At 38.3% G+C, this 281,986-nt stretch overlaps 6 protein-coding genes across 13 annotated transcripts; 3 read left to right on the forward strand and 3 right to left on the reverse strand.

Annotated features, from left to right (window-relative positions):
- Positions 1–780: 780 nt before the first annotated feature.
- On the forward strand, positions 781–29,673 carry STEAP4 (STEAP4 metalloreductase). Its single transcript, XM_056485476.1, has 5 exons — positions 781–905; positions 24,423–24,878; positions 26,230–26,757; positions 27,285–27,449; positions 28,460–29,673. Exons 2-5 carry the CDS (start codon positions 24,423–24,425, stop codon positions 28,727–28,729), a joined length of 1,419 nt encoding a protein of 472 aa, XP_056341451.1. The 5' UTR covers positions 781–905; the 3' UTR covers positions 28,730–29,673.
- A 15,655-nt stretch (positions 29,674–45,328) lies between these two features.
- Positions 45,329–52,856, forward strand: SRI (sorcin). The gene is made up of 8 exons (XM_056486107.1): positions 45,329–45,859; positions 46,451–46,537; positions 49,616–49,685; positions 50,372–50,415; positions 50,809–50,956; positions 51,111–51,224; positions 51,658–51,716; positions 52,435–52,856. Exons 1-8 carry the CDS (start codon positions 45,812–45,814, stop codon positions 52,459–52,461), a joined length of 597 nt encoding a protein of 198 aa, XP_056342082.1. The 5' UTR covers positions 45,329–45,811; the 3' UTR covers positions 52,462–52,856.
- A 5,791-nt stretch (positions 52,857–58,647) lies between these two features.
- Positions 58,648–186,782, reverse strand: ADAM22 (ADAM metallopeptidase domain 22). Of its 4 annotated transcripts, XM_056486106.1 has the most exons (33): positions 186,420–186,782; positions 186,126–186,289; positions 170,152–170,228; positions 128,626–128,692; positions 115,795–115,877; positions 111,787–111,850; positions 111,098–111,167; positions 105,872–105,942; positions 105,303–105,377; positions 103,165–103,236; positions 101,989–102,155; positions 100,040–100,124; positions 99,523–99,613; positions 97,690–97,741; positions 95,710–95,809; positions 92,914–92,985; positions 92,389–92,481; positions 89,909–89,989; positions 89,627–89,677; positions 89,292–89,355; positions 88,678–88,783; positions 87,488–87,604; positions 85,670–85,838; positions 84,545–84,653; positions 83,659–83,749; positions 82,301–82,318; positions 79,245–79,439; positions 76,333–76,433; positions 75,715–75,781; positions 72,800–72,910; positions 70,643–70,729; positions 63,166–63,289; positions 58,648–61,969 (listed from the first exon to the last, which is right to left on the reverse strand). In XM_056486106.1, the coding sequence occupies exons 1-33, from the start codon at positions 186,475–186,477 to the stop codon at positions 61,949–61,951; spliced, it is 2,973 nt and encodes a 990-aa protein (XP_056342081.1). In that variant the 5' UTR covers positions 186,478–186,782; the 3' UTR covers positions 58,648–61,948. The 4 variants fall into 4 exon arrangements, with proteins under 4 accessions (XP_056342081.1, XP_056342077.1, XP_056342078.1 ...); XM_056486102.1 differs by lacking the exons at positions 70,643–70,729; positions 72,800–72,910 and having other exon boundaries at positions 186,420–186,778; XM_056486103.1 differs by lacking the exons at positions 70,643–70,729; positions 72,800–72,910 and having other exon boundaries at positions 79,332–79,439; positions 186,420–186,777.
- Positions 186,783–193,619: 6,837 nt separating this feature from the next.
- Positions 193,620–207,694, reverse strand: DBF4 (DBF4 zinc finger). 4 transcript variants are annotated; one of them, XM_056484481.1, is made up of 12 exons: positions 207,367–207,694; positions 206,075–206,253; positions 204,067–204,261; positions 203,252–203,302; positions 202,644–202,713; positions 202,428–202,504; positions 200,967–200,997; positions 200,654–200,696; positions 199,036–199,167; positions 196,438–196,552; positions 196,003–196,130; positions 193,620–194,857 (listed from the first exon to the last, which is right to left on the reverse strand). In XM_056484481.1, the coding sequence occupies exons 1-12, from the start codon at positions 207,410–207,412 to the stop codon at positions 193,795–193,797; spliced, it is 2,130 nt and encodes a 709-aa protein (XP_056340456.1). In that variant the 5' UTR covers positions 207,413–207,694; the 3' UTR covers positions 193,620–193,794. The 4 variants fall into 4 exon arrangements, with proteins under 4 accessions (XP_056340456.1, XP_056340455.1, XP_056340457.1 ...); XM_056484480.1 differs by having other exon boundaries at positions 200,654–200,699; positions 206,075–206,250; positions 207,367–207,596; XM_056484482.1 differs by having other exon boundaries at positions 206,075–206,250; positions 207,367–207,595.
- Positions 207,643–223,473, forward strand: SLC25A40 (solute carrier family 25 member 40). Its single transcript, XM_056484485.1, has 11 exons — positions 207,643–207,719; positions 208,571–208,689; positions 210,740–210,799; positions 211,967–212,073; positions 213,828–213,895; positions 215,477–215,601; positions 216,836–217,009; positions 220,164–220,273; positions 220,571–220,652; positions 221,701–221,781; positions 223,346–223,473. Exons 2-11 carry the CDS (start codon positions 208,596–208,598, stop codon positions 223,459–223,461), a joined length of 1,017 nt encoding a protein of 338 aa, XP_056340460.1. The 5' UTR covers positions 207,643–207,719; positions 208,571–208,595; the 3' UTR covers positions 223,462–223,473.
- Positions 223,474–224,083: 610 nt separating this feature from the next.
- RUNDC3B (RUN domain containing 3B) lies at positions 224,084–273,467 on the reverse strand. 2 transcript variants are annotated; one of them, XM_056484483.1, is made up of 11 exons: positions 273,071–273,467; positions 266,739–266,854; positions 259,608–259,741; positions 257,482–257,567; positions 254,314–254,403; positions 251,136–251,216; positions 249,948–250,116; positions 245,075–245,232; positions 228,879–229,025; positions 228,392–228,507; positions 224,084–227,350 (listed from the first exon to the last, which is right to left on the reverse strand). In XM_056484483.1, exons 1-11 carry the CDS (start codon positions 273,172–273,174, stop codon positions 227,205–227,207), a joined length of 1,347 nt encoding a protein of 448 aa, XP_056340458.1. In that variant the 5' UTR covers positions 273,175–273,467; the 3' UTR covers positions 224,084–227,204. The 2 variants fall into 2 exon arrangements, with proteins under 2 accessions (XP_056340458.1, XP_056340459.1); XM_056484484.1 differs by lacking the exon at positions 273,071–273,467 and adding an exon at positions 272,906–273,059.
- Positions 273,468–281,986: the final 8,519 nt, after the last annotated feature.

A 281,986-nucleotide genomic window follows, 5' to 3' on the forward strand; every position in this document is an offset into this window, starting at 1 on the left:
TGTGTGATTGAAGAACCACAGCTCTCAGCTCTCAGACAACACAAACTAACCCAGAACATAGGAATCCATCTCCTCCAGGGTTTCTTCCCTTTGGGTCTCACCCCATAAGGCTGATGAGCCCCATGGCCAAGATTTCTTTGCCTGATTCCACAGGGCAGAGCAGCACAGCCTGAAAAGCAGAGCATTTCAATCATGAGTAGGAGCCCAAAAACTTTGTGTTACATCTCCAAAGCCTGGGACCTAGGGCATATCAGGATGATTTTATATTATCTTGGATTGCCTTTTCCTTCGTTTTTCCTAGGTGAGCTGTATCAAAAATTATTTACCTTCCAGGTGAATATTACCTAATTTAAGTTTTAGTTTAGCTTTGTAGTTTTGTGCATTTTAATACATGTTTTTACGAGACTTTTGCTATTTCTGTATGTCATAGATAGCAGAGGAGAGTAGCTGCTTTGCATGGACACAGCTGTGATCTGAAATAAAACTGGTGTAGAGGATTATGAGTAACGGATTATAGGAGGGGCTCTCAAAGTGTGGAGATGGGATGAAACCAGACACTCCTGAACTATAACCAAATTACTAAAGACTAATTACTGGTCATTTACCCTTTGGGAGGCTGGTAAAACCAGCTTTAGAGATAACAAGGGGAACAAAGAACAAATATTTAACACAGGTAATTAAAACATACTAGATATAGTATATTTAGATATAAAGAGGAATTGCCGACCAATGAGGAAAGAATAACATGCAGTACGTGCTAAGAACCATATAAAAGTAGCCTCACACTGATCCTAGAGTAAGATGGAAATAATCCTCAGCAGCACCACACTTCTCCCAGTGAAGAATCCAGGACATTAACAACTCACCAGAACCCTCTCCCTTGCTTCTTGAGGACCAACAGAAGGGTGAGCATAATTCTGGAGAAAGGGGTGGACATGAGGAAATTGGTGGGTGCTAGCATCATTGCATCACTACCAGGAGTGAGCTAAAATAATTGGAAAATTTTAACTGTTGGTTTTCACAAAATGGGACTAATAAGACTGCTTTGATTAGACTGCTAATGCCTTAATACTTGTATTGATATGTAAGATTTCATTTTCCAGCCCATATAAAATTCATAGTGTGGGGATTTTTCTTGTGTATTTAGTACCTATACTGCTTAGTTGTCATTGTGGGTGCAACACAAAAATAAATTAAGAAAGTTATTATTCCCCAGAGTATAATGTCTACATGATGCCAAAAAATACCAAGTACATGAAACAGAAGTCGAAGTACAAGTTAGTACTAAACCAAGCATATTATCTACAGGAGACAGATTTCAGAGAGACAGTTCAATTGTGCCTATTGCTTGGAAGAATAAATAAAGCCTCCTTGGTTTAGAGAAGATGAACACTTTTTATTCTGACAGCTCTGCTTTCCCATTAGTAGCTTCCCATGGCATCAGATTGTTGAGAGAAATGTGGTTTTACAAGTATTAATTTCTAGAGGGGGTGGCTCTGTCCCTTAGGCCATAATTTTTGTCACAATAGAAGCAGCTTTTCACATTGCTAAAATAAGTCTTTCAGATGACTTTGCCAGCAGAAATATGACAAATGCTTCTGAAAATTCTTATTAATCAAATTTCATGGAGGTACTTATTGTAACTTCCTGACATTCTTTGAAAAAATGCAAAACATAGACTACTTTTCTGAGGTATATGCAAGTATTTAAATAACTTCTAACAGAAATAAAAGGATGTAGATGAGAATGGTCAAGATTAAAATAGCTTGGTGCAATACATGCCAGTGTTTCCAGTCCCATTATTAGCATCAAATACAGTCTACCTGAACCTTCTGGCTGTTGATGTTTTGATGTTTCTAAATAACAAAGTGGACTGGGGGAATGCAGGACAGAAAAATTCCTCCTGTTCATGCACAGTCTCTCATACACAGGGCTGCTGTCAGCATATCTTTCTGTCCATATTCAGCTGTCTGTGAAATGCTCCTTGTGAAACCTGAAAGTCTGCATCCTCACTTGTTCTAGGAGACCTCTCATTCCACTTCACTGAGTCAGGTGTAAACACCACCTTCACATAAAGTAACCTTAATGGGGCTGGGATAGAGTCTGACAAAGAAACCAGGGAGAGCACTGCTGGTGATAAGCATGCTTTAAAGGGAGTTGAAAGGACAGGGAATGTAGAAGAGAAGAGGGGCAGAGAGAGAATGGTCAGTGCTGTGATGTCAGTGAGAGGACACTGAAGAGACTCTGAGGATAGAACATTTATTGTGCCATGATCAAAAGCAAGACCTTTTGGAAGAATTATGTCATTTAATAACAGCTCACTATCATTTCTGAAGAACTCAAACTCATCCTTTCCAGTGAAACTCATCTTACTCAGTGAAACCAGCACCTAGTGTTCAAATAACTTCCTCTTCTGCTTGCTGGCCAAGCATAGCAATGACCACTAGTGTCATAAGCCCTCAAAAACCCTGAATAAAACTGCTGAGGAGTCTGAGGCACCTGATAGCACTACAGACACTCAAGTCCTGTATGTCATTGTCAGGCTGGCACCAGAAATCCTTTATTCACTTAAGTAGCCTATTCATCTTCATGTCCCCTCCTTATTGCTTTCTTTCATAATGCAGTACAATTTCTTTTTCTCTGATTAATTATAATATCATAAATGTATCACTGGAAAATAAGTTCTACCCTTCTAAAGGAAGCACAGCTATAAAAATATCATAATTATTTCTCCTTGACTGAGTGTTAACTTTTATTTCTCTCTGTGTCAGCCAGTTACTGCTTACAGGATAATGAAGTCCCCATTTTCAAAAGGAAACCAAAGAAAAAGGAGAGAAACAAAAATAGGTTCTGTCTGTCTAACTAGCCTAGTAGAAAAATGATGCTTTTCAAGCTCTTCCTGTGCTGGATAACACAAAGGAATATATATTAAGAAGTCTATGTCTGAAAATTTATTTTTACAAAGTGTCAGGAAGGATGAAAGCAGGACACAAATACCATGCACATGCAGTCAGACTTGGTTAAATGGGGGTCTTAGGGCTGCAGAGCTCAGAGGAAGGCATTTAAATGAGTATGGTAGTGTGTACTGGAGCAAGTGGAGAGCATGGACATGAAGAGGCTGTATGGCTAAACTGTATGGAGTCATTTGTTCAGCTCCTGTGACTCAGTCATATATTTGAGCATTTTGGCAGTAGGAGTGATTTTGTCAGCTATGGAATTCAGTAAAAGTCTGGCTATGCCAGTGGTATATCTTGCTGCTGGAGTGAGCTGCTTAAAATGGATTTGGGGCTTTTGTAGTTTTCTTGAGTCCATAAAATTGACCAGTTGATCTTTCTGAATTTCTATGCTGGTATTATTTTTATATTTGTTCTCGCAGCTCTTTTTTTAATTAGCTGGGCAGTAGCTGTAAAGACATTACATAAATAGGATACAATGATCTGCTATAGTTATGGACAGAAGTTCTACAGCCTATTTTCTCTCTCACAAACAGTTCTAAATTTCAGAATATTGTTGCATCCCAAATGTGGGGAAAGGATACAGTGTTGGGGGGGCAGGGTAAGCAAAAATTTTTAAATAGTTTCAGTTGGAGGATCTACAAAATTTTTCAGGTATATAAATATCCAAAAGAGATATTCATCTTTACAGAATACATCAAACACACCTTATTAACCTCCTCTAAGGGAGTTTGGCTTCATTTCGGCTAGAAGTATGAACCAGGAAGAGTCATCATCCCTGGCTTATGGATATTTGTAAATTCTTTTCAGAAAAATCACTAGATGTAGTGGAATGACTTACTGGATACACATGGCTAGTAGACCATAAAGATCTATTCAGAACAGCCTAGGCAGATTTCAGCTCACAGGTATAACAGTCTGTAAATAAATATTTCTTCAATTCACCTTTTCTTCCTAGTTTCATTTTGAAATAGTATTGGACATTAACACAGCCTAAAATACAACACCCATTCCCATGAGCTCAAACTATGGTGTTTGCAGTTGTTGAGGACACTCTACAGAACTAAAGCACTCCCAGTATGAGGCCATGACTTCTGTGCAGTGTTCATGCCTCCCTCACTGCCTAAGGAAGAAAATATGCACATTTCCTGGTCCAGAATGGATCAGTCAGAAGATCATAGTCTAGGCTTTGCTTTGGGCCATTGACTGAAATATTTCAGTGAGCTTTACTGTAGGCTTTTCTTTAACTGTACCCAAACGTTCTTCCCAGAATAATTGTAACAAGTATTTTGCCTTCCATCTCACACAAAATCACAGTATGGCTCAACTGTGAAATGCTAAGAAGTTAAAATCCTGCATAGTTCTCTAAATCAGACAGTAACTATCTTGGGGGATATTTTGGCCTCCTGGTAGGCACTGTCATCAGCAAATTTCATGTTTCATGTTCCCAGAGACTAAGTGAACAATAATGTCACATTCTTTGCTGTAATTTAAAGAAAGACTGTTTAGAAATGAAGCAACAAGCTTGAATGCGACAGGAATTCAGAGCAGCCTTCAAAAATGCACGCACAACAGCTATCACTGGTCACAGCATAACTTTATCTGCTGAAACAGCAAGGAATGCTGATACTGAATGGTTATTACCATCTCAGAAATGGAAGTGTCACTGTGAATAGGTGATAAACACCAGCTGAACAAAATTACCTTTGTTTAGCATAAAAAACCTGTGATATTTTAGCTGCATGTGTCTTCAGTGCCTTTAATCCCCACTTAAAATCAAATGGCAGGTAGCCAAAAAACCAGAAAATAACACTAAGAATGTAAAAGTTTACACAGTTACATTTTGCCATCTCCTACTGACAGTATTAGAGGTCCCTCCAGGATCTTCACTGATTTGTGTTGATAATTAATGAGACACAATAAAAACCTGAGATATTTCACACATATTTGAGTGCAGTTCCTTTGAAAATATTAACTTTAGAGGGAGGATTCCAAGCTAGGATTTGGCTTCAGCCAAGATAAGAACAACAAATGGCAAAACACTTCAGCCATTACTGACTTCCAGACTCCCATGTGTCAGTCTCACCTCTGACAAGAAAAATTACACCCCTGCTCATGTCCTTCACTTCTCAGACACTTTCTTAGAAGGTGATCAAAACAAAGCATGGACAGGTTGGATGAGGTTAATGATTTATATACAAAGAAAGAATTTAGAAATTACTGTCTCCTCGAAAAACTCACCTATTCCCTAACTTTGAGTATCTGGTCACACAACAGCTCATCTCTGTATGTATGTTTTTAGCTCGTGTTTTCACTCACTGAGTACCTTAGGAAAGTCTGTTTATCTTGGTCTGCAACTTCAAGTGACCTGTGTTGCTCACCTGCTGGCATGCCCAGTGCTTCCCTCCTAGGCTTCATGGATAAAGTGCTGTGTAAGAAAGAAATCTTAAGCTGTCAAAAGTTCTGGAGCTTATGTTCAGAAATGGTCTGGATATTCCCACCCTGTCAAAATTGACAGCAAACACTTACAGTCAACAGCTTCAGTTTGAGCACAAGGAAGCAAGTGAAACATCACATGAGACAGTGTCAAAGAAAGTTCAAGAAAGAAAGTTTGTTGATTTTATTTGAAAGGGAAATGTGATCTAATTTGTCTCCTAACCACCTGGGTTTTTTTAAAGTTTCACTGAAATTACTCTGATTTGTTTCCAATCACAGACAACTGTATGAGATGTACATGGGTTTGAAAGTGACACCTGCATCTGTGAATTCTGTGAAGGGTGATTTTTTTTCCTGTTTTTGGGAAAGCTGGTGTCAAGTCAGCTACCCCTAAACACTGAGGAATCAGTACTTCACTCTCAAGTAATTATGCCTTGTGCAGAAATGCCGTAATAGGGATAAAGAATACAGGACAAAGCTTATGTTTAAACCATGCTACTGCATACCCTGCTTTCAGGGAGAAATCCACTTACTCTGGCATGTTTGAGATTTGGGTTAACTAGAGTGCTTGGTGATGTTTTGCCATCACTAATGCATAAATCCTCAAAGACATGCTGGCTTCATCCTGAATACCTGTGTAATCTTGGACCTCAGAATAAACCCCCAGCAAAATGATGTTCCTCTCTCTGTGAACACTGCACTTAGCAAAGGCAGACTTTACAAAGCTATAGCCAGAATTTTTTTCCAGATGCTAAAACTTTAATGTACATTCCCAAGACTATACCTTCCCTGCCAAGGAAAACATAAAACCAAGTATATTTCAAACAGAGATATAAAAGAGGGATACAAATGTTTATCAGAAGTCTTGAGGCTGCATTTTTCAGTAAATTTCCACCAGCCTTGAGGTGCCCTCTGGGCATGCTGGCTCCCCCAGGGCACCAGGACTGCTGCCCCTGAGAGTCCCTGCTCCCAGGTGAGTTTGCTGTCTGATGGAGATTTCACAGCACAAAGTGACAGGCTTTGTGCCTCTTTTTCCCTTCTGGGTTTTTTCAGAAGGTTGTCATCTCTTCTTCCACAGTAACTGTGAGCCTGGGGAAACAACCTCCTACAAACAACATGCAGCTTTGTAACACCACTGCTCTTTTTTTCTTTTTCCTAAAAAAAGGAGTACAGACAAGTGATGATAGGAAACAACAAATGGAAAAAAAAAAAAAAAAAAAAAAAAAAGAAGAAAAAAAAAAAAAGAAAAAAAAAAAAGGAAAAAACAAAAATGGAAGGGTGAAGTGTGAGAGATGAGCACTCAAACAAGTCTAAGGACCCCAGAGATGAGCACAGAGCAGAGCACATTCCTCCCATGTCCATGGCCTTTTCCTTTTGCATTTGAATCTCAAAATTTTTGGCACATATGCTTTGGAACATCTTCCCCAATAGCACTTTCAAGTTCACCACTCTCATGTTTAGGCTAAATTAAATCTTGCATTCAATGATATGAGCTATTTTCAGAAGCATCTTAGCCTCAGTAACTATTGTTGCAATAAGAGTGATGAGTAAATATCTCTCTGGACTTGGTTCCATTGTCAAATGCTCTAGAAATCCAGCTTGAAATTTCAAGGATATATTGAAGCTGCAAGTCACACTCCATAACTGAAAAATAATGAAAAATTGGCATTGGCCAGGCTTTGTTTGGTAATTCCTTATGATTTATAATCAGTTTCAAACAGCACTGGCCTTCAGTAAATAAAAATGTATGGGTTTGTTTATTTCCATGACTAAGATTAAATATTCTTTTTTTCCCCTATGAGTATACCTAAGTTTTTTTAACTCATAAGCTACTGCAATCTCTTTTTTTTTTTTTTTTTTTTTTTTTTCATTTTCCACACTGTCTAAAAAAACCAAATCAACATCTGCCCTGAAATTCTCCATAGGTAATTTACCTTAAGGTCTGAAATGTCTAATTAATTCCTCCAGTTTCTCATTTTCTTCAATAATTACTGTGAGATGATCATGACAGTGCTCTCAAGAAGCTACATTAGATACATATTTCTCTTTATAATTCAGCACTCAAATACTTTTGGAGAGCACCTGAATTGCTGAATATTTTCTGATCATTTGCTTGGGTTTCTGCCAGCTTTTTTCAAGTGTGTTATTATTTGTGTTACATGGTATTTACAATATTGTTTGCCCACCTTCAGCCCAGGAGCACAGTTTCTTTCCATGGCTGCTCTCAGAAGGTACTTTTTCATCAAATTTAAATGTCATCTGTATAAATCTTACTAACCTGAAAAGTTTGCAAAATTTGTCACGATTTTCCTCAGGTGCTAAATGCAGCCTAAATACACATCTGAGAAAACAGTGCAGCTTACAAATGTATCAAAAAGTTTAAAAACTCTTTTATTTTTGCTAATATGAACACCCACCCAAGACCCCTTTAATAGACCTCTTTTGTTTCCTCAGGCCTATCAATGGACAAACAAGGAGTTTCATTCATCTTTCCTATAAGGAGAAGAACTATTTTGTCTGTTCTTCTAGTCATTCCAGAGCAATGAGTGTATCCAGCTCCTCTTTAAAGCATTGCTTTACAATGGGAAGGGATCACATAGGTGTGAGAAATGTTGGACAACTCAATGTTTTCCCGGGGTTTTTTTAGTATTCATAAGGTATTTATCCACTGGAAAATAGCTTCAAATTATTTTCAGATTTCTTTGCTCATGTTATGACAGAGGAACTCAATGCTTAGATCAATTTGATGCACTGCATTGCATAGCACCTGCCCTGTTTCCCATATATTATGAATTTCTACATTTATTTCTCATATATCTTCTGTGGGCTTAGCCTTGTGCTTGTAAACTCTGCAAGTCAACTATCTTCCTCTCCATTCCCTTTAATTTAAGTACAAAACACAATTCTTGGCAGCATCTTCATATAAGGAATATTAAACTGGTTATCCCCAGACTCTCCATTGCCTCAATGGACATTCTGAGCCAGGTTGCACATTCTGCACATGCCAGGTGCACCTTGTTGAATCTTCCAAGCTCTTTCAAAGTGATATCACTTTTTTCAGTTCTTGGATTTCTTCCAGTGGTTCAGACATCACATTGGCTTGTGCTTTTTATCACACTGTACAGGTGACAGAGGCTATTCCTGTTCTAAATCTCAAACTTGACCTGATCTCTTCTCTAGAACTCAAGCTGTCAGATGTACTTTCTTCAGCCCTAGTGCAGTCACAGATTGTTTTGAATGAAACTTCTTATTGTCCTTTCTTTCTGTTTTTAGAAATTACCTCTGTGTTTTATATATTCTATGACTCTTTCTTCTCAGTGAGTTTTTCTAATTAGTTTCCAGTAAATCCCCCAAAGATAAGACCATGTAGAAATATTTTTCTTTTACTATTTTCCTCTTTAATGTCAGACATTGCTTGAAAGTCTAGAGTGCTATACTATTTAAATCCCCCTTGAAGTAATTTTTCAAACTTAGAAAATTTCAAGGGGCTCTCTTAGCCCCTTGCTCTTATCTTATCTTATGATCTAGTTCAATGATGCTCAAGTTTTCTGTTTTGAATTATGTCCCATTTCAAACAGATAACACAATATCACAATATTTGCATCTACACAGTGGCTTATCCCTTAGAGACTCACTTCTCAACATTTGTCCATCACAGACTCTGGCACCTCAGGATAGCTGCAAGAATATCCAGAGAATTTCAGAGATCAGCTACTTTCAATTTTCCCCATGCCAAATTTCTTTCATCCCAATGTGGCAATCTTACTACAGGTAGGATTGCACTTACCTGTACTTACTTACAGGTGGAATGGCACAGGAGAGCCAAGACACAAAAATGCAGTTTTCCTTCCAGGCAAATATTTGCTGTCGTTCTCCTACAACATTTCTGTCTTATTTAATTCTGGTTAGTCTTCCAAGAGTGGGAAAAGGCAGCCAAACCTTAGTCCTAGCCAACAGCCAAGGGGCAAGTCAGTGCCAGCATGACAAAAGGAACCACAGCTTCACCTCAGCTGTGAATACAGGGCTGGGACTTTCCCTGAGACTTTGACGGGAAGTTCTTTCATCCCATGCAGACTGAAAGGACTTGCAACATCCCTTTACATATTCCAGCCCTGTACACTCATCCTGGCTCCCACTAGATAAATACCAGCTGGGTTTCAGTGTCTGCTGCAGGCAGCAGGACCTCTCTGCAGCTCCTGGGGCTTCCCTTGGTGCACGTTCAGCATCTCACCAGCTGGGAGAGCACTGCCTTTCTCAGAGGGACTGCATCAGGCTGACTGCACAGGTGAGCTTGACACACAGGACACAGCTTTCACCCATTTCTGCAGGTGAGAATGGGGGACAAAATGGCTAAAATTTCAACCTGAGAAGTTTAAGTGGGCTTGAAGTTAAATTTTTATGCCTCTTGATGAAATTTTAGCCCAGCCTTTCTCTCTGCTGGACAAAGCCAGGCCATGTCTCCTGGGTTTATATTGACATTATATAACCTATTTGTAACTAAGGGCTGATGTAAGGAAGCACTGAGAAATAAGAAAGTAATTTTATCTGTAAGGTCAGGCCAAGCCAGAACTTCAGATTTGTCAATTAATATTCAGAGAGCTCACATATCAGATAACAGGCTTATTTAATCTTCCAGAGGTGTTTCTATATCTGAAGTGAAGAAAGCTTCTGCAAATAAGGGTTGGTCAGTGGGGTTTAAATAATGAAACTAGAAAGTGCATTTTCTTTCCTATGCCAGAGCCAAAATATTGGTTTGAATTTTAGCAGCAAGGGCAGGGTGTTGTTTTACTCTGAATTATAAGTTGTCACTAATAAAAGTTGGAAATAATGATTCTTCTTACTTCTGGATTCATATGTGAATTTCAAGTTTTATCTTCCCATTCAAGCAGCATACCAATTTTAATCCTGTTTAATATTTTATAAGCAAGGGGCTTCAATACTGCAGAAAGAAATGGACTTTTTTAAATATTGTCTTATGCCAGCTCCACATTATTAATTCAGAGAACATTTGCAGCTGTCAGAACTGCTCTTCAGCTTTGATATAGAAAAATTTCCTATCCCCTCTAAATCTGTAGCACAAACTGTCACTCAGACTATGGGCCAATTTTTTCAAGTTTGTTAAGACTTCATAAAATGATGCAATTAGTGGAAGATGAAGATTCTTTTTCAGATGTGGCCTTTCTGAAGCTCCTAGAATTGTTAATAGCAATGATTTTGACTAGCATGATGTAGCACTGTAACTACATACCAAAATATTGCAATAGTCCTTGAGAAATGAAGCATTGCTGTGTTTTCTTCTTCCATATCGGAATTTTCTCATAAAAATATATTCAGCACTTTTCCTATTTGTACATTTTTAGGCAGATGGTATGTTTTTTAATTACTTCTCCTAGTTACAGGCAGAAATGATAATTAGATGAAGGGTCTACTTTGTTTTGAGAAATTATTTACAAAGTGTGTAGCCTATGCTCGTAGTTGGTTTCAGAGCAGGAGCTCTCTTGGGAATGAATCTGCTGCCCTCCCCATGTATCATTCCATGTCTCACATTGCTGGGGACATGCAATCCTGGCTGCTCATGGGTGAAACATAACAGTCTCACAGCTAATTGCAATTAAGCTCACAGGACCAGACCAGAGCTAACCCAAATTAAAACCCCATCAGTGTGGGCATTCAGTGCTCTCTATAAACCCAGCCTCTCAGAAATGCAGACAGCAACTGAGACTTTCAGGTGGAGTAATTAAAAGCTACATATTTTAAGGTCTCTTTCACTGCTCCCCAGTCTATTTTTATTTAGACCTCTTTATTTGGTAACTTCAAGATTTGAGCCAACATTTCTTCCTTCCTCATCTTGGTTGCTGAACTAGCAGAGTGGAACTGCATTTTCAACATCTTCTTTTCTGTGGGACATTTTAGAGGCACTGCCATTTTGACTTTATGTTCATTCAGATTTTAATGTATATTGACTTTGGGGTTCAAGAGCCAAGTTTTGGGAAGAAAAGGCAGCAACAGGTATTTAAACAAAATTTACATGCTTATTGCAGTTCAAATGTGGGGAGCTTTTTCCCCTGCATTCTCTATAACAAAATACTGGGGTTTTTTTTTCCTCTTTTGACACCACTGTTTAGAAATAGATACTGTCTTCTTTTTTAAAATGTCTCCAACATGTACTCCCCTTAGTGAGAGCACTGTCAATAAAACACTCATTTAATTCACTTACTAAGTGTTTGTGGGCAGGTCTGTGAGAAATATGTGCACTCCCAAATGTCCTCATGAGCCCCTCTGGGCTGCCAGCAGCTCTCTCCTCCCAGCTGTGGAGGTCTGGGCAGGTGCTGGGGCAGGAGCCCAGGTAAGCACTGGTTATACTGGTGCTTCTTGGAAACAGGCAACAGCTGCCAGCAAAGCACTCGTTCATTAGAGGACGGAAAAGCTTCCTCCCAACTTCACAGTGTTGCAAAGGTGACTTTCAGCTATTTTTTCACTTTACTATGCTGTTGAGGCTCTGTCTGTCCAGTGGGGTTAGCAGAGCAGTGCCCAAACTTTGGTGCTGGCACAGGCTCAGGCTGCCTGGCTTGGGACTGCTCTTCCAAGGCTTGGCTGAGCTGCCTTGTGTGCTGCACTGGGACAGTGACACAGACCAGCAAGGCTAGGTCTAACCTTCCACTGGCACATGCAGTTCCCATGACTGTCTTTAGAAAACTTGAGATTAAGATTAAATCAGGAGTGAGGACAGGTTCTTAGTTTTGGATGATTTCCAACATGCTTTTCTCAAGTGAAGCAGCCTCACCAGGACAAATAAGAATGTGCAGAAAAAAAACACTTCTATAAACAGCACAATACCCTTAAAAATGAGAATATTAACAAATTTGATTTTAGTTCTGAAACCTGAACTGCTCCAGAGCTTCATATAACTTGGCACTTCAAAGGTGCTTAATTATAATAATCTGCTACAAACTGCTTGATCAGTGGTGAAAAGGCTCAGCCATACAATTCAGACAAGTTACAGCACCTGAGGACTGGGATCAAAGTGTTTTACTGCTTTTACTTTTCACCTTTAGTGATGCCAACTATGTGAGCAAGTTTCTGGAGACCTCTAGATAAACCAGCCTTAAGAGCTAAGAAATAAGTGGAGAAGTTGACTGCCAAAGAGCAAAACACTTTCTGGCATCATTAAAGCAGAGGATAGTTTGACAAATTTTTTCTCTGGGGTGGGCTCATGCTCTGATGACTGTGAGAGCAGGAAATATGTAAAAAAACATGAGTACTCACAACAAGTGGATAATTATGCAATAATCATAATAGCATAAAATGGTAATTCAATAAAGACAATGGGTTTATTCAGAAAATTCAGTTCCTTATTTTGTATTGCATTTCCTTGCTGGAGATGCAGGAGAGGGTCACCCTGCAGGAGGGAATTATTTTGTCCAATTAGGCAATTACAAAAGCAGCATGATACTTTGTTTTGTACCTCCTGGCACCTTCTTCTTTGCTCTTCAGATAAGTTCAGTAAAAATCTTTCCATTTGTCTCTGTTGTACCCACTTTTTCCTTCACTCCTTTTTTGCTTATTGCATGGTCTTGAAATGCAGAACCAAGAGTGACTTCTGCCTCAACCACACATATTGCACAGGGGTAGGAGCAGTGCCCTTGACTGAGACCCAGGAGCAGAAGACAAAGCAGGGTGGGTGAGTTCTCTCTGAAGGCCACAGCCCTTGTCAAAGAGGCAGCAGGGGTTTGTAAGATGTTTTGTAAGGTTTCCTGTCCCCCATGCAGTGGCACAGGATAACTCTGGTGCCTGTAAGCAAGTTGCTGGCAGTGCTGTGCTCCAGGAGCAGTGCCTCAAGGCAGAGAGGTGTCATTTGTACCAACATCTGGGCTGGGAGAGGAGCTAATGACTCACTGCTGTGCACACCCATCCCTGCTTGCCAGGCAGGAATCAATAGCAGCAGCTTGGGTATCTGCAAAACCTGGGCTGAACTCAAAGGAGGCCTTGGTACAAAAAAAAAAAAATAAAATAACCCTCCACAAAATCCTAGATCTTTCCTTTTCTCAGCATAGGATGCTGTCCAGAACAGCTCACTCCATTTTTTACTAGTCCCATCGTTGAGTGTTTTTTTTTCCTATTTTAAAAGCATGTTTCTAAATTCAGGCTTCTCAGCAATTAATTTTCAAAGCCTGTAACTTAGGATTATTACTTAAAGAGTTTTGAAGAGGTTTTTTTTCAGTAAGAAAAGGAACTTCTTCTATCTTGAGAATAATTTAAAAGATTTCCTGATAAGAATTTTTCATTGTTAAAAAATGCAACAGCATATAAAAATCTATCTCACTATCTTTTTTTTTTCTTTTTGTTTTTGGGGTTCTTGGTTTGGTTTTTTTTCTTTTGAGGAATATTATTTCTTCTGTGTTCATTTTTCCCTAGAGGCAGGCATTTCTCTGCAGGTGCCACTCAAATTCACTCAAGTGAGAGAGGAAAATGTTAAAGTCCACATGAAATAAAGACAGGAAACCAAAAGGAGCAAGTAAATAAAATTAGTACAATTCCCATGAAACAAGAAAGGGAACTAATGAAGTTATCCACTTTCTTGGATTGTCCAATCAATCACATATCTTTAAAAATAGATTATTGAACTTTCTGTAAAATCTGCTCAGCCACATTCCAGAAAAGTAGCAAATCCGTATTTATTTGTTTTGGCAAGAAAACTTCATATTCATGCTCTGCTTCCTTAAATTTTTCATCATATTCTCACTTCTCAGATTTCTAAGAGCACAGGACAGTCCAGAACATTGTCACTGTACCATTGCAGCCACCTTGCCCTTTCTTTTGTGAAAAGTGCAACAAAAAACTGGGCTGCACTTCCCCACTTGTGCAACCCAGTCCAAAAGCAAAAGAACTCCAAATCAAGAATTTATTAGTGTAAATGGGAAGAGAGTCAGGCTTTTCATGCTCTCCTACAGCTCATAATAAATATATGGCATGAGCTCTTACATTTTTTAGTGTTTGGAAGGTCTGGTTTTGGTAGGTTGCTGATGTAATTTCAGCTAATTGCAGTCTCACTGCAAAGCACTGATGGCTGTCAGCAAAAGCCTCCCAAACAACATCCCCTGCCTCATTCTCCATCACTGTCAAGAGACCACAATGATGTTGGGTCAAAACTGCTTCACTCTTCTCTTTGGTGGTACAGACATGCTTTGGGTGTGTGTACTTCACAAATTTTTAGGGGGTCCATTACTTGAGCTTGTTTTCTGTAGGAAGTGAGAAATCCTCTCACTTGTGCAGAGGTATGTGAGTGTCTCACATTTATGTGTGTTCCTCAATCAGTTTTTCAAACAAATATACCAGGAAGGCAGAGTGCTCACTTCTCATGTTGCATGAAAGAGGGCAGCTGAAGACCTCACAGAAGAAAAGTGAAAGAAAAACTAAAGACTATAATGTGACTATATAAATTTGAAATACCTAAAATCCACTAGAAGAAATATTATAGGAGTCATCTCCTGTGATTAGAAAGTTTCAATCAGCTCCTGTAATCAGCCAAGAAACACAAAGCCCTGGGAAGCCAGGCTTCATTATTTCTAGTGCTATTTCTCTGTGAGATACAGCTACTTGTTACTGTGTCTAAATGGCAGATAAAAGATGCTCAAGAGAATAGTTCACAGCGAGGGAAGGACAGCAGGAATGCAAGAGGTGCCTCTCCATGCCTGGTGGACCTGCAAGCATGGCTTTTACAGCACCACAGCATCTCCTGGGCCAGCTGAGATAAACCCAGCGCCCCTGCACTGCAGGCAGGGCTCTCTCTCCCTCACACTTGCTCACTTTCACGTGTTTTAAGAAATATTTTCATTTTTCTTGCAGTTGGATAGGCTGGATTAAAGCTTTATACCTACAAACCTCAAAATAGAACAACAGCCCTGAAGAGAGTGAGGAAATTACTCAAGTTATAGCTGTGTATTATGTGTTTATGGGAGCAGCTGGAGGTGGTGAGATTTCCAGCCATCTCAGTATTTTGCTATGATTTAGACAACATTAAGCACATCTATTTAGGACTATATTTCATCTGCTTGAAGAGCCTCCAGGCAGTTTTAGTGTACTCCTGATAAAAAATGAAGATGTGGGAAATGCAATGTCCTCCATAGGAGGATTTATTGTCTCAAAAAAATTTTTTTATCAGCACTGTCAAAACTTGGAGCCCAGGATTTTCTGCTGAGAAGAACAGCAGATATTCATTTCCTTGGAAGAAAATTCATGCATAATTTGTTATAATAGGCTTGTTGGAGCTATTCTGCTGTTTATTTTATGTGTTTAAGTACTGGATTAATCATGGGACAGTAGTTTAGCCATATGCCTTTTAGTTTAAGGTGTATCAAGAAAATGCAATTTGTAATTTAGGGCAAATTTGGTTCCACAGCTGTCAGCTTATAAGAAACAGTGTTTGTTATAGAGTGTGCTCTTTCTCTCTCTGTGGGAATAGTAAAATGAAATTTTAAGTAAATGGGATTGCCTCAGAGTAGTCTACCTGTATTTCTGAGGAGAATTTCTAAATCTCATTTCACCTGTTTTCCACATTTCAATAGGATTACTGTATATTAAGCATGTGTGAAATACTTCATAAAGTATTCCAAAGGTGCAGTACTACTTATGCAAGAAATAAAGTAATAATTTCTCTCTTTTTGTACTATATTTAATGGGCTACTATGTGTAATTTTACTGTACGAGGGAATTTTTATCTATACACATTTTGATCACAGATCACAAGACAAAGCAGGAGTCTTACAAAAAAACCCTGCAGCTGGGGATGACTTCTGCTTGCCAGTATATGCAATAAACATTTAAGATAATAATGAGAATTAACTCTTTTTGAGATAGAAAGTGCTTAACTCTGGAGAATTTGACAGTATGGGAAACTAAGAATTATCAGAGAAAAAAGTATATATCCAAATAAACAAATGTACCCATTTACTTATTTGGTTCAAGCTCACCATGCCCACCCACAGGTATGTAGAATTTAAATGAGACAATGAGAAGGCCTGATACTAAAAAAATAAATAAATAAAGTAAATACTTCAAAACTAATCTTGGCCATGTCCACTGCCTTTGGCACCTTCATTCTTTACTGCCACCAGCATAAGTGCATGCCACTGGGATAGTGTCAAAGCACCATTGTTGCCAAGGTGCTCAACCACGATGGAGAAGGATGTATGTTTATCAGGTAGGGAGGGAGTAGGTGTGCACAGAGACATCAGGAGAGCAAACCTGACTGAACCTGCTTAGTCTGTTCAAAGAGGTGTGAGGAAGGTCTGCAGGACATGGGGCAAGGGTTTATTTTCACCATTTCACCATTAAATGCCAGCTCAAGATAAGCTCACAGCAGCCCAGCAAAATTGAAATGAACAATCACATCAAGTCCAAAAGTGTTCAGGGCTTATTCTCTGTAGTGGTGGTGGGAATCTCTTTTCAAAATTTTTTGGAAGAGAATGCTCTGAACCTCTGTTATTGAAATGAGTTGTCATGTGCTCAGCCTTGCCTGAGTGGTTCAAACTATCTAATCAAGTTCCCGAATCCATGTAAGGAACTGCATGCTTCCAGGTGTTTCCTGACTAGAGAGAAACAGAACTTTGACTGAAAAAAGCCTCTAGCAGAGGCTTGAGGACTTATCTAAAAGGATGCTGCATGAGAAAGCTCAGCTGATCTTTGCTGTAATGAAAACAAGAGACACAAAAGACAAAACAAAAAACAAAACAAAACAAAACAAAAAATAACCAAACCAGAAACAGAAGCAGCTAAATCCTCCATATTAAAAGAGCAGAGCAGTGTAGTTATGGTGTAATATAAGAAGTCATGTCAGCTTACAAGGAGGGCATGGTCTGGACCCAAACCACTTGTCCCAGATGCTCAGGATCACTACTGTACAAGCAGAGATAAACACCATAGGTTAGTGAACCCAAGCAAAGAATTAACTTCTGCATGTAGCAAGGTACTATTAGAGTTCATCTGTGCAATGGACTCAATTTAATAAGCTCCCAACTGTCAATCCAAGTGTCTCTCCCTCATTATAGAATAATAACCCTATTGAAATATGGAAAACCAAGGTTTTTCTGGACAGATGAACTTAGAAAACAGATTTCATACCCATATTCTACCACAAAGAATCACTGGAATATGCAGTAAATACTGTTGTAATGACTTATGTATAACTATATATGAATTCAATGATCAAGATATATTATGTCAGGACTCTTGTTTGCCCCCAGAATGCTGTACTAGAGCGATGGAAACTGCTCCAGAAAGGCCATTCCCACCCCTAAAGCTCACTATGGCTTGCATAGAGTAACAGAATCCTTGCTGCTACTTAGATGGAAATAGCAGTAAAAATAATTAGTTTATATAAAAAGAAGGCCTTTGACACATTATTTTTACAGTTAAAATCCCATAATTGTTGTGTGCATAATCCTTTGTCCACCTTTGGGATTAAGTTTCTTACAATGAGCTTTAAAAGAAAAGGAGAAAAAAAAAAAAAAAAAAAAAAAGAAAGAAAAAGGAGAAACATAAATGGACCAGTGTGGCAAATCTTGACACTAGTTCCTACAGCAGACAACACCACAACCTACCATAACCTACTTATAGACCTTCTTTACCTGGCAACAGGTCAGATTTCTTTGGCCTTTTCTCTTCCCATAGTCCTTATATCCTGATTTGTCTTCTAAACTTTTACCCTGAATCAAGACATAAAAGAATATAATCCCAGTAGAAGATTGTGGAAAAGGAGGGGAAAATACAGAGGTTCTATCACAGCTTGGAGCTACCACAGGTGACCGAGAAACATCAAATGCTCAAGAATTGATTTGTTCTCCTAGCAGAATAACAAGCACAGTGTACTAGATTCTGAAGGTGGGAAGGTGATGTTACATGAGAAGTACAATTTGAGAAGAAAATGAGGTCAGGAGATTGGCATCTGCTTAAAGAACACTGTTAAAAGCAGAGACATAAAGATTGCAAGGACTGCCATAAGAGAGCCATGTGGCTGGAGCTGTCAGTTCTTTGAAACTTCAAATAACACACATAAACCAAAATCTATGGACAAGCACAGAATTGTGCCAATATGTTGATATGATTTGAAAAGCCACAGCACAAAAAGAAATATAATTAGTAAGGTACATACAAAATAACAAAAAGTTTCTTGTAAAAACATACACTGTTAAAGAAAAATCAAGGAGAGAATTGATCCACCACTCAACTGAGGGAAACTATTGACTAATGACTCCAAGAAAGCCAACTCTATAATGGCAATTTTGCTTTTGTTCACTGGAAGGCTCAACCATGACAGAAGGGTTTACATCAGTAGTGAAGAGCTGGAAGTACTTACTAAATGACAGAACAATGAGATTAGTCCATGCTTATGTGAGTTAAATGACCTGAGATCAGCAAGGCTGATGGAATTCTTTCAGATAACTGAAGCATTTCCACGGTTGTAAATAATTATATTTAAGAATTGTGTGGAAGAAGTGAAGTTTTGAAAGACTGGAAAGCAATAACAGCTATCTTTAAATGTAAGAAAAAGGAGGTGCAGAATTGTGGCCCTTTTAAATAATCCATTTAAATACAATTCTCAAACAAATAGAGGAAGGAAATAGAAAATAAGAAAGAAACAGATGATAGGCACATGGATTAATCAAGAATAAATCATTCCAAACCAACCTCACTATTTCTTATAAAAGGATAACAGGCCTTGTGAATCACAGAAGTTATACAAATTGACATGAGTAAATGTTTTATAATGGTAAATGTTAGAAAAAAAATTTCAAAAGCAAACTACAAAAATGCAGTTTCGATTAAACTAATATGAGGTAGCATTCGGTGGAACTGGCAAAAGAAACATTTTCAGCCTTTCAGTTAACCATTGTCAAAACAGACATTAACTGCACATATACAGGGGATTCTCCTGGCAAAACTCCTATTCCTTTCACTAAATAGCATAGATGCCAGAATAGACACTCGACTCAATAAAGCTGACAATCAGACACAGTTGAAAAGGGCTGCAAGCAAGTTAGAGGACAGCCTGGAAATCAGAATGATCTTGACAAATTGAAGCTACAGTTTGAAAAAAAAAAAGGTACTATTCAATAGGGACAAGTGCATGATACAGCTCTGAGTCAGAGAACCCTACAGAAATCAAGGATGGAGCAAGTGGAGCGGGAGAAGTCCAGTTAAAGGACTTGGTGCAAGAAGAAGCATTTGCATTGGTATTCAGTTCTCCTCAGATGTAGAAGCAGATCATCACTTTTTAAGCTTTGCTTTGCACTACAGAGTTATTTTGGCACATACAAAACTAGATTCCTTATCACAAAAGGTATCAAGATGTGTTTTAGGTGGATCCAAATGCAGTCAGCTGCTAGTGGGCATGCACGCTGCAGTTCTAGACTAAAGTTAGTCCAAGGTGGAAATCTTGGATGATGTGCAAAGCAGGAGCTTAGCACCAGGTGCTGCACTCCACATCTTGGTCCCTGCTGCCACACACTCCTTGTTAAAGCACCCATCACCTTAATGCATCAGAAGCTGACTATTGAATTGGCTGTATGAATGAGAGAAATGTGGCAGCAGGATTGCATGTGGCTGTGAGGCAGATAAAGAAATCCTTTTCTATCTGGCAAGATCTCTGTGAGAGTACTGCAGTCAGCACCACACTTCTAATTAACATTTGGAGCAGTTTAGCCTAGAAAGATCACCACTCTCAGGAACACAAGTTGCAGGAAAGATGTGGGACTGTTTTCTCTCTAGAATAAAAGGGTAAAATCATAACAGCTTCCACATCCAACAAAGGCTGCTGCAAAGAGAAGGGGGATAAATTGACAGCTTTGACAGCTGTTCTATTGTGGGGGAGGCAATACAGATTGCTCATACAAAAATTTCCCTAATAAAATGGCTGAGAGGGCAGTAAGCAAGGAGCTTCAGCATCCACAACAAAGGAAGGTCTCACAAATAGGTTAGACAAGCATCTGTCAGACTTGGTTTAAACACAATTCATTCTGCCTTAGAAAGAACCTCCTGAGACCACAACCTGAGCAATTTGTTTTGTTCCTTTTTTAAATGTAAATAGTAAAATTACTATATTCTGCACTTTTCATCATGTCTTTCTAACTCTTCAATCATTCCACTGATCTTCCATCAGCATATCATATTACATCTTTCTGACATTTCCATTATCCATCCCATTGCCACCTTTCCTTTTTTGGCACTGTACTTCATCTGTGGTATTGCTTCTATTAGGATATCCCTTCTTTTTCCCATGTGCAAAGCAAAGTGCCTGTCTAAATTCAATTTCCTATATAATCAAGTATTTGCATATAACTGCTTAACTAAACACTGTACCTTCCCCTTCCTGATTGTTCACTTCCCCTTAGTGTTTATGCAATGGGAAAAAATGACTGTTGCAGGTGAGTTCTTTTTTTTTTTTTTCATTTAGCATCTCCTTTTATCTTTACTGACCAAGAAAACCCAGAGATTATCACCATTTTCCTTAAAATAGGATAACTCCGTGTAGAAGAATACAACAATGCAGAGGAGAAAGGATCATTGCAAAAGCTTACACAGATTATCTTTCAAATAACAAAGAGCATTACTAGTGCTCTAATGTTAGGGGATGGATATAAGGAATAAATATTATGTATGTATACAAATCTCTATGGCTTTTTCTCAGATAATATACAGCTACATATGTAAAAGAACAGATAATGAATACTGCATGTCTCTGCTGGTATTTCTTCTTTTCTCTGATGCTTTGGGAGAACCCAGAATAATCCATGGGCATGGAGCAGAGCTCCACTGCCACTGGCTGCTGAGTGACAGCCCAGTGTCAGCCTTTGGGCTGAGCTCCAAAAAAACCTTGTGTCCCTTGTGGTATATTCCTGCTTCCCATCTTTCACACTGCTACACCACAATAAAACACCTTGTTCTATAGAAAATTACTATCTTCTTAGATTCTAGCTACTGCTGTCATGAATCTGGGGGCCCAATTTCCTTCTTTTGACTTTACAACCACACAGTTGACATGAGATGCTGCATTTTCTTCAAACACAAACAGCAGTGCCAGGATGTGTCTATGCACTCCCTATATGCTCATATCCTACTGCCTGAATTAACCTCCAGACATTCACTGCAAAGCCTACAACTTCTTTTGGTTCACTTACAGACAGCTGACACAAAGGCATGTTGAAAGAAAGAAAAAGAAGGATTGTATGGAGAAAATTAACTTAATTCCTGTATTTTTTAGAAGAAGGCATGGTCCAGAAGACCTGGAATTTAAGAGTAAATTTCCCTTGTCTTACATGTGATTTTCATTACAAAAGATGCACTATCATTTTTACAATATAATTCATTTGTTTAAAAGTTCATTGGTGAATAGTTTATTTCCAATACATAATGTGGGCTTTCATAACAGCTATGGTCATCCATATTATATCTTAAAGAGAAAAGGTCAATTCTGCTCAATTTATTCAAGCAAATTGTCTTGCTTATTAAAAATGGTATTAAGCAATATTAGACCACAAGTACTAAAGAAAACTTTAACTCTCTTCAGCTTTCTATGCCTTGCACATTTCCTTTACATCTTAGATAGCACTTCAAGAAGCCATATTTTGGGGGAAAAAAAATAAAAATCTCCCTCAGTTTTTCTTCTCTGGCAAAACAAGTTTGGTGTTCACTAGTAAATGAGGTGTTCAGTATAAGTGAACAATGGAGGTATGTTATATACTTATTTCTTGCTGGTGGATCCATTTCTATGTTAAATATGTTTATAAGCCCAAACAAAACATAACTCAGCTGATCTACCAAATATAATACCTGATATCATCCATCTGAGTTTTGGTTTTTTCCAGCCTTAGTTTGGAGAGGAGAATGAATTGTGCAGTTCACTCAGCAATGACTTGAGAATTTCGTGAGGACAAATACAGATGTTTTCAGCTGGATGACTGCATGTCACAAATAAGTTTTACTTTTTATTTTCGATAGGAAAGTATACTTTGTTAAAAAATAAAACTAAGGATAGAGATTTGAGTCTTATTAGTTGGAGCACTTATTAATATTACATAATCAACCCTTCTGTTCTTTATGAAATAGAGACTATCCCCAGAAAGGAATTTCATAGCTTTAGTCATATTAGAACCTCCTGGGACATTAATGAAGCTCTCAGTGAATGATTTTCAAATTTGTCAAAAGATTTGGCAATTTTATGCATGTGACAGAGCACACAAATATGCAAGACACATTCAGATGGGTCCTTTGAGGATTTATTTTCATGCTCAGTGTACTACTTGTCAAAGTACATGGAGTCCAGCTGCAGAGAGCCAGGGTTAACACCCTGCTGGTCTGCAAAGCCTCCTGTGGGACCTGCCTGAGCCACACAGACCCTCCAGCAGGTGCTCAGCCCTTCTCCACCTGAATCCTCACCTTCCCTAATGACCAGGAGCAACTGCCTTGGCCCCCCTCTAAACCAGGGTTCCCACAAGTGCAAGAATGCAGCTGGGCAGGCACTGATGCCAGCTGACAGCTACATAGCTAAATAAAGAAGTTGCCCAAGACAAAATCTTCACTGTGATTCTCAGGATAAGAATTTATATGTCTATTTTGCCAGCAAAGGTTGCATCCCTCAGCATAGGCTACAGCTGTTTGCATCCTTGACTCACAGTTCTTATCCCTAAATCATGGCAGGTAGGGGGAAGCTGAGGCTTGATTTTTTTCATTCACCAAAAAAAATGCAAGTTTTGGGTCAAATAATTTAAAATCGTGCCAGATTTTTAAAAAGCTAAAACAGTTCTGGATAAAGAAAAATACAAAAGAAAGTTAAAACATAATCTCAGTGTTTTTAAAAGGCAGTATGTATATACTGCAGCATTCTGAATGGTGCTTCACAGAAGCATGTAAGCAAAAGGTTCATAAACAACAGCAGCAAAGATGTTGTTTTGGTTGTAGCTAACCATTTCATGCATTTCTTTCCTGCAAATTGTAAGACCTGTTATTCCCACAGGTCTAATTAGGGCAGTTAGCTATGAGGCAGTAAAAGACTTGAACTGAGGCTCCTGCAAATTAAATCGCTGTTCCAAGTCCCAAACTGATGGACAGTCCAAGAGAGGGGTCAGACAGGTCTGTCTGATGGACAGGCCCTGAGACCAGGGTCTCCTGATGGATGTCTTAGGTTTTCTGCTCTGAGTTCACCTCTTCTTCAGGGAGAACAGCATGTGGACCTACTGCAAGACCTATGGAACAGACCTTCTTGATTCTGTGTTTGTATCATGGGTCTCACTCTGCAAGTGCAGAGCAAACACACTTCTGTTGCATGGATAATACATTAAAGACTTTGAAGTTGCCAGGTACAGTGATAAAGGAAGAGAGATAAAACCTCAAAGAGAATTTTATTATGAGTAATACATAAATACCAAAAATCTATTTTCAACATTAAATATTCAAGTCCACTGTCCAAATGCTTCATGGAACATTCTTCAGGAAATTGAAGAATAATAATAAAACAAACTGGCACTGACTACTTGCATTAAGGAAATACTGAAAACAACAGATAGGTTTACAGCTACCTTTTATAATAACCTTTCATAAAATATTTTGAAAAAGACTTTACAGGTTCTAATCTGATTAGAACAGACTCCACCTCAATGCTTTTCTATAGTGTAAGTAAGCAGAAATTACTCTGAAAAGTGTGCAGTCCTTGCTCTCTGTGCTCCTGTGTCTTTGCCTCCTATTTTCTCTTTGAGAGGAAAACTGAAACAGTTCAGCTGGATGCTAAAATCCATAAAGTGGATGAAAAAGAGAGTGCTGTAAGAGATGGAGAACTGAATATTCAGAATGGTTTTTTAAAACTGTACATAAATCTTCTGAGAGTGTGTATTCAGAAGAGTGTGCAGGAATCATATTAAAGGACAAGAAGAAACTAAGATGTCTATTTTGTACACCCAGAGCAAATACAAACCTTTCCAAGAGATTGATGTTTTGCTTAGTTTGTTCTGATTACTTGTTTGGTTTGGTTTTTTTTAACAGATGAATAAAAATTCTTCCAACACAATGGCTTTGGCTCCTAACACTTCTAACAAAAGAGAGACCGTGTGCATATTTGGAACTGGAGATTTTGGACGAGCTCTGGGGCATAAGATGATTCAGTCTGGCTACCCCGTGGTGTATGGAAGCCGAAGCACCCAGATATCCAACCTGATTCCCAAGGGTGCAGAGGTGTTGGGCCATGCAGAGGCAGCACAGAAAGCTGCTGTCATCATTGTAGCAATCCAGAGGCAGCATTACAACTTCCTCACACCACTAGCCGAAGTCCTCCACGGAAAAGTCTTGGTGGACATAAGCAACAACCTGAAGTTAAAGCAGTACCCTGAGTCCAACGCAGAGCACCTGGCCCAGCTGCTGCCTGGCAGTAAGGTTGTGAAAGGCTTTAACACCGTGTCAGCCTGGGCCCTGCAGTCGGGCACGCTGGATGCAAGCCGGCAGGTAAGGCTGAGCAACAGCTTTCCTTGTCCCAGAGGCACACATCACATGGCTTCTTATCAGCTGCACAAAACACACCTTCACATCACAATTAGGCAGACTTGAGATGCTGTTCTCACTATAATCTCCCATTTCAAACCAAATGTGAGCTAAAATTCACTTTGGATTTTTAATATGGCATGACAAGGGATATAAATAGCTTGCCTCTGAACTCAGAAAGGTGTTTAGAATACTAGAGAAGAAAGAGAAAAAAGAAAGCAGAGCTACAAGAGAGACAACAAATCAGAAGGGTTGCATCAATTGCTCATCAAATTTCAAAAGTTAAACAGAAATGGGATGGGAGGAATTTTCAAAGCAAGAATAAAACGAAGAAAGCAAAACAAGGGAGGCAAGGGATACCATAGGGCAATGAGTATGGACAAAAAAGTATGCTGAAAGGTGAAAAATAACTACACTTTTACAAATCATTGCCACCTATGTTTAACACAACATCAGTGTGTGCAAACTGTTTTAACCAGCTCCTCATCCACAGGCCAGCAAGCACAGAGCTGGCCATAGGAAGACACACAGCAGATTACTTGAAGACAAATCATTTATTATGGCCTTGTTTTCTGCCATTTCAAAGGACAGTCCTCTTGTACAACACAATGCAGAAATCATCTAGCTTCTCAAACCATTGCTAACTTTGTTCTCTACTGCCAGAAAAATGGTTTTGACTAGAGACCTAAGGGCTGCCAAGCCTAGGTTCTATAAGCCTTCACCACCTCAATAAGAGCAAAAATTTTCCCCTTTGCCACAGTTACAAAAGGACTATGGTCTTACACACTCACAGAAAATATTCTTTCTTCACTATTCTACTAGGCCTGGAAAGAACTAATATTTACTTTTGTGACAGGGAAATTGTGTTTTAAAGATCTCTGTCCTCACTTCACTGGAGTATTTATTTATAGGAGCAACCGAAAATTTTGCTCTTACTGCTATTGAAAATTTTGCATCAATTTAGTCCTATGAGATCTTGTGCTTACAAACTACTTGCAGATTTTCAGAAAAGTATGTCAAGTCTTCTACTCAAAGACATATACTAAGCCTGTTTTACACTGTTCTTTCCAGATATAAAATTTTTCCACTTGACACAATCTTCTTCCCTAAAGTAAAGAATCATATTCAAAGTTCTTTGACTTGTTTGCCAGAAGTACCTTTAGGCTACTTTCTTACCTATAATAATTAAGGTCAGCTGTAAGCCAAGTAAGCAAAGAAGCAGCCTAGGAAGCTTGTGCTTACTCCAGGCAGGATGGCAGTAGATAAAGTCACAAAAATCTGTAAAAAATAAACTTCTGTTTGCTTTTGTCTGCAGGTGTTTATCTGTGGAGATGATGTGGAAGCTAAACAAATGGTCATGAATATTGTTCGTGGACTGGGTCTCACTCCAGTAGATAAGGGATCCCTCTTGGCTGCACAGGAAATAGAAAATTACCCTCTGCAACTCTTTCCAATGTGGAAGTTTCCCATCCTTCTGTCCCTTGGCCTAGGTCTATTCTTCTTCTTTTACTCTTTGGCTCTTGATGTAATTCACACTTATATTTATGAAAACAATAACTTTTCCTTTTTTATTGCAATTACCGTTCCAAATCGGGTCTTCCCCGTAATGGCACTCACCCTTCTCGGCCTGGTTTATCTTCCTGGTGTGTTTGCTGCAATTATTCAGTTGTACAGAGGTACCAAATACCAGCGTTTTCCAGACTGGCTGGACAAATGGATGCTGGCTAGGAAACAGCTTGGACTAATAGCCTTGGCATTTGCTTCCCTGCATGCTGTGTTCACTCTTGTTACTCCATTGCGTGCCTTTGCAAGTTGGAGAACCAGCAAACAAATCATCTCCCAGGTAAGTTTTGTTCCCTTTCTTCTGGCCCTGCCAAAATAACACCCTCTATCTTGAGATTCAGAAATCCATGTGGACAGTCCCATGTTCTTTAAAACAGGGTAATATTCCTAGCTTGTGTTTCTTTTAGACATTGATATATCTGCATTTTGTTGATATTATGTTGAGCTGAGAAGATTTCTGGCCTCAGTCTTCCTCCTAGAAAGTTGACATATTAATAAAATAATCATATTTCTCCAAACACCTTCAAGAATAGAATATATTATGACTTTCTGAACTTAACAAAGGATCACATATCTCTCTTCAACAGGTCTATAGAAGAGTAAAACATGTACCTCAATTACAGTTACATGGAACTACATGTAATATAATTCCTCTCCTGCTTTTAGATCAAGCATTTAAAGTAAATCTCTGATGATCAGAGAGTTAATGTATAACATTTATCTCCTACTTACCTGTAAGGAAACTCCTTCTACTTATTGGTGCCAAAACTGCTATCACTAAAATACACCTGGTCTTCTTTTCTTCAGGCACTGAGCAATGAAACAGTACCACTCGACCACACTAATGCCTGGCTTAGTGACTCTTACTTGGCTATGGGAATGTTGGGATTCTTTTTATTTGTTCTTCTGGGAATAACTTCCTTGCCTTCAGTCAGCAACAGTGTCAACTGGCGAGAATTTCGATTTGTTCAGGTAAAAAGGCCATATCTAAAGAAACCCTCTTCTGAAAAAATCTCCTTCCCTTATCAACAGCAGCCATGGGCAGGTTTCCTAGAGACTTATGGCTTTCCTCCATTAGTATCTCCAAATGTGATCTGTGCATTATCCACCATCACACAGTGAAAAAAACATCTACATGGCCATGCAGTTGTAAAAACCCACAACTGCTCTGATGGCTGCTTATGGTACAACTGGGATTACTGCATTAACAAGAGAAAGCTGGGAAGATGTGAGCTCCTAAATGGAAAACAGAAAACTGACTTTGACATCAAATTCCACAATTCTACTAAGCCACAAAATAATTTAGGCATTTTATTGGGCTATTTTTTTTTTTTTTAATTCACAAGATAATTCAGTTAAAATGAATCTGAAAATTACTTTATAACTCAAATCTTCTCAATGCCACGCATCTAAAGAGAATCTGCAATTTCTGCAGACTGTAAAAACTGCTGTGACTATAAACAGGCTGCCCTTGGTAACACTATAATCTCAGCTCTCCATTTGGAGGAAGTTTGGTGCAAGCTGCTGTGCCTCTGCTGGAGTTGGGCTGGAGGGGAGGAGAGGCAAGAGAAGGGAAAATTACTATCAATGAATGTTTTATCAAGGCAAAAAACTTGCACAGTATGTTACTTCTGGATGGTTTAACACTAGAGCATAAAAAAACCTTGGATCTCTCCACTGAATGTCAGCATTTTCTCTGTTTTTTCACAAATATGACAGCCACTAGGCAGTACATGTGAGCTAGGAAAAATTATAAGGGATATTGATGGAGAAAAAAAAAAACTATTTAATCTATATCCATTTTAATTGATTTTTTAAATAATAATAGCCTTTATGTTTTATAAAACAGTTTCATTTTACCGGTCCCCAAGTTGGCACATGCCACAAATCTTACTGTATCCTTAAATTTGCATTTGTTCTGGTTTAATTTACTGTTTTAACTTCCATTTCTTCCTTTGTTTTTTTCCTTCCTTCTCCTTTAGTCCAAACTGGGATATCTGACACTGATTTTGTGCACTGCACACACGATGATTTATGGTGGAAAATGGTTCCTGAACCCATCAGCATACAAGTGGTATCTTCCAGACATCTACATGCTCTCCCTCGTTGTTCCATGTGCTGTACTGGTTGTCAAATTTGTGCTGATATTTCCTTGTGTAGACAAACATCTCACACGAATTCGGCAGGGCTGGGAGAGAAAACCCAGATATTCAGAACAGTCAAATTATATTATCAACAAGTCTGCTGTATAATTAGACTAAACTGCATTATTAAAAAAATATTATGAGGGCATATTAAAATGAAGTCTTAAGCCTACTCTATCTGGAGAGGGAAAGAAAAAGTGAAAAACTTGGCCAGGTTCTGTATAAAACAAAGCCACCCTAATAACAAGCTTTAAATACAAATGAGGCTATTGAGTTTCTGCACCCCAGGCATACTTACACACAGGTGCAGACCCTCTCTTTTGCTCTGTTTATTTCCCCTTGCCTATTTATCCTGCATCCAAACTCTTCCAGAGCTGGGCAAAATCACAGAAACCTTTGGTGCTAGGCAGTGTTCGTTCCTCTTTCTTATCCTGCCCATCAGGGCTCATCTCTTTGTTCACCTACACACATCCACAGAGATCCATATGCATACCTGCATGAGTTTCCACACATTTCCCTCTTTCCAACCCCAGAAGCCATCAGCACCAACAGAACAGCCTGATGGATGCTAGCCAAGGAGCAGAGCTTTGCCTCCCAGCATTGTTTATCCTCAATAATATCTGATCCAAGGAGAGCTATGCTGATGACTTAGAGATAGTCAAGTAAGATTTGTCTGGTTTGTGTACAGGAACCCTGATGTTCAAAGTCAGTGGGTCAAGGATTGCTGAATCTTTGCCTGTCCTGCTCTACCAGAAATTCAGGGACAAGGGGAAGGAGTAAAGATCAAAATGGCAGAGATGTGAGAAGTGCTTATAAGCCTCAGCTTTTTAAGGATAGGCAGAAAATGATCTGTGATTTTTTTGTATAAGCAGTGAGTTGTAAGAAAAGAAATGGAAAGAAAATCCTTTCCTTTGAGGGATGGGATTTGTCATAGTCATATCTCATGAAGATAATACTGTTGATTTTTCAAAAAATAAATCATTGGATGTGATATTACAGATATTCTATAAAAATATGCTATAAAGACAATAAAGTTGGGTTTGTTTTTTTTACACTCTTGGCCTCTGTTATCATTTTGGGAACCTCTTCTGCTAAGATGCAGCTGCTAGTGTGCTCAGATACCAACAAAGGTGTTGGGAAGCCTTGGAACCAATAATAAAATGGGATCCTGTCTTCAGCCAGCAGCCTGGACTTGTCTTCCCCCATCTTTGTTTGCTTCTTGGATACTCAAACGAGCAGATCTTTGCTCAGTCATCCAAATAGGCTGAGGATGTTGAGGTAAAACAGGTTCCAGCTAGGATGGTGACTTCCTGTTAAATTGCAAACAGAAGATCCAACAGACTCCTTTGGACTAGAGAATAAAGAATGTGCTGGTTTTAAAGGAAGAGAATTGCTTGCTATTTTTTTACCTCTCTGCTGTTCTCCCTGTCCATACAAAGAACACTCACATACACGAAAGTAAAAGCATGCTACCCAGTACAGCTAGCTGTGCTTTCAAACTAGCATTGTCAAGCAGCTTTAAAAAATAAAACTAAAACAAAAAAACAGAACAACCATCTGAAAACATTTTTCAACAATGGAGTCTTTTTTAAATCTGGGAAATACACCTCCTCCTCATGGTATCCTCTGTCCCAGAATCTGTTCTTCATGTCCAAAAGAATGGTAAAGAGTCTGGGATATCAGCAACTGACAGAGCCAGATTTCTTAGAAAGAATTCTGGCACCAAGTGCTCTTACTAACCAGCACTGCTGCACATGTTATACTTGTACTAAACTGATATGCATATGTTGATGTAAGTCTTTACAGAAGTTTTCCTTGACTGCTGCCATGATGGAGCAGTACTGCACTTCAAGCTTACTGCAGTGATTTTCCACAGAGTCATTTATTGCAGAAGGGATCAGGTAAAGGCTCAACAGCCCCAAGTGACAACACTGTTATGAGGATGCCTGCAAGACTGCTTTACAGCTCCCTGGAGCAGAGATGGAAGCAGCAGAAAGAGAGGAGGAAAACAAGACAAGGCAAGAGAGAGAGAGATTGTGTTTGCATGAGTACAAAGGGACAGGGAAGAGCAGAAAATAAGTAGCAGCAGTCTGAGTGAATCTGCTCTAGATTTGCCATTTTGGTGACAGTTTCTCCAGATTTATGTTATTACCAATAGTAACAGTTCCAAAGCACTGACACATATTGGGTTTTGATATTACTTTAAAAAGGATTTATTCTTGGGTTTCTGCCTCTCTCCCAACACGGATTTAAAACCTGCCCTTCCTCTCTCACAGCTGAGCCGGTGGATTGGAGTTTAAACTCCGACAGCCATGGCAAGTCCTATTTAAAAGCTGTGCTTTATGAAATACAAACAGTGCAAGTGCTCTGCATCTTTTCCTCCCAGCCAACAGGCTCCTCTGTGTTTTCTGAGGGCCTTGTTTTAAAAGAGGCCAAACCAATCTCCTTTACCCTCACCAGGAACTAGCACTGACTGAATACTGCTTTGTACACTCACTCACAGCTAATCCATAGTCTCAAACACCCACAGGACTGCCCTTCTGCAGGCAAGAAAAAGGAACTTATTTGGGGATGGATATCACGTTGTTTTGTCAAGTGAAAACAGACCAAGATGTACTGGAAATGCAAAGCAGCTGGGTATGATTTGCAATTTGCTGTTTGCTCCAAGGATGAAGTGCCAATATTGGCTGTGTACAAACCAAGCAGGCAATTCTGTTTGCTTGCACTGGGGGGTCCAGCAGCTCTCAGGAGCAGATCCAGAGCCCTTGCATCTGAACTCAGCAGCAGGTGCTTTGTTGACTTCAGTAGGTAACAGGTCAGATCTTCATCACTCAGATCTGAGTGAGGGATTTCATGTTCTTGTAATATCCTCTTGTACTTGGGCAGCTAGGAAGGATTTGCTTTACAAATACACAAATTTACTTCCTGAACATAGTACAGAAAACAAGTTCAGTAATTATACTGCTAGTGAAAGTATTCAATGGTAGTATTTTGTAAACAATAGCCAGTGCCAGGAAACCTGTTGGTAGCTTGTGCACATTACTCACAGCTGAGATCTTGGTATTCTAATTTTTATCCTTTTATGTACTGAAAAAGCCTGCTGAAAAAGGAGATCAGAAGGATCATGAAAGGAATTTTGGAAAGGGTGTTTTCCATGTGGTTCCCAGAAGCCAAGAAAAGCTCTTATATGCATTTGTACATAAGAACTCCTGCAGGAAAAAGCATTGATTGTTATATCTACTTCTAAATCAGAGTCAACACTTAGAATATAAAAATTACAGCATTTTAAATAAATGGTCACCTGGATATTGTCACAGTAACAGCTAAGTTTGGACTTCATTACAAAAGAAAGTTTTATTCTGATGCACTACAGCATAGTGGGATGGACAGCAGTGTGGGTAGATCTCTATATCTTTTGTGATAGGGTTAACTTAACTCTTTGCCTTTTTGCTATACCTGGGGAATACGTATTTTAACCAAAAAATATACTTACTAGTGAAAAGGAAGTGTTTTAATTAATCAAATTTCCTTGAAACAGAATGGGATTTCAGACACTCACTGGCCCCAGGGGATGCAGCTGACACCACAGGTACTGCTGGATCCTGAACCATGGAGACCTGAGCAATTCCCTTCAGTTCCACCACACTACACACTGAAGTCCAGAGATCTTGAATTTACTTGTGCTCTGCAGCAGAGCCTTCTGTCAGGCTTCTCTGCTTTATCTAAAGTCACCTTTCCCTCCAAGACATGACACTTTGTGACCCATTCTACAAAGCTCCTTTATTCCTGTATGTCTGGCTTTTGCAGCTTCCCTCTTGCAAGCTCCTACCAGCCACAAGATTTTACAAGATCAGCTTTTGCTTCAAATGCTGTTGAGCATGTTGGATTCACTAACCCAAATACCAAATACCCAAAAGAACTAGTAAATATTATGAACAGTCACAGCAGCTATGTAACCCATGTTTGCCTGTTCTTCCTTATTATGATTTGCATATTTAATGAGCATTCAGTGTACCCATAATAGCCTAAATATGGTTTCTCAGAGAGTATTTCTCCATTTGTGTCACTAATTCCTGACCTTAACATGAATGATTTTCTCCCTCAAGGAAGCTCAAGACATTCCTCAAGATGTATTTTTTATCTATCACTGTGGATAACTACACATCTCTTATTCTTGTACATTGCCTTAATGTTCTTGACTCTGGGAACCCAGAAATGACATAAATATTAGCTCTGACAAGACTAGACCCCAAAATATTGCCTTCTTATAAGCAACCTCTGTTCTACAAGAAAAATACACTACAGAATCTTGACAGACCTCAGAGAACTGCATGAAACAACATCTCCAAATGCTGCAAGCCAGAAGTGGTAAATTTTGCTCATATGTCTTCACAAACATGTTTTATTCCTGTCTCTGTCATTGCTTCCACATTCAGATTTGCTTATTATTCAAGATACAATCCCTTCACTGTGCTTCTCTTCACATGTGCTCAGATTTAAACTAGGAATAGCTTAACTGCAGTCAGCAGACTCAAGACAGCAGCAGCAGCAGTAGTAATAGTGTAGAGGCCTTTCCTAGTTCTAGTTATCCATTAATTTTTTTGCCCCATTTTTATGGAAGATGGGAAAATGTAGTCTTTATAAACCTCTCTCTTAAAGCCTTCAGAAAATACATAAATGAAAATTGAAAAAAGTGAAAGTTATTATAATATGCTAACCATTACAGGACACAGGTGGTTGAATACCACTAGACCAAAGTAGAATGTCCCAAAAAAGGCATGTTTGGGACATATTATCTATGACAGAGTGCTGGCATCAAAGGGAAAGGTATTTTTAAAGAAACATACTGAAGAAAAGCATATGGAACAAAATTTAAAAGCTATTAGAATGAATGAGAGAGAGAAGGAAAGAAGTTGGGGGGGGTGGTGGGAAGCTGTTTTTCTTATTTCCTACAGCTCCATGACAGAAAACATCACATATTTTTGACTGCAATTATAAATCAAATTACCAATTATTATTTCATTACCTTGTAAATAATAAAATAAAGAGTTTGATCTTAGCAGCCCTGGAGTTCAAACTACCCTTTAGGATCCCACCACAGCCTTCTTTCCCCAGTCCAAACAGGTACAAATATGCATATTTTCTCATTCTTTACAACAACCATTCCAAAGGTAGCTGCCATTCCACATCACACCACTGATGGTCAAGAAGCAGCAGTATCAAACCCAGCTGTGCATCAGACACAGGTCTTGGTATTAAATATATTTGGAAGAACTGTTTCCTTGGGGTAAAAAAACTAGAAAAGATGCCATAGCCCAACTGCACAGGATGAGAACAGATTGCTTAATGGAGTGCTCTGTTTCAATGCAAGACACCATCATCTTCATTTTATAGTTAAAGAAGCAAAATCAAACACAGAATTTCACTGAGAAAAGAGTAACTCGTTCACACAGCATGAAAACTGGAACTAAAAGAAATCCTGCAGTACTTGGTGAAGAAGACAAGTGAGAGTGGGGCAGGGTGAGTAGAACCTGAAGAGGTGACTGGAAGGGTAGTCCTTCCTCCTCCCCACTTGTCCAGTAAGGAGGCAGAGCTTCAGGAGCACTGGAATAGGACAGATGCAGTGTTGCTGTCATTTAGAAACAGCTCAGGCAATCAGAGGTGATGGATGCAGAAGTAATTGCAGTGAATTATGTTAAATACATACAGGATTATAGTTTGTTTGTGTTTCTAGTAGCTTCTGTTTTCCAATGCCAAAAGTAAAGCTTGGAAACAAAATCCCATCTTTAATTGGATGGGTCTGAAGGTTAAACCTCAAGTCACACTTCAGAAACTCCAGTCTGGTCTTGCTGGCAAGCCTGTCGAGCATTGTTGACATAAATAAACCCAAGAACTTAGGATACTCAATCTTGCCTGAGGGATGCCTCCTGTCCAGTTCCAGAAGTCTGGGAATGATAAAGGGGCTGACTTGGAACAACACCAAATACCCAAGTAGCACTGAATACTACCAATAACTTCTAGCATCTCTTCTTCAAACACCCATGTTTCCTGGCAAAGCTGTCTTCCCTGTCTTTTACAAAGAAGCTGACACTTAGATTCACACTTACTGTCTTCACAGACATATCCCAATTTTCTTTAATGATCCCTGTGTCAGTGACTCATACAACATCACGCAGGAAGTCAGAGGAGAGGAGAGGAGAGGAATTGGATGCAGGTTTCCTGAAGCTAAGGATAGTTCCCTAATTACAAGGAGCTTTACAGATTAGAAAGCCAGAAGGCAACCTTGTGATTAGCTATTCTCTCTTCCTGCAGAACACACACTGTAGATACTGCCTAAATTAATTCCTTTCTGAATTATCAGGAGTTGTCATATTTTTCAGTTCACAGACCTGCTACAAATTTTCCAACAGTAATACAGATTGCTGTAAAGTTTAAGCTTCCTGACAACATGTAGTTTCATCCTAGCTACCATTTGTTATTGCTGGCAGGTAATACATTAAAACAGGCTGCATTAAAGATATTCCGAAGGAACTGTTGAACTTGATTTAAACATTAGAGAGCTCACCACAACTTCTGGCAAATTATTTTGACAGCTGATTACCCTCACTTCAATACATATCCTGGATTTTTTTTAACTGTAGTATTCAGTAAACATAATTTATGATTTCCATGATTTATCTGAAGTGTCCAGAATGGTGGCTGTATATAGACCACATATATTACTCCAGAGAAGAAGTTCAGATGTAAGAAGAAAAAGTATGAGTTATATGTATGTATATATATATATATATATGTATATATATATACATATATATACACACATATATATGGAGAAATACAAATTCTAGTGCTCTTCTGTATATGTGGAAATTCAAATACACACTGAAACTTCTTGGTGATGAAAGTGAAAGATTTAATGTATTTCCAATCAATTTTTTTAAGCCTAGTAAAGTAAAACATTAATATATTTACTGTCAATGTGGATAATCTTAAACTTAACCATAATTTCACACACCCCCCCCCCCACAAACAAAAAAAAGCCCAGATCCTAATAAATATTTGTTAATAACAGTGTGAAAACAGCAAGGATATTACCTGCAGGTTTACAGGTTTTGTAACCTACTCTGTTAAAATTCACACAAAAAAACAGCTACCACATAAGCATGTTTCTAGGGAGTGTCTCAGGAATTAGCTGTAGACCCACCATGATGCCTAACAAGTCTCAACAAACAGAAAAATCACTGCTGAAGAAATGTGCAAACTGTAGTACCCTGGAAATCTGCAATGAGGACAGAAACAGATGGACAGGTTTCAGTGGATGGTGCATTTTCAGCCACAGCCCTTTGAATCCAGCTCTCCAGAAGGTAATTGAAGAGGAACAAAGACTTGTCACACTTCAAGCCCAAGGAGAAGCAGCCTGGAAAGCACCAGCTGAAAACTATTTACAGAGGGCCTACCAAAAAGGGTTATGAACCTTGTTCAAAAATGCTAAGGGGGCAGGAAAAGAGGGCAGGAGAAAGATCTATCACGGTTTTGTGATTTTCAGAAGCACAGAGAAGAAAACTCCACTGCTGCAGGGAGCAGTGGCTGCATATTGTTTTACACTGTGAAAGGGACAATAGAGTCTTTGGAATGATCTCCATTGACACCAAAAATGTTGGAGTAAGAATGTTGTTGTAAGAATGTGGAAAAATTTCTTACATCCACACATACAGTAATTTTTTAAAAAGAGTTAGAGTTGAATGCAATAAACAGTAGAATAAGTCACTACTCTACTGATGAAATGGACAACCCAGTAACTGGAAAAGTGAGAAAAAGCAGCTTGTCTCTTCTATGAGACAGCAGGGAAAAAAAAACATAATCTATACAAATATATGCAACTCTGGGATTGTTTAACAGAGCACCAGGTGTGAAAGTATACAGCAAGTATCACATAAGCTTCAGATAAAACCACAAGTGTATTAGGCAGCTTTGGCTAGGTTTAAAGGTGAAATTCTACTTAAATCACTCTACCCAGAGGCTGAGAGTAAAGAAACATGTTCATTTCTTTCCAAGTTTAGGTATTTGACATTTGGTGTTGTTGCACTTATTTTTAAAGAACACACATAAGGAAATATATGGCTCAATTGCAACTTCTCTTTCTAAAAAAAAATAACATAAAGAATAATAAGCTGTAAGTGCTTGGGTTAGAAGTATTAGAACCATTTGAGAGAAAAAACATCAATATCAAATAATATCCCAACACGAGAAGGAGACAACAAAAAGCTTAGAGTTAAAACTATACAAATGATATTAAAAATATTCTGGATGTGCCTTGAAGACAAAACCAGTGAAAATAATCCTCGTTGGTCAGGTGACTATATTTTAGCATGGGTGGATTCACTCTTGCAAACACCAGGTCAACTGTGGATGCTTTAGTCAAACTTAAATCACTGAGTTTAGCAGAGGGCCACCAGTGTTAGATTAAATGTTAATTGTCTGTGTAATGCAGAAGGTTATACTGCATTGCAAAATCCTTGTTTATTCTTCAAAATAGAGGAAGGACTGTGAATGCCACCTGCATAACTTTTGTTTATTTTTCTGAGATTTTCTAAGAACAGACAATTGAAAAACCAATCATGTTGTTTCATCTTCTCTTTCTCCACACAGTTATGAGAGAAAAAATAAGTGAAGAGTTTCTTAAGTAGGTCGCTCTACAACAAGCACAGAGTATGTGTAAATAAAGAGACATGGATTTTCCCCCTAGCTATCTGGAGAGAAATTTCAGTGATCAGTCCAAACACTGGTTTGTCAGAGATGTTCCAGGAAAAACAGTAAAAATAAATTTAGTGGAAAATACAATAGCAACAACTTCCTAAGTAGGGTTGTTAAGTTTTCAGAAAACACATAGTAATAAAAAAGACAAATTCCCTTCTGTTACACACAACAGAAGGAGCAAGCTAAGAAAGTATCACTGTGCTAGAACTAGGTGCAGTGCTAATGTACTCTGGGAATGTGCCATAAATCCCTGCCTTGAACTTAATAAAGGCTTAAATAAGATTATTTCTGCTGAATATTCATGCTGCAACTAGTTAAATTATAGAAGTACTACCTAAAGATTCTGCAAATTAAATAAATGGAAATACTCATAGGAAAAAAACACCAGCCTTGTCTACAAGGAAGTAAAGAGATATTGTTCAAAGGCAGACTGAACTAGAAGAATCTGACCACTCCTGACACCCTCAGCTCTAACTACTGCAGCAGAAGAAAACCAAGCACTTCTCTTTGGGTGCAAAATATTTATACCTAATATTTATCTATAGTGAAGACAACTTCTAAAACCAGATCCTTCAGTCAGGATAATGACACTCCTTAACACACCTCCATGTTATGTTCCAGAGAGGAAAGGGCAGTATTTGCAGATAGTTTATTTCTGACTGGTTTTATTAACAGAGTCCATGAGGGAAACAAAATAAAGCATTTAAATTTCCACCCTTCTCTCCTTGCACTCACAAACCTCCAGAGCAAGCAGACTTATTTACCTCTCAGATAAAACAAGCCTGGCCACTTCAACAAGCATGAAGATATATACCTGTGACCTCTGGTCCCAGCTAGGTTTTCAGCAGAGACCTTCACAAGTCTGATTCTTGTGCAAAATAGGACTATGCAAGTATAATTCACTGTGCTCACTACCAGTGAATAACTGGGGCCCCTTAAGTCCAAGATAATGGTGGTCATGAGCTATCATAAAATCATTTTACTTGTCAGAACTACTATGGCTCTGCCCTGAGCATATTTCTGGCTTTTTCAGACCATGTCTTTTAGGGCTTTTTTCCCAGGCTTCAATGTTTTGTTAGCCTCCATGCCAAAACATGATGAGAACACTAGTTCTGACCAATTTTTTTAAGTGTGTATTTGAAACACGTGTGTGAAATCTGTCAGTGCTTTGAAGTGTTAGATGTGGAGGTATTATGCTCAAGCTAAACTATCAGAAAGCCATTATTAGATATTAGCCAATACAAAAGGTGATTAAAACCACCTCACAAATGAAGAAAAACACAAAACTTGTGGATGAAAGCAGAAAGGAAAGAGGATGGGAGCATCCTCAGTTTTACAAAAGCCCTAACCCAGAAGCTTGTGGAGATGACTGTGCTTAAACAGACTGGGCTCCCACATTAGAGAGCAACTCCAAAATTCAGAGCCTTGTTTTAATGTTTACTGCCACCAACCAACTGCTCTAAGTTTTGTTTAAATAAATTCCAAATGAAATCAGAAAGTTTTTATGTTAACTTGCAGAGAGCTCTTAGACTAGTTCATGGCCAATTCATTCCTGGCTGTAACAGGTTAAGCATGCACAACACAAATGGAAACCACTGAAGATTATTAGCATCAGCCAAGATTCCAAGAATGAGTTGATTACAGAAAAATAAGTATCATTTTTAAGAACAATATACATTATCAGAATTAAAACAAAAAACAAAAACAAAAACAAAAACAAAAAAAAAAAAAAAAAAAAAAAAAAAAAAAAGTAAAGTTCTGTATCTTTTTCTCTTTTTTCAGCTGGAAAACCCTAACCATTTTGGAGCACAGAGTACAACAACTGAAAGCCTGCCTGGCCTAATTACCCCTTTGTTTTTCTGTAAGTCCTATGCATGATTTTATAAACATATGTGAATGTTCTTAGAGGTGACGATTTTTTCTTCATGAAAATTCTAATCATTTTCCTGAAAGAATAAGGAATAATCACCTATAATGAACATATTAACAATGTATGAAAACATTCAGCTGAAAAAGGTATGAGCAAGATAGAAGAATCAATATTATAACAACAAAAACTGTACCAGACATCCTGCAAACATGAAGTAAGAACAAATTGTTTATCATCAGCTCTCCTAACAGCCATGGTACCTGAATTAAATATTATTCTGTTTTGATACATTATTATGCATAACTAATGATTTCTGACTTTACTTGACTAATTATGACCTCCTTTGCACATCATGCTCACTCTTTCTAGGTAGACAAAAAGATTCTTACACTCAACAAAGGGAGAAGAAATGCTCTCTGTGATACAGTTCACATAAAATATGGCAAACTGGAATACTTTAAGTGGCAGATTTTTAGCTAATTTTAGCAATTACACTTCTCAACTAATCTAGTTATTTAGAAGTATCATCCTCAAACATTTACATATTACCCAAAATCTTCAGAACAAATTCTCAAAAATACATGCATGAATATGTGCAAATATTTTTCCAATAGAAAAGCCTATATATAAACTCCTAAACCACTGGTAGACATTTTTAAAGGGAATTTTGGCACAAATAATTTCTTTAGGCTCAGGAATACTTTGGCTCCTATTAGAGGTGAGCACTGGGACCCAAGCAGCTGCTCCCACAGCTGGTACCAGAGGCCTGACTAGGTGAGTTCTGCTTCTACCTTTGGTAGAACTTATATTTGATTATTGTAAAAAACAGGTGTAGGTTATACAGCAAACAAGCAAGAGCTGATGTGCCTGAATTAGAAGTAGCAGTGTGACATCTAGTGGGCTCTTTTTGGGACAGCAATAGGCTTATTCCTATTTAGCAACTTATAAAGCTCACAGACCACAGAACATTCTGAGTTGAAAGGGACACAGAAGGATCATCAATTCCAACTCTTAAGTGAATGGCCCTTACAGGGATTGAATTCATGACCCTGGCGTTATTAGCCCCATGCTCTACCAACTGAGATAATAGGTTTCAAGAAATTGAACAAAAGAAGCAAAGAAGCTAATACAGAGAACAAAGAAAACAGCCACAGAGTATACAGGTGGGGAAAAAATATTTACAAAAGCAAGAGGTGGAGGAAGTTTTGTGTTCATTGCTATTGCTTTCAGAGTGTACTCAATTATAACTGACAGAAATTGAAAACACATCCTGTGTTGGCCACTTGGGGACGTGTGTTGCAATATTTGAGGCATTTTGAACACACACCCCATGCTGCAACAGAAGTATTAACCAAAACAAGCAGCAAGAGGAGACATCGTGGTTAGGAAAGTGACTTTTCTCCACAGAGTGCAACACACCTCTTTCACTTCCAGTATGCTGAAACTTGGGATTTCCCCAGATGCTAAAAACTCTTGTGTCATAGGTGGTAGTGGGGCACTTAAAACCTAAACTTAATTTTCCTGGAGTTGTTTACTTCCATGTCCCTTCTGCTACGTGAGTCACATGCACACCAGCCCAAGACGTTTCCCCAGTAATCTGGCCAGTCTCATTGACTATGGAAATTACAGATCAGCAAACAAAAATTAATTCTGGTAGTACCACACTGGTGTCGACTCATCCAAGCACTAGACATGGAGAGAATAAACGCTATCTGCCCAGATTCTCAACAAATTTTGGAACTAAGAATGAGAGCTCAAATGGACATCAGGCACCTAATGGGTGACAATCATAGAATTCGGACACCTGACATCATTTCTATGCTATGTATGCTGGTTTTGTGCCCAGAAGTACTGTCCCTGTCTCACCACTAACTAATCAGCTGGGAGCTAATTTCTCACCTTTCACCACGGGGAGTGGTGAAGAGGATAATGCCTAAATCGTCAGGAATATCCCTTTTGTAGCTGGATACCCATGACACTGCTTCAGAAGAATAAGGCTTCAAAGAAATTCCTTTCCATCTGCACTGGGAGATTTACTAGCCTTTGCTTACCATCCAGCTGGTACAGCAGAATCTTAACCTTTCAGAAGGTAAAGCAGCAGAATGTATATTCTGATTTATATGAGCACATCTATGCCAGCACATAGGACTGCAGAAAGTGTTGTACAGAAAGAATCAGATGCCTTATTGCTGAACTCGTTCTGTGCTTCAATCCTTTATACACAGTTCATTTTCATATTCTGGCTTCTCTCCAGCAAAAACAGACACCCGAATCCTGACCCCATGTTATTCAACAACATAATTAAAATACCTTGCATGACTTGTTTTGGTTGTCATCAATCTGTTTTAAATTATCCAAGCTCTTGGAACTGAAGGTTTTGAAATAAGGTATGTGGACAGTAAAGGAATAAAGATCAGTTGAAAAGTGATATGCAAAGTAAGCAGTGCTGTAAATGTCTTTTTCAAGTCACAGGCACATATCATTGTTATCATCAGATATCTTTATATTGTAATTATATCTTTAGATAAGACCATCTTGGGAGCCATCTGACTGCAACATACCAGATCTAAGAAATTAATGTCATTACTGAAAAAATGCATTTCAGCTTTTGTTCTGTAAAGAACTCGCCTGGGGAATGCACAAACTGTTGTATTTATAATTAAATGGATGTGGTAAATTGTGTTATTGTACTGAATTGAATAAAAGCTGGCTGTTAGCATCAAAAAATCTCAATATCAAAACCTTACTAGATGAACCATCCACAATTAAGGTTATCTTGTTTTAGGTCTGCAGTGATATCTTGCTGATGCCCAGGGAGTGATGAACAATTTCCAGAACTCTGAACACAGACAAAACAAAGAAGGGAATGAGTATGGAGTAATGGGAGTTGATGACCTCTGAACCATCTATTAAAGAAGTTGCAGCTGGGAGAGAAAAGTCTGGAAGACAGATAAAGTTGCAGAAAAACTGAGGTAGCTCAAACTGGATGACTAAATTCTATAGAAAATTTTGTTCTCCGTATTCTCTGTATCTATAAAGTGACAGAAATGTCTTTCCCTTGTCCCTTATCCTTTCAAGTAAATTATGTGATGAATCCAGCATAAAACTTGGTTATTAAAGGAAATCCTGTACAAAATACTTAGGTATAGAACTGAGCATAAATAATGTACATTAAATAAAAAATGAAAGGGTGGCATCAAAGAGAAAAAAAAAGTAGCAGAACACAGAAGCGCCATTTCTTTGGGCACCAAGTCAGGCATTACTTTAGAGATATCTGGTCTGTACTATATTTATTTTTCCACTGTTTAAAATTATGCCTCTTCTCAAGTATTGCAATTAAAAGGGTGACAAGATTATTTCTTGGCCTTCCTTAAGCAGTATACTTATTCCAAAATTTTTATCCCCTCAGCTGTGCTAAGTAAACACGTCAAGAAAATTGAACTTTACACTTTAATGCCCTGTCTCCTCCCTAGCTTTATTGCAGTTGTCAGGAAAGCATGACACCTCAGCACACCAGCACCAAGCTCCCAGCCACTACACCGGATGGGAACGGAACTGGCAGCACGATCCAGCTCAAGGCTTTCAGTTCAGGGTGACCCAATTCCCACACCATGTGTGAGCTCATGTCAGGACAGATGCACCCAGACCTAGAGGCAACAGAAGTAGAGCAGATGGGCAAGCAGAAAGCCTGTGGCTTGTCATGGGTTTATGCTAGCCTTGGTTCAGTGTGAGGAAGCATGGCACACACAGTAAGTGTGACTTGTGACCAGAGTTTAAGGCAGTAACACTATTACTGTAGCTCCATCCTGAATTCTTTCTTAAAATCCTATGAAAAAGAATCCAGAAAAAACAATGGAATGAAAACTGCTCCCATACTTTTCCCTTTCTAAACAAAATTATTTTACCTAGGCCTTTTCTTAGGAAAATATAGTGAATTATTAAAAAAAAAAACAAAAAAACAAAAAAACAAAAAAAAAAAAAAAAAAAAAAAAAAACAAAAAAAAAAAACAAAGGGGAAAAATGGCAATAGCACTAGCATCCCATGTTGCTTGACTTCAATCTTCCCACTAGAGGGACCACACACCCTTTGAGATCTGCAAAATCAAAAACTATTCTACACAGATTTCTTACTGGTGTGTTGATATGATATGATATGATATGATGAATGTATCAAAACTTAAAAGGTTACCACAGCTCAGGAGCCCTTCAGAAGAAGGCAGATGCATACTCTTAATCTCCTCAAACAGCCTTCCTTTGCAGCCTTTGTTTTCCTCAGATAAGGAATAAGCAAATGCACCAGTGAAAGCAAAATGCCTACCCAACAATCCATTTAAAATACATCCTTTGGTTACATCTGTCCCCTAGCTCTTTTGCTCATGTATATTTAAATACAAATAATCTTTCAAATGCTAACTGCTGAGAGCAGTGCATATATATAATATATATATATAATATATATAATATAATAATATATTATATATATATATATAATATATATATATATATATATATTAAATATATATATAATAGCTCTCCCTAGGAGACGGAGGCAATTCTATGTTTGGTAGTGGCAAAGCCAGCTCAGATGAAGCCGTGGCCTTTCTGGCTGATGGTGCTCCCAGAGGTGTTGGGTGCAAACCACGGGCTGTACCTGTGCCACCTGCTGGGAGGAGGCTGCTGGACCAGAGCTGGTGCTCTCCAGATAACCCCAAAGCCAGAGCAGCCCCCAGCTGAACACCAAAGGGCTCCCTCAGTTCAGCAGGACACAGGCATTCCTCCAGCTCCTACTCCAGAATTTGGACCTACAGACCCAAAAAGAAATTATACCCTGCTCTCTGCCTTTGGGAACAGGGGCAGGTGGTCAGATCCTGAAGAAAAAGCAATGGTACTGTTATAAATGGAAATGGATTGTTCAATTTGTCCAATTAATCAAACAACAAGATTAAATGTAGCAGCAATTTATTAATAGCAACAATTGTATATAAATGAATACAATTAAAAATATTAAATCCATAAATTTGAGTAAACACAAAATTTGGCAGTAAGTAATTTAGTATAATTGAGGTTCGAATAAAGCATAAGCAAAACCGACTGGGGGATACACCGACCAGGGGTACGGGTAATACCATACCTAATTAATCAAGCCAGAAATCTCACCTATATACTATATGCTAATACATATTAATACAAAATCTTCTAGGAAGCCTCTCCTAGTTTTTATCCCTAAAATCGATGTCACTATGTTGTGTTGGCCATGCTTCAGCAGTGGTTGGGGGTCTCTCATCCTTTCGGGGGTCTTGTTCCCAATGAAGGCTCTGCATCTTCCTCAGTGTTCACTGTTTGACCTTGCAGGTAAAGCAAGTGCACTAAACCTAGAGTTTTATAATTAAGCATATGTTCTCATAACAAGCCTTGTCCAAGTGTGCAGTTCCTGGGATCATCCCAATTTGGCCCATTTCAAGGTCAAAAGTTTTATTTCTAGTACTATTATCAGACCTACATCCTTACTATCCTTTACTCCCATTGAGCATCTTGAGGATGATTCCATCTGCTTTGTTTAACCATTTCCTTTATCCTTTTTGCTTTATAACAATTAAGTACAATTCTATTTATTCTAAAGCAACAGTTTTGCTAATATAGTTACAATTTAATTAGCACGAATTATAACAGTAGCATAGGGGATGGGTACAAACACGTAAGGACGCGTCTCGGGACACACGATAGAGATGCACGAACTGCTGAGTCTATGAGGCTTGAGGCCTTTTGGAAAATGACGAGTCAGTGGTTCTGAAATAATCTGGCATCAACTCAGCCGATTCTCCGGCGGACATGCCGGGAGCTTTCCTGTCGCTTCAGTGGGTCAAAGCTGCCACAGAACACCGCTCTCCGGGAGCGGCAGGCCCGGGATGCCGCGGGAGCGGCTCCTCATCCGCTGCCCGCGGCCGCTGGCTCCGGGGCACAGCCGCCTCATCCTCCTCCTCCTCAGCGGAGCGCTCCCGGCCCGCGGGTGTCTGAGGGCGGCAGCCGCTGGTGACCTGAACCCGCTTCTCCCCGCGCCGCCCCAGCGCCCTCAGCGCTCCCGGCCCGCGGGTGTCTGAGGGCGGCAGCCGCTGGTGACCTGAGTCCGCTTCTCCCCGCGCCGCCCCAGCGCCCTCAGCGCTCCCGGCCCGCGGGTGTCTGAGGGCGGCAGCCGCTGGTGACCTGAGCCCGCTTCTCCCCGCGCCGCCCCAGCGCCCTCAGCGCTCCCGGCCCGCGCCCCGCACGGCCAGACCCACGGCCCGGCCCGCCCCGCCCGCGCCGGGAAACGCGGCCCGCGGCTCTGGGCTGTACCACCGTGCCGCAGGGGGAACTCGCAGGGCGGCAGATCGGAGGGCGTGGTTCCTCAGCTCCCGACGGCACCGCCCGGCACCGCCCGCTGCCCCGCTGGCGGAAGGTCGCTGCTTGTCCCTCCCGGGCGGTGGCGGAACGCGGGCTCCGGGAAGGGCCGGGGCTGGGAGTCGCCGCCCTTCCTCCGTATCCGGGTGGTTGCTCCCGGGCGCAGCCGGAGCCGGTGCCAGGCGAAGATGGCGTACCCCGGGCAGCCGGCGCCCGGCGGGTTCTACCAGGGCGGGGTGAGCGGGACGGAACCGCGGGGATGCGGCCGGCGGCCCGAGCCGGGGGAGCGGCGAGAGCCGGGCCAGGCGGGGAGAAGGGAGGGAGGGAGGGGGCACAGCCGCCGCCGTGCTGCCGCGGCGAGAGCCGGTGCTGAGGGTGTCATTCCTTGATTTTCACTTCAGAATCAGTTTTATTTAAGGATTGTCACACTTAAGGCATATTCTTCCATGTATTTGCCATAGACATCTCTTTTCCTCAACTTTTCTGAAGTGGAAAAACAATTTGCAGTGTTTTTGTATTTCTTCAGCACGCCGTTTTCTGCTAGGGGTAAAATCATATGAAACCTGGGTGAGATAGACCAGGCTGTATCTAGATCAGTCGATTACGATTACTCCTGCAAGGTTTTACGCTGGTCTGCTTACATTACAGCACGTTGTTATATCAGCACTGAAATTAAGGGTTGGTTTGGGGGATTTTTTAGGAGGAGTTTCTGTTTTGGTTGGTGTGACTTTTTTTTCCTTTTTTGCGTAGTGTGTACGTAAAAACATAAGTTGATAAGTACAGATCCTTAACTGAGTCACTTATTTAATTCTTTTTGGTTTCCAAAGTATGGAGGAGCTCCAGGAGGACCTGCAGCATTCCCTGGACAAGCTCAGGATCCTTTGTACGGTTACTTTGCTGCAGTAGGAGGGCAGGTAAACTTATAAAATGTTATTTACTTCTTGGATTTTTTTTTCCTGGGGAATACTCTCTACCTTTGCATGGAGGAATGCCTAGTGTTTGCAGTGAGAAAAACTGGTGTTTCTAGTTAAATCCATAATTGTTTTACTTAGCCTATTTGGTAAATATGGCTGTATTGGTCTGTGTTATGGCTGTATACATACAGGAACTATAGAGTTTGAATAATGCTGTTAGTTTCTATATTATATATGTAAACACATATATACATACACAATCATAGGCATGTATGCTCTATTTCCTATATAGGTATATACACGGAATATATAGATGCATGAAGTTTTGTAGCTGAATTGTGACTCAGGGCTGGTGAATGCTGCCAGGTTTAGGAGAAAGAAAAGAGAAACAGTGGAAAGCGTGGGCTGTGGAGGTGGCCTGGCTAAGAGCAGGAAATGCAAAAAGGAAAGAGGTCATTACATGATCTTAATAGACTCACAAATGGAAAAGCTGTCATGGGTTGTGCCAACATCTGGGTTTACTGGTAATGCAGAGTGGTTATTCTTTTAGAGAAAAGGCATTCACAACTTTTTTTTCCTTCCCTGTCATTCTGCACTGCATTTTTAGTTTCTTTCCTGTAGTTTTGTTGCATATATTGTTCCATGTACGTTACTAGAAATAAGTGCTGTTTGAACTGTATCACAGTTTAGGAGCAATTAAGTTAGGTTTATTGAGCTGAAGTTCCATGTTTGTTGACTGTATTATAGCTATTTATTGCACACTTGTAGGGTGTGTGCAGATCTAAAACTCTGCTCTTGCATCTCTTATCCTCAGGTAGATACAACCACAGCATGAAAATTTTCATTCAGCAATGTTAGCAATGTTCAGATTCCCACCAAACTTGGATTAGTTTTGTTCTCTGTGTTACACTTCTGAATTAATAATGCATTTTGCAGTCTATGTCTTACTTCTTTCTAACTGCTTTTGAAAATATTTAGACCATGTGTTTTTGTAGTAAAGGAGAGCACTGGAATGACCTCTGTGTAGTGAGGCCTTTCTGAGAAGGTGGAGCCCAGAGCTGAGTTCTGCTGAATGTGCTGACAATTTTTCTGCCAGCTGAGATGCCTCTGTGTGCAGGTGCCACCTGGATGTGTGCCAGGAATCAGCAGTGGAGCCAGTAACTGACTCTGGAGAAGTGAATAAGCTCCTATTGTAAAGAGAAAGGGAGGTAGCAGCAAAGAGGATATGGCATTGTGGAGAAGAGGTGACAGGAGCTGGATCTCAGCAAAACATAGACCATGCCCAGGTTTCTCGAGTGAGGCATGGATACTGGAAGCTGGGGAATCAGTGGGTTGGTGGATATGAGCAAGTTAGACTTAAGAATAAATACTTAATACTCTGAAATTCTTTCTATTTGTAAAAATCATTCCTTACTGAAATGAACTGGGTAGCTTTTGAAGTTGTCCTTGGAATCTGAGGTGTCTGTTTCTGGGACCAGTGGCTGTGCAGAAGTAAAAACCCTGTAAGGAGACAGTGAAATGGAACAGATAAATTATCACTTGCTTTTATGGCCATTCATGCAATTCTGTAAAAAAGCCCATCTCAGTTATCCATATGTACTTATTGTAGAATTAGTATGTTTTAGGTATGGTTTGCTGCTCTCTGTCTTGTTTTTATGTCTAAATAATAGATAATATTTTCTCTGAGGTTTCTTTGAAGTAGTTAGTGACAGGGATATTGTCTTTGAATTGATGAATTAGTTTCCTTTGTTTACAGAAGAAAGTAAAAATATTTCAAAAGTTTCAAATCTTTATTCAATTGAGTCTGTAGGAAGTAATATTTTTTTTAGTCTGTTTGCAAAGCCCATATGCATTGTCTGGTTTCACCTGCATATGTTCTACTAGAAAAACCAAAAATGGAAAGCATCTTTTTGGTAATGTTAATCTTGATTACAGTCATGCTTTTCTATCTTCCTCTGTTTTAAAGGTATGCAGTTTCTATCTTTATTTCAGAAGATACAAGGCCTTTGAAGACATTAATTACTTAATATTAATGGCTATTTCAAATGTCTTTTTTTTTCCCTTGTGAATATGAAGTATTAAGTGCATCTGTATAATTAGACCGATGGAGTAGATAGGAAGCAAATTTGTGTTTAGCTGCCATTAACTTTACATAGAATCAAAACATTGTTGCCCTTTTTTTTCACACCTTTTCAAATATCTTTTAACATAGAACTGCTATTTCTCTTATAAACAATGATACTTTATTTCTGAGAGCTATCAGGCTGTGCTGTTCCCACCATATCATTCAGAAGCATGTCTCTGTTCTAGAAAAAAGAGCTTTCAAAAGTGGGTTTAGAAACATTAGGAAAATGCTGTAGCCAACAGAATCATAGAATATGCTGATTTGGAAGAGACCCACAAAGATCACTGTGTCCGAGTCCTGGCCCTGCTAAAGACACCCCAAGAGTCACACCAAGTGCCCAAGTGTGTTGTCCAAATGCTTCTTGAGCTCTGTCAGGCTTGGTGCTGTGATCACTCCATTGGGAAGCCCATTCCAGTGCTCAACCACTCTCTGGGTGAAGAACATTTTCCTGATATCCAACCTAAACCTCCCTGACTTGGCTTTTCATCCTCTAATGCTTTACAGAAGTGTCATCATTTTTTATATCCGGAGACATAATGTTCCATTCCTGAATGAGATTAAATTAAACTCTGTGTGAACCAGACTTCATGTTGGGGATGTGAGGAATAAAGCTTAGAACTCCACCTCCAGTTCTGGCAGCTCATTGCTTTCATGCTTTGGCATTTTTTTTCTTTATTCGGTCCTGAGGAGGATTTGTTGGAAGTGAGGCATTTTCCAAGCCATGTAGATAGGTATCTTTTCTGAGTTTTGTTTTTCTTTCGAAGTTCTTTGCTTTCTACATTCATTTGTTCTGTTAGCAACTTAATCTTTCAAAACAAACAAGAATTTTTATATTTGTGAGTTATGAGGATGTCTTGAGAAGGATAACTAATTGAATGGAAAGGGAGTGGGTACTGGGAGTAAGCAGCCTGGGAGAGAGTATTAATAGCTGATGCATCTTCTGTTACTGAAAGGATGGACAAATAGATGCTGATGAGCTACAGAGATGTCTCACCCAGTCAGGGATTGCGGGAGCATATAAACGTAAGTTAAAAATTTCAATAAACAAGCAAATCTAAAGCACACTAATTCTTCCTTTTACTAGAAAGTTGTGCCTTCTGCAGAGCTGGGGCTTTTTCTTTGCATGGCAAATGGGTTTCCTTTCTATATCTTGGACATGTAAATTCTCTGTATTCAGCACTGTGCACCAAGGACTTGCCTTCTCGACCTCCTTAGTTCCTCACTCTGCTGGGCTGTGGAGTTAAAGTGGTTTGTTTTCTTATGGACAGACAGTTCTTGAAAAGGTGCTTTGCTTTGGGCTGAGCTTTGATATTGACCAAAAATCTGTGGCAGGACTCCTCTGCTGGGATACTTCCTATTCAGTTTACAGCTTCTGTGAGTGAAACTATCTTGCTCAAGTGGTATCTATTGGGGGGAAATGTAAATGACCACTTTGAAACCCAAAACTGTTGTGGCTTAAGATAAATGCAAGTTAATTTTAAATATAACTTGAATTGCCTCCAAATTGTTTTCTGTCAGTTTTTCTAATAAGTAATGGTTCTTACTTGGATCAAAAATATGGTATGGTTGTATACAGGGGAACAAATTACATTATAATATATAATCAGTATATAATTTAAATTTATAATAAATCTGCAGTTTTATGTTTAGACAAAACTGAAGATTATGCTCTTAACATAATTTGTTTTTCCTTTTTTTAATTTTAACAGCTTTCAACTTAGAGACTTGCAGACTTATGATCTCAATGCTGGATGTATCCTTTAGTATGAAATGTAAACATTTTTGCATTATGTAAGCTAAGATGAGAGAGTGCCAAAACATTATGTAGCAGGAGGTAAAAGATAAATGTGTCAACAAAAGCAGAATTCACAAAGAGAAAATAGCTTTAATAGGTTTAACTGGGAAGAAGTGGGGAGAGCAGATTCTCTGAGGTTCTCTGACCTTAGGTTTTGGGTAGTATTACCTCCATCTGTGCTGGGGGATGCTTTAGTTAGTTTTCTACAAGATAAATTAATAATAGTAAAATTGTATTAATATTGGCCTTCAAGTAAGAGTTTTTAACTACAGAGAGAATCCTTTTTTGTTTGTCACTTTTTGTTGGTGGTTTTATTTAGTTAAGAAATGTTTTTCTTAGCTTTGAAATCAGAGGGATATGTCTGGCACCCTGGGATTTAATGAGTTTAAAGAACTCTGGGCTGTGGTCAATGGCTGGAAGCAACACTTTGTAAGTTTTGACAGTGATGGAAGTGGCACAGTGGATCGTCAGGAACTGGAGAAAGCCTTGATGACTATGGGTAAGTTGTGAAATGTTGTTGCTTCTGACACTGAATTACACCGTTTCCCAGTTATCATCCTTTACTAATTAACACATGATATTGCCAATGAAAATATATTGGATTTTGCTAATTTACCTGTCTTTTCAAAATAAGACTTTTTATTTTCAAATAGGATTTAGACTGAGCCCACAGGCTGTGACTGCGATCACAAAGCGCTACAGCACTCAAGGAAAGATTGCATTTGATGATTACATTGCCTGCTGTGTGAAACTCCGAGCTCTCACTGGTATGCTGGATTCTTGTTTCTGTCATCCCCATAATGTATTTTTGTTTAATAAAAAACCTGGTGATTTACTTATCTCAAGTTCGACTTTGGCATACTACAAAAGAAGTTTCTATCAGTAGTCTACAGACAATTATAGATCAGGATTTTTTAAATTCCCATTAAAAAAAAGACTTTATACTAATGCAGGGTTTACTCCAGAGGCTGGAAGAGTTATGTTGCCAAAATTGGGACTTTATTAACAGAACATAAAAGGTTGTATATGGTAAATACAAAAATTTAGAATGGGAAACTAAGTCTGGAATGAATTGCAGTATTCTTCATCATGTTTGTTCTTCATGTGACTTGGGGAATTTTAGGAAAGTGCTATACACTCTAAAAATGCAGTTTAATTGTAATTCTTCTTACCTAGTTTCTGTTTTCTTAATTTTTGCAGAATGCTTTAGAAGAAGGGATACAACTCAGCAGGGTTTTGTGAACTTCCACTATGATGATGTAAGTAAATTTTAAGGAATCTTAAAATTCCAGGATAAAACAAAAGAAAAACTTAAGACAATCAGTAATATTTTGAGTTTGTGCCTGTCTTCCCTACATATACAGTGAGAACCCAGAAGTTCTGGGGCTTGTTGAGTATTGTCTCAAAAAGCTTCCATGTATTTTACAGAGTTCTATAAAATGTTCTGTACTTTTTTCTGAACTTCTGCCCAGTGTGATTCAAGAAAATTCAAGAAGCTACATCACTTGCTAGCATCACTTTTCTGTGATCACTTTCTTTCTTTTTTTTTTTTTTTCATTTTTTTGTGTTAAAACTTGGTAGGCATTTTTCCTGGGAAAAGATTGGTGGAGGTCTGGTGGGAACAGGCACCAATCACACTCAGGCTTATGGGTCTTGTGTCCTAGCCACATCTGTGCAGCAAAAAGAAAACACTAGATTCAAGTCATCCTGGATTTGGGTTTTTTGAGGTTTGGGGGTTTTTTTGGAGTGGAGGGAGGGAGGACCATGTGTGCTAGTTTTTATTTTTGTTGTTGTCATCATTAAGGAGATGCTTTGCTTTGATTAACTATTTGCTTGTTTTGATAAGCATTTTAAAGCTTTACTATTTATGGGCTGAATTTCTTTACAGAAAAGTGTAGTGACAGTGAGTATTGTAGGAGAAAAAGTAAAAAACTCATTCTTTGCCATACATCTAATAAATGGTTATTCTCTTTTCAGTTCATACAATGTGTTATGAGCATCTAAATCAAAAGGAAGCAAGACATGGATGATCATGATTTAACATTCCAGTATGTGTTTTGCTTTGCCAAGTCCTCCAATGTATCTCAGTATTGGAAATTGCATATTTTATGAAGGTGTTGCTTTACACAGATTTTTTAGTCTTGATAATGGATATAAACTACTCATGTACTGTTGTCTTTAACTTCCAGTCTGTGATTATTAAAGATGCTTTTATTTTCATAAACTTGCAGTTCACTATGGATAACTCAGATCATGTAAATGGTAAGATTTTCAGTCATGTGTCTACTTTTTTTCCCATGATTCACTAAAATCAGTTTCTGGAGTGCAACTTACCTTTTTATGACTTAAACAGTAACATGTATGATTTAAGAGGATACATATTTTCTTGTCCTTGACAACTTAAGACAGATATACAAACTGAAAGGGCTTTTGGTAATTTTGCACTGGTCTGTTAGAACATAAGTTTTGATTACTTGCTTTGCCAGCTCTTTTGAAGATGAAGCCTGTGACACCATGCACTGAGTGTAAGACTACCTGCTAGAACTTCTTGTAAGCAGGGATGCAACAAAACATAGCAGAGAACTCTTCTAGCCTTGTGCTCTGGTATTTTGTTCCTGTGGGCTTTGTTCCTGTAAGATTCTTGCTGTGTTTGTGTCACTACATAAAACACTTTTAAACATAAAAAAGCTGTGTTGTGTCCATTTGTGAATCAACTGTCCTTTCACAGACAGACAGACTTCAGTTCCATGTAAGTGAATGTTTCTATCTCCTCCACTTTAACCCCTAGCAAGTGGCCTTCATGCCTCAATATGCCAACTGAAAGACAAGGGCCAAAAACCACTTGGAAAATTCTTGCCAGGTTACTCTTTCAGATCACAGCAGTAGTTAACAATGAAAGCACATACAGACAGACAAGGCTTACTTACCTGAGACTCTTCAGGAGAAAAAATGGGATTTTTGTTTGGAGGGGATTTTCTTGTTGCTTTTATTGTAGGGATTTTTGAGGGGGGGATGGACATTGTATGGCAAGAGGGAGCAGCACAACTGTACAGAGGTAGTAAAAATATTTTTTCAATTAAATAAGTTAATGAAACTTTTGTTAATTTTGGTCACTTCTGTCTACCACAGAGGAGTGATATGTTGTTTTGCTGCTTGTGAATACAATGCCAGAAGAATGTTAAAAGAAGTATATTTCTTAAATAAGTAGCTTAGGGCAATTTTGGGGAGGAACAAATTACACAAACAAGAGCTCTTCAGAGTAGGAATCTCACTCAAAAATACTGTATTATACCCTGTTTTATGGAGATGTCTATTAAATACAGCTCTTTTGTTTCTGGGCTGTAAAGTCAAAGCAGACTGGTCTCCCCTAAAAAAGCAACTTGTACTTACTGTTTAAATTTAGAATCCTTTGGATATTGCTAGTTCTAGCTAGAAGCTAGTTCTCTTTCTACCCTCATAATGAATTTCAAAGGCATAGACACCATTATACATCCACATTCTGATGGTACATTGTCCTGTTGCATGTAAAGTTGGGGAACAGATGGAATACTACTGGAAGTATTTCTGATGGAATGACCAAAATCCATAAAGGTTTATCTGAGTGTAGCAGCCAACATCAGTTCTGCTGCAGTTCAAAACTTTAACAGCAAACAAGGTTATTAAGAGTGTGAAAAAAGGCTGTTCTTTCTGTAGGGATTTGAGTAGACTATTTTGTATAAATACTATTCTGTTCTGGTCTGGAGGACAGGTACTTGCCAAGAGAGGCAGGAACTCCTCTCGAGACAGAGAAATGTAAACTCTTTCCCTCCAGATTATAATTTTGGAATCAGGGACTCTCAGGCAGAGAGATATGGGGGATAGGAATAACAGTTCTTTACTAATACATCTAACCAGGCAAACAGAAACAACAGCAGCTATGCAAATTAACAACAAACAGAACAGTAACTTAGTTCCAGTCCCTTTTGTTGAATTTAGAACCCCAAAATACAACATTTTGATTTTATAAAAAGCAACGTTTTGTTTAGGTACATGAAAGCCAGGTTCATTTAACAGCCCAGTGCTTGTAATGTTTATGACAAAAGTATCACACTCAAAGCTAGAAAGTTGTAAACTGTAATGCTTCGTTTTGATGTTTGTCAAAATCTTGTGCTTTTATTACATCAGGTACGATTTTTAAAGGATTTTAGCTAGACAAGACAATGACATGATGCAAATTATTGTTTTTGCCAATACTAGCCCAACCACAGTAGTGAAACATGATTCTCCTTGCCTCTCTTGATAATGGCTAGTATGAGTGAAAAAATAGATTGTTTTTTTTACAGCAATTCCCAAATTAAACATCACCACAAAATGAAGCTGGCAGAGCCAGTTGGTATATACCACCCCAAAAGCTTTGCTGAAGGAACTGGTCATACAGTAAACAACGTTTTCTCTAGCAGATTAAAAATTTTGTAATGCTTTGCTATTCTGAAAAAATTATTTTGCATTTATGCAACAATAAAAATAAGTACTGTATTCTATATAAAGCATTACCTATTGTAATATATTTTTATCCTTAAGAAAAATCAGGTTATATATTCACAGTTTATGTTCTGGACTGTATTTCCAAGTTTAAAGTACGCAGAGTCTACACAGGCAGTGAGCAGGAGCTCTTGTACCAATAATCAAACTAAATCAGCATTTGCTGTTCTACAGAGCCTTACAATATTGCATGATTAGCTGCTCGCACCACTCTACTTACAAGGTCAGTTAGGCCTATATACAGAATTCCTAAATGGTTGTAAAAATAGACTCTCCATGCTAAAGTTAGAATGTATAAAGTCTTAAAGCCTCATATTGATTTTGTTAAAACAAAACCTTTATTTTTTTTATTCAGGTGAATACAGAAACAGAAAAATAAAAGCTTGCTGCTTTGACATTTTATGCTCTAGCAATTAAAAATTATGTTGACACCTTTATTTCTCCCTTAGAGAACATGTTTAGTTTTAACTGCTCTGTGCTTATTTTCCAAAATTTTCCTTATCTCATTCTGAGTTACATGGCAATTATGACCCATCTTAAGTAGCAGAAGTTCTTAAACACTTTAAATCTGGTTTAGCTGAAGTAATTTTGAAACTGGTATAGATTGGATTTTAAAGAGCTAAAACTGCCTGACCTGGCTAGGTGAGCCAATTTTGAAACCAGGTACAGTGTCTCAAGTGTGAGCAATATCTGTGTTCTGAACTTATTTTTGCTGCTTGTTTTTTTTACTTGGCTGAGACAACATAGGAATGTTGACTGATGCAGTGCTTTTCTCTAAATACTTGCAGAAAACTGTTGTGGAATGACAAGATAACATGTGCCGGGTGCAAGTTGCTGTTTCCAAAGCTGCAGTTTATATCAGCGTCCATACTTGATACACCAGAAATGGTTTTCATAAGCTGACTTAGCAAAGTCCCGTGTCAGAAGAGATTTTTAGCATAGGTGATAGAAACTATTACTTCCTTTCCCATTTCTGACAAAATCACACTCAAGAGAATCATGTCTGTATTGCAGCTACGTTTGCACAATTAGTTGTACTGTTTCATTTGTTCTTGCCATATTAGGATAAAAGTTATGTGCACACGGGAAACTCACTCCACTATGCAGCCATGGGATCACAACCTGCACATATTTTTGCAGTTTATTCAAATTTTTCTTCAAGGCTCTGGCTCAGCAGTGGGGGCTGCAGTACTGGGCTGTGTCCACAAAGGGCAGCGCTGCCAGAGCGCCACCTGGGGAAGGAGGGCTGCAGTACAGGTCTGTGTCCACAAGGTGGCAGCACTGCTCAGAGTACGGGGGGCTGCAGCACTGGGCTGTGTCCATGAGGGGGCAGCACAGCTGAAGAGGATGGGGGGGGAGGTGGGGACTGCAGCACAGGGTTGTGTCCACAAGGGGGCAGCACTACTTAGGGGGTGGGAGGGGGGGAGGCACAATATGAGGCTGTGTCCATTAAAAGGCAGCACTACAAGTGAGATGTAGTTCCAGATTCTGTCCACAAGAGGGCAGAACTACTGGGGAGGGGAGGTGCCGGTACCGGTTTTGTAAACAAGGTGGCAGCACTAATGGGGATGGGGGGCCTGCAGTACCGCCATTGTCCACAAGAGCGCAGCAGTACTGGGGCGGGCAGCGGGGGGGTGCACTACCGGTTCTGTCCACAAGGGGGCAGCACTACTGAAGGTGATGCACTACCGGTTCTGTCCACAAGGGGGCAGCACTACTGAAGGTGATGCACTACCGGTTCTGTCCACAAGGGGGCAGCACTACTGAAGGTGATGCAGTACCGGTTCTGTCCACAAGGGGGCAGCACTACTGAAGGTGATGCAGTACCGGTTCTGTCCACAAGGGGGCAGCACTACTGAAGGTGATGCAGTACCGGTTTTGGCCACAAGGGGGCAGCACTCTTGTGGGGTGGGTGCAGTATTTCTTTGTGTCCACACGGGGGCAGCACTACTGGTGGGGGTGCATTATTTAGTTGTGTCCACACGGGGACAGCACTACTTGGGGTAGGCTGCAGTACTGGGTTGTGTCCTCAAGAGGGCAGCACTGCCGGGGTGCTGGCTTGCAGCAGGGGGGGATGCAGTGCCCTTCTTTAATATTAATTAAAAGGGTGTTATCAGCGAGGTAAATAAAACCCATAAAAAGAGTGATGCAAATGAAAACAATTGTTCACCATCAACAGACTCATGTTCAGCCAGTCCCCGAGCTGCAATTCTTCACTTACACCCTTCCCCCTGGATTATTGCTGAGCATGGCATCATATGGTTTAGAATATCCCTTGGATCTGCTGTCCTGGCTGTGTCCCCTCCCAGCTCCTTGTGCACCCAAGCCAAATTGCTGGAGCAGGAAATTCCTTGGCTATTGCAAGCACTGCTTAGCAATAACTAAAAAATTTTCAACACTGCATTATCAACATTGTTTAGAGCACAAATCCAAACCACAGACTCATACCAGTTACTGTGAAGAAAATTATCTCATCCCCAGCAAAACCAATGGAAAATCCACGAGACATGAGGCAACATCACCTGATTATAGCACAAGCAAAAGATCACACAATCATTAAATTGTCTGGGTTGGAATGGAGCATAAAGATCATTTAGTTCCAACCCTCCTGCCATGGGCAGGACTTTTCACTGGACCAGGTTGTTCAGAGGCCCATCCAACCTGGCCTTGAACACTTCCAGGGATGGGGCGTCCACAGCTCTGGGCAACCTGTTCCAGCACCTCACTATCCTCAAGTAAAGAATTTCTTCCTAATACCTCATCTAAACCTACTATTATTAACAGCATTGGAAAAGGCCCTATCCATAGTGTGGAAGGGTGACCAACCTTGCAGCTTTCTGATGCCAGCACACTCACAGAGGCTGTTAGTGGATGAACGTTTCATGAAAATGCTTTTCAGTAGGAGTGAAAAGGAGATGGAAGAGAACAGGAGCTGGCTGAATTTTGCACTGGAGCATGATAACTTTGCTTACAGCTAGGTATGGGATTTGATGACAGAGCAAGTCCTAAGGGCTTTAGGATTATGGGGTCTCATCCTTCTTTGACATTACATTCTATCTATTAATCAATTCAGTGATGAAGTTACAGCAAATTTGGTCAGAATTTTTAGTATATGCATGTCTATAATAGTGTACACAGACATTCTTGGTCTGGTTTTGAAAAGAGTTGTCACATTAGTATTGACAAGACCAATCAGTCCAGTAACAGGGATTTGAGTAAGAGGATTTCAGTACACTAACTATTGACAAGATTTCTTTCTGATTTTAATTCAGGCTATACTTTAAAGGTCCATTTGTTCAGTAGCACAATCAAAATTATTTCATGAGCACATGAGCTCAGCAGGTTCAACATCTCATAAATCAGGAACTCTTAAATCATTTGGAAGAAGCCATCTTCAAAGTCAAGTCACACTTCAGGTGACTGGCAAGTTGTGACCTTAGTTCACAATTTAAGCAAAGATGGAGTGTATAAAATTAACAATCTTCTTGAATCTATTTAAATATAACAAAACTGTATGCAAATTATCAGTCACAACCATCTCTGGTACATTGCCTAAGATCACTGAAGTTCCTAAATCAACAAATCCAGATTAGTAAATCTTTACTTTACTAAACTGTGGCATCATTGTGCAGTATATTTTTAGATACAATCTCAATTTTCCAGTCTCCATCAGTTAGTCATAATAATTTTATTATAAATTACACAATATTCTTCTCCCACAATGAAATACATAAAGGTAAATCTCATCCTGCTGGTCCTATACTCATATAAACAATTACTTCTAGTTGAGAACTGATAGTTTCCTCACTTCAACAGGCATCTACAGCATAGTTGGCAATAACTAGTTCATTTATTAAAATAAAACCAAAATAAAAGGATGAGTCTCAATGAGTCAAAATGACTGAGCTATATTAGTGACAAGTGCTCTATTTTAGTCTGGATGAGGTATTACGCAGCAGTTTATATTGCTATTGCCAGAGTAGCTAACTACAGTGGATAAAAATATTTGCAATCTTCAAGGTTATTAATCTGGTAGTTTTCCAACACACTACATTTTAAAAGTAGGAAATGACAGCTTATAAGCAATGATGTCCAACCTCCACTGGCTTGGGAGGCTCACACAGCCAGGCCGGTTCAGGTCTCCCAACCTGTTGCAAAGCTCTCTGCAGAAGAATTCTACAAAAACACAAGTCCTGTGATACTCTCACTCTAGACCACCAAAGTGAAAGTCAGCATTTATTTAACTTAAACTTAGTGCTCAGAACTAGACTTCCAGTCACTACATATCTCCAAATGTGAAGGTGACTGTTCAAGGTACACTACACATGTGATTGTATCATATGCTACAAAAGTAGCAAAAGAAGCAAAAGTACAAAACAAAAGAAGCTGGAAGTACCTACTACATTGAAAATACAATCAGGAGGGCCATCTGTTTGCAAAACAAGAAGCTATTGAGCATAGCAGAAAGAACCAGTATGTTATATGCTGTTCTGTCTGCCAAATCTTGCTGCTTCTTGGTAAGGCAAAATGAAAAGGGAAGAGTAAACAGTGGTAAACATAAGATACATAAGATACAGAAATCTAACAGGATTATTCAAAACTACATGCCAGTTTATATCCAAAAAATACCATAAAAGGCACATGATGAACAGTCCAGTTACTAAAGACAAGGTATGAATATGGGAGGGAAAACCAGCTTCCAGGTGACAGTAATACAGCAATGATCAGGTTATCATAATGTCCTAATGTGGGTGAACCTCCTGAGGGTCCTGCTCAAAGTCCAGTGAAATCAACAAAAGACATATTGATTTCAAGTTATGGCTCAGACCCTAATTTCATAAGCTACATGCTATCAACTATCTTTAATTCAGACAGCTACACTCAAAGTAAATAATTGCAAAAAGTATTCTTCAGTGCTGATTGATATATTTACCTTTCACAAAAATGCAGAATCTTTCCCTAAAGCAGTTACAAGTGACTGTCTCCTTCCAGATGGTCAGTCTGCACGCACTTGTGCTCACATATATTTGTCTTTTTCCAAATACTTACCAGAACCTGTTGACTGTGAAGGAAAATCATTTGAATGCCAAGGCCAATATTTTGTCATAATCCAACCTACAGCCTAATAATAAAATATAGTGCTTCTAAAAATCTTACTTATTTTACAGCTGCCAACATCTTTAAACATTTCTTAATTTAATCTTACATATATCTGACTTTATTGAGAGACGTAAAAGTTAAAAAAATACATTAAAAGGCTGCAAGTGTTGGGTCACTTACTAAAGGAAAGACATGAAAGAGGTAGAAGATTCAGAAACACCATAGATGTTTCCATTACAATAATATCTAATTAATCATACAGCTGTTGGGTAGGGTATTCAACTGCATCACACAGTCGGGTGTTTTATTCTGTAGTGGTACTACCTGAAGTTAAGATGTAGTTATTTTTTGAAAACAAGAGAATTATAAACTGATTTAATATGGTCCAGTTTCTTACTAACTGAAAATTCCCAATCAGAAGGCTTTTGCTTTACAACAAACTTTAGAAGTCTCAGGTGTTAGAAATATAACTATCCAAGGTTAACATGGTAAAGAGTTGTTCCCCCCACCCCATTCTTTTTAAGCTAAATTCACTTGTGCTCAGTTTAATGCCCCAAAAAATTGTCAAGGGGGCTTCAGGGGCGGCAAGCATAGCACTCAAGCACATGGTAAAGGCGATTCCAGTAACAAACAAAAATTGAAAGACAGCAATGAAACTGGCCATTTGCCCAGCACTGTTATTATCTAGTGCAGTGAAATTGTTATGCTTCTCATAAGCCTATGCCTTGCCATCTAAAATAATGTCTGAAATGCTCTATCAAAAATACCCAGCAACTCTCACAGACAGACTTCACATCACCACATCCTGAATTGACTACTTAGAAGTATTCCCAAGTGTCCAGTAAGTTTGTGCTGCACATGACTTAAAGACTGTTGTTTGCCAAATCATTCTTGATTATACCTGTGAGAGGATACAGTGGCTATCTTACTAAACAAGGGATTTTGGCTGGTTCCTCTTCTGATGATTTAAGACAAAGTGCTGCTGTACTGGTTTCCACAGTCTACTGTACAATTGAGATTGTCAAGACAGTGTAAGTAAGATGCTGAAAAAGTTGTATAGATTTTGGTCAAACACCAGTTTCTGAGAGACACAGTTTTACAGTACTGTACTTTCTGTATTTCAAGGATGTCTGCTCATATTATAAAATCTGAAGTGTGATGATGTTAGTCATGACTGTTTCTTTAGGCATTTGGCAAAATACACATACATATAACAGCTATTTTTGACATTATTGAATGTTTACATATATACAATCTGTGTACCGAGATTATAAACATGTAAGGTAAAAAAAAAGGATATAATCTTTGTTTGCTGTTGTGTCAAATAGTTGCCTTTCAAAGCTTGAAATCCTGTCACAAAAAAAAAATCCTTTATTTCTCACTCCTGCATGCTAATCTCTACTACAGTATGTTGTTTTTCCCTTACATGTGGAAAGTAAAGAACACAAGGTTCATGCATACAGGTACAAGTTTACATCAGGTGGGCTCTCCATGAGGCACGTTCCCAGTTTCACTTTGATCTGACTCAGGACTGCAATAAACCAGAGAAAAACCTCTTACACAGGACTGACTGGCAAATGGACTGCAGTTGGGATTCTAGGTCACATCTGGGTTAATTATTCTCTGTCAAATGTTATGATTTTGGTTGTTCATCAAATCCATAAAACACAAGTCAACAAAAAAGAAAGAAAAGAAAAGACTGTTTTTCCCTTCCCACGTGAGAGGAGGTTATCACTGCGGTATCACAGACATCTCTGTTGATCTTTCAGACTGTCTGAAGAGCAGATGAATGTGCAGTGACTCAGTGATGCTGAGTTTCTATAAAATCCGAAGTAAACAGTTCCGATGTGACCCCAGGAAAACAGTGCAGCTAGATGGATGTCTCCCATAGCTGGAGAGGAGGAAAATGAACACAAACACACATTGTACACCAAGATAAAACAGGCTGTCTCTCAAACAGTGCAAGGAGCTTGTTTGGGGAACTGCATCTACATCACTTGGGTCACCAAATCTCCTCCCAGCCTCGGTGAGTATCTGTTCACCAAGTGAGCAGTTTCAAGCATTTCAGCACAACTTACAGTGGGCATAGTAAATGCCCATGGCTGCAAGTTCAGTTTTCTGGTTGAAGGAGGAATGTCAGTGTAGCATCAAACTTGTACTAGACAGCTTTTACTTTGGAGTTACAGTAATATTAGTGTAGAGATAACTTCCCATTTTCATCTGCCTAACTCTGCTCAGAGCAGCATGACTTCCAGCTGTGGGCTTGAGCTGCTGCCAAAGCAGCTCCAGGGCTGAGACACATTAGTACAGCCCAGGCTCCAAGCTGCCTTGGGGCACCCTGTGCTGCACTTCACACAATCTTCTGCCCCAAGCAGCACTGGGCAAGGAGCTTGCAGGTTCCCTCATCCCTTCATTTTTTCTTGGGAAAGAAAAGGGCAGAGAACAGTGATGAGAATCTCATCAGCATCAGTAACCTGAACAAAGGGTATTGCAAGTAAAGCTACCAAAGCAAGAAGCTCCTTTTTTGCTTACCTGCTATGTATGAATTGACATAAAGAAAACAAAAGCCTTTTGGGGCAGCTGGAAATATCACAGTGTGGGGCATTACTATCCACCACATGCTCCAGCAGTTCCTGGTCACTCTAGGGGGCCAGGGTGGGCTCAGATCACACAGCAGTGGAGTCCCTCCAGGCCTGCAAGCCCTCCACATGTTCCATGTGAGGAACTTTTCATGTTTTCTTAAAGCTGGTAAGCAGCTCCCCGCAGCCTGAATGAGAGCTGCTGGGAGAAGGGGCAAGAAAGGAGAGCCAAACACACCAATTGTTCCAGGGTTGCCTGTGCTCTGCAGCACAAAGGCTGTCCAGGGCACATTTTCAGCTTGACATAAGAAAAGTAGTGAAATTTGGGCTTCAGGGCAGCTTTAAGGGCAGCTTTAAGCTGCCTGTAAACAGCTGTTGAGGTCTTCATTGCTGCCAGAGACCCAACAGCTTCAGAGCTTCAGGGGGCAAAGGAAATGCCACTCCAGCTCTCCTTGTGACTAGCAGTAAATCAAGTCACTGGTGGAATGCAGAGAAGAGGGACACGTACCCTGGCACTTTGCCTGTTGACTTTTTTCTCTTCATCAGGAAGCGGCGGCATCGGGTAAGGGTATTTTCTGCTGGAAGCAATAGATCCAGTGGATGAAGACGGAGACTTTGCAGGAGACAGTGTCCTGAGATGTTGAAACACACAAAATAAATGTGATGTCTTTGCATTCTAGCACTGCAACAGCAACTGCCATTACTCTGAAGCTTGGTTCAGAGCCAAGTATATAGCTTATTATTAGACCAATATCAGGGGGATAAAATTGCTTGATCAGTAGTCTTATAATTTTGCTATATTAATAAAGGTATTTAGAGATTTCAGGAACACTAGAAGAAAAAAATTGCTACTTCTTATTAGAATTGTATAACAAAAATTATTTCTTAAATGGTTTTATATGATACCATAATTAATCATTATAAAATTATTTAAAACCAAATTTGCAATTGAATAAATACAGAACTAAAATATATACATGGCATTATAAAGCCTAAATAGAACCAGTAGCTGTATAAATACAAGCTGAACAAATGTCTTCTCCCAGTGACTAAATGGCAATTATGTGTCTTTATGCATATCTTACACATCTCCTAAATTGATACAAACATAGCAAATAAATCTATTATTTTTGTAACATTAATTTACAGAAATGCATGCATTTGGAGGCCAAACTGTTAGTTGTGAAGGAACAAAGGCATATACAAAGTGCTAATAACAAATTGTTATACATGCAAGCATCATACAGTGCATATTGTTCCAGCCAAAGAAAGAGTCTGATGAGAATATACAAAAATGGACTGATTAGTCAATGGCAATCAGCATTTCTGTACAAGGTGAGTAGAGTAAGCAGGAGCAAGTAAATGTTTGTATCACATGAAAGGCATTCTTTTCATGTCAATAAGGCAACAGCACATTATTGACTGAAATTTTATACCCAAGAAAAACTCTTATGCTTCTGTTTTGAGATTCTGCACTTTTCCCACTTGAGAGGTTCCTATCAGGCTCTAAATCTGGGCAGAGAAAAATTTTTAAAAAGCCTCAAAGCAGAAAAATTGAGCTATCCTGGCCACCTTGTTCTTTTGAGCAGACCAAGGGCATTTACCACAGGAGGCCTCTTAACACTGCAGGCACATCACTCAGCCCTCCCTGAGCACTGCTATCTAGTATCTTCTGAGTTAATATGTCCCTGAAGATGGGAAGTTTCCATAATAATAAGTGAAATTTATTTACCTTTAAATAATTTTGCTTTTATTCTGGACTACTGTATGATTTGGTTGTGTCTGTAGCTCCCTACAACAGCACATTCTCTTGCCTCCCATACAAACAATGACTGATGGTAGCCACAAGCAACAAGGTGTCAATGGAACTTATATGATGAGAGCTCTCCAGTCTGGCTCATGATCCTCTAATGCTTCATGTTCAGCCTCTAAGTTCAACAGCAATTAAAAGATTTACACTGGCACAATTATCCAAATATGGAAGCACACATCTTCAGTACCTGCACATTGATCACCCATTAAGATGAACTGGACATACACCAATGTTTTCAGGAAAAAACCCTGAAATAGTTACTTCAGTATAGAACAAGGTTTTCATATGTCCAACATCATGGATCTGGGCACCAAACTGTGCATGCAAGATAACAGGTTAATTAAAAAATAAAAATCCAGGGAAAGATTGTCATCAGTGCCCTGCTGCTCACTGTCCATACAAGTCCTCTCATCTCTGCCCCCACTTGGACTAGTATGGATCACTAATAAACTATTTGTGGATCTAGAATGAAGAATTTAAGGAGAAGAAGGAGGAGGAAAAATAAGGAGAGCAGATTTTATATATTATTAGTGATCCAATTATTCACAAATTTCACCCCATTGTTGCAGTAGAATTTTAAATTTTCATTTTAAAATTTGCAACAATGCACTTTGAGATCATGAACTGGGCTAGTGGAATCTGACTTGGCAAGCCCTATCAGAAAGCCATTTATAAGGAAGCACAGCAGGGGGCTGTGAATGAAGGCATTTCCCATCTCTTTCATCACACCAGGCACGACACTTCCAACACACCACAGGCTCTTCACATCTTAGATACTCTAAGAGAAGGCCACAGTGAGAGGAAAAGCCACAGCCAATCTTCCTGTCCATCCATCCGAGTAGGTGATCTTGGAAGGAGCAATAACCCCCTGAAGGATGGGGCATTGAATATTTTCCCTGCACAAGCAAGTCCTCTGACCAGGATCCCTAACTGAGCCTTTCAGCCAGGAAGCTTTGAATCATAACTAAAACACAATGCTGCCTTTTCCAAATATTTTTAAGGACAAGCCTCCAGTGTAGCTGCCTACATATCCTTCTTCTCAAACCCCCTTTGCACTGCCTGCTCACCTGCAGTTTGCTCATCTTACTGATGTGAGCTTTGCTGCTCAGCTGCACCTGCAACACTACAGCCACTACATGGAGAATGCAGTTGCACACTTAGAGAAATGACCTTGCCCTCCCCTCACAGGGCCTCACCACTTCTTTTTGCTGTAGAGTTATATGCTGGATTTTGTCATCCTTAGTGCCAACTACTGAGACTGTGAACATACACAGCTCAATGTATGCTCACAGATCTTACAGTGCATCTTCTGTGATAAACAACATTGCTTGAGGTGGTTTTCATCACCTTTCAGGTTGTGCCCTGCAATTGTGTATGTGCTGTGTATCCCAGATTTACATATACTTTAAATGAGAAAGGTCATGTCTGGCTCTTTCTCATTTACAGGATGGAGAGACTGCATTCAGGGACACTTGCAGGTAATGCTGGGGTTAAAGGTAGGAAAACTTGGCAGTTTTGGTTAGGGGTGGGATCCACTTAGCTTTCACTAGGGTTTCAGTTCTCCTGCAATCAAATCCATTAGCTTTCATTACAAATGTTGCTTCCAGCTGAAACTTACACAAGAAGATAGTACACACCACAACAGAGATTCAGAGGTTTACTGCCAGCCCCAAATGAAGCCACATGCCTCACCTGCAAAAATTCTAATTTTTGACCAGAAAGCAAGATAGAGTGGCCACTTTGTGTCTTTCTGTCCTGAAAGCTAAAACTAAGAGTGTGTGGAGAGACCATTCTGTGATTCACAACAAACCCTGTGGCAGCAGGAGGACATCTGGAAGAAGTCCCTGCAGCCTTGAGCCTACCTGCTTGACCTCTTGCCCCTAAACAGAAGATGTTGACCCACAAGAAACAGTGCAAAATGTGTCACCTGGTCACACAACTAAACATCTTGCAATTTTGAATGTCATTTTAGCTGAACTCGAGGAGGGTGGCCCTGACAGATGAGAACTGTTCGTGAACTGTGAGTGATAGTCTTTTGCAGACTGAAATAATGCAATGAAATTGAATTAACATTCAACCTGGTGAAAGCATTTCAAGCCCAAAGATAGACCCTACCAGCCTAATCTGATCTTTGCTGCTGGGGATTCAGCTCTCTGTATGACACCATCAGCCTAGATCCTACATTAGGATCTTCTAAAAACACTGGTGTGGCTAAACATTTTAAAGTAAGTTCCTTTTAAAAGCCACAGATGTGCACACATGTTCTCAGAAAAAGCAGCAGCAGCAGAGGGGAGAGGAGGCTGCAGAAGAGACAATGGTTATGGCTTGAGCAGTCACTCACATGCTTCAATGAACACTTCTCCCTAACTCCTGGAACAAAATTCTGACCCTACTGACATCAGTAGGTGTTTTTTTTCATTGCTTGCCAACAATAATAGTATTTTGCTTTGGTTGTAAGAGGGAAAAGGCTTGTTTGTTTGTTTGTTTGTTTGTTTTTACATTAAGCACAGTCTAGAGCTGCCTCAGCAAGAACAGCTTGCCAAGGGCTGGTCATGGCTCTGGCCTCAGCTGGATGCTCACAGAAGAAAGTAATGGAGATGATCAGCTGAAGAGGAACTGAGAAAAAATCAAGGACACAAAAGCACATTAGAAATAGGAGGGAAATGACAGCCTACTATCTCCTGCTTCCATGCCCCTTCTCGATGCCCTTCTGATATGGGATGGACATTTTCCTCCTGGTACTGTGTTCTGGGTCTCCATCTAAAAAACCCTTTGTTTGTAATCTACTTCTGTATTTAAATAACTCTCATAAAATATAACTTATTGTAAATACTTGCATTAAATCAAATGTAGGCAGCTCAATCAGTTTTAGAAGGTGCCTTCTAGTCCTTTTTGTTTATAATTATCTCCAGAAATGCCATGTTTGGGGCTTCTGGTAGTTTGCTTTCTCATTCCATCATGGCTCCATCAAGTCTTTCAGATTCAGTGAGAATTCTGAGTAATCCTTAATCATATTTCACAAGGTCAGCCTGTGCAGTGGACATTGTAATTGGCAGTAATAAGAATAAGCAGTATTCAAAAAATAACATCCCTTACAGAAAAGCTAAAATCAGGGAGAGGCTTCCTGACTGATTTTCTTGCTGCGGTTATAGCCTGGAACACAAAATTAAAATCTAGACTACATTTTGAATAGGAAAATTAGAATTTTCTTCACAAATCTTATTTTCTTGCAGATGGGAATCCAATACTTGGGAGTTTTCTGGTGCCAGAGACACCATATACTATTATTACTATCATTAATAAAAAATAATTCTATAGAAATACCCATCAGACTTTAAGACTAGGAAAACATGTATTAGGAAATCAGGTGTTAGAGAGACAAATTATGATTTATACAGGGTTTTTGAAGTAGATGAAGAAAATCTTGATGACTAGTATGTCTATTTTCTGAAAATCTGCAACATTCCTAACAAGTGTTTTTGTTATTTCTACTCATTCTATTTCAACTCTTCCTAAAACAGCACCAGTCATCAGCATATTATTCCTGAAACTACAGGGAAACAAGCAAAACAGCAGTATTACTTTCAGGACACATTTAAAAGAACAGAGAACTCAGAGATGATTAGCAACACGAATATTACTCAGCTAAATATCTGGTGTAAATTTCTTATCCCGGGACTCTGACTCATAAAATATGGTATCAGCTGGGCAGCCTGACTTCAGCCTGACTTTCTAGTTTATCAAGTAAGGTCAGTTTCATTCTGTTTGTGAATCACTTCACATGCCCAGGCTCTAAACCCAGCCACAAGATGTTCTGACACACCATTCTAAGAACAGTCTTTTCCTGTCCATGCTATCAGTAAGCAAAATTGCATCTGGTTTTTGTTGAGAAACTATTAGTTCAACCTCATGTAAACCCACAGCAACTCATCTCAGGAGATCTGATCTTTTGCCTTCTATAATGTGTCTGCAGAATACTTCCCCATTATTACCTCATTTAATTAGGACAATACAGATTTCTAAATTTATTCTAGTTGCTCTCTGATTTCTAAAGGTAACTGCTGCAGGCAGTGATTAGTAAGCTTTTATGGTGCAAAAAATTTGATTTATGTTTCATCTCTGCTGAGATATAGCCTTTAAAACTCACATGGGTCAGCTTAATCCTTGGTTTATCTCAAATATAATTCAAAATGTGACTCATTCAGTGTAACAGCTGAACACCCTCAGGCGCAGGGTGCACTCCCATTAATTTAATCTAGTTACTAAATAAAAATATACTGATATTAAAAAATGAAAACCAAATTATGAATATGCAAACAGATTTTTAAACCTGTTGGATGCCTTTGTTTATGGCTACCACAGGGCTTTTGATACAAAAACCCTGAAAGACAGCTAAGGGTTATGTTATGGTGGGCAACTCTTGACCTTGAACAACAAAGATCAAGAGGCTATTTTTAGAAAAAGTTTTGGTAATAAAACACACCTCACTTATGTGAGTTTGCCTAATTTCAGCTTCCAGTGACCTTTGGTCATTATCAGTCTTAGCTTGCTAATCTAAAGCACCTCCCACAGACATGGGAGACTTTGCACCATATGCAGTGACTTCATGATCAGGTAATGTTCAGCTGCTCCATTAATCTGTATAGCCTGAGGCTCTGCAGTCCTTTCTGTGGCTTTTCTGGGCTTAAATCTTCCCAGTTCCAGAATGTGGTTGCTGAACTGCAGACACCAGAACTGGACCCTGTAACCCAGCACTGAAACAACCAGACTCACAATACTCCCTGGAATGTCCAGGTACCAAAGACCTGTCTGACACTAACTAGCACAAATCACAACAACCTTCTGTAAGCCTTGGATTCTTGAGTTAGGGATCTCTTCTCCCTTCTCCTGACCCAGATCAGGGCTGGCAGGCTAAAGTTTACTCATTTTCCCTGTTTGTTCACTGGAAACATTTTCTGCAGCTTACTCTGTCCATGATTTATGAGGTGTTGGAAACAAACACAAATGGTTTTTAAAAGTAACAATTCTTTGGAGTTTTAAGACTTCAGGACATTTTTTTGTTCTAAAAATTACTAAATTCCTACCCTGCCATTTAATGTCTGCTAGTGTTACTATTGGAATAAAAGTGTCATACAACTCCCACCACATTTTTTTCCCCAAATGCACAATGCACACATTTACTGGATATTTCTGCCCTGTTGCACTATTACTAGGTCTACTTGTGTAGCAAAATTACAAAGATTCTATTTACTTGTTCTTACTATCCTTCACTGTTTTGGCTGAAGATTTTGCTTATTGTTCTTCTGATTTTTGTTTCTGTAACTACCTTAATTTTTGATATGTCAACTTACATCTTCATGGATTTTGTTCATGCTTTATCTTATTTTTCATAAATTTTCTTCCATTCTCTCCTATGCTGGCTCATTTTTTTCAGCTGATTCAGAGATCTGTCTCAGCTACGGGATTGTGTCTTTTGGGAATCTACTGCAACATTCTCAGTCTTTTGATTCATGTCCAACGGGGGCCTAGCCTCATGCTTTTTCTCTGTAATTTGGAATGCATCAGGTAATGCTCACACTTCTGTTTCAAAAACAGGTGACATATTTGGTTGAACACTACCTCACTTGTAACAGATTATTAGCAGTTTGACAATTAGAGCACAGAGTATATTCTCATACACTTAGTTTTCCAATTACAATGTATAAATTATTTCATTACTGGCTGAGGGTAAAATACTTTTCATTCATTTTTCATTTAAATTTTAGTATGCACTATATAAGACAGTAGGTAGAGTCAATGTGTTATGAAACCACTTGCTTCAGTAAATTCACATTCTATTTAAGTTAATACTACTTTATTAGTGATAAATATGTTTCATGCCCATAAAACACTATTTGGCATAAAATGATGAGAAAGCTACTACAAGCTATAGATGATGGTGGGAACGCATGCACTACACACACCCTTTTCAATGGCTTCATTAAAACATTCAGAAAAATAATTGTAAAATTGCACATGAAGCCAAAAACAGACATCAAAATGCAGCAAAAGAAGAGGGGCCCTTTGCACCTAAGTAACTTGTATTGATTTATACAAGGTAGGAGTCCCAAGATATTTGTATATGTTGGAACAGCTCTAAAAATGAGAATTATAGAATTAATTTACAAAATACCTAAAGTATGGTCCTTCTGTGTTTTTATTCACATCTTCTACCCACTTAGCTACATTATATTCTCTTTTGAACCATGGGTTTAAATACCTGCAGAAAGCAATGGAAGGAACAGAGAAAGCAGAAGAACAAGAATAGAAAATCTGAGAACACACAGCACAAGCTTAGCAAGGATGTCTTCATCCCCAAAATGTAAGTGAAAATGGCAAATAAACCAGTATGGATTTGGGTGAGGACTAGGCAATGTGTACAACTGCATGAGAAAATCTGACCTACAACAAGACTCATGTGTTTGATTAATCTGGAAACTCTTTGGGATGCATCGTTCATTTAATGTCTTAAGGGTAAAATTCACTCCTGTGCAGAGGACCAGCATTAAGCTCATGGTTTGAATTCCCTCATGATCTCAAAATAAGGATGAAACGGCATTTTGGCTTCAGTCATGAACTTTGCTTGCCTAAGACACACTTTTGCACCCCCCTAGATAAATTGCAAGATAATGGCTAAAGAAGCACAGAATGTTGGGCTTGACCCTTTTTACAGGAATGAATTTCAGCCTCATTTTGTTAAAAGATTTTAATTTTTTGCCACTATAGTGACAATTTTTACACTTACAGGCAAACCACCCTCTGATTTTTCAATGTTCATTTAACTTGGCTTTAATGGAGGTGGGCTGCAGAGTTATCTCACATTTTACAGAAGCAATATTGACACCAAAACCACATAATTTAGGAAAAAACACCTGAGTTGTATACTCATATTAGTTACATTAAAATTATGAAACAAAGACGATGTTTAATTATCTGACAACAAATTACCAGGGAAGAAGAAAACTTTTTTTGTAATAAATTTTTCCCAATCACAAGATAAGCGAATTCCTCCCCCTCTGTCACATTAATAAAAAAGGGCAATTCAGAAATTAGGAGTCTGCCTGGACCAATTTAGTTTGTTCTTGTTACATATGAATGGCAACAATCAAATGATTATTTGTGATCACCATCTTTATACAATAGAAACTAGCACAATGAAATAGGAAACAAATTTAACCAAGGAAAATGAGAAAGAAAATTCCTCTTTAAGTTATTTTCAATACTTCTGGTCCAGTTCTTGCCACTCCTATTTATGGGAGTGACTCCAGTGACCTCACACATGGGAACAGGCCTTGAAAGGAATTGCTCAGATGAATAAAAGTTGGGCCAAATTGTGTCACTCAACCCCCTCCATATTTCAAACAACGATGATAACAAAAGCAGCAGCACTTTTTCAACTTCTTTTGCTCCTTTTTTGCTCTGGAACGTCTCCTCCCCGCCCTGCGCAAGCACAGCCACAGCTCTCACAAAGTTCTCGCCCTCAGCCACAAGTGCTTCTAAGTAGCTTCCTCAGCTCGCTCATTTATCAGGAATCGGGAGTGCTTTATGCTTTCCAGCTTGATGTCTTAGAGAAAGAAAACACCAAAAGAGGCAGTGCAGCAAAACAGACGAACCACAAGTGAAGCAACAGGCTGATGCCAGCATCACCAGGAACTAACGAACTTCTGCTTTAGCTTTGGTTGTACATTTTCTTGTACTCGCTGCAATGCTTTAAACTTGTGTTTTTTTCATTTGAAAGGGTCTTTTGGTAACCATGAAACACTCCCAATCTGGCTTCCTGTATTAGAAAACAGTGTAAGGTGCTATCAAAGCATGCAATTGTTGCACAACCATGTTGCAGGGTTCCCTGGGTCTGGGTGTATTACAGACCATCATTCACCACCTCAATCCATCTGTTACAAAAAGGTTAAACTCAAGTTACTGCAGAACAAGTTACTGCAGAACACTACATGATGCCATCAGAAAGCCCTCAGGCTGATCTTCCTGGCCACGTGCTCATTAGTAATGGCCAGAATACACATTTCCTTTGAGTGAGAAATTCTGCTTTGGAACAAGGTGTCCTTACGCGTAAGCCTAGAGCTACAGCTCGGTTTGGCTCGTAGCGCGACATGCAACAAGGCAAAACCTGGGCTCAAGATCCTGCTACTCCTCAGCTGTGAGGAGGAAGGGTAGCTAGCGCTGCATCAGCAGGAGCGCCTCCAAGCAGTCACGCTGTAACTATCCATACTAGGGAAGGGGCTTTTCACGGGATAGAATGGCAGCCCAGAGTGCAGGGGCAGCTGAGACTGACCTGTGATCCCGACTCCCTGTTTGGGGGTGGTCGGAACCCCCTGGGCTTATGCCTTGGGCAGGGATTTGGTGGGCGAGAGAAAGCCCAGGCTCAGATGCATGAGTTACCCGGCTGCAAAAAGACAATATATAATAGAAAGTCTAAACCAAAGACGTTCGTATCAGTTATAACAACGAGGAAGACAAATGCTTATAGGAAAAGCAGTGCAAATTAACAAAGGTCTCAATTGCTTATCTGTTCCTGGGACCTGTTTTAACACAAGCTCCCAATTAAGCTGTGAACTTGTTCAGAAAACTCTCATCATTCCTGGATAATTCTAATTGCTTTTAAAATAGAGAACTATTCAACAGGCCATTTCATCAGCCATGTTTCTGAAAAAGTGTTTGGCCTGTTGGCATTCCTTTCACATGTAATGAACCAGAATAATTATTTTGTTGTAAAACATCCAAAATCAATTAAAAATGTCCCAAAATATCTTTAGCAGTCTCCTCAGAGATCTATGCTTAGCATAAGCCTTGTTAATGCATGTTAGGTCCAAGGGCCACGCAAGGATGTGAGCAGAACTTTTTTTTAAGGGTCTGCCCAAAGTATTTGCAGCTCCTTGTTGTGCTTATGAGGGCTCCAGACTTCAACCCTTGCTTAGTCCTTAAGAAATTTTGCTTAAATTATTAATGGCAAAATTCCATTTGATGCTTGGCTGTATGCAAAAAAATCCCTGTGCATAATGTGTGCAGTTACTGCAGACTTGTGCATACAAGTATCTTTGTAGGCAACCACACTAGTGTGCTCCTGCTTAAAAAAAAAAAAAAATTCTGCACAAATTAATAAACAAAATTTTATAATAGTTTACTACGCTCTGCTTATTACAGGAGACCAACACTCTTACCCTTTTTCTTCCATCTCAACAAATATGCTTTACTGGACTCCTAAGGGCCGCACTGGAGAACTTTCTAAATACTGCTTCAGAACAGATTGCAATATTATTCTGTATTTCCCAGACAAGGCAGAAAGGTAAACTGGTCTTGGAAAAACCTCCATATATCCTGCAGCACCCTCAAAGCAGCTGGTGCTGCATTTTTTTTCCCTAAATTATTAAATGCTGGTCACAGTTAGATCACCCTCAGTCCATCTTCTCTCCTTGCAAAACAAGCTATCCCTCTAACCAGAGAGATAATTGCCCTCTAATAGTCCTGGGCAGCTTTCTCAACTCCCCACTGAGCTGACACAGCATGTGGATCACTCAGTGGGAGCTCTCTCTCTCCAGCTGGTGACAGGACTGCCAAGGAGACTTGGACAAGCCACTCAGGCCTGTGCAGTCCAGGATTGATTTGATCAGGAGAAAGAGGGTTTTCCTGCCTGGCAGCCTCTCCCAGGAACACACACACTGTGCTTCACCCCTGAAAGGTTGCTGCATGGCCCTTGGAAGTACAAGCCTCCTCCCTGTAGCATCAGGGCTGCTGCTGGGTTGAGACCACCATAACAAGCAGCATGAAGGAAAGCAGAGAATTAGGTGGAAATTCAGGGGCACCTTTAAAAGAGAAACAAATCTACAGGGAAAAAGATTTCCAACTCACAATATCTCTGTCTGCCTGCTTATTTAATGCTCCAAAGTTCTCAGAGCAAATCTCATTTGTATTTTTGGCAGTATGGCCAGACTAATTTTTGGCAGTATGGCCAGACTAATTTTGATTTTATCAAACTATATCATGCAAGGAGGAAAGAAATCGAGCAAAATAACATTTCAGTAAGAGTTTATCAGCACAAACACATAGAGCATAGAGACTCTTGAGATAAACTCCTCCAAGGGCTAAAATTTCTGATTCCATGATGCCATTTTGACCATGCAATGTTATAATTGCAAAGTGCATCAAAGTATTATTTCTGTAATTTGTAACACAGGGTTTTCTCTATGAACCCTTTCTGAGCCTACTCACCTCAAGACAGTGCACTGTAAGTGAAAGAAAAGTTTCAGAACAAACTCAAAATCCCCCAAACCAAAGAAAATGGGGCCCAGAGAGCAGCTAGCATGATTAGCTTCCAGCAGCGTTGGTATCAAGCCCATTTGCCCATCAAGGTGCAAAGTTAGTAGCCATAATATGGGGAAGGACACTGTCACTGCCATCATGGTAAAAAAGAGGCCATTCATGTGGGGTGTGAGTGCTGTAAGAACAGGCCAGTGCTTTTGAGAAGCCCAGGTTTCCAGCCATTCACCACTCACTCACAAGAGGAGCCTGAACCGACAGGCTAAAGTGCCTAAAGGCTCTTTGTGTGGGGGGAGCACTGCACACATGGGCTCTACAGGAAATGTAACCCATAAATCCATAAGCCAGCAGCTCTAAGCCCTAGTGGAAAAGTCTGGGGATCAGTCACTTAGTAAAAGATTCTAATTACCCATTTATCACAGGGCTTACTCAAGACTGGCTGTTTCAGGCTTACAATGGAAAACTTCAAGGTACTCTCAAAGCAGACAGATACCTCTCCTAAAACCTCCAGGAAAGTATGCAGAGACAAATCTCTAACTCTGCAATGGCCCAGCCCAAGGTGAAGACAAGGGTAGGAAACAGTCAAGCTATGAGAAACTCAGTATTGAACCAGGATACACTCAGCAATGGCAGTTTACTGTAGACAAAAGCCTGCAGTGATGGTGCAGGCTGCCACCATCATTGGGAATTGCTATGGGAACGACTGTGAGGAAGCCTACATAAAAAAAGAAAATTAATAGTTAATTTTTAAAGAATACATAAAAGTAGCTTGATATACATTAGCCAAACCATTTACCAGATTATCATCCAGCAATCAGAATAGGCCACAGAGCAAAAATGCAGCTGTCTACTTTTCAGTATTCTTAATTTCCATCTACAAAACACAAATATGAAAACTACTTTTTGGCTTTGCTTTTTTAAATTCAGACTTACTCAGTTGAATTAGACCGTGGCCTAAATCTTTTGCCTCTGACTTTCTTTCTGTTTCCTCCTATATTACCTGAAAGAAATCAAAGGACAAAGACAGTAAAACAACTTGAAACTCAGCTGCCCCATGCCAAACTTTATATTATTTTTCCACCTATAGCAAAAGAGTTGCTACCTTTAAGTTTAGCCATTTAAATCTCACAGGTCTGTTCCTCTTGATTTACCTCAGACACTTAGGTTACCTTTCTCTACTTTTTGCTGCAACTATGCAGTAGAAAAATTCCTTTATTTCAGCTGGTATTTGACAAAATCACTATGCTTCAAGAAAAACACTAAACACTGCCTGATAAAAATCACAGAAGCTGGCAATAGTAAATATTTTTTTTCTCTTTTTCATGTTAGCTCATACTGGAGGGACAAAGTAAATGTAATTTCTTTGTGACAAAGCACTCTGCAAAAAAGGCACTTATGTAGGGTGCTGCTAAATCCTAATTCCAAATAATTAACAATTAGCACAATTTTAAGGAGTCATGCTGCTGTCCTAAGATCAGCTAAACTTTCAGCACAGCAGCAATGGTCCAGAGGCTGGTTTCCACTGTGGCCAGCGCAATGGTTCATACTTACCTTGCCAAGAATTACTCCTAGGCCTCCCATTTTCACAAATGTCTGAAATATGTTTTGTGTCAGGGATCCTTTCACTCCAGGAGTGAGATAATCCATTTGACCTGGAATAGGAGGGCTCAGATGTGGTTATTGTTAAGGGTATTGTCTCACATCAATGTTAGCTCAGCGGTTCGGTCACATTCCCGAGGCCAGTGACAAAACACAGCCTAAGGTCTGTCTGCACTAGCAGAGCATCCAGGATTTCTGATCAAACTCTGCAGTTACACCTTGCAGCTGTCCCTGCAGTGGTTCCATGTGCCCACGTTCAAGAGCCAGGCATCAGCACTGCTTTCTCCCTTGTCTGCTGAGGAATGCACAAACACCGGCGCACACCAGATTTCCTTTGGATTTGCAGCTCTGCCTCAGTTCCTGGATGCAAGAGGCTCTTACAGCTGTGCTCATTTCAAGGCTTTTTCATCTCACAGTCAAGCACATCCCGCCTGCAGGTTGCCCACTCCCTCCTTATGCTGCTGCAGGAAAGCCAGGACAGCTTCCCTCACCCCACTGCTACCAGTCTCAGGGGCTCAGGAGTTTGTGACAAGCATCCTCCTACCCAGAGCTGGTAGTGCTAGGGGAAAGGTAACTCTGCCTCATTTCTGCCAAATATGAACGTTTATATTTTATCAGCCAATTCCTGCAGTATATACTTCTAATGCGAATCTCAAAGCCAAAAGTAGTCTTTTTATCTAGGTGCTTGGCACAAACTGTTTTTTCTTTCCTCTTGTATTCCCTCTAAGAGGCAGAGATTTATGTGATGTCCAGCATGTGGGGCTTTGCAACAGCTGTCTCTTGTTGAACTAGAGCTGCTGCTCATGTTTGCCATTAGATCTACAATTATTTCCAAAAGAGAAGAGGAAGTCGAAAAATTCATAAAAGATGGCTACCTTATTACAGTGTCTTGCTTAAATGAACTATTTTTGTAGTTTTTAAGTCTGGATACTCGCATTTTTTGGTCTCTGCTTTCCTTGGAGGCATCTGAGAGATGCTCTTCAGTTTCCAGAAGCTCAGACTAATCACAGACACACAGAAGTAAGCCCAGGGTTTCATTAATTCAAACTGAATAATGTCATGAAAGGTCTGAGAAACAACAGATCCACTGACAGATTTTCAAACATTTCCTCCTCCTCTTCATGGTCTCTTTCAGGTACAGGAATGTCTTGCTATATAATAGTTTTGGTGTTTGCTATTTCATAATGGCAAGAGTTATCATAAAGTCACATCTTAATCCTTGAACATTCTCTGAATACCAACTAATACTTCCTAGTGCTTTCCAGCATAGAGCAGCCAGGACAGCTGATGGCCCAGCCACTCTAACATCTCCCAGGAGATGCCATCCATACTGGCACACAGAGCAAATCAAAACCAGTTTGGAAGGCAGGACGTACCACTCTGGGAATTCAAATGGAACGACTATGTCAGCTGTATCACAATGTTAATGGAATATTTGTCAGACTTACTTTTCCAGACTTGACAGTGGCACAACATACCTGAACTGGTGGTGGGAACAACAAAACTCTCTAGTACAGACAGACCTTAGAAACCATTAGCTTTTTGGAACAAATAATAAAGAGAGACATATGAAATAAATGAAGTATGAAAAGAAACACAGATACTTCATGAAAGAAGAAGCACATTAAATTACAGTCTTTTAAAAATAAGTTTTTTAAACTGGTATTTAAACCTGATAGACAAAGCTATGAAAACTTGCTTTCCCAAGACATTCTTTCAAAATTTTAACCAAATTCAAAAAGATTCTCCAACACAAACAGTGCATCATTTAAGATTAATGTTTGCTTCCTGAAAAAAAAACAAACAACTCATACATCTAAAAAGCTGAATTTAAAAATTAGAGATAATTAAGCAATCACTACTGGAGTTTTCCAAATAACATAGTCATTAAAACACACTGAATGAAGTTGTATATAAGATCAAGCTGCTATACCAAAATAGCAAATGTTACTACATATGTGTCCCTTCCATACATTTCTCTTTACTTTCATTGAAATAACAGGAAAGACAATGGCTTCATCAACTGCACGGTTGCAGGCTGCTTAGTGAGACAAAAATTGAGAATTGCAATTATCCTGTGAAGCAGTTCATGACTGTCAGTTCCTCTAGGACACAGTGCTTCTCAAAAATTGTTTTAGAATGTTAGTCAGAGATTTTCATATAAAGAATCTTTAACTGCAGAGGAACAGTGAGCATCATGATCTTAACAATTACAAATGGCTCTCAATGCTTTTAAATTAATCTTCCCTTTTAAAATGTTGGATTTTTTAGGCAACATTATTTGGAACAATAATGGAATTTGTGAAATCAGATCAAGAGCAAAATCTAATTCTCTCTAACCTAATGAGAGCAAAGAAAAAACTACAGAAAGTCTTTGTAGAATTATTTTCTAAGATAACACTTGGTGAACATTTCGTATGCTAGTCTAGTAAGTGGAATAAAATGCAATCACTATCATGTTTAATATGAGACAGCAGAAGTCTAAGTCAACACAATGGATTAAGGACACTGACAAATAAAGATATAAAAATAACATTTATATTTAACATTTTATGTTTATAACTATTATTGAAGCAAGACCATGTTCCTTTCCTTTGATTACATGATCATGATTAAAAAAGTTGTTGGCATTTTATTTAATTTTTTTCAGCCAGCAATTATTATTGCAGCTACTTGAAATAAATTCTCAAGCAGGGATATTATGAAAATTTTATTATACAAAAATTGATTTACAATGGAATTTTTTTTTTTTATTCTGGCCTAATCATACTAATTTGCAACTAGGATGGAGGAGAAAAATCAGTAATCAAAGCAAAAAGGATGCAATTTTAAACATTCCACAAAGAAAGAAGAAAGAGTCAAACCTGCTGCAAAACAATGAAATGTTCTGACTAATGGAATAATGGGTGATGGAACAGGTAGAAATCTGAAAATGCGACAGAAAAGCAGACCTCTTCTTAGAACTAGATGCAGAGTTTGTGCTGACTCCAGGAGGCATGTCGCTATAAAAAGAGTCGGCCTCTCCCGGCTTTTTTACATAATCTCCCTGGGGTATTTGTCTGAAGTGTAATAAACATTGTAGAGTCAGAAAACATGACAGGAACTAGAACGCACACAAACATGCATGAACATTAGTTTAAAAGAAAGAGGTAAGGATAGCAATCCTTGAGAAAAACTGTTAACCACACACAATAAGACTATTAATAAATAATTCAACCATCTGAGAGAAAACTCCCACACGCTCCTGTTATGTGCAGAAAAGTAGATTATGTGGTTTTGGAAAGGGAAAATAAGGAACATTTCATTGTTAATTCTGATCACAATTTTCAAAGTGAACTGTTTGTGATTCTTGAAACACTGGATAACCAGTTCAGACATTTCAAATAGCTCATCCTGCTGGCTGCAAAAAGCACCCTCAGATCCAGCACCAGTCCTGAGCCTAAGCTGAATACATGCCTGCATCAAAGCGGAGCTCAGGAAAAGTGAATGCTTTTTTTATTCTGAGGGAAATGCTTCCCATTCAACTTTTGTGATCATGATTGAATTCAAGAGTAGCAACCTGTTGAGTTGTTTAAAACTCAGGAGGATAAAACCCTCCATTTTTTAACAGATTTCTTGTCCAAGGGAGCTAACACCAGTGTCAGAGATTCTCAGCTACTCCTGATTACCGCAGTAGTACACTCAATCTGCTGAGACATACAAAGCTAATGCATTAATTTATCCTTTTCCAGAACTAGAAGTTCAGTTATGGTGAATACAACTATCTGTTCATTAGAAAGTTCTACTCAAGTTATGCAAAGTTTTTGCAGATGGTAAATTCGTCACCACTAGAGAATACCTGCCATGTAAATATTCCAGTTATAGTTCCACCAGATTTAAAAATCCTCCCAAGTACAAATAGTTACTTTGACAGCTATTTCATAATATCAGCATCAGTACTTATTCAGCCTCACACTTTCCAAGACATTTTTGCTACAGTCTGCTCCATTAAGATGCACATTTATCAGGTTGATCCGCATTCAGATTGTGTCCTACTACAGACCTAAACTGGGATGTCTCTATGCCATACCTGGATTTCTAATGCTTCTGAAGCATGCAAAGTATACAACTCTATGGCACACAAATCATTCAATGTAGTACTTCCATACTCCATCTTCTAACACCTCTGGAGTTCCAGTTCTTGTCCTATTCCTCAGCTGGCACATGATGTGTTCAGAGTTGGCTCAGTGTGGGCAGCTCTGATCCCCAGAGTTCTCTATCATTTGCTCTCTTGCTACTCCATCTGAAAAAACTCCCATGTAGCTGTGCCCTTTAAAGCCACACTATCCCAGCTGGCAGAATCCTTGCTAATTGGCTCTACTTTCCACTTTCAGTTTACTTGTTTCACTTGCTTATTAGTACCAAGTATCATCCTTACATCATGCTCAAAAAATATTATATTGGCTTCCTTTCATTGTTATTGAAGAAGTCTTTTTTTTTTTTTTTAAAAAGAAGGACAAACTAAACAATCTGGTGGGTATATTTTTTCCATTTATGCAGCACTCCTTGTACTTTTCCAAAATTATTCTTTTTAGAAGTCAGCCTACAGAATTTCATTTTATGCATGAAGGAGATTTAGTTACTAAGTATCTTCCTCATCTTTAAAATGATGGAGTCCTCCATTAGCTTCAGAAGTTTCAGCCTACACTGGTTTCCACTCTGCCTGTGCTCTCAGACACAGCTGCAGACTGGCTGCACACCCACAGATCTCTGGCCATAAAGTAGTTTTTAGAGATGAAGCTATCTGAGGAAGTTACTTTATCTAATATTCCAATGCAAACACACATGGGGCAGACTCTGTCTCTGTTTCGAGGTTTAGTCTGCTCTGTCCTCAGCCAATACTGAAACATCCCCAGTAGAATGACTTGATGGCCCAGTTAGTCTCCATTTACAGATACATCAGTTTCCACTAAGCAGCACGAAGCCTTAAATTCTGCCTTCCTTGTGCTGGGTGGCATTCCCTACCCACCAGCCTCTGCGTAAGGTTTGAGTTCAACACCATTGCCTTTTTCCTGTTACTGTACCAGTGGCCCATCTGACCCTGTAGCACACAACCAGCACTTGACAGTGCTTTTCCACTTTTGAAAAATATTTTGAGCCTGGCATAGAAAGCACTACACAAAGGGAAATGGAGAACAAGCACAACGGGTAGCAGCAACAAACAAAGCAGCAGCTTGGACCAGAAGGCAACGATACAGGCAGAAAACAGGGGAATTTGAGAAATCCTCATCTCTTGGGGACTGGGAGAGGAAGGAGCCAACTCCTTCCCACAAGATCCATCTGCCAGGCAGATGCCTGATCAAAGGGAGGTGGTCTTCCAGGAGCCAAACACAAGTCACTAGGAAAACAGTTTATTTTTGGTCGCAAGTTTGAGATGTGCTGAGCTTTCGCTCAGTCCTTTGCCGAAGCCAGTACTGTGCCTTAGCTATGAATCAATTGAACAGGGTGACAGGAAAGAATGGGCTCTTTGTCCAAACAGCAATTTAATTGCATTGTATTTTTAACAGCAAAGGAGCTCCAGGAATTATTTTTTCTCAAAAGGCTCCTGAACATCATGTTAATATTAATTATTCAGTTCTTAGCCTCCCAAGAACACTTTCATCTCTAATAGCCGATGTTCAGTCTCTCTTATTGGAAATATTCTCCTGTTTTCCTAAATAAAACAGTCTATTGCAGAAGTAAAAAAAAAAAATTATTTTTGCTACTGACTCCAGTGAAATCAGGATTTCAATCAATGCATTATAGAATACTGATTTCATATATATTATTAAAATGTGATAACCCATCTCAATATTTTCTTTATAGCATGTAAATGAGCAAAAGAGAAGAAAAGCTATTTTCAGAGACTTATAAGATACATTCCACTAGTTTTATCACATACCTCTGTCTTCTGTAGTTTCTTTCCACATAAACAGAAGAGAAAGGAAGAAGAATGAGTTTTTAGTACACATGGTAAGACCAAAAAAATGTGAAAGGAAAAGCACTGTATAGAGAATTAAATTTTTGCACAAAATATTTCTACAAAATTACTTCTGAAATAAGCATATTTACAAATACACTATATCAGAATAAATTATAAAAATATATTTGTGTTGATGGCTAGTCAGCACTGAGTGTAAAGTGCAGTTCATGATGGGTTTAAGCCTGTTCACTGTGAAGCTGCTAGTGAGAGGTGCACTCAGCCTGAACCTCCAAAAATTAATCCCACTGTCTAGACATGATCTCAAAATGAGCCCTTAACTTCTAGAGTTTTACTCAAAATAAAAGTCCAGATTCTCAGATACTGCCAGAAACTCAGAGTGATACACCAAGACAGTGTCACCTACGTTTCTACTATCCCTATCTTCATGATTTTTATTCCAAATGCTTCTTCCTTATGTATTTCTGATCTGTCCTCAGCCTGCCTCAGTCTGGCAAACCAGCAGGGGCTGTGCCACTTGGTTATGCCAAAGCACTGGGCTGTGCCCCAGCCACAGCACTGCCTGCAGCTGAGCCTGCTCTGCCCTCCAAGGACAAGGACCCATGGACAAACGATTTCAGAGACAGTCTCATCCAAACACAAATGGTAAAGTCAGTAGCCTTGAAGCTTTTTTTTTTTTTACTACAAGCAAAAACATAAATCCCTCTGTTTTTATAAGAAATTCACAAAATAATTAAAACTGAAAAAGACCATTCAGTCTAGTATAATCCATTTTGCCTCTCAGTGAGCACTGACAGCTCAACACCAGGAGAAAACTTGAGCCTAATTTGCAAATTGCAGATCTTTCCTACCAAAAAATTAATTTCAGGTTAAGCCAACTAAATATAATCATCTATTTAAGGAAGCCTGTGGTTAAATGCTTTGCTGACTGACTGGAGATTACCTTGCTGTATTTACTTCACCATAAGGAAACATTTATAATTTAATCAGATCATATTCTTGTATTTCCATACATACACTAAAATACATACATACACTAAACAAATCCATACATACACTAAAATCATAATCTGATCATCTAAAAAAACAAGAAAAGAAATTACTGAATGAGAAATCAATTTCAGATTTGGATCAAGCTCTCTAAAACCACAAATGCAAGAACTGCTTGAAAAATGTTAATAAGATAAAAACGTTACCACAAAAATATTGTTGAATTTAGATCTTCTAGATTGTTTTAATTGTTCTTTTCATAACATAATCAGCTATCAGATGAAATACACATATTTTTAAACTTATAAAGAAGAATAAAATGCACTTACTTGTAACCCCAACCAGTTATTCCTAAAACAAGAGCCAACACTAAAATGGTGCCAGCAATAGCCCCTATTATTATATTTGTGCTAACCACACCTGGAAACACAAGAAAGACAAAAGATATACATAGTTTTAGGAGAAAAATACACAAAGCCAGTAAATGCACCATCTTCCAAAAACCAGCTTGAACAGCTGATTATTATAGCATGGACATAAAAAGATCACTTGTAAATCAAGCCTTGACCTCTCTGTCTGTTTCCATTAACTGAATGCTTGTTAATGTGGAAATCTGTTCCTAGGTATGCCGAAACAAATAATATTATCAATACTAAAGTGCTGTAGACTACATCCTTACAACCTGCCCTAGCAAATACATGCTTACCATGGAATAAAAATGACTACTTGTTTGGTTTTGCTCAGATCTCTTCCATAGCTGAATAAATTGTCAAATGAAGGATTCTCGAAAATGTCCTCCCACAAGAATTTCTAATGACCAACATTTACAAGCTCATTTTTCCACAATATGTCTTTCTTTTGCATGCAAGACTAAAGCTTAATAAAAACTTCCACTCAAAAATGTTAAAGTCAAACATTACCTTTCCAACTAGATGTGGAATGTCCCAATAACCTTTTGCTTTTCCTAATCTATCAATATACCTATAAGGCTACTCAGATGATTGATAGAACTGGACCCACTGATATCAGTTCCCAAAGATGCACTGGCTGGGGATTCATTTACAGACACTGAGTGCTGTAGGAGGAAGAGAGAGGAACAAGGCTCTGGATGCTGCAGCATGTTGTGTGCTAACTGAAAGAGTAGGAGACATAGCTTAATGAACTTTCCTCAAATCCAAGCATTTTCAGTTGTTGGCAAAAATTATAACAGCATACCTTTATTGATGGCATCTTTATCAAAAAACAGATCATCTTTGATGTGAGAACTGCAGTCATCTCCTCCCCAGAATCGGTCACAGACACACTTTATTTCATTGCTGCAAACCTGGCAGGCAAAAGTGTAGCTCAGAAAAAAATCAGATTATTAATCTATTCCCATAATTAATACCTCAAGTATAGGTACAGTGATAAAGTCATGATTTTACTGCTCACAAAAGTTCACCAAAAAAAATTTAATATATAGCAATTTTTAATTTTTATGTTAAATATAAATGCATTAAATGTGCAATATAAAATTTTATATAAATATTATATGTGCAATTATATTTTATATAAATAGATGTAATGTTTATTCAGTACATACTTTAATGTAATCTATATTTAATAGAAACATTTATAATTGCTTTGGGAGACTGACCTTAATGACTTTTTTTCCTAAATATGATAAAGTGCATGATTTCAGATAAATAAGGAAGTTTTAATGCACTTGTACAAGACAAAAGACATTATGAGAGAATAACTCCTTTGATCTCAGCTCAGTTATAGGGCCCTGGACATTGTGTCAAACTGTGTGAGGGACAAGGGGACTCGCCAGGGCCACAGTGATGCCACAGAGTGCACATTGAGCAGAGAAACCAGCCAAGAGCCAGCCCACTGCCCCTCTTTTCCAGAGTAAAGGAACTCTCAGCTCACAAAATCCAACATCATCAACAGCTTTGATTTTTATGAGTCTTCTTGGCTATTTATGTAATAAAGAGGGAATTAAAAAGAACAGGTCTCTGAAAGAATAGAGACCCAGGTTTCTCAGTTCATAAAACCTTTGTATTTACACTCCAGCACATTGCCTGAGGAAATACCAATCAAGTTAGCAAAATTGATAGCAAAAACATTGATTGATAAAGCTTCTGTAAAACTCATACTAACTATGACTCATTGATTGGAATGCATTGACTGGAATGCATTGTATTTACTTATGTGCCTCCCTTCCCTTTCCTTTACAAAAACTCCTCCAGCTTTATGACTTCTAGAGCCACACTGCTGGCTTCCTGGCAGGTCTGGCTAGTAGGCTGCACAGGCCCAGGGCCCAGCAGAAGCAGCACAGAGCTGAAGGTGATTACGTACGCCGTGGCCCGAGCAGACGCGGCTGTCGGCGGTGCCGGGGCAGGTGCTGAAGTTGAAGGCCTCGGCCGGGAGGCAGCGATGGTCCAGGCACACCATGTCGGGCCCGCACGGCGTCCCGTTCTCCACGTAGCCCAGGTCCGTGTCCTCGTCCAGCCTCACGTGGCCACCGCTGCAAGGCAACCAAGAGGACCTTGGAGATTTGTGCTGTGCTTGGATGGGACTGCTTGAGAAACCAGGCCCTGCGCTGCTGCCTGCGTTTCTGTGCCACACAGTGCCCAGGGCCAGGCAGGAACTGTGCGAGTCCAGGATCCCTCCCTGGCTCCTCTGGGGATGCAAGAACCCCCCTGGCAGACCCTCTGAGACCCCAAGTGATGCCCAAGAGCCTCAGAGGCTGGATTTAGCTCCTTGGGAAAATTCACCAGCACTGAGGGAAGAGATGCAAGCCCTGAAGATTAATAAAGTGTAAATTAGAGTGTTAGGGTGTAGAATAAGTAGGTTTTTTGGATTGTTTATATTAAAGGCCATGTGGTCAAAAAGGAGGATTTGGGGTGTGGTGGGTTTCTTCCTCCTTCTCCTTCATGTCATCCAGGTTGGGGTTGCATTCTGGGAACCACAGATTGGATGGGGAAAGAACTGGACATTGTAATGAGACTGCATGGTATTGGAAAGTGATTGTAAATATTGAAGAAGTAGTCTAGAGTATAAAAGTTACGGCTCTGCCTGCCCAGATGGCACTTTTGTCATGGTCACTTTGTAGAGCGAACCTGGTCGGGACACTCTATGGATAAGGTAAAATAAACAGCCTTAAAACAGCAAAAGGTTGTCTCAAGCAATTTCTCACTGGTGACTTCAGGAAAACCCTGAATCCCAAACCACCTGCATGTCCTTTCTAAGGATGTCTGACACCTAAAGAAACCCTCAAACAGTGACAGGAATAAGCACTGGCTTAGTGATCTCACTGGGCCTAATATGGAACACACCAAAGTAGTATATCTACAAAAAGTAGTGTATCTACATCAAACAAATGTAATCATGAAAACAAGGGCCATTTTTCCTCTGAAACAGCCAGAGTTAGATAAAACTTAGTTTACTTGTTTAGGACATCATTTTGCCTTACAAAGGTGTGAAACTATGAAAACATACCCCCTCTATAATTAGAATTCAGCTACAATATAGCCATGAATTAGGCTGCCAGAGTGTGGATACTGAGAGCTAGGGAAAAAGAAGCTTGAATCTTTCCCAGGCTACTCAAAGGAAAACAGAAGGGAAAGAATTAATAACAGAGATTAGCACCTGCAGAGTCCATGAGTGATGTTTTGGTAAAAGCATGTTCACAAGAGGTGTTACCTTCCTTGGGCCAATGACCTTTTTCTATCCTGTGTTCCACAATCTAGTCTATAAAAGCATGGTTGCTTTTTTATTAAATCCCATTTTTTCTGCCTCTGAAGGAAGTCGTGTGTTGCTATGTCATTTCACCATTCCTAGCCTTACTGTGACACCAGTTAACTTTGGCAGTGCAGGCATAAGTCTAAGTATTTTGGGTACATTAAGTACTTTGCAAATAGTAAAGAATGTACAATCTCAGGGCATGAGAAGAGCATTATGTCTCTACAGGCAAAATTACCTACTGAGGGGACTGTGAAACTGCTCCACAGGTAGTTCATTTTCTGAAGCTTAACAAAGGTCGAACTGAAATAATGGCTATGTATTTTTACGAAAAAAAATAATTGAAACAGTTTATCTCCACTTAGGTATGAGAAAGCTGCTTTTCTATGCAAGATGGATATTGATTATTCTGTTTTCAGGATTTCAAATTACCTGCAATTGTAGACTTTTCCATAGTGCAAGATTGATGTTGTGATTTCACCATCAAGTTCTCCAAGTCTGGGCACGCTGGATATATTGGAGCACAGAAGGTATCCACAAAGCACATCCCTGCATTGAAAGAGTAAACAGATACTCATAAAAAATTAAATTAAATTAAAACGGACAATCAAAAATATGATCACTTTCTTGGTCATCTATTTGTTATTCCTTGCTGTTCTCCCACTGACAATAACTTCCATAAATGATGCTGTTTCCCAAGAAAGTTCTTCTCCTTGGAAGTTAGATTGGGAAAACTCTGTTTTAATAACATATTATCAAAAATGCCCTGAGCAATAACAAGCAGGGAGCTGTCAAGAACAAACCACATCGAATTGATTTAATAATCTATTAAGATACAGTAACTGGTCCATAGAGGAGCAACAGCAGATACTGGTGCTAAATACACTCTCATAGGACACATATGTAAGGGAACTATAGACACCAAGTTTAATTCATCTGCTGAAGGGACCTCACTATTCATGTGTGGAGACTTTTGCACTGACAGAATAGTAGGGTCTGATATCTTCCATATTACTGAATATTTTTTACTTATGAATTTGTAGTGGAACAGAAGTAAGGTTACCAAATCTGCGTTAAAAATGGGAAAGAACATTAGTTCACCTGTAGGCAGAACTAGAAATCAAATGTCATGGACAGAATGGAGAAATCTGAAAAAACAGTTTGATAAGGACTGGTGAAAGGTTCAGAAATGGGCTGAAATAATCAACTGCATATATCCAAAATGTGAAAAATTGCTTTAGGCAGCAACTTGCAGGAATATTCTTAGAAAGTTGCAATGTCATGAAAAGTGAACACAGCTTAGCAATGCAATGGCACAGCATAAAAAGTGAACACCACACCAAGATGTGAAACCAAGGGCTGTTCTCCTCTGCACTGCTAACTCTCACTGATTACTAGGACCACTTTTGGTCCAAGCTCTCCCAAGCTCAGATGGTGCTCTCTTGTCAGGGGTCATCTCTTTTTGGCACCCTGCTCCCTCCAGGATTTCTTGCACAAAGGTCTGCAGAAGAAGGCCAGAAGTCTGATCCATAGAGAGGCTTTTTGTGTCTCTTCATTCCAGCTAGAAAACTGGATTAAGGGTATGAACCTCATTCTAGATCCATCTAAATGGATCAACTTACTGTTTATTGCACTGTATCCAAGAGTCCTTGTCTCTTCCACAGTTTCCTTTCTCAGTCCCCTCAATATTCAGCTTCTCATAGCAGTACCTGTCAGCAGCTGTCACTTCTGAAAACAGAAACAAATCTCTTCTAAGATGGTGACTTCAAAAAGCCATCTCATGAGAAATGGGGATACATGATCAAAGCAAGCAGAGTTCCCAGTTTGTGAACTGAAACACCATGATCTGCAGGTGGCCCATAAAAGTCTGCACAGTGCTCTTTTCGGTTAAAAGCTCTATGATGGCATCACAGGACTGTTTTTAAATATTGTTCAGATTGATGAGAGTTTATTGGTCAAAACTGTCCAGAAGCCATTGAAATAAACTAATCAACATGAGCATAGGCTCCCTAGATGGTTATTAATGAGAACTAAAGTTTTAGATTTCAGAATAAATACCAGTAAGTTAACCAACACTAGAGAAAGAGGTGGAAAAGATGGAAAGAAAACAAGAGACACACTGTTCTAAGTGTTTTCAGTGGTTCTTAGTATGTCTCTTCCATAATTTTTCTTTGCTAAGATAGTCTTTCAAGCCACAGGTGTTACAACCAACTTAGATACAGAAACATTCACATACTTTCACCCCAGATATATTTGCACTGCCGGTCCCTGGTTTTACATCTTCCTCCAAAGCAAATACCCTAGTAAGGAAGAAAAAAATACCGAAAATATTTCAAATTATTTGATTTTCCAAAATATGTATTTCTTTAATATAAAGATTAGTCACATGCTTTATATTGAGATAACTAATATGTGATTCTATCTTCTTTTCATTCAAAATATGACTAGCACCCAAAATTCATGAATGTTAGCAGAACTGTCCAAGGTGACTTCCAAAGACTTAAAACAAAATCTATAAAACGCAATCTATAACAGCAGAAAGAATGTAAAACTAACTGAAATCCTAATTACCTGTCTGTTATCACATGAATATCCATCCATTTTATGGATATTAGGAGAACACTACAGAAAGAGAAAATAAGTTACAGATCATAGATCAGACAAGCATGAAAGCAAAGTATACAATGAAAAATTGTATATGAAAATGAAATAACATTTCAATATCATTCTGTTTTTTTCAGCATCAACAAATTTAACACCATTTTAATACACCACACTATACAAAACATTCATCATGATTTTGAGATTACAGGTGGAGTTTTTTGTCTCATGAATAGAAGACACAAAAATCACCTGGCTGGAATTTCCTGTGCAGTTCTCTGCAATATCACAATCATTCACTGCTTCCCGACACAAAACTCCCTTAGGTTCAAACTGGAAAAAAAGCACAGAAAATTAGTGTCTTGGTTTCTCTACATCTTGCCTTAAATACAATGCTTCCAAAAGAAAAAATAGGAAATATTCACATGCTGACTGAATTAGGAAGTCTCTCCTTTCCCTGCTGTGTATGCTGCACCACTCAAGCCATTAACTGGTGCAAGTGATACCACCCTCTGAGGCACCCCCTCCCAAGGGCATGGACTGTGGGGCCAAGAGGGAGAATTCTCTCCTGGGGCAGAGGAACCCTGGGAGTGTCCAAACCAATACTGCAGTGGCTGGCACCATTATCCTACCAGGTCACTGTGTCTTTTTGGGATTATTTTACTCTTCTTCACAGAACAGGAATTATCCCTTCTCTCTAGGGATGAAGAGCACCACAGAGCTCTACGTATAAACACTTAGGTTATTTTAATCCCCCATTGTTGTTGAAGAACAGGAACTAATAATAAATGTACTGAATTCTGTACAGTTTGACACCATTTACTAAGGGACTGGGTTTTTAACAATGAAAAGTGTACCAGTGACCTAATATAAACATTTTAGCTAAAGAATTATGTGCTAAGTTTCAAGACCTGGAAAAAGAAGGAAGACAACTTATTTGAGGCAATTGTTAGTGTTTCTGGTCATGGATATATTACAGACTCCTTATTTTTCCTCAAAGTTTTCTTAAGACTGTGATACCCAGTTCATTTTGCAGGCCTGTGATTTTTTTTTTTTTTTTTTTTTTTTTTCAGATCTGCATGTACATATATTTTTTGGGGATGATTGCTAGCTCCATAGCTGGCATGAATGGGCACAAATCAGTGGAAGAACTAGACTATGGTACTTTCTCAGCCCTCAGCTTCTTTTTTCTATCAGTCACTGAAAACATGCAGACAGACACTAATCTTATCAGAGACACTACAGCATTCTGGGATGTATAATCCCATGTATTGCTTGCAATCCCTCCTTCACTCCTGCTTTCAGGCAGGATATTATAGGAGAAGGTAACCCCAAGTTTGGGAGCTATTATATACAATATTTTTGGGTTGTCCTGATAAAGAGCTCCTAGGGATGGATGTTCTGTAAAATTCTACTTTTCTGTTCATTCACTCACCCTTGCCACTCTGTAAGTAGATAAATCCTTTTCTCATTTGGAAAAAAAGAGGATAGGTGTACAAAAGATTTGTTTTGTTCTGATAGTCTTAAATGTGATGCCTATATAACTTGGATTCTTAAGCAAAATTTACCCACATTGCCAATCTGCTGATTTTTTTTCTATTATTATATTTAAAAAATGAATGTGCTTAGAGAAATGTGGTCTGTTCCAGCATAATCTGTGCTTTTTCTTTTTTTAACATTAGGATGAATACAAAGTCAAGAGTGTGGTCCACAGTTATTATTAATGATACTCCTAAGGAAATTAAACTCTCAAATGTGCACAGACAAAGATAAAAGTATAGCACACAGTACAGCACAGTCTTAACTACATTAATACTAATAATCTTTATTACTAAATGAGTACAAACAACTATTTGAAGTCATATTTAGCAGGACTCCCTTACAGCCATGATCTGGTTTAACCTCCTTTTACTATTTGCTGATGTATCAAGAAGAATAACTTACAGTTTACATAGGGCTTGATTCCCTTTACTCAATGGGATTTCAGTCAGTCCAAATAAAAGGAGACACAGGCAGACCAAACTGAAACTGAAGTCAAGTGTCTTTTAGACTAATCCTTCTCAGTAACTCTGCTGGCTGCACTTTTGTGTTTTTTATACAATATCCTTCCCTCAGATACTCTGTGGAATGATTTCCCCATTCAGACTCATGGGGAAACCCAGAGCAACACATATGGCACTGGAAGTGGCACACAGATGAGGATGTGCATGTTCACAGAATGACAGAATGGTTGGGGTTGGGAGGGACCTTAAAGATCATTCAGCTCCAGCACCACTGCCATGGGCAGGAACACCTTTCACCTGCTCAAAGACCCATCAAACCTGGCCTTGATCACTTCCAGAGATGAGCCATCCACAGCTTCTCAACTCATTCCAGTGCCTCACCATTCTCATGGTGAAAAGACAAGGACATCTAACGAAACCTTTATGGTGAATCCATCCTTTCAGCATGTCTAATGAGATCTCATAGAACTTCAACCTGATTCAAACTTGTCTGAAACTGGAAGGTTTAAATTTACCTCTGCATTTGCTGACAGTCCCTGCCCCAAAAGCCAAGCCTAAAAGACAGAGTACAGCCTCAGAAAAATCAGATTTCAGCCAGTTTTAAAAGGTAAGCTTTCAGAAGAGTAATCACAAGGTAGCAAGGGAGAACACAGGTGCTGTAGTGCCTGCAGCCACCTGGTGCTGGGTGCATTCCCAGCAGGCTGCTGCAGTGCAGGTCACTGCCCTTACCCGGCACTTCCGACAGCAGAGCCCGTTGCTGCACTGGGAGCCCGCGGTCAGGGTGCAGGTATTGCAGCACTCCCCTCCTTCACTGGCACACTCCTGAGGAACACACACAGAATACAGAGCAGAATACACGGGAAAAGCACATGAACCCCAAGCTCTCATTACTTCTTGTCTTAGCACACTACCTGCATGGATTTTTATTCATTCCTTTAGACACCTAGAAAAAGGCATATACTTGTGGGGCATGAAACTGCTGCCTCCTGTACAAGATAGAAAATATTTTTTCTAATTTCATATTGTCAACCATTAAATGCTAACATCTTAGCACTGACCAGTGTTTCCATCTATGAAAATGCTTGCTTTCTTGTTTTTGAAGGTCTCATTCTGCACAGGCAGCTGTTACTATGAATCCTTGGGCACACAACCTTCACCCTGCTTTGTCTTCCTCCACTTATCATTAACAGCAGCAATGTGCAGTACCAACTCCTGGACAAGTCTAGTTGCTAATTTAAAGTACACTGCACTTACCGCTATTGTCCCACAGTCACATTCCTCTCCATCTTCCACAAAGCCATTGCCACATTCTGGAGGATCCAGAAGCTGCATGGAAATTCAGAAATCAAAAGGCATGTCTCTTTTTAAGGGCATCTTTGTCATATTTGCTCTGTGCAACATGGTTTTTAAGCTAGCCCTCCAAGTTCACTAACAGAAAAACAGTACCAATGACTCAGGGAGAAACAACTGACACAAGTAAAGAGTACAGAGGATGAACACTCCTGAAAATTGATACAGCAATGCTGCTGAGGCACATGGTATCTTCTGTGCATAGGTGTCAGCTTTACAGTAAATTCAGTTTGAGCAGAAGTTACAATGAAAAACAAAAGGTGTGACAATAAAGGAAAAAAAATTAAAGATATGACAATTTCATTATCTTCATAGCGGTTGCAATTGCTGTTGGAGTTCAAGTGACAAGGGCTGAAAGGTTAAAGTCTGCCCTGTAAGTTCAGAGATATTAGCCATAAAAATTAGTCCTTTTATGTGGCTCAGAAATGCTTGGGAAAGAGAGAGGGTAGGGGTTTTTATCAGTTTTTGTTGCAGTTGGATTTTTATTTCCATTTTCCTCTACCGCAGTTGGGAACTTTCTGCAGTTTTCTATAAGTATGTATTGCAGGCAGATGTGCACAGGAGGTATTGGTGATGAGGCTTCCTCTCTTTCCTTTCAACCCTCTTGCTGGACTGTAACTTAAAAGATCAAAATCTGTATATTTGTATGCCATAACCTCTTCTAAGGGACACTTATATTCTGTTCTTTCCAGTTTAATTTTTTCTGTCTTCCTAAAATTTTTAAAGGTAGCTTTTCTAAAAGAAAATACACTTTTTTCCCTTTGGACATAAGAAAACATAATTGTAGCTTTTACTACAAAAATGAGAAGGCATTTAAGTGTGTCACCAGACTAAAATTTTGAACATCATCCTTTGAGTTCTCCAACTAAACTAGGACCGTTCCAAAATCACTCTGCTCCTGAGCCTCTGCACAAGTGCATTGTACACAGTGTAGAGCATTTCTCACTGGCTGCTGCCTTTCTGTCAGGAGCCCACAGGATGGAGCATCACCCCACGTGCTTCACTGTGCCACAAACCACAGCCTGGCACAGGCTGATGTGCTATTATTAGATCCCCTATTGAAATGGAAATTGGACTGCAGCATGCAAAGCATATGTAGAGTTTAACATTAAATGTATGCAAGCCTTTAGAATTATTAAAGAGTTGTTAAAACTGCTTGTTTCCTGTGTATTTTTCAAGACATCTTAACTTCCTCAAAATCTCTCAGTGTGCTGCACAACAGAGACAAGGAGATGGCAGCAACAGAGCATTCTGTCTTGAAATATTGGGCCAATTTACTGTAGTACACAAGGACAGCTAAAAACAAAATCGAAGGAAAAAACCAAACATTACAAGCAAATTTGATAATCTTTCCCCAAAGTCTTATCATTTATCCATTCATTTGAAAAGAGCATATGTTCAGCCTGCTCCAGCAGCCATTTATGTAATTTTTGGGATTATAGCTGATCTAAGAGTGGAGCACTGCCAAACACTGCACCTTGTCACATCAGCTTTCCTTTATCTCATAGTGTTTGAAAAACAAAAACAAGTTTGTGTCTCACCACCCTTGCTAGGAAACACATCTTTGACAGCTTTGTTAATTAGACAGACATCCATTGACAAAACCTTTAAACCAACCCAAACCACAACACATAAAAGCCACTACATCACCCTGGCTTCCACACCTAACTCACATTTCTGCATGCCATCAAAAATACCCCTAAAGTGCTGCCAAACTAAATTGAAAGGAGAATAATTGGGGTTTTTCCAAGTGACAGATGTGCAAATGAGCACAATCACTAAAATAAAACCAAGTAAGACACATTACAGTATATAAACAATGCTCTTGGCAAGTAAATAAATCTACCTTTGTTTCTCTCCACCTTTAATGGGATGGAAAAAAGCAAACTTCTAAAACTCAGGTACATTTTAAATAAGAAATTTTGCATCTTATTAATGAATTACAATGCTTTCTCTCCACTTTTAATAATATACTCTTTCATCAAAAGAGACCTTTAAGTGACAAGCAGGCTCAGCTTGTCCAGATTTGATGTTTTCTCCTTCCTTAACTTCTGCTGAAATTCTGTAGTTGTCAGAAGATGCACTTTTTCTCAGGTTCACCAGAAGGAACATGAATCATTCCTGAAGTGATTTTCTTCTCTTTTACATCTGTGACCACCTCAGATATCAGATAAGGTCTTTTTTTCCACATTGGACTGTCTTTCTGCCTTAGCCTCTTTCCTTTGCTTGTTGAAAGACAGCCATTAAATACAGGTTAATATTATTTATATATAGAAAAGGGTCAAGATCATTATCCTGCTTGCTTTACATTTTAACACATGCTTCAGTAAATGGAGCAGGAATATATCAAAACACTGCTGCACATCCTCCATTGCAGAGCTGTTGTAAATACAAAGTTGTATTGCATTTACAATATTCAGAATAAATTTTGTGAGGGATGATTCATGATCAGAGGCTGTGGATACTCTACTGGACATGACACCATTTTATTAGAAATTTATTTAAAAGTAGTTTCTAAACTACTATGAACTAAAATAATCTACTTACATTCGTATGTTACCAGAATAGTTAGAACTTAGAAAGAACCAGAACTATCAAAACTATAGATGTTTTTTCCAACACTATAATTTTCAGTTTTCTTGGTTTCATCAAAATTAGCAATAGAATAGAAATAATATTCAACATTAATGTAATGCTTACTTTGGTTGGTTTATTGAAAAGGCAGGCTCCACCTCCATTGTTTAAAAATTCATGATACTCTTCAATATCACACTCAGAGAACTTGCTTGGAAGGTAGTACCTAACAGAATAAGGTAGAAGGATTATATTCTCTGATGCTTCTTACACTGTATTTTGTTTTTTCAAAAGAGAAGACATATAATGTTATATTTTAGAAAAAGAATGGAAAGATGTTGTTCAGAATCAGGGTGACTATCTTTTTGTAACTCTATATAATTTGAATATCCTTCCAGTAAATAATAAGGAAATTTCAACAATGACACAGAGCTCACGGAATGTGAGAGGTCTAGAACATTTCACTAAGTTTTTACACACCAAACAGCCCAAGTCTGATTACAGTGTGTAGTTTGCACAAGCATGACTTGTTCCACTAGCAGGCCTGATCTCAGAAATACATTTATTTCCTCCCATGCAAACTGCAGGAGACAGCTTATAGTTTGTTTATCTCTTAGAGGAAATGGTTCCCCTGACCTACAGAATTTTTATATAATAGAGTTATGCCATTTTAAACATGCTTCTAACAAACTCCACCTAACATTTCAGCTTCCCTCTGTCATCTGTCCCACTCAGTAAATTTCAACTGAGTACAGAGTGCCCCTGAGGCACAGTGACCCACCTAAAAACAATGTGAAGCAGAGAATCTTTGCATGGATCCTTTCCACAGGGAAATAACTTTTCCCAAGGTAAATGCAGTGATCTTTATATTCAGGTCCATAGTCATTAAAGTACTTATGCTTGAAGGAGATTTTGGAGTCCCAAGGGCTTTCCTCTATCAGCTCACCACTGGATATAAAAATATTAGCCAAAGTGCTAACTTGTACTTCTGGGAGAGATAACTTCCAAAACATAATTGGCTTTTTCCATCTCTAATGCTCATGAATTAGGTCTAAATGCTACAAAGGTTGTGGATTTCACCAAAGTTCAGCAATAACTAGGTAAATACAAGGCTTTTTCATGTATCAAATTATTTGAAAAGTTTTAACTTCAGATAAAGAATTTAAAGGCCCTAACATGTGAATTTATAACTTTTATAAGAATCAAAAATGCCTCTCAGACTGGCTTTTTAACTTCCTGAAAATCAGAAAAACCCTATCAGGTATGTTTTCAGCTATGGTAAGGTGAAAAGGGCACACATTTGCACTTTCAGAGAGGTTTGAATAAACATACTTTTTTGCTCAAAATTTTTCTGACCACAAAGCTATTGTGAAAATTTGTGGATCCATTCAAAATTAATTAAAAACTGAGCCCTGGCTATATCTAAAACTAGAATACAATGTAATTAATATCTAAAACTAGGCTACAATGTAATTCATATGCATGATAAAAGACAGGCCTGTAATGAAAAGTGTTAGGGTCTGAATAAACTTCAGAAAGCATCAAATTTCATCCAGCAGCAAAAATCTGCTGATTCACCAGTTGTTATGTTAAAATCTCTCCAATGAGAGTACACATGGGTATGAACATACTCAGTCTCCAGTGGGGGCAGTTTTTCTAACAATGTCACACAAACTGGGTGATAAAAAATTATATAGATGAAAGATTCCAACAAAAACACTGAAAATGAGACAAGCCTCAAAAATTTGACTGTGGAATTTCAAGAATTAGGGTGTGTCATTGTTTCCACAACTCAATAGCAAACTTGTATGAGAAAATAAGCTATACCTGCTTCTGCCTCTCTGCAATGACCTGGTTTGACTGTTGAGCCTTGTGCTTTCCAAGTAAAATCTGCATTAATCAAAAATCCTCACATGCCCCTTTCATTAACTCACTTATTCTCACATTTCTTTGAAGGTGTCTTTGTATGATATATACCTAATACTTTACTTTCTGAAAACTGAGTCATCAAAAATATTCTGCTGAACCACCAAAGAGAAAACTTTCAGACATTTCCTTTATGTCAGTCTATAAAGAACATGACTTTCTTCTAGTGAAATGTCTTACCCCATATCTCCCATTATGCATCCAGACCACATGTCCTCACACTTACACTCACCTGGTAAAAAAAAAAAAATAAATAAAAAAGATAAAATAAAAAGTTACATCTAGAGTCCCAAAGTAATACAATTCTTATCACAAAAAGCACAAGTTGAAAAGAATCATTTTCTTGTTTATTGCACACCTTACTTTAAGTGTATCAAGTACACCCTGCCAAATTTTTTAAAACTCTAAATGATTCTATGCAATCCTGAGTTTTGAAAATATATCCTGTTTCTCTTTTTTTCTCTTAAAGAAAACTGCAGTGTTAACCTTCGGCATTTGCAAATCATCAGTCAGCTTTCTCATCTTCTCCTGTGTGATGATGCTCATTTCCCAAATTTTCAGAGTTTAAAAAAAAGAATCATTTTACTTTTCAAATTTTAGTTCTCTTCTTTGACTACGGTAATGTGATTTTGAAAATCTCCCCTTGAAAAACCCCAAACAATAATTCAGATTTTAAAAAAAGCATGGAATGGTCAATGAACACAAGGTAGTACAGCAGGATCTATCAGCTTCTTCCTCTGCTCTCCCTCCCTCCCTCCTTCCTTCCCCTGCCTGCCTCCCTTCCCCATGCAACTCCCTTCTGCCCTGCCAGATGGGATCACTTTGCTCTGGTCTCAATCCTCCTCTTTCAAAGCTGTGTCTTGCTGTAATTTCAGTAGAAATGCCTTCCACTTGCACATTCCATAATTTCTCTTACTGTACACATGAATATCAGTTTATTGCTTCCATTTTAAAAGCACAGCAAGAAAGGAAACAAAGCTCTGTCTAACAATTGCATTCTCCTGTCTCCCTGCCAAAACAGTGCCCTGCCCCTCTCAGCCAGAAAGAAAGGGAATCACCACTGTTACAAGTTTTACTTTTACCCTGCCCCTACATCAGCTCAAAAATATGTGGCTGGAAAATGAGTACTGAACATGTCTGCAGGATAGAGCATCTGTCCTACATTTCTGAGTATTTTTAAAAATAGTTTTACATAATCTGCAACAAAACCCCTTTAAATGCAGATGTATCTCTGCATTATATATTGTCTTTACAATGCCTGACAAAAAATTCACTAATCAATTTTAAACTAAAGCTGCACGAGCACACACAATCCAGTAAATCTGCACTCCAGTTCATTATCTAAATTGTTTCAAAACTGTATTTTTATTTTATCCACATCAAGCTGGGACTTCATATAACATGGAAATGGGAAGGCAAGGGGCTTGTTGGGGGCACAGTGGTGGAGATTAAAGCATTGCAGGTAAACAGGGAAAACTAAGTAGCTGAATATCAAGGTTACAGCAGAGAAATGGTAGCAGTAGGGTAGCAGATACTGGAGATCCAGGTAATCTACAGGAGAAACAGGGGATTTGGGTAATCTACAATTAAGGAAATCAATCAAGGAAAACAGATGAAGAGTTGTATTGTTAAAACTGCTCTATATAACAGTACTGACTCACTATCCCCAGATCTAATAATGTATGTTCCCACCCTTGTGTCATAAGATGGCAGCCATTTGGTCTGTGGGTGAGACACCAGTCTCCCTGAAATGAATGGAAGTGACAAGCACCTTTATGGTTTGTTTTGGATGGAATGGTGACACCAGTGCCATCGGGAATTATGAGCAGGGGGTACTAAAACATTCAAATAGAGGAAAATTAAAATGTCCCTTCTCTGTCCCTTCAAGAAATAAAAATAGTTCAGCATTGTGAGAAACAGAAGGAAAAAGTGCATATCAGAAAGATACTGATAAGATCCTCCACTTTTAAAGATTTTTCTCTTGAGACAGAGTTAAAAAGCAAATAAAATTACCACTTAGAAGTTTTCTTCTGTCTGAGAAAATGCCAATGTTTTGGGCCAAGGTCTGTGCCAGGGTAACTGCCATTAAGTCTGGCTTTCCAAACTGAAAGAAACAAGGAAAAGTAATCAGTAACACACAGGTATCTCAGATTCAAGTGAAGCTTTTCTCATATCATGGCAAAAAAAGGCAAAATCAGATATATAGTGTTAGAATTCTTACTTCAGGGTAGCTAGATGAAAACTAAACACTGCCTTATAAACAGGCTAAGTAAGAGAAAGTCTGTTTCTCTCTTGGAATTGTAGCTGGAAATATGAATGACAGGATATTGCAGAATTTGCTTAAAAGTTTATATGAAGTATATTGACTTCATTCACTCATCACTCTTCATTGATGTGTTCCTTCTGTAGAGCTGCACTAAGATTCTACATCAGAAAAAAAAGCAAAATACTTTGAGGAACGTGTCTGCACTGATAAATTCCATGCAGATAAATTTCCACCACTTTTGCTCATACCAGTACCCCCACCTACCTCATTCACACCTCCACCTTTAAGCAAGGAGCAGATTCCACCAGTGTGGGCTACACCACTTCGACTGCTCTGAAATCGACTCCCCCTTTGACAAAAACAAAAAGAAAAAGAAGTTTACCCTGCTCAGTCCATGAGTTTTGCACCTGCTTATTCCAGTATCTACCCTTCTGATTTCCAAACGAGAAGCTGGCATTTGCAAACGCTGGATGCCACCACTATACTGCAAACTATGCAAAAATAGATGGGAAAACAGATAACCACTCACAAACCTCACATGACAAGTTATCTCCAGAAAACTTACCATCTTCCCTCCTCCTTTTCAGGCTACCTAATATAAGAAGAACAGACTATTTTGCCAAACCACTTGGATCTGCCCAGCCTCTTGCTTCTTGACATTTCACTGCAGCAAGTGCCTTCTGCTGGCACATGCTCCAGGCAGAGTTCAGGAGAGGCCACCATGCTCCCAATGCACAGGTCTAGTCTAACTAGGCAGTGCTGATGTGGTAAAACTCAAGGGGAGATGCATTAGCAGAAGATGCTGAGGTAGGTGAAAACTCCTACAGATGCATTCAGAGCCTAAATCACCTCTTTGGTGCTGACCACATCATGAATGACTGCCAGGTACTTGAGAAAAAATATACCCTGCTCCAACCAAGAGCACTGATCCATCTGGCAAATTATTTTCCTCAGGTGAGAAGAGAACATCAAGAAGGATGACAATGGGCTAACTGCACCAAAGGTGGAAGCTTATTTGTAACCACTGTACCATCACACCAGCTCCTCCCTTTCCTCCCAGCTTAGCTGTGCTTCACTCACAGACACAATTTCAGAAACTGCTGTTTCTAAACTATCTATGAATGCAATACCACACACACCATTGGTGGTGGTGCTATGGATAGCACTGGAAGTAGCATCACAGTGATACCCAGAGTCCCAGCCACAGGTCAAATCAGGTTCTCTTTTGTCCTAGTCAACCCACACACATTTACCAGAACCACACTTCCCCCCAAAGACTTTACAATGGCACCAGACAAGAAACTCGAAGGATATGAGAAAACCTGATTCCCATTTTAGAGATAAATATCTGAGACAGAGAAACCAAAATCTGCAAGCACGACTTGCAGATCTTACCAGCTTTCTTCAAGGCAGAAATCAGTGGCAGTATTTAAATACATGCAAAAATTCTGAGGGTGGATACCGGGCTTGGGTATCCTGGAACACTACTGAAGTCATGTGAAGTGAGGTGTTTAGGTCAAGTTTATTCTTACAGGCTCTTAAAACAGTCAGCAGAGAGAAAAAAGGAATCCAACAGAGATATTCATCTGGTATCTTCTGTGGATCAAAAATCTCAGCCATGTATCTCTCCTGTATTTTTGTAAATATATTTTATTATATCAATCTTATTAAGATATTTAGAGAAAATAACATTCCTCTCAGTTTAGTATTCTTATAGCTCAAATGTCTTGGGAGAACAAACTGTTTTAAGGATCTGAAACACTTCAAAAATCCTGCAGCTTTCAGGTCATTCAATAAAGTAAAGCAGGCCACCGTGCACTTAAGCAGAAAACCTCATTGGTTTCAAAACAAATGTTCTGCCTTTAAATAATCCATGCTCTACTGCCAAAGAAGTCAGCCTCTGAGGTGGAACCATGCATGACTCTTGAGACAGCTGCACTTGTGGGGTGGGTGATTGCACAGAATAACAAAGGATTACAGCGCATGCAGCTCAGGCTTAGTATGTTAAAATTAAAATAAGAGTCAAACCTCTAGTTGCACTGGCAGCCAGCTTGTGCATTAATTTTTTTCCCACCTCCCCATCCAAAACATTATTTTCTGAGTTATTGTGGATTACACACACAACAGAAAGGAGATGCATCAGCCACTCGTGAGAAGCAGCCCCCAAGGAAAGAAAAAAACCCAGTAATAAAATATCACACAAGGTTACGTACGAAAAAAGGTGAACTGCGTCACTTTTCTCTCTGATAAAATCCCTCCTATATTTCATAAACTCACGTAGAGTCACCAAGGGGTTTTCAGATATGGTGAACTTGTTATCAGTAGCCCAGGTTTCCATGGCAACCAACACTATCCTGGTGTTAAGTTGTTCTTTATATATCTAGTACATTAACAGAATGAACAAATATATTATGTCAAATAGAACAAAGGTGAGGTTTGTCCCTTCTTTTGTAATAGCTTGCATTTTTACATAGCTAAATATTTAGCTTATTCTAGCATACTTTACATTCCTGTAGGTGATTTTATCTGCCTTAAAACCAAAAAACATAAAAACCAAGTAAAACCAAATTTTTAGGCTTAATTCTTCAATCAGTTCTCTTAGCTTTCTTAGTCTACACAGGCAGAGGTACATAGGAGAGAAATGTGTTTTTTGAAAAATTACTACATTCCAAATAGTTCAAAGATTTGAAATTAATGGGTCTTTTATAACAGCCAGCTCACCCAATGACACACAAGGGCCCTCTTGTGTGGAATAATGATCTATAAAGCCATATTTTTCACTGCTTTATATGTCTACAGAAGTATTTCAACTCATGCTGGGTGAATCACAAAAAAAAGGACCATCTTTTCAATGCTGAGTTAACACTCCACACCAAATACTTTCAATCATTTTGTTCTTCGAGTAATACTTTTCTTTTTCTAATACTTTTCTGCAATGAGGTACAAGAGCCAGCAGCTTGTCTGATTTAGCATCATAAATATAATCCACATAGTTCACCTGTGTGTCCCTATTCTAACTCATTTACTCATGCATACTTTTTCTGAAGAAATATTAATGCATTAGAATTTCAGATTGCCTTTTGGGTCTGAAGTTGTCAAAGCAGGGATCCTGTGCTAGAAATTGTCATATCTAAGGTGCTCTTTAAAACTCAGATTCAAGGGACCAATCCTTCAGGATACTTAAATGTTTGAAGCCACAAAATAAAACCCCTCTGATGCTTTAAGTTAGACAAAGGCTTTATAGGTGAATGATTGTGGTTCTAGATGAAAATTTGTAATCTTCACATACATTATATTGTTATACCATGAACTGACAACTCCTGCATCTGTCAGGAGAATCTTATGACTCATCTCACACGTAAAAGAACATACATTTGAGTGATACTTACTAAATCTGCCATATTCACAACTGATTTAGCATAGCTGTTGGTATGGCCGACTGACAAGCGGTGCTTTTTACACTGTGAAGCAAGCACAGATCAGCAACAGGTACAGATTTCAGAAAAAAAAGGTCCATTTCCAAAATACCATGAAGTAAAAAGCAATTGTACCAACAATAAAGCCTCTGTGCAAGGTTTTTTCTCTTGTGCTGAGTTTAATGCTAATAACCAATAGCAGAAAATTGCCCAGAAATGTACATTACTGATACACTTTATGACAGCTGTTGTGAGGATGTATGAATTCCTCTTCAGAAAGTACCCTAGGATTCTTTACTGGAAAATGATATAAGAACAGGAACATTCTGTTACTGTCTTCACTATCATTATTGTTGGCAATTTAAAAATTAATCATAAATGCCGATGCAGAAATTAGCAACAAAAACTTCCATAGCTGAGACTCCTTATGATGTGTTATCCCAGAAGTCTGCATTCATGTTTTAATCTATCAGCTTCCCTTTTTTTTTTTTCAATTTTCTCTCGTTAGCTGCTCTCTGGTTTTCCTTTTGTATAGTTTCACACTCCTATAATGTCCCAGTAATTGATTCAAACTAATTCAGCACTCAGACTCCAATGGCACCTCTACTGAAATTTGTAATGCAGTTATAAAAATGGCAATGGAAATAGCTGTCCAGGTACTCCTATTTGCAGAAAAAAAAAAAAAAAAATGAATGAGCATTATGAGCATGAAAGTCACATGTATCTCAGAAGAATTTAAGAAAAAGTGCACAAAATTTTCAGAAATGTTTCACCATCTTGTGTCCCATGATGCTTAATTTTGGAATTAAAATTGTCTGTATTTTCTTGAAGTTAGGATCTTTTAGTAGGTAAGAAGTTTCCCACAATTGGGGTGTAGGAAAGGCATCCTTTCAAGCAGGAATGAAGGGGAAAAAAAACACCAAAACCAGGAAGTGAAGACCACAGCACATGGTATTTCCTTCTCACAGGAGAAAATTATTTGGCTTCTTTGATCACTGGCACTTATCTCAGAGAATAAACTCCTAACTAGTCTGACTCTTGCAGTAGTTCTGATTAGACAGAATTAAGAAACATTGGCCTGGAAGAAAACCTGCCAGAACAGATAGGATCCCAGGGGAAAAGTTGTGGCTTCAGGGCTTTAGGATCAAACACAGTCACACTGATTTAAGGAATTTTCATCCAATATTATTAGTTTTAATCCAATAATATATTGTTGTGTTCACCAAACTGAGCTGGTGGAGGAGTACACTAAGGACAGTGGCACACTGCTTGTACACTCGTACACTCTCATGTCTATTTTTGCCAGTTCAGGTATTACATGAGAGAATTGCTGCACAATACAGAAGAAGTAAACAAGATTCATAGAAATATTTGGATTTTTAAGCCATAAGGGACCACAAAATGATCTAATGTCACCAGTCAGATGGGCACTAGGGGGCTGAACTTTATCCAGTTACTTCAAGAGCAATTCCATTGTTTGTGTTTGAAGCTACCTTGGAACACTGCAAGTGATGAAGAATTTGCCATTTGCTTTGATCCTTCCTTTATTAGATGATTAATAATATCTTCACTGACATAAATCAGTGTTTTTTCCCACTTGAATGAGTCTGGCTTTTCTTCAATACACTGTTATTATGTCTCTTTCCACTATGTTAAAAACTCCACTGTATTCTCCCAGAGAAAGTATAAAAGTTTAACAAAATAATTTTCACTATGTTGATTGGGATGCATAAAAAAAATCTAGTCACTATTAATCTCCCCATTTTCAACAGCTGCTGCACAATTGAAATAATTGCATTATGGGTTGCTGAGTGCCTGTAACTAAGACAAATGCTCAGGAAAGCCAGAAAGAAAATCATCAGCTTAAGTCACACTGACATTAGTTACTTTCTGGTCCTTATCTCTGATCTTCAGGCCTACTTGCATTCTTGGTGAAATTAACTTGCCATAATTCAAAACCAACTTCATCAGTGGTTAATAAGACCATAATCTCTTCTGTTGAGTACATACTGAATTTATTCTGGCCTCATAGTTTTCTTATTGTTATGCTCTCTGGATAAATCAATACAATTTGATGCTAATTGTAAGATGTTGAAATGTGTCAATCTTACCATTAGATGATCATTTACAATCATCAACTCAATGTATTTTGTTTCCTCTTCAACTTTCCTTGGAATCTGACGAACCTATGGAGAGAATGCAGCTCTAAGAGAGTCTAGCAATACAGAGAGAGTGTAACTGGTAACAAACATCTGCACTTAGTGGCTTCCCCACTTTAATAAACAGGGAATGAAGTCTCTATTTAGAATATTTATTTTGAAACAAAATAAAGTGACATAAACTAGCTACTTGACACTATTGCAACATAAAAATATATCGATTTTATTATGGGAGTTTCTGGTAAAACTATACTCAAAATGAGCAAAAATATTTTATCTACTTTTTCATTTGCAATGCAGCAGTATTTTAAAATTTCTTAACTCATCAGGTAGGCAATATCCAAGAGAAACTATCAATGTTTAGCTTACATTAGATATTTCTTTTTGTATTAGCTGTATTGATGTAGAGATCTCATGCCAAACCAGCAGGAGCAGCAGGACTCCATCTGGACAAATTAACTCAGCAGACATGAAACAAACTCAATGGCATATTCCTTATAAACAAGCATATTGGCACATACCTGCCTTTTCCTCCTTTTGTGTCTTGGCCTTACAACAAAATTCTGTGATGTAGTATTCATCTGCCAGAACTCTAAACAGAAAACACAGACAAATACATTGAATATTTACAAAAATACAGCCCAGCAATTAGTGACCCTGATGCAACGTGACAGTAGCATGGCATTCCTCAGCACTTCAGCATACAAATGCAGCAACAACTCATTTTTTCAAGTTTCCAGCTAGAAGGGAGGCAAGACTACAGATGCTTCCCAGTAACAGGGCTCTTATTAAAAACTCTACTAGTGATAATCTGGGTCTGTTGAAACAGATGATCTGTGGGTGTCACGCTTCAGAAAGCACAGCAGATGTTCTATGCCAAAACTTCACCAATACTGGGCATGAAATATTATTAGCATAGTGCTTCCATGGAGTGAATCACATTTTTGGGAATTCAGCAGACATTCACAGAGCTCTTGCAACAGCTACCTAAATTAATAAGAAGAGCATGGAAGGCAGAATTAATGCTTTAAGACGATTATATTCACAAAGCAAAATATGTCAGAGTTGGGAGAAACCCCATGAGATTTTGGCAATGTTCACTTACTCACATAATATTCATCCCTGCTAATCCCTCTGTGTCTTTAACTTCTTAAACCTCTAATCATAAGCATCAAGTAGTTTATTCTTTTGCCAAACCCTTTTCACCAAATCTATTACCAGACCCTCATGGAAAAGGACACTTCATAAACTAAGCAGAAGACAGCACATACTCTCACCTTTTCAAATGTCCAAGAAGTAATTTTCAATCTTTGATTTTAGATTCATGGTCCCTGCCTCTCTTTTCTCTACACAAAATAAAGCTCTTTCCTTATCTTGTATAAATGTGTTTGTGATTCTCAGAACCCCAAGAAGATCTTTCTTTGATTCATGCAAATCAAATTTGTAATATATAGTTTGTAATATATCTTTCTCCTTTTGCAGCTTTCCCTCTTTTGTGCTCTCTGCAGCTTTGGACATCCTTTCAGTTTCAAGGAACTGAAAACTTTTTTCAGTGTTCCAGTGATTTTACCAGTCCTGCAGAGAAGTAAATAGTCCTAAAGTGTTTTTAGAGGACCCCTATAGTGGCTATAGGGTTGATGGAGCTGTGTAAATTAAGGTACTTCCAGTTCACATATATTTGTACACAATTTCTGCTTGTTTTACAAATTCCTGACCAGCTCAGTTTTGCTGGCAAGACAGGAAAGTTTTTCACAGCTTCACTTCCTTCTGTACATTAATTGTATAATTTCTGCATGAGGTTCAAAAATAAGATTAAAAACCATGCTGATAGGAATTTGACGGGGCTGCAATATCAGTAAAATCATTAAACACAAACTTGAGTTGCCCATCCGACAAGACATTGCCAGGCCCAAGTGATAATCTTAATCAGATGTGGCAAATTGATAATAAACCAGGAAAATAAAGCATGACTAACTGGTATTGTCTTGGGCAAATTAGGACTATAGTGTCATTTTGGTATGTTGGTTTGCAGATATCTTTTCATGGAGCAACCTGGAAAATCACAGGTTCTCTGCTTAAAAAACGTTATCATGGTTACATCAATGCACTAGAGGACTTTCTTTAGAAAAAAGACCAAGAATAAATTAAATCATACCCAAGCTTCTTATTTATTGCCTAAAGACCAGCAGACTCTTGAGCTTGCAATGATGAAAAACTATATCTTGAAAACCTTTCTACAATGTTTGATTGTTGTGATTGATTTTTTGAAGTACTACAACAAAATTATTATTAGCAGTAGAAAGCACTGTGTTGGCATATGTCATCATAACTACTATCATAATTTATCAATTTTATCAAAGCACAATTTTGAGTATGCTTTATGTATGTTAATTAGTTTAGACTCTGTTCTAGTGCCACACACCTGGATCTCAACCTGCCATTTTTTGTTTTAGAACACACATAAGGAAACTGGTAAAAATAACACTTTTTAAAAAATAAAATCATAATTTATAGTGTGTGTATATATATATAGTCTCTATATAGGGTTAACTTTACCAGCAAATGTGATTCTTTTACCCAAAATCAGAAGTCAGTCATCTCTAAGGGAAATGATGCAGCCATTAACATTAACACATCAACACACATTAGCACTGCCTTATAACTCACAAGAACATGACCAGCAAAATCACCGAGAATGTAGATAGTTGAGACAGCCTAGCAGATATTTAGATAGGGATATATTACCTTGAAAAAATGTCATGAAGATCCACAAAATCATAGAGTCATCTTGGTTGGAAAAGATTGCTAAAATCAAGTCCACCTATAAACTTAATACTGCAAAGTCCACTAAACCACATTCCTATGTGTTGTATCTACATGTTTTCTATGTGATCCCAAAACAAAAGGACATCTGTTATGTATATTTGAAAAATAGCACCTTGGATAACATATTGTTATCTAAAACCATGCCAGGGCATTGTGGATCTCAACAGAGATTGTGAGAAAAAACAGTCTAGTAAATATGAAGTCAAATGCTCTAAGCGTGCCAAGTCATCTGTCCAAGCTTCCTTATTTAAAATCCTCATTATTCCTCAGACAATAAATTCTTTTCAGCTTGTGGGGGTTTTTTTTTAATACCCAGGGAACAAAAGAATGTATAAAGTACATTCTATTGAACTGTAATGTAATAGTGTGTGCTTTTACTATCACTTATACTGAGTAATCCCTATCACTTGATTTTTTTTCCCTTTGTAACACCAGTATTGCAGCTGGTGATCTATCCAGTTAATTCCTAATGCTGTGGAAATGCTGAGTGGAAATCTTACCTTACACACACACTCTTCTAAAGATAAGAGAAAAATCTTGGCTTCACAGAAAATCTCCTCAGGCCAGTCAAATTGATAAATTATGAGAGTAGTTATGATGACATATGCCAGCACAGTGCTTTCTACTGCTAATAATAATTGTTGTACTTCAAAAAACCAATCACAACAATGCTATTAGCAATTAATTGCAAATATTATTTGAATTTACAAAAAGTCAAGGCAGCAGTCAGACCTCTCCAGACTGGCAGGGAAGAAGCAGAGATACTGGTGGAGTTCTCATCCTCTGGAACTGTGACTATGCATGGAGGATGACTTCCAGACAGAGATAAATTGAATAATCAGAGACAAAGAAAAATGGTGGGTTTCCTAATGAGGATATATTATTATACTTGTACTGTAATTGTCACTACAAACATCAGAAAAACCTTTTCAACCAATTTTACAAAAACAAGTATGGGCATGTGGTAGAGTTGACTGTGAATTAAAGTCTATTTCTCCATACATGGGATCCTAAACATAAAGTGATGGAAGCTTAGCACTCTGTACCTCTTATCCACATTCCAAATACTTGCATAACTGAGAAGACTAGCACTCTGCAACTGAATTTCCTTTTTAACCTTTTCTACAATCCTGTGATTCAAATTCAATCTAGATGGCAGCACGTACCATTATGTCACATGCTGGGCTTTGTACAGCAAAGCCAGCAACTAGTTGTTATCTACAATAAAATCAAAACTGTACAAGCATGTCTGGATTTTTGTGGGAAAAACAAATAAACAAAACAAGACTGTGAAGCCCTAGTTTGACCTTTTTTTTTAAGTCAAGAAGCTTTGGTGGAGGTGAAACTGGGGCATTTGCTTGCAATTAATGCCTTTTAATAATTTTAAAAGCAGAAAACAATTTTATTCCAAAATCTTGAAAACATAAAATTTCACTATTAGCAAATCTTATAAAACAGATTATAGATAGTAATTACAAACACTAGCAATGTCTTAGTTTAACAACCTGAGGCAGATTTATTTTAAACTCAGCATTGATTGCTTTTGAATTATATGTCCTCAAGAAAATGTGATAAATTATGCACTTTATTATTTCACCTTATGTTCATTAAATTGCTCTCATTACACTACCATCTCTGCAAGCACAGGCAATAAGCATGGTACAAGTGTAAGGTGTGGTACATAGGAATTATTGTGACACAGAGGTCAATGCCTTGCACAAAAGTCATGAGCCTTTTGTGCTCATGTCCCTGCATCCCACCATTGCCTCTACCTAGCCTGGGCAATCATCATCACAAGACAGGAGGCAACAAGCTGGGACACTGTTTTTGTTTAGATTCAGACAGATTCCCTCTCTTCAGAACTGAAATTAAGGCAACCCAGCTGTAGGAATTTCTTTTTTTTTTTTTTTTTTTTTTTTCTCAATCGCTCCCTGAATGATTCTACTTTGCTTGACAACTGGCAAAGCTGCACAAACTGTGCTCCAGGGATGGACCCATCTGTGTGCAGAACACAGCACCCTAAGATCTCAGATCCAAATGTTACCATAGGACAAATAGTTTACAACAAGATGGCCAAACATCTGTAACACTCCTGAAGAAATTAGTCTGGAGATGGTTTCTACTAAAATGTCAGTGTCTATGAAGGACAGTTATATTTATCTAGGATATTTGTTGTAGAGCAGGAAAACACATCTGTAAAACTGGCAAATCCTTGACAGAATGGGGATATGTCATAAATACTGCAATTTTAGCTTCAATTAACAAGCTAGCCTCTCAGATGAAAACCAATTTTTTTAAAAAAACCCTTTCTGCCTCCACACACAACATGGGCATTCATCCCTACAAGCACGTGAAAGCACTTCTGCCTCCAAATTCATTTGCACTGAAATGCATGGCCCTCATCATTGCCAGTGCTGTGAAAGATGCTGATCAGACTGCAGAAGAGTCACTGAACTGCAATGACATTTGGCAACTTCTTGTCTCCCAGACACATGCTCACTCCATGGTACTCATCCTGTATCTCAAAACAGGAAAAACCCCTGAAGAGTTATCAACAACCATCAACATGGTGTTTATTTTCACACCTCTAGACTGCCTCAATCATTTTCTCTCTACAACTATTAGCACATAATCCAGCCCACAGACCACAAGAAACACAAATCACAGCATGAAGGTCCAGGAGAGGTTTCATTCATTGGTTTCAGGGCTTTTACATCACTTCAGATTCTGTTCCTGTGCTTTCACTGTTTAAAAATGGAGGGGGGGGTTTCAGTGCTTTTTATTTAATTGGGTAAAAGAAAGTGTATATGTATAATAAAACAAATTTCTCTCAGATGATCTATCAAATATAATCAACAAATTTGGCCTTAGACTATGTTCAGTAAGATGTTCAGTAAGTCATGAATATTAAAAAATCATACCAGACGTCAGGTCAGCTGAAGGAAATTCAAACAACTTGGATTTGTAAACAGAGTGGAAATGGAAGTCATCCTGAAAAAGTAAATAATTGTGCATATTACATCAGGAAAAAGTAATCCACCTCATGAGATTAAACAGACAATTCCAAAGGTTCTTGTTACCCAACAATACACCAGTGAACATGCAAGTTGCAAGGCACCATTACTCTACATTCTTCTTTTCCCAACTGCAATGTGATGGCCAATGCCACATTTAGTCACCTTTTATATCTGAGTACCTCAAACACAGTGGCTGAGCACACAGAGCTGGGTTTAAATTAAGCTCCCAGAGCTGCTCAGGGAGTCAATGAGAGTCCCAGGAGCTGCTGAACTGGAGTCAAGGATGAGCCAGGAGGAGAGGGGTGTAACAAACCCAGAAAGTGCCAGAGGAGGGGACTGGGCATTCACGGGCTCCAAGGAACCTCCTCTAGAGCTGCAGGGCTCTACAGCCAAGTGCTACAGAGCACACACACACAGACACACCACTGCCTCATTTTTGGAGGTCTGCTTTGGTCTGAGAACATGAAGCCTCACATTCAAAGTAAATGAGTTGGGAATGAGGGGATGACCCTTGGGTCCCACAGCCTTATGCCTACCCTGCACCCTTGGATGTACTCAAAAAACACAGCAGAACTACTGTAATTTCTACTTACATCTGATGTGTAGTTTTCATCTGGTTCAATAAGGTAAGTATGATTTCCATCATAGAACATCCCACTGTCAAGAGCAGGAAATGCAAATACAGATTTAATAAACAAACACTAGTGCAACATGAAAGTTAATATACTTTAAAAATTTAAATAGGGAGAGATTAAAATGGTTTCAGGAGCTGAATGCAAATATGGACCAATCATTTGTTTCTTCACTTCAGAAAGAAAGATTTTCTCCATAAAATTTCTTTTTTCTTCCACAAACCTCCTCTACAATACATAAACACAAAATGGACTAATTTAACCAACTGAAAATCCAGAGCAAAGCCCTTGCTCCCATGCAGGAGATATCTACCTGCAACAGATAAATAAGGGACCTGTCTTTAGGAGCACATCTTTGGAACATAGGCATAACTTTCCCCAAATAAAAATGGTATCAGAATGAATTGAATTATCCTTAGGTTTTAGTGGGTTTTTTTATTAACTCTTTCCTTAGCATTTCATTTAAAGAGAGTGTTGATACAAATATTACTCTGTAAGAGCAGAAAAACAAAGGTTATTTTTTATATCAATACATTCTCATCTTCAACCAAACCAGAATATTTTATAATTTTATAATTTTGCCTTTACTGCAGTGGCATACACACACACACACACACACACACACACGGCTGGAATTAGGCTGTATCACAATGTCCCTTCCAAAGGGCCACTACTAAAGTGTTTGAGCTTTGCTGTAGGTTCAAACTTGACACATAGCACACAACATCAACAGCATAAAGGGAGATAATCTATTTACTTACATCACTGTTAAAAACACCCAAAACAAACAGGAATTAAAGCAAAAAAAAAAAAAAAAAAAAAAAAAAAAAAAAAAAAAAAAAGCAGATACTTTTTCTTTTTTTCTTATGCAGCATTTTTTTTATCAGCAAAATGGACATTGCCAGAAGCAAAAGCAACCTGGGTTAGACTGCATATCATATATCAAGTATGAGCATAACTACATATGCATACTTGAGCATATAACTACAATGCAAAGCTGTTTCACCTTTCAAATTACACGTGCCTATTCTTGAGAAATAAATACTGTCTATACAGTTTAAGCAAAATATCCTAGCATCTGCTGAAACTTCTTTGCTTGGAAATGAGATGAAATTGGGGAAGATCCTGTAGGTCTTTATCAAGAAAAACTTCCCTCTAATTGCAACTTTAGTTAAGCAGGTTGAAGTGCTGCCAGCTTCTGGTGAGAGCGCTGCCCCCAGCAGCACTGACCTCTGATCAAGGCACTCAGCAGCGACAAGATAAAAGCCACAGCTGACCTACAGACCTGGCCTGCCCACTCAAAGCATCCACGGCCCTTTCCCAGCCAGCCAGCACAGACCGCGTGTGCTCTGAATAAACCACAGGCTCACGGGGCTGAAGGGAAAGCAGAGCGTTTCCAGAGCCTGCGTTTGGATGGCGTGCGCTCTCCAGACAGTCACCTCTGCCGCCGGGAGAGCGCAATTCCGGCAGCGCCGGCAGTTCGTGCGCTCGCCAGCAGCCGGCAGCAGGATCCCAGCCGAGCCGAGCCCGGCCGTGCTGAGCTGTGCCGAGCCGTGCAGAGCCGTGTCCCAGCCGTGCCGAGCCGTGCAGAGCCGTGCCCAGCCGTGCAGAGCCGTGTCCGAGCCGTGCCGAGCCGTGCCGAGCCGTGCCTGAGCCGTGCCGAGCCGTGCCCGGCCGTGCAGAGCCGTGTCCGAGCCGTGCCGAGCCGTGTCCCAGCCGTGCCCGAGCCGTGCCCAGCCGTGCCGAGCCGTGCCCGAGCCGTGCCTGAGCCGTGCCGAGCCGTGCCGAGCCGTGCCCAGCCGTGCAGAGCCGTGTCCCAGCCGTGCCCAGCCGTGCCGAGCCGTGCCGAGCCGTGCAGAGCCGTGTCCCAGCCGTGCCGAGCCGTGTCCCAGCCGTGCAGAGCCGTGTCCCAGCCGTGCCGAGCCGTGCAGAGCCGTGCCGAGCCGTGCAGAGCCGTGCCGAGCCGTGCAGAGCCGTGTCCCCGCCGTGTCCCAGCCGTGCCCGAGCTGTGCCGAGCCGTGCCCGAGCAATGGCTTGCGCGAAATTAGGGCTTCCGAGACACATTTGTCATTAACCAAGTCATTAAGAAGTCATCCATAATTTCAGGTATTCTGTCAGCCAGATGTGATCGATTTAACCAATAAAAGGAAGGATGTAATGCAGGCATTACTAATAGAAGAACTAATAATTTAGGATTAAAATAACCCAGCATTTTTTCGCACGTATAAAATATTCTGCTGTTACTGTCTGAGATCTAGAGGTACTAATATGCAAAACAGGAGACTGGCATGACCTTTAGGAATATGAAGCTTGTTATTCTCTTAAAGGCATCTGCTCTGTCATACATGCTTCCTAAAACTCATGAAAGCAAAGCTCCTGTCCCACAAACCTTACAGAAGACAATTCCCCCCAGCAAGATACTCCAAACTGTGTTTGAAGCTAAGGAGCTCTGATTGCCAGTGTGAGTTTCTAGTAATTACTTATCTTTTAAAATCAAATGTGTAGGAGCTAGTTGCAATGATGGAAATGCAGTGTCAGAGAATGAGTTTAATTCAGCTCAGGAAACATTACTTTCTCATACAGGATGCTTGAAATACCAGCCTGATTAGAGTAAGCTTGAGTGAAAGAACTCAGCTGAAACTTTTTTATACCAGCGGGAAAAAGTGGAGGGTTGGGGGAAGGAGGCAGGGAGATACCTCTCAAGAGAGAGCTGAATTATACAAAAAATGCATCATTCATCATGTGACTTTAGAAGGGACCAATTTGGATACCAGGCCATTTAAGAATACAGGGCAGCAGAACAGCCAGTTTTAAGCATAAACTCACAAAAAGAGGGCAGGGAAAGACATATGAGGGCTCTCCTTTCCTGCTTTTTCTCTTAGGAGTTAACAGGGGCCAAGACCTAATGGATCACTGCTAATGGAAGCCATGCAGTGGCTCAGGATGCATTAGGAAGTTACTATTTTTAGGCTCCCTGACCATACTTCAAACTGGGCTCAAGCTGCTTGGGCTGCACAGCTGTAAATCAGACGAGTGCAAGGATGACAAGTCTTCTGCACGCATTCTCCCATTCATAACAAAGAATATACAACTGGAAAATAAAGACACTGCTCAAATAAAAGTACTTATATGATTGACAGCAAAACTATATACAGAATAGTTGTAGACAGACAATAGGCTGAAGAAGATTTCCATCAGCTAAACCCCGATTCCACAAAAAAAGGTAAAGCTCACATCATCTCCACACAGGCTCACTTGGTGCCATGACTTTTCAATCTCATGTCAGTATTAGAAGTGCTGAGATCCTGTAATTCCCAGATGTGACAGGCACTTGGTTGATCTTAAAACCTGACTAGCATCATAGTGCCCAAAGTAGACAGGTCCAAAAGCTGTACAATCCATACACAGCTTCATGTAACCTTCAGTTGGCAGAGGCCTTAATCATATTTTAAGTAAAATTATGTGCTTCAAATAGGAATTATTGCATATTTTCTTTTAGATTTTTCAATATTTTACTATATGCAAGGTATTACCCCATACACACATCTTAAGGCCAGAAATTCTGTTTAAAAAAATGGACAGTGCAAGATAAATTCTAAACTGACATTTTCTTTGTAGAGACTAGAAAATAAATAAAGTATACATCATTATAACAACAAGAAAATAATATAATTTCAAAATAATTTATTGGCATTGTTTTTATTCTTGCAGGATGTTTTCAGCTACTTCTATTCTGCTATCTCTATAATAAATTATCTAAAAACAGTACTTGATCACTGCCATAAGTTCTCAGTTTAGAAAAAAAAGGAAATTCTGAAGATTGTTGATTACTTAATATTAGTGACAAACTAGTAGGAAAATAAATAGCACTTATTTTACTATATACATGTATTTTTTTACTATAAACAATTTGATTTTGCTTAAAAGAGTAATAAACAAAGGTCAGTAAAAACAAAGCAGCAGACTTACTGTAATCCATGGCATGTGGACAAGGCAACAAATGATACCGGATTTCCTCGAATTTTTCCCTGATAATAGCAATGTTCTCCTCCCTGAAATTGGAAATTGAGACTGTAAATCCTTGGGACATTCCACAGCATCACACTCCATCCTGTCAAAGACTGTTTTTTCATAAACACATTGCCAAGCCATTGACATGCACCAAGAATTGACTATCACTCATAGGGGTGTTTATCCCATCTTCTTTGAGCCTTGGTTTGGGACTTAGACAAACACCATCATCTTGACACTTGAAATACACCAAATACAAATACACCAAATGGTGTATTTCACAATTTCAGTGTGAAATCCCTGATATCCTGAGATGGGTTTCAGAGACAGATTACTCCAGAGGTGCTCATCTTTCTTCATTGACTAGAAAAAGAGTTGGAAGTAGGGGCTCAGATTCAACATCTGCTCTGCACATGACTACATCAGAAAGGATGAGCTCTGCTCTGAGGGTAAGGCAATTTCCTTCTTCTGAGGAGAAAGTATGCTAACAAAATAATAATAATGCTTGATTAGAAAAAAAAAAAACATCAAATCAGAAGTAGTCACTAGTGCTCCAATACTAATGGAAACTCTAAGAACAACTTGGTGAAGAAATACAATGAAAATGAATATTTGCCTCTTCTCTCCTGCATATAAAATGTATACCTTTCAAATAAAATCCAGCAGACTCTACTCAAAAAATCCCCCCTGGTTTAGCTGATAGGGATGTAAGCCATACTGCACATGCAATAAATTTACTCAGGATTTCAAAGTATTTGTATGCAAAATTAGAAAAATAATTCAAACATCCCTTAAATTCTCACTGACACCTACTCTTCAGAAGAATTTACCTATTATTGTCTCAACAAATTCAGCTATGCTGTATTGCACTAATATTGGTTAAAGGACTATGAAGGAGATTTTTAGTGATTTTCTTTTCCAATAGTATGTATTTGCAAATACTTCTTCCAGCAAAAGAATGAATAATCTACCTAGCCTAATGTACCTAGCCCTGTGAATATTTATGTCCATTTACTAGAGGGAGAGAAAGGCATTGCAATTACATCTTTTTCAGAAGCCAGCAATCACTTGTATGATGCATAGCACAGACATTTTAGACATCTGACATAATTAAATGCTTTTGGATTTTATTTTTCAAATATGAAAATAAAATAACCAAGATCAGGCTAAAGGTAAGAAAATATGTAGGCTATGTTGGTGGTTTTGTGTTTATGATCAAATATCAGTGGAGATTGCTTTAATTTCTGCTTTGCACCCACATATATTTTAGCTGTCAATATCTTATGTTAATTTGATTTCAGAGAGAATACATTCTTCTTTGTTTTTCCTGAAATCTTGGCTCATTTTCTCTATTTTATCCTCCTTTTCCATATGTATTTACTTCCTATATCTTAGCTACTTTTAGCTTGAGATTTTCTTTCTTTCAGTGAGTAGGGTGTTCCCTACTACAGGATCATGGAACTGCTTAAGGCTTTTGGAATACATGAATAAGGAGTAAACAAAGAGAGACTCCAGTAAGCAAGCAACAAAACTAACAATCAAACTGTATGGGTGATCTAAAACTTTATAAGCAAAACAATACTCTCTAAAGAGAATTCTTGAAGTAGTATTCCTGTAAAAGATATAACTGGAATCAGTGCATAGATATGGGAATAATACTGAAAAGACTATCAGTAGGGAGTTGTACAGACTTCTAGCTGTGGAAGGAATTTGGAGTAATTACACAAATTGGTTTGTTCTCAGAAAATGTAGTTAATATGTACCAGAAATAGAATCTCAGGCTCCATTAGTTTGCAAAACCATGTCTTTTCAACCAGAAGGAACATTTTTTTCATACTAAGAATCCAGTCTGTGGCTCAAAAGTGTGTTTTGATCTTCTGAATGAGAATCAAATAAATGTCCCATGACAGTACCTCCAAATTAATTTATTCTGTAATAAATCCATGGGGAAAAAATTAGGCATACTGATCTAGAAAAGAAAAATCTAATAAAAACAGGTCTAAATTCTTGTCTGGGGAAAATACAGTTGAGAAACATAAATTCTATTCTATTTTGTCAAATCAATTCAAGTCAACCATCTTCTAGAGCTCATGGCAATTCTGCTGGAGATAGAAACACAACTCTGATCTCAGTCTCAGGGACCAGTTCTTATCACCACAAAACATTCCTTTCTATATGTTAACATCTGGGAGATATTTTTTATGTATGTGCTTATGTTCCTATCATTATAACATAAGTCACGTCAAACCAGTTAATAAAATTAACTTGGACTAATAAATTTATTTTCACTTCTTTAAATGAAGATAGTTTTTTTTCCAGGTAATTGATGCATTAGATTATCTGAGGTTGTTAGAGCATGGTGCCAACAACACCAAGGTTCTGGGTTTGATCCCTGTATGGGCACTTAAAGCTACAAATTCTGAGAATAGAAGTGTTCAGGAAACCCCTGGATGGGGCACTCAGGGCCATGGTTTAGTTGGCATGGTGGTGTCTGGTCAAAGGTTGGACTTAATGAACTTGGAAGTAATTTCCAAACTCAATGAGTCTATGATTCTGTGGTTCTGTACCTAGAGTAAGGACACATCAAGGGACTCTGCAGGGCAGGTTTTTTCAAGCACCTGCAATTTTGGGCAAGAAGTTTACTGTTGTTGCTTCACTATATTGCTGAGGCTGAAATTGTTCTGGGTCTGACATGTACTAAAGCTGCTTTATAGCAGGTACTGCCATAAAATACACTGTATTAGAGGAGAAATCACAGTATATGAGAGACCTAAGACCACCAAACACTAAATATAATTATCATATCTATCTTCTTTTACTCTGTTCTTGGAAACACTCCCTGAAGGACTCGGGCTGTCTCTTTTATCCACTGGTATCTTTAGGAGTGAGACAAAAGCTGAAAAAAGAAATCTTCATTTTTTATCCTAAAAATATTCTGGTCCCATATGATAATTACAACTTCCCTTAAGAGCTGAATTTAGCACCAACTACAGTTCAGTCCAGAACACCAAGGGTCTTTTGTGAAGAGCTGTTGGCTTCCTGTAGCTAATAGAGCCTCTCTGTTCTCTCACAAGCAATGATTGCCCATCTCAGCAAATCAAACCTCCACACTGGCCTTTGCCAGCTCCTGGGGAATGGTTCAGTGTAAGATGAGAGGAAAGCAGACTGCTCTTCCACCAAATGCAGCCATAAGTCTGAGCAGCACATTTACCCAACTCTCCTCTAAAACTGAACTTGCTCACTCTAGAGTCTGGGAGAAAATCAGGCTAAATCTCATCTCCTATGAGACAAGGTCAGCCTGGTGACATTGGCTGTGACACAAACCTGCAAACACAGGCAGACCTTATGCCATATCTAAAGGCAGGCTAATGCTACAGCAGAGAGAAATTCAACATTTTTGTCTCCATGAGGCACACAGCCACTGTTCATGCTGTAGTTTGCACCACACAAGGCAAATTTTCTTCCAATGCCCATAGCACTCTGTTGTCCATGTCCTTGGATCAGTAAGTTATCCTTCCTGCACAAACCTTCTCAACATGAGGGACAACCTACTAGTGATGTCAGAGGGCAGTACAGAAAATACAGATTTTTAGCAAGAAATTTATTGATTTGGATAGATAAAAATGTAGTAACATAGTACAAAAAAATTAAAAAATAAAAATCAGAATGACCCCAGGATCAATTAAAACAAGTTAATCCATATGAAAGTTGCAAGTTCATAAGATATCCTTCATTTTAATGCTTAAGTTGGATAATTATAGCAAAATTCTGAATTTTCTATTTACCCTGTGAACTGCTACAGTTCATCTCTAACCAGATGCAATCCTCTTGCTCATGTCAGTATGAGTCTTCTAGCAACCTGTTGGGTACGTAGTGTGGCAAAGATACTAAAAAATGGTAAGACACAGATGTCAGCAATGCAAACAAAATCTGTACGCTTTTTTATCCTTTAAGATAGATTGTCCCTGCTTTGAGAGGCATCAGCTGCTGAGCAGACACAAAAGAGATGAAAAACACATTAACCAATACTAATAATAAAGGGTGAAATACATAAAGCAAAAGAACAGCCCTGACAGCTGTTAATGGCAGCAGCTCACTCTTGTCTGCAGCCACAGTGCAGAAAGCATCTGCTGACCATCCAGTGGCAGGGTTTGTTATCCTCCTCAGAGACACTATGACCTTCCCAGGGGAGGAAAGTAAGGATGCACATTCATCTGCTTTCTACATCAGATATCCATGTAAGCCATTTTCTGCAATTAAGAGAGGTGCTGGCCAGTTAAACTCATGTGACAGTCAGGCACTGACCTTAAAATTAATACCTTCCATCTCCTACATATTCCCATTTTAATCCAAGGGAAAGGGGATTTCTGGTTTAATTCAAATCCTAGTAACATATCTCCCTCTTTCCTTGCAGCAGAAAGCTCCCAAAAGGCCAGCTAAGGTTCACCATTCTGTGAATGCTAGATAATGATTAGCTGTCAGATTAGCTGTTTAAAGAGCTACCCACTGTGGGGCCACTAGTTACAAAAATTCATAACTAAGGCTGCATGATCAACAGAAAACGGGAAAGAAAATGCTCTCTCATTCCTGACTTCTATGGCAGAAAACAACTTGCTATGAATGGGTTTCTATTAGTAAAAAGAGTCAGAATGGCACTTTGACCTGTAAGAAGAGAAAACACCTTTTAATTGACACATACTTCAGCAATTGGCAGGGTCCTTGCTGCAGGGCTGTGCTGAGCTCTGAGTTCAGCTCTTACTCAGCTCAGTAACAACACCAGGACCTGGCAGCACCTCTCTGCAGAGTAGTTTCTGGACTGCAGACACCTGACAGCCAAATGTTCTGAAATTGTGAAGGGTGCCCTCCTTTGTAGGAGGGTGGCTATCACATGTGCTCGTACAGCTCAGAGCCAACATGCTGTAGTGACATTAGATTACAACACTCTTTGAGATTCTGAAATCAGAGATATGGATTCCAAAATTAGGATAAGGCACAGCCGCTGCTAAGCCTTCTCCACAACATGCCCATGTTTAAAGGCTGTTGGCAGCACTCTTAACAAACAGAGACACACGTGTATGTGACAGGATCCTGCACGCGGCGACTCGCTCCAACTGCCATCAGCGACTCACAGCAGGAGCCTTCAGCAGATGGCACAAGATATCAGCCCAGCTTCTCAGTTCAGAGGCCAAATGAGGGTTGTGTTTACAGCCCAGCAGCTATGAGAGAAGATGCTCCACAAAACACTGCAGGGTGTGGACAGAGAGCTCATGCCAACGCAACACCATCTGCTCTGGAAGCTGCCTTGGCATCTGCTTGAGAAACAGACTCTTGACTTGCCTTGATTTACCTTGGTGTTAGGGAAAATTATTTTTTATTATCAGCTGCCAGGCAAAGATGAGGCAGAGCAGAAAAGGTTACCTTTTCCTGCCTCCTCTGTTGCTGTCTTTAAGACAGTCTCTTAGTCGTGCCATACAAGTCATTTAAATGACAGTCATTTTGCCCCACTCCTGCATGCCTGTTCCAGAGAAATGGAAGCAAAAATTTTATGGGACAGTATGAGAATTCCATATAATCTACACATTCTAGTCTGCCACATCATCTCACCAGCCTACCCCAAGTGTGAAGCCAAGGTGTAAGAATATGATTGACAAGATTACTATAAACATAACACAACACCTACATGGATACCAATCAGTCAGCAGGAAGCAGGACATAAAGTTCTGAGAAAAATAGAAAACAATACAACTCTCATATCCTTATTGGCTCATTATTTCTGAATGACAGAATTTTCTCTTTAAATGAAAGTTCACAGAGCTTGAGGCTGTGTCTAGAAACATTAACCTACTGTTTATAATACAGTGCTGGTTTGTTATCCATAGGGAACAACAGACATGTCTAGGCAGAGCTACTTACAGAAGTCAAGATGAAGAAAGTAAAGATGTCAAGCTAAAGCACATCAGCCTTGCACGGCAGCACTCCTTCGGAAGTACAACAGCTTCTGTTTGCTTAGCTTAATTCCTCCTCAAAGGGATTAAGTTAAATCCAAAAAGATACTTTTATTTTTTAATAAGGGCATCTACAAAGTGGTTTTATGTTCTTTAATGTTATAGCAGTAATTAATTTCTCTTAGCCATACTCAGTCCTCGTATGGTCTGAGATTACAGAACACTTGGTTGCTACCACTCTTTGGCTATGGATGCCCTGTGTTGTTGCAGCTCGTGGAAAATAACACAAGGTGCACAAAGCCAGGCAAGATTTTTCTGCAAGCTGTCCTCCTTCTGGAACAAGAGAAAACTGCAGTAGAGTACTCAAGAGGTGACTCCTCATGGTCACACACTCGCCTGGCTTGCCACTTCAGCAGAACCACCCACCACCATCACTGGGGTCCACATCTGCAGTGAAATGTACTTTCTAAGCTCTGGAAGACTTTCACTTTCTGACATTTTCCCCCTGCAGGCCTAGTTAAACCCACAGGATTATTTTTTTCATGTCACAAAGAAAAGGGAGACAAGATAATTAAACCTGCAAAATCCTACATGAATCATGATCTGGGATTCATTCTAGTGTAGTATATTCAAAACCATGACCTGGGAATGACTTCTAATGTGAAAAGCTGTTACTTTCAATTTTCTCCTCCTCACCAGTAGGATGTATGTAAAAAGTAAGCTAGTAATAACAGGGAAATAATCAGATATAAAAAAAGCTACTGTAAATGTACATTAAAAGTGCCAGCCTGCAGGATCATTAGGTCAGGTAAATGCACTATATATGAGGGTTGATTACCTTGCCCTGGTATCCCATAGAGGATACTACATTTTCTAAATCCCAAAAGGCTTGCTTCCAGAATTCAAACAAAACTACAACAGGAAAATGAAATATTTCTCAATGCCTATTGACTTAGTGTGACAGCATGACACTACCGAAAAAATGAAAAATATGCCCAGAGTAACTGAAAAAACACTGAAATTTTAAAAATTGTCAACTCTTCACCACATACAGTAACATTAATTCCAGTCAAAACCTAGAGGAAGTAATTTGACCAGTATACTCTGGGACCACAGTCTGCTTCCATCCTGCCATTCCTGTTCCATTACTACACTCTAATCTTCCCCTTCTTGTGGCACTTTCAATTTAGGAACTTTCATTGTACTGTACAAACACCTATAATTAGTCCCTAAGTGTAAGAAGTTGCCATTTGTTATGTTTGGCTTTTATTTTCTCCATTGGCCAAAACAAGTCAGTTCTCCAGCTGTTCTTCTGTGCACTGTAATGCTTCTCAGTTTTGCACTGTTGGCCAATATAATTAATATTCACATGCTTTTTTTAACATAAGTCATTAATGAAAACATTTGATGAGAGCACTGTGAAGATCCACCTTGCAGGAACCTCCTGCTAAACTCTGTCAGACTCACAGTCTCCCCATCAACTCTTCTTCAGTTAGTTTACTGCTATCACTAAAAAGTAGATTACAGCCTAGATTTGTTAGTAATTTGCCATGAGGGCAACAGAGCTCTGTTGAGGGCACAAGAGAGAGGAAATCTGACAACATTACAGGAACCCTTATTGAAAGTCTTCTCTCAAATAAGATAATGATTTTTTTCATAATAACAGCTTCTCTAGTCTCTGGATGCAGCAAAAAAAGCTCTGCCAGAAACAGGCATATAGAATTCCTGCATTATTTATGATTTGTTTCTTTTCAGTTTTCATCAGCAGGTTGTGCAAGTTTCAGGTCCATGCACACAGAGCTCCCCACTAGCCCCAGGCTCCAGCCTCCCAGGGCTGAGTCTTCCTGCACTCCCATCCCATCCTCTGCCAGCCCAACTGGCACTCTGCTTTTCAGGAGAAAATGTATTCCCTTTCAGAAAAGCCTGTTTAGCATACAGGCTACCCTGGCAACTGCAACACCTTCCTCTTTGGCTACAAAATGGTGAGCTACCAAAACCTGAGGAATAATAAGAGATTTTTCTTAGACAGGGAGTGTCCTAACTGAGAGATGATGGTTAGAAGCACATTGCTGTAAGACAAGAAATAGAACAGTCAGTTATTAAAGTGACCTGCTCACTGGTTACATATTCAATCTGGCTGCACCAGATACAAATTATTGTAGACTTGTGATCAGTTTGTGCCTGTGGAGATAATAATGAGATGTTGAAATGCTACTTGGGATAAGGTCTCATCCAACACAGGCACAGGTGTGCACAGACACACACTGCCCTCAGCCAAGGGACTGTACCTTAATAACTGCTGGGCAGACCAGATTTGAAAGAAAAAGTTTAACAGAAAAAGCAATAGCTACCATATCAAAGGTATCCTGACTCCTTTGGCCTTTCAGTATTTTAATATTTTTCTCCCTTATATATAACTTTTCCTTAAAAAGGTCATTTAAAGATCCCTTCAACTACACATGGCACACAATAGCCAAAGATTTAAGCACAGCAAGAACAGCAATTTTCCCATCTTTTATTGCAGAAGCATTAAAATAGCTGTAAGCTACAATAAGCCATCAATGCAGACAACATAATGACTATTTTTGCATGCTAACAGCTCTGCTTTGCTGTGCAGCATTAAAATGCATTTGCCCCAAATGCCCCATACCCCCCATTGGCCAAAGCACAGTGATGGTCCCTCTGCTGGGGCTCCCCAGAGCAGGAGGCTGTGCTGGGGCACCCCAGCTGGACAGGATGGCTGGGGGTGCTTTGGAGAAAGCCCAGCAGGCAGGTCTGAGCACTGCAGGGCTCAGCAGTAGGGCTCAGCACAGCTTGGGGCACCGCCACCCTGCAGTCCTCACCCACAGGACAAACCTGGCCAAAGCTCCTCTGCCAATGCCACAGCAGAGAAAAACAGCACCCAGCATTTGATATGTCTCCATTCATGTTGTTTGATGCTATCATATGAACATGCTGTGAGGCTGAAGCAAAAAGCAGTGCTTTATGCTGTAAGCACTCTCACTGTAATTTTTGCCCATAATACACATCTTGTGTATGAACCACCACACTAAAAAAATTCAGACTTTAAGGACTGCCTAGAAAATATAGTTCCTTCTAGTCATATTTAAACATGCCATCAAAATTTTCTGTATTTATGTGGTATTTATCTACCACATCTCTACCTGTACAAGTTTTCTGACTGAATTATTTTCAGGGCTTAATTTTTTTCAGAAAGCAATTTCCTAAGAACTCGTAGAAGTCTCCATTGTTTTGGGGAACTACAAGCAGTAACATTTATTTCTACACACTCTGAAGAGGAAAACTGAAATATTTTATTGAGAAAATATCACTGAATAGATATCAGTTGCTCCTTTTGAGAGTGAAAAATCCAGCGATGTGAATTACTCAGCACTGTAGCTATTTTTTGCCTTTCATCTCACTGTCAGCATCAGTGACAGAATGACAACCAAAAAAAAAAGGAGAGAAAGAGAGATAAAAGGGCACAGAGATATATTGCAACACCATTAGGTATACACAGGTTGAGTACTGATGTGCTATGAGCATAGGATGGTCCGGAATGACACAATCAGGAAGAGGCAATGCCAAGAAGGGTTTTTCTCTTTCTTATTAATTGATTATTCTCTTTGCTACCAGAGGGAATTTAGGCCAGCACTGCTGCTTTCCCAGCAGAGACATGATGTACAGTAAAGGAGGGTGTGGGGGGAAACACTGAAATAATTCAAACATCTACCTCCTTTTGTTTTTTCTTAGGCATTTTACACTGCTGCTGGTTTAATAAGAATGTCTTAGGTGCTGCCTAACTGTGCCAAATTAACAAGAAGCTTCTCTTCTGCAGCAGATAAATGCTGGCACCCTGCAAAAACATGTGTAATATGTTTCACCTTCACAATGATCTAATGTATTAATTATTATGCAGAAATTAAATGTAATGTAACTTCTTATGATAAAAACATATGTTAAACTGAGGAGTCTTCTCACAGTAAAAATCCCTTTGCTACTAAAAAGTGGTAATTTTTTATGGTATAAGCATTTCTCCCTTCCCTTACCCCCCTCTCCTCTTTGAAGCATCCTCAGTAATGGCAGAAGATCCATATGTATTTTACAGCACAGGAAGTTTTACTGGGAGAGAAGGAGAGGGGGAGGAGTGGAAAAAGTAGTCATCAACTCCAAATCACTTATGAGCCGAGGCAGGATCTGCTTTCCAGACACATTCCCAAACTGCTGGTGTAGGTACAGCTGCCTTCACACAGTGGCTCAGAGCTCCTGCCTCCTCCATATTGCACAGCAGCAGCACCCGAGATCTGCGTGTCTGTGCACTCTTCCTGCACAGGGAAATGCAAGGAGGATCTGTGAGTGTTTTAAAATACACCTTTCCAGCAAGAGGGCCAAGAGCAGAGGAGGCCATTTCGCTGTGTGAGCAGGTTGCTCCAAGCTGGCAGTGCATGGCAGATGGACATTTTCTTTCTGTCTTTCTGTCATCATTTCTCCCACCAGAGCAGCACGAGAGATGCTGCCAGGCCGCCTCTGTCTCTGCCTACAGCCCAAGATAAATTGCACAGAGGTGGGTGAAGAGCAGCGTGTTGAAGCAACTGATAGAAACCTGTCTCCTTGCTGAAATACCTCTTCAGCTTCTGCTTGGGAATATGCTGCACAGCAGAGTGCATATTTTGTGATTTATTCATAAGTTGCACCCTTTTACTAGCTATTTTTAAATAAGATTCTAAGCAATCTGCACAATCCCTAAAATCTAGTATATTAATTATGTTAGCAGTTATGGTAAACAATTCCCAGAGTAATTGAAGGTAATAAATCACCATCATGGAAATTTCTTGTAGTTGCAATAAGATTTTGAAAACATTTGATGTAAAACCAAAGCCCAGTTTCTCAAATGCAAACAGATGCTGCCAGTCTTTTCAGAAATTGCTCAACAGACAAACAAAGCTCTTGAATGAACTTACAGGTGCTCTGAAACTGGTCAGAGGAAACCAGGTTTAATTTTAAACAGCTATTGAACACTGAAATCAGCCTCAGTCAGTATCTGGTATTTAAGTGTACTCAGTAGCCTGAACTTTTCCAAAAGTCTTCCGGTATCTGAACTTTCATGAAAATGTTCCCATGATTGTGGCCACCAGGCTCTTCTGACATTTTGTCACAGCAGCTGCTTCCCTCCCTGCCAATCCCACACACTCAGATGCAACAAAACAAGCAAAAACCTTACATCCCCTTTCCCAGCATGCTTCCATACAGCTGCTGCCTGAGGAACTCCTGGAGCAGAGGATGGTAGGGGCAGAGGAGCCACCTGTCCAGCCTGGCCACCCCTGCACCCTGCCCATGGGTACAGGCAGCATGGGGAGGGAGCAGCAAGCCCTCTCCTTTGTAGCACAGTCTTTGCAGCCCCTTTCACTCCCTCAAGCATCACCTCAAGCATCAAGCTCAATGCAGCTATGATAGCTCTCTACTTAAAGCAGAATTGAAAGTACTGAGCAAGGCAGTAGCAGCCATCCCTGAAGGTACACCCTGACCCTGGCTCAGGTCCCAGATGAAGGGGAAATAATCTCTGTGACCCTTGAGGCTGGGAGCTGTTTTGCCCAGAACATTTTCTGACCCTTCCTCTAAAAGGCCTGATCCTCCCATCACTTTCCCATTCAATTAAACAGTACTTAGATATGAAAAGCTGCTGATTTCAAACATTTCCTTGCTTGATTAAGGCTTGCTCATCAGGAACAATTCAGTGACAGGGCTTGGATGGATTAACTTAGCTAACTTGCACATATATCTTAATGCAGACAAATGGGTTGTTTTGTTCTTATTAATATCAGCTATTATCTTTATTTCTGCTTTGACTCATATTCTGAACTTCAGTCAAGCAACACTTCTTGACTGCAGAGCAGAGCTGACTGAGAAATTAGTCTTTACAATTTAATGGAACACGTATGTGTTTGCCTCAGTCTGATAATGTATGCAGACTATTATCTTGATAATAGTGGAAGAGCAGACTTCCTATTTGCAAATGACAGAAGGGAATAAACCAGAGGAAACTTGCATCTTCAGCTATCCAGTGGATAAAGGACTGCTTTTTGCATTTCCATTTCCACTTTCACACTGCAGAGATTTGTTTTGAAGTATTTAGATGGTATCAGATTTAGTAAAACTATTTAGAGGATTTCTTTTAAAAAAGAAATACAATATTTTGTACCACATATATTACATTTCTGAACATTCTATGTAATCTACAGCAATTGATACAAAAATTATAGCTGACATTTACAAAATAAGTCCTAACAAATAGAGGGTCCTCAAAAAAAAAACTCCAATGTTGCACGCAAACAAAACACTTCTGCAAAGACTATGGGACATTTCACACAAGACAACAGCAATATACAGCATCTTGTAGTCACCATGCCAACAAACACACAGAGAAAGAAACACACAGCTGGTGACTAGGTATTTGGAAATATTATAAAGAATATTGCTATTCTCAGATTTACAAAGAAGCTCATAGCAAACCAAAAAATTGAGTTTTAATAAAATGAGAAAATGCTATCTACTAAAACAAAAATATTTTCTTCAATAGGTATCAAAAGTAAAGTACACTTATTAGCAAAAAGAACTACTATGAATACATTTTGATAGAAACATTAGTGTACTAAATTTGACAACGAAGTGTATTTTCCCTATTTAAAGCTGAAAGTTAGAAAACATGAAACATGCTTGCCTCAGAATAGTAAAACAAATCACTTGAATAATCAGTTATCCCTCTTTTTACAAAAATATGTGAGTTTTCATGAACATCAAAAGCCAAACAAATTAAAAAAGAAAAGCATAAAAAGGAAATTCTTACTTTAACTTCCACTGTCTTCCCACCTTGCTCGATATGCCTCTCAAGATATTCAGAAGACAGCAGGTCACTGGAAGAAGAAGAAAAAAGAACCATCAGCCTTGTGTGTATATTCTTGGACTCCGTCTCAGCAAGCACCGATTAAACAATTACATTTGAAAAGGGCAAAATCTGCAGGACACTTCTCCTAAAATGTTCATGAAATTCACTGAAACCACCATCTCCAATGGAGTTACACAGTGCTGGGACACACTTTTAACAGCAGAAGGTGGGACAAGGAAGACTGGGGAGTTTCTCCATGGAAGGTCCAAAATCAACCACTGATACTGTAATTGAAGAGACTTTCCTATTTGCTGCTGAAAGTGGAAGTGAGGTGAACTTCAAAAAAAGCAAAAAAGCAGAAGGACAGGAAACAAGTTGGAATGTGAGGGAAAACAGCAGCTGTGTTGGCAGGCTTCAAAGGACACAATGGCACAACAATGGCTTGACCTTGTCAGACCAACATGGTGAGCTCAGGTCCACACTGCCCGGGCAGGCAAAGCCCTGGGGAGCTGCAGCCCAGGCAGGCTCACAGCACGTGTGTACACATCCCTGGGAGCCCTGCAGCTTTAGCAATGCCACAGGGAAAGCCTCTGGGCCATAACAATCCCAGCCTCCAAGTACACAAGGACTTGGAACAAACAACAAGGAGAATAAAACAATCAGACCTGAGGCAAAACATATATAAATTAAATGCAGGCTGTATTTACTAATGCTAAACCAGTCAAATTATCTTCCTCATAATTATTTTCTAGTAAGGCAAACCACAGAATCACAGAATTGGTAAGATTGGAAAAGACCACTTCATCTACATAAATTTCACTAAGCATGTTCAAACACTACAAAATTTTACTGAGATTAAATCAGTATAAAGTCTTGCCCTTGTTCCACCTCAGTGACAATTAAGCTGGAAAAGATGACAAATTGGTAAAGAAAACCTGACAAGAAGCAGGTTGGCCACTGGGGCAGGAGGCAGTGAGTACACACCTGCTCAGCAGAAGAGGCAAAAATTTAGTATTTCTCCTTCAAACAGCAACACACCTGAGCTTAGACATGAACTGACCTGATGAGGGAGGGCAGGAACAGCAGAGCAGGACCCACAGCAGCGGCTGCTCAGCTTTCCAGAGCTTTACTCTGGCCAAACATGCAGCAGGACCATGGACATTTTTGCTCAGAGACATTGGTGACTGCCCTGAGGGAGCTCCAAACAGTATGGAAGCATGGGTCTTCCAATATCAACCCTAAAAAGTGCCACCTTGGTATTTGCATTAATTACCTAGGCACAAAACCCAGGAGCATTCCAATGAGATATGCTGATAACATTAAATTGTCAAGCATGGAAAATAAAAAAGATTGAAAAAACTCCCACAGGAAAGACCTGGATGATCTTCAGGACTGGTTATTAGAAATAGGATTAAATTCAATTGTACAAACAGCAAATTTATGCACTTAAGGGCTGGAGGGAATTTCTATTACTTTTTTTTGAGGGCCTGGTTTATAAGGAAGAGAGACATGACCACACCAGTTTCTGGCAAAATGATTTGGCAGATCAATAGAATGTCTTCCCGGAAAACACAACTGTCATCCCAGAATACATCAAAGAAGATGTATTTCCAGTCAAACTGAGGTATGATTAATATCACTGCCCAAAGGAGACCTCTTTTCAAATACTGCAGACAGGTACTGGACAGCTTTGCTTACAAAGTTCCATTACCTGGAAACACAGAGAGGCTCCTGAAGTCTGGCAAAAATTGAGTTGTGTGGGAATGTGAATACACCACAGTTTACAGGTACAGAAGCAACTGATCAGGTTATAGAAGACACTGGCAGAATCTCAAAGGTATAAGGACTGTCAATGAGTCAATGAAAAGCAGATGTTAAAAGAAATCCTTTGTATCTAAGTGTAAGGGACAGAGGCAACAAAAAGAGGGAATCTAAGACATTTCCGAATGGGAGCACTGGTGGGACAATTGCCCATGGACGTGGGGTTTCCTCTGGCTCAGTGAGCTCACAGCTGGTCACTGCTGAAAGCACAAGTCTCAGTGCCCCCCCAGGAGCAAGCACTGACCCTACCTTGTGTCAGCACAAACACTCATCAAAACACTCTTGGTGTCAGCACTGCCACTCCTCAAGGGACATTTGGGAGGGGTCAACAAAACCATGTTTTTGCTGCATTAGGTAGCTGAAATCCCTTGACAAGAGGTGCAATCAGCTCCAGAGCTGATGAAAAGGAGAGAATGAGCAGCTCTCAATAAGGGTGAAAGAAAAAGTGAGTGACTCCCTTGGCCTCTGCAGAACCAGCAGGAACCCCTTTAATTCTGGTCAATATCTATACTGATGCTTGGCACAGCTGCCTGCAGATGACCCATTATTGAGGAGCAGCTAAAAGAGATGATGTTGAGTTACTGATTACAATACTCTGACTCTTCTTAGAAGTGAATATTAAATATTTAGGATACTCATGCCCTGAGGGAGGCTCAAAGACTTCTATAAGGTCTTGTATGCATTTTCCAGATTTAGTAATTTAGAGAGATGCTCTCTTAAAATGTATTTAGTTTAGCTTGGTGAAGTTAGTTACTTAGTTTCCCAGCATCCACTACATTTTTTCAGCATAAGGTTATGCTTCCATAACTTTAATAAAGATTCTTTTATAGCTTAGGGCTCTACTTCTACTCTTCATTATTTCAGAGGGACTCAGTTAAACTAATGTCCTCCTCCTTATCAGATGGACACAAAGGTTTTCATGCCAAGAAAGATGCAAGAGATTATAAAATGTAAGATAGTGAAGTAAATATATAGTACAAAGCCTGAGATCAAACAGAATGGCTTAACTCAGGGAGACTTTACAGTTGTATTTGGAGGGATGACAAGGAGAAACACAGGTTCTTCTCATGTGGGTCTAACAAAATTACTGCTTTTTAAAAAACACTGCTGTTAATGTTTTAATGTGCTGAAAGATCATATGCTACATTCTCAAAAATCTGGAAATTGTGTCTGGCATGAGGAAAAGCCATTGATCCTTCTCTGCCTTGTACAACACAAGAATTAGAAGGGAACAAAAGAGGTCAGTAAGCTCAAAACTAATCAAAAACCTTTTCTGGCATAGCTGCTGATTACAATGCCCAATATACTGCAGGAAAGGAGGGAATACTAGAGGTTTGTGTTCAAGCTGGGAATGGACAATTTCGTGAGTGTAACTGGGAGCTGCCACAGACACAGACACTGTACCTGACTCAAAGTGTTGGAGCCTGGAAAAGGCTTGGGAGAAGCCTCATACATGCTTGCTCAGCTCTTCCACTTTTCCCTGACCATTGGCCCTGGGCTACTGGGACTGGGCAGCTGGCCAAGCATCCCTCTGACCTGGCCTGGGCTGCCCTGCCTGCACCTTGGAAGGGTCCTGTTTCCCCTCAGGGTTACACAGTGTCCTGGGTTGCTGATGGTCAGTCAGCTCTTCTCCCACCCACCACACCAGTGATGGACATTCCCAGGCTGTTCAAGTTGTATTGACTTTCAAACTAGGCCAAAACAACAGTTCTTAAACAGGTCCATCCATTACCACTCCATCTATTCCTGCTCAGTCCTCACTTTAAGGACAAAAGGGCTGGAACCAGCAGGAGCTGCTGGCATTCCCACCCCTCTCAAGGTCTGTCACAAGTGCCTTGATTCCCAAAATGAGCCTGTCAGGAAGGGAAACACCACAAGGTCACCTGCCTGCACAGCTCCTGGGGACTGAGTCCACAGCTTGCAAACAGACCACAGATCTGAAATGCAGAGACATTTTTAAAGCCTACCCTAAGTAACATGGCAGGATATGTCTGAGAATACTTTATCAGCAGAAAAACCCATAAATGAAGTCATGTTAGGCTTTATTATTATGATTCACAGCACTGAAAATATCATAAAACCCACAACACTCTTGTAAATTCAATAACACAACCAATGCTATTAAAAACTGAGCTACAAACTAACCATTATACACAATCTTAAAAACTCAGACCAAAAAGTATTCCCTCCTAGGTAGAGCCATGTTTCATCTACATTAAGAGTACAGGCACAGAGCTGCATAATTTTAATAGAAGGTCTTCATTTAAAACACACAATAATCTAGATTAAAATACTTGCAAAACAGGATTAAAATTATTTAAGCAAGAGAAGACAATCTGCATTAAAATAATATGCATTTCAACATAAATAAATAAACATTTTCCTATGGTAGAAATTAAACAGCAATAATTTAGTGTTCCTGCTGATCTATCCTAGAAACCATCTTTGTCAGCTTAAGTGGTAGCTTTAGTATTAATTATAAATAAAACTGGCATGTCAAAGAAGAAAAAAAAGATTGTGAAAAAAAATCTTAGAAACAGAAGGGATGGAGCAAATCACACAGAAAAAACACCAACACTATAACTGACAATATTGCAGAATGAGATTTTCAAAAATATTTGCTGAGGCATTGGTACAAAATTTTTGCAAAGGCATGGCAAAAACCTGCATATGTTATGACCTAAAAATAAAATATTTCACAGGAAAAAAAGCACATGTGATCTGTTGCTTTTACAAGGAAATGCTAATAATGCTAATAATGGCAATTCTGCTCTCAGAGGTCTGTTATTTCAGCATACACAAATTAACTACTGTCATTTTGTTTAGAGCAGCAGCATTTCTGAAGCATTATCTAAAGTCCATATGCGCCTATCCCATACAGACTCAATAGCATAAAGGCTAGAACAAATAAAATGAGCAAGCTCCACTTTTCTCTTCCAATCTTCCCAGTCACAAACTGGGAATTTTATTACAGAATAGGCTCCCAACTAAGGAAATTACCCTTGTCCAAGATGATGCATACACATGCACTTCAATTCTACCTTGAATCAAAGGTTTACCACAACAAAACTGGGATTGGGAATCCAGGAAAACAGATTAGCTTTGGATATAGATGGGTTCCCCAGAAGAAAAAGGCTGCTCCAGGAAGAAAAAGAGGTTAAAAAAATGTGGTAGCAAGAGAAAAGAGGACAGAATAGGTCAAGTGTTTAAATAAGCAGAAAGAAAAAACAAGAGATCACAAAGTACTTAAAGTCAGAAGAAGAAAAAGAAGAAGTAAAGGTTTTTTAAAAGGAAGAGGTTTGCATTTGATTCTGAAATTGAGAAAACCCTGAGAATTATTCCTGTAGATTTAATAGAAACTTTCAAACAGAGAAGAAAAAATGCCTATTGTCAGCTTCTGATAAAAAATTAACTCTCCAGATTTAAGAGACTGAAATGCATAACAGTCATGGAAGAAAAAGAGCAGAAATTATACGATTCCATAGGAAGAATTACAAAGTTAAGAAAGGTAGAAATAAAGGGAGTTCATAAACATAGTACTATAATGTATCTTTGTCAGCATCAGTGTTATAAATAAAACAAATTACTGGTTTCATGATAATTTGGAATCTTTGCTGCATCTCCTTGAACACTGCAGAAATTCTTTATCATTTTTTCACCCTCATTTGTCTCCACAACTCTCCATTATGTGCACCTGAAATTTCAGACTAAATATGGTGCCAGACAAGGACATCAAATGAGAGATCTGAGGGAAGATGCATTATTGAAAAGGAAGACAAGATCTTAGTTGAAATCAGCAGAAAGGTCTGGGTGGGTCGAATGCCAGCATGAAATTATCAACAGATGTATGGAGACCTTCAAGAGAAAAGAGCAGGTTCAGGGAAATGATGGAGACACTGATAAGAGAGAGATGCCATATCAACTGCACAATTAATGCTAGCCCATGGGGCAGAGCCAGAGGGGAGAAGGAAGCCTCCTGCAACATCCTGCCTGACAGGGCTGCAGTAAGAGGAATGGGAACTGTCAGGGTACCAGGCACATGAAGATGAGGAAGCCTCCCATAAAATGAAATATTTTCTCCTAGAGGTGTACATTCTCTAACAAGTATTAAACAGAAATAGTAGCTGTGGAAGGAGTGGCTATCAGAGGACATTTTTACTACAGCCCATCTTGTACACCAAGAAAGATAAGGCAGGTTGATTGTCATAAAACAAAGAGCAAAAAAGTGGAAAACTGGATGAGAGGGAACAGAATGGATGTTTCTATCTGCCAGTCAGTAAGAGTACAAAGGACAATTTTTATTATCTTGCATTACACTCTAGTCCTGGAACATTTTCAGTATCAGCCATGAGCTAACTAAAACATACAGCAAGATAAACTCAAAAAAGCCACTTAGCTGGCACTACATGGGACACTTTAATTCTCCTTTATCCTTATGCTTACCCAAAAAACTCCTCTCTGCTCATACATGATCTTTCTTTGCACTTCAGGGGGGATTAGCTATCTCCATATTCCATGGACCAATCTGCTCTAATAGCCACAGCTCTGAAACTTTCATCTCCTCCTTCCCATCAAAAGAATTGCTGAATTTCTTTTTATGTGGATGGTTAATTTAATTAATGACTGTATCGGTTAAGTTAGCCAAATGGACTAATCAATCAGAATTAGATAGCTTCTTGCAGATACAGCAGCAATTTTCAGTGTCTACTCAGAGGAAGGAAAAAGCAACTAAGTTCTTGTCCACACAAATTGAAGTTTCACCCCTTTTTAAAATATTCTTACCATACTTTTCTGTCCTTGTTGGAGCTAATATGAAAGGGAGAATGCAGTAAGAAATTTCTTAATTTTTCTACTCCTACTATTTAAGGCTTTCTTAAAAAATAAATTAGAGGCTTAAGAATGGGTTAAGTTCTCAAAGGATTATACACAAATGCTGAGTAGCACCCACTCTTAAGTCCTTTCCTGGAGCTTAACTTCATATTTCACAAAATTACACAACTTGAATCTCTGGTGATGTTTCTTCCAAATACTAACATTTGCCCACTCTTTTTTCTCTCCAGGACTTCTCACTTAGATCCCTAAAGCCATCTGACTTGAAAATGCACTTAGTCCTTTATCCCTTTATAGCCACTTTGCCTGCAGGACAGGATGGTTACTACCCTAGTGCAGACAGCAAACTGCAGAGCAACTCTGCAGCCCTCTGGCTTTAGAGAAGGAGTCTCACAGAGCTGCCTTACAAACAGCATGTGTTTCATTTCTGAACTGGCTGCATTCCTTGATGGGAAAAGGTTTAGGCAGGTTGAAGACATTCTTCCTTAGTTTCACCAAATTTCTGTTGCACACATGGCTCCTATTATTAGCATAAAAAAGGAGAGAGTGCACAACAACAGCCACAAGGAAAGCCTGTGAGGCAACAGCAGTAGCTGGAAGGGTCAGGCTGGAATCACCATATCCTGCTGGGCATGCCTTGTGCCCATGAACTGCACCTGAAGCACATCCAGTGCCATTCTGAGGTGCCACTCTCCTCTGCAGTTACTGCACCATGGGCTTTTTGGCCTGTCCTTTACAACCTTTGCAATTCAGTCTGAACTCTTCTGTTTGAAAGAACATTTCTATTTCTATTCTTCATTCGACCATATGGGCAATTTTGTGAGAATGTAATGATGAACAGATACTTTTTGCATTTTCCAGGGGAAAAACTTAGAAGCTTATATTTCATTTCTGCAGCTAGGAAAAGACATACCTACAAACTAACCATTTACTCATATCACTACAAGTTTCTTACTACTATGTTTTAAGGAATATGAATAATGCTCCCTACCCCAACAAACTCGAAGCAAAACATAGCTAAAGTAGCTCTGAAATCATAATTGCAGGTTCTATTTTTATGGCAACTTAAATATTAACTATATTTTATTATATTTCTTGAATCAATATTAATATTTTCAAATACAAAGATTGCAATAAGCAAATAGCATCTGCTAAGATATATAATGAACAGGGTTTTTTAAAATAAAGTATTTTAAATATTAAGTGACACAAGCACTGCAAAGGGCACAAATTCAATATGGAAGTAAATTCATGCTGCTGGTGATGGAGGGATGGTGATTACAGTCTTCTCCTTCAGACAATAGAAAGATTTAATCTAGAGTCCTAACAAGGAAGCTGCACACACACAGAGAGCCTTCCCAGTATCCATGGGAAGACTGCTACTCAAGGTGCCTTAGTGCTAAACTAGAGACTTCAACAAGCAGAAAGAACAGACAGCAGGTGTCTGCAAGATTCTTGTCAGGCAGAAAGGTAAAACAGGATTTTTCTAGCTCTAAACTTCTGTTTTCACAGGCAGAGCTGAAACCAGTCTGGGCAAGGTTCACTTTGCTACTTATCCAGGAGCTTTCCTGACAGCAATGATGGCAATGCAAGTGTCAATAAAACCTCACTCTTTTTTTGTTGATGAATAATTTATGCCAGTATTTCTTCAAGCAATTACTTCTTTTTTTCTCACAGAAATTTCAGAAATCCTGCTAAAATGAGCAGATATTTTTAGATCACGTTCATTCCCTTACTAAAAAGCAGTTTCCTCAATGCCATTCTGTTCATACACTTGTTACTTAAAAGTCAGGATAAAAACAGTTAATTTTAGTATTTGAGAGGAAGGTGAATTAATAAGATAGGAAAGAGGAATGCACACAAGAAGCAAAGGCTACACATTTCCCTTCACAAAGCTACTAGTGGTTTTAAATATGTCTCTTCATATAGTCAAGCTGTTTTATAATACATGGAAAATCATTTCCCAAGTAAACTCACTCATGATTTCAACCACATTTCAATTCAGCTCTTTGTGTATTGCCCATAAAGGCTGTCTTGAAAGAGTAAAACTGAAAAATTGAGTGTATAAGTATTATAAATGGCCCTGGCATTACTTCATGCTATTAAAAACAAGCACACACATTTTGTACCAGACACCTGTTATCATTCAGTGAATGGAATTCATTGAATATTTTTATTTCATTGCTTAGTTCAAGATTTGCCCTCAAATTCTAGTTACTGAAGCAAATACAGCCCTGGACCAAATATACAAATTATTCCTGACTCATAAACATTTCCATGATGCTCTCTCAAAGTATTCACACAACACAAATACTGAGTCTCCACACACTGCTCCTTGGGAGAGTTAGCACTTCCCTCAACACTGAAATGCTGTAAAGTATCTCTCTGGTTTGGGTGCCCAGACTGAAACGTGACAGACACATCCATTGCAGAAATACAATGTCTTTTTCATCCCAACACTTTTCAGGTATGTCTGGCTCTGCATTGCAGTCTGGAAACTCTGGAGCTCTTGAAGCTCTTCAGAGCTGATCCTCAGTGTCCTCCTCATGGTTCCTGAAGAAAAAGGAGCTGTCACTACAGCAAAGGGTGAAGGCTTCAATCTGGGGGATTTTTGTCCAGAGTCGTGCAGAAACCCCCTGCCAAAGCAGCCAGGCATCACCACCTGCCTTGCACATTCACAATTTACAGCCCAGTAACAGGCAAACCAGGGCTGTCCAGCAAACCACCTCATTGCCAGCACAGCCTTGCTTCACTCCCAGGCTAATTTACATTGCCAACAAACAGTGTACAATTATAGAAATAAAATATAAAAAACAGGATGCCCATGGCCCCTTCTTCCCAGCCAGCACTTCCATGCCACTGTTTCCTATGTCTGCATGATGCCAGGAAGATCAGGAAAGGAGTCAGTATCTCTTCAAAAGAGATGCTAAGTAATTTGGCACTAACATTGAACATACCCATCCTAAAATGTGCACCCTTAATGACAGCAAAGCTTTCCCCTGCTGTGCTGTCATTTCCTTTATAAGCACTTAGGGTGATCACTCCCCCTAACACTCGTGGTTACCTGCTGCTTGAACTTTGCATTTTATTCTGAATATTTGAAAGGTTGCACGCCCCAATAATCTTTTATGTAGTAGTCACCAAGAATAACTTATTTTAAATTGTGTGTTTTTATATATGGGGTATTCACATAAATAGACTGACAAAACATAGAGAAGTTTGGGGGTTTTGTTAATCTAGTGATTACATCAACTATTGAAGTACCTGAGATATTTCATTTTTAAAAAAAAAAGACCAGAAAAAAAAGATTATCACTACTTTTATCTTTGTTCACAAAAGATGTTAACTATAGAAAAGGGTAGACCTGAAAATAGTTTCAATTTAAAACATTGCAAACCTTAAATCTAGGAACTAGATTAGCTTCCAGAAACTGTTCTGAAGATGAAAATATGTTAGAATTTCAAAAAGACAGAAATGGCTTGAAACCCTAAGATATTGAAAAAGCCTCTACTTGGTAGAGGGGCTAAGAGAAAACGAGTCATGACATGAAGAACACCTTCAGTGACAGGCAATTTAAAGAGTAAGAAGCTGAAATTACCTCCTGTAGCACTATTATGTCTCTATTTTGATAAAGAAAGTAAATCTTAATAGCATGGATAAGAAGTCATAGGTCTCACACTTCAGTTGTGGGTGAACCAGGATTTTAGCTTGAAACTAAGCAAAAGAATTCAGTTGCACAGTTAAGAGAGAAAAGGAAAGAAGTCTCTTGAAGAAGCAAGCTCCATTACTGGGAAAATATCTCAAAATATCCACACAGGACAAATGACACAAATACTTGTGAAATAAAATTCATGGCACATCTTAAAAATGAATGAAGAGTGGGAAGACAGGAGTCCCTTAACCACCGAATCCTCAGGAGCCAGATTCTGAGACAACACTAACCCCAGTCCAAGAAATTATCACAGCTCCCTCAAACTTACAATCATCAATCTTCATTCAGCATACACAACTACAAGAGTACAGCTAGCTTCAGAGGCAAAAAAAATCCATCTCCTAATGCTGTACCAAGTCGAATTTGTCTGGCTTGCCAGATGGCTCTGGCATTGCTGATGACCCAGCAGGTTACTTCACCTCCCAGTGTGTTACCCACCAGTAAATCATCCTCTCTAAACTCAAAAGGCTCTTCAATTTGAAGAGAGGATGGGATGAGGATGAGGGAATATGATAGAGGCTTACAATACCATGTGAACCATAGACAGAATTAATGCAAAGCCATTATACTCCTAATTCCACGTTAGTAAAATAGGGAAGTACTTGAAATTAGAAGATCAATCTAAAACAGATCAAAGAAAGCACTGTGTCATACAACAAGTTGTGAATCTCTGCACCACATTTCCACAGGAGGCTTCAGAGGCAAACAGTATCAAAAGGTATCTCTGAAAGGGACTGAAGCCATGGAAAATGAGTGCATAAGCAGGCACTTTATAAAAGGCACACACAGGGATGTGCCCTCTGGCATCTCCAATCAAACAATCATGGATGTTATGGGGCTGAGGGGAATGGAACCTGAAAGTGGCCCAGCACATGTGCTCTTTCACAGCATTTCCCATTTCCAATGCCAGGACAGATGGACCACTGGTAGGATGCAGTTTTATTTCTTTTGTGTTTAATCTAAGGGTGAAATGAATACAGTAATTTTGTCTTTTCTATCCAAAGTAATTTTCTGAAACTGAGAGAAAATACATTTGTGGTTACAGGATGCAAATTATTTTTCCATGTATTAGCACAGGATTGCTTTTAAATACATGGTTCATATGCATGTCATGTAAGCTACAATAGATGTTCAGAGCAACAGTGGCCAGCATCACCCTGTTGGCTGCATCCATTGCAGAGGCTGCTCCACATATGCAACTGGAAATCCATTTCTGTAAATGCAGCTATAACAGTTCTCCACCTGCTGCTTCATGGATAGGACTACGATTCAATTTATACTGTCAATCCTACAGCAAAACTCCTGCAGGTTCAAATACCTCTCCCTTTTCTTATCATAGGTCTCACATCCTTCATCCCCTAAGACAAGCTTTATTCCTCTATAAACAAAACTCCCCATATTCACACCCCTCAAGACAGCAAAACTCTGTATTAAGACCAGTTATGCTGGTAGGTGTCATAACTTGGCTGTTTCTAAGCAGTAAGAAGAGGAACAGGATCAAATCCTTGGCATTACTAGGGTGATCATATATCCACCCAAATTGGTGCACTGATTGGTAAAAGAAGTTAAAAATAAAATTCTAGAGTTTATAGTTGGTTCAGTCACGCAGCATTGGTAGAAATTCTTATTTGACTGATGCTCTGCTGCAACCATCCATTTCTTCTACACACACATACATGTATTTATATGTGTGTGTGTGTGTGTGTATATATGTATACAGAGTATATGTATACATATACAGAGTATATGTATACTATATACTATATATCCATATAATTTTATATTGGATAGAGTTTACATCCCTAGGAGGCAGCTGTAAACAATACACTATGCATGAGATTCCAATTTGCTTATTTGTTTTCTCTTGCTCCTTCATCACACCTTTTTCCTATCCCTTTATTCTCATCTTTCATGTCATCCTCTCTTAAATCAGGACCACGCCATAGCCTTGCTTGCAGAACTGTCTGTTGGGAGATTCCTAGCTCAAAACTCTAATGATTAGAAAATAGTGCATTACATATTCCCTTTCTTTACTCAAACACAAACCAAATTATTTTATCCTGCATGCCTACCATTGTGTCTAATGTGCTAACAGATATTTTCAGCATTTGGCATTATTTATTCTGTCATGCTCAAAAATAAACCACCCCTAACTTCTCATGCTGCCACCTAAGTGCCATGGTTTAATTTTCAGAATATATATTCCAGGATGGGAAAACTGGCAGGGTCAAAGCAGATTCAGGTATATTGAATTCTTTCCACTGATTTTTAAATCAGTCATTCAGCAGATTAAATCTGAATCACCACCTCCTTACATCTCCAGAATGCTTGCCACAATGAAACAGGCTTATGATTCCAGCAGAGACTCAAAATTTTCTTTTTTGTGATAATGCAAATCCTTATGACTATTTTGTCTTTTCCTGTACCCTCTCATCTTCCAGCCATGATTTTACTATGGACAGAAACATTATACATCCATTTATAATGAGAATAGATTTCTAAGAAATATATTATTTAGTATTATCTATTAATCTAATCTATTTTTATGTTGAAGTATTCTCTTCAAGATGAAAAGGGATCATACTTGAGTGTGCCAGTTCCAACCACTACTTTTCAAGAAATAACCTCTTCACTTAGAGGTTATTTACCTATTCCTTTTTCTTTTCCAGGACTGTCATATTTTCTGTAGGTCAGGCTGTGGACCTGGCTTTTCAGACCTGGCCTTCTTTGCAATCTAGCAACTATCTGGCATAAAACAGTTACATTTTGAACATTGCACAGCAAAGCACTACAGTGATGGTGCAAAGTTCATCCTGCAGGAGCAGATGAAGTGTGCAATCAATTCCAGCAGATGCAGAAGCAAGAAGGAACATATTCTGCCATTCTGGCATATGTCTTTTTTTCCTTCAAAGGGCTCCAAGTTAAAGTCTTTCCAAACAGCTGAAAAAAATCAAGATTAAAAGTTAAGTCTGTTTAGAAAGAGTTAATTTTCACAAAGCAACTGCACAGCTGGCCTTTCCAGTTTAAAAAAAAAAAAAAAAAAAAAAAAAATCTAAAGGTGCAGAACAGCTGCAGACCCTTTTAAATGCTACCCAGCATTTGTGTAGCAAATGCTAGTGTGTTAAGAAGCCTTGAAAGAACACAGAACTGCCCTGAAGAGTACAGAATAATATATTCCCCTTAGAGCCCTTGACTCTAATCCTGAATGGCTCCTTCCATAGAGCACCTCATCACAAGGCTCTAACAGCCTCCTCAGCAAAGAGACAGGGATAGAGCCCTCAGGGTCACTCTGAAAGCCACCATTCCTCTTTGCAGTCCTGTCCTTTTGCTCATCCCAGGGTCTCTGGCAAATCCAGAAGTGGGATGTGCAGCACATCTGGCTGAGGGGTCTGTGGCTGGGGGCACACCTGGCACCTGCAGAGCCATCCCCTCAGCCAGGGACATGGCCAGTGCAGATGGCTCCAGCTGTGATCTGCCTCAATGTAGAGCTGCCTCTAACTGAAACTTTAATTCAGTGAGTGACGAGTCTGAGTTTGACCAAGCATTTTTACAAGAAACCTACTTTCAAATCTCCTGTCATCTTTGCTTGGCAATCCCAGTGATGTGCTCACACTGTTCTAACAAAAGAACTGCTCCAGCTCCTCACTTGTCCTCATCCTGAGGTCACCCAGTGTCCTAAAGGAACCTCTGCAGCAGAACAAAGATACAGAAGGACTTTTCTAAAGAGACAAGGGAAGCATCCTCCCTTTTCTTCACTGTGCTGAGCCGTGGGGAAACAGGGCAACCAGCTGGGAGCTGGTCCCAATGGGATGCCCTGCTCCACAATCAGCAGAGAGAGAGAGCAGACAAAGGCAAGACATTGCCCTCCCACCAGCCTCCTGCCCTGGCCACCCTCTGCAGGAGCCCACGCTCTCCCTGCTGGCTACAAATACCACTGGAGATTTGCTTCCTAATTTAGACACCTCTGAACATCAGGCAGGGGAATACTCTGGGAATACAATCCAGCACCTCAGGGGAGAGTTCAAGAGCCTCTCACAACCGTGCTCACCAGTTCTTAGGGAACATCATGTGTGGTTTTGACAACAATAATTTAGATGAAGGGAGCCACAGGTTATACCTACAGCTCACACTGACAAGCACATGTTCAAGACTGTATTCTCCTTTTCAGTACAAAAATGTACAAGGATATCCTTATTATCATCCTTACCACATATTTTTAGAATCTTGCTCAGTACTTTAAATTATTTATGTTTCTAAAAATATTTCTCCTAACATGTCATGTGTTGCTTATAATAAAAGCTGGATTTAAGACTCGAGTCCTAGAGTGCAATGAATTTCATAAGCAATCATCAGGGACACTAATGTGGTTTGCAGAACTAGAAAATGCCTTCAAAAAGCTCCACATAATACTGAAGAATTTAATTCTGAACTAAAATATAAATTAGAGCTAGCCAACCTCCAAGAATGCTAATGGTTTTTAAGCTAAAAAACATACAGGGTTACATATATTTTTATACACCCAGACCTTTGCCCCCTTAAAAAAAACAGAGCCAGATATATTTACAATTCTACAACAAATTAATCAGTTCTGTAACACTTTTTCATGGGAATATTTTCAGTACATCTGGTTTCACTGATAGTACAACTGAAAACTACAGCACTCTATCTTAATATTTGGAGATGAGAATTAAGCTGCAATTCAGAAAAATAAATATAGTTGTTTCTTAAATCAAAAGATACATGCATTGGTGAATATTTTCTTCCAAGCTTATTGACTCTGCATATAGCTCTCAGTGTTTGGGGAGGAGTGATGTAATCTCAAACAGTGATTGCCACAAGCAGAAACTTACAAAAAAGGTAATTCAGAAGTGACAAAGCAATGCTTTCACAGGAATAAATGCATTTTCCCTTAACATTTGTTTTCCTTATGAACCAGCAATGTGTGAAGGTGGAATCAACTATGCTATATAGCAGGTGAAGAATTAGAGTGTAAGGACAGAGCAAGATGACTGAGACACCTCAGATGCCCTGAAAACATATCTTTTAATAAGTGCTAGCCAGGAATTTGCAACAAATGGTTTTACACCAAAAAAGTTTCCCCAACTTTTCCAGAATGAAACCCTAATCCAAAATGTAACAGTTAAAACAAGTTTGGTTTTTTTGTTGTTTTTTTGTGAGTTTGTTTAGATGTTTTGCTTTGTTTTTTGGTTTTTGGGGGTTTTTCCCCAGAAAGTACCTCCATAGAGACAAAGAATCAACTCTGTACACTCATATTCAAAGCCCTGATTTGCTTTATTCAGATCAAGGAGTATAACTGGAGTATCTCTAAAAAGATGTGTAATCTAATCATTGCTTTTCAGACTACACTTGGGTTGTAATCAACTCTATCATTTCTACTCTGTGCCATACAAGAGATTCATTGGACCAAAGGAAGCAAAAACAAGACTAACTGGAATGTTGGCATGTCTGAGATACAACAGGCTTTGCTTTAAGTCTCCTGGACTAACTGTCAGTTCTCCTCCCTCTTCATTCCCAAACTGACTTTTTCTCTCAAGAACTTACACATGAGGTATTTTGAGCTGCTAAGCATTCATTATATCCATTAACAAAGCACTTGTGAAAAGACAGCACTTTTAAAAATCAGTTCATTATCCAGAATAAGCATTGTGCATTTCAGATTTATAGTTTTGGCCGAGAATATGTAAGTGCTAAAACACTCAAAATGAGAATACAAATGTGTAAGGGAACCCTAAAGACACACCCAAGTTTAAAGGAAAGTTATTTTGTGGGAAAACATGGTTAAACCAGTGGCAGGTGGGTGATGCACTGCAGAACAGGCAGATTCCAGCTCTTCTAACATCTACATCATCTCTTTACTGAGTTCAGACTTTGCACAACAGTATTTGGTATTTTCATGTTTTGGTTAGAGAGCAAAGACCTGCAACACCTTCTGCATTACAAGAAGTGCCTGTCATCACTGAAATCTACTGACATTACACTTTCTTATAAAATATCTTTAAGAGAGATAAATCTTAACAGAATACAATAAACACAACAGGTTTCTCTACATTGATGTTAACAGTCTCTGGGGCATAGACAAATTTCTTATGGAGAATTCCAGCATTTCCACAGCTTATTTCATTTTGGTACAATAAACTCTATGGCTTTCAATTGTGGAAGACATGAAAAATAACACAGAATCTATCCAAATATATATGGGTTAAGTTTTTATATTGAACTTGAGTTTAAAATCTCCCCAAATAAAACTCAATTTAACACCAGAAACACAAGCAAACTCCAGAAATGGAATGATATATTCTCTACTAAGTCTTAAGTCACATATACAAATAGTATAAAATTAACATTATTCATGCAAATTAAAAGTAGATTAGATGTGTTCTCCTTTCACTCAAACATCCATTTCACTTTTTAACAGTTTGCAGCCTAAAATGGTCTTTGACGTTCAATAATGCATTTGCAGGATTAATATATAATATCATCAGGAAGCACACATTAATGACAGGGTGAAGAGAGAAAACATTTTCATCTCAGAAAGAGGTAACTGAGAAACAGGAGATGAAGCAGTGCTATTTGAGGTATTGCAAGCTGTTTGAGAAATTTTCTTAATACACAGAATGATGATATTGTTCTGAGACACGAAGTTCATATTTCAGTCCATTTAATCTGAGCATGCACAAGGTGAAGCTGCCCAATTCCCACTTAAGTGAGTGGGAGTCAAGGGCAGGGTTGACTCCCACTCATTTTCAGGCCCTGAAAGACCTAAACTCTCTGAGATGAGGCAACACTCATTCCATCTTAACTTCAGATTACAGTGGTTGGCTCTATGCCAAGCATGCTTGGGTATGCCTGCCAGAACCCATGTATGTGCTTCAACTTCATTCACAGAAAATGAAATAGAAGGTGACACTTATTCAGAAAATGTAGAATTAGACTTGCTACTCAAAAGCACTGGTGTGCAGTGGAGCACGGGAGTTGCTCCTTGCAGCAAGGCAGAACCTCAGCCTCACACACTCAACTCATTCTTTCAAGTGAAAGAATGATTATTTATGCTGTACAGCTATTCTCCATATTTATTCATGTTTATATATTTATTATTATATTATTTATACTCCAACTGTACTATAATAAAGTAGTACTATTTATACTACCACACCATCGATTCAGAAAGGTGACAAAATGTAGAACTGCAAATAAACCAAAATGCAAAAGACTGGAGCAGAGAGCAAACCCATTTGGTGTCCCAGGGGTGACCCCATTCCTGAAGCCTAAGGAAACCCCCCCCTAAGCTATCTGACCAGCATTCTCCCTCCATATTATCTAAACATAGTCTAGGCATTTAAAAGCTTTTCCCCACAGTATGTTGGTGTAGTTCTGTGCAGTATCATAATTTTGTATCCAAAATCCTTTCATTTCATTTTCCAGTGTGTCTTAAAACACAGAAAGTACCACACAGTGAAAGCTCAGAAAGCTCTTCTTTGTTACCATCCTTGCCATGCTCTAAATGGACAGAAATGGCACAGAAGCTTTACACTTTTATCAGTTTAATCAGGAGTTTCTGTTCTCTAGTGGTAATTCAACACACTCATACAAGACCCCTTTGTCTAATGAGAAAGAGCGTATGAACATTTTTTTTCCAAATCGGTTTTCCCCCCCAAGCAATTCCTTTTTTAATCTTCAAAGACACTTAAATAAAAGAAATACACCAAAATAGAATCTTGTTCATCTTTTCTAAATGAGCAACTTGTTGTAATGAATTGGAAAACAATTCAAAATAAGCAATTATTCTTTGCTACTTGGCCACTTGAGCCCAAGTAATTTATTCAGGACATAAACACATATTTTAGCAGTACTATTGATATGGGTTTATAAAAGGACATGGAAAAAAATTGCAAGTTACTATCCTAGACTTGGAAAATATCATTTCCAAAAGCACAATAGCACTCTTGTCTTAAACTCAGTTTTTTCAAGTTGTACAGCATAGAACTCTACACTGAAACCAAAGAGAAGTCAATGACTGAGCAACAGCAGCAAACTAACCAGTGAATAAAACACAGAATGCAGTATTTCATCCAGGGAGGGAAAAGAAATCTTGCAGAAATAGAATACAACCAAAATAATAAGCACAAAAGTAAACTAGTTTTTTAAGTCAGAGTTGGTGAAAGTGCTAAAATATTGTACATTTTTTACATAAGTCAATACTTGAAAAGCTTTTGCAATATTTTTAAAGAATGTTTTTGTTTGTCTTTCCTCCCACTGTTGCTGTTTCTCACCCATCACAAAGAAAAAGAAACTGTTGCCAAAAAAAATCCCAAATTCCATTATTGTTGCTGGTTTTCTTGGAAAAACTGATAAATTTGATGGTATTTTAGCAAACATATACATTTTTTTTCTAATAGAAAATCATCTTCTCTTTACAGCAATTATTTATTTTAGTTTTGATAAGAAAACAGGTTATCACTGGTGAAGCCTACTGTAGAATTTCATAACAGACTTCATAAAACTCCAAAAACTAATTAGACAGAATTTCAATTGAAATTGCTGAGACTTTTAAATATTTGTCTTACAGATGGAAGAATTCTACCATCACAAGTTCAGAGCTGCCCAGAACTGCAAGGTGGATTTGCACCTCTCAGATCTTCTAGAACCAGAAGGCTTTCTATTTAACAAAAATAAAGACATTACCAGTATGTTTTATTTTCATCTAAATCAGAATAATAGACTTTTCAATCCATTTGTCATAAAAAAAGAAATGGCTATGTGTACCATCCATGTTTATATAGAAAGGGTGTATGAGAGAAATCCCCCTAGCCCTCAGTCCCTGCAGGGCAGCCCCACTGCAGATGCCAGAAGCACAAGGTATGAGGTGCCAGACCAAATGTCTCCTAGGAGAACAACTGGGGCTGGGGCAGGGGCTCAGACACAGGCACATGATCATCCACTGCTGTGCCTGTGGTGTCATTCCATGCATCATGCCCTGAGACAGAAGCTTCCTGAAAACAGGCTCTAATGCCATGAGGCTGCAAAGTTTTAAAGCCTAGGAAGTGAGAAGAGAGTGAAGACAGCCTTCCCAAGGATGCTGCAGATAGTTTTCTTTCTTAGGAACATCTTCAGAAACAAAGACCTCTCCAAGCACAAAGATATTCATGTTCTTCTAGCTTTCGTGCATAGTCCTGGGACTTTGGCAAGGATGGAAAGGATTTCTCCTCAATGTAAACTTGGACTTCCATCTAAAGCATCTGCCTAGGTCTGAAAATTATTAAAATATTACAAACAATGTACAACCTGGAGACATGGTTCACCTGAACAATTTTTAGTGCTCCACTTGAAGCCAGGCAACCTGGAAAAGCCAAAGTGGGGTGTCAATTCTTTATACAGGATACAGGGCAGAGGCCACAAGACTGTTCTGTGTCACTTCACCTGTAGCAACAAGCTCGAAGAGAGAGAAAACAACAGTCCAACTCTCTGAAAGAATCCAACATGAGACAAAAAGGGGCAGGAAAAGGGAGAGAAAAAGTAGAAGTTCTAGGAACAGCTGCAGACCAGCTGGGCATCCTAAAATACAGGCAAAGCTGGATGAGAGGCACAGCAGGGAACATTCACCAGTTTTTGTGTCCTAGGCCTTCAGTGTGAGGAAAGACAAGAAACACATGCAGCCTGTGAGGCTGTAAAAGGTAAAATCCACCTACACCAACTGTTTGAAGTGCCCAGTTGTGTATCTGGGTAAATACTCAGAGGGATTCATACATGTAATGCTAAAAAAAACAGAACACATTCTGCAAGATAGAGTCAAACTGATCCATTCTTTACAACCTCTACAAAGTGCTTTGTAACCAACACATGGATTTTAACTACAGCCCTCATTCCATACTGTTACTATGTAAATGAAAGAATATGTTCTCCAACTCTCCACTGAGATTCATCCTGAAACATTTAAGAGCTCTCCCCTTGACACTAAACCATGAGCAATAGTCTGAAAAACTACGTGTACTACACTCACCACTTTATGCTTAATTTTTCTAAATTAAATAGATATCACAAACTGTCACCCCTGTCAGTAACACAAAAAGGAATTACAAATATTCTTAAAAGAATTTGCTGTGCTGGTATAAGGTTGATGATTATTTTTATCTTTTACATCAATTACTGGACTGTGAGTAAAATACTGTTATTACTTCTATTTTTTTAACATTAATTCATTAGTGTCTTAAGAACAGACATTTATTAGTAAGCCTTCTCTACCAAATGTAATCAATAGTAAAATCTATATACAGATTCTTACAAATTTAAGGAAAGAGATCAAAAAGAATTCTTACAGTGAAAGAGTTCCAAATTACTAACCATTTCACCCAAAATATCTCATGAAGCATTAAAATAATGTATTTGAAAACCAGCACAGAACTGCAATTTTTCAGACAACCAGAGTGCAAATTATTTCCAAATGTACTTGGGGGGAAAAAAAAAGAAGTGCTATCTTTCCACCCACATGAATATTTATTACTGTCTACAAGATAATGTAAAAGCATTTGACAAAAGTGAAAGGGAATAAAATTACATGATTGATAGTGGATCCCTAAATACTCTACTTCTTCCTCTTTTCCCCTTAAGATCATCAGAGTCCACTTTTAGGATAAAAAGGCAAACAAGGATTACTGGAAACTGACATTTTCCCTTTCCTTCAGCTAGAGGTCTCATTAGCAAAACTAGATCTGGATGACATGAAAAATGCAGCAGACCCAAATCCGCTGGGAACGCTCTTAATTTCACAGTCCTGCTCCACCTCTAACTCGGCTGCTGGAGCCCTGCTGGGCAGAGCAGAGCAGCTGCAGCCTGCAGCTCAGCCCCACAGCTCCCGGAGGTTCCAGCAGGGACCAGCTCAGCTGTGCAGGCTCACACAGGCTCACACTGGCAGGGCTCACACGCAGGCTCCTGACCCCAGCGGTCACCAATCTCTGAGCTGCCAGGATAATTAATCTGCCCAGCAGCTCAGGCCCTGCAACCCCTTTTTTCTCAGAGCCATCAGGGCCACATAAATTGGTCTGGTGGTGACAATGTTCCCAGCCACCACTTCCCCTTGATCCTCCTCCATGGATGCGAGCCAGCTACAGAAACCAGTGTGACTGCTGGTACAGGCTGCAAAAGCCATGTGGATTTAACCACTCCTGCTAGCCAGCTTTCCTAGGCTCTCCTTTTCCACAGCCATTTAGTGCTTCAGCTTCATGGATATATGAGCTGTGGTGGTTGGCTGCCTGTGCATGGGATAGCCATGGAGCACATGGACCTGGTGCCTTGGAAAAACCAGAGCAGCTGCAGCTGAACAGCTCAGCTGAGCCATCCAAGCATACAATGCTCAGAAGAAAAGGTTTTTCCCTGCATTCCCCCTGACATACAAAGGTGCCAAGGTACTTTCACAGCTAGATGGGCTGTGCTATGTCAAAATATAAGGCCCAGAAAGTGATGTACCCCTCTCAGCAGAGGGTTTATTCAGTTGTTTTGACTGGAAAGGCACTTTGCAAATGAAAAATCTCAGTTCAAAGACAAGAGATTTGCTCTAAAAAGGGAATTTTGCAAAAGACGTCTGGAAACTGAAGAGACAAGTGTGCTCTGTTCCTCCCAGAGACCCTCCTGGAAGCAGTCTGGGTAGGATTTTCTGGGGTTTTTTAAGCTCACTCGTGTGGTTTTTTTCCAGTACTATAAGTCTCTATTGTTAACTTATGCATTATTTAAAAGATACTGAGTTTAAAAATAGCTCTAACCCGCCAAGGGAAAATGGAAAAAGCAGTGAGCTGAAAGCCACAGTGTTTCTCTCACCGATTGTTTCAGCACTCAAGGCATCACAGCTTTCTCCCATTTTCATTACAATTTAGTAGCTGTCTTTGACATATGCCCACCCATTTTCACCATCTGAGTATCAGAGGATAGCTCATTCCTGAGAGTGAATATTACAAGTCTCTGTGAACCACTCAGACAGCAAATTACTGCCACACTAGGTCCTGGGCTATAGATATATATACACACACACATATATATGTATTTAAGTTAAAGCCTTCATGTTTGGAAGTTGTGCATTCAACCCTCATGTTTTGAGTCCACCTATTAGGTGAGCAGCTTACACTCTTTAACATGTTAATGCCCACAACACCCTTTCAAGTAACAGATTGTCTAGTACCCTGCTGGACAGACATGGACTGGGTTACAGTGGATGAAGTGATTTCCCTGGACTGTGGGTAGAGCAATGGTAGATCTGGGGACTGCCCACCCCCAGGGGTGTTTCTGGCTACTGGATCACCCTTGCTCTCCCTTCAACTGCAAACAGCACTAGACAGTAGGCAGGATGGGTGGGCTACCAAGGCAGCTCAAGCACAAAAGAAACTCTTGCACACACTAACTGCACACTATGTAAGCACCAACCCTTCCTCAGACACTTGAGATGAAAAACATAAGTGGGATCAGAATATGAACATCCTGGGGCATCAGGAAGCAATTAGAAATATCTGAGACCAATCTAAAATCAACAATGATCCTGACTCTCTATTTCATTTGTAAATTGAAATCCAGAATAATACAGGCCTGGAAGTACTTAATAATCTTCTGTTTATGAAAGTAGCAGCACTGAGCTCCACAACAGGAAAAGAGCAATCCTCATGTAAAAACTATGTACACATCAAAACTAGAAGAGTGTTCCCCATTGCAACAGAAACATACACATGTTGATTTTAGTCCAAAATATTTCTCTGGAGCTTAGCTGTGGACCAATCTTATACACTACATTTAATGGTGTTTGTGAATGTTTACTCCCAAAGAAAGGAGAAAATGAAGAAAAGGAGGGCAGGGAGCAGGCAGGAAGAGCTACCCTGTTTAAAACACAGCAGGCTGTTCACATACCTCAAAATTCATCATGTGATAGGTATTCCTTCTAAGTATAAGTAATAGCTGGAAACCTGTATGGGCAATACCCTACATGACAAAGGTGCAAAAAACCAAAGCTATCACTGTATAAAAAAGTCCCTGGATAACAAGAGTGTTCTAACAGTTTGAAACCATATTAAAAAAATCCCAAATGAACCCAAGACTTCTGAGGAAAAAAACCCACCATCACTATCAATCTCCTTGGGATATCTTGGGACAATTCAAGAGAAGTGGTGAGGATTAAAGCACTGGGGCTGCTGCTAAGAAAATGACTTGATATTTATGCACTGAGGTGAGTCTTAAAGAGTCCTTTCCTTACACAAGTTTGCAAGCATGGAGACTGTTGCCTTGAAGTAATGGGTAACTTATATAACAAGTCACCCCTTGTTATAGAGGCAACCCCCCAAGTTATGAGGGAGAGCAGAAATATTGAGCATGCAGTGAAAACACCATGAGGCTTCTAAACATAACAGTAGCTAAGGACAAAACAGAACAGAAAAAACAATTTTTGTGTATAAATATACCTGTATTGTCACCTTGAAATCTCCCTTTTTTGAACCCAGAAATATGCTCTGCAGTATTTTGGCAGAATTGGTACAGGACTAAGATCCATACAGAGAGCAGTAGCCCCATAGTTCAGCAGATACCACATGGTATCTGAAAGTTTAAAAATTAAGAGAATCACATTAAAACTTTAAGCAAATATTGAGGGTGAGATGAAAAACTCCTTTGATTACTTAGATCCTTATGTCTCCAGCATGGAGACAGTTCATTCTTTCCAAGTACAAATGCAATTTGAAATTAATGTGCAATAAAGTTAAGGGACACAAATGTCCTGGACCTGATGTCCTTAGCAAAAATAACCATATGTGAGAAGAGACAATCCAGCACACGAGCTAAGAAGACAGGCAAAGTCCCAAGGGAAGGAGGAGGAGAGGAATTGCTGAAAAAAAGTCACTTGTGGGACTGCAAGAGCAATGTCATGCTGCTCTTGATGTCAAGCCAAGTAACTGCAGCACTCACACTGAAAGAGTTCAAAGGGGCACTAGATAAAGGCTATATTTTCCTGCACCCAGTATTCTCACAACGTTGAAATGTGTCTAATTCCACAGACTCTTCACATTCAGTTGAAGAAAAATTGATCACAAAGAGTGCACCTGTGTTACACTGAAAATTAATGCTTTTCCAGCTATACAGATCAAAGTGTTGCACGTGACTGTTGACAAGCAGAAAACAGTGCCTAGGTTAACAAAAAACAGTGTGATACCAGGAAAGCAACATGTATGCATTGTCTTTCTCTTAAAAAAAAAAAAAAAATCACTCCAAATGACAAATTCAATCAATGGGAGCAGCACAGGTACAGAAAGGATCCAAAGGAAAATGCAGTAGTGGTGGCAGGTGAATGCTTGCACCAGGTTACAGCCAGGATAGAAAAAGCAATCTGCCATTTTCTAAACTTTCTGAGGCCCAGCAACACCAGAGTGAGAAGGCAGATGACAGCATCAACAAGGCAGCATCAGCAGCCTCCTCTGTAGCACAGGTGCACTGATGCTGAAGGAGACCCAAAACTCTAGTATTTTGGCAACTAAGCCTCCTTAAAAGACAATGAAAGAGTCAACTGAAAATTATAAGATCCTCTTCATTCAGAACTGGACGCCAGCTGAAAAGCAATGATGACATTTTCCAAAAGTTGTTAAACCTCTCCCAGTTTCTTACCAGACATTCTACTTCAGACTTTGGGGGGGTTTATATTATTTTAATGGTTTTTTCATATCTGTATTTTGTGTTTAACATCTTTTTTATATTTAAAAAAAAAAAAAAAAAGTTTAACTGTTGAAAAACTTTTATAAAACGCATTGTAGCTAAAAATTCCAATAACACTGAAGACAGTAAGTTTGTTTTAAAGGAGAAAACTACCTTTTCCCAGAAAACTACAAGGGGGTCTAGACAGGACTAGTCAATCTTGCACTTCATGCACACCACTAAATGCAGCCGGGGAATTATATTAATATAATCTCATTAATCATTTATTGTACAAATCTGGAATATGATCATTTATTTTCAAGTTACTAAACAGGGTCACATTTTGAATAAAAACTATTATTTCAAGGCATAGCTCATGTATCAGTAAGGAAAAGCAAAGCAAGAAAAAAATCCATAAACAGGAGTTTATCTGTTCACGCCCTCTAATTTACTGTAACTTTTTTTAATCACTAAAGCAGCAAATTCTTGTTGTTCTTCAGACTGATGCTAACACCAGCTTAATCAATAAACAGCTACCACAGATTGCTGGAGCATTTCTGTATCTCAGTTCAGCATCTATCCAGTGTCAATTCTCACACGGTAACAAACACCTAAGGAAACAAGACAGCTAGCAGACCTGTTTGAAAAATCCCTACTTAGGCTGATTTTCTGGGAAAAAAAAAAAAAAAAAAAAAAAAAAACAAACAAACAAACAAAAAAAAAAAACTTAAATCAGGTTTCTCACATCCTAGGTAGACACTCTAAAGACTGGGCAGGTAAAAAGCTTTTGATTTGCCACACATGCTCAATAGCCATGGTGCCCAAAAGGCAAATTCTGCAGCCAACAACTCCGGCCCCCCAGTCAGGATGGCAAACTTGGTCCAAGTTCTACATCAGGCACTGGGAATTCTCCTTCCCATTAATGAACTTGTAGAAACACAGAAACATTTACTATTCCAGTTTTAGTTTACTGACAGCTGTGTTCCCAGTTTAAAAGCAAGCAGGTAATCCCACTTTAACCATTTAAAACAGCATAAAAATACCATCAGAATCTGCTGCAAAATACCTAACACAGCTTCAGCCTTTTAACTTCTCCAGGTGGTTTCTCTTTATATTGATTATTCTTAACTCTGGCTTAGTCTTTCACTGGCAATTTAAATTCCTTTATCTTATGGCTCCTTTGGATTGAACTGGAAGATTTTGGTTGCCATATGGTCTAAGTGGAGGGGACAGGATTCTTGATTTCTGAAATGTTCCTCTGCCACCTCCACTGCTGACAGCAGTGAGGTGCCTCCCACAGATTGGTCTTCTGCCTCTTAAGTGCCAACAATAAGCCACAGCAGAGGTTGTCAGCTACATCCAGAAACCTCAGGGAAAACCTGACTGCACAGTCACTATACAATAACAATAAAAATACATCTTAAAAACTAAACAAACACTTACAGTGTCCCAGTAAGCATATATATAGCAGTTTCTGCAGACAGCTGGTGTTTAAGACCACTGTGCTCTGGTTAGGGTGTTAATTGTCCACACAGACTTCAAAAATCCTAAATGCTTTGGTAAGGTGGGAGTGGATTTCAGGGCCTGAGATCTCAAGAGTGCTCAAACATTGGCTTCTTATTCCCACACAGTATTTAGCTCCTTCTGTTTGGCTTTCCAAGGTCAAGTGAAAGAGACTTGTTAATAATTCCTGTAACTTCTGTACTTTGAAAGCAGGGAGATGCACATTCCTGGTATATGCAATGCACCAAAAGATGTTTTAGGTCTAAAGCAAAGTTCTTTTATTAGGATATTTGCTTGAAGCTCCTGCTGAAGCCAACTGGAACTACTAATGTTCACCCAAGGGCAAAATTTGACATATAACATTATTTTATGCTATACACAAGTCTAAATAGAGATAATATGAAATGCATAACTGAAAACCAGCTACTAACTGAAAGGCAGCAGTTGTTCAAGTGCAGGAGCATGACTTAGTTTGCCATAGCCCTCACACAATTCCATTGCCATTCTCTTTTCTGCTGGTGACACAGCTGAAACGAGTATTAAAACATCTTTTGGTGTATTTTTTTGTTTGAGTAACACACAGACTGCTGCCTAGAAATATTGAAGGAGTAGTGGGCCAACAACACAGAGAACAACTCGTGATTTATTCATTCTCCAGCCACTCCCCCAAGAGCCACACTATCAATTAGACAGCACTGTGGTGGTCCTCCTACCCCACGTGTCTGGGAAGGAGCTATGCTATCAGCAACATGGGGAGAAAGGATTATGTCCTCAGTGATTTACTGACCTGCAGGCAATTCTGGAAACAGCTTAAATCTGTTTTCCATATAACAAAAATATTGAAAACCTCTTTTCCTTGCTGAACGCCAGCTTGAATACTTTTCTTATTCAAGCTGTACAGTAAAGCATCAGCACGTCGCTGTTGCTGTTCTCCATAACAGAAAGATGTGCAGAGAGACAAATTTTTAAAATCTCAATCATGCTGTGCTAAATTATTGTATTTAAAGGGCAAACCATTTCTAATGACAGGTTTTGCAAAGACCAAGCAATAATAGCCTTGTTTTTCTCATGTTTATTTAGTGAGAGAGTTGCTCTCAGGAATTATCTGCATTATTATCAAGGTGCAAAAACTGAAACCAAAATAAATGCAGAGTATTTAACATAAAAATTTCCATGTAGCATTTATCTGCAAAAGTAACAAAAGTTGTTAAAAAAAAAGTTGTTTCTCAGAAGTGCCAAAGTGCCTCTTGTTCAATCTGCTCATTTGGGATGGGGTGTGGGACAGAAATGGAAAGCAGAAAATTTGAAAGAATCCCACTAGGAGGTGGGTGTTCGAGTTCATCTCCCATATGAGAAGCCAAGTCCAGAATTTGTATTACCTGCCTTGCTCTTCTGTCTGCACACTCGGACAATGTCTAGACAATTTTATTTTAAGTATCAGCCTTTCTATGCTGCTATTAGGAACAGGAGCCACTCATTAATTTTTTAAAGTCTTAAATGCATTCCTACCTGTGGAGAGAGGGAGGGAGAGCAGAAATACCCCTGTTTTTGTGTGTGTGTGCATATGTACCTGCATATGTGTGTGTGTGTGTGTGTGTACAAAGATTTATTAAAAACAAAGCACAAAGGAAATTACTACAGATACTGATACAATTTATTGCACTCCTTGTGAAGAACTGTAAAATAATAGATGTTTCTTTGAACTTTCTGACAGCTTCTACCCATTCCAACTGAATTATATGATTAGCCAATAGTAAAACTGTACTGGGCATTCACACCATGCACTAACATGAAGGATATGACAAAAATTCCAAGATTAGATAGATAGATAGATAGATAGATAGATAGATAGATAGATAGATAGAAATACAATATCTAAATTTTTCTTTATTTTCTTTGATTGAAGATAATTATCTGCACAAAGTCCAGAAAGTCAACTGAAGCAGCAAGTGCTCTGTATCCCTGAAATTTAACTTAGACAGCAGCTTAAGGGGACATTTAATGAAGTTTTCTCCCTTGTTTGCACTTACATGAAAACCATGTTTTAGTGGATATTTATATGAGATTTTAAGGAAAGAGGAAAAGAAAAGAAACTTTTCAAACATTTACTGTCAAATACTTTATACTATATTTCAACAACAAGTTCACCCAGGAATAATAGTAAGTTTGCAAAAAAAAAAAAATTAAATTTAACAGGCCATTTGGGAAGAAATGTCAGTGAAATCTGGTTTTAAAGGGCAGAAGTGGCATCAGAGAGGAAAACCTGTATGCTTGGACCTAGACTGCTGCATTTCTGCCATCCAGAGAGAGCAGGAAGGGGATTAAGGTGAACTCAGAGGAGCTTCACAGCTCAAAAGCCCTAGAAGCACATGCAAGAACCTGGTCCTCAAGGAAAAGGCAGAAATTCAGAAGTATCAACTCCTAGTCTTTCAGATTCCCAGCTGCAAAATTGTATCAATCAAACCAACAAATGTGGAAAACAAACACATTCCATAAGAAGTGATGAATTACATCTCTTCAATTTCCACAGTCTAGCTAAGAGACAGGCAAAGGGGAAAGCAAATTATGATTACAGCACAGCTGCCTAATTCAAGTGGCAGTCCATTACATGTTTGCAGGCCATTGGAATATAATTCTATCTGGCTATTGTAAAAATCTAGCACACTAGAAATCCATTAGCAGTGATGTCCTGGCAAACCACCAAAGAGAAATACATCCTCTTACAGCAAAAAAGAAATGAAGATCAAAGAATGATTATGGATAAGTAGAGGCTAAAGATCAGCGAGCAAGATCAGAAAATACATTGTAATGCAAGATTTAACTACTCTTCCAAAAAAAAAAAAAAAAAAAAAAAAAAACAACAAAAGAAACCATCTAACCCTGTACCAAAGCAAAGGCTGTGCACATATAAATTGAAAGTTCCAGCCATCGTTTTTCATTAACACTGGAAATGTATTTATATTAATCTCTTTAGCTGGACTTGGCAGCTTTGCTACAGTGTCATATTCCACTTGATCTTGCTGTTTCTCTACAGCTTCACATTTTGTTATTGCCACTTACTGACGAGCAGCTTTCTGGAGTGAAGTACAATATACTAAATTTATTCTTTGGTTAATTTCTAGGAAGTTTCCTCTGTAATCCAATTGGCCACCTGACATAGGCAGAAATGCATTGATAATCTGATGGCTTTGGATGGATTACTGTCTCTCAAGTCATTGGGAGAATTCCCTTGCTTTTATAATAAAGCAAAAAACAGAGGTGATACTAAAACATATGGCCACAAAACAGAAAGCTTTTTGTCCCTTCAATGATTTGTAGAAATAGCTGTTCCTTTAGGAAGCAGAGCTACATCAGAATTTCCTTACTTCTTTGCTCAGAAAACATGCATAATTCTATTACAGAAATCTTACATCAAGCTCATTTTTTCTCCCTCTCCCTCATCAAAACTTCATTGAACACTATCTAAATTTGACAGACCAAATGGAAAGCATGATTCACCACAAGAGCAATAATAAGCAGTGAGGCAATTGTAATTTTAGTGTCGCCACCAAGGCTGTCCCTGTTAAAGGAAGGCTGAATGGCTGCCACGTGGAATTAGCATATTTGCAGTCAGAAATAGCACAGTTTTGCTCTAACTGAACTGTTTTGTAGGGAGAAAATCTTTAAGATTAAGTATTTAGTTATCTCTACCATGATTTAGTCTCAGAACCCTTGCTATGATGTATCTGATAAAGCACAACCAAGAGCCTAAAATCTGTCATGCCCTTTGGACATGAACACTTTAATGTTGCTCTTTTGAAGCAAATTTCATATCTTTGATATTTAGGCCAACGTTTCATACGTCATCAGGAGGGTTTTTACTTTGGGAGGTGGGTACAGACCACATGTTTGCAATTCTTCCTGTACATTTATACCCTCCCCAATAGAGTCTTCAGCAAGAATGAGGAGATTTGATATGAGGTAAACAACACTGGATAAAAATAAATTCAGCTATTATAAAAGCTCGATTTTACGTGGGTTTGTTTCTCTGGAGAAAGAAGTGAAGATCAAGAGAAAAAATATTTTATCTTTTCCAATGACCTTTAGCAACTCAAAAAAGGACAGAAGCCCAATTTAGAAGAAATATGTCTTTGTAGGTCATCTTTAATAAAAATACAAAGATGTTTCTTCTTCAACATCTCACTATATGTCACACTAGATGACAGCATTTTATTTCCTTTGGGATGTTGGAAATAAAGTAAATGGAATAGAAATAGAATAAGGACAAAAGATAAATAGTCTTCTAACATTGTTTTATCTTTTTTTTTTTTTTTTTAAGAAATAGAGCTATTATCATACAACCAGTATTTCAGTCAATTGATAAAGGGATCATTTTTGGCTTACATGAATTTATTTTTATTTCATAGTAGTACAAGCAGATTCCATAATCCTTCATTAAAACACTTGAAAAGAAGGAGAAAAGCTAAAACAGAGTTCTTTTGATAAGATGTACTAGTAAGGTATCTCTCACTGCTTCATTCATCTACTACTATTTCTTCATACAACTTGGGCAATAAAGAGCTAAAACCAAATAGGAAGCAATTAGATATTTGAAGAATTTTAGAGACATAGTGAATTCTGTTCAAATCAGAAAATTGTTTGAAAGGAAAATTTGAGTTTAATATAATTGAAAAAACAGAGAAGCAGATGTGCCCTTACAGAAAAATCACAACAACAATAAATCACCAACGGTTAAGTTCAAAGCCTGCAAAGTACCAAGAGCCCAGGGGTTTGAATTGTGAGTATCATGTTACAGCCAAGCAAACCCTCATTTACAGTATGTAAGCAGAGTAGCTTTTGGTCACACTGAAGAAATAAGAGATTTAACAGTAGAATATTTGTCTACCACAAACCATCTACAATTCCAATGCATCCTTGAGGATGAAAGCCCTGTGACAAAAGGGCATCCCCTGACTCAGCCCAGGAGCTGCTGGGAGCAGTGGCACCAGTGGGACAGGACAGCCCAGAGGGTGAGGGGACAGCACCCCTGGGAAACAGGGCAATGAGCAGGATCAGTATTTCTTGCCAGATTTGCATCTGATAATTGGTGCATTGAGATTTGAAAACCTGATTTTTGTGAATATTTTGGAAGAGGAAAGAAGTCTTCCCACACAGAGGGGTTATTACACCGGGGTTGCTACCTGCTGCTTCTCATGCTAATACAGAGAGGAGAAAATTGCAGCACTGTGTGCAAAGGCTCTCAAACCAAAGTGCAGAATTCTATTTGCTTGTGGTTTTCTTCAAGGAAGCCCTTTCTGCACTAAGGTGACCCAATTATCTGCAAATGCAGTTTTGCCCTCTAGCAGGTCCCAACCAAATGCAAACAATTACATTAAAGACCATACCACACAGAACATCTGTAAACAGGCAGAAGTCTGTTTCTAGCACTGAGTGAGGAAACATGGGCACACCCATCTTGAATATTACTAACAAAACACATTAAAAATGCTATATAAGTTTCACACAACCACAGAAAGAAATAGCTGTGGGCTTCAAAGATGCACCTTACATCTGTAAAAGGTATTGCAAAGAAAGCAGAGGAGTCCAATCCTTAGGTACAGCAGGGTTTGTGTGTGCAAGCTGAGCACTGTTCTTTCCCAGCTAAGATGTTCCATATGTTAACAACAAATTGCTTTAATACCAGTTCTTGATTCAGTTTCTGGACTAAAAACACATTTAAGAAGAACCAGAATATAAAAGGGCTGAATAATCTATTCCTCATATAATCTTACAGAGTTAAAGACCATGAGTTTGTATGCTGATGATTTTTCCAGACATCCATTAGATCCTCCAATTCCCCACCACAAAGTGTAATAATTTTTACTATTTTCATTCTTCATATCTTCATTCCTAGCTCCATGCATCCCCTGACTCCTTGTCTAGAAAAGTAAATTTCAATTCATTTCACTGCTTAGCTGAGGAAAATATTTAAGCCCCAAGATAAAACTCCTCCAGCACTTTCTTTGCTTCTGTTAGTGCTATTTTTACAGAAGGTTATGATGCCAAAGGAGTTCTCAAGGAGAAAGTAAAAAACAGGGCAGTGTGGCTGGACAGCACTGGTAGAGACATATGAAGGAAACTCTACCAGCAGGAACACTGCTGACTCAGGGAAGATATGCCCTATAAATGATAGTAGAAAAAATACCTGCTATTCACATTCCACTTCATACATTTTCCTCTTTACTACCCTCTTCCTTTGTTCTACTCTGCCTACTATTTATAAGTACCAACTCACAGGACCATAGCAGTGTTGTAGCCACAGTGGTCTGAGAATCCAAGTGGCAGAAAGCAAGTAAGAAAAAATAATGCTTCTACTAGACTAACTTGTATGGCTGCCACTTGCTTTTGTAAACACAAATCACATTCTGGCTGTTAAACCATAACCAAATAAAGAAACAGTTGGAAAGGTCAACGGTTTGCTTTGTATTATTTATGGATGTGGCAGTAATTGAAATACAAATCAAGCATTCAAGTAAAAACTCTGGTGCTTAAATTGATATTAGCATGTAAGGATATCGTTCCATTTCAACAGTAAATCCAGAAATTACACTTTGACAATCATAGCCCTTTTTACAGGCTAATTCAAAAATAGTTTTTCTTGTAAAATCTCTCACAATGGCTAAAGGTTATTTGACTGTCAAAATTACTGTCACTTGGAGATACTTGACATTTAGAAGATAAATTCATAGGTGCTGAAACCTTATTTGATTCTTTCCCTAGTTTGAGCCTTTTTACTTAAACACACTAAATATAGCACTGATATAGGACTGATCTGTACAGGCATCTCTGTATATGTGTGTGTAAGATATATTTCTCCTAAATGAACTGGTAATCTAAGGTATATCATCAAGAAAGAAAAACATTATGCTAATAGAATGATAATATCTCTCCGGGATAATTAACCTTTTTTTTTCCTACACAAACACACTCTCACAAATATACACTAACACATTCTCTTAATTATTTTTGCATCAAAAAAAAACAGGCCATGGAAAGGCAATTTATTTAGTGCTGATAATTCCATATGTTTTACTCTACTCTACTCTAAACAAACAAATATTGCTTCCAGTAAATGCAATTGCCTAAACACAGTAAAATACTCTTTATCTCTTTTATACTTTTATATTTTAATATTTTTATCTCTTTTATACTTTATACTTTTATACTCTTTGCTCTTTATCATTGAGGGGAAAACAATGGAATAGCCTTTTCAAAAAAGTTTTAATAGGCCATGAAAGTATCTTATAAAGGGATGCACAGTGACACACTTAGAAAAAGCAAGTAAATTAAACAAATTACCTTTTGTTCTCATTTTAAACAGTATGCCAATAAAACACTCACTGGAATTTCACAGACTTAAACTTTTCATATCCCAGTGAAGTCAGCAGCAAACCTGTGCTGATTTCAACAGTGTTTTCCAGTAGCTGGTTCTAAATCAACAAATCTATAGGCAATAACAGAGAAATACCAGGTAATAGAAATTTGTTAACCTAAAACTAAATTATAATATAAAAATGTAATTGAGTTATCAAAAGCAATTCACCCTTTCAAGAGATGTTTTAAGCATAATAATGCACAAGACAGACTGAAGGAAGGTAATAAACTTACAGATAACTGACATAGTTTATTGAAAATTCCTCTTGTCCAAATTAGCCAGGTATTATTTTGCATGGGATTACAAATTTGAAAGTAATAGCAATTATAAAGAATATTGTTCATATTTACTAAATAGTCAACTCTAAGGTTAGCAAAAGGAAGTTTAAAAAAAAAAAAGAAAAAAGAAGAAAAAATTTTAAGTCCTGGGCAAATTTTGGGAACAATGTAAAGAAGGATTTCAGTTAGAAATGTGAAATCTATGTTACCTTTATACATGACAAAAGGCAGTAGGGAATGTAGAATTCAGCAAGGATACCAATACACTGAGGAGATCATCAAAAAGGCAAAAAGGCAAAGAAATTATTAAAGGTCTCAAAAGGTTTTGAACATAACAAAAAGCACTATACACTACACACACCAAGGTGGGAGGAAAACTTGATGCTACAGAGCTTTTTCAGACTGAAACTATGGTTCAAATGTTTAGCAATCAGGGTAATTAGCAACCAAAACAACTTATATTTTGACAATTCTTTAGTTCTACACTTTCTAAACACAAAAATGAAAAAGCCAACCAACCAAACAAAAAAACCAAACTAACTAACAGACAAATACAAAAGGCAGAAATCCTAAGTGATGATGCCACAAACAAGTTTAATTGCGTAATTCCAGGCAACTTCCCCAGTCTCAGGATGTTTAGTGAGACACTAGCAAACCCTGAATCTTTGCCTTACCCTTCTTTGTCTTTCAATCAAACAGAATCTGTTGTCAGAAATCTCTGCAGAATCAACATTTTTCATTAAGCATAAAAAAAGGATGTTTGTAGCAACAAACAGAATAATTGCCTCTCAGAGCACAAAATCAACATCTGAAATTAAGCAACAGTATCAGCAAGAAAGTGTTTCTCCAGTCTGCATAAGTTTGCACTTATGACCATGGTGGCTTTTCCATCACAGGGTGGAATGGGGAATGAATTTCAAAGAGGGCTGAGAAAGAACAGTCCTGTTGGGTGAGCCAGGGCCCTGATCACAGAGCACATGATAAACATTACTTAACAAATAATTCAAAAAGAGAGCATAACATGATTCAGTACCTCATTCAGAAGACCTGAATCCAGTCTATATCACACTGCCCATAAACTGATAGCAAATATTACAACTGAAGTTTCAGAGCACTCTCATATGGTGAAAAGGCCATTGTGAGAACCAATTACTAAAATGTGATCATACCCAAGTGGGTCTCCTCAGCCTGAACACAGCATGAGCAAGGAAAGTGAACAGAGCTTGAATTCATTTGATCCCAGTATATTGTAGTCACTAGTGAGAAAAATTGGAACTGTGTGCAGCCAAGACATTCACTAAAGCAACTAATAAGGGATTGAGTTGGACTATAGGGAGACCCATAAGGGCTCAGAGGAAGAGGTATTCCTTCTCAGATTTGATCTGACCATCACTTACCACACAGTTACCCAAACAGTAACCAGGCATCACTTCTAAAGTGCCAGAGACCAGAAAGAAGAGCACTTTCAGAGCAGGAGAGGCAGATGGGTTCTCTCCCTCCCCTCCTGTGGGTGATGAGACTCAGGGGGCAGCACAGGAGAACCACTCACCAAAACCTACAGCAGCTACAAACAGTGCAAGGGCATTTCTTAAACCACTTGGGGAAATTAATCCATTTGAATTTCACAGAGCTAAATGTTTACAATTTAGAGCAAATTTAGGAATATGTTTTTCATTTACAGCTTAGATGACACATTGATATTAGTGTTGGAGACCATTTGCCAAGAGAAATTACAGGCAAAGTTTCAGCAGTTTGTCTCATGAAAAAGCTGGCACTTGTCTGTCAAGCTGCCTTTTATTTTGCTTCTCTTTCCAGAATTTTCTGATGAAGTTTACAATCTGATCCTGTAAGGTTTGCAAAACTCTAGTTAAAAGACATTCCTAATAAACATTCCTCACAAGGCATGAGGAATGTCTGTATCCTTCTCAGCAGTAGTTGCAAAACAATTCAATTCCTGGGGTGCCAGGAACATTCCAATATCACTAACCAGAAATAATTTAAAGTAAGATTGACATATACAAAAAAATCTATCAATATTTTCTGAATAAGCTTTTTTGGTTTTGCCTTCCTTTTAATAAATTGAGAGAAAGGGTGTTTATTTTCCACACAGAGAGCAGAATTATTGAAGAGTTTTTAAAAATTGCCTCATATGTAATCTTTCAGCCTTCTGAAAGTCGTTGATCATGACAACCATCAATTTATACAGTGTGCTGGTCCCTCCTTCAGGACACGGCCAGGTGCTCAGCTGGAACAGATGATGTGTGAGCTTCCTGAAGTGGCAGAGTTTCTGATCACATCTCACCCAGCCTACTGCTTCTGTACAGATTAACTTCCACAAAAACATGGACCAAAGCAATTAGATTTGTGTTGCAGGATGAGAAAGCAGCTGATGGTTTTGCCCCATCCTAGAGACTGACTGTCACCAGGAAGGACAGCACAGTCCTGAAGCACTGAATATAAGTTTGAAATCCTTATTTATGCTTGTGACCCTTCAGAGCACTTCCCATCACCACAAACCTGAAGATGCCAGGCTAACAATGTGCTCACTCTCACAAAAAAAAAAGGGCATGATCAGGGAGAGCTCTTGTTACAACATGAGAGGCCAAGGCATACACAGGTGGTCAGATGCTCCAAGGAGCTTTCCAAAGGCCAAGGAGCTCCTCAGTGTCCACACCAGCTCAGAAGTGGCCACATTTCAAACTCACACTCTCTGCTTGTCTCCAGGATGGGAGACACCACAGCCTTTATACAAAGCTGCAGCATCACCTTTCTTGCCCATCATGGCTTTACAAAGTGAACCTGGGGTGATCCCCCAATTCAGAGCCTGTCCACCCCCCAGACAAGCACAAATACTGCAGTTTTTCCAGCTACCCATCCAGCAGCAAGCTCCTTTCAAACCACAGCTTGTTTTGGGCCATCATGACATCAGGTCTCAGCTGCCTCACCAAGAACAAACATCAGGTGCTCCAGGACAGACACAAGGGAGCAGAAGGGATTCAAAGAGGTTTTTGGAACTGCATCTGTCCTGATGAGCGCTGCTGTTTAATCACATAGTTACAACACAAGATGAGAGTGTAAATGGTTGTGTGACTACATTTAAGAAGAAATATTCTGCATGAAAAAAGAAACAGCCATTTGCTGTGCCACAGATCCACCACAGCATTAAAAACTTCAAGGGGAAGGAGTTAAAATAAAGGAAATGAGGAAGAACACTTAATTTCTGTGTGCCTCCAGCACAGGTCTGGGTCAGAGCTGGACACCTGTGGAGGGTGGGAAGGCTGGAGCAGCAGCTGCCTGGCCAGCCCTGGCTCTGCCATTGCTGGAGGCAGCACTGACCAGGATGGCCAGAGAAAACAGCTCCATTAGATGCAGCCCTGAACACACGACTCACAAACATACCAAAGCCACTAATGCATCCCTAACCCCTGCCTCAGGGATTGAACCTTCTAAAAATGCAGCTGATTTGATCTGAAAGCTCCTTTGTAAAAGCTACAGCCAGTTGAAAAGAAAAGGAAAGTTAAAAAGAAGCACTGTATCTTAGAAAAAAAGCTCATTGTAGGAACACTATGGCAACTCGGGAAAAAAGGAGGGAGGAAGAATGGTGATGTATATAGAGAAAATACCACCATCACTAGGGAAAGAAAAAAAGGGGAACTACACTGTAATTTTAACAACATTTGATTACTTTTTATTATCACTACAGGTTATACTTGAGCATATTTTAATCTGCATTTAATGTGAACAAATACACATTCACAACTGGTTGAGATCCAAAATAAGCAAGAAGAAGGCACATGTATTTCAGTATTAAATTAAACTACCACACTTTAATGCCAGTTAGAAGTTTTTTCACTTCCTTCTTCTCACTTGCATCCAGGACTTGCAGAATGCTCCTGTCCTGGCCTTCAGTTTTCCTGATGCATGAAATGCTGATGCAAGGTCTGCTTCTTTATTTTCCTCCCCAGTTCCTGTATCTCCCTGCTTCTTCACTGCAGAAATCACTGAGTGTTTGGATGCAGGCCACTGTTCTGGGAGGCGGCACAGGAAGGGAAAGTTGCTCCAACTAACACCCCAAATCAATAATAGCAAGTGAAGTGAAGTGGTAAAACAGAGTGTCAGGCAAGGAGGGAAGAGACAAAAGTAGGAGACCACAAACATTTCTGCCAGCCTTAACTGGTACAGAGTGTACAGAGTGTTGGCAAGGTAACAGATAAAGAAAAATAAGAAATTTGTGCAGCACCTATGGTGCTGGCTGAGTGGACAACTATTCCTGATGGAAAAAGATGACAAAGAATTGTGTGACTCTGGAGAACTGAATAAGAACAGAGATGGAAAATACACAAACAGAATCTAAAATAAAACAGGGTACACAACAGGAGTATGTATAAAACAGTACAGCCAAATGCAGCAGAAGGAACGCAGGATCTGACAGATAAAAATATGGATTTGAAAAGCAGCAAAAGAAGAAAAAATATTTGCAGACAAACATATTTTCATTTCTGACAGTTTTTTAAGCTCCTTTTTTGCTACTCTCATTTCAATTTTGAACTTTTTTCCTCCATAAATTGGGGAACCATATGGGAGAACGAACACTTTCACTGTGACTGACCACCACTGATACTGTAACTACAGATGAAGCTCAGATATATTCAGGTAAACTAAGCTTTAAACAACATGAAGACTGCAAGAAAGGAGACTGGCATAGTCAAGGAGTGTCCCTCCTTTCTGATAACCCATGTATTTGAAATTCTTTCTCCCTCTGTGTCCCCCATATCTCCCTTAACATTTCTTAAATGTGTATTACACTTAAGAGCTAATTTTACCACAGGGGGCTGTTTCAGCATGCTTTAGACATTAGCAGAGGTTCAGTTATGAATACTAAACTGCTATTTTTTCCAGAGAATAACTAAGATCTTGAACCTTGCTGCTTACAAGAATTTAACTACTTTTTAACTCTAGAGCTACTATGGTCTAAATATACACACAGAATATAATATGAAGAGTGAGAACTGCAAAAGAAAAATACAGTTACAACCTTCTGAATTAAAGATTTTTTTTTACAGGAATGAGCATTAAAAATAAATTTTAAATGTTGTTCTGGTATACCTGGCCCTCTTTTTACTTGATGATCTTCAAATGATATTTCAGAGGTAGTTTAAAAGTTAATTTAAACATCATGATAGAAGCCAAACAGCCTAATTTCCTTGCAGCCTTCTCCTTTTCATTTTGCACCATTTGTGAAGGAACTTCTTTTATATTATAAAAGTGTAGCTCTTCAAGAAAAGTTAATATTAAGTTGGATTCCAGCACTCTTAAGAACAATAAAAAAGCATTTTGACATACCATACACATACTTGTGCAATATCTTTCAAGATAACAAAGGAATGACATAAAAATGGCACTCAGCTCAAAACAAATAAAATGTTAAACACATGTTTGTGTGTCTATGTGCATACATGCATAAATAAAAAATTCTACCTACAAGTTTCCTTACACATACAAAATCAAAGCCTTAACTACTCTTTTCATAGACCATTAGGAAATGTGTCTATTTTTTTAAAGATGACCTGAAATTGATACTGTAAGGACAATGCTGAACTTTTAGAAACTAACTGTAATCACACCATCAACCTGCCAAATTAAAACAGGTTTGTGCAGCCAACTCTTAGTAAGGTATAAATATGTACACAAAACTCTACTTCCAAGAAACATTTCAGTGTTGAGGATTTGGTGCTTTTCAACAGGGAATTTTTCCTCTGTAACTGTTTTAAAATACAGTTGTTTTACACACTTCTAAATCAGCCTCTTGTCTTCTTCCAGCAGCATAGTGTCTCCAATGTCTGTAACTAGCAGGGATTCATGTGTGCTTTTTACCTAATGTCAGGGCATGTAGAGAAATTGTCACTGCTTCAAGAATATTTACAAGTGAAAAAATGAACCCGAAATTTGAGTGGGTGTCATTGCAACCTGAAGGGTTCATCTTTTCAGCAGAAAAACTTGCAGCACTTCCATGCAAACTCTTACACCAAACAACAAAACATTGTGTCCAATTATTAGGAGCTGAATTACTTAACAAAACACCTCTATTTACTCTATTATTTATTCCCTTTTCACTTCAGGACAGAAAAGAAAAGCAACTCCTATGTTAAAACAGCTGTGCTAAGACTACTTCAAAAACTCATTACTGAAAGCCACACACCAGATTTCACTGTAAGGTTACTATTATTCAATCTCTCCTCGTGGACTGCAGATCACAGTGCTACTGCCTTATAATGCTTCTCTGTTCCAAAAGGCTGCAAACACATCTTGAGAAACTTCATTCCCAAGTACTCATTGTTTTTTGAGGATTAGCTGTTGTGCAATTGATGTACCTTCAGTACTTTATGTTTGGTTATTAAAATGCTCAGAGCTACCAGTTTTTGGGAAATCCATCTTTTAATATCCAGGGAGACTCTGTGTGAAGTTTGTAATTTGTCTTTAAGGTAAACTGACAGAAGCAAGGTCATACCTGGAGTGCTGTGTCCAGCTCTGGGCTCATCAGTGCAAGGGAGAAATGGAGCTCTTGGGGTGGGTCCAGCAGAGGAGAACAAAGATGATTAAAGGACAGGAGGATCTTTCTTACAAGGAAAGGCTGGGGGAACTGGGTCTGTTCAGTCTTGAGAAGAGACAGCTGAGAGGGGACCTCACCAGTGTCTGTCAGTATCTGAAAGGAGGGGGCCAAGAAGATGACCAGGCTCTTCTCAGTGGTTCCAAGCAATAGGACAAGAGGCAAAGGGCAGAAACTGATGCACAGAAAGTTCCACCTGAATATGAGGAAGAACTTCTTTATGTGCAGGTGACCAAGCACTGGAACAGATTGTCCAGAGAGGGTGTGGAGTCCCTTGCTGGAGATATTCAAGAACCATCTGGACACAATCCTGTGCCATGTGCTCTAGGATGGCCTTGCTTGAGCAGGGAGGTTGGACCAGATGACCGTCTGTGGTCCCCTGAATCTTCCTGTGATTCTGTGAGGTGATATTAAACTACAAAAATGTCAGTTATACTGGAATAGCTACCAAGTAGTAGCAATGGGAATATCAAAGCCTACAATGCTACTCAAGAAAGTAACAGAAGAACCTAAAATATACCACTACAAATTAACTCAATACCTAACATAGTATTTTTGCTATAATACAGCCTCTAAAAACTCCACTGGAAAATTCCATTTCACAGGCACCAGGTCCTGGACAAATGTAGTGTAAGATACAGTCATTACTTACTGGTTTAGTGTCACATCTAAGATGAAAGATGATCCAAAAGCATCAACCTGGAAGCTGGCTCGAGCAATGTGGGTAGACTGCAATATGGAAAAGACTGGAATTATTATTAAGTCATGGCAAAACCTTTTGTACTGGTTTGAGAATGCAGAAACAAAATACATACAATAAGTAAAAATATGTCATTAACCAAATAAAATTGCATTGAAACAGACAAGCCAGTCTATGATAAAGAATAAAAGATCAGTTGTGGGAATCTATGGGACTTATTCAAGAATTCCCAACAACACAATCAGTGATGCAGAGTAACCCCCATGTTAACCCATCTACACCCTAGGAAATGGCTCCTCAAACTCCCATCCTGGGCAAAGCCAAGCAAAGGGAAGTGAGACCTCCCCTGGCTCACATGCTCCTTACCCTGACTCTGGACAGACCAGCTGAGACATTACTGCCTTGGTCAGACAACTGCACTCTCACCAATCTCACCAACACTGCCTGAAAGAAACTGTTCATTCACACAGACTCTCATCCAGCAAGGGGACAGCAATGGGATAAAATATAATTAGCTGTGGATTCTGTAAAGCTCTGGCTCACAACCCTCTAAAAGGTTCCCAAAACTCTAAACCCTTGAGCAGCTACTAAAACCAAAGAAATATGGGTGGTAGAGAAACAGCTTGCTTGCTTGCTTGCTTGCTTCCTTTCTTTTCTTCTTTTACTTTACCATATATTCTCCCCAAACTAGTTCCTTTAATTCAGTCCTATAGCAGCAAACATTGGAACACTTCATAACTCCCAACTGCCAGAAAGAGTTTATTTCAGTAGTAGTGGAAGAAAATACTCAACTATCCGATACAAATGCAACACTTGTTTCTAGACCTGAAAACACCCAAGAAACAGAATTGCCATGTTATTCAACTAATTAATTAGAAGAGCTACTTGGAGACATTTTGGAACAGTATCAACTTTGTTTCTATTTCGTTTCCAGTGAAATGTGCACATTAAGATTTGAAGCATGTAGACAGAGGACCTAAGAGGAACTGCTGAAGAACTACTTATGACTCTAAACTACACTTCTCCAAATAATTATAATACAGGATAGTGCAACTGTAACAAATGATTTATTGAAAGCTCTGGGAAACAAGGAACAGGATGGGATAATGCGAATCATCAAATTCACTCCTTCTAAAACTACTGGCAGGCTTTCAATAGGCAATAAATCCAGAAGAGCTGAGAATACCAGCTTCCTTGGAAAAGAACAGCAGCAATGAAAAGTTAAGGAAATCAAGACCTTTTTTTTTGTTTATTAAATCTTTTAGTTACCCTACAGCAAAACTTTCTTGTTATGTCTGCATATATGGGCACGAGTATTAATAAATAAAAAATACAACATCCATGAATACATATCCACAAACAGATGAATTCTTTTAAAAAATCCAGAGGTCAGGACAGTTACTCTTACTAGAGGATGCTCAGGCTGGGGGCCCTCTATAAAAATGCCTGGCTGTGTCACTACTGTGGAGATGCACACAAATTGCATGACCAGAAACTACACATTTACATTACTCTTCAGCAGGATGCAGTTAAACTGGAAAGCTCCTTAGAAGGCAGTTCAATAGATATAACTCCATGTCAGATATCCTTTTGTTTATCCCCACAACATTGAACCTGCTTTGTAACACAGGCCACCAGGTCTCTGCTAAGTGGTTCTTCTAATTTCTGGATAATTTATCATCTTTTTTGAACAAATGTATCTTTTTTGACCAAATGAATATACCTATCACACATCTTTTACCTTATCTAGGTAAATAATAGGTGGTTGGTTACCATTAGTATTAAAAGCCTAGTTTCTATCAAAAAAAAGCATAAAAATTAAAAGCAAATAAACAACAGCAACAACAAAAATACACATCCAGCTGGCATCTGTGATGACAGACACCCATAAAATGTACAGACACCCACAGCAGATATGGCACCTACATGCAGGACCATCATTTGGCTGTTTCTGGCCTGAAGCAGCTAGTGCAACCACAAATAGAGCAAAAACAACCATCAACAAATTATCACATTACCATTGTTGTTTCTTTTCCACCTCTCAGGCAGCAGTCTGCTCTGAATGATTTTAAAATTTCATCTTCTCTTACTAGATGTGAATTTTCAGGCTGCTGTTCACAAACAGAATGTGACAGGCCACAAATCAAGATACAAGGGACCGATGGCAGCTCTGCCATTCCCTTGTTCCACTGCAGCCCATTTGCCAACCTCAGCTAACCTTCACTCATCCACCTGCAACAACTGCTTTCTGATCAAAGGAATAATGACAGGCCAGTTTTTTGATTCTCACCATTACATTATTAAATGCAAAGAACATTCTACAGCATTTTATTATTCATGCTTGTTAACAACATAGCTACTACCTACATATGCCATCATTTAGATCTCTATGCAGAGTATAGCCAAGCCTTCTATATGACCATATGCTGGTACCAGAAGACAGCTAGTGAGTAAGAAAGAATATAAAAAGCCTAACTTGGATTTCTAAATGCACATATATTAAATGTGACATTTGTCATTAAATTATATCCACTTGATAGACCATCAGAGCAAAAATGACTGTATTGTTTCAGTTTGATTTGGCTTCCAACTGCTAGGTATATTGCACCATATTGATTTGGTCTGGGAGATTTCCTCTCTTGAACACATCTCCAAGATAAACAACTACAAGCTAATGTATTTCTAAGGTGACCCTGGACCACAGTTATTCCCTGACAGAAACTGTTAATGTGGATTTAAGGGAAAAAAATACATATGAATAAATTAATATGAAATACATTACACAGATGTAACCACTCCTCAAGACACATGATGCAAACCCAGAAACTTACCATGAAGTTTAAGCTCAAGTGCAACCACGTGTATGTCAAGGATATTTCAAACCTACCGAGATACCAAGACATTCTGGATAGCCTGACAAAATCATCTCTTTCCAGAAATCACATCCCTTCCTGATACATGTTTGTGTCACACCCTACACCGTGGGCTGCTGCCAAAAACAAACAGTTCTGCCCCATCCTGGCCATGTGCTCCCACCTACTCTCCCTTGTCAGCTCATGTGGCTAGCCAGAAAGTCAGATCAGCAGCAGAAAATTAATCACTACTTGGAGTGGGCCTGGTTTTTGTCAGACAAACAAACTGATCTAAATAAACCACATGGTAAATATAACAGAAAGAAGTCAGAGGGGAAACCCAGGAGAGAATGAAGAAGAAGACAGGTTCCCCCTTTCAGCTAAAAAGCTCATCCACCATAACAAAAAACTGCACCTTAAGAATTCCAGACAAAGGATTTTTTAGGGTAACAGTTCTTCTAAATATCTGGTTAAGAACCACAAAATAAAGAAATGGATTTTTAAAAGCCTTGGCTCTACGTTATCTTTAAGCACATCTACCTGCCTGCCCAGTGAATAGGTAAAATGACCAGCTGCAAAGGAGCTTACATTCATAGGCATATGTCAGTTAAAGAACACAAAGAGAGGAATTAAGTACTTTCCATCTATACCACCTCAGTCAAGCAGAAGTAACAAGAAAGATCCCTGCAAAGGCTTCTCTAAACTACCAAAGCAAGACTACCAACTACATCACTCAGCTCTCCAACTGAAAAACTCTCTCAGAAAATGTGGGGCTTTTGCAACAGCCATCAGCAGCTTGACGTATCAGTGGCTGACAACTGAGTCATAAAAGGGGAGTTCCTGGAGACCAGAAGATGCACTCAATGCAGAACATGAACAGGAGCCAGGGAAAGGAGAATCGAACTGCTTAATGGAAGAGCACAATGCAATGCCTCCGACACAATCGAAAAGTTCTGAAATTTTTATGTCATGCAACTGAAGAAGAAAAATACCAATAACAGCTCTGAAATCAGCTGCAGTACTTCAGGTGCAATTTCTAGTGGTGCATAAATTTTTCTGACCTGCAAGGCCCCCTACAGAAAATACTAAGCATCCCATGCACCTAATGCAACTATGCAGAGCTAACTTCTTTTAAAGATTGTGAGGTTTAAGCATGTCAGTGAATGTCTGAATCAAGAGTAAATGGAGTGGAAAAGAGTGTTTCAAACCACTAAGTACACAGATATTTTATCCAAAGCAAAGATTATAAGCTTGAATTCAACAAAAACAAAAGTGGTATGCAAACCTTCCTGCCAAACCAAGAGCGATGGGATTCCAATTATTTTAAATCACCTGCTCCTTGCCTCAGGGATCACTTCAGTAATAGAGGAGATGGACAATCAGTACCAAATATGACTATTTGTTACTACAGAGAAACACAAGAGAATAATGATGTCCCTTTAGCACTCCTGCTGGGATCAGCTTTCTCAGAAACCAGCCCCAAAGAATGAGCACCTGCAAGGGGAACAAATGTCCATCAACTACAACCAGTGCACATCACTGCAGATCAGCACCAGTGCACTGCTCTGCAGGTAGCCTTCAAAATATCACAAAGATTTTCATTTCAAATAGAGCAAGTATCTTAACCACCAGTGAAACATTTACAAGCTATGCACTTTCTTGAATAATCAAACTAACAAGAATTTTAAATTGAAAAACTCAGACATTTTCCTCACATTGTGTATAATTAGTTGAGTATTGAAAGCAGCACAGTAACATGATGACTAAGATTTTTCCTCAAAAAACAAGGAAAAATAATTAAAAACATGTTGTGATGCAATGTGCAATTCCTCATAACATGTTTCTTCCTTGAGAGGTATCCTTAATAAAGCACTTAGATACTTTTTTATAAGTTTTTATGGAAGAGATTACAAAAATTTCTGTCAAAAAAGAACAAAGTCTCGTAAAAAATCGAGTAGAAAATCCTATTTATATGTTTGTCCTTCTATGTAAAAAAAAAATTATTTACTACTATATATAGCATTGTAGTTTCTAATTAAAACATTCTGGTCAAATTTGTAGACTTGAAAGACAAGCATAAAGAAAATCAAGAGATAAAATAATACTTGATGTTACAGGAAGAAAAAACTTTAAAAGTGTGCTTCAGAACTTGTAAGAAAAATGAGATTTTATAACAGACATTTGGTGAGTCAGTCACATTTATAAAATAATAGGTTCTTTAGATATAAATTTAATTTCCCCCCCTCATTTCATAGAACAGAAACCTCAGCTTGTTGACAGCCCCTTAAGTGTGCATGAAATAACATAGATTATCTTAAGTTCAGTAAGGACACAGATAAGCCAATGAGAAATCAAAATAAATATATGCATGAAATTAAATGAAAAATACTAAAAATTTCATGTAGCTTTACTTACATTTGCTATTTTGAAAATAATAGTTACAAATAAATTTATTCTAGAGTAGAGAAATGCAGTGCCAATTAGCACTCTATAAAAGGACACATAAAAGGTACACACTCTAAAAAGACAATTTGCAGTCTCAATTTTGTTATAATAAATCCAGACTTATGCAGTATATTTTTGCTTTATGTAAAAAAAGAAATCTGTTCAAAAAAATACTTTTTCACACATACTGGGAAGAAAAAAAATATTCAAACTTTGCTAAGAGACAAAATTCAGAAATAAGCTTAGCTCTAATATTAAAAAGTATGTATCTCAAGTAAAAGAATCTGCTTTCAAAAGTACATAATAAAATACAACTGCAATATTATTTCCTCAGGCCTGTTCTACTGCCATTTGAAAATATCTAATTTTAATCTAAAGTTCAGTATTACTGAACTGAATCCATGTATCATAGCATATTAAACAACTGCAAAATCTCTTTTTTTACTTTCCCTAGCATTCTCATAATATTTATAGGCACTCATTTTTTGTATCAATTGTCATTATCTGACATTCTTCATCCAAGCTCTCTCTTTTTATCCAATGGATAAATCTAAATCTCTTTGGGGCATTTGGCAGGGCGGAGTTTATTTAATGAAAAAACTGCAGAATAGGATCATGGTTTGATGAAAACGCTTTCACAACTACCTCTTTGGGGCACATTTAGTAAATCCGTCATTTATTCTTAGGAAAAGCTAGAAATAAGAAAATATTTCAACAGATGCATGTTAATTTTTTAGTCCTGGATCACACATTTGTTCTCTGTGCCAAGTGAGGGTGGAGCACAGGGAGAGCTAAACACCATCAGCTAGAGTGTGGTGCCAAGGTCCAGTTCCTTGTGGTTGTAAACATGACCTAAAATAGCTTTTCTCCCTATAAACATCATTGCATCAATGAACTCAAACTCAGAAGCAAGAACCACTTGTACCTCTAAAATGCCAGTAATTAGTCTTCCCAGTCAGAAAAGAAAAAGGGGGGGAAATGAAAAGCCCACCAAAAAATCACAACAAACCCCCCTGTTTTTTCCATTTGTGTGTTTGAACACAGAGACTGTTGGAATTTACTCAATATACATGGGGGAAGAGCACAAGGGAGAAAAAACCCGAGCACAAACTGATGAAAGATGTCACACAGGTGTCACTGCTTCAGGCATGGATCCTTTGCAGGATCCCTGAAAACTTCTCTTCCTGCTCTCCTTCCTCACCTCCACTTCATCTTTCTCAGAAATTCACCCAAGGTTAACTCTTAAGTGAAACAGTGAAGACAAGAAAACTATTGGGCTGTCTGCTACCAAATCTGGCACAAGCTACCATTTGATCTCACATATCTAACAGGACAAATTTGAGTAAGGGAGGGGGCAAGATGCTGCTTCCCAAGAGGCAACCTAACACTTGTTTCCAGCACCAGTAAAGCCCTGTGGCAACAAGATCTCACACTGGTTGTGCTTTTAAGTGCAGAGGATGATGTTAATTTGATTCTGAAATTTTGTTTATAAGTTTTGATTTCCTGTGAGACTAATTACTGCAAGTCTTCAAATAACTGTGAAAGGAAGAACTGCGAGAACTTTTGGGAAGTCTTCTTTTTCTCCCCTTTTTCTGAAAGGGAAGCAGCAAGGATTCATGTATAAAAGGTTACATACAACTATAGTGCCAGAGGTCTTAAATGTATCACTACTGGGGCAAAACCAGAAATCTGGTGAGGGCTCAATCTCATGTTTTTAAAATGTGCTCAGAAACATTCTTTATCATATACTAATGGCTAGGGAAATTATGATCAAATACGTTGTTTGAAGTGTGATTAATCAAGTACAGGGTTACATATAGAAAACAAAGAAAAGTCATGAATGAAAATTTGAAAAGTTCAGAATCTCTGCCTGCCATAATTCCTATAAAACTATGACGACCATTGAAGATCACACTTCAAAAAGTAAGACAGGGAGCAGAGCAAACAAAGACTCACCCTGTGACCCAGAAACACCAGTTTCCATTGCTCCCCACAGTGACAGTAGTTTTCAGAAAGCCAGATCTAACAGCAAAAGCAATGTACTGGCATGCCTAGGAGTCAGTAAAAACACTACAGCAGGAGAAGTGCAACATGCTCCATCTGCATCACTCAGCAGCCCAGGACCCGGCTGCAATCTGAGGGCAAAACTACTTTGTGAAGAAACACGAGATCACAGGGAAAGGACTCCAACAAGGACAATCTATCCTCAGTAAATACCCCTCTCCCTGGCAGTTTCAAGTGGGCAGAACCCAAAGGAGATGCTACTCGTGCACAGCTGCAGCGTGAGAGGCAAACAACCAGCACAGCACCCATCTGCAGGGGACAGAGCACACAACAAGGGCAGCAACGCACAGCCCTTGAGCAGGAACCCATCTGCAGCTCTGTGTCATCGCTCTGGAGAAAGGACTATTGTCCAAGAACACCACTTAGGCAAGAAGGAAAACCCAACAGATCCAACAGTCGGGAGGAGAGAAGGCATTTCCTCGGCTGAAGCAGATGGTGCCTTGAGGTCATTTTTAGCTACATGTTTTCCAAGCTCTGAAAGGAATCAATAACATTTAAAGGCCCCCTTTTCAGCATCTCTTGCAGTCTTCAGAAATGAAGGAACAGAGTTCCACTCTGAGAGAAATCTACAAAAACCTGCCTTTACATTACAAATAAAGCATTCAAATCTAGTAAAAAAGAGTCCACTCTAACTTTGCTCCTTTATACCAGTACCAGTGACCAAACCTTTTTTCAGCAACACAGTGACATATATCAAACACTTTATAATTGGTCTTACATTTAGTTTACATAAAAATGAAAGCTTACTACCAAAAGATTAGCTCTGCCCACTGGAAGTAACAAGCACTCTTGTTACTTGTTACACACCTAAAGACTAAAAACATGGTCCATTCTCCCAGGAATGGACCCTGGGCACCAACAGAAAGTTTACCAACATCCATAGCATTAGAGGCTAACAAAAGCTTGGCAAAACTTGCAGACTCTTAGGCATGCCAATGCTCAATCAATTCCACAGATAATACTTTTTAAACATGACTCACCCTCTACATTCAAGTATCAAAGTCCTGCTACAAGCTGAAAAGTGCAAGAAAAACAAATTTCAAAACTCCTTTTCCCCTTGATACAGCCTAGGAAATCAAAATGCATCAACATTTTCACTGTATATATTTTCTGAAACAACTGATGGATGGATTTTTTTCATTCCCACTGAATTTCAGGAGTCAAAATGTCTCTAAGGAGACATTTCTGGAACACAGTGCATTCCTACATACTCCTATTCTTCTGAGCAATTTTTGAGCTGTAAGTCAGGGCTCTAGCATCCACATTCCTATACATCACACTTTCATTAGAAGGCATTTACCCACACAAATTTTTCTAAACTTTGTATTAATATCACATTCTGGAGTATGCTTTTTCTAAAGTGTGGTGTTATGCTACGGTTTTCTGGTCTGGTAACATCCATTATGCTTAAAAACCAGGAAGAAAGAGAGACTTCAGAGTGAATTTAGCATAGGTAGACAAACCTGAGCTGGTCAAATTACCAGATGAATCACCAGATTGTCTGGGGGCAAACGCACAGCAACAATGCCATGCTTTTAACTTACTTTAACTGAACCCAATTTTCAAGCTGGACTCCTAGTGAACAATTAAAACAGCTCTAGGCCATTTGCCACTTTCTGTTATTTGTTCATAATTTCAGCTGACCCTGCCTTTCCACTTGAACTTACCCAGCTAGCCAAACCCCATCATGGCAGTGTATGCCAAGGCCTGGCAGAACACATCCTGACCATGTGCACACACACTTCAGCTACCTTTCTGTTCAGTGCTTAACTTTATTGTTGGAGAAAAAAACCATAAGCCTTCCTTCACACAGTCCTCCCACTGATGTACTAAAAGCTTACACAGATGTAATATTCAGTGTCCAAAGCTCTCATCTGCACTGGACATCCTTCCATCTGAGGACGATGCTGTTCCACATCCACGCTTGGCTGTGGATCAGCACAGCTGCTGCTGCACAGTTTACCCCTGCAGCAATGATTTCTCCTCTGCAGATTAATGCAACTATTGCAGTGGCTTAAGAGGAGCACTATCAGGAGGCATCTGCAGCTATGAAGAGCTAAATTTCATGTGACAGATCTCTGCAATGCTGTATGTGCTCCAAAAGACATCTCCACAGAGCAATGTATCCATACACTATCTAGATCACTGGCAAGTTAGAGGAAAGAAGGTAACTAGAGGGGTATTGAAGGTTTTCTTGTCTGAAAGTTTTCCACAGGCAATCATAGCAAATTTGGCATTGTTTAAAATAAATTACAGAAGTCAAAACTAGAGAAAAGGAAGACAGGATGGGAGTTACAGTAATTTTTGGAGATGTTGAATACAGTGGTTTTGGTTAACACGCAAGAAACAAACAATTACATAATTTCTAGAATAAAACAATACTGAAAAATATATCTAGTGATGAAAACACTGAACCATATCAGTAGATGAAGAGAAAGATAGATTGCATAGGAAGACACCAAAATCCTATGTCCAGTCTTATCTCTGACCCTATTGGACTTCACCCTCTGTATCCACAGTTATCCAGACTGAGAGAATGCACAACCAGCAACTAAATCATCTGACATGTAAGCATGCAGAAGAGCAGTCTGTTTGGGAGGAGAGGCAACCTTGGCTCAAACTCATGAGAGTGGAAGACAACAATCCTCATCTTCCATCTTCTCCAGGGGAGAAACTCCAGGGGAGGCAGTAACAAGTGGAAGGACCGCAAACCTCAGCAGAGCTAACTGGAGAGGGAAAAGCACAGAGCCAAGTGCTAGCTAGAAGGACCCACAATTTACAGAGCTGAACCTATCAGACTTTTGAAGGTTTTACACAGTTTGATTGACCTTTAAGCAGTGTTTGACAGGATAACTGTGATAATGTTTTCACAAGCAGAGCCCTAAAAAAGTTGTTAGTTTTGAGTCACTTAAAGACTGGTGTGATTATTGGGAAAACTACAAAAGGGACCTGGACTACCAGAAGGATAATATATCTACCACGACCTTTTAACACACATGTCCATAATGCTCTTGTGGCAAACATTTCAGAGTGAATTTAACTTCACATGTAGTTCCTCCAGAATATGGCTAAATCTTATCAAAGTTTATCATGACACCGCTCAGGACGCAACACACTCTACACAATTCATGTGTTATAGCTGATCAGCCACTGCAGGAGTCCCAAAACAGACACACAGTGAAAGCCAGGCAGAAAGAATACTTGGTGGGATCCTGCACTCAGGGGCACCAACACAGACCAGGAGTGAATACAGACACATTCAGTCAGACTTTGTAGGTACCACACTAATCATGGCAACAAGCAAATGCTGGGAAAATACTTTGTACACAAATTGTTACATCTGAGCCTATAAGATCCCTTTTGGCTGTATATAAGCCTGTTCTATGAAGCTAAGCCATGGCTTTAGGAATGTCTCTCCTTGCCAGTCTGCTATGGCACAAGCCTGAGAAGATGACACTAAACAACATGAACTCTGAAGCAGCAGCTACCAGAGATTTTTTGCAGGATGATTTTTTGGACTTATACATTTACTGCAGTAACAAATCTCATTATCAGACTTTTCCTGATACAAGATTGCAAAGAAGGATAAAACAGGAATTTGAAATATTCTTTGCCTATAAAATACCAAAACACACTTTGAGTACTTTCATAAAAAGGTGTACCTGAAAGTGCCTCCTACATCAGAAATCAAAAGACGCCCTCAATGCCCTTATATCATTCAACATGCAATCTATAGCAAAGTTTAGCTTTTAGCAGTTTTTTTTTTTTCTCTTTAGGAAGGCAAGACCTGCATAAAGAGTGTGAATATTTTAACCATCATTCACATATTCATAAAATATTGCCATGTTGGTGAAGTATCTTCCTGTAGTTCCCTCCAGTATCTTATCATACTGCAGAACTGCATACGCTGAACACACAGTAAAGTATCACACACATTTTGCCCAATGCCTTACAAACCTTAAGAGGCAACAAGGCAGGAAGAAAACCAAATTCAGCAATAATTATTTTTATTATTATTTATTATTATTTATTATTTATTATATATTATTTATTATTATTATTATTACTCACTATAGTCCCTTTCTCAGTTTAGCCTCCTTCTCTTTGGTTTTGTGCTAGGATGATCAAAAATTGTGCCTAAGTCTCTTGGAGACAGAAGTCATTTGACTAAGTAGGCAGAAAAAGATTTTTTTAAATTGGGCAATTGCTCATGGCACTTCTCTTTCCAACAGTCACCATCCATCAGTCCCAAACTCTAAGAGATATTTCAGAAGCTGCTCAACAATCAGAGCTCTTTTTTTAAAGAAAAAAATTACTATTTGTCCGAGCTACCCAACACAGTAACTTACAATACTAACAGAAATTGACAGCTTCAGAACAGAAAGCAAGAGTCAGCAATTTCAGAAGCACCTGCAAAGAACAGGGGTATCCTGTTTGAAGACTAGAGTGAGACAACAGGAAATCAGAGAATCCAGTAGCCAAAGACTAGGCAACACTTGAATAACTAATGAAGATTTCAAGTCCAAGGGCTATGCAAACTCAGCATGACAGAGCAAATCTTCTCTGAAATTGATTATTAGCAATAAGAAATCATATAAGAAATCTGCAAGCCATGATTCCAAATAGGCGTACGCAATTGTATCATTTGGTTACAAGCAATGCAGGCTGCAGAAGACAAATTAGTTATTTACTGAAAACTACTGACTCACTCTGGACTACAAACAACATGCACTTCTGTCTCCAGATGCAGCTCAGTCCTGGAGCCCTTCAGGCCAGGTTCCCTACAGCCAGGTCATCACTTTCACTCTCCCAGAAGGAATCCAGTGTACTTTCATGACAACGGGAAATTAGCAAGGGAAAAATAGAAACTTGAGAAACAGAAACTGCTACATCATGAATGTCCTGCACAACCAGCAGAGATTAGTGAATCTCAGTCCACAGCAGGTCAGAACCTTGTTCCCACTGAAAATCATAGAAAATCTCACAAATTTCCATGTAACACCTAGATGTATCAAAAATGGATAATGATAATACAGGCAATGGGGAGGGATGCTTACACATTTCCACATTTTAACAAAGAACGGGCTTATACTGTATTGACTAAAGCAAAATATTACAAAACTTGTGGTTTCCTATGTGCTTCTTACAATACCAAAATATGGGTTAAGGCACAGAGTCAAAAGGTTCCTTTAAAATGTCCAGGGTGGGAACTTCTCTTCTTTCAAACACAAAAATATTACATTAGACTTCCCTGAATGTCCCTGACATAGAGGAATCTCATCCTCTAATACACTTATTTATGCAACAGTAAATTAGGTGTCCATTGCTAAGATTCTAGATTGCATTAATGATAATATAATATTAGTGTATTTTTAGCTATATCTTATCTTGATTATTCTATACACTAAGTGCTATGCAAACTGCTAACAGGCACCCTTTGAGGAACAGAGAAATTGAAATACAGGAGTGTCACAGATACTAATAATGACTCTATTCTGCAATGGAATTAAAAGCAGAAGCCCAAAGTCACATGAATTCTATAATGTCCACTATATATTGTACATTAAAACATTAATGGCATGAACATGTAATAGCCTACAACATTTTCCTTGCGCTGTATTCTGAGGTTCAGCAATCTTGGACAACTACAACTGTGAGCATATTAATTATGTTTTTTAAGCAATTAGATTCTGGGTTTCTAAGATGAGTATATAGACTATTTCCTTTGCTATTTAATAGTAAGGCATGCATATAGAGAAGTCACTCAACTCTGATGGCAATGGCCCAAAAACCCCAAAACAAACAAAATAAAGGAAGTTGCTAGAGAAAAACCTCAAGAAATGCTGAAAACAAACCATTATTTTTTAGAAATCTGCCATCCACCACTTTCCAGTCAATTCCAGTTCCCTGCCTTCAATTATCTCCTTTCACCCCCCCTTTTCTCATATTACACTCCTCTGGCTCAACTCCATCATAAGCTTGCTCTAAAACCCCTGATCTGCAAAGGCCATGCTTTTCTTCTGCATTCCTCTGCATGATCATCTTCATTTCCCTTTGTGCAATTCTGAACCCAGGCTTGCATCCTTCTTGTTCAACTTCTGCCCTTTCTGCAGCTAAAGCTTTCATCCAGGAATTAAAGGAATCCAATCCGATTTAATGCAACTTCCTTCTCTCCAGCTTATCTCTCCCCCGCCCACCCCCTCCTTTTTTTATCCGATTCAAAACACAACTACACTGTTTTACATTAATTCAACTGCAGCCTTGTTGGCTAGTCCTCTGAATGCACCTTCCCATTCAAGTATCTGTTTTTCCACACAAGGTTGCCAGTCCTTCACTCACCAGGGATTCTTCTTGGATGCCTTTAGCTCCTCAAAGAAGCATACTCCCTTAACTAATCCAGAAGGCCATTTGGTTTGAAATCTGTATTCAAGACCAGCTTTTTTAACTCTCAAATACTACTCAAAGACTGTTAGCAATGGATAGAACATGGAGACAGTCCATGGACTGTATTTAATCACAAAACAAACAAATACAAAGGGAAATGTTATTGATGTCTAGGGCACCTCTATTCCCCTACTCTTTATATACCACTGGCTGTTAACTCTTCAGGGCAGGCATGGGTGTCTCCTCATGTATGAGCAGAACCCAGTATCTTTATACTTCGTGTGACATTCACCAGATACCCAAAAGCACTCTGTGAAGTTAGTCCATAACTTTGATAATTACTCTCCTAAGTGCAGCTCCTACACAGCTTCAGTTAAGCAAAGTCAGCCACGCTGCTGGTCCATTACTGCTGAGCTGACTCAGATCCTTGGGCAAGGGATGCAATATCCTGCAATTAGGATGTAACATGCTCTGTGCCAGAATCACAGAAAATCTGTACTGCTTCACTCAGTTCAGCCTGCTTGGCAATTTTTTTTGTCCAGAGCACTGTCAGCTACTGTATCCTTCCATGAGTAACAACCATCAGATACCATGGAAGAGGTTGGGAATATTTTAAGCAGCAGAGGGAAAACTTCTTGATCAGGAAGAGAAGTTGTAGTAGCTTTCACCTTTATATCAGAGCTTTTACACATTAACATTGGTTTACTGTGGAGGCTGTTGTGAAATAAATGTATTTAACCCTTTTCAAACCACCTGTGTTACTTTTTTTTTTTGTGCTTAGATTAACATTGATACTAGCAACTTAACTAGATCAGGATGACTTGAAAATTTTATGAGCATAAAATTTGATGAATAAAAGCTGAGACTTTCAGAAAAACAAAACCTAATAATTAGCAGGTTTTTTCTGCAAGAACAGTATTTTAAGCCTAATATTAAAGCAAAATACAACCATTTCTAAGTTTAAAACAGACATGTCACAAAGTGTTTGAACTTGTAACTTTTTGGGGGTCTTCAAAAAACCTGAAATGCCTAAAGGACTTTTTTTTCTTCTTTGAACAAAGCATTATGAACTTTGAGAATAATATTTTATTGTACTGTAAACATGGTCTTCATATCTGAAAAAATCTTTACATAGAGTAAGCTACATTCAGAGGCAAATGCATATGCTATGAAGAGCTTGTTTATTATTTAATTAAACAAAAAGAATGCAAGTTGGTTCTTATACTTGATGGATTATAAAAAAAGAAATATGAGACAATTTTTTTCACCAATTTTGTTTCTTAAACACAGAGCAGTCAACTAGAAAAGGAGGAAACTGAGGCCTGCAACTCATCTTGGATGTCAGCAATTACCTCAAATACTCAGGTTTTATGTTCTACATCTATAACAATACGGATTCAATGTTTCTCTCCTTCAGATGTAACAGCCGTGTACCACCTCAAACAAAAAGATGAAAATCACTGTATTTTAACACAAAATAAGGTCATTAAAAGTTATAGGGATTGGTCTTCATATAAGAAAAATATGGTTTTTAACATAAATAAAGCCAGGTTAATGGTTGTACTCAATGATCTTAGAGGTTTCTCCCAACCTTAATCATTCTATGGAATTTGAAAACATACCCCGGGTTGGGCAGCAGGCAATAAGTACGTTAAATCCTGTGTTTAGCTCACATGTTACGTTTCAAGCAATTCCCTTCCGATATACAATTTCTATTTTTAAAATCACATCCGAGTCCACAGAACACCAACCCGCCCTGCCCACGCTCCAGCCAGAAGCCGCAGCGCTCCAAGCCCCGCTGTCGCAAAGACACCGCAACTTTCATTTTGGGCGCCCCGGCCGCCGCAGGCAGCGGGCTGTGCCCGCCCGGGCCCGGCAGCCGGCCGGGGCTGGGCATTGACATATTAACTAATTCTCGCACAGGACTGGCGTTCCCCGCGCTCCTGCGGGAAACCGAGCGGCGCGTCGGGCCGAGCATCGCTCCGCACCGAGCATCGCTCCGCACCGAGCATCGCTCCGCACCGAGCGCTCTCCATCCCCCGGCGGCGCAGACCCCCTGGGCGGAGGGTGCGGCGAGGCTCGCTCCGCACCGCGGGCCCTGCCTGTCTGTCCTGCCTGTCTGTCCGTCCTGCCTGTCCGCCCTGCCTGTCCGCCCTGCCTGTCCCCCCGCCCGGCGCTTACCTGTGCCCGCGCCGCCTCGCTCCGCACCCGCGTGCTCAGCGCCGGCCACCGCGCCCCGCCGCCGCCCTCGCCGGAGACCAGCCGCAGGGGCCTGATGCTCTCTCGCTCGGCGAAGGGGCTCCGGCCCCGCCGCCCCGCCGCCGCTATCGCCGGCCCGGCGCCTCCTGCGCAGGGGAGAGGAGGCACTGTCACCCGGCGCGCAGGCTGCGGCGGGGGCTCCGTTTCCATGGGGCTCCGCAGCAGCCTCGGCGCAGCGTCCCCCCCTCCCCGCCGCCCCCTGCCGCCGCGACTCACCTGGGGCCGCTGTCAGGGCGCCGAGCGCCAGGCAGAGGAGGCAGGCGGCAGCCCGCATGGCGCTGCCCGCCGCCCCGCTGCCGCCGAGCGCCGCCGGCTCCGCGCCTGCACGGGCGGGGGGGCTGCGGGCCGCGGGGCCGGGGCTGCCGAGCTCCGCCCCGCCGCCGCGCCGAGCCCCCTGCCAGCGGAGAGATGGCGAGAGCCGGCGAGGCTCCCCGCAGAGCCCGCTCGGGAGAGGGAAGTGCTGGGAAATGTAGTCGGGAGCGGGGCGAGAGCGGCGGGGAAGCCCCGGGGCCCGGGCGGCGCCGCAGGGATCCCGCAGTCGCGCCCGCCCCGCGGGGCCGGCCCGGTACCGCACCGCTCCGGGGCTGGGCAGCCCCCGCCGCAAAACTTGCCTTCACTGACAGCTGCTGCTGAGGGCGGGGGCTCTCTGGGGAGGCAGCCGCGGCGTTTTCCCTCCCTCCCTCCCTGCCCGTACCGCTGTCAGCCCCTCTCTCCTCCTTTACGTGTTCATTTTCTGAGCAAACCTTCACTTCCTTCTCTATGACATTTTTTTCTCCCTTTCTTAAATTTCTACTCCCTCCCCGCTTTTTTAACAGAGAGAGTAGGAAAGGATTACAACTCAGAATTCTTCCTTTCACGTTACAATATGCTCTCCTGGATTAAAAGGCAGAAGTGTCAAGGAGTCCCCCACGATGTCCGATACCTGAAACGCGAGAATAATTCTCCCTCAGTGGAGGGATGGCTGCATCTGCAACCCAATTCTACACTCCCACCTACCGGGAAGCCGAGAGCAGCAGCGCTGCCTCTCAGCACGGTGTATCTCACCTTCCTTAACTACATTTCTTTATGAAAATGGGACAAGAGCGGTCGTCGCCTGAGGCTCCTCTTTCCCCGCTGTTTTCGGAAGGGGCGATAGCAAATACGGCCATGGCACGGAGCTGAGGTGAGCAGGGAAAGGAGGAGGGATGTCAGAGTAGCGCCAGATGCAGCTCGATGCCCATCCAGCCGAGAGAATACAAAGTCTAATTACCCACTAGAAGACTTGTACCAGTTGTAAACACATAATAAAGGAGGAGGTTGCATCACAGATCATGCCACTGAAAGCTGCTCCTGGTTGTAGTCTCAAAGATAAAAAGGACAAACAAACAAAACATCTTAAAACCATTATGCAGATTAATTTTAATTGCACTGCTCGCACGGATAACAGCCAGGACACCTGGCACCTCCATTTCTGCTCTTAGGAGCGTTTCCAGCCGCCGGGCTGCCTTCTGCCTTCCACGGCTCCCCATGGGAAGGACGATGCTCCGGGCACAGCCTGCCTGGCTCCCCGGAGCCACCCGACAGGGAATGCCGGCGCTCCTGGCCCGATTCCTCTGTAGCGCTCACCTTCCTTACACATATCTTATTAAAGGAACCAATTAGATGAAGGAATTTCAGTTTCTCAGAGTTTGTTTCTGTGATATGAAAACAGACAAAATGACAGTCCAACAAGCTGAAAGTGGCTAGTAAGTTTTATGCTGTCCTGCTTACACTGCTGTCAGGTACTACAGGCCAGATGCACTATTATCTCAAAGTATCCATCCTGAAGCAGCTGCTGAAACTGCAAAATTAGCTTATAAAACTCTAGTGTGGGGTGTCAAAAAGACCATGGGTGAGTTGGGTAAAGAAAATGAGAATGTGCTATTTATAGCACAGAAAAAAAAATCAGTATTATAATATGATACTTCAATCTTCTTACAAAAGTCGTAAATCCTTACATTTCAGGCTGCAGCCAACCACTGCAGTTATTTCAGTTAGACCAGTCTTTCCCCACTAGCACACTATTTCACAGCTGCTTCTGTCAGTACTTCTGTGAGAATCCATGACATTGGTTATACATTACACCATTCAGCAGCAGATACACAGTACAATCATACACTCATTTCCTGGATCAGTATGTCACAGATTTCTTTTTTCTCTTGCTCACCTGTGTTCAGATTTAGTGTAGGTGTTACACATGGAAGGCTGACCAACACAGTGTCAGCCAAAGCTTGGCTGCTTTAAGCTAACAACTGTGAAAGCAGAGTTTTACCCAGTCTGTGTGCTCAGAGGATATGATGAGGTGTGATACATGTTTCATAAATGCAGTCCTTTTTTTAGTATGCCAACTCTATATTTGTTCAATCCTTCACTAATTTTAATAATAATGTTTAGGACTTTTTTTTTTCAAATACAGTCAACTAATACAAAGATAAAATCATTAAAGCCATTTTAAAAGTGCGTGTGCTAGAAGCAATTAGACAAAACAGATGAAAAATGTTTTACATTCCTCTCCTTGCAAACCTGTCTCATTCATAATCTTCTACTCTTTGGCTTATTTATTTATCACTTCTGTGGTAAATACTAAAGATCAAGTCTAAAGAGAAGACTTTTAAATAAATTGCAGAAAAATTCTATATTATATTGAAGGATCTAAATCACAAGGAAGTAAATCCTGATCTGTATGTCTGAAGTCTCTTCTTATTGTACACATTGATTAGAAATGGATTATTTGACAGGCTTAATCCTTCTGAGAAATATTTAAATTTCATTGATGGTGATTTGACATTAATTTGGGAAATCACACAGAGAACTTTTGAGATTCACCTCCTAGTTTAACATTGCTGAGGACTGTGGCAGGTTATCCACCTCTGAGCAACAAGCTCTTTCACATCATGGGACGGATTTTTTCTTTTTCTAGCAACTCATAGAATATCTCATATTGGAAGAAATCTGTAAGAATCATGAAGTCCAACTCCCTTCTACTCGTGGAACTACCTAAAAAGACACTATATAATGGTGTCATCCAATCCTTTAACTCTTGACTTCAGGATTGCTTCCCTGAGGAGCATGTTCTGGTGACCCTCTCAGTGAACCTTTTCTGATGTCCAATCTGGACATTACCAGTTGTAGCTTCCTCCCATTTCCTTGTGTCCTATCTCTAGTCCCCAGAGAAAGGAGACCAGCACCTTCCCCTCCACTGCCTGTAGTACTGAAATTCTCAGAGAAAATCTGGGGTTTGTGGTCAGCTATCCACATACTCAACACTGCATCTTGAAGTGGTATCTCCCCTTAAGTCAGCAAAAAACCAAAAAACCACCAAAAAACCCCACCCCAAACAAACAAACAAAAAACAACCCTAAACTAACAAACAAAAACCCCCACCAAAACAATCAAACAAAAATATTATAGACATCATCTGAATCTACAATTTCTTTATCCTAAATGAAATTAGACTACACCCAAAAACACCTGCTTTCCATCTTGGAAAAGACTTTTATGTTTTTATAGTGCTGTATCTGGGGTGCTCAGCAGTTATTGAGGATAGCTGCACTATCCAAAGCAAAGAATAAAAAAGCAGCATTCGAGAATTCATGGTAAAAAAAACCCAAATTATTCTTCTCATATCACCATCAGAGATGGTGAGCTAGTTAATGGACTTTACTCACATATATCTTTATCTGCTACAGATTATCAGTGGTGACTGTGGTATCACCACATTCATTTTTGCTATTAAGTACAAACAAAAATAATATCCTTACAGGGCCCAGAGGATTAGTTATACTAAGAAATAAACTTTGGTATTAATTTTCTAGTCCACCTACATGTATTCTGTGCAAGTAAGTTGCACAATTTGCTTTAGCAATTGGTTGCTAAAATTTTCCCTCATTTGTCTTCAAGAGTGGTGATTAGATGCATATAGAGGTTACAGCTAAATCTGAGTGGCCGTAAGCACTTCAAAGAAAATAGCTTATTTTCCAGAAGAATATTTATATGAGAAGAAACATAACGGAAAAAATGAGAGGAATAAAGGGGAGTCAATTTCCTGCTGTGATGCAAGTAACATCCAAACTAGTCACCCAAGAAGGATATGAATGCTTGATCACATCTAATTGTAGTCTTATCTTACACTTCACTATTTCAGGAATTTCCCATAATACTTTACACAATCTAATTGCATGTCTAAAAGTTCTTGGAGTCTGAGCATCTACAGAACGAAACTAGGGCAAGAAGTGCTTTCCACCTTTGAGTACAGTGTAAGACCAAGGTAGACTGTGATTTGATGCCTCTGTGGTATCAACTGTCAACATAATCAAAAGCCCAGCATGATCAGCCTTTATCAGCCCTGGGTGCTTATCAGCCAATGGCCCAGAGGCCACACGAACCACAGAGCTCACAAAGATTCTCCAGCCTGAGAACGTGGAGAGATTAATATTTTTGTCCCGTGTCCACATGCCCCACTGTAATTACACCAGTTGGAGCAACTACGATTTTTTCTACATTCCTTCACTCAGAGGCTGCCACAGAGCTTCACAGACACCATCACCAGCTACATTAGCTGAGTGTGTCAGAGCTGAGCCTCTTCAGATGTGGGATGAAGGTGCACACACCCTCACAGGTATATCTAAGGAGCCAAAAGCATAAAGTTGTAACTAACCTGCCTGCAACACTAACTGGAAAGCCAGCTCGACAGTCACCTCTTGCTTTGTGTCAAGTTGGGCTAGAGCTGCCCACAGAGATGCTGCTGCAGAGCACAGGCTTGCTTGAGTGCCTGAATCGCAGAAGTTACTGTAGAACTTCCTTGTGTGAGAGGTGTTGGTATTGCTAAACTCCCACAGCAGTGTCTGTATGCACACCCCTGCACACACATATGGATGGGGAACTGTTTCCTCTCAGCCACACTATAACTTACCTGAAGACACACATTTCTGCTCCTCAAAGTCAGACAGCAAGACAATTTAAAAAATGAAGTGCATTAGAAGAAATTCTTACAAAGAGAGTTCAAACTGTTATTACATACTATCTGATTATCACAAATACAGATAAATATAGGTTTGCCACTAGAAGTGCACTTTTAGTGACCAGAGAGGTAGTCTTTGTCTGAACTGTTTGACATTTCTCACAATCACTGCTGCACGTTTTGAAAATGCTCAATTCTCTTACCTATAAGGAAATCAGAAACAGATGTAACTAGCCTTCTACATTTATTTTTTCAAATTGTACCATACATACAGACAAACTTTTGTAAAAAGTGTGGAGTTTTGTTTTTTTTAACAAGCTTAAAAGATAATAAATACATTAAAATAATTAAATATGCTGAGTAAATCTGTTTTGGAAATAGTTAATAGGCTTACTGTGGCTTGTGATGCTAACTGAACATACGACAAAGGGGACTCTAACACACTAAAGTGACCAATAAACAAAATCTGCATCATGACTAGAACTGCTTTTTGCATCCAGTAGCAACAGCTCTCCTATCTTGTTCTGGATTACAACGAATAGTCTTCATATTTTAATGACAAACCTCGGATTTGTTTTTTCCCTTCAAGATTCTGAAGCCAGATTCCGTATTCAAAACTTCTCTTTGCAGTGCCTTTTGAGCTAACACGTTCTAGGACTGCATTTAATCATATGCAAAACATACACACTGTTTATCTGATGAGTAGATTTACTAACAGAGACTTCTTCTATGGCTCACCCTTAACGTTGCAGCAATCCTGATGTGTATCAATAGCCATGCACATACATACCACGTGGAGGCCACCAGGCCACCACCTAAGGAGCGTGTGCCCCAAGGATGGAAGCAGGGAGGCAGAAGGAAAAAATATTTACTGGCAGATTGTTGCAATGCTTTAGGGAGAAATGCAAATTTCTCTTAATTTTACTTTTAAAGACTAAACCAAAAGCTAGAAAGAAACCCCACACACAAACTCCATCCAACAACAAAAAAAAAGTCACCCAACAAAAAAAACTCCAACCAACCAAAATTATCTCAATAGAAGAAAAACAGTCAAAACACTTGTTCCTAAAATATATTGAACTCACTAAACCAGAGAGTAATCATTAAAGTGTCACTCAAAATGAAGAACAAAGTAATCACTTCAATCTTCTATTTTAAAGTCCCACTCCTTGAGTATGACATACTGGTAATTTACAGGCAAAAAATAAATACAGATATACACGTTCAAGATCAACTCCTCTTTAAAATGCAAATTTTGCTCATTTCTGTAATGGCTTTCTATATTTTCTGAATGTGAATCCAGATCAGAATTGACTATAAATCAAGCCAGAAGTGACCAGTAAGATGGAGAAGCCAAAAGCAGTCCTCACCAGACTTTACATGCAATTACTTTGTAAGAGGAAAAAGGAATGTCACCTTTAAAGGTGACCCTCAGCAGCTACTTTCATCATTAAGCTTCCAATTCCTACTTTCCATAAAAGAATCTTCCATCATTTTCTGCACCCATTCCTGCACTCCAAGCAGCTTTACCCACCCCTCACAGAAAATAGCCTATAAAGGACAGATAGTAGCCTGCAATGTTACAGCACTTTAACTGTAAGAGCACTAAGTTTGAGAATATTAAATGGGCAAAAAATGAAAATGCAAGCTACTAACTTATGCAAAAATTAATGAAAGTAATTTCTGTGGTTGAGATCTCTTATATGACCTTAAGGCACTCTACATTTATTAATAAAGCTTTGTCTCTTGTAATTTCATACTTATGCCCACTCATGATTTACAGATACAGAAATTCTGAAATAAATCAGCTCTGGTAAAGACATGCATTATTAAAAAAGTGTTCCCAACTCTTACTTGTGTCTTTCACTCAGCTTCTGAGAAAAGTCAAACCAAAAGACTGGCTACTCTAAAAGAAAAATCAAACAAATGACCCAAGTCATTCAGAAACCTACCTGTCCTGTTGGTTTCTTGTTAGTTTGTTTTTCCCCAATGAAAATATATACATCTATACAATATAATAATATATATATCTATACAATATACAATATATACATCTAACTGCTTTCTTATTAGTTGAAATCCACAACTAGCTAGTTCCAGTGCAATAATTTACTAATAATACATCAGAGTAGTCCAAGAATGTAATAAATCTTTGTTCCTGTGCTCTGTATTAAAGCATCAGAAGAAACAGAAAAGGGAAGCAATCAAACACCCGCAAAACATCAGTAATCAGTGAATAACAGACTACCTCATTTACAGTGGAGCATCCAGTTATTTTTAATGTGGTTACTTGAAATGTATCATAGTCAATGATTTTAGAAAATTACTCTAAATGCAGTGGCATCATGCTTTGTCTAGCAATTAATTTAATCTAAATGTGGTGTCAGAGCCTTCTACCAGACACAATAAAGTAGTACCTTTAAAAAAACCCCAAAACATGTGACCAAAGCCAAACATAGTTTTATTTTTCGTATTTACATATACGGAAGCTTTTGCATTAAAAAACTTGAAAACCAAATAATCTGTACATATAATACAGAAATTTAAGTCTTCATGAATAGAATCCTAAATTTTCAAGTCAAATTTAAAAACATTACATTAAATAAACCAGTATTAAAATCCAAAAAATGGAGATGAGGATGAAGAAGAAAATAACGACCACATAACATTTGCATTCTGCCCTTCACATGTATCATTTATGCTCACTGAACATTTGTTCTCAGTGTAACTTGAAAAACCTCCAAATTCTGAGTTTCTTTCACTTGTCTGGAATAACTCCAATAGGGTCTGCAATGGTAAGCTACAAGTGCTTCTCTTCTCGTCAGGAACAGACAGTCTATCTGAATTCTTTACACACAACTCCATATTCTGTTTCTGGATTTCTCTTTTATTCCTTCTCAAGTTAAGGTTCACTTTCCTGTGCAGCTTTCCAGACGGTGAACTGTGGGCAGTGCTGGCAGCTGATGCATTAAGTTCTTTGTTCACAGCGGTATCAGATACCTCAGCCTCCAGAACGACATTGTGCTGCATTTGTTGATGATTATCACATAAATTGAGATGTTTCTTGACAAACGTAGGATTGGCATCTGTTTTTTTCAAACACTTTGCTGGTAGACCTACTGAATTATTTAATTTTCGTTTTTGCTGCATTAAGTTTTTGTCTTTTTCACTAAAATCTGTAACTTGGGTATGAGAATATAAAGTAACCATTCCTTCCTGAAAACACTGTACATTCTTTTTACTTACATCTGGTTCCAGTATATCCTTGCTGAACGGCTCAGAAGCTCGAGACAAGTTCTCTGTGTACACTTTGTCAGTCTTCTGAAGGGGTGGTTGTATGGGATTTGATGATACAACAGTCTCTCTTAACTTCACAGCACAGGAGCAATCAGTCTCAATGTTTTCGTTATTAATTTTGAACTTACTTTTTAGTTCTGAAGGCTGTGATTGGTGACAAAGAACTGAACTGACAGATGCAGAAACAGGGGTAGATGCTGGCACAGAATTTGGTTGTACTTCTGCAGGCTGGCGATCCAGTTTGAGTGCCTGCATTGCAGTATCTTTCCAGGAGTAAGTTTTCAAAGCAATGCACTGCCTTTTCAGTCGCTCTTTCAGCTCATCTGGTCTGGTTATCTTTCCAATAATAGGAGAAAAACATCCTGTGGCACATTTTGTCCTACAATGAAATTGTTTAAAAACGTCAACAAACATAAAAAACCCCATGCAATTTAAATCCATATGCAACTTATTCTAGAAAAGCAACTGCACTGACAAAGGAGCTTTTGTTTTTATTTCTCAAGAAGGGTAGTAACACACTATTTCTGCAGAGGCTGAGTGCCTTATAGTTTTGATGTTTTCTTACTGATTTCTACAGCTCATGAAGCTGTTTTAAAAACACAAGTAGTCTAGTATTTCAGTAAATCTCAACTTATAGTGGCATTAAGAACAAAAGAAGTTAATGAATATAATGCAATGACTATAAATATTTACAAATATTCTGTGACATATAAACAAAATTAACATGATTTTCTTGACAGGATTTCAAGCCTAACAACTCTGAGTATTTTGATATCACAAAAGAAATAAAGGCTTGCTTTATTACGCTATCAGTTGTTTGGTTCTATTTGCATTTCCTTTGATTTCACTAAGAATATATTTATTTCTTCATTATTTGCCCTTTTTAAAATAAATAAACTAGAAAGTAACTCCTTATCTCCTGACTCATTTCCAAAAAATTAGAGCAACATTGAACAGTGTTACTGCTTCAGGTAACAAAGACCTTGGCATCTACAGTCCAAGACACCAAACAAACCTTTTCTATCCTTTCAAGCACTTGAACTACAAAGAAAGGAACATTTGCTTTCTCTGTCCTGCACAGGCAGCACAGAAACAAAGAGGTTTAGAGCACAGGTGGGAAGTTTTTTTACACGTAAGGAGACCAGATTGACTAATTTGCTGTCCTTAGACTACTAAATATGACAGAAAGCAATTCAGAGCAAGATGTCCAGATATTGCTGTCATTCTGTCTGCAATATTTCAATACAGTAGATTGTGTTACAGGAGCTGAAGATAAGTAGGACAACTTCTGGCAACTTTCAATCTCATCTTTCTTTCACTGCACTGTCATCTGCACTTCTAATGTTTTTTTCTCCCCTATAAAACTGATTTGCCACATACAACCTCATTGAAAGTTTTCATGATTTATTTCAGCCTTAAAACCATGAATTTATCCTGTTCTGTTCAGATCAAGAGTTTCAGAACTATCCTCATGTTGAATGTCCTGACTCCTAGAGTCTTCAGAATTTACAACATGTAACTCACCTTTTTATTTTTCTTGTATCATCATCTTTGTATGCAACAAATTCATAAACTAACTTTGAGATTATATCATCAACAACGTTATACTGTGTGCTTTGTGCAAAATTTCGGTGCCGCTCACTTTCGAGATGCTGTAATAAAGAAAAAGCATGAAATAAATCTATTATTACACACATGCATATACAAGTCAATAGTACAACAAGGACCAAGTAAATACCATTAATTTACTACCAGCATCTCTAAGACATGAATTACTAGTGCCTTCAGCTATCAGAGATATGTTTTAATTCTTAATTACTGCTTCTAACATGGGAAAAAATACTAATTTTCTGGTTATTCAGAAAAAATATTTTAAAATAAAAAATGACAGAGAAACCTCTGGTGATACCACATTAAAGAGATAATGGTATCAAAGCATATACTTGACATTTCACATACTGTTTGCAGATCTTCATATTTCTTCCCACAACATTCACAATATCCTCTCTTTTTTTTGTCCTTCTGAGGAAACGGAGCTGGCATTCCACAATCCTTGTCACTGTTTATTTTGTTTCTGTTAAGAGAATATTAATGAGTCTTAAACATGGAACTGAGTGCTCAACTTGACTCTCACAGTATACTCATTCTTACTAACTTTAAAAAAAGCCCCAAAAAAACTTTTATTTCCCCTTAAACAATTTACATTATTCTAGTCAACACTTAAAAAAAGCCAAAGACTTATGCATAGATTTAAAAGCAAACAAAACCCAGAAACATTTACTGCAAGAAGACAGGCAGACCCAGTGGAATTATACGTAAGCATAGAATATCCAGGCTAGTATAGATGTACTACTATCTCTAAGAATAAATTATACAAAATTGCTAAACACACAAAAATCAAAGGACATGTAGAAGTCTCTGTGCACAGCAGATAAAACCCAAACTAGAAACAGCAAAAAAAAAAAAAAAAATTTTAACATCCACTGTTGATTATACATAATTTTGAATATGCTGACCAAAAGCCATTTTGTCCTGTTTTAATAGGTAAAGGGTAAGTGGGAATGCAAAAAAAATGAACCTAAAGTTCTTCCTGGACATTAATGTATAAAGAAGTTTTCAACAGCTGCTCCATGATCTTCAGAATCCTCATCTGGGAAGAACTACTGCTTGCTGCAATCCACTATTAAACCACCTAATATTGATATGCCAGCAGTCAAGCAAAGTCATCAATCTCTACTTCCTTTCTACTTTGAAGGAATAGTTCCATCTCCCTGTTTAGCCAAAAATTACTGACAGATTTTACCAAGTATCTGCATAGATGTAAGCTCAGGACTTTACATCTAAAAAACTCTATTGAAAAATCTCTAGCTTACAAAGCACAGTATTGTTAACACCTTGCCACAGCATTTCTTGGGTTCCCCAGAACAAAGAACTCTTGTGTGTGCTTTAACTGTTACACCAGCCTTCACACCTTCCCTCTGGAAAACAGTAGGACTCACAGAGAACCAGTAAAGCAGGATAGAAGCAATAGGATGGAACATCTGAATACTGAATAAGCCTGCAGGTCTTGCCCAACGCAGAAGCAAATAGAACTAACAACTTTGCTTCAAGAAGTTTTTCTCCCAGGTAAAGGCAAAACAAGTGAACATTCATTCCCCCGTCTCTCTCTCTCCCAAAACTGATATTTGTCACATTCACCTGCTGAGTAGGAAACATTTTCCCACCTAAATGTCTCTTTGGTATGTTACCAACTGAAATATTAATTAGGAATTCAAACATAAATCCTGAAAATATTAATATACCATATTCCTTAATCAATCTATACATAAACTGCCTTTTTGGTTCTTTAATGCTTTAAAAAGAATGGGCCTTCCCAACATCCTCTGAAGAGGCACAATGAGAAATTGCCTTAACACAGCGGTAACCCCTGCAATATATGGCTTTTGCCTTTTCATTTGACTACCTTCCTTGCAATTAAAAAAAAAAACCAAACCAAAACAAACCCCCCCCCCCCCAAAAAAAAAAAAAAACACCAACAAAAAAAAACAAACAAAAAAAACAAACAAAACCACACAACAATAAAAAAGCATCATGGTAATAACAGCTGAAATATCTAGCACTGTGCTATGGTCAAGACTAGACAGAACTGTGGAGAAGCCACTTCATAAAGAAAACAGGAAACACAGCTAAGTAAGTTTTCAGCCCCAAGGATAGAAAAGCATCAACTCACTAAAGACAGAAAGTTCAAATCTACTCTTCACCTAAATATATTTAATTTCTCAATCAATTTTAGAAGTCAATGAAAAAAGCTACGTTGAAACAAATTTAAAACCCCACACTGATTCACAAAAACCAATTAATTAAAAGTCTTAAATAGTTTCAAATCATAAAACTGATTTTTTGCTGAAGTTCTAACTGCATCTGTAGTACTCAAAGAGAGCCTGAATACCAAAACGTACCACATAAACACTTGCTGTACAGCCAGCTGCAATTCTACTGGCCAGCTGGCATCCACTCTCCATCTTTGAAGAGTTGAAGCAGTATTAGCAGTCTACCTAATTTTTGTACATTATCAACAATATATACTCTTTATCAACAATGATTATCAACACCGTGATTGAATATCACTGCTTTAATGAATTCAACTACTTATTTCATCACTACATAGACAAATACAAAAGAAGTCTTAAGAAACCCACTTCCTGTGAAATACCTACTGAACAGCATATCCAAGACGAGAAAAAGAGAACAAACCAGTAAGAAAAAGGAAAAAAAAAAAATTTATGCTGAGCCACAGTGAAAGGAGAAGCACACATTTTTGGATGCATGCACCTGTATGCCCAAAAAAGGACTAAAGACAGCATAAAGAGGCTACAGATAGAGAGTAAGACACCAACAGTGCAGAAAATACATCAGATGAGACATGGCTAATAGTACTACATAGCACAGAAAATTAGAAAACAAGCAATTATTTTAAAAAACACTGAGTTATGGAACACTTCAGAGAACAACCCTCTCCTCTACCCACACCTCAATAAAATAAAGTTTTCAACAAACCTTTCCTTAGGCTGAGTTTGCTTTTGACCAGAAGGATACTTCTTCTCCACCTCAAATGGACTATATGGCTTTGGAACACAATAGTTCAGAAATGGAAAACTCAGTAACTGCAGATAAAATGGTCGGTACTGGCTGTATTGAGACAAAACAAGGGCATGAGAACCATCAAAAATGGAAAAAAAGGCTTCATTGCATACATTACTCTAGGTGCCAAAATCTTGAAAAAATGTTTCTCTTTTACATATGACATACACAAAGCTAAGCAGACAAGTATCTTAGAATAAGTCATTCATTCCTTTCTTGATACTTTTCTCCAGTTTCCATAGCTGTTTTAAACATTACTTGGGATATGACTTGTGTGCCTATTAGTTGTTTTGAGTTGGGTAACCAATAAATCCAATAATTTTGACAATAGTGTATTTGTGCTCCTGAGAAGTAGCTACAGCAGTTCCCAACATCCAATGCTTTTTTAAAAATTTAGTCAATTCACCATTCAAAATATAAGAACTGACCTCTTCATTTCTCAAAAAAATAGCATGCCTGTACATCACTGTACTTTCAGAGATACCAGAACTAGCAACCATATCAGTGCTCTGATTAGATTAAGAGCTTCTAAAATAGGACATGTCAAAACTTCCCATGCAGGATAATTACTTTGAATGAAATGCTGATGACAGTTCAGTCTGATTTTTTTCCCCACATTACTGTTATAAGCTACTCAGGCAAAACTATAAGAGCAAGCCTGGAAAACAAAATAGCAACAGTAAAACATCACCTTCTGCTTCTGAACTGTTACTTATGTTGCATAAACATTAAAAACCATTATGTTAGATAAAAATTTAGAAATGTTTCAAGTGTTTAGTCTTCCACTACATGGTGAAATTCACATATATTTATATACAAATTTCTTCTTACAACTCTGTTGGTCCAATTCTCCCCACTATCCCCATGTTCCTCATACCTATTGCACCAATTCACAGCATGCAACCAGGTTTAGATCTCTTTTTTCAATTCAGGAAAGTATCACGAGAAATCAGGTCAAAGAATTTAGCACTTCTAAACAATATCATAACTCAGAAGTTAGTTAGGAATTTAGAGGTGCAAATTATGATGTGCAGAACCAAACCATTTTTACAATTCATTGTTCTCTCAACTTCTGGCTAACTGGCATTTTCTTACACAACAAAGACTGACAGGACCAGAAAGATGTGAAATTTTCCAAGGCTGAACTATAGGAGTGGAATTCAGTATGCAAAGTTTTACTGGTCTTTTTGGGCTACAGGATTTGGACCTAAGAAAAGATGCAAAGGTTCAGGATTCCCTTTCATTTCTTTGTAGGAAGTAACCCAAAGAATCCACTCTCATGATCTACAAACCCGAGTTACCTGTTAACTTGCCACTTCCATCACCTACTGCAAATATTCCCTACTATACTACTACTTGCTCAATCTCATTTGGTGGCTAAAGACATTTGTATGTCCCTTTAAGAGGGCAGTACACTTCACATCTGAAGACAGGATGGTGAAAGTAACTGAGATTTAAGGACACACTTCCTCAAGTAATTCTGAATTACTCAGTTTGAGAATCACATTACTAAAAGCATGAAGAGAACACTTACCGACTCCTATCTTCCACCCTGATAAATGGACTTTTCAGTCTACCTGCTCAAAGGGGGAGAAAAGGAAATCAATAGAGAATTACTTTTCATCATTTATCCAGTTGCTCCAGCAGCTTAATAAATAAGATGACTTTATTTTAGAACTCATTATGTACAGGTTTCGACAAACTCTTGATTTCCACCAAGTTTCTCTACGTGCTTCTCTTGGACATACAAACTGCAGTACATTTGACCACAGGAGAACTGTATCACATTTTTAAGCATTCACAAAATAAGTCAAGCCAGAAACCTCTACAATTATTGAAGTACTTACTTTTTGACTTTTGAGCAGTAACGTGTTTTCCCTATTAAAAAAACAGAGAGATGGTATAAAATCCCTTTATTATTCTGCACTGTACTTAAAGATTTAGCTGTTGGTAATTTAAGTTATGAGAGTCTCCTTGAGTTAATCATGACTTCATACACTCATGATGAATTTTTCAGGAAACTAAGCTCATTAGTACTTTAAGCAAGATAACATGTTTCCCAAAGAAATATTTCTTTCTACACTGAAAAAAGAAGTGCTTTCCTTCAGATGCCTCAATTTTTTTTTTCTAAAAGCAAATATAAACAAAGAGACCCAGAAAGGTAAATTTATACACTTACTCTCTCCACCCCAAACACCTCGCCATAGTTGAAAGTTCAGTCTTTAATACAGGTAACATTTTTACGACACTTTGTAAATCCTAATTAACTGCAAGCTGCAAAATGCCACCAAAATTTGTAGGACAGCAAGTATCTCCAATTAACACAATTCTTTTCATTTGAATGGATTTACACAGGCTGTGTCTCTTATTATTTTTAGCAATGAAAACTAAAATTTAGAGGAATACTTTGTTTTCAGAAAGAAGTGAAGTCAACACTCAAGCATAAGCTGTTAAATGTACTTGATTTTGGTAAAAGTACAAACTCATTTCATACTATTTGAAACAAACCTCACAAACACAGTGATGATTTTATGTCGTCTTGAGAATATTACTAGCCAGTATTACATTCCAAAACAACTACATGCTGTGTAGTTTGGTTCCATTTACTTATAAGGTCCCACGGCTAAACTAGACAATTGTGCCAATTACAGAGCAACTGCATATGGAGCAAACAAGAGCTACAAGCTTTAATGCCTCACTACATCATAGACTAAAAACCTGAAAAAAGGGGATTTTCACTTGCCAACTCCACATACTTGGCAAAATAGCTTCAAGAAGCTTGACAATCATTCTCTATGAAGGAAGAGTTGTAGATTCCTTATAGAGACAGCTTCTCCAGGAAACATAACTATGATTTTTCAAAATAGAAGAATTTCTAATCACTCTACCACAGGGAATATTACACAAGGCAATGTAGCCACCACCAACATCACACTAAAACAACAATACATTTTCATTTTTGACAATTACTTATGAGGCAGGCAGAATGGAAATTTCAGACAGTTCAGCTCTTCCGACTCTTAGATATCCTTTGCAAGAGCACAGCTCTACACAGTACAGAATTAATGCTACTAAATAAGTTATTTTTAAATAATGTTGAAATACACAGCAAATACTTCGTATTTCCAAAGAGTTTTTAAACCAATCCACACGACATACAAGTCTGTGAAAAACTGAAAATGAGAAATACCTTCATTAAAATAAAATCTACAATCTTTGCAGCAGGCAGTACTTAGTACTTTAGTACTTAATGTTTTCTTAGTTAATGAAACAAATGACAATTTTACAAATGGCAGAGAGGCACTTACCACATCTTTAGAAGAACTGCCTGCTCTTTTGATTAGATAGAGCTCCCTTTTCTTTTGTTCAATGCAATTCTTAACATCTGGCAAAAAGTGGGAGAATTATACTCAGTTGACTCAATTTTGCATGTTTGACATAACTTAGTATTTCGAATTCAACAAAAGAACAGTTAAATGAGTGTTACACATTCAAGTCACGCTTCGTTTAATAAAAATATTTACCATCAATATGAAGTATCTTCACTCCCCAACTCAGTGCATTGGATAGTATACTACCAGAGGGGATTAAGTCCTGCAAGCAATAAATTATATTAATAATTTTAAACAATACATAGTAATTACTTAAAATAATTAAAAATATACCATGTATTAAGAAAGCTGAGATTAAAATGCAGATGCTTTGCTTCTAGTCAAAAGAATACTCTCCTAGACTCCTCTTCTGTCTCTCTCTGTATTACAGCACCTCACCATCAAAAGAATACATTTAACCTTCAGAAAACCAAAACTATTTTTTATGGTCACACTTTATAGTAAGATTGAAGACAGTGAAGTTATACATTAACTTCATGAGTACCTCTCAAATGCTAGTTATATTAGCAATCCTGAAATTTTACTACTTATTTTAAGACTCCACAGACTTCCAGTTCTTCAGGAAGTACCCAGAAAACATACCTGACACTTCATTTAGGACAATCCCTCAACTCTTGCCTGAGCATTCCATGATTGACTTCTCTCTAAAAACCACTAAGACCACTTTTACTACTGCTTGTTTTCTAGAAAAACAAACCACCAAGGTTCTGAAGCACAAGTTTCTTAATTATTTGGCTTACCTGTTCTTTGATTGCTTTTTCAACCAAGGACTTTCCTCTGCTCATACGTATCTACATTAAAACAGAAACACATTTGTAGTGAAGAGATGATATACATTGCTCTTAACAAATACATATGTTAGCCACTAGGGTTTATCTATCCAGGTTGTTTGTAAAATGAAGTGACCTCACCTATGCAATACAAAGACCAGTCTGCAGCCTGGTTGTGTTTCTAAATAAACACCATATATATAGTACAGCTAATTATTTTCAACTGTATTTTGAAAGAAGACTTGCACATGTAAAAAACTTCACATAAACCTGCATAAATTCAGATACAAACTCTTGCAACTAATGTGATCCCATAAGAAAGAGTTCAGAAAAAATTTATATTCATAATACTCAATTTAAATTATTTCCTACTACTACGAGAGTGTGTTTCTGCAGATATCAGAATTAACAACATCAAAGCAATCAGATTTTAATAGGCTGTGTTGTTAAAGAGACAGGAATTACAGGATGTCATCAAGTGCCTGATCCAGCTGTCAAGCATGACATCAGTGTTTTAAGTGAGACATACTACATTAGAACATATTTGAACATATTGCTTATTTGCAAAAATGGATCCTTTGTAAAATTAGTTTCAAAAAATTTCCCGAATTAGTTTGAATTGGTTAACAATTTAGCCTGAATAAATTTAAAAGAATACTTGAAAGAAAAACCCTTATTCACCCAAGGAACTGCTGCCACCTTTAGGAAACAAAATAGGAGAAAAATTTTAAGAGCATATCCTATGGATTGCACATGACTTGAAGAATTATTACTAAGAAACTTACTGTATCTACTATCTTAAATGAACTTCCATCATGTCGATCTTTTCGGCTGCTAGGATGAGGTGAACCATTTCCTCCATTAGGTGCAGATTCTGGACTAGGAACAGGAGAAATCTGGCCAAGAGCTGGTGCAAATTTTGCCTCCTTTTTATTAGTCACCAGATAGTTTATATCTTTGCTAAGAAAACTATCCACTCTCTAAATACAAAGATAAAAAGCCAATAATTATCTCAGGACAATAGAACAGTAACTCAATTTTACATAGAATATTTTAAAGGAAAGTGATAAAACTACAAAAACACTGAGTTAACAAGAAAATATTTTTTTAAATACCTGGATGACAATTAAGTTGTACTAGCATCTTACCAGTTGCGAATTCTAATTTCAATTTTTTTAGTTTTGCAATCATTATCAAAACAGCTTTGCTTTGTTTTAATGATAACTATTTTTTACTATCTACCTGTAATACTTTCCAATTACAAGAATGCAAACACTGCATTAAGGAATAACAGACTAATTCAAGGAAAACAATTCCCTCTAATTTTAGTAAACAGAAATTACACAGTAGCATTCAGGTAAACTTAAAGGCAGGTGTTTGCAAATGTAATTTACAGTTTACAAGAAACTATAAATTTACTGAGTTTAGAACCAGCAGAAAAACTAAAATTTCAGGATAGCTACCATGTTTCACACCTACTGTTTTCATAACACTTCTCAAAAAAGTAAAGTCTTAAGTAGGTTCATATTCTCATACTCAGGAATATAACAATGTGTTTATTCTACACTTACTCTCATTTCGCTCCTTCAGTCTCTTTCATTGCCAACTACAGTGCAATCAACAGCTATCTGCCTTGTTATTTCATAGTTTGAGGTATTTTCCTCTTTTACACAATTCAGTGTGGAAAGCACAAATCACCTTGAAACTGTGCCTTTCAATTCTGCTCTATGTAGCTTTTACAGAAACAGGATATACAGAGAGAGGCACTTCTAAGTGCATTTCACACAAGTAACAACAGAACATGTGGTAATTGATCATGAGACGTTGAGCACCTCAGGTTGAGGCATTTACTCCTCAGAATAAGAGAAAAAAAAAATCTTCCTTTTCAGTCTCTGAGTTCTGATCTTACTTTTCACATATGAAGTCCTAAATTCTGGTTTAGAGAGAAAGACAATTGACAGCATGCACTTATTTGATGTTAAATGTAAAACAATGCACTTAACTCAAAACTGTGTTATTGGCATTCTTTACCGACATTATGGTTTCAGAGAGCACCTTGATTTACAAGCACCAATTTCAAAGCTGCTCAGTGTCCCTCTGATGCTCATTGTCCCTCTGAGGTCAAAGAACATTGCCAAAGCAGTGTTCAGAACAGCTAGCAATTTAAGCAGATCCCTTCTGCCTCTGTGCTTAAAAGGTGTTTAGTAATATGCAGTTAATATTATTATTAAATCCTGTATTTGCTTGGATCAAAGAGGTCCTTCCATACAGAAAGGAGAATTAGGAAAAAAGTTAGTAAGACACTTATGAAATTTATTATTTAAATAAGAGCATTCAAAAACACTAAGATAGTCTGTGAAAAAATTAGTGAGGTTACTGACTTACAGAAAACATACACAAAACTCTTCCTTTAATCTCTTTAGGTTCAACTGAATACTGTTAGTTGTAGCATGTAAACATGTCAATATAGCACAGAAGAAAAATCACGTCAAACAATGAAATCTAATACATTTGGATAAAATTTTAAGTCAGGTGAATAATCAATTGAAAATAAAACTTCCTAATAAGAACTTTTGTTCCAATCATCAGTAAAGCAGCTTCTCTTGAGAACCCACAGAATAATTTGTTGACAAGTTCATTGTTTGTACTGAAGTTTAAGACAAACATAGAAAAATAAGACCCCATCTCAGATAACTACAAGTAACATTAAAATGCAGTTACTAAGAACACAAAAAAGGAATTACACATGCACTTTTCCTTCTAGGTTCACACAAGCCTCTATCATTAACTTACCCCTCCCAGCTCTTTGAGGTCCTTTCCTAACTTCTCAGAGATCACATTTGATGGGATATCGAGGTAAAAAACCTTCCCAGTGAGTGGCTTAAATTTGAGTTTCTCTGGTTTTCCTGTGCCTTTTTTCACATTCTTCAGGGAAGATCGTATCTTTTCTGTTTTTGCTTGTACTCCATCTGCTGGAAAAAACAAACAAAAAAAAATTTAAACAGAACTGGACTTTGTTTTTATTTCTAAAAGGGAAGTTTTAAATTATGGAAATGGATGGAGCAAGCTTTCATAGAACGGCTTGGGCTGGAAGGAACCTCAGAGATCATCTAGTTTCAACCTGCCTGCCACAAACAGGGACACCTTTCACTAGGTTGCTCAAAGCACAATTCCACATATTGTTTTACATTGGTTTTTACATTGATTTTTCTGACTTACTCCTAGTTACTTCTCTCTTAGAGAAGCTCAAGACAATGAGAGCTGCTACAGGAAGTGAGCAGGCCTCTTCTGGAGACAAAAAGGCAACATGCACAACAATCCCTGTGTTAAGTACTCCTTTCTCCCTGAAACAGACTTAGATAAGAAAGGAAGCAGAACAACTTCTCGTGCTGCACAATTCTCTAAGTAAGGTTTATGAGCACACTAAATAACGCAGGGACAGCAGTCAGTTTTGTAGGATCTGGAAGATAAAAACATAGAGAAATAAGAAAATGAGGAAACACAGGTTGGTGTAACTGATCCAGAGTCTAAACAGAAAAGATGGATGATAAGCAAGCGTGCAAGGGAAATTCTGTAGATGATCACGGATCAAATATGGTGTTATGCTCACCACACACATGCCAGGGCCGTTCAAAAATTAACACTCTAAACACCGGAATTAATATTGGGAGCACGCATATTAAACGTCTCAGGGATAATGAAAAGTTTGGATTAGTTTGGTTATCAGGACTGCAATAGCAGTGAAGAGTCTCTCTCGCAAAGGGGGTGCGTTCTCACACCCCGGGCCTAAGGATCCCCCCATACAAACACCAGCGAAGCCTGCCCGGGGGGGAGAGCAGCTCGCCCAGCAGCAGCCCGGCCATTTCCCACACACTGGGGCACGCTTCCACGTTTAACTCCCCACGCCACGCCAAGGCCCTTCCAGCCGCCCCCGCCCGCAGCGCCAGCCCGAGGGCGGCTCGGGCCCGGAGCCGGCACGCGGCGGGCGGCGGCGCCTCACAGCCCAGCCGGGATGGCGGCCCGGGCGAAGAAAGGCCCGACCGGCGGCAGCTCCCCCGCGCTGCCCGCAGCCCCCCGCCGCTTACAGGGACGCGCTCCTTCGTCGGCGGCCTCGGCAGCGCTCGGCTTCATCTTCCCGCGGAGTCACATCGTGCTGTGCTGTGCTCCGCTCCACCGGCACCCCCGATCGGCTGAGCCGCCCCGCGCCGCCTTCCCGCCTCAGCACAGCGGCTCTGCGCCCTCACCAACTGCCCGCGCGGGCCCGGCCCCGCCCCGAGGGCGGGCGGAAGGCGAGGCGGGAGCCGGGGGACGGAGCTCGGCGGCCTTGGCTCGGGAGGCGGGGAGCGCTGGTTCTCCTCTCCTCGCCACGGCCCGGGCTGTGCTTGAGCGTGGGGACCTTTGTCCCCGGCGGGCGCAGCCGGGCGTTGCTGACAAACGGGTATGTACTCAGCTGTGGGCAGCGGTCCCCTCCTGAGTTAAAGATACAGGAGAAATAGACAATATCCGCACCCACCGTTGCCGTTGTTAGCACCTGAGAGGCCAGAGTTGTTTTGTGCAACTTGATCTTTTTTATCCGACTTGAAACGTAGTGAAAATAGCAAAACGTTCTTGTAGAGCCAATGAAAAGCTTAGATTAATGTCTCTAATAAAGTTAGGGCTGCGCTTAAGCACGGTGGTGCATTTTGAAAGAGACACCTCTATTTGAGGATTTAATTTTCTGAAGTATTTTTATTATTTTCTCCTGTCCTGGGCTAGTTGCAGGTATTGTGAGTGCATTCCTAAATTGCTGTGACCATGCCTGTGCAGCCGTAGGTCAGGATTTGCTCAAGGAATTAACATTTGATGGTAGCACTATTAGTAGTTAGTCCCTGCACCAGGCATCCCTAGCCGGCTGTTGGATCAGCCAGGAGACCCTTCTAGGTTCTCTAGGAGAGATGGGAGCAATGGGCCACGGGCTGGGCGTTTATCTTTGTAAGGATTATTTGCATGTTCGTAAACACTTCGTTGCAATTAATACGTGTAAAACATTCAATGTGGTTTGCAATAACATATAAATGTTGTAATTAATGTAAAAAGGATTTTGAAGATTTATTATCTTTAGAAAACTCACTTGCAAAACATGGCTCAAATACTCTCAAATAATCTCAAAAATTACTGAGATGCTTGTATATGAGTAGAAAGGTAACACTGCTGGTTCTACATAGCTTAGTAATGAAAATTGAAAATATTTATCCCTTTTTCTGCGAATTTTGAGCATAGTCTTACAGTATGTTTTTCTGATCCTTACAGGTTTGTCTTCTTTGGGGATAAAGCCATGGCTGAAATGAGTGATATCAACGTACAAAAACTAACCATCGTTCAGCAAGCGATAGCCTCTTGTTGTGGAGCTATAATTACATCATTATTTGGTAAGGGAAACTATGAAGCTGGCCACAGAGAGAATCTTACAAAGTGATTACCCTTAAGTTTGACTTAGCATGATGTTTGCTTATGTATGTTTCCACTAAAATGTTCAACAAAGATATTTTTTGATAGCTTTCTCTTTTTTGTTAGCATGATTAATTGAAATATTTTGTGCCCCTGATAATGTCTAACTATTTCTGAAAATAAGAGTAATATTTACTAACTTTAAATTTCTGGGGTTTTTTTCTATTTCTTGTAGTTAATTATTGCTTTCTGTTGAGAAGAAACAAAATTATTAATAAAAATTAATTTCCATATTTCCTGCAGTTTCAAAAATATATAAAAGTCTGCTTTACAGTACAACACCCAAATCCTGCAAGGCTGGTCCTAGTGAGGCATAGTAATAACAATTCTTCTCTGATGTCTTACCCTGTCAAATACTTTTATTGTTGGATTTGGTTTGATTTTTTTCTTTTTTTTTCCTTAAACATTGCTTTTAAGGACACATTTTTGTTACTCTCTTAAATTTCGGGATAGCAGGTGGAATTCATCTTCTGCCTCACATTCAGTCATGTCACTCAGGACCTCCTTCCCCATGCATACCTAAGGAGGCATTGGTTGGTTACATTCAGCACTAAGTGTCTCTTGGAATTCTACAAACTCATTAGCTCATACTTTGTGCTTCTGATACTTTTTGTTTTAAGATGGCCTTTAGTTGTGGCTTTGGTTTTAATGTGGATTAAGCTGCAGGGAAATGTGCAATTTTCTAAGCACAATTTCCCCCCACAAAATGTTTGCAGAATAGGATCTTGCCCGTTCAATTCAGGAACTGTTCAATTCATAGTCTTTTTGTTCTTTTTCACTGTGTGTCCTGTACATCAGACCTGTGGAATTCCCAAGATGGATTTCAATTGTATGTACATACCACAATTCTAGTACAGGGTAAGGTGCTGGTGCTCAAGAGAGGTACAGGAGACTGGCTCCTGTCTGAAGTGCCGGCCTGAGATGAGCTAGAATAGTGTGAGTGGCTGAAATGCTACTACATGGCAAATTTTAAGTTATTTAGTTGAACTGTAGGAGTCACATTTAGGTCCCTACATTTAGATACTGAAGTGTGAGCCAAATATTCAGCCTTTTAGTCAACTGAGAGGCAGCACCAGAGAGCTGAGGTGTGACTGCATTGCCTGAGCGTAGGAGTGTCTTCAGTGAGACACGGACTGGTGTTTGACTTTAGCTGATGCTTGGTAAGTAAGGTTGTAGGTCTTGTGTAATTTCTGCCAAGTCTGTAGGTATTTTGGATTCCTTAGAGACTCAGATGGGACAAGCTGCTTATATGCAGGCAACTGAATCAAGCCCTCAGCTGACATGATCAGAGGAAGGTGGTCCAGCTGCCCAACCACTGCAGTGTTCAGCATGTCTCAGCCTGTGAGAGTTGTAAGGGCTGCAGTGGAAGCTGTGAAATGTTCCCTAAGCCTTCACTTACTTTTCAAGAACCCCAACGTTTTACATTCTGGCTACATGCAGCAAAAAAATAAAAGTGCATGATGAATTTAACTTCTATTATTTTTTTTTTTAAGTTGTATTATGGTCAGTTTATTGAAAAAGAACAAACATGGAGAATGCTGTGCTCCTTTATATGCTGGAGGCCAAAATTTGATTTTGCATGATAAGATGCTAGTTAAAAGGGGTTAGCAGCATAACATAATGTAAGAAGTTCTAGCAATCAGACAACATGACACAGTGTTTTTTGAATATATCTTTGTATATCTCTAATGCTTCATGTCCATGCAACTGTTAGTAAATTAGAAGAGATAGATTTGATGTCTTTCAAACCATATAGGGTGTGTAGTTCTTTGTCTCTGATAACATTGTCTCTGTCTGCTAACATCCATTTTCTGTCTGCTTGATAACATTGTAAGGACTGTTAGTTCAGGGCTTTTTCCCCCTCTGGAAACAAAAAAAAAAAAGTTGTAGAAGTTAATGATAAGGCATCTGTAAACTTCTACATTTTCAGGGTATCCAGGGTGTTTCTAAATGACTTCTGTTTCATTTTAGTAACTCCTTTAGATGTTATCAAAACTCGACTGCAAGCCCAAAGCAATCAATTCCATAAAGGTAAACAAACCAATGTGTAGTATAATGGGGGACAGAGTTTGCTTTTTGCTCTTGTATTTAGCTGATAGTTGTCATAATGAGGTGCAGAATGTTTGAGTTTGTTTTCTCCAGTATAACTGTGGGGAGGGAAAAGAAACACACCAGTATATACTAAACAGACACAGTAGAAAAAAAATCCCATACATCCATACCATTTAAAACCGGCTTTTTTTTCTATCTTAATATTTTCCTTGTGGCAGAAGGTACAACTAATACTGAGTTGAGTCAATCAATAAAAAGCTGTTACTAAATTGGCTGTTAATAAATATTTCATCAGAGGGCTTATGTGGTCAGGATGTTATATGAAAGTTCATCTCCTCCACAATCCAGAGGTTTTTTGTAATGGAGAAGCCTTAACAAGTCAATTGCCACTTGGGTTCTAAATAAATAAAGATATTGTGGTCTCAAAGATGTGCTAATGGTTCCTACTATTTACTTATACTTAGTAAATGAGATTTAAAAGGAAAGATGACTGGTTTTGCATGTTGAATGTGGAGGTGAGTATTTGCAGTCACATTTGCAAATTAAATTAGGAAAAATACTTGTGCCTTGTATTGTGATTTTGAGTAAGTTCTAAAACCTTCAGAAATCTGCAAATGTGAAGCTTAAAGTATGTTTTTGTAATGGCAGTAATATTTTATCAAACAGGTTGAAAGTACATGATGCAGAAGAAATGAATAACAAATGGACGGGGTGATCCAGTATAAATACAGACTAAGATAAGATATAATAATAATAGTAATACAGATAAGATATAATCCCTCCACTTGAAGTGGATGCTGTGGCTACTTGAGAAAAGATTTTAAAGTCTGAAAGATGTTCAGAGTTACATACAATAGTGATGTTCAGGTCTTGTGTTAGTTTTACCTTTCAGCAGATGGTAGCAAACCTGAACATGTCTCTTGGAGCCTTATGAAGGCAGGTCCATTTAATTAGGCAGTCTGAGCAGTACATTTGTACTTTCTTTCCTTTGACCTAATTTGTCATTACTGACTTACCAAAATTATTTTTCCCCTCTGTGTCTAACCAGAGATAAATCTGTGTTGCCATGATATCCAATTTGAAATTGCTGCTGTGTAAAAACAATCTTACAAGCATTAACTATATTCTTATACACCATTTTATTAGGAAAGTGTTTTGTATGCTCCAGTGGCCTTGTGGATCATGGATATGTTGGTGAAAATGGGGACAGCAAAGCCTGGCATAAAAAACCTGGGCATTTCAAAGGGACATTGGTAAGAATCATTTTACATGTATATAAAACTGCATGTTTAAGTAGCATACTCTGAAGTTTTCAGAGTTTTTTGGAGCTCTACTGGAATCTGTTATCATTTGAGAGGGTCTTCATGTGGTTATTGCTGATTGATGATACTGTCAGCAATAAAATGCATATTCCTTCCTTAAGATGAACAAGGAGGCAGCTGCACAGCTGTCCTCACAGGTTACTGACTTTAGGATTTTTTTTCCCCACTTCAGCTATATTGGCAGTAGTTGCTGATTGCAGGTAATAATTTCCTCTTACCTGTTTACGACCCTTGTGCCCACACATCTCCCAATATGCTCCTGAGCTGAACTAATGGTGCAGATAGTGTTTAAGTTCATATGTCAAGTTCTCTATCCATTCAGACTTGTAGGATTAGCATTTTCCCAGAAACTTGAAACAGACTTGCTGGCAGGTACTGTCATGCTGGTTCATTAGTCAATTTTTTTTTGACACTGCCATGAAATTAAACGTATGATCAAGGATTTTTCAGAATTAAAATCTTGAGAATGGGATAGTAATGCAAAAGGTGTCTTCAGTAGTTTTACAGAGCTTCTTTTTTAATTAATAACTTTATAAGTGTGATTTTTTAAAATTAGCTTTTCTGTGTAATTTTAGAAAGTTACTTAGTTTTCTGTTTGACATTAATTTATGCCTGTTTTTGCCATAACAAGGTATTTCTTAAAAAATAATGACTATCATATAACTATATTATTTTTCTTTTTTTTTTTTTTTTTTAAGAGTCCTATCTTTTATCTATACCCTCCTGTTTTGTAAACTTGTTGAAGCTGGGTTAGAAACATATTAACTAGGTAGTATAAAAGTAGGGGTTTTTTTGTTAAACCATGTTAGGACCTCTAAGGATTCTTGGCTTCCTTTCAAAACTAGCCAGGTTTGTTGTAATAAACAATTTCTTTGTTTTTCCCATTCAGCTTTTTACCTCTCAGGATTAGTCCATCAAGGCTGTCTCCTCTAAAGCTATTTGCTTTTTTCTTCCTCCAAGTCCTTTCTGTGGTCTGGCAGACTCTCTATCTTTTGAGGCCCTGTGATAATGTCTGGTTTTAGGCATATTGTAATCCATTGAATCTGAACCTCTATCCCAGATGTTTTAAGAAAATGAGGTGTCCTGATATTACAGAGCTTGTGGTTTTGCTTGTGATTTCAGTTGAATGATCTTCAAGGTTTAGTGTTCCTCTGCTGTCAGTCTCCTGGGAATATACAGGACAGCTGTAATAATAATTGCAAGCTTGTATATGGTGTAATGTATATACATTGCATGTATAGGGTCATGTTGTCAGAGGAAGCAAGTATTGAATAATCTTTGACAATTAATTACTATTTCATGCCTAGAAACTCTGCTACATATTGAAAAAAATATTTTAGCGGATTTTTCTGTGAAGTTTCCACAAGTAATGCCATATTTTTTTTGAAAATAGTTATTCACAGGGTTGTCAGTCACTGATAAACACTTAGTATTTTGGCATTTTAAAGATAGAAGGAAATTCTTGAATTCAGTCACATAAGTTATTCTGTTCAGCTCAGTGATCTGTTTGCATGATTAAGTGTGATAGCTTGTGTAAGCAGTCACAAAATTGGGATCTTACAATGGTAAGCCATTTTAGAAACATACTTTTAAAGGCATTAGTTTTGTGTTCTGCCAGCTAAAATATATTACTAACTACAAAAGTTTGTAGCTTAATATTGCTCTTTTCCTGGTTATATTTTTAGGATGCATTTGTGAAAATTATTCGAATAGAGGGAATTAAGTCGCTGTGGAGTGGGCTTCCACCAACACTGTAAGTTGAATGGTTATGCTGTGACAAATTATTCTGCTTTTAAAAATTTGGTCAATTCTGAAGTTACAGACTTATCGGTTCAATCATAAGTATCTATGGACAGTATAATTCCTGCAGATTTTAAAATTTCTTGTTATATTCTCAGTTAAGCAGGATCAATAGATTTATAGCCTTCTCATTCTGCTTTTTTTTTTTTCCCCCTACTATTACCATTCCTTTGATAGGAATCGAATCACGGGATAGGACCTGATCACTGGAGAGGGCCAGTCTTTGACACATTCTTATTGTTCTATCTTGTTACTTAATGACTTGCTATCAGCGCACAGCTGTTTGCAGACACTCTGGTGTTGCACCTCATTACCCTCACTTAATTTTTGTAATCATCTTCTTTATTTCAAAGAGCTTTGGGGTTTTATTCTATCTGGATAAACAGATAGTTCATTTTCTCTCTACAAGAACAATTTACATATTTAAACATTGCAATCAGATCTCCTCCTGGTCTACTCTTTAGGCTTAACAGCCCCAAACTGATTTATCTTTTTATTCATATTAACCTGGAACAGATAGAAATTAAGATGTGTGGAATTATGTTCTCCTTCATAAACCAATAAAGTTTTCAAATCTAAGATGTATATTAAATTTGTATCTTATAAGGCGCAAAGTGGGAAGTGACCAGTGGGAAGCACTGCTACACTTTTGATTTGCAGACAGTGCTCAGTGTATAGGCAGAAAAAAAGCAAAACATGGTGGAGCTCAGCCTTGTTTACCCTCCAATATGTAGCAATTTCAAAATATAAACCTTAGGATCTGACTGAACTCTTCCAGTCAGAACAGTTTTTTACAAAGCACATGTTCTGTTCTCCAGCAGAGAACTAACTTCTTTACTGGAGAAAGTTGCACAAGTAGAAGAGAAGATCTAAGCTAAGCCGTGTTGGTTTTCCAAGCATGATTGGTCCTTGGTGTTTTTTGGTGATGGTGGTACATGCTGTATTGGCACAGACAAAACACAGAAGTGTCATTGCCATTTTATAGTAAGATGTGGTGCTTTACCCTCTACACTGAATGTTTATTGAATCTACTTGTTGTTACTATAGTCTGTACTATGCTAGTATGGAAAAAGCCTACATCTGGGCATACTACACTCTTTCAAGTGGTGAGTATCAATGGTTGTTAATCAAGATCATATTGTCCAATTGTTACATACATAAAATTTAAGGGTAGTAGTAATTCTATAATATTTTGTTTGGGTTCTTCATTTTCAGGTCTTTCACTTCCCATTCTTTATCAAAACAGTTGTGGAGCTGGCATGGAATAGATTTTGACTGAGATAATCTACCATCATTTTACTTATGGTTTTCCCTAAGTGAAAATGAAAACCTGGGAAATGTGTGGGTTTGAAACTGAACTAGAAGCAGTGAATCAAAGATATGGGATTAATCTTGGGTTTTTGTTAATTGATCCATTCCACACAGCTGGAGATTTAACATTTTTTAAAATATAAGTAAAATATCCATACAAGACAGTTGACTTTATTCTCCAGCTTTTCTTGTATTAATTTAAATTTCCTCTCTTATATTTTAGAATAATGGCAATTCCTACCACAGCAATCTATTTTACCTGTTATGACCAGCTGTCTGAAGCTTTGAAAAATAGACCAGGAAATCGTGATGAGCACATTCCAGTAATTGCAGGTTCCTTAAGCAGATGTAAGTTGTCCTCTTACAGAGGAAACTGGAGCATAATACCTGTATGCTGTTTTCCTGAGTTTCTTTTGTTGACTTTTATTTAAAGTAAATTTGCTGTGGGTTCAAATGAGGACTAGGAATGAATACTGTTGTTACCCAGTATTTCTTGGGCAGCAAAACCCTCTAACTTGGAATAAAAAGATTTAGTTTTGCTGAAACTTTCACTACATATGTAATTTGTTCAGAATTTTATATTTCTAGATTTCTACCAAGGACAGTTTAATTTAAGTGTGTTCTCATCAATCTAATAATAAACATCATTATTTGCAATAATGGAAGGTACATAGGTAATTATAATAAAGATGAAAATTGGACTTGTACTAGTTTGACTGCTGCATCATGTGGATGAAATTTGTATATTTTCTTACTTTTCTATCCTTTTCCTCATCTAGTTTTGTAGAATTAACTCAGATAGTATATTTTAGGGCTTTCTTAGAAGAGTCTGATAATGCAGTTCCATGTTCTACCTATGACAACCATGGGGGCACTGGCAGACTAGTGGAAAAAGAATTGCTATTTTGTGGTAGTGTAGCACATTGTTCTTATTAGGCTGTAAATTTTTTTTTTTAAATTCATGTGTAAGACCTTATTCCGGAAACAGAAGAAAAATTCTTGGATCTAGGAAAATTTTTAATGTCTGTTAGATGTGTGATGGTAGCTTGTTACTGAATGATGACTCACTGATCATTGTGCAAGATGCAGGAGTTACTGTATCAGATACAGATTGCCTGCTCTTGATAGTTAAAAATACAAGTGGCAATGATGCTTAGAAATCAATAAAAGCTTAAATCTATTACCACAATTCTGTCCTTAATACAAAAAAAAACCTTTAACATCAAGATCGCTTTCTTCAAGTTACAGTTTAAAATGGCAACTAATTAAAATAATTGAGTGTAAATATTTGAAAATTTCAGCCCATATATGTGTTAAATCTGAAAATGAGGATTCTTGGTATGTTATATAGATTACAACATGCTAGCATTGAAAAAAGAACCCCTAAACTGGAAATGTAAGTAGTGTGAATAGACATGGTTTTCTTGTCTGGAAAGCAAACTTATTTTGGGAATTAGCTGAAGGAAAATGAGAGAGTTGAAAAGAATCAAATATATAAAGTAAGGTGAGACATAACTTGAATGTTCAGGGAATTGTACTATTAAATATTGCTTTTTCTAAAAAAGCCATGTTTCCTTTGCAGTCGGCTCTGCTACTGTGGTGAGTCCCCTGGAGCTGATCAAAACTCAAATGCAGTATCGCAGGTGGTCCTACAAGGAGCTCTACCTGTGTATCAGCACCAGATTGGCTGTAGATGGGTGGATCTCCCTCTGGGGGGGCTGGACTTCTACTATTCTGAGAGATGTACCTTTCTCAGGTAAATTTTCCGTGCAGGTTTTTGTTTTTGTTTATGTTTTTGGATTATTTTTTCTGTGCTTTTAGGTAATTTTAATGGCAGGCTTTAGGAATGACTGAGATGTACTTTTTGTCTTTTGAGTGTTTTTATTTCTAAATTCTCTGAATATGTGATTTTCCCCCTCCCCTTTTGTTTGTGGATACCAGATAGGATTCATTGTTAACATTCCCTTTCTCTGTACTTAGTCTCTTTCTTCTCATCTTTAGCTTACACAATGACTGCTTTTGAAGAGTTTCAGTTGGAAATTTTCTCTGTGATAGAAATAGTGGCTATTTTCTGATAAACATTCTGTATCTAAGTGTTCTGTTACATAATTTTGGAAACAGGTACAGACACAGTAGTGTCTTCAAGATTTTATTTTTTTTAAAATCAATATTAATTTGTTTGTATAACTGCTCCAATAAACTCTTTACCAAGACTCCAAAGCTGAAAGCTAGAAAAAGAAAAGTCTGGTTCAGAGTGTAACTAGTCCTAGGGCTATTCCTTAAGATAACTGGGACAGATGTTACAGGGGAGACTGCTAAAGGACCAGAAAGCCCCTGTCCCTTTAAGGCCTGTTTTTGTCAGAGCACATTTGGATCATCAGACATCAATTGTTTTATTCAAACCTATTTTTGGAAAGATTCTTATTCAAACCTGGTTTTGGAGTCAGAGAATCCTTGAAGTATTTGACCTGCTATCTCTGTTCTCCTACTTCGTTCTAAAGATGATCTCATATCTAATTTAATTTGTGTTTTCAAACAATGTAGTGGGCCAGTCACTGATTTGGGCTGTTACAGGATATGTGTACAGTGTAAATTTAAAATTGGCTGTGAACCAAACAGAGACAGAAGGTGGGGTGTAATGAGGACATTTAATTAAAAATTGCAGTTGGTAGTTAAGTGAATTAACTGAACCAAGTTATTTCCATTGTCTTCTTTTCATAATTTATGCTCTGTTCTCTTTCATTTAGCTACTGGAAGGTGTTTGAAAATTGTGATAGGAATGTATTTCCCACCTAAAAATCCAATTCCTTTATGGGACTTAATTTAGTCTTCTCTGATAGGGAAGGTTTCTGAACCTATGAAAACATGGTTTCACTAAGGCTAAAATCAACTGCCAGAATTCATCTGAATCTTTTGTCTGAAGTGTTTCCTATTCAATATTTATTTTAATTTACTTATTTTTCTTCTCTGCCAAAAGCAGTTTTCTCTTAGGCTGTTCTCTAAGATTTGTAAGGGAACTCTAAAATTTGTCATGTGATTCCTGCTGTCTAACTTCAAGTAGAAACTCTTGTTCTTTTATTGATTTTTGTCTGTAGCAGTGTGGCTGGAGCTAGTGAGCTTCCTTCCCCCTGCTGCTTTTAACAGAGTGGGAAGATCAGAGCATTGTGAGGAAGTGCACAAGGAAGAGGGCACTAAGGTGGTGTGCGTTCTTCTCAGCCCTTTTCAGATTCTTGTGTCCATGCCTGCTGTTTCTCCACTGATCCAAACCAGGCTTGTTGATTTTTAGTCAGTTTCCACACTGCATTGGCATTCCCTGGAAAGCCAGTGGGCACTCACTGTCTGTGCCCAGTACTTTGTGGGCATGATGGTAGAGACACAAGTTAACCTATGAGGCAGTAGCTGCATGTTGAGAACTACTCAACCAATAGTGAGCAGGCAAGTAGAAGCATGAATAAAGGAAAATGTATTTTTTTAAAAGCCCAATGCCACGAAATTCTGCTTATGTAAAGCTAAGGGTGTTTAATATTGCTTAATGCCTTTTCTGACTCTGTTTCCTGATAATTTTTTCCTTATAACCACTCTCTATCTGATATGATGTGCTCCCTTTGTACCTTCAGTCTGAGCTCTTCAGTTTGAATGATGGCCCAACAGCAGCTAAATCTCTGGTGTTCTCAATTTGTACCTTTGCTGCAGGGAGTTCAAGTCAGCTATCTCAAGAGTTAAAAATCAGTGTAACACTGAGTTGAGAAAGCAGGTCCTATTGAAAGCAGTCAAACAGCACAGCATGACTCAAGAAGGACAGGATAATTAGAATTCCACTCTATTCCTAGCCCAAGTGTTCATTATGTATTTCAAGCATGTTCCTTGAGACGCTAGCTAGACTGAATAAAACTCAAGAATGTTTATGAACACAAAAATAGGTTTAATATTTGAGTCCTTTAAGCAGTATCACAGACAATATAAATGTAAATGGTATTGAGTAGCTGCTTAAGAAAATTTTGGATTTAGATAATTTATTTTTAATTGGGTTTTGTACATTTCAATAGTAGGCTCTCCTCAAAATGTCAGAATGCCTTCTGAGATACTGCCTACTTTTACTTTTGCAAAATGTTGGAGGCCAGGCACGTGTGCAAGTAGTCTTCATAGCAAGAAAATGCTATGAAATTTTTTTGCTGGCGCAACCTCCATAACTCGGTGCTGAACGAGGTATAGCTATCTTTCAGGATATGGAGCTGAGCTGTCATTTGCAGTATTAAGTAAACCAATGGCCATGAGGAATTACTCTCTAATTCAGCCCAGTATTTCATTTGAAGTTTTGGTTAGAAAGCAGAAAAAGTGCAGTTTAGTTCAGCAGATGGTCACAGAAGCAGATGTTATTCCTTAAAGTTGTTTCCGGACTTTCCTTTGACAGTCCCCACAGAGCCATTCCCCTATTAGTAATTCCAGGGATCATAAATCATATTAGTTTGTTCTCTCAGAATTAAATTTTGTACTGAGCCTCAAAAAAAGTATGAGGCAGTCCTGAGCAACATTTCATTTTGTATGAAATGGGTTTTTATAGAATTAATGAGATCTATGAAACATGAAATATGCCTGAAAACATAGCAAGTAATTAGAAGCCTACATTTTGATTTATGTTAAATTGAATGTGAGTCTTACAGTGCTTGGGTTAGAGAATGACAAAATGATTAGGCTAATATGTATCCTATGAATAAATTTGGGATATGGAGAACAAGGGGAACATAGCAATCTGTCCATGGGTTATCACATAGGACACTTCTTATGCTTTCAGCTCTTGTTTCTGTTTGCTTCGCTTGCCACAGTAGAATTCTTGCTTGGACTTGATATAAGAATTTTTGTACTTGACATACAAATCTGTTGTAATGCAAGCTTATTTTTTTTAATCATAGCAATGTATTGGTATAATTATGAACGTTTCAAGAAGATGATGTGCAAGGAAGTTGGTGCAAATGAACCTACATTTTTTGTTTCTTTTACTTCAGGAGCAGCATCTAGCTCTGTAAGTATGTAATTTCATTTCTAGTACTATTTTTTATTATGAGCACTAATAAACTATTTTTTAAAAGGTATGATTTTAGATGAATCTCTCAGAAATGTCTATTTAAACACATGTAGTGTGGCATACAACCTGACTAAATAAATCTGAACAAACTACAGTGTTCTGACATACAGGACTTAAAAATATCATGCGCTTGGAATATCAAACCTAGTTTTAAATTATGTACACTTTAATTTAAAAATTTAGAGTTAAATTTTAATTTTTCATGTACTAACATTAAAACTGATTTCCTGATAGATTGCAGCTGTCATAACTCAGCCATTTGATGTAGTGAAAACATATAGGCAGACTCAACTTTGGGAGAGTGAGACCTTAAAAAGTAAGTTTCTGGTAAAAATAAAAACCCCTCTATTGTTTCAAAAAATAAAACTTAGTGTTTGGGAAAGACTTTTGGTAGGAATTTTAAATATTTTCCACTTCTAAAGTAAATGTAAACATTTTATCACTCAGGCATTCTTTCTTCCCCCAATTGTAGTATGTAGATAAGATATTTTTGTCTCCTAGGAGAATACCGTATTTCATTAATGGCATAGAAGAAGGAAAAGGTGTGAGTTCAGTGCAATTTGTCTTAATAAGATGGTATAAAATTGAAAGGAATCCAAAGCTATTATATTTAGGCTGACCAATTGCAAATTTGAGTCCCTCCTTATTGCAGGGAGGTTGGACTAGATGACCAGTAAAGGTTCTTTTGGACCCAAACTATTCTATGATTGAAGTAAGTTATATCTAAATAGGCAAAAAATTAGCTTCATAGTAGACATTCAGATGAAAAGTGATCTATTGAAAGAAGTCTTCAAAATAACATTCACTACCACTTGCTCCTACATTACAATATTCCTGTGATAAGTATTAGACTAGAAAATATTGTGCTCAGGTTGTATGTTTTTTACTTTCTTTTCATGTGATTAAAAAAAAAAATATTTTTGAGGGCATATTAATGAATGTCCCAACATCTTTAAAGAATGAAAGAGAAAGTTTCTGTTTTGCTCTCATCAGTAGAGCACTGCTCTGCTTTATACACATTGAAGTAGTATATAATACCTTTTTTTCCCCCATTGCTTGGGATATTTTCTGTGAATCTGTTTTTGCTTTTTTCAACTGTATCAGCAATCCAGCAAAGACTATAGTAGTTGTTCATATATCTTACTCTAGGTGTTACTCCTGGTCTTTTCCATGTCTTGCTGTTTTGACTTGTGTATTTGCATACTGTATTAATTTAACATGCTGTATAAATAAGATGGATAAAATTAACAAAAACAAGAGTTAAACCTAACAATTACATCTGTGACTGTCTCTGATTTCTAAAAATATTATTCTGTGGCATTGTATGGATTGCCTAATTCACTGTTGTCTTGTACTATATTGAGCTCCACAGAGGGACCGTAAATCAACCTGGGCAGTTATGAGGAATATTGTCGCTAGAAATGGGATTACTGGATTATTTGCTGGTAAATTTTTTCCTATCTCTGAAAAAAATCAGACTAGATAGTTCTTATTTATAGATGTTAACATGCATAAATTATATATTTCCATTTCTGTGAACACTGTCAGTTATGCAATAGTTTGCATATATAAAGCAGACATGCAGACTTTGGCCTCTCCTGGGATCTTCTTGGTAGAGTACCATGGGATAAAGCCCTGGAGGTAATAGAGGCCCAAGAAAGCTGGTTAATATTCAAGAATCACCCTGTCCAGGCTCAGAACAATGTATCCCAGCAAAGAGAAATCAGGTGAAAACTCCAGGAGGCCTGTATGGAGGAAGAAGGAGCTCCTGGACCAGCTCAGACACAATAAGGAAGCCAGCAGAGGGTGGAAGCAAGGACAGGTAGCCTGTCACAGAGAAATGGTCCAAGCAGACATGGATCAGGTTAGGGTCTGGCCAGGGATATCAAGGACCACAAGAAAAGCTTCTATAGGTATGTTGGTGATGAGAGGAAGACAAGGGAAAACATTGGCCCTCTCCTGCATGACTCTGGCAGCCTGAGGCAGGAAGGACAAGATGCTGAGATTAAAATTATATTGAGATAAAATCCTATTGTGGTTTGTACTAAAATGACCATCTGCAAGAGACATTCCAAATCCAGGGTACTTACCAGACTTCACCACACTGCACTAGCTCATGGGGGCCCTTGTGTGAATGGCTGCACAGCTGGTTAAGCCTTGCAAGACTAGTGTTTGCTGAAAGAGATTGAACTGCTTTACTCACTGTACAGTGATAGCATAACTGGGTAACAGGATTTGCATATTTCAGAGCATTGATGCTAACAGAATGCAAGATACCACAAAGTATCAATATTATTGATATTGAATTCAGTTAATAGATTAAAACACTTACACTTAAGACTTGACACAGGGGTAGGAGAATTTAGAGGTACTCTTGATCAGCCACCAGTTCAGTTGGCCACACGTAGCTGAGATGACTGGGGTTGGTCTGCCTGGCTCCCTGCTGCTGTTCCAAAGCAATGCAAGTTCTCCATAGGTCATGTGTCATCTGTGCTGGCTCTCTGCAGAGGTCTTTGCCTTTCCAGGGGAGGTAGAGGGCTGGCTGTGTGCACACAAGGCAATTCAGCCTTATTTCCCCTTCCTCTAAACTGAATCACTTTCTAACCTCCACTGGCAAGATCACTGTAATGGGAGACATTTAACACTTAAATTCCATCACTTGTACGTGTGACCAGAATGCTTCATTTTAGTTGAGGCCAGCTCTTGTGGGTTGGAGCACAGGAGCCCTGCAAGTCCAGGTGCTCCAGTTGAATGGAGTCAGAAGGGACAGAGACACAATGGACTTGAGGCAGGCAGACCACCCAAGAAGGCAGAGGTGAGGGCATAAGGTTATTACACTGGTAATACCTACAGCTAGTACATTCAGTATTTTGAGGCATGTGAGCAGGTAGAATTCCAGCTCTAAACTGATATACTATGGTATTGATATATTGTGATCAACACTGTACTACCCAACACTTGGATCTGAAAACAAATAATAGTGAATACTTCCCTTTCTTTTTTGGGCAGGTATTACTCCACGGCTGTTTAAAGTTGCTCCTGCTTGTGCTATAATGATCAGCACATATGAATATGGAAAGTCTTTCTTTTCTCATCTAAATGAAAAAAAGAATCGACATCCTTAGTTCTTCTTCATCCAATTGTATGAAGTCAACATATATGATAGAAGTTCTGCCAAATTTAAATCTGTGAAGATGGATGTTTTTTAGAATTCCCAGTGAATTTCTGCTATTACATTTGGTAACTAAATAAAGTTTCATTTTTAACTTTTACAAAGGATTAATTCACTCTCTTTATTAAGATTAAGAAAATACACATCACCCTTAAACAATCATTGAAGATTTTATAACTTCTCTTGCAGCTGGAGATAAAAAAGAAAGGAAGGAAGAAAAAAAGAAAAAAGGAGGAAGAGAAGAAAGATTGAGGCTAGACATAACAATGAAGAATAATGACTTCCACTGTGTTATATTTTCAGTCATGATTAAACATTTGAGTTGGTTTTAAAATTATGTTTATAAATGTTTTGGGTTTCCAATTGTAACATATATTTATTTCTCACTAAAGAGGTTGATACAGAGTGAATTCAATTAATATTTATTCTTGCTGCTTGTTATGTGTTTCATTCTGTACATGTTTGTTATTTGCAGCTCTGTTTTGTGTAACTGCATATTATAAAAGCTTCTCAGGTTTATTTTAAATGAAAAATTCTGTCAAACTGGAAAAATACTTATGCTCATTAGACACTGAGACCATGGTGCATACACTGCTGAGGCAGCAGGGGTTTTTTGTTTAAGGTAATACTCAAAGAAATTAAAGCATACCCATGCATTGAAGCCAAAGGCCTGTACAGGTGCTCTGCAGGAACACTCCTTAGATTGTTTCTGGGAGGTGCAAGTTGTCCCTGCCACAATATTCCAGGGCAGGGCCAGGCCATGCACACTTTTTGTGGAGTCACCTGTCTTGGAAGACCAAGGTTGCTGGCATAAGGACAGGTGATTCCATGCCAGCCTGGCTCAGCCCTGTGCCGCTCTGAAGGGAAGAACATGGTCAGGTTGCTGCCACGGGCACAGCCACCGTCTGCCCCAGTATGCTGCACTCCTGGTGGGAACAGCTGCAGCACTTGCCTGTAGGCACTTGCATTACTGAATCAGAGCTGCCTCTGTATGATTTAAATTACTTTTTAACTACCCTCACTACCTCCCTCCTTTCATGCATTTTCAATGCAGTTGTTGAATTCTATTTATTTTTTTTTGTGTATTTTAATGAGGGGGATACTGATGCAAAAGAACTCAGCAGTCAGATCATTAAGACACTGACATTTGGGTGTGCTTTAGCCAAGAAATGGAGTTCAGTCCATGGTGAAAATTCCTCACACACTGAAAAATGCTCTACTTGTAAAGACATTAGGTACCACATTAGGTACCATGGTGCTGCCAGAGGAGATGCTTAACACTGTTCTTCCACTGTGCCTTTTGAATGTAAATTTACAAAATAAGGCCTAAGAGAAAATAGTAGGAGCAGGTAGTGGATGACACTGAATGACATAGAGCAAGAAAACCAGTCTCTTCTTTGTGCAAGGAAGTATTTGCTATAAACTCGGTAATGCTGTAATTTTCTGAATGGTCTTACTTTATCCTGTGTGATTAAAACAGAGACAACACATTGTAACTAGTGATGATACAAAATTTTTAATTTACATGCAACATTTATGGAACATCAAAGCAACAAAACATACAGTTTTGGTGGTTCAAAATTCTTTTTTAAAAAATGGATCACGTTTAGAACTGAGAAAGATGCACATAACTGATTGCCCATGCACAAAATGACACCCAGAAACACGTCAGACTACATAAAAGACTTCAGCTAAACGACACATGTAGCTCTGAGAAAAGAGCCATCAGTGAACATGACTGAAGATCATGATTACTGCCCCCTCCAAAACACTGATGTGGTGTGAGAAGTGTTTAACAGCAAACAAGACCAATTTAATCACTGTACATTGATGCAGAATGTTAACTTGTGGAATCTGTATTCCCTCATTTTATTTGTAATAAAAATGCATCTCTAGTTTACAAATTTATGTTTAATAATGTTTCTCAAGAAACAGGTGCTTAATGTGATAACAAAAAAAAAAAGTTCCATGAAGTAATGGACATTCTCAAGGTGTATGAAAGGATTTAATGGTCAGAGTTTATTACAGAGAAATTACCTGTGTGGGTACATGAGGGCTTGAAAGGCCTGGTGGTTTTTTTAAACTGCTCTAAAATTCTGCATTAAAATAGCATAAGTGGTTGTGCACCCTGCCATGGATGTAGTGACCTCCAGCAGCATGGACTAGAGAGTTGAGGAGATGGATTCTTATCCTCTAGCTAAATCCAACAGTGCCTTGAATTCCAGAAATGCATAGCCTCATACTTAAAAAGATTAAATATTTCAGTTAAGGTAAGAACAAATTGTCTTTCTTTCAAGCCCTCCCTATGATGACCAGTTTAAAGTAGTAGTGCCAAGGTATCATCACAAGATGCAAATCAACTAAACCTGTACAGAGTGTAGTGACATACTGTAAACACCTAGGAGTAAGCAATAATTAAAAATCTGTCCTGTATTGCAGCTACTCATGTAAACAATGTATGAAACTTCTTTGGCACAAAAAAGCATTTTCCCTAGCACTTATAAATACAACATACTTACATGCATTTCATTTTTGTTTAAAAAGTTACTAATCATACTGATAAGCATTACCTTGATTAGCAAAATTCATAGATAAAGGATCCATTGTATCTTACAAAGAATTAAGAATATAGTTTGCAATTCAAAAATTATTTTGCAAACTTTGAAACTGTAGGGTAATCTGGAAAGTTAGTTACATTTTAAAAAATGTCTCCCTTTTTTTTTCCTCCTATCAGTAATTTAAATCAATGGCAAGTAATTTGAGAAAACTGACTTACAGAAATTCTGCTGTATTACCTATGCAAGAAAAATACCAACTGCACCACTACAGGGATGAGAAAAGTCTTTTAACACACAAATACAGTCATTACATTCTTTCCCCTTTTTCACTTTCCTTGGGATTTTGCCAATAAATAAAGAATCCAAACTTCACAAGATGCTTACCCCCATCATCCCCAGTCCCCATCTTTTCAGCAAGAAACTTCTGTATAATGTTAGATTATCTGTAACCCAGGCCACTTAAAAGCATTTAGTGACTTTGCTCACCATTTAGAAATCGCTATGTTTGCTTGATTTGCATGATCAAGTTACATTTGTTATTCACATGCAATTTCAAGAGTTTGTGTTTCAGTGTGACTGGGTCATCTCCTAAGTGCCATGATATTAACAGGAATGCAAAAACCTAGCACTGAGTCAACTTGAGAAAAGCTGTTGATAGGTTAAATATGCTATCTGAAGTCCTACACAACATACACAGATGAAAAGCTGGATTTTTAGGTTTTTATTTGCCTACAAAGACTGGTGTTCAGGATTCCCTGTCTGTTCTGCAGGAGTTGATAAATATTTAAAGCACTGCAGAGTACGTGGCTAGAGATGGTCCAGGCTAGTGCAATGAGAAACAAAGCTGACAGCATTTAAGTATGGGTCTGATTTCCAACTGTTTCATTTTAAAAACCAGTCATAAATATCAGATTATACATTCTGTACCTGACCAAGAGATTTAAATAATTCCAGACTAAAATACAATATCTGAAAAGTCCTCTGGGGAAAAGAAAAAGCAAATTTGTGAATTATAAAGGTATCCATGACAAGAAAAAAATAAAGCAGCTTTTTTTAAACTCAGAACTAGCAGTCTTCAAGTCATCTTATGGATAAACCAAATGCATACAACAGAAAGCTCTTCCTTCTTATGTGCATCTCAAGATGGTGTTAAGCCTGGACTTGTCATCTCCGTTGTGGGACTTGCAAGGTATTCACTTGATTTCAGACTTGTGAGAGACTTGTAGCTTGCTACTGATGTAAGAGAGCCACAAAGACCAAGCAATGATGGTGTGTCTTCTTTTCCTGTTATGAAAAATAAGAATTAAGCTAATAATTTTGCAGCATAAGATCAGTTGACCACAATAAATTGAGAGAACAGAAGAAGCTGTTTAATCACACTGCTGTGAATTCCATAGTATGCTTCAGCACAGGCATGTTTCATAAATGTGATGAGGAAGCCAACTTACACCATACCTTCCCTATCCAGGTGCGACAGAGATCCCCACCCATCCTACAGGCTGGGCTGAAATCAGTCTTGAATTAAATTAGACTTTAATACTGCTTACAGTTAAAACAAAAAACAACCAAAACCCCAAAACTTCAAAACTTTTTATTCTTGATATTAAATTTAAAAAATTATGTAGTTATGTTAGTAGTTATGCAACACTAAGGTTTTGTATTGGCAATTCTATTTAGCTTAGAATTGATGAGATACAAAAAGTATTCTTTTGTAACAATTTATATTCTATACACAAAATATTACTATTTCACAAATCTTCCAACATTTTCCTGCTTTTTCAGAATTGCCCACAAGATGGAGCAGCTAAGCTTTGACAAGCATCCAGGTTGGAAAAGGGTTGTGTGCATATATTACATTCTTATAGACAGTTCATATCATGTTTCTCTCTGTTTTAATGGAAACAATGTCAGGCTGCATCTCCAGATAAATGATAAATGCAAAATGTAAGAATGACAGGGGTAGTTGCAAATCCAGTGCATGTAATCATTATTCTAAAACCAAAAAAAGGAAACATAAGGAGTTTGTTGTAGCAGAAAGATGTCAGCAGATACTCCTCATAGTGAAGCTGACTGGTTCTGTGATGGAGAAGGAAGAGATATACAACATATTTTAAGCTTAGCTTTAAATACAGAGGAGTGAGGTATCTTCATAAATCCAAACTTATTTGAAGCAGAGTCCTTAGGGAAACAGAAACACTTTGCATAACAATGAAAAATATGTTTTCCAATGTGTATTTTCTTCACGCGGAAAATGTGTCTCACAGGCACTGAGGTTCAGAACTATGAAGAACGAAATTAAAGCAGGACATTAGACTGGCTCTGTACCTTCATTCAACAAGTTAATTCCATCTTGCTTCCCATCCTGTGAGTGACCTGGATCCAGAGAGGATTGAGAAAGACTAACTTCTGCTGAAAGTTGGTCCAGACTTTGAAAACTTTTCCTGCAAGGCAAGTAATATTTGATAGCAAAACATTTAAAGATCTAACTAGGTATCTTCAACTCTCCTTAAAATTTTTTCTAAAAAAAACCTATGCAGTTAATCTTTCTTCTCTTAAACACTATTTTTGTTTATTTCCTAAGCCAGTTTTTTCCTTAAGCAATGATTTATTTTTCTGCCCTTTTTAAAAAAATTAATCCAAAGAAAGAAAATTTTTATGGACATCAAGAGAAACTGATTTTAGTTACCAGTGATCTTTGTACATTGTAACAAGTGATTCCAATAGGATATTTTCCAAAGTATGCTGAAGGAAATACATAATTTTCAGTTTCCCTGTTCCTCTAAGGGGGAATCAAAATAAATATGAAACTTACTCATCCCACTGTTGATTGTGCTTTCTGTAGAGTAGAGTGTCCAAGGCAACAGCATTGACATCCAGAGCTCCTGGGGAAGGCCACTGATTGGTGAGGTGAGTAGTTAATTCTTGTCTTGATCTCAAGTCATTATTCTTTAGCACAGTTCTGTGAATACCAAAAAAAAAAAAAAAAAAAAAAAAAAAAAAAAAAAAAAAAAAAAAAAGTCTATTAAATGCACTTCCTTAGAATAAAGGAAAACCAGGACACAGATGATCATAGAATCATCGTGGTTGGAAGGGACCCTCAAGATCATCCAGTCCAACCACCACCCAGCACTGTCACTGTAACCCCTTAACCACATCACCCAGGCCAGATCCAGATGCCTCTTAAACACCTCCATGAATGGTGACTCCACCATCTCCCTGAGCAACCTATTTCAGCCTGACCACCTGAACAGTGAAAAAAATTTTGTAGTTTCTAATCTGAATCTCCCCTCTTAAGTCTCATCTTAAAGCCATTTCTTTGGGTCCTGTCACTGCAGCCAGGGCAGAAGAAACCGACCTGCACTTACTACAAACTCCTTTCAGGAACCTGTGGAGAGCAATGAGGAACCTGCTGAGCCTCCACCAGACTAAACACCCTCAGTTTCCCAGATGTTCCCCACAGGATGTGATTTTGGCCAAACAGCCCTCAAGCCTCTCCTCCTCCAGCCTGTAGCACTGCAGGGGATGACCTAAGAGCAGGACCTGGCACTTCACCTTCCTGAACCTCATTCAGTTGTCTTCAGCCCACTGATCAAGTCTGTCCAAATCTCTCTGCAGAGCCTTCCTACCTCCAGCAGATCAACATTCCCACCCAACTTAGCGTCATCTGCAAATTTACTGAGGGTGATCTCAATTTCCACGTCCAGATCATCAATAAAGATATTAAACAGGACTGACCCCAAAACTGAGCCTAGGGGAGCACACTAGTGACCATCCAGATATTCTACTTCAAGTGAACATCAGACAGCAATTTTCACAAAGCATCTTAGACTGTTTGCTTTCCCTAGGGGAAGCAACTTAGAAACACATTGAGGCATATTTAGGAACAAAAACAAAATGAAACAGAAAAGTTGGCATTTGAATCTTTCTACAAAAGCAATAAAGAAAAGCAACTGCATTTAAAAGGTTCTTTCTACCAGCATAATGGTAATTGACAGGCCAGCTATTTTGCAAGCCCACTGTGGGAATGTGATGTGCTTCCCTCAACACCAGTTTTTTTTGCACACCCTTGCATCGCCCCTTCAATACTTTTCCAAAATGAACTAAAAACCAGACATATTAATTCCACTGTATGCTTTCAGGCAAAAAATAATACATAATTATTCTATCACCTTAAAGTTTCTAGTAACTATGTCTGTAACTGATATAAAAAGGTAAACTGAATACCTTAAATGCTCAATTATTTTTGCCTCATATTTCCAAGAAAGCAAAATCAGTTCTCTAAAATTCTAGAACGGAACAAGCTAATACGCCAGAATTGGAAATCACCTGCCAAAAGTCTGAATATACTGAAATAAAGAAAGTACATAGTTTTTCAGGCTTCAAGACAAGACCAGCCTTTTTCCAATAGCACAAGGCAACCTTTGATCTACCCTTATACTGCTGTAGAATAACTAGAAATAAAAGCAATAGCATTTAAAGCAATAGCATTTTGTAATTGGATTTTGTAAGTCCTCCAATCTACAAAATACTAGACAACAGCAAAATTTTGCTCTACAAGGAGTATAACTATCTCTGACCTGAAGCAAAAAGCTAATTTACTCATTTCCATACCAAATGTACTCAGAAGTTCAAAGCTAAATGCCATGTTGCTATCCGAAATGCCAAACTGCACAGCAAATTAAATAACTATTCATGGCACCCATACATTTACATGAATTTTCCAATAACATTTTCAACAGGTCTATTTTTACAATACAGTTATTATTCTGGTGTTATTTGAACTGTTTAGACAGGAACCTCTGTAAGGTCAAGTAACAGTGCCCAAGAGCCAAAATTTCCCACAAAACAAAGTAAGACAGCAGTAAACTCAGTAAGAAACTTTTAGCAGCTGAGTTTCACAGAGGAGACCCATTCAGAGTTTTATTGCAGAGAAGGGGATGAAGCACAATCGTGATAAAAACTAGTTTCAACAAACTTACAAGTAAACAATCAACTTTTCTACCCAGCAATCCACACCCTCACCCTCCTAAGAGGTCTACAGGAATAACCACTTTACTAACCCAAAGCTCTCAATAATTTCAAGTATCTTGCATGGTATTCACTTCCCCATGTAAAACCCTAATCCCCTGGGGAACATTGAGCATTACACAGGTTTGTTGATTTGAGGAAACTGAAACAGCAAGATAGCAAGTTCTTATGAGGTTTGCCAGGTACATTACATCTCCTCCTTATTCAGAAGGACGTCTTGAATATTTTCACAGAAGTTTCATAACAGGACACAATTTATATGAGCAACTATGCCCACAGTGCCTAAATGTAAATACACATATGTAACACACATGCAAAATTTCCATTTGGACAACCCCCATATGCTATCACAGACACATCTACAGACAAGTTGCTAACAGTGGAAGTTTTGCATTTGACATAGGTTTCTATCTTGAATAGATCTATATTTCTATATTCCACACATCTTTACACCCTACTAACCTGAAACTTCACCTTTTCTGTGTGAACAAAGAAATTCTGAAGCAAAGACTCACCAAACTTCTCCAGAAAGTTTAACATAACATTTAAAAATAGTTTCAGTTAATCACCTCTTAAACCACTCCACCATGCTCAGGAAGAAAACCAGGCATTGAGTAGAATACAAAACTAAATATTCGCCTCTTAAAACTTTTATTTTGAATCTTTAAAAATATGTAAAAATAGATTTTAAATTACAAAATCAGCCCCAGAATGATATAAAATACATAAAAAATAGTAGTACAGACAATAAATGTTAGACAAAATATTTATACCAGATGCTATTAGTAACCACCTATTTTATCAGCTTTGTAGATTATTTAGCTCTTTGCTCTTTTGCAGGTATTTTTCAAGTATCATAAGATTCCACTGCAGCAGAGAGCCATTATAAAGGCATTGCCTGCAGACAGCAATTCTCTCGATATGAAAGAACTGGCACTGCTTTTGTTTAACCAAACTTATTTGAAGAGTCAGCACAGAAACACAGAACCATATAGGTTGGAAAAAACCTTCAAGATCATTGAGTTGAACCATGTCCCTAAGCGTCATGTCAACACAGCATACAGAATCCTCACACTCTTAATCACCGTGAGAAAAGATGATCCTGCTACCAAATATCCAAAAACAGGAAAAGAGGTGGATACAAAAGCATTTACTATAGGAAAAAGTTAAAAAAGGAAGCAAATATGGCCAAGTTTTAATGAAAAAAGCAATACAAATTTCAAAACTCAATGTGAAAAAAAGCTGTGCAAGACTATCTAGTGTCCTGCTCTTGTTCAGACAAAAGAAACGCTTTCTAGAGGTTAACAGCTCTCAAAGGAGAACAACTTATTTTATCTGATAATCTGACATCTAATTCAGGCACACTGAATTTCTGCAGTAGTGCCCTTGTCCCCCAGGACAAGTAAACACTGTAACCAGGCTGGCCAACTCTGACCAGAGGTGCAGCAGGGTTTGAGGCAGGACTCTTCCTCATACCAGGACTGCAATGAGTATGCAGTTCTATTTTTAAATTAAGTTCAATAAAATATGGTTCTTTCACAGTTTTGTAGCTGTGAAGACTAAAGGATGATGCAAAATAAGGTTTGTAAGACAGTATATTAAGCCATATTAAGGAGTAAAAGCAAGGACACTCCAAAAAGAAAATAGGGTAAGTAAGAGAGGCAATAGGATTTACTAAAGGAAGGAGATAAAAATCAAAGAAATACAATTAAACCTGAGTGAAAACAAGCATATACACTAAGCTGTTAGGTTCTTTTCATCAGTCTGGAAAAGAAGATAAAAACCGCAGCTGAAAGTAATAATCTCAGGAAGGTGTTTTTTGAATGAAAGACAGGCAGTGTGTGAGATATGGCTGAACAGGGTATCCTGGACTAACACAGTGGGACTGCAGCGTGCAGAAGGTTTTGTACAGTATAGGAAGATTATCTAAGACCTTATGATGAGAGCAGGGAGGTTAAACCCATTTATGGTACATTCTCTAATCTAGGCATGAAAAAATTCTTGATTGCCTGTGAGCTTCCCTTCTCTCATCCAACTAACTGGCATCCTCTGTGTCTACAATTATTTCCATCTCTTTACAATCATGTCAGCAAAAAAGTAGCAGTAGATGTTTTATAATCTGCAGAACGTAAACAGCTGTACCTTTAGCAGTCCTTACCCCAAACAACACTTTCATAAGATAACTTCATATAGTGTTTCAAGTTCTGCAAATATTATAAAATAAAGAAATAGTGAAGAGAGAGGCTGAGAACACTCAACACAACCAAAACATCAGTCTATTACCAACACTAATCTCAAACTGAATCCAAAAAATAACACTGTACCAGCTACGAGAAAGAAAATTACCTCTACCCCAGCCGGAATTAGGGCATTTCTTTTAAAATGACCCAATACCCTATACTTCACAGTGTAGATTTTTTCCATAAAATAATTATATAAGTATAATATATACAGTCTTGTCATACTGTCCCAGGATAACATTTATGACACTTGAATTGTGGTGGGAATTTTTTTTTTTTTTAATATCTAAAAAAAAAACCCCTCCACATAAACTGAAAATACTACTGCAAGTAATGATTTTGGCAAAACAATCAGGAAAAGAGATTAGGACATCTTAATACTAAAGTACATAATTAAAAACTATCAAATATTTGCCTTACATTTATATTTGTTCTCTATACCAAGAACTACTATTAAAATTAGGCTCCTCTTCAATAACAAAAAAACCTGTTCAGTAAAAAGATCGTGCTAAAGAATTCCTGCCTACTACAAAAGATTACTGATGAGTCATTAACTAATCAATACTAACATACTCCCAGGGTGGAAATAAGTGTCTGCAGATACACATGCTCCCTTCAGGCCTGTAAATTTACTTATGTTCATTCAAGAATAACAGAAGCAGCCAGAGCATTCATCAGGTTTATCCAGCAACTCCCAGAAATATCCCTGCATGCTCTTGACTTTCAGTTCTTTAATTGTGTATTTAAGAAGCAAGGAAATGTGAGATTAGTGAAGTCTTCCAATAAACATCCTTCTCCTTGACTGTTCACTCACCCTGTTTGTCAGGTACTCTGCAGAATATTTACTTGCAGATTTACTCAACTTTTATTATTTTGAGATGTTTATTTAATGATTTATTAGTTTGAGAGTATTAAGCACATGCAGGATATATTCTTGTAAGGTCCATACAAAAAAATAAGATGAAATTGATAAATTACTGCCCATTTCCATCTCTGCTGCCTTTCAGTTCTGGCACAATGATGTTAGGGTCCACTGTGTAAATGAAGCATCAAAAATAGCTATTTTAATTTTTTTTTTGACTGAGCTTTTTTTTTGTTTTGTGTTTATATTTTTAAAATTTAATTCCTAAGATAAACACACAACACTTCTGTTTGCACTAGCATTTCTTTTGGCAACTTAGCTGCCTCTCGAGAGATTAAAAGATTACTGTGTTGAATTAACACATGTAAGACTTCTAATCTTTAAACTGTGACCTGACTTAATAGTGAGAAGGACAAAAGTCAACCTGTATGTTGGGTTCCTGCATGCATAACAGAAATTATATAAGTGATTACAGCTGGTCACTTATTATACTGTAACTATATTGCACCTGGGAATTTAAAAATAAATAAGTAAATAGAATTTCACGTAATGTTTAGCCCAAGCTATGTAGAAAAGCCTTTCCTGCATAACCTCATACAATTTCTGGTCTCATTTCAGCTATACTGGATTTCCAATTTCCCTTGGATCAAATGCAGATTCATTGGAAGCCTATTACAAAAGTTCCATTCACATAGGCTTTTTTGTTCAATTAAAAAAAAGGCCATTCTGTTTCCAATTATACCTATGAAAAATCAGTAATTTCTTACCTGCAAGTTTAATTTCTCCAAATCCAGAAAATGCCAGTCCAGTTGGCAATTTGCCCTCCTACCAGCAGATGAAGACAGGAAATAAACCAAACAGTCTAATTCCCTAAGAAAGGGAATTACATCAGATGAGTGTTCCAGTTCAAGAACTACCTGAGTAGTGAAAAGTAAAAGTGAAAATAAAAGCTTAAAAAAAAAATAAAAACATTTGCATAAGAACAAGCTTTAAAAACCTTTATTTAGGATAGGAAATATGGAATGCAAACTCAAATTGATAGCATACATGAATATAAATAAAATCTGGAAAAGCAAGTCCAAATAAAAAGGGAACTCCTAAGCTGTCAGTACTGCAGCAAGCAGTGAGCTGTCTGGACTGGTATGTCATTGGACTTCGAGAAATTAGATCAGCAGGTATGAAAAGGAGTTACTTACCAGTAGATTTTGCTGCTGCAATATACCATCTCTCTCAGATTTGTGCCCTGTACACTGACACACTGCTCTCCAAACTAGATGCTAGAGCAGTTAGATGCCAGCAGACTTTCTAAAGGCAGTTGCTGCAGTGAAAAAAGCAGGAATGTCCTACTGCAACACATTTTCTTATTCTGACTAACCAACAGATCTTTGTGTTGATGGCACTACTTGTGCCACAGAACAGATACCCTTGAGCTTCTTCAGCATTTTTTAAATCCTCTTTTATTGTCTTTCAGGGAGATCTTGAACTATATCCTAACAAAATTAGTTTTCGATTTTATACAGCCTTCGATTTTTTTAACCTTTGAATAACTTGAGGAAATTTATACTGTCAGCAAAAATCAGCAGCTGGACTACAGAATTCTAGTCTAACTGCAACAGAGACTTTATTTCTGAGCACAGACATCCAGAATGGATCAAAATATACCATAATATGTTAACTTTGCATGTGCTCACTAAAATAGCACTGCAGCATGTGACTGACATTCTTCATGTCCATGGACAAATAACCAGGCCTGACTCTCTGGAGGAGGATAACAGGCACAACACAACCAGTTTTTCCAGAGAGTAGGTCTTGACAGAAAACAAAAGTACTGAACTTGATTAGCAACCAAACTACTGAAAACATAAAGAGTAGATTTAAAGTCAGTTCTTCAATTATCAGATCATCTCTGCTGTGAAATGGAGGGCTCTTAGCAAACAAGCTTTTTTTGGACAGATTGTCTAATTTGCCTTCTGTAAATATCCGCTCAAATTCGGTTTGTCGTTTAAGGATTCTTTTTCCCTTATGTCAGTGATGTAAATACAACCTGTTTATAGCTGAATTTCTTTCATAAAAACATTTCTACAAGGTTAAGTTACTTTAGGTTGACTGAATGAGCACTTTTTCTTTAAAATTCCAGTATCATATTAAGTCAACAAGAGTTTCAGGAGAGATATCTAACAGGGTAATTGGAATATTAATGTTTTACATACATAGGCAAGTATTTGCCAAAGCTAGCAAATATATGCTCTTTCAGAAGGCCATGGTTTTAATTACAAACAAAAAATTAAAATATTATCAGCAAGCCTTGAGTAAAATAAGTCTTTGTCAGTTGAATGTGAATGAATACAGCTGACAAAGTATGCAACAGGTAAGGCAGAGCTTCAAAATCTTAGAAATTGCAGAATAGAAACAAAGGAGGGCAAAAGTCTGAACCAAGAGCAAAGGGGTAAAAAAAACCCCAAACAAAAATCCACAATCAGAGAGTAACACTAGAAATGGAGACATGAGAAGGGATGAATGGTGGCAAATAAAAATCTTTGCCAATGTAATATGATTTATAATTTGGATAACAACATAAAGAAAAATTATAGTGTTAAGTGGTTGCATAAGAACAGAAATGTGACCAGAAAAAACACCTGTCTATATCTCAACCACTTGCTCTCCAGAACAGGACACCAGCTCATAAAAGCTTCTTACTCAGGAATCAGGGAGCACACTGATTGTATTTTCTTGGTTGTAACTTCAGGCTTTTCACTTTATCTATTTAAAGCCTTTCTGGAACTCATTTGGACTGCACTCTATTTTACCAAATATTGAAGGAACACAAGGCACAAAGTTAAAACTGGAAAAACAAGTTGTAACCCAAATTTACCATCCATAATCTAAAAAACTTACAATATTTTTGCAATTGTGTGTATGTACACTGATCTGTAACTCATCTTTTGATGAAACTATTTGTATTTTAGAGAAACTGATAATATTGTTGTGAAAGTATAAAAATATTTGCTAATATTTTTTTTTCTGGATGACACTTAATTCCTGACCTGATTTATTTAAACCAATAAATCTAGTAAAATAAATCCAAAGTTTAGGATAATTTAAATACCAATTTCTTTTGTCTGACAAATCGCAGAATTATTCCTTCAGTAGATCAACGATAAAGTAATGTCTGCAAATACAGAACTAGCCTCTCCTCCTCATTCTAACTTGGCACTGTTCTTCCACCCTTAAAAAAATGAGGCTTTTTTTACTACTTGTAATTTAAAACCCATTTGGTTTGGTATTGAACTTCATGTAACTTGCATTGAATATATTAGAAAAAAATTAAATTCTGCTCAACTTTTCTCATTTATGTATAAGCAATATGAAATACTTGCTTTTCCCATCAGTATCTTCTGGAATACAGAAGCAAATGTACAGCAGATGAGTATGAAGGTTAAGAAATGAAGCACAAAACCCTGTGACTCTCAGAAGCAAATGGTAATGCAAGGTTATTATCTAAACAGATAAAGCACAAAGAGATCAAATTTAGGCTCTGTGATTGCAATCCAGCAAGGATTATGCACCATGATTGATTTACCATAATTTTTACCTGTTTTTTTCTAATCCCTCCATTTGCAGCATTAAGTTATTAAAACTCTTTTATGAAAACAAAGCCTCAGGTTCACCTGAGGTTCCAGATACGAGATAGTTCTCTTTATGGAATTAGAAGAGGAGGACACTGATGTCTGCTGTATTGCTATGCCAAAGCAAGTATTCTTTTCCTGCCACAGTTCAGGTATATTAACAGAGGAAGAAACTCATAATCCACACAGTATGCTTTCCTACTATGAATGCACATCGTTTGCAACTCCATTGTACTGAGGCCTTCAGAGGCTCAATACTTATCATCATTATTATTATTTTGAAAGGCCTTCTTTTTCCCTGTTCCAAATTTTTTAATTTTACATTGGACAAATATTCTGGAATTTGGAATGCATAAGGTGCTAATGTCCAAGTAACTTATTAAAAGTTTTCCTGCTTGGTACCTTTATGCAATGCCTTTATCCATAGAAGTGAATCTATGGGAGAGGAGAGAAAAGATGCCACTATAAAAACAGATTTTAGTATTACACATTAGAGTCCTAGAAGGGGATACTAATTTCATTAAGTATGCAAAATGGTGGAAAAAACCCAGTATCTCTGGGTCTCTAAACCACCAAGGGGAGTGCAGGGGAGAAGGGAGCAGAAGGCAGACTCCTTATGTCAGTATTTTTCATTTTGGAATCTGAAAACATTTTGCTGTAAATATTCCAAAACATCCTTGAAGACACCAAAAGCTTTAATCTTTTTTTTAGAATGTTAAGGTTTATTTTAAAGTAAACCTTTTAACTCCACTTTTTAACAGTTTGGAATAAGATATTAAAATATGAGGGTTTAAAAATAAATTCCTCCCCTATTTACTGCATCTTGTAGAGTAAGCCCTTTCCTTGTTATCAACTCAGAAAATCTTGGCTTCCACTTGTGCAATAAACTCACATGGATTCTAAGAAGAGAATAACCATGTTGGAGGCTTGATATAAATTGTTTAATTGTGCACAGTTCTGTACCTTGCCCTCTATGTTCCTCTCTGAATTGCAGGAATCTCTCTATGTCCTACGCCCAGATGAACTTTTCTTAGTTATATTTGCAAAAAAGGAAACACCCATGTCTTCTTTGGTTTCCACCTCACTAAAAACAGAACTTCCCTTCTTGCTGTCAACTCACACCCTTGTAAAATAGAATGGGATTACAAGATTGCAGCAAACTTGAAAAGAAAAAGTTACACAAAAACAAAATTCAAAACACTGGCTGAACAAAAGGTTTAACATCTCTCAGAATATGTAACAATTTCACTATGCTATTAAAACAAACAAACAAAAACCACACACAGACAAGTTGTAAAAAGAAAGACTTGAAAATCAACAGACTGCAATACTAAGGATTGCAAACTGCTGCTCAAACTTGAGGGAGAAGCAAAGGACAGAGAGGAAGCATTACAAATAAAAGCATGGCTAATGTGAATTAGGGTTTGATAGCAGGATCCATTAAAGCTTTAAAAGGAAAGGATTAGAGTTCTCAGTTTTCACATCCTAGGAAAGAAACTTGCCAGGATCAAAGATTAAATTTTATTCTTCAGCTTCCTTTCAGTGAGGAAATAAAGCAGCTGCAGCAAATTGGATTTACTGTACTTAAGCAGTTGAGGAATTCAGTTTCTATGGAAAAAGAAAAAGTCTTAAGAGAGGACTATCAGAAAGGAAGGCAAGAGGGCTAAAAAAAATTGATCCAGCTTTCCTATTTCTCCAGAAGATTTAAGTTTTGAGCTAGGATTACAAAGCCAGGCAACCCACATTAAAGTTTTACTCACAAGGAGACAAACACAAGCTAAGCTTCAAGCCTTTGCTCAGACCCTCCTGCTTCCGTTTCCTTGGAGAAGCTTTCCTCTGCTTTGCCCCTGCCAGCACAGCTAAGCCTACATCCTCTGCAGCTTTGTGCCTTCCTCTCTGACCCTCCCCTGCCTGCTCACAGGCAGAGTTCTGTGGCAGCATGCTGCAGACTCCAGAGAATTTACAAATAGCATCTTGACAAAGTGAGGACAAGCAGAGATACTGTTTTCATACGCAAGTTTTTTAAATAGGGCATGACCATTCATTGAAAAAATCATCTTTGCTACAGAGAATATAGTGTATCTTCCTGTACATAGTACATAATACACCTGGTAAGACATGGTGTGTTTGAAACAGAGAAGCTAATTTTGCCTGGAGTTAAACACATCTAAATTTACTCTGCATGCTGCTCAGAACTAGCATGCTATATTCAGGTGCTGCTGAAAATGAGCTGTTGGACCTTTCTGAAAGGCAAGGAGCATTACCCTGAGCTCCATACAGAGCTAACATAGGGAAGAAAGTGTGGACTGAGTACTCCAGCAGTCAATGCCTGGAAAAGAGGGAAGCATGACAGGCTGTGCACACCTCAGGGGTGAAGGCATACACAGCACATTGACTGCAATTAAAGAGTATCCCTGAAAAAAACCCAGCTTCTCAGGCTTGTAGGTACACTGTCATTTCCTGTCTTTACAAAGACATCTGTATTATTCAGATAGAAAATGCAGTATTGCTGGATATTAAAATATTAAGTTATTAATATAATAAAATGTTAAACTATATTAAGACATTACAAATGGAGTAAAAGCACAGTTTGGACCTTGAGAAGGCTAATTCTGAAGGAATAGCCAGACAAATTAAATCTGTCTTTAAGATTTGACAACACATGAAAAAAATGTCTTAGTTACACAGTTAAGCTTAATTCAATGTAAGATGTGTGCATCTCTACAATTTAATTTGATGCCTATCTGTGCCTTAACTAGTAACAGAACATGAAGACTTTTTTCCCCCCCTAACTTTTCTTTCCTTCACAAAACAGCATGTCAACATGGGGATCTAGGAAGAAACAGCAGAGGGAGATAAAAAAAGTGTTATATAATATAGCATTGTCATTGAATTTACAAAATAAATTTCACATAAATGTGATAAATTGATAAAAAAATTACACCAGTTGGGACAAAGGGGCTGTACCATCTTACACCACGCACACCAACCTGAAAACTTGAAGAAATTCTTTAGGAGGAAACTTGCAGTGGTAAACATTACAAAAATCACTGGTTTCATTTCAGCAAAAATCAAAGCAGAAGAAAAAACTTTTAAAGTATTTTGGGAGCTTTTCTGCTTTGCATACAGTGCTTTCATTTTTCCTTCTACTTTGTTTAAAAAGATGTTCTATGTTCCAATCAACTTTTATAACATCAGTGAGATCAATTTTTATAACATCAGTGAGTCAATATGCAGGAAACAAGCCAATCAGGAAATTGATGGCATCTCTCTCATAACCATACGTCAATATTTAACATATATAAATATCAATTTCAGATGTAGAATCTGAACTTTAAAGAAATAAGAGCAGAGTTTGTCATAACACAGGTTAGTCAAAAGAAAGACTAAGAATCACCCTAAGGGGGGAAAAAAGCTGGTTTAAGCTGAACTAAAGGGTTTTAATGCAAGGATATTGTGGGCAAATGGTTCCAGATTTTGCCCAGCCACATCTTTGACTGAGCTAACTATTCCTTCAAGGCAGTGTTCTCCAACTGAGATGCAGAAGATAATCCTTTGGGGTACTGGAAAAAACACCTTTTGGTACTCCTAATAAATTTTTAAAATGTAACATTTATCTTTATCTTACACTCTTAAATTTCTATTTTTGCATGTTTAAGAATGCAAAAAATATATTAGCACTATAGTATATTTGTATAATTTATAAATAATTATACCTGCATTGTGGAGGTGCGTAGAATTTTTTTACTGATGGGGTGTGTGATCAAATGTCTCTGTACTTCAAGAGACATTCAACATTTCTTTGCAGAAACAGAGGAGGAAGGAATATCTGCCTCTGTACATTTTGAATATTCCAGGATGCAATTCCTTCATGATTTGGGATCCCTCTCCCATCAAATTACAATTCTTTAATTTGAATGTTAGAGAATTCAAATTATTTTCTTCATCTAGATGTACCAGGCTTTCCCTGGCTGTTCTCCTGTGAGCTATTATTTTCAAGCACTTAAGAACTGTTAATTTTATGTACTTTAAGGCCTTTAGAACTGCCTCACCCTCACTAAAAATAACACTATTCTTAGAGAAGAGCGGAGCCAAAAGCACTGTTCTGTAGTGTTCAACTACAACAAGTCCTAGGAAAAAACACACAGGGATGACATTTGAAGAAAGAAATGAAGGCCCTGAGTGGCTCATCATTATTACAATTCACACAATTGAAATGCCTCCTGAACACTGACGAACTGGGAGCATTGACCACCTCACCAGGAAGCCTGTTCCAGTGTCTGACCTCCCTCTGGGTAGAGATGCTTCCCAATAACCAGTCTGAACCTTCTTCCTGACGAGCTGTGTATGGCTTAAATGTGCTGAACTAATAATCAGGATGTCTATTGCAGATTCACTTTTCCAACTTGATTTGCCATCAGACACCTGCCAACAAAGTAAGAGGTCCAATCCCCAGATGAGTGGGTATATTGCTAAGAAATTCAATTAAGCTGAGAGACACACAAATTTATTCTTTTGTGAATAACTGATAAATTTTCAGCTTCATAATTTTCCAGATATTGGTATTCATGAGATTTGTAAAACGGATTTTAACAAAACTGGAAACTATGTTGCTCATTGTAGCTTGAATATTCAAGTGTGTGAGACAAAGTTAAGAATCCTGAAAATTGTAGAACATGAAGCATAGCAACTATAAAAAAAAAGTTACTCCCCAATTTTTCTGACCTCCTATCCTAATATCATTTCATGCTTTGCAACAAACTCTCTTAGTAAATGTGAATACAGAAAGGTTTCTCTATAAGATAGCTAATTTTTAACCTCAAGGCCTTGTTGATTTGTTGATCCTGGGTTAACTGGTTTCCAAGTCAGTGACAGCCTAAACTGTCAACAAAGTCAGATCTCTATTCCTTATATTTCTTTTTCTTTTGTGGGGGAAGGCAGAAATAGATATCAACTCGGATTCTGTCAAGTCCACTGAAAAGATACATAAACCATTTTGCTTTGCATGCCTGTGAAATACCATTTAGGAAACCTCAACAAAACCTTATTCAACAAAAGTTTGAAGTCATAGACCTTGCTACCTTAAGAACAGCAGCCAGTAGAATAGAAAAGTATCATTAAAAAGAAAGTATAGAATGTTTATTTATAATAGAGTCAATTACACAGCAAACAATCCTAAACCAGATCTCAAAGTGTTTTACAAACAGCAATGCAGTATGCCTAGGGCAGAATTACAGTCCCAAACTTGCTCTTATCTGCTGATGAAGGACTCAGATTACAGCATACATTCAATGCCTCAAAATGCTAGTAACAGTAGGGGAGCAAAACACTGAGTTTTGGTATTACTTTAACATCATTCTAAAATGGCTGGAACATAAAAAGCAATTGGCCAAAACTCATGCCTCATTACAGACACATTACTGATACAACACATTTGGCAGACAGTTCATCTTTGTCTGGAATAAAAAAACCCAACACCAATACCAAAAATTATTAAAATAAGTTAATTATTACTGATGTTGACCATTAGAAATCTGCTAGGAATCTTTCTTCCCCTCCCTCACCTGGCAGGCACACTACACTCACAGCAATAAAAATGAAAAATTATACTGCTCCAAATATCTAGTGCAGATTCCTGAATGCAGTGTCTCACAAACAGATATACAAGAACACTGTCAAGATACAACAAAAGTTATTCCACAATTTGAGCCTTTACATAATAAAGCTATCAAACAAAATCAAACCTGAAAGACAGATCTTCAGAACAGTCTGACTGCATATATCTCAGCTAAAATTTAACAGCAGGTATGAACATTCAAAATTTCCAGTATCAGAATAGTTTTAAATGAGTTCACACCTTCCTCCATCTCCCCCAAATAACCAGGGATGACAAAGCAGTATAACATGAATCATTAAGTAATTACTTACTTATCAGTAATCATATCAGTAAGTTCAGAGAAGTCAAGAACAGGTATCTCTCAAAAACTTACAGTCAAATCAGAGGGAAAAAAGAAGAAATCTGGAAAACCATCTTTTCTTCTTACTCAACTCTGCATTTGGCCTAAATAAAATGCCAATTCTGTATTCCTGAACATTTTCATAAAATCCATTTCAAACACTGGCAATAAAATGATCTAGCATAAGAGAGAGCAGGAGAAGAAAAAAAAAAGCTTTGCTTACAAGCTCGAAGTACTTTACTATATAGAAAAGACCTTTTTAAATGGTGTCTTCATATATTCTCTCTACTATAGATTGTTTCAAAGATCTCAGGTGACTGCTGTGTTACTCCAGGGCTCAGACATTTACAAGTTAATCCAGATTTAAGGCAAAGTAACTTGTTTTATATTTATTATGAATAAAACATTCAACTGCTGCAGGTGCACCCTATGGCAGTTTCATGGCAACCTATCACCAGACAGTGAATTTTCTATCTACCTGGGTCTTCAAACACAGAATTACAGAACGGCTTGGGATGGGAGGGACCTTAAGGATCATCTCATTCCAACACCCTGCCATGGGCAGGGACACCTTCCACTATACCAAGCTGCTCAGAGACCCATCCAAAGTGGGAATGTCTCTCAAAAGGAGACTACCTCCCCATCCAGACAGGGCTTAGAAGATAAACTGTATAATGACCATAAGATACTCAAATATTTATCATACTAGAAATCATATATGCTATTAATAAAAAATAATCCTTCTACTGTTTTAGTATTTTGCCTTGTATTGAAGAAAGGGTGATAGTGAACTGTTCTGCCAGTTTGAATAGTTTTAGGACTACCAGATGAACTTCTACTGTGTGAGAGTCATCACAAATAAACTAAAATCTAGCCAAAGAAAATAAATATTTTTTACCCTCTCTTGCCTAACTTCTAAAAAATTGTCTTCAAAAGATAGCTGTTTTCAATACTTTTAGGGGTAGCTTTAAAACTGGAAGTAATAAAATATAAAGAACATTTTATAAAAATGTGTAAAAAATTTAAGCAAGTTTACTGTAAGCTATTTCAGATCTGAAAAAAAAATTAATATTTAAATCTCGGAATTATTCTGTTTTACACTACTACAGTTTCCAGGGATCCATTGCCAAATCTAAGACTTGTCAGAAAAAAAAAATTTAAAAAGCTAAAATACATCAGTTTCTTTAAGAAGTTGACTCATTTCCATAGGATCAGAAACTCTACATATTGTGTAGTTATATAACTTAAAAATTTTAATACTGCTCTAGCAATGCTTCTCCATTATGCTAACTTACAACTGGTCTTGCAGTTCCACAATGATATATTCCAGCTGTTCCTTCTCCATTTTGTGGGCTAGATCCATATCTTCAATTCTTTGTAAGAGCAGTTTATTCTGTGAGACAGATTCAGACAGCTGGTTTTCTCTGAGTCGTACCAATTCTTCAAGATAACCCTGAAAAGGTAAGCCATTAGAAAACTTTAAAGAACACATTATCAAAACCACTTTCAATTACACATGTTCACATTTTTTGGTTTGTGATGTATACAATTTTACTTTGGGTTTCTTGTAGGGTTTTTTAATGATTTATTTTTAAACAGACTAGGAAATTTACTTTAGATTAGTTTGAGATTTCCTAATAGGTAACAGGAAAATCATATATTTATTTATCATCTCGCAGAGGAGTAGAAAAATGGATGAAAAAATGAGACAGGAAAGCCACCAGCATAAAACACTAATTTCTCTTCCAAAACAATTGTCCCAAGCACAAGAAAAAGATTAGAATTCTACAACTGAACAGGTGCAGGATGTTAGATAAGGGTAAGAGTTGAATATATCTACGTGAATCTTTATAGTTACTGAAAGGGATCCAGAATTACTATGAATAAAATATCCAATATTATTTTAAAGTTTCTTTGAACTTTTGAATCAAAAAATTTGAATTAAAAAAAAGGACAAAGAAGGTTCCAGCATGTCAGATGTTAGAAACTTCTTAGAAATTGTCAAGTAAAACTAGATACAGTAAATACATAAAATTGTGCACATTCCTTGAAACTGGCAGAAAAATGTGCACCTGTTTTCTATGTGCCCACATTTAAAAAAGGTATTAAAAACAAGGTAGTTTTCAGAGACACAGAATGGGCATGTCTGTTCTCAACTCCTGTTAAGAAAACAGGTTCACATTAGCTGGCAAAAAATGCTACTGGTGTAATTCATCACCAAAAAGACTGTTAAGGGTTTGAAGCATCTCTGATATGAGAGGAAAGGAGCTGGGATTGCTCAGGTCAGGGCTGAAGAGGAGAGGGTAAGGACAAAGGAACATATCAATGTGCATCAGTGTTTAATGGGAGAGTGTATGAATGATGGAATCAGACTCTTCTCAGTGACAGCCAGAGAAAAGAGCCAAATGGGCACAACCTGAAATGCAAGTGTATAGGAAACTATTTAAATATAGGAAAACTTTTCTTTCCTTTTTCCGCCCATTAAATGAACACTGGGATGGGCTGTCCAGACATGCTGGGGAATGTGTATCCCCAAGATATTCACAGCTTGACTGAAAAAGGCCTTGAGAAACCTGCTCTAGTCTACCTTTTCCTGAGCAGGGGAGCTGGACAAGATAATCTCCAGGGTGTCATCTAACCACAACTATTCTGTGATCCTATACTTAAATACAGTTCTATTCATTGGATATATTTGTATTTGACAGGGACATTTTATTCTCAGTACAAATCCCAAGGAATCTTGAGAGCTTTTCAGTATGCCTAGTTCTCCCTCATCAAATATTACTGCTATCTTGACTCCTAAGACATTCCTTGAAGTTCTAAGTAGCACTACAAAAGTACTAAATGATGTATTAAAACACAAATTTCCTGCCTCTCAAAACCATAAAAAAATCCCCAAACAAAACAACAACAACAAAAAAAATCAAACCATTTTACATTTTAGACCTGAAGCACCAGTATCAGAAACATAATCCTATGTACAGTAAATACCTCTATCTATAATGACATAGAGATGCACATCCCACCAGTAAAAGCATATAAAATTCCAGTATAAACAGTACACAAATAATTCAGTAATTTACTATTCAGAAGTGAACAGCTTAAACAATTCCAGAACAGGCAAGAGACAACTTCCACATAAATAACAAATGTGTAAAGTATGACTCACTGATCTGGACAAGAGACAACTTGGAAAAGACAAAGTCATCAAATTCCCAGAGTGGCCTGGGCAAGGCAGAAAGGAAGAGACAGTTCCTAACTTTTTAAAAACCAAGAGCTAGGCACCATGAAATCAAGCTCATAGGAGCCAGATTAAAAAGACAGAATAGGAGATAGTTTTTCACACAACAGATGGTGGAGTCACAGAATGCTTTGCCAAAAAAAAAAATTATTTGGATGGTGAATTTTACATGGCATCGAGGGGATATTTGACAAGTATTTGGAAGAGACATCTATCATGGGTTACTACACAGACAAACCTTTTAGATACAGGCAGCCCCTCAGCTGATATACATTGGCCAAGAGTGCACTACGAGAAAAGTGGTGAATAATCATGTGCTTTGTGTTTATTCTTCCCTCTACATCTGCTTTGGTCAAGTACCCAAGATAGGATAGTAGGATAACCAAGGAGTCTTGATCTAAACTAGCAGAGTGTAGCTGATCCAATAAAGCAATGCCAGGATTTCGCTTGCTAAAGTAACACCTAACCCTATCCTATCACTCAAATGGCTCAGAGACTTTTATCTTAGCTGCAATCCAATTGCTTGTCACATTGTGACCTGCTATTGATGACTGCAGCACAGATACTTACTTGGGAGGCACAAAAGGAATTTATCATTGTTTGGGCAAAATTAATGACAATACAGCAAAAGAAGGATCCATCAGACCTACTGTATCAGTTACTAAAGACATTATTTTCAACTTGGTCTTCTTGTCACAAACACCCAGTTTTCCAACATGAAGAATGTCAGAAAGCCCCTTTTTTGAATAAACTGTCTCTGATTAACTGGAACCTACTGCACTGAGTGCAGCTCAGTCGTTGGTGCAACTTATTGCCATGAAGAAAGGGAAGGGAGAGAAACACTTGGGAAAGGAGCTCTATTACATAGTCTATCTTAATGCTCATTTGTTCAAGTTCTAATAGATCAGACAAGGTATAATTGAAATGAATCATATAAAAACTTGGCAGGCAAAACCCAAATGAAAATTAGACAACAGAAACTTTTCTGACTGTAGGAAAAAAAAAGTTATTTTGCTGCTGCAATTGCAAGTAGGCATTCCAAAGAAGGACAACTAAGAGAGTATCAACAGCTGTCAGAGCAGCTACCATTTTGAAAATTGGTATCAATTTTCAAAAAAATCGTCAAGAAAATCATCAAGAGAATATTACCAGAAATAACTTTCATGGAATGGGAATGGTTCTGGATCTTGGAACCATGAATAAACCAAATCACCATTTGCTGTTACAGCCATTTAAAAACTTTGTGCTTATGCAGACATAAAGGTGATTCTAACTGTGGGTGTGAGCTACAAATTGCAAGCCAAGACAATGTTTCAGTACTTTTTCTACACATGTATGTCACAACTTTGATGGAGTATCCTTGGAAATTAACCACTTGGATGTAACAAGAAGAATAAATATCCACCTATTTTGTTCTCTTCTGTTCTTCTCCAGAGCCGACAACACTCTCCTCATGGCGAGGAAAAGTGTGCATTCAAACTGATCCTATGTTTTTGTCTGGCAAGGATGGGACTTCCTTCTGGTTGTTCAAGATAAAGGTTTTCATTTATGTATTTGGAGAGATTCCTTTTGAACAGCATATTTTGCTTTATAAAAGAAGGGAAAATGCCCTCTGTACCAGAGAGAGCCCCAGGAACACAAGTTCTTTCCATATGGTAAGTGATACCATAATAGCTGAGAACATTGAACCAGCAACCTAGATGCAACAGTTCAAGTCATATTTCAAAAACAAGAAGTCTAAGAGATCCAAAATACAAAAGTAATAATTGTAAGCATTATTTTAAAAATTAATACAAATAAATATTAAATATCTATTATCTCATAGTAAATCTGACTCTTTCACTGTTACTTAGAAAAACTTCAGCTATGTTCTTCCAAGTGCATTAAAATAAACCAATTTTGATTCTACCTATTCCATATTCAGGGAAATAATTACACCTCCAAGCAGCCTTGTGTGGCTCCAGCCCTTCATATGGTTAACTCTATTCAGAGTTTCACAAAAATCAAATTCTTACACTAGGAAAATAGAATATTAAAAATACTAAGATAAGTTATTTTTAAAAAATTAACCAGGTGTATTTCAGTTCTTGGTGCACTACTTCTTTGGTGTGTGTGAACAGCCTGCCCTCTATCTACTAGCTAACATGCATTGTAATTACTGCAGATGTAATATGCTATAAGGAAAAACTGACAAGTACTTTGCTTTGAAAATGCTAAATTACTGCAAGGTTTGGACATATATTTCACTTTACCTTTAACTTAAGGTATGTTGGGTGGTAGATGGAAAACCTAGCTTTGGTTTCTATAGTTGCATTCAACATGCCACCTAAACTAAAATCCAATACAAACACATCCTTTTATGTTTTCCTTTCTCATTCTGCTTCAATCTAGTTGTAAAACTACCTATTTTCTAAAACCCTATCTCAGTATCACTGAGAAGATAGTTTTGCCTTTCATCTAAATGGATTACTTTGCTGATCCTTCTTGTTTAGTTTTAGACTAAGTGTTAAACTTTAACATCACTATCACCATAAAAGCCTTCAGCTGTCAGGCTACGTACAATAAAATCTATGACTTCTAAGGAAGAGAAAATTCATGTGAACTTTAAGGTCACAACCTAATAGCATTAGAGATACAGTGTCTGTAACTCCAAGACTGGATAAAGAAGCCAAAGCTTCTCTATTAGATTGTGAAATCTGATCTCTGAATTCTTGCTATTCTCTTCCCCAACTCATCAAGCCTCTTTTCCCTCAGATCAGAGAGAAAAGATGCTTGGATACTCTGAGGATCATAAAATTTAGGACCACTTACACGAAGCTAAATCATCTCTAATAATATATTTTCCTGCCTTTACTTAGATGGATATGTTACCAGTTGGCTGGTGATAAGCTTGGTTCCATAGCCCCCATACAAAACTAATCTTTTACCTTCTGTTCCAATGCAAGCCGGTACTTCTGTTCTACCCTTTTGCATTTGTTGTACCAACTGTTTTCATCTGTGATGAAAGGAGGACCAATGTTCTCTGGAGTACTGCCTTCACTGCCACTACTGCCCAGTGTTCTCAGCTCTTCCTCATCACTGCTGATACTGTCAGAACTGAAGAATCATATTTATTAGACAAGACAAAAGCTGTATTTATAAAAATACAAATTCTGGTTGAAATTGAAACATTGCATTTCTTAAAAAGCTCTGCAAACAAAAAAAATTGAAATGTTGAGATATGATGAATTATATTTCAAGCTTTTGTTTCTATAGCCATCAAGAAAATGGGCAGAAATCTGCTTGTGATCTTCGTCAAGTTAGACGACTGTATGTGGGCTACCTTCCTAAGTACAAAGGATAAATGCATTACAATATGCTATCTAAGGAAATGATGACTTAACCTCTTCTTCACAGAGTAGTATCCAAAAGTAGATTTTGTTTCTTAAAAAAAAATAAAAAATAAAAAAGTAGAAATCCAAAAAAGTGGTTGTCATTATGTTAAAGCAAGATAAATTAAATTAGAATGTATATCTATGCTTATAGCAAAGATCCTGTGCCTGTTACTTCACAGAATATATCTCCCTACATAGCAAGTAGTTTCATGCATTTTGATGATGTCAAATTGCTACTTGATTTATCAGATAGTGAAAATTCTTTTTATTATAAATCATAAGGCTAATCAGAGGAGAAAAATGCAGCTAAAAAGTCAGTTTACATAGCCACTGGTCACGACTTTCTGTTATGTGCTAATGGCTTATACTGCCTATGTCATATCTCACATTTATCAGGGTACATATAATTTTTATTTATAAAATAATTACTTTTTATTTTTATGGCTACACAGAAAATGCCTAAGAGAAAGGACAACTTGGTCTGATCATCAAAGGAGATGCAGCACTTGTTTCCCACTGAACTGTTATTCTGAATAAAGGAAATAAAATTAGCATGACTCACATTTCATGAGTCATGTAACAATTCCAACAGTCTGAAAGAGTGAGGTAGGTGAGTGCACAGGTTTGTACTAAGAGATAAATAACATTTTGCATATGAACTAAAAAATAAGAGGTCCAATAATAAGTTAAATTTTGCCAAGGACATAGAATTTTAAAAAGCAGAGTAAAGCTAAAAAGTACCTTTGGGTGAACTTCAAGTATGGTGTATAATCTATGACAGCTGGATAGCTTCCATCCAATCCCTCACCCTTCAGACAAAAACTGATAGAACAGAGCAACAACAACAAGTTTATTAAAAGAAAATTAAATGACAGCGACAGTTGAATATTACCAATCTGAAACTTCATTCTTTGTAATGTTTTGGTGCTATAAACCCTAATTTTTAAACACTCACTTTTATTCTTAATAATACAGAGAGATGGCAAGAGAATAACAAGAAAGCTAACTGAAGCAGCAGAAACAGAAGAATTATGGACAAGTTTGGAATTTTCCACATTTAAGATAATTTAAAGGGTATGCAGAGTGCTTATATAACCATTCTACTACATAAAAAGTAATTTTCACAAAAATATTTCAGGGTCTTTCTCCTTTCAGACACGTACAGGTGCTAAAGTGCAGGAAAGCTGAGGAACATAAATGAACCTAACTTTTGGAAAATGTTCTTAAATGGCTGTAGCTTTATAAAGCTTTCATTTACACAGTATTCTTTTTTTTTACTGAAAGAAATTATTGCATTTCAACCATTTTCAATTATCACAGAAGTGACAAAATTATCATGCTTCCATAAGGCACATATTCCTCATTCCTCCTACCTCTGTTATTGATAAACAGACTCTAGTAAGTCACAGCTTTTGCTAACTGAATTGCAAAGTGTCATTTTTGACAATGCAGTAATTTAACACTATTTGTGAAGTATATCTAAAGGGCTGTTAGTTTTTCTCCCCCCAAAAAAAGAAAAACAAAGGAAAAAAGCACCCCTCCAAGGTCACAATTACCTAATTCCATATTGCCGTGAGAGGAGAAAAAAAAAAATCAGATTATGTTCTCACACAAGCTCTCTCCTCTCCAGCCCAAACTTGTATTTACAGTTCCAAATAGGTAAGCTTGTCAACATTTATAAGAGATATTGAACTGGAAAAAATCTCATATACAACATGCAAAGAATGGGTACAGCTTCTCAGCCATTCAAATCTGCTCAGTGATGCCAAGCAGTAGGACAAGAGGCAACAGGGAGAAACTGATGCACAGAAAATTCCACCTGAATATCAGGAAGAACTTCTTTGGAGTGCAGGTGACCAAGCACTGGAACAGATTATCCAGAGGTTGTGGAGTCCCTTGCTGGAGATATTCAAGAACTATGTGGACACAGTCCTGTGCCATGTGCTCTAGGATAACCCTGCCTGAGCAGGGAGGTTGGATCAGAAAACCCACTGTGGTCCCTCCCAACCTGAAACATTCTGTGACATGTTGCACAATAAAAACACTCCTGTAGTACTAAGCTCCCATTTTGTTCATTTAGACTCTTAAAAGCTGCATTGACAAAATGTAAAGGTCTTCAAGAACCAATCAGTAATCTGAATACCATTAACGTTCCTTTATATTAGAAATCAGAGGACAGAGAAACAAGTAGAGTCATACAACTAAGCTCTCATACCCTAGTATGCAACACTGAGGCTTTTGAGAGACAAATACAGTCAATTGATGACTATTTATGAGAGGATTTATATACTGCAGACCTAATCTTGCAATGCTTATTCATGTATAGCTGTAGTCTGTCCAAGTACAGGGCTAATACAGAAGCAGTTTAATTTCATATTATGCAAAGCTTAAACTAATAAAATCTGGTAAGATTAGAATTTTGCTTTACACAAGGCTAGCACTCTTATCATCCTTCAGCACACTTCTGTTCTTCCAGAACATATGTTGAGGATGTAGCTAAGCAAATCTAATGACAAAATGCTGGAAAAATAAGCTATCCTGTGTTTTTAGCCTCTCCCTCACCATTTTTTCCTTTTTTTTTAAATGCAAACATGACATTCCTCTCCCTACAGTGGTATTGGCACTTATCTGACTCCACAATGGTTCAGCAGCCATCAAGACCAGCATTTTTAGGTTCTTTTCTTTTTTTCATCCTTTCCCTATCCAGTTGCAGTTCCACAGCCAGCTGAACTAAATGCTCGTTACCATCAGAAAGGGAAAACATTGCTCATTCCTTATTTGTTCCTTTCCTTATCTTAGCATTATTCTCCCATATTCTCATATTATCATAGGATGTTTCTGTGAACCAAATTAACTAACAGCAAAAGAACTATCCCATCCTCTTCTGGGGATGTTTTTTCACTCTTCAACTATTTAAGCTGGCTCACAGAAGAGTCCAACAAGCCTGGCACAGAGGTACATAAACAGCAGTAAATCTCTGAAGGGCCTTTTGGCAATGGTCAATCACTCAATGCATCAGTGAGGCTACTATTCTATTTTCTGGCAGTTTACCTTCTGTACTGGTTTATGACAACCATTAATGCTGCTGCAAGGTGAACTGACAGAAGAATGAAGAACAGCATTATCAGTCTCCTTTTCCTTGTGCTGAACTATGAAACTCTCTGCCAGTGGCTCTGCCCGAGGCTAAACTGGCCCAACCAAGCACATTAACAAGGTCTTGCACCAGCCAGGTTCTATCTTTTTATAGGCACTGTAATCTTTATATATTGCTGATAGTATTTTGTAATATATATACATATACAGACACGCCATGTTGGTTTTTTTTTTTTATCTAGGGTGTGCTTGCACCTGTGTTACCTCAAAACCACAGATTTAATGAAATAGGAAAGCCCACAAAAACCTGGCTAGAAATTTCAAAGGTCAATTAATGTAAGCAGTTCAGCTGCAGGTATTTTTAACACAAATTGATATTAAATGGTCATTTTTAGGTTATGTTTTTCAAATTTAGAATTGATAAATATTACCTTCTACATATGCAGTTACAATGCTGTTCTTGAGTTCCAGGATAAACCAAGTACTTAATCACACAGTTTTCCTTACACTTAAAAAATATCTTTAAAAGATGTCACATCTATAAGCTTCATTTAATAGCTTTGAAATATCTTCTGCAATAATACTTCTGATTCCTTTCAGGATTTTGATACCTGAAAAAACTACCTTATAATCATGCAGTTACATAAAAATATAACTTGGTTCTTATCTAGAAGAGCCATTCAAGATGTCTCTCTTGCCCTCTTCTTCACTTTAACCTAAGTTTTGTCTCTCAAACTACCATGGGAATTTAAGAATGTTTTCCATAATTATTAATTTATAAGTACTTTCCCTGAGCGTTTTGTTATGAAGCACAGAAATACAGTACCTGAAATCAATTGCATTGAGTCCCAACAGCATACCAGCAAGCATATTTGCTTCTTCACCAAGAACAATTGCTCCATCTTCATAAAATCTCCTTCAATAAAGAAGAAATTAATTCAGCTTTTTAGATATTTCACAGAAAACTGAAGAAATCCAGTTTAAATAAAAACAATTCATGAACCCCAGAGGCATTCATATTTCATTTCAAATAAAGCAAACTAATAGACTGCATACCACAAAACACCACAATCTTAATGCACAGAAGAATTTGGACAAAAGCAAAAAGAATTTTCAAAATCAGTCCTATGAACTAATAGAACAGGATGGATAAAATGCAAAAAAAAATTATGAAGGTACATTATACTTTACCTCTAAAAGGAAGAATTTGTCACATACATAAAAAATAATGATTCCATTACATGAAAAGAAGTTCTCTCTCGCAATCGTACTTGTAGGTTCTTTTAAAGTTCAACATTCAGTTTTCATTCTTAGTAGTTGATCTTTTTTAAAAAATATTTTTTAAAATCAGCTATTTTTCAGGTAGTTTACCTTTTCTTAAATATTGCATGCTAGAAGGTCACCAGAATTCACCAGAATTACATGTGGCAAGAGGGAAACCAAGAGGTGTTCAGCACCAAAGGCAAGGTTGAAATGTCACTAAGAACTGAGATGCACAGTTCACTTTTACATTCTAGCAGTGAATGAGTGCAAGAAGGTGCCAGATTACTGAATACAATTTGTATTTCAGACAAATACCAGCAATACTGCCCTACCAAGACTCCATCTGTTTTAAGAATTGTATGAAAGCTTCTGGATGGTTCAGAGAGAGCTCCAGTTGGTTGCATGGTGAACATCCAGAAAAGACATGTTTTGAGGCACAGCTCCAGAAATAAATTTGTGTTATACTGCATGAAGTGAGAAATGAGAAGTCTCACTTCTGCAGCTTTGTAACAGACATCCATTCACTATAAGGAGATGAGTTATCCGAGATCTTAGACGTACTCAGTAGAAGGAAGAAATCTGTAAGACTTGCTCTCAGAAGACAGATTTTATGGTCCTGACAGTGAGGCTAGGAAGTACAAACTCAGCTCTATACTCTCTGACTTCAGGAAGGGCACCAGGAGGATAAGCTGGCTGAGCCAGAGCACCGAGCTAGAGGGACTCCACAGTCTGATTCAGCACAGTGACTCTTATTTGTGAACAAACAGTAGTGCCCCCAGTACATGCAGATTATCAGCCATTTCACTGGCATTTGTGAAATCACTGCCAGGTACCAATCTGCACTGAGTTCTTGTAAAAGAGTGCCTAGGAAGAAATCACACAAAAAGGACAGGCATATCTTCAATGGTGAGATGTAGAAATTAGCCTGGCAGTGACAGTGTTAAAGACATCTGCAGCAATCCAGCCAAAACAACAGTCCCCTTGGAAAGCCCACAGATCTTCATTCAGTGCCATACACTTGACATCTCACAATACAGCAGTTTGCTATAATTTAAGAGTCTGACCAATTCATTACAAAAATAATTCTGTGCCCATGCTTAATCCAACCCCTTTTCCAAGTGCAATATGCACATCCAGCACTAAAAATGTGCTGCTTCATCCAAGTACTAACTCCAGGCATCTAAACACAATAGTGAGGTAAAAAGAGAGCTATCAGCATGATAGATAATCTTGTATTCTACAAACACATTTGTAAAACAAGAAATTTATAGTTTATACAAATAATTTTTAAATATGCATACAATAAAATAAATAATTTAAAATGCTAAATAAACAATGCAAAGCATCATCCAAAAAAATCAGGTCAGTTATTAGGTATCTGAAATTTCACATGGGAAAAGAAAATATGTCCATTGTTGCTAGTGGCTCTGAAATCCACACAACCAAAACCTGAAAATGTAATTTTTATTTCCATTATATGTATTTTAAAATATTACTTCAAAAGAAACTTTGCACTTACTATGTTTGGAATGCAAGAGAAGTTGTTTCCAAAAGCTATACCACTGAAAGAACATTCAAATATATTAAACATTAACATGTTCAAATAAATTAATTTGAAACTGCTAATCAAATAAGACCATTGTTATCCACTAACAAACTACACTACCAAAACAGGGAAAAATAATGTATTATTTAACTACATAATTAGTGACCCTACTCTTCCTCATCTCATCCTCAAAAACCTACGTGACTCTTCAGTTTGAGGCAGCATGAGTAAATCTTTTTTCAGATTTTCTTTGTTTTATGTGCTTCTTGTCTACTACAAATGCAAATAAATCTGGGTAAAGTAAGACAACAGGTTTTGAAACTGCAATGAAATGGGATGTTTACCTAGTTGTGTTTCAAAGTCAGCTTAATACTGGCAAAATATATGGAGATCTCTGGACAAATGCTATTAAAAAAATAGTACTCGAAATGAACAGAAGTCCTTACAGAGAAAATTCTTCTTGTTTTAATAGCTCATTCATTATGTTTAAACTTCTAGAGTTCAACATAAAGTACATTTTACAGATCCAATTTTATTCAGGTGACTTCATCAAAAATCTGTAGGACATACTTGTTATGAGATAAAATAACATCTAATAATCACATTGTCTAAAGCCAGTCCAGTACTGCCAGAGTATTTTTTTATCACAAAGCATATTCTCATCCCTGTTTTTATCATCAGAAGTTAAAACAAAAATCTGTTACACATTTTTCTTATTATATCAAGAATTTTAGCTATGCCTGATCACTAATTCTGCTACTCTACAGTTCTCAAGAGGTTCCTGGAATTCTCTTCCTTTTTTCTTCAGAAAAAGTTACTATAAAAATTATTTTTTACTGAGCCCTTAGGCTTCCCGTCAGTTTTGAAAGGTATACTACATCTACCCTCACTACAATACAATTTCAGATTTAGTTCCTACTTTAGAGAGGTTTTCTTTGCTTCTGACTTTTAAAGAATTCCAGGCTTATTTCCACATTTTTAAATCACAAAAAGATTTTCAATTTTGCAGTTCTACCCATGCTAAAACCAAATCCATACCAACTCTAGATAATCTTCCACTAGGTTAGGTTTTACATTAATGACATTCTTTACTATATAAATCAAGTGCAACATTCACTTCCAAGCATAAGTCCCTCACTTAAACAACATTTATTAAAATACTGCAAAAATAAAATTCTTGTAGACCTGGTTGTTTTGAAGTCTCTCAGAGCTGTGGAAATGTATTCAGACAAATGTTTTTCCATAAGTGCTACTCTTATCCATGCTCGACCCTGCAAGACAAAACAGGTATCAAATATTTAAGCATTACAGAAAGAAACAGTTTTACAATCTGAAAACTAATACCACTGGTTTACCTGAGTAAATGACTGATTAACAAAACTAGCATTAAACAGAAACAGTTGATAAGATATACTTCATTATAGCAATAACCAAAATAACAAATGCATTCTTATAAGGGCACTAAGTTTATTGTGAAATAAAGTTATCCAAAATTTTAAGGAGCAGGTGGAAGGATTTTTCTTTAGTTATATGCTCCAGCCTTTTGAAAAGCTCATGTATGTGAGAGACAGCACATTAGGGCAGAAAGCCTCACATTTTAAAATCAACAGTACTGGAAGCATCCAGTTGTTTCCACAGTAAAGTAGCAGTAACTTGTCCTCAAAGTGATTCTCTGTGTTCATTCAAATATTTGAGGGATTTACATTAAAAAATGAGTTGGCAGTATTTTTTTCGTGCGGTAGCAACGTTATTATAGAAGGTACACATAATACAGATTTGAAATCAAATTCAAGAGGTCTAAATCTTGTAGAGTCCTAAAGCAAAACTTCACTCGAACAATTCCATAAACAACAGCAATAACTTTAAAAAATAACCCTTAGGAAAGCACATTGTGCTGTATTTGCAGGTCTAGTGCAAAGGATTGTAGCTTACAAGAGGGAGACATTTCAACAGCTCCCATAGTTATGACTGTGATTTTGAGAACACCAGAAACATTTCTTGTAAACCATATAAATTTCAAACACTTATGTAAGTAATAAGACGTGTTTATGCTTAATATATTTGGTGCTTATTGGCATCTAGATGAATAGCACTAGAGACATTCTACCAGGACCAGTAATAAATTATAATCCTACTTCAGGGTGATGTAACTGTGGCCTTCTAGGGAAATAAGGAGAGAGACAAGAGCATGTAGTGGCAGGACAAGGGAGAGTAGCTTCAAGATAAAAGAGAGTAGGAAGATGTCTCTGCACACAGCAGGGGGACTGGAACTAGATGGTCTTCAAGATCTATTCCAATCCAAATAATTTCAAAATTCTATGAAATGCTAAATAAAATTGCTTTTGTAAATACCAACAGCACAGCATAAAAATTTAACATAATAGGGCGCACTGAAATTAAAAGGACATTTACTGGGATAGCTGCCTTTATGGTGCATTTATTAAGAACATGACTGAAACCATAAAAGTGATGATGCTGCTTAGCTAAGGACTAAAGCCTATGCAACTCCAGTGGAAGCAGAGCCAATGAGCACTGGCTGACAACAAGCACTTGCTAACAGCTTCCAGGCTGAGGAGGACACTTATTTGGACCACCAGTCAGACAGATGCACATGATGGGTATTTGTGTCAGCATGCTCTCTGTCTTTTCATATCCAGACATTCAAAATTTTCCCCAAAAAAACTGAACACTGTTCTCCACAGTCACTGCAAAAATTAGGTTCTCTGTCTACTATTTGGCATGAAGTATTCCACAGAGTAACAGATTTTTTTATTTATTTATAAGAATATTTCAGAAAATAGCCTTGCATCTTAATATCTACTGAATATTTAAATTCATATCTATTAAAATTATCTCAGAATTCAGAAAGACCTTTAAAATACATCTTAAGAGCTGATCACAGACATTCTATCAGTGCATAAATTGTACATGAAATAAAATTACTAGAAGGGGAAAGAAAAAAATCACCCAACTTCTACAATTTTAATATTTCTTAAGCATGTCCACAAGACTTAATTTCCCTTAAAATACCGTGTTTTCAAAAAATTACGTAAGGTAAAAAATCTGAGGACAATCATTTAATAATATAAGAATCATTGAAAGGAGAATTTTTTCTACTGAGTAAGAAACCTTAAAGGAAAAATACTCCGATTTAAAAGTAGGGCTTTTTAAAAGCAAATATTTACTAGGCAGATAAAAAAATTCAACAATGAAAAAATGCATAGAGCAAGCTAAATACTACAATTTTTTACAGGTACAGAAATGTCACAGCAATGTAATAAAAAAGTCACTTTAGCCTTTCTCTTCCCTACCTTAGCTCTAGAAGAGCCGACATTCTCCATATTCTCAATACTGCAGATGCAATTGTGAGAGACTTTTCGGCAAGCTACGCGAATGTAGTCCCAGAAACTACGAGGACTTTCATAGCCGAACCAGGTGATCTGACCTTAGATCAAAACATAAGATACAGAAAGATTCGTGAACCTCTTCTCTGCTTATTGGAGATAAATGTAATTAAATACTCCTCAATATGCTGCTTTTACTGAAAGGATTTTATACAATCAAGTTCATGAATTCCTACTGAAAACTGACTCATAGATGTAAAAAAAGTTGCATTATGCAGCTCACCCTGGTTTGAAAGTGATGCACGAAGAGAAGTTTAGGCTTTGTGTATATGTGTGTATTTTCTTAGGTTTTTTCTTGTTATGCCAAAATAATACTCAAGAGTCCTTCACAGAACTCTTCAATCACAACAAACTTGTGACTTAAAAATATGAGGTGAGAAGTGTTTATGCTATTTCTATAGGTAGGATATACGTTTCACTAATACAGTCAAATAGAGAGAGCTTTGTTCTTAAAAGAATTACATAAATAAAAATTTAAAATACCACATTGCTATGGTAGTGTTATCTTTATTTTAGGAGCAGAATGGAATTTTTCAAATTGTACTTTTATTTGAAGAGAAGCTGATGCATAAGCAAAAAAGCTTTTCAGTCACAATTTCTTTTGAGTATACAGAGAATAATTGAGCAGATCATTACCTCTCCTGGAACTACAATCAAAATCCTTCACATTTTTTCAGTTTGCAATGTATTGCACTTAGAAAATGAAAGACAAAAAGAATATAGCAGTTGCAACATCTCCACATAAATTTCTGCAGCAGCACAACAGTTCAACCCTCTTTTTCAGGGTGAACAGCACACTGCTCTCACTTTGGACAAACCTGCAAACAGGTATGGAACAAGTAAGGTTAATATTGCCCTCTGGTGACTGCCAGCATTGCTATGTGCAAAACCTTGTCTCCATATAAAATGAGATCTTTTTAAGCTAATTTTATCTTATTTGAAGTCTTGAATTGCATATAAGAAGCTTTACTAATGTACAAGAAAGACTTCTAACTCTTTTTCTGTGGAAAGGTAGGATTTCAAGAAAGAATACATTAGAGTGATACTGCAAATCACACTGATAATAATATCCAAAATATGCATTTTTATCTGACATGACCAGACTCAGCTTCCAGCATAGCCAAAATAGTGTCAAAGATCTGCCCCCTATGAGCTGAAGAAATTCAAGTGGCAGGTTCCTCTTCCCCTAGAGGGTGCATGTCACTTGACTCTGTGGTCTATCTGCTTCGTTCACCACAGATATATTTATTAAATTCAAAGCATGATAAAAGACTTTAAAAATACAAAAAAGGCACAAGCAGGAAGAATTAATATGTAATACCCAATATGCCAAAGAAAAAATAGAACTCCAAGGTGCTGCATTTGCTGCAGTTTTAGATCTGCTCAGCTCTAAGGACTAAAATAATAGAAATTGCACAATGTAAGTGTTTTTACCAACTTATTATTTTTGCTGAAATGCCAAGTTTATTGGACAGCAACAAAAATTCAACAGCAATTCAACAGTATCTCAACAACACAAAAAGCTACAGATATTTTTCATATTCTTCACCAAATAAAAACATTTCTGCCCTAGGAATTGTACCTACAAAATTAAATGCAGCTAGGGTGTAAAGATGACTTAATATCATCAGTTCCAGGTCCAACTAATAAAGGCAAGCATATATTAACTTCTGTGGCTTTTTTCAAACTGTCTTAAGGGCAGAACATATTTAGCAAAAAACAGTATCACTACAGTTTTCTTAAGCTGCTAATGCAATGCAATTCCTTTTACAATTGAACACCTGAAAAAGACATAGTCATTTAAAACAAGAAATACCTTTACAACAGTTCTATGATTTCAAAATTATACCTAAATTTTTAAAGAATTTAATAAAATTGAAAGCTAGTTTTAGTATAGAACTTGTTAAGGAAAGAGGAAGTTTCTCAGGAGGTGCACAGGACAAAGAACATGTGGTCTCTGCTGTGAAACTTATATTCATCTGAAGACATAGAAACTGACAGCTATTCCAACAGAAATGATGTTGGTTTTGTCAGCCAAACAAAATTGTTAGGTAAGCATGGAAGGTGCATGTGTAATATTAAACGTTGTTCAAATAAATTTCATTCCTGTCTACAGAACTGCAAAGCAAATAGAAACAATATTGTGATTTTTTTTCTTTCACATTTTTGCGTACTTCTGCACACCTTGTTGTATCAACCCACTTCTGTTCCAACAACTAGATACAAACATCTATAGTTATTGCAGACCCTTTTCATGCCCAAGAAATTCTTCACAAATAAGATTAAACAGTTTGATCCCTATTCAATCACAGTCCAATTTAATTTACAAAGTTCCACAGTTGCAAAGAAGTAATAACTAGGATGCTCCAAGTATAGACAGGCTTTCTTCAGATTTCCCGATATTATTTAGTTTGCAGCAAATTTTTCTACCAATATAAAGTGAGTTTTAGTACAACTTCTTGCTAATAAACTGGTGTGATCTTTGAGGAATTTCTGAGAAACCCACCCTTATTTTGAGCCTACAGAATTGGTCATTAAATACTTGAATAGTTTGTAAAGTCAGCCCTCCAAGACAACTATAAATTAATTTAGAATTTTTCTTCATACAAGAAGAATGAACTAAACCAAATTACACATTCTTAGTGAAAAAGAATAACAGATAACTTTGTGTGCATAGATACTAAATCTAGCAATAAAAGCTATTCTGCTAACAACATTTTTGCACCAAATAAAGGGCTACCACAGCTTTATGTATGTCTTTTTCATTACAGTAGTGCCTTTAGTTCTTATATCCTTAACCTACCATTTTCACTTCCATTACATCACCATTACCTTAATTATTTAATCCAGCAGACTTTTTTCTCTCAGAAAAAAGAGCATTAAAAGCTGCATTGTACTTACTCAAAGAACTCCTAAAATTTAGGAATTACATGAACTAGATAGATAAAAGCAGCTTCCATGGACAACCCTAGCAGAAACTTTTGACATGTTTATAGCGCCTTCTAAACATACAGGAAAATAGGCACACAAAGTTGTGTCAAAATAGCATGGTACAGCATATTTTTTTGTGTCCTCGTGGTGGTAAATGCAAGTAAGTGTACAGATGACAAGTGTGCTCGCAGAAGCCATGATATGAAAAAATTACAAAAGTCACAAGCAGAAGCACTAGAAAAATTTACACACTGACAACTGACATTATTTCTAAACACACATACTGGCTAGCAAATATTTTTGCTGCACAAAGGATATTACACTGAAAACATAATAAGTTAGCAAATACATCCAGAAGACCAGTTTCCAGAGATACGTTTGAGATGATGGCCATAGAAATCTACAATAGTTATTTGTGTTTTTCAGTACTAACTCACTTAACACTAACTTAAAGTGATAGGAAAAAGCAGAAAATAATACAACCTAGTTATATAGTAAAGACAAAATACACATCACTTTGAAATTACTTCAGGCTTTAAATCAGCTTGGATATATCTGAGATCAAATCCCAAGTACTTTTGCTGAAGACTTTTGATGTCCTACCATTTCTGCACTATCACTGCATACTTAGCTGATCTGATAAAAAAGACACTTACATGAAATATACCTGAAAAATCTGTGGCCAGAAATGAAAACAAGAAACCACACAGATGACTACTTCATGAAGATGACTACTACTTGAAGATGCTGTTTCATCTCTCCAGGACAGAATGGAAAAAATTCCAAACAACTATATGAGAAAAAAAATGGCTCCAGAAATTATTTCCCTTGCTCTAAAGATTATCAAACACACATACATTTTTACACAAGTTTGTAAAATCTCTTTCAGGACTATAGGTCCTATCTGGACCTTCATAAACATTGCCCCTGAATCCCCCCAGAGTAACACATAAGCTTTTGCATGGTTTTACAATACAGCAGAGATTATTCTTAAGGAGAAATAAAAGACTAATTAGTCATTATCCTCTTTTTCTGTTACTACTTCTCTCCTCCCTTTTCAAGATTTTCAACTGCTCTGTCCAGTAGCATCATATCTTGCCAGCAGGGATGCTGCACAGTCCAATGACAAGAAAAACATATGCCTTATACCCTCCTCATTACAATCTAGAGTCTACTCTACTTCCTCAATACATCCAGCACTTGAAGGAAGTACCAGGTATACTGCACATGTAGTGTTACACAGTACAGGGAATAGCTCTCCACTTTCTAGAGCTTAAGGCAGTCCCTCAAAAAACAGTTAATACAGCTTGTTCAAACTGTCTCATCCTTAGGGCAATTCAGATTGCTTTTACTGTCAACAGCTGCTTATTCCTGACTGATACTGACTGGCAGTACTGGTAGCTGTAAAATATGCCATAGCATATTATGTTACCTTTGCTGGAATTATTTTGGTGCCATACGTGCTGAGTCTTCTGTATCACATGAACAGATACATATATTCAAGCAGCATTTACAGACCTCTGTGAACTGGTTTGTTTCTGCCAATCTCATTTTACTAATAAGCAAATACCCATATGTAAAATATTCTTAAGAATATGAGCAATTGGGCTAAAAAAGTGCATTAATGGGGAAAGTCATCTGTTTTCTGCCTGTTTGACTTCTTGGTCTGGCTCACTACAGAACCCTGTGAAGACCACAGCCAAGCAAGGTAAGCACAAAGTCTAATTTGGGCAGTAGGGAAGTAAAAATCTGTAGCAAACTGCACTGAGTTTAAGTAAAGTCATGGAGGTTTACATTACAACCAGACAATTAATGAGTAATCTGTGACAGCCCTACTTTTAGCAAGAGTTTGAACTGGATGACATTCTAAAAACTTTCCAAAACTTAATTTTTTAATGAGAGTGAATGCAGAAAAACAAATCAACAAAACCACTCGAGGTGTTTAAATAAAAAATGCTATTTCATGAACCTTTTGCTACCAGGAGCATCAGATCAGGTATCTCTATCATAAATCCCTTTTATATGGTGCTTGTGTTTCTACAATGACCATTTTTTCTAGAACACCTAGGAAGATAATGCTTGGACAACTACTACAGAATTTTTAATTGCAATGGTTTTAGAAAAAGTATAAAATTCTAATTCCTGTAGCTGAACTCTTTTTCTTTTAAAATAACCATCCTTCTTCCTGCCATTTTGATTTTGGGTTTTTTTCTCATCTGGATCCTAATTAAGCATGAAACCAAAAACTGAAACAGTCACAGTGCTCCAACAAGCCTATTCTTTGCTCCTTATAAATAAAATAAATTTAATGTCAGAAGAACTACCAGTAAAAGTTCTCGTAAAAGTAAATTTCATACTTTATAACATAAAATAAGTTTTGGAGTATTTTTTATTCTTCCTTCCACACCCAGTACCTCCAAAGGAAACTAAAGATTAAGAACTGTTGTTTGCCACAGTCTTAAGTAAAATTCTTTACACCTAAACTCTCAAATCTGAATCATCCATTTAACTGCAATGCCATGAGATTACCCTGACAACTCTGATACAATGAAGCTATTTATCTTACCATAGACAAACACATCAAATACCTTCTGCCAGTTTCAAAACACTTTATACAACCCACTGCAATCACCAGTCTGCTTTTAGTCTATTCCTACTGACACAAAGTATGCATTCAGAATATATTAGTCAATTCCAGCAATAAAATACAATTTCTTTCAAACTCCAAGTTGTAGAATACACACCCTCTTAAAATTTGAAATATCATGGTACATTTCTTACCTCAATTTCTACTTTATTGTTTGAAAATCTTTAAAAATTACATGCAGTCAACTAGCTTATTACCAAAATGTGTTTGCAACACAATCCACAAGTTCCCACCTTCTTCTGTAACTTTAACTCTGCAAACTTAGAAAATCATACTAGCAATTACGAGTGGAAGACTGAAACAAAAATTTAGCTATTTGAATTTCTCCATTTCTTACTTGAAATTATTTTTTACTTGCAAATTCCATTTGCCAACCTGTCAAGGCTGCTTCTCTGTACTGCCTGCTCTGAACAAAAGACTGTAAAGCAAAAGAATGTTGATGCAAAAAAAAAATTTACAATGACTTTTGCTGAAGCAGGAGGAGGAGAAAAGAGAACAATTTCCCTGCAGAGTCAAGCTGCTAAGTACCCATAATCACTCCAAAAATCTTTGTCACAATGTGACAAACACTATGCTTCTACCATACTGTGAACCATTTTTTTCCTCCTCTGACAGAACCACAGCAGGTAGTAATTGTGCTATTCGAATGTCAGCCTACACATAGTATTGTTCACAAAGCTTGGTTATGAATATTAAAAACCATGAAAATGAGTAGATTGTCATATTACACATCTATATTTAGATGATTATGATGTTCTTCATAATCTTCAAATCATTTGAGAAACTGTACACAGAACTGAGAAATGAGAAGACTCTTCCAAGGTCCTCTTCTAGTGACTGCTACTGCTAAAGCACACTCTGTTTTCTCAGCAAAGCAGCTTCCTCTAGAACAATTGGAAAATTGCAAACAGACCTCTGACTTGATACAAGAAGAAAATCAACAACTAACCTTTCTCAAAAGCAATCTAACTCAGGACATTCCAGCAGAAAAAACAGCTTCACTAAAGGGGTGGGGCAATAGAATAAAAGGACCTAAAAACAGTATCTGGAAAAGAAGGCAACAAAAGCAAGGAAGGGATAAAGAAATGGGAGCAGCACCAGATCCACTCTGTAGCTCCTATTGAAGCAGATAACATAATTGTCTTTTAGACTCTTAGGACTCAGTCTTATCATACAGCAGAAAAGCAGACAGAGCTCAGCACCATGGCAACATTCACTTGCTTAATTACCAGCCCAGAAGGCTTCCAACAAGATCATTGGAAAAATGTTTCACAGAAATGATTGCTCTCACTTTTCCATAGTAATGCAGAAAATCAGGAAGGTAATAGCAATAAGACAGACACACAAAGAAAGCCAATGCTTTCATTCAGCATCAAAGAGTTTGTACAGATGCACATTGGTGTTGTATAAACAAATTCTTATGGCAAAATGATGACCAGTAAGGAAGTTAACTGACATACCTTTCAGTCGATGACTTAGAATCTGTTCGAGAATGGCTGCAAAATTATTAAATTCGGGGGAAGTATCATCGATAGTTTCGAAACAGGAACGGTCAATCAGAGTCTTGACTGAAAACCTAGAGCAAAAATATGGGACAATCATAATTTATATGAATAATTAGTGGTCCTCTACAGCAGAGCAGTAGTTTGTATAAACAAAGAGCTTGGAACCAGAATCCACCTTGATGATTTCAAGTTCAGTCAGAGCAACACAAATGTTCAGATATACTGTGGAAGTGCAATTGTCATTGTTGGTCTTAGGCATAAAGCCTCAAAAACAGAAAGAAAACAAAAATCCCCACTCTTTCCACATAGAAATGAGCTAATTATTTTTCTTTTCTCTGAACTATTTTAATGAAGTTGTAGAAAAACAAGCACTCAAAAGCATCCAACATCAGTTTCTCTTTGTAATCCTAAACATAACCATTTGCTGCTTAACATTTAGTCAGTGCTCCTTTTATTCCCAAAATCCATGTCCAATAATCAGAAATATAAACTTTATCCTATTACGAGAACACTCTAATTTCCTCCTAATGCAAAAATAATCTAGACATATTATAAAACAATGAATTTTTATGCATTGTTAACTCTGCATTCACTTAGGCTGATTTCCCTGTGAATGGCAGTAATCCTTATTGAGTACTACTTTACTTCATTATTATGCTAGAAAAGCTTTCCATTTCAATGATCTAACACTTAAAATTGGAAAGGCTGAATCAAGTCACTGTAAAAAGCAGACTAGATGTAACTAATCAACTGGCCAGTTTGCTGTGTTTAGTTACACCTACATTTATACAAACCTTAATTATTATTCAGAAGATAGTTAAATCCTCAACAAATGTGACAAAAATTATTTTTCTTTTGGCTTCATAATTTTAGTCATCATCCATTTTTATTTTTCTCTCTGCAACTTGTTCTTTCAGTTTTCAGTTTCAAGACAAATTTCACATGTTCTCAAACTTAAAAGTATTAACTCTGAAGCATTTACTATGCTTTTTCGCAACAATATTTGTATTAATAGAGCCATACTACAGCCTGAGGAGATAGTTTTCACAACACCCAAATATTAACAGTACCAACTCTCAACTCAAGGATGTTCTCACTCTGCCTGCTCCTCCCAGATTCTGTACTTGAGAGAGCACTGGTTTCCTCAGTTTTGCCAGTTCTACTTTTTATGGCACTATAAACTGTTCTAGATTTTCAGTACTAGAAAGAAGGGGAAAAGTGCCTCTTAAATATGGATACATCCATAAAAAATATCCTTCACAGCACCTCATCACAAGCACTTCTATGGCACAGCTGAAGAAGCAGCACAGCATTATAGGCTTGGGCAGGAATGAAGCTCCTTACACTGGTACTATTTTGAAATGTTCCCTACTACTGAAGTAACTCCTTAGTGAAGTCAGCACAGCCTTCTGATGCACAAAACCAATATGCTCAAACTGATTTGACACATAGCTCAAGAGTTTCCACTCAATTATGTTTTACTCAGTAAGCTTCTGAATAAAGACTATTTTACCTTTCCTGCAGGCTTCTATTGTTTTAGTGTTTTTAGCAGAACAGGAATTAGGAGTGAATTAGGGTGGAGGAGGAAGCTTCTCTTGCAGTGCCAAATTATGACTCAGTTTTGAACTCCTCCATGTTTTTAACCAATTTTGAATAAGTGAGAGACATGCATGCCCACCAGTTAACTGCTATTGACTCCTCTAATGGCAGAACTTATTGCTTCCTCAAAGCTATATCAGAGATGAGAAACTTTTTATTAAAAAAAAAACCAAAAACCTTCATTTTGAAACACAAATGCCTATAGCAATGCCATGACTAAGCTAATATTAACTGTAACAAGATGAGTCCTCCCACACCATGCAGGTCTGAAAAAGATACGGTGCAGCACATCGCTCACAGATCCATACACAAGATAAACAGTGAGTTAGCAGTATGATGTACTGCCCTGGATATAGGAATATTATCTTAAAACTCAGAGATATGATCATCCATAACCTGCAAAATCAAGTAGAGTATAATATAAAGCTATGTCTATTTTTCCTGTATTCAATGTCATACTTGAAAGCTCACTAATTAATTTTGTATGGAATATCTATTCAGAAGTGGAGATATATTCAAGAAGAAACACTTAAGAACAGTTTCACAAACACCTCTAAAAATCAGAGATAAGCTTTTTATTTTTTTTAATTTTAAAGCATTCTGCAACTCAACTGAAGGGAAAAAAAGCTAGTATTTAAGCAAACAAAAATTTTTATATACCTAGGGTCTGATTATAAAAGACAGTCTAAGAGCTCATCATCAAAATGGTGTTGTTTTTAAGTGCTTATATTACATAAGAAATGTTAATTTTCATCTGTCTACTCTACCCTTTCACCAAAAGCCTAAACCCTTATAGTCAAGTTTGGTTAAGTCTGCTCTTAGGAGAACACACAGTGAGTGCAAGTATGTACTTCCACAGACCAGGAAGATAACAGCACTACCAAGTAAAATTTGGCTCACTAGAAATACTTTTTTAGGGATTTAAAAAAAAAAAACTTAGGCAAATACTTTTGTGTTATCTTTTTTTTCCTCCAAATGCTACAAAGGGGCAAACATATATTTAAGTGCAAGTTAAAAGTCATGAGCACGTTTTACATATTAGATATTCATACTTCACCAGGTTTACCATGAAGGATTAAAGGTATATGGAAGTCATGCCTTTGAAAAAGGTTACGTTGTAAGCACTAAGTAAGCAACTCTCCTCAGTCATAGAAGTTGTTTCCAGTGTATGGTCCCCAGACCAGAAAGTCCACACTGCTGCACAGCTATGTGGAGCCACATGGAGACTGAAAGTCAAGAAACAAATGGTCAGGTCTAAAGTACATAAGAGCTATGAAGAAAAAATGTCCAAATAGTTAGAGCTGTTTCCTTGGCTTCCCAATATTGCTCCCATCTTCACAGAATCTCTAAGGTTGGAAAGATCTTTATGATCACAGAGTCCAACCATTGACAGTGTCAAGTCCACCAATAAACCATGTCCCCAAGTGTCACACCCACATTTTTTGGGAACACTTCTGGGAATGATGATCCTACCACTTCCCTGGGCATTCTGTTCCAATGCCTGACAACCCTTTCTGCGAAGAAATTTCTCTGAATACCCAGTGTAAACCTCCCTGGTGCAACTTGAGGCTTTTTCCTCTCATCCTGTCACTTGCTACCTGAGAAAAGAGCCCAAGCACCACCACATTCCATCTTTTCTCCACTGGGCTGCAGAAGCAGCACTGCACTCCAGAGCAAGTCTGCTTAAACATCAGAGGTTAACTTCCAACTCAACTGTAAGAGCAGATGACTAATGTAGCTTCTGTTGCTATAATACCTGTTGCTTCAAGACTTTTCAAAATAAAGTCTTTTATCCAACATTTCCCATTGTGTTACTGCAACAACTTTTACTCCCTGACTTTTGTTGGGTTTGTTTTTGTTTTTTTTAATACAGTAACTGCCATTGGAAAGATTCCAATATCAGTGTTTCTACATAACCTTCATGAACTCTGAAGTTTCTGGATTATTACACATTTTTCTCTATCATGAATCTACTCTTGCTTGAGTAAAAAGAAGATGTAGAAACAGTAGCATTCTCCAACCTTAAAAACATATTTCCTAATAGCTGTTTAATTCTGTGCTAATATTCTGCATTTAAGCTACAAACGTCACTTCTGAGGCCTGTCTCGGTTGTTCTGCATCTATATGGATCTTTGATCTATGAATCCTATGAATTGAAGATTAGATTAAAGCAAGTTGAATAATCTGTAACTAGTAAAAAAATCTCAGTGCCACTTACTGGAAAATGAAAGGGATCAAACTTCAGGGAAAACATGTAAGGAGAAAAAAAGCATAGAACATGCATTACGTACTCAAACAAAAAAAGTTGCTGAGAATTATTCCAATTTAAATCATAGCTGTGCAGTTACAAAACCACAGCCATGTATTTTCACATGCAATTTGTTTATGGAAGTTAAGTATCTATGTCACTTTCCATAGCTACAGTGACACTCAACATTTCAGTGGAAAAAATCTGTTCCTTCCAAAACTGTAAATATAAGAAACTATCCACATTAGCAGGAGGAGTTAAGATATCATCACTGTAAGAAAAGATGAAAACCCTAAAATCTGGTAAAACTATTAAGTAAAAATATGAGACTGTTAACAGATGGTAACTCAGAAGAGTATCTTCCTTGTGATCTTTTCCCTTCACTGGGGAGCACGCCATACCATCCAAATTTGATTAAATCAATTGACTGGAGCTACTTTTTACCAGAACAATTTCTTATTTTCATAGAATTCTGATTGGAAAGGACTATTATTTTACTCTTTTCAATACTAGCTTGGCTATTCCTAACAAGTAACACTTTTCTATAATAGAAAATATGTAATAACTACAGTAAAGCACAGAAATATTTTAGACATTTACTCTTATACTGGCAAAAATATAGATAAATGTTCATATATCATATTAAAGCAAATCCTTTTTCCTCAACATTCTTTCCAAATTTTAATGTGTATTCACAAGCTGAGAGCTTCACATCTAAGATAAAGCAAAATTAGGTCGCTTTACTGAAAAAAATAAAATTACACCAATCTCAAGCAGTTTCTGAAGTAGTTCTTTGTTTTATATGTGTTTACCTGAATTCCCTCGGATTTCTAAGTATTTTAAAATACATTACATCATCATTTCAACTTCAGGACAAGAAGATCAAATAAACCAAAAAACAATGTAACAGCACAGAGTACAGATGAGTTCTTCTCAAGTAGGACGCAGAAAAAAACAACAAGTTCTGCAGAATACAATATATTCCTTAAAAAAGGACTGTTTATATACTGCACAGTTGTGTCATTACTTGATAAAACTGGTGTTTTCCTGAGTACACAGATTGGCAATATCTGCATCTCTGTAATAACAGTGAAACTGAAAACTTCTATTTCTATTATTTAAACTGCTTCAGCAAGGTTGATAAAAAAACTTAATTTTTTTTTGTTGTGTATCTTTTTTACAGGCAGAGATATGCATACAAGCCCAGGAAAAGACAGAATAGCACTGATGCTACTCAAACACAGATACTGTGGCTTGAAGGAATACTGAAGCAAATACATGAGATGAATGATAGAGTCATACTTTGTAAAATCTGCTAACAGCATACTACAAAATATAAAAAAAAAAGAGTGGAAAATATGAGGTTCTATGGGTTTTTAAAAATACTGCTGCAGCATTAAGAGATGATGGTACAAAATTATCTAATAGTTGTCCTGGCACTTTAGTAAGATTTGTGAGAACTAAAATTATAGCATAACCCTCATGAATCTCTTGAAGACCTTTCCCAGATAATATTCAAATTACTTCAATAACTTCAAAATGAAGCAATTGAAACAAACGACCGAATGGAGCTATTGCTACCAGCATATCCACGTATTTAAAAGTTTGCCATGACGTTACAGGTCACTGCTGCACACCTGGAAATGCTGCATGAATTCCAGAGTGACAGCAGTGGAAACGCTGAAATTGAACGTCATCAGAACTGTTATTAAGCTTGCACAAGCTCAGCACTAAGATGCTCAAAAAAAAAAAAAAAAACAAAAAAAAAAAAAAAAAAAAAAACAAAAAAAAAATTTGAATACAGTAGCTCTAGTACCGCAGATCTCCTGATCTAGATTTCGTAGATAAAAATATCCCGGAGCGCAGCCTCTCCGGGATGCTCCTGCGGCACCGGCGCGCTCGCAGGAGCACACGGTCAGCGGCCAACACGGCGGCTCCAACCTCTTCCTCCGGACACATCCCATCCCATTAACTCCGAACAGACCCGCGGCCGGACCGCGACAATTGAAGGGCAGCCACACCAGCTGTGCCCGCACGAGTCCGGCGCTGCAAAGCGCTCAACCTGCCCTGCCTTGCTCCCGCACCGCCTTTGCCCGAGAACGCAAGCATGGAGCCGAGAACAAACCTCTCATCCCCCGCCTCGGAAGAGGCCATTCGACGCCCCGCAGCAGCGGCTCTGCCCAGCGAGCCCCGGCCCCTCGCCCGCCGCCCGGACACCCTCCCAGGAACGCTCCCGCAGGAGCTGAGTCAGGATGGATGGAGGAGGCTGCCCTACCTCCGCGGGGCCGGCACCGGCCTCCCTCCCTCAGACACGGCTGCGGCGGGGCCCGCGCTCCTGCCCCGACCCACCTGTGCGGGGCGGGACGGGCCCCGCGGGCTGCGGCGGCAGCGAGGGCGGACGGTCCCCTCGGGCGGGGAAGGGCCCCGGCCCGGGGCTCACCTGCACACCGTGATCAAGTTCCGCCTCTCCACCGCGGCGTTGCGGGACGGGACGCTCTTCCTCCGGGCGGATACGTTGAGCCCCCCTAAGCCGAGGGACGCCATCTCCGCTGGGCAGGGCAGGTGCAGCCGCCGGGGCGGACGCGGAGCCTTTGTTCCCAGCCTCCCGCTCTCCAGGATGCTGCGCCTGTCGCCGCCGCACGCGGACGAGAAGGAAGCGGATGAAGAGGCTCCCGTGCTTTCCCCGCTCCTCCTCCTGCTGCCCGGTCCCGGAGCGCCCGAGGCGGCGGCGGGTCGTGCGGGGATGTGCGGGGTCCCCGCGGCGGGGGCGGCTCGGCCCCCCCGCTCCCGGCAGCCGGGCGGCCACAGCGCCGCAGAGCGCCGGCGCCGCCAGCCAATCAGCGCGCCGGGGCCGCGGCGCCGCCTGGCGGCGCTCCGGAGGAGCGGGGGGCGCGCTGCCCGGGCGCGGGGGCCGCACCTGAGGCGATCGTGGGTGGCGGCGGTCGGAGCCCTGAGGGAGCCCTGCAGGTCTCCAAGCGTCTGTAGAGTTGTGGTCTTCCTTTAATTGTTATCAGTTCTTTCCCTTCTTAGCTCGTTGGCGCCTAGAATGTGAGAACTTACCTGGTTGTAGATTTTAAAGTTTGAAATGCTGTCAGTCGTTAATTAAAATCGTAGAATCACAGGATCATTAAGATGGGGAAAAACCTCTGAGATCCTGGAGTCCAGCCTCTGACTGAACACCACTAAGTGCCACATCGGTTCTTGAGCTGCTTTAGGGAAAGACTCCATCACCTCCCTGCAGTCTGTTTAGTGCCGGACAATGCTTTATGAAATATTTAAGCTTTACAGGCCGTGCCTGTGGGAATACGAGAATGAAGTGGGAATACACTTGCCACCAAAGTATAGCTGGCCCAGCTCTGCACTACTGCTTGGAAGAGCTCTGGCTATAAGGTTTTGCCTTGGAATCAAGATGCAGAGGTGCATGAAGTTCATGTCACAGGAAGACAGGAAGATAGAACACTTCAGAAGAAAGCCTAGCAGTAAACTAATTGTGGTTTGTGGCTGTGAAGGAGTAGATTTGGCTATGTAGTTGGGGATGTGTGAAACTGTATGGATTAATTTGATTTGCTTCCTATATGGGAGGAAGTTGCCTTTCAGCCTAAGAAAATAATTTTGTTTGATTTACAAACTTTGTTTGCCATGAGGGTGAATGGTGAAATAAATTTTGGCACAACTCCTCATTCTACTGAGTTACATACATAATATCCTAAATGTGTCTGTTAAATTCCCTACCCCTTCCTATTAATGAAACATAAAAATTTCTATTCACTGACATGCAAATCCCCACTGGATTATGGTTTCTTTGGAGAATATCCCTTGTAGATATGAAGCAATTTCTGACAGTTCCTGTCAAACAAAAACTGTGTCCAGTAAAATTGTGTTACATGAAGAGGAATTATGTTGACATAAGAAGTTCGAAAATGGATTACCATTCAGATGGCTATTTTTTCAAATGTAGTAGCATATAAACTTTTTTCATCAGATGATATCTCATAAATTGATTAAAGTATTACTATTTACCAAAACTTCCAAGATCATCATGTATGTATTCTTACCTCACTCAACATGTACCTGTCTAAATTTGACCTAATCTTTATCTTCATTGAACCTGGTATGAAATGCTAAGTTAACTGTTCTGCCTTCTCTAAAGTAAATCTTCTTCTGTGTTTGAGTGGATTTTTTCCCAAGCATATTGCCATTCAAATTCATTATAAGGTAGTTCATCATTTTGTTTCTGCCTCTCTTCCTCTCTGCTCCAGAAACATCATAAAGAAATAGAGGCACAGGTAAATCTGAAGGATGATATCCTTTCCTGCATCAAGAGTAATACTTTTTAAAATAATTTTAAATTATTCTACTAGTGCAAGATTGAAACAAGCCATTCTTTACTTTTTCTTTCAGACTCTCAAGGGGAAATGTTGCATGTGTTACTTTTTACCTCTCAGAAATTAAAAGCCTGAAATTACTAATATTTAACAAAAAAAAAAAAAATCAACATAAAACAAAACAAAAAACCCCAAGAGAATAAATCAACAAAAACCAGGAGAACTTCTGTACATATATCAAAAACAGAAGTATCTTCTCATTTTTCTCCTCTGCCTTTTTCCCAGAAACTGTGTTTTTATTTTTATACTTGAAAGTGATTTAAGATTGTCAGACTTATCTGCTGGACTAAGTGTTAGATTTCAATAGTAATAGGTTTTAGTTCTCAAGTAAATAAATTTCCTTAAAAATTGTTGCTTTCTTTCAAATATAGGTTATCATCCACTACTGTCTTATCAAAGCAGAAAATGTAAAAAGGTTCTAAAAGACTTCAAAAGAATAAAAAATAGTAATTTGAATATCATCAGCTGCTTTGGAAAGCTCAATAAGTTTATGAGGAAATTTACTCTGGTAAGTCTTGAATTTTTAAAGCCTCTCTGTAAGAAAAATAGACTAAGGGAAAATCTTACTGCCTTCAACTAACCAATGGGATGATAGAGGAGGAGGCTTTTCTGAGGAGTGCAGAGCAAATGGACAAGGGGCAGTTGCCAGAAGCTGCAACAAAGGACAGAATATTGGGAAAAATTCTTGGTGCAAAGATGTTTAAGCACCAGGGGTGTGCAAGAAGTTGTTACAGAGCACATCCAGGAGAATTGATTCCAATTGATAAAGGCATTATTCCATACCATATTGCATTGTGTCCAGTGGTAAAAACTCAGGGAGAGAAAGAAGAAGCAGGGACATTTGAGTTATACAATTTTTCTTCTCAAGTAACTACTCCTGTTTTCCTGGAAATGGCTAAAGATTTGCCTCTTGATGGGAAGCAGTAAGTGTATTCCTTATTTTGCTTTTCTTGCACACTCTGCTTTTCTTCACTTATTAAACTGTCTTTAACTCAGCCCACAGTTTTTGCTCCTTTTCTGGTGGTACAATTCTCTCTCCCATCCCACCGAGCAGAAGTGAATAAGTGGCTCTGTGTGTCTTAGCTGCTGACCAGGATTAATCCACAAGTTGGCACTGTATTGTCATTTATGGTAGGAGAAAATGAAATTGATCTCAAGCTATCACATAAGACTCTCTCAGTTAGGAGCAAAACACAAATGGGTGTGAAATGTGATATATTTTACTATTGCACTTTAGGGTAATTTTGAGTACACTGATAGTACAGAACACATCTCAGGGATTCCAATTAGCTGCCCAGCTTTGTATATGAATCATTACTAAAACATAAGAAGTTTCACCTCAACATAAGGAAGAACCTCTATGTTAAGAGCAGCAGAGCCCTGCCACAGGCTGCCCAAGGAGATCAAGGAGTGTCCCTCTCCAGAGGCATTCAAAACTCCTCTGGACATGTTCCTGTGTCTCTTGGTGAGACACCAAGAGACACCTGGTCTCCTGGTGACACTGTCTTGGCAGGGATTTGGACAAGATGATCTCCAGAGGCTCTTTCCAACCCTAACAGTTCTGTGATTCTATATATGTAGGAGGCATACATGCTTGCTCTTTTAAATTTTATGGTTTGAACTCATTTGGGCTTATTTTTTGCTTTGCTGGGCATTTTTTTTTTTTTTTTTTTTTTTTTTTTAATTGGCAGCATATCTGGGTATCTAAGAATATCTGATTTACTGACATCTTTGTACTGAAACATGATAGGTATAGTTTGAAGTTGTAGTTTCACTTTTCTAAATTACTCTTTCCTACAAGAATTCTCAGAATGGGTCAATTTTTCAGATTATTTTTTCAGATTATTTGCAGATCTTGCACTTTGGCATTATTGCTTATCCTTATGTCTTAGAAAATCTGTACAGGAGCCTTTAAAACAAAAGTTTGACGGCATGTTAGAAGATGGAATTCCACCCACTTTCTTTTTTTGGCATACTGTTGATACTTAGTTCTGTGGAAGGAGTGAAAGGAATTGAAGAAAGCTGAGTACCATATGCCTTTTTTGAGCATACTTGGGTGACAGTCATGAACAGAAGGAGTATAAGAACAAAACTTTTTTTTGTTTAAAATTATGATTTTACAAAATTATATCATCAGAGTTGGCCAAGGAAAAGTAACATGAAACACTGAAATATGAAGCTTGTTTGTGATTTTGGATTGGAAAGATGTACATTTCAATCTATGAGTTTTAAAACTTGTTACAAGTTGGTTTAAGGTTTCTTGCCTGAAATTAGTAAAATGAAAGCAATATTTGAAGACATTATTACTTAAACACTTTAGGTTTTGAACGTTATGCTTTTGAGATTACTTGCAAGATAAATGAGATTAATGCTTTATGCCATGCCACATAAAATTTGATCATTTCTCTTGATTATTCTTTTCACATATTCTAAAGTTACATTATTAAAAGTTATTACACTTTTCCTGTGTGACTTAAAATATTTACATTGCCACTTGATGGCCTCATTTTATCAGTAATATAAATAAAAAATGTAAGTTAAGATCTTTTTTCTTCACAGGTGTGCAATTCAAACCTTGACATGATTTTCCTACACAACCAGGGGCAATATATCCCTTTTTGCAATGAATATGTGGATGCTGTGGTGATTGCTGTTGTAGTTCTCAAGGGTCCAAATCACTGATGTTGGGGTGGTAAGATTTAAGAGCTCTCCAGTAAGGGTAGAACTGAAGTGAATTATTTTTCTCCCCATTCTTCTCTCATCCTTGAAGTTTTAATGTTCCACACCCCTTCTCAATCAAAACAAGCAGAGGACCTTGTCTGCTACCAATAATTTAACTTCTCTCTCTCTCTTTTTTTTTTTTTTTTTTTTTTTTTTTTTTTTTTTTTTTTTTTTTTTTTAGGACTAGAATTTGTTCTGATTTTGCCAGGCTTCTTCCTGCTTGTTCTGCATCCTTAGTTCTTATTTTTCAGATTTTATTACTTGAAAATGTTTTTCTGTATCACTTTTGAGAAGGAAGGACTTCTTTACTGTAATGGTGACTGTGCATTGGAACAGGTTTCGCAGAATGGTTGTGGAGTCTCTTCCCCTGGAAGGGAAGCCACCTATTCAGAAACCATCTGGATGCAATACTGAGTATTGCTCTAGGGGACGCTGTGTGAACAGAGAGGTTGGAGCAAATGACCTTCCAGCCTCAACCATTCTGTGATTCCATGATTCTGAACCCACAGTCTCACACTCTGCTGGCTCAAGGCTAGGTACTGCCTCAGAGCAAGAAAGTGCACTGTCACTCTGCTTTTGTCCTGTAATTTTCTTGCAAAACCCATGTAGGTCTTTAGCAATTGTATAGCCCCAGATAGCCCTAGTCTTCTGTCACACTACAAGACATACTGCAAGCTGTAAAAAAAGACAACTAGTGAACACGCAGTTAATGATTTATGGCTAAAATATTGGATTATTGTAACAGTGCTTGACTGTCCTCTAAAATTACCATAGTAGATTCAAGGTTTCTTCATTCTTTCCTTCTTAATGGCTGTTGATTCTCTGAAGTAATAAGTCCTTTCACTGCTTGATCCCTACTCGAGTTTTGAGGGATTTTTTTAGCTATTGCTCATTTTTCTGTGATTCCTTAATGTTTTTATTATAAAGATTCCAGTTAGCCCCAGGGTGTTGATGTCCTGGATATTATAATTCTGCTGGTGTAGGTGAACATTGCAAATGTTTACCCAAAATTATATAGATGAGAAACATTGCATTGAACTTCTTTCTCTATACAGAGCACAATCTTCTGACAATTTCTACTGAAATACAAAGAAACAATTAAGTGTATCTGTAGTTGGTATTATAGATCCTATATTTGGATCTGCACTAGCTACTGCAATTGTAGGAGCTATACTCTGTTTTCATAGTGGAGCTTTCTTCAGACTGCATTTTTGTGAGACAGGACTCAGTGACTATAACCCTGTTTCTTACATGCCTTTCTGAATCTGTTAATAGCCCATCAGTAATGCCCCTTACCTTCTTCGCAGTGACTGATACATCTCCTCAGGCAATAGCAATGCCGGTTGTGCGTCATCCCTAAGCCTTCTTCAGTAAAGGATCTTGGCCTTCATTTCTCCCAAAATTACAGCTCTATTCCATTTCAGTAACTAACACTTCAGCTATCCTACACTCTGATTGTCCCATAACGTGTGTGTTGGTGATTACTGCTTAAAGAGTCTACTGATATTAGTAGTTTTACAGTGTTAATAGCACTTTCTACTTCCAGTGCCTTTTTTTCTCTAAAACTATTATTTTTGCTACTCCTATCCATATTTTTATTCCCTTGTGTCATTGTTATGTCTCAGGCAAATAATATTCAATTATTTATTTATATGTATATTTTTTTTCATGGGGTTTGAATGTTGCTTATAATATGGTCCAGTTTTGATAACTCACAAGTCAAAATTTCTACATAAGAATTCAAAATCCCAGTCACAATTTCTACTCCCACTAAAATGGTATCCATGAAAACTCTTGGTTTGTTGTACTAAGTCACACAAAATCCATTTCTGGGTCACTGTTGCAATGACCCTTTAATAAAAGCAATATATCTGTTCTGCCTTAAAAAAGTCAGAGTAAATGCTTTCTTCACAGTAACATGCACTCCAATTAGTTTGTTGCTACTGTATAGTAATTGTACACATAAATTTTGAAGTTTCTCTCAACTGGAATCTTTGGTTTAAAAAGTTAACCACACCAGGAGCAAAATGCTGTGAAGTAAACATTTGACCTCTTTTTTTTTATTTTTTTTATTTAGGTTTCTACTTCACTTCTGGTTTTCACCATTTGTTTACTTCACTTCTGGTTTTCTTAGTTTAACTGTGTCTGGTGTTTTCCACTGTTGCAGAGATGGTCAAGGTTCCATCACAATTGTTGTGCATGACTTTGATTTTTATCCAAGTAAATAGAAATAAAATTTGCAAGTAACGTTTGTATGTTGGTTCAAACACCCATGACACATTCCCTTAAAATCAGAGACATTTGTTAAAATCACAAGATTATTTTTGGCATTGTGGAACATATAGATGCTGTTGTTTGGCCCTCATATTTGTTTCCCACAACTTTAAAATAATGGAGACATATATCTAATGTTCTTATTGTCTTTGGTACAAAAGAGTTTTCCACTGACACTACAGGTAAGGTAAGGTCTATTATCAATAAAGAGCAGGGTGCTTACTACTTCCCATGTTATGCAAACAAATATTCACAATTTTGAACCTAATAATAAAGTAATAAAAATAGGCAAACTTCGCTCAGACAAAACTTAATAATTAATTTATGCTGCTTCTTTTAAAAGCTTTTCTGCTGGCAATGGTTGTGGTGAGACTTCCCTTATGTACTCTTGAATTTTGACAGCAACATTTATAACATAGCATTCTTGCTTTTGTTAGCTTATTTACCTTGCCATAATTAAAATCGAAACTGGAACTATTTAGGCTGTTTTCCATTTATGAGTTTATCTTGATATACATAAGATCCTGCTTTGTTTATAATTGGAGCTAGTTCATCCCATTTACAGTTTAGACTGTAAACTTGTGTGGAAAATATGCCACATTATTTTCCATCCTCCTTGCCATTCTGCAAAGTAGTGGTTCATTCTTGTTTGTTTACTCGTGCACTGAGCATTCCTTCCCATCTGAGTTGCTATAGCAACATTAATGTCTTTCTATGTGTTTAGATAGGGTCAGTAGCCATTCTTCAGTTAAAACATTAGGCAGACTTTTTTTCTCCCAGGCATAGGTCTAAATCACATGAAATTGGGAAAAGCTGTGGCTCACAGGTCCTTACAATGAAAGATGATGCAATATCCCAAACCTTTCTGTAATTTTTCACCTTTTGGCTTAGTGCTATTTTTATAGTCCTATTGGGCTGTTCAATTTACCTTGAAGTTCGCAGCAACATGGAGCCTTTCTTTTTTACACAGGCTTTCATATAATTCCTTGATGATTTTCCCTGGAATGTATGTTCCTGTCTCAAATAAATTTATTGCTTTAAATTGCATCTGGAAAATACAATGATAAATGCCTTTGTGGTGGTACACTTGGCTATAGCTTTCTTTAGTCAATTATTTATTGAGTAAATTACCTCAACCCACTTTGTCAGTGAGAATTAGGAAATCATGCTTACTCTCACTTTGCATGGTGTGTGGAACTAAGGTGGGACCTGACCAATTCTGGTGTAGTCTGTTTGTATCCTAGCCTGTTGTCCTGTGTTCAGCTAGGATAGAGTTCATTTTCTTCTGGTGTTTCTTGCTGATGTTTTGGCTGTTGCTAAGTAGTGCTTACCCTAAGTCAAGGACTTAGTGTCTCATGTTCTGCCAGTGAAGAGCTGCACAAGAAGCTGGAGGCAGTGGGAGCACAGTCAGGACAGCTGACCTGAGATGTCCAGAGGAATATTTCCTACCACAGAACATTGTATAGGCTGGGGGAGTTGGCTGCGAGGAGCCGATCGCAGCTCAGGGACGGGCTGAGTATCATGTAGTGAGTGGTGAGCAAGTATCTTGTGCGTCACTAATTTCTCCTGGGTTTTATCTCCCTCTCTCTCTTTCTTTCATTATTATTGTTGTTGTTGTTGTTGTATTTTGCTTTGCTTCTGTTATTAAGCTTTTCCTACATAACCCACCAGTTTTTACTTTTTCCTGTTCTGCTCCCCATTGCACTGGGCAGAGAGTGAGTGGCTGTGTGGCATTTAGTTGCCATCTGGAATTAAACCATGGCAAAAATGGTTCATGAATTCTCCAATGTTTTAATTTTATATTTTTCCTCGTGGGGGTATTCACCACAGCACAAATGAAGCAATTACGTACCCATCTCTCTTCATGTTTGGGCAACTAGCTACCTTCTAATACTCCCTTTTGCATTCAAGCACCCTCTACATGATATTGCTCATGCACCTAAAACCAAATCTATTTAAAGTGTACATAGTGCTCA

Source organism: Oenanthe melanoleuca, chromosome 2 (assembly GCF_029582105.1).
Source record: "Oenanthe melanoleuca isolate GR-GAL-2019-014 chromosome 2, OMel1.0, whole genome shotgun sequence".
Lineage (NCBI taxonomy): Eukaryota > Metazoa > Chordata > Aves > Passeriformes > Muscicapidae > Oenanthe > Oenanthe melanoleuca.

What these genes read in the sequence shown, in the direction of transcription:
- STEAP4 (XM_056485476.1), top strand. Translation starts at nt 24,423, where the DNA reads ATGAATAAAAATTCTTCCAACACAATGGCTTTGGCTCCTAACACTTCT. An exon ending in GCAAACAAATCATCTCCCAG is followed by an intron (nt 26,758 to 27,284) that starts GTAAGTTTTGTT and finishes TCTTTTCTTCAG; the next exon opens with GCACTGAGCAATGAAACAGT. An exon ending in GAGAATTTCGATTTGTTCAG is followed by an intron (nt 27,450 to 28,459) that starts GTAAAAAGGCCA and finishes CTTCTCCTTTAG; the next exon opens with TCCAAACTGGGATATCTGAC.
- SRI (XM_056486107.1), top strand. Translation starts at nt 45,812, where the DNA reads ATGGCGTACCCCGGGCAGCCGGCGCCCGGCGGGTTCTACCAGGGCGGG. An exon ending in TTGCTGCAGTAGGAGGGCAG is followed by an intron (nt 46,538 to 49,615) that starts GTAAACTTATAA and finishes TGTTACTGAAAG; the next exon opens with GATGGACAAATAGATGCTGA. An exon ending in TTATGATCTCAATGCTGGAT is followed by an intron (nt 50,416 to 50,808) that starts GTATCCTTTAGT and finishes CTTTGAAATCAG; the next exon opens with AGGGATATGTCTGGCACCCT.
- ADAM22 (XM_056486106.1), bottom strand. Translation starts at nt 186,477, where the DNA reads ATGCGGGCTGCCGCCTGCCTCCTCTGCCTGGCGCTCGGCGCCCTGACA. An exon ending in ACAAAAGGAGGAAAAGGCAG is followed by an intron (nt 105,378 to 105,871) that starts GTATGTGCCAAT and finishes TTCTCTCCATAG; the next exon opens with GTTCGTCAGATTCCAAGGAA. An exon ending in TCAACAGGCAAAGTGCCAGG is followed by an intron (nt 61,970 to 63,165) that starts GTACGTGTCCCT and finishes CCTCCTCTCCAG; the next exon opens with CTATGGGAGACATCCATCTA.
- DBF4 (XM_056484479.1), bottom strand. Translation starts at nt 207,412, where the DNA reads ATGAAGCCGAGCGCTGCCGAGGCCGCCGACGAAGGAGCGCGTCCCT. An exon ending in CATTTAAGATAGTAGATACA is followed by an intron (nt 203,303 to 204,066) that starts GTAAGTTTCTTA and finishes GTTTTAATGTAG; the next exon opens with ATACGTATGAGCAGAGGAAA. An exon ending in GAAGATACTTCATATTGATG is followed by an intron (nt 202,505 to 202,643) that starts GTAAATATTTTT and finishes ACTTTTTGCCAG; the next exon opens with ATGTTAAGAATTGCATTGAA.
- SLC25A40 (XM_056484485.1), top strand. Translation starts at nt 208,596, where the DNA reads ATGGCTGAAATGAGTGATATCAACGTACAAAAACTAACCATCGTTCAG. An exon ending in TATAATTACATCATTATTTG is followed by an intron (nt 208,690 to 210,739) that starts GTAAGGGAAACT and finishes GTTTCATTTTAG; the next exon opens with TAACTCCTTTAGATGTTATC. An exon ending in GATTACTGGATTATTTGCTG is followed by an intron (nt 221,782 to 223,345) that starts GTAAATTTTTTC and finishes TTTTTTGGGCAG; the next exon opens with GTATTACTCCACGGCTGTTT.
- RUNDC3B (XM_056484483.1), bottom strand. Translation starts at nt 273,174, where the DNA reads ATGGCGTCCCTCGGCTTAGGGGGGCTCAACGTATCCGCCCGGAGGAAG. An exon ending in GGCTTGCATTGGAACAGAAG is followed by an intron (nt 245,233 to 249,947) that starts GTAAAAGATTAG and finishes TTACCTTTTCAG; the next exon opens with GGTTATCTTGAAGAATTGGT. An exon ending in CACAATCAACAGTGGGATGA is followed by an intron (nt 228,508 to 228,878) that starts GTAAGTTTCATA and finishes CTTGCCTTGCAG; the next exon opens with GAAAAGTTTTCAAAGTCTGG.